Source organism: Trematomus bernacchii, unplaced genomic scaffold, assembly GCF_902827165.1.
Source record: "Trematomus bernacchii unplaced genomic scaffold, fTreBer1.1, whole genome shotgun sequence".
NCBI classification, from domain to species: Eukaryota; Metazoa; Chordata; class Actinopteri; order Perciformes; family Nototheniidae; genus Trematomus; species Trematomus bernacchii.
The window spans coordinates 6,964,109-7,205,071 of NW_022987313.1; the positions used below are offsets into that span (position 1 = coordinate 6,964,109).

Here is a 240,963-nt window from a genome sequence, read left to right on the forward strand (position 1 = left end):
GTGTTATCAGATATAAACATTTGCATTGTCGTAAATATATGATTGAAAATGTGTTTTGAATAACAATTGTGAGCACATTTATTAAAATACTATCGCTTGATCTTCATGACCTACAAGATGAAATGTATATCTTGGAGGTACATTTATTGGCGCGTGCTCGCACCTTGGCCATATTCAATTGGGAGCCATGCAAAGCATTCATTTTCTTGATCAGAAACAGGTATGGGCTTAATTTTCCAAATTGCCCACCGGAGCTGCTGAAGCGCCCTCTGGGTTCCGCCTCCAACATGTGTTGCCACTGGTAACGCGGCAGGGAAGGGGAGGGGTTTAAGCGCAAATAGCCAATAGTATAAGTGAAAGGCTTTGAGTGACACATTGTGCTTGTCCAATCAGCGCGTTTGTCCCGCCTTTGTCGCATGCCCAACCTGCTGCCTATATAAACCACACTGACAGCTTGGTAATCCAGTCTGATCGCTGATCGTCTGGCAAATACAGGACCTTATAGAAGCAAGATATCGACAAACACAAACCCTCTCGCTTAACTTAACACTGACAAAATGAAAGCAATAAGCCCCGTTCGGTCTTTCAGGAAAACCAACGCGAATTTATCGGAGCACTCCTTGGGAATCTCTCGGAGCAAGACCCCGGTGGATGACCCGCTCTCCCTGCTGTACAACATGAACGACTGCTACTCCAAGCTGAAGGAGCTGGTGCCCAGCATCCCCCAGAACAAGAACGTCAGCAAGATGGAAATCCTGCAGCATGTCATCGACTACATCCTGGACCTCCAGATCGCGCTGGACTCCAGTGTCGCACTAACCAGCCTGCATCACCCTCCGCGGCCGGGGCAGGCTCCTTCCAGGACCCCTCTGACCACCCTCAACACAGATATCAGCATATTGTCATTACAGGTAAATAACACCTCAGCTAAACAACATTCATAATTGGGAAAACGATACCGTGGTGTGCTATGCGAGAGTGGAGCTCTATTTGTGCGCATAGCCGGTGCGCCTTTGTAGCCTATGCGTAACTCGCACAAAATGGCTTGTTGGAAAAGAAAATGGCATGTTTTTTTTTCTTTTGTACATGTGATGAGGAAGAGATTCGCCCTACATAACAGTGTTTGCAAAGCCAGACACTTCGATCGTTTGCCGGGTAAAGAAATAACATTTGGTCTGTTTGTTTGTTTGTTTTCAGTCCCCGGAGTTGCCATCAGAGCTGATGACAGATGACAGCCGGACTCTGCATCGTTAAAGCGGTAAGTAGGCTGTCCTCATGTCTGCTGCTGCATTCTGTCCAGGGCTCTGAGGCTCCGCTACAGCCTGTCTCCCAGTCTGCTGGAGCAGAATTGGCTAGAATTACCATTTACCAATCCATTTGTTCCCTGCTAATGTGGTTGACGTCTCACGTTGCTGTAATGGTCCCGATATGTTTTGCACGAGAATGCACTGCATCACCGAGGTTATGAGGTTTAGGGTTGACTTGACTCCAAATTTGATCCTTTATGATTTTTATTTATCATTGTAGCAAAGCAATATCTGAAACAAAAAGACCACATAACGGGGCCCCTTCAGGACTGTAATGTGTCAGTATGGTGACCGCGATTAATGGAATAATTATGTTCTCATGTGCTGTTTTAAGACATTTTGCTGGCACATTTCTTGCAGTTTGGAGTACTGAAATGGAAGATATTCGGTCCAGGCTGCTTAGGTTACTGTATATAAGTAGCAGTCGTCAGGGTTGTATTATACCCTCTTGTGTCTATAATGAAGAGCATCTGCAACAGGAAAATAATGGCTGTTTGGATTACTGCTACTACGATGTCTGCACATAATTGGTACAAGAAGTGGGTAGGCGCCAGCTGAGCGGCAATTACGCTGATTCTTCCCCAGATTGTAGGCTGAAGTTGTGCGAAAAGTGTGTGTGCGAGTCCCCCCCTTCCCTCTCTCTCTCTCTCTGTGTACATCTGGAGCGCAGGGTTTGCTTAGTATTGGGAGTGTTTGGTTAAATGTTAAAAACTGCGGCTTCCTCCCTGGCGCCAGTCTGTCCGGATCTCTGCCCTGTTTGCATTTTCTAAACACGCCTCTCTTTCTCAATCTTTTGCAGGTGTTTGGTCAAGACTCAAAAACACACACAGGACCTGGGGAGCAGGACTTCCCCCCCCCCCCCCCCTCCAACCTCTGTCCTCCAGGCCTGGATTTTTTTCTTGTTTCTTCTGACGCTGAAATCAAGAGACTTTTGCTTATAATGGGACAATCTTATGTGATGTGTTTTCTGTTTGGACACTTCATTATTATTTAACTTAAGACTTTTTTATTTGTGGGTCCTTTCTGGAAATGGAAGGCACGCTATATTCCCGACAGTGGGAGGAAAAACGAGATTATTGTCACAAGGATTACCCCTCTCCCCTCCTCACCCCCGTCCCTCTCTCCTTGTTGAATCTCTTCGCTTTTTTTGCGGAGGTGGGAACGTGAATAGAAAAGACAACTTGGTTAGTTACTGTAAAAAGTTTAGTCTTTGTCTTGTCAGATTTGTTGGCACATGAAGGACTGGACGTTGTTTAAAAAAAAAAGTTAAAAATGAAAGAATGAAACCTTGTGAACTCTTATCGGGAGTTTATCTTGTATAGTTGCAGAAATTTGAAACTTCTGCAAAAGTGTAATGTTGTACTTAATTATGCTGAAACTTTTTATAAAAGTAATGTAAATCGTACCTTTTTTATACAAAAATAAATCGAAAACGCAACTTGAACATGTTTCATTGTGGGGGGGAGGTTGGGGTCAGTGGTTTAGAAGACAACCCAGTGCGTAAAATCCGTCTCCCAGCTGACTTTCAGTATACATGCAGTGCTGTATGTAAAGTGAACATTTGACGCACTTCAAAACACAGATCCCACAACAAAGTGTCCTTGTCAGTCCTGCAGTATGTGACCTATAATAGTCTAAAACACAGCGTCAACACTTCTCCGAGGCAAACACGACCTGGAGGCACAAAGTTGCATAAAAGCTTATTCAACGCGCACTGTACTCTAACTTTCTCACATGCTGTAAATTAGGATTTAATGGTTCAGCGTGACTGGCTGAGCCATTATAGCCATGGGCTGTAGGCTGTTGTATTAAAACAAAACTGGAAAATTATGGAAATTCACCTTGAAGCTGAAACTGGGCCGGAGATACGTTACTGATTCCAGAAGTAATATCCATCATAGGTTTTTTTTAAATTGTATTTCCAAACATTAATTTGGGTTTAAATTTGCCTTAAATTCCACTGCCGAAATAGTTGTGGTTTCTAATGGAATTCCAGTGATAAATGACCAGGTAATATGAAAATAGTGAACCACGCAATGCTGGGGTGTAGGCTACTGCTTGTTAATTCGGTTTCTATAATAATCTTTGGGTGCATGTCTTAAATGTCCAAAGCATTATAGTGCCGTGCGCAATGTACCGTCAAGGTGGTATACTATAACCCTGAAGTGAAACCCAACTGTCAATCATCTCCTTCCTAAATACGGCATGGCTTCTCAAATGTCTTCACACAAACGACCCGCCAAATTAGCTATGGACCCCCATTTCCTGATTGTTCCCCAGGGACCACTTAATGGGATCTTTCTTGATTGAGTGCCTAAGCTGTAGAAACATTCACCTTTACAATACATGAACACTGTATTCAAAGGACATTCATATGTATATTGTAATGAAGATTTATTTTCAGATAAATACGAAAGTACCTCAAAATCCTGATCAAAGACCCCTGCAGATCCACGATGAGAGTCACTGACCTGCATATGTTACCCTCAGAGGTTTATAGCAGTCAGACAGGGTCCGTGACTCCAGCCTGCAGCACGTTTGTATGGAGAGTGCGCCATCTATCGGAGAACATGACTCCTGCAGTGACGCCCTCCCTTTGCATGTCAACCTCTTTTCTCCTAACCTGCATCAGGTAAAATATCACATTTCTTTAGTGAAGGATCTCTGGGGCCTTTCTCAACAAACTGCTGATTTTCCTGAGAGAAAGATAGAATATGAGAACTATTTCAAGGGTCAACATAGCAGAATCTTTATTGATTCACACAACACCCGTTCACAATTTGGAAGAGACAATCACTTTGGAAACTAGTGCATGCACGTATACTACTACATAACCTGCCAAGAACACACTGACTGCACCACTGTGTACACTGTCATCTATTTGAGACATTCCATCTACCAAACACACCACTGCACACACTCCGGAGACAATAGTCTTCCGCAACACAGAACCTTTTTTTATCGGTCATTACTACATTTCCTCAAATACACACGTTTCTTTCTGTAACAATATGATATCCACAACATGTAACATTTCATCACTAGACACACTACAGTATATCCATAACCGCATCAAAACATTATAATTTAATATTCCAATTATATTGGAAAGTTAAGCAATCCCAATTTGACCTGACTGAAGCATTTTTGGTATCATTAATTACCACTTGTAGTTTGGATGCATCAATTGTTTAAATAAAAGTTTTTTTTAACTAACCAAATAATTTACGCTTTTATTTACTAATCTTGATTCACAGCAACACTTTCTACATTTCCTTCCTAACATCTAGTTCTTTGGAACAAGTCACAACACCAACAGCACAATAATGCCACCAACAACAACAACATGAAAAAGTCTACGTGACCCTTGTCACACAGTCGGCAGCTCCTCAGAGGGCGCTCTCTATCTCATCTCCCAGGCTGATGGTGCGCAGGTTCTGGTTGTGGATGGCTGCAGTTGTGGTGTTGGCAGTGCTGCTGCTGCCGGGGGTGATGATGACAGCTGGCGAGTCGTCGATGCTGGAGGAGGAGATGGTGGACTCCGTGCCTGTGATGCTAGCCGGCTGCAGATGGCTGTTGTTGGTGTAGGTGTCGTCAGGGCTGTGTGCGTTGTCATTAAGGGTGCTGTTGCCGGGGGTGCAGTTGAGGTTGCCGACCCCGCTGGACGGCCAGCCCTCATCTGGGCTGCTGGCCATGAAGCTGGCCTCGGACGCGGCCTCGGAGCAGATGGACATGCGGACGTCCTGCAGGCCGCTCAGGCTGCTGGGGAGGAGGCCTCTCTTCTTCACCAGGCCCTCCAGCTCCAGCTCGATCAGACTGGGCTTCAGAGCTTCTCCGTCTCCTTCAGCCTCTTCCAGGGAGCGGTCTGAGGAGCTGTCGCTGGAGCGCATCCCCGAGTCCGACGAGTCCTTCTTATCCAGGAGGATTTCGGAGAGGAAGCCAGGCTTGGCCAGCAGCCCGCTGGACTGGACTCGATCCTCTTCATAGAGGAGAGGTGTGGTGTTGTCTGCTTCTTCTGGCCCGGAGTCTTCATCATTGGGCAGCTTGTGGTACAGAGACCCGGCTCCTTTCTTCCTGGAGCCCGGCGTCCTGGACGATGTGCTGTGGTCCAGCTTCTCGTCCTCTTCACTGATGGGGTCTAGGGGCAGGGCATCGGCCCCTGAGGAGAAGTCCGTGGCGTCACTAGTCTTGGAGCCTCTCTTGTTGAAGGACTTGCGGCTGTCTTGGTCAGCGCCTTCCTTGGCCTGCAGAGAGGGAAGAGGATTCAAAGAGAAGAATATGAATATACAGAATCTAGTGCGATTGGCCAAGAGGCCCTGAAGAGGGGATTCTTGTCCCTCCTGGATGTGCCAAGAGAAACAAAGACTATAAGCCAATAATTAAGAAATGTAAGAAGGAGCAATCTCCCCTTTCCCAGCACAGACTTTGCCATCGCACAAGCCAGAGATCATTTATATAAAGTTTTAGAGAACTAAAATCAGTACTTCCCCTACGAAAATACAATTGTACAACTACTCATCAAGTATTATATACAATTCTCATTGAAAACAGGGTTTATTGCATGCCTCCATGGTGAAAAAAGAAACAAAACACAAAGAAAAGTCTTGATGAATCCAAGTAAATGAGTGCCATTTAAATGTTTTGAATAGTGAGGGTTTAGCAAAAATCAATTGCAGTTCAGGTTCTTCAATTCACTCTACAAATGTTCCTTTCATTCATCAAGACCTTTCTTTGTTTTTGGATTCTTAGTTTACCAGTAAAGACATGCGAGAAACATTTTCTTCAACAATTCAAGGTAAAATAAGTGAGTAGTTGTTATACAAATGGTCCTTTTGTGGGGGAAGTGTCCCTATGATTACCACACTGATCTGGCAGTGGGAGCTTCGACACAGTTCATACTGTCAGCGATACAATGGCAAAAACTCAGCACCGGTCACTGTGCACCCACCCCTTTGTCCTCTGAGCTGGCAGCCTGGAGGAACTGTAGGGGTAGGGGCTGCACCGGCCTCTCCCCCCCAGTGCCGGACATCTCCACCTGGGCCATCTGAGCGATGTATTCCTTGTAGGCGTCATGGTACTCCGTCTGCTGCTTGTCTGTCAGCTTGCAGATGTCATTAGAGGATTCCTGAGAGTTGAGGCTGGACATGCTCGAGGCACGAAGATTTGCAACCTGACAAGATGAGAGAAAGTTAGATTTCATGAAAGTTTGTTATAAATATACTAATTTCAAAAGTATTTGAAGAGTGAGATAACTGAATGATTTTAGGCTGATAACCTGACACCAGAATATAATACATATAAAAAGGGTGCAAAAATTCAACAATTATCAACTAATGGAATATTTAGAACATGGGAAAGCTGTGTTGTGTTTTCGGTGTTGGATCATTTGAATATTGAAAGGTGAGATGGTATAAAATAGCAGCAGGCAGCCTGTGAGTGTTTGTTCGTGCCTCAGAGGTTTTGTCAATTGGAAATAGAGAAGGTGAAAAAGAACAGGGGGCCCTTGACACCTTTTGGTGTGCTGCAGTGGGTGTATTTTTAATTTGGCAATGTTAAAGATCACCATAAGCTTCCTCTGCCCTGCTCTTTTCTTGCATTTCAAACCACATTAATATGAAACCAGTGAGGTCACCAACACTCTGCTCGTTGTGGCCATGCAACAGTTTGGGGTGTGTGACCTTGTGATTCCATTTGCGATTATGTGTTTCACGATCACATGTATACTTGCATCAGCAACTTTAATGCCTCTTATCTTTCTGCAGGCGTATACGTGTTGGTATTATGTGCATACACCCATTTCACGTCTGTCTAACACTATCTGCTGGTACGTTTCCACTGAGCTCCTGACAGGAAGACTGACCGGCCAGTGTGTGTTGTTGCTGTGTCTCGGAGGTTCCTCGAGCCCCGCTCCGCTCAGCTCCTCGAAGCTGAGGTTCAGGCTGAAGGCCGCTGCTTCATGCTGGGCCCCCCCCGAGCGCCTGCTGGGCTCCCCGTGGTGCACGCTGCTGCCCTGCTCGCTCGCAGCTCGGGACTCGTCTTGGATCAGAGCGTGGCTTTCAGCATGACGTAGCTCCATCACCTAGGAAAGACATGAACAAAATCCATATTTCCTATCAACACGTCCTTTGACTTCTGTCAGTTTGAGTCAATTTCTTAAATACAAAACGTGTTAGGCAGCAACAACCAGAACATGCACTTGTGAGAGTGAGCTGTTGCTTAAGAAGAGCTATTCAGCCGTCCACTCCTGCCTGACAAAACCTCCCTTCTTCCAGATAGCAGTCAGCCATCTTGAACCAGATGTCTGTGCTGGCTGTGTGCTGGCAGCACTTCACTGTTAGACCGCTGCACTTTCCAGCTGCTCCTACATGAGCTCTGCATTGGATCTCTGGTAAAACACGACCAATCCAGGCTGTGGTTTAGAATTAGGAGTGCAGACAGACGTCTGATGAAGTGAAGCTAGATACATGTTAAGTCATTTCAGCCCCGGCTCAGCTGACTGGACTCCTGGCTGACAGACGAGAGCCCTGATGGTAATACGGATTATAAAATCTCCATCCCAATATCTCTCAGCGCAGCACAAGATGTTGTATTACAAGATACTGTGTTGCTTCTTATTGGAATAAACAAGAGATGACATATCAGCAGGAGGCCATGGCAGTGCTGAGTGTCTGCAAAGCATCACAGAGTGAGGAGAATGTGTGTTGCTATAAATCTATTTTAGACTAAGAGTTTTTTAGGAGTTAAGTATTGTGGTTGGTGGATTGATTCTTTATCATTTATGGTGGTGATGGCCCATTTATTTAGATGGGAAACAACAATATTAGGCATAGTAAAGAGGCTCAAAGAAAAACATTGTCTCACCATTCCCCTGAAGAGCTGCCAGTCCCCAAAGTTCATCTCCATCTCTTTCTTCAGCTCGTCCAGGTTGCACTGAGAGAGCACTCGGCCATTTATATTGGCCTGCAATGAAGGAGACGGATTGACAGTTTCTCCACTGATTGACTTGTATGTACCAACATGTGCAAGGTTTCATCAAGCCAAAAAAAAAACAGATTCAATCGGAGGCAGCGATGAATTAAGCTATGCAACGAGTATGAAAAGAAAACAGCATCTGAGAAAATGGATCCAATTTTGAAAGTTATTGACAGCTCACCTTCTTGATGGTGGAGGCGTACTGAGGCAGCATGCTGGGGTCGATTCCATCTAACTGCCTGAGCCGCTCGCACACTGCATCTGTGTTCATGGAGCTCAGCAGGGCCGCAGAAGAGACCTACACACACAGTTAGAGTATAAAGAACTTATTAAGGATTTTTTCGTGGGTTAAGGTTAAAAAGGTAAAACTTGCAAACTCTGTTAGACCAACTCATCACTCATAAAACCTTGATTAGGGCAAAACGAGCAACAACTCCTTGCAAAGGCACGTGCAGGCCTGTGAGGCACACAGAGGTGCAAAACCACTATCCCACACAGTAATTCTCTCTATCAGTCACACAGTGTAAGTGTAAAAGTAAACAAAGCTGCCAACCTTTCCAAATACACTGTTACCTGCTCTTATTCTCTTTTCTCAGTGTTTATATAAGCACGTAAAGTGTGTGCACAACACTTAAGGGATGGAGTCTGTAAGTCTGAGTTGCCACACTACAGTACGGGGCTTGATGTGAGTAATACGGGGCGGCCTGTTGATGCTGTCAAAGGCCTCACAGACAGCCAATAAGCCACCGGCTGGCACAAAACTAAACAAACCTCATCTCCTTCCCCTCCCTTTCTCCACTCACCCCTGTCCCTCTGCTTGTCTTGAAGCCTTACTCTTGTTCCTTCCTTCCCTCCCTCCCTTCCTTCCTTCCTCTCACATTCCTTCCCTCTCAGCTTTGCTACCTTTTCCATCACTCTCCCCTAACTCTTCCTCCTACTCCCTCCCTCGTCATCTCTTCCCTCTCTCGGCTATTAACACCATTAAGACAAGGCTTCAGACTAAGCCCCCCGGCTTTGTTTCTGGTTTGGAGGGAGAGAAGAGCAGAGCTTAGTCGGACTGTGAGTGGTTGTTGGACAAAAGAAAAACCCAGCAGCGCACACAATACAGTACACAATAATAGGTGCCAACTTTCTGCAGTGGTGGGCAAGAGGATGGCGATTAGCACTCGGGGAGTTTAGCTAATGGTCGTGTCTACACAGTTGAGGATTTACTCTAGAATGAAACTATGTTAGTGAATCTACTGATCTATCGCAGGTGTTTGCTTCCAAGTGATGAGTCTGTAATACATCTTTCTACAGCATGCTTGGTAGTAGTGGATCAGTGTGTTAGGAATTAGTGAATGGAAGATGGATTCAAGGGCTGGATGCAGAGATGAAAGTAAACCGAGATGTACCTGCTTTAATTTGTAAGGCAGCGACTTTAAATGCTTAAAATGGAGACAAAAAAAGCAGACGGACAAAAAGTCAGACACAAATGCACACAGACATTCATGAAAGTGTGAAGCCAGGACTGCACCTGTGAAAAAGGGAGGGCGACAGAGAGACGGACGGACAAGCGCACACGTTGAACCCATCACCAGGGGACAGGAGAAACATTGACCACAGAGCAGACAGACATTTATCTGTCTCCCAGCAGGAGGGGAGACGGCTCCTTCACAGCAGCCAGACTAGAAGAGGCTATTGAAAGCAGGATAATTACACAAGGCGATTTTGTTTTCAGGGGAGTCAGCAGGTTTTTGCAGTCATAATCTTTGCAGACAGAAAGAAATACTGGTGAGACAGAGACAGATAGAAAGACCCAGAAAAAGAAAATGAGACATCTCACACTCTGCACAGAAAAAAGCAGAAGTTTCAATTCAAGGAAGACCGCGAATACGACTCCTCGATTCAGACTGCAAGCGTGTGTTCTGAGAACTTGAGCGAAAGCGTATATGTCTGCGGGTGTGTCTGCATGTGCGTGTTTTTTTGTGAACCCTCCCAGTGTGTGTGTGTGATAAGACTGTAATTACAGCTGGGCTGAGCTCAGGGCTGGGCAGAAGGATGGGGAAGAGGAAACAGAGCTCTGTGAGGGAGGAAGCGTCTTGGTAAGGAGATAAGCTCTCCTACCAGCGCTGGGCTCAGAGAGAGAGAGAGTGTGTGTGTGTGTGTGTGTGTGTGTGTGTGTGTGTGTGTGTGTGTGTGTGTGTGTGTGTGTGTGTGTGTGTGTGTGTGTGTGTGTGTGTGTGTGTGTGTGTGTGTTGCCAGCCCCAACAGTTGCTCTGATGATAATCCCAGCAGCCCGAGGAATCCATACTCACCCTTATATCAGCTAAGCAATTACACTGGGCTTGGCCTGCTTACATATCCAAGGACTTGCATAAATGAGCGACGGTGCACACACGTCTACATTTGCAGATTTGCAGAAATACAGGCACATGTGAACACTACACAAAGAGATCAAGTGGGACCCAAAAAGAGGATAAGATGGGCTAATGTACATAGAAAAGCCAGAATGAGAGAAACTGAAGAAATGTATACTTAGGGGGAAAGGAAACAAAAGCATGAGGGGAGATACGAGGAACAGAAAAGGGTGTTAAAATATAAGAGTGAGAAAGGTTTAGGAAAAGGAGGAGGGAGGAAGTTCAAATATAAAGGCTCAAAAATACAGACTGAGAATGGAATGAACATTACAAAAATAATCTATATTTAAATCTTTCAAACAGCTCCTTTAAAAAGCTTTCTGGCAGCGGCCTGATAAGTGGCTTTGTGGAGCAGAAATCTCCCGAGTAGTGTTATCATGAAATTGTTCTAATAGTGTCTGCTCTCTCATAAAATGTGTGAATGTATCTGGGTGTAGAGATTGGGCTCTTGTCAGTGCAACTCCATGCATTCTTGAAGTGGCTTAACAACACTTTAATGTCCATTTATAGGAGAACGGGAACAGCTACTGCGCCAACATCAGAGTGGACTTCATTCAGCATGTTATATTTACATATGCTGAATATTGTGACAAAAAAAAAAGAACACCTCTTGATAGCGGGTGGTCAGAGTCGCAAAGGAAACAGTATCTAATGTAAGCTTTCTGCAGCGTGTGCAACCATCTAAATGTATTCTCTCGCCTTGTGTTGATCACAGCAACAAAACAAGTAGTCTGTCAAACATGTAGTCGTGCATTTTTACATCCAACACAAGAAATGACAAATGAGGTTTGCAAACATGCAGGTTATGAAGAACTAGTTGCACATGTAAGCATATCCGTAGTGCTCCACAACTACATGTTACCATGGTGGGATCAGAAGGACATGAAGGGAGGCCTTCTCTGGCATCCTCTGCAATAACATCCTGACATAGGCACAGAATGGAGACAAGTACTGAATAGAAAGAAAGGCTAGTGATGGTTGAACTCATTTTAACATCTCATTGCATTTCCCTGGACTCACACTGAGAAATACCACCAGCGTTAAGAGCTGATCAGTCGAACATGGTGTGGACGGGTAACACATTGCAATGAGTAAAGGGAGATAAGGGGAAGGAGGAAAGTGCTTCTTAAAGAGGAAGTGTTGTAAAAAAAGAGGTCAAAAAGTCATGCTAGTAGTTAGACACAATGGACCTGTTAGCATATTTAACATAACAAAATAAGTCAATATAATACGCACCTGCTACCTGCCTAATGCAGGGTAAGTGTTGGCTGTTTTCAGGTCACCATGGCAATTAGGTGTTCCTTTTATTAAGAATTACTTTTTAAAAAATAAATTCCTAAGTTAATAATAGCTCTACAATAAAGGTTATATGAAGTATTATTAACTGAAAAAATTAGTGCCATGTCAGACCCTAAATAGCACTACATCCTAAGCGTTTGCAATTTAATTAATAATATAAATGTGACAAGATCACTTTGAATTGGTATTGTTAGGAAACATTGAGTAAAGAAGGAAGGAAAATAACAGTAAAAGAGAGTCAGAAGAGCACAACCAAATATTTTAACTTTCAATCGCATTATAGACACAATATTGTTGCATTATATACTTTAAAAAGCAAATCTGCAGCTGTAATGATTAGGTGTGAGAAAAGAAACAAATTCAAGTTGGATCTAGCACTACTTCTTTACTTACAAGTCCATTGGGGTTGTCCTTAAGTTGACCAGGTGGTTTAATGGAGGGACGCGAGAATGGGGGGACATGGTGGGAGTAAGGCCGAGGCAGGTGATACACATGATGGGGGAAATAAGGCTATGAGGGGAAAAAGGAAGGAGTTTGGAGAGGGGAGGGGGGACAAATCAAATGTAAATCATGAGAGAAGTCAGACACACACAAACCAAAATGCTGCAGGGAAAAGACGATATTGCTAACTGCCTTTCTCAGTGAGGTAATGAAAAACCATGGTCATATGGTACATTTAAAGACCTGTTAACTGCAATGCATGTAACTGCCAAGTGGGTCAAATTGATGCTACATTATAATAACGTCTGAGATCAGTGTGGTGGTGAGGATCAGTGTGGTGTCACAGGATGTGCTCCTTTTGTCGCTGTAAGATAGTGACACATTTATTGACTTCATTTTTAAATTACCAAATTGTTTTGCTTTTCTACTTTGACACTTATTGGCCTCTAGGTAGTGAATGAGGACTGGTTATGTACACATGAGTTATTTTCCTGTCTCACCCGGTTGTAGAAGGGGTGCTGAGGGCCGGTCATCCCACTGAAGTAGGCACTGTGAGGCTGAGGAGGGGGCAGAGACCCGGCGAAGGAGCCCGCTGGAGAGCAGGCGGCAGTGTGCTGGCCATAACCTGAATGGGGGCGGGGCAGAGCTTCCTGCAGGGGCAGCGTGGGATAGGTCACTCCCCCGATGTGCATCTGCTCCCTGGCGGCACGCACATCTGAGGGAGGACAGAGCCAAGGGGGGGAAAAAAAGAGGAGAGAGGAAGAGAGAAGGAAGTGTTTATCTGAGATGCTGATGATCATGTCTTGGCTATGACTATAAAGACCCTTCAGATCCACCCACGCATCAATAATTTAGCTTTATTCCATCATCTCAAGAGAGTTTAGAGACTGTTGTGAATCCACAGGGAAAAAAACACATCAACCAATCGGCGTGCAAGACAGAAATATTCTTCAGGCGCTGTAGAGAATACAACAAGAACATTGTTCCTGAACATGTTCTCCTTAAATAGAAGACGATCAAACGACTGAATGCTGGAGAGAAAACGAGCGCAGATGTTACGATTACAACAAACTTCAACTGTGAATTCTATTCTCACTTTGATTTCCATTAATCTGTTTGTTCACAAAGCAGCAGGCGGTCTGATGTTATGTCTTTGCCGAATGATTTGCCAACCACGTGATGACTCTGGCACATGGAGGCCCTTGCTGTCCCTGACAAGTAAACTCAGAAATGTAAACAAACAAAGCGGACCATGTGAACTCGTGGACACTATCGTCTAAGTACTCAGAGCCACAATTGTTCTCACATAAATCAATTTGACTTTGTGCGGAGTTGAGTAGGCGCTAGGAGAGGGAGCTTTGGTAAAACCTCCTAAATTAAAGTTAAAAAAACCCAGGGGCAGAACAGAGAGTGGCTCTGTGTGGCTGGCAAGAAAGTAAGCACCAGAAAGAGAAGCAGGCACCAGAATGTCTCCTGGTTATACAAGTGGCTGCTGAATGACACGCTGAGCGAGACCCAATCCAGCCTGTGAACACAATGGGGGCCTTATGATGTGAGTCAGGCTCATGGGTGGGTATCACTGACAGCACTGCCCACTGGCTGGCCACAGGACACCGGGCACCAAGCACCGAGCGGTCACGGGACGACCGAGTAGGAGCGCTGGTCACCTTCCTCTCCACGGGAACACACGTGGAGGTGAAAACACCCACACAATTTTGAGCGCACAAACACATGTTCTGTGAATACATGTAAACAGTTGAACACTTTTAGGACAGGAGACTGGATGTCTGGTTGTAGAGCTTGGTCAGCTGCGCCTTCCATGACTCAGCTCAATAGAACAGACTTTGAGTGTGTGTGTGAGTGTTTCCTGTAGTCTCATAATGCCATGATGCAGCAGCTTCACACTCAACGTCATTGACACTCCTGTATGGGCTGAATGGACGCTGACGCACGGTAGCTTAAGTACAGTGGCGTACACTCTACTACTGATGCACTGTTACGTCCCTATAACTGTGACTTTTGAAGGCAGTTTGGAAATATTGTCTTGATCCCACAGTGCGGAAGTGAAAAGCTGCTCGACATTTGATTGTTTGGAAATGAAAAGCAAGCTGCGGGCTTCCGAGAGCCCCTGCAGCGGGCGATTTTAGAGCGGACCCTGCTGCAATGTTACGAGTAACGTCACTGCCAAATGAGCTGGCACTGAACTCAACACAGAGGACAGATCTCTGTTTCTCCATGCTTTTGTATACCCGACCCTTTTATGTACTTTAGACAAAACAGTACAATAAACGTTGTTTTCTCTCTCACACACACAAACAAACATACATTAATGCACACACTCCTTGTCATGATGACAAATTAAAAGCGTGAAGGCAATGTCATCTTGAGCTAACACAAGAATATGTAGAACAAAGTATTTACTCAAATGCATATTCATATCTATCCATCTGTTTTCACCACATGTTAAGCTTTCTAGTTAGTGGGAACTTAAAACGTTCTAAATACACCCTTCAGATTTAAAGCAGCGTACAACTTAGAATATAAAACAAATGCCATGCCTCAGTTTTTAAATGCAGGTATTTTAATGTTCCCCTGTTGATAAACATGCATTGAGGGTGCGTTATAGATTTTAGGCTTTATAATTGTATACGTATTGGATTAAGTAAAAGTCAATATATAAGAATAATTGAAAAGTAAATCTAATTATATATTAAAATTGTTTTAAGATAGATTGCTAGTTTGCTGGGAATACAAATGATGTAACACATGCAGTGGCTTTTTAAACAAGGTTGTGTCTCAGGTTCCAAATTGACTGTTGTTTCTGCAGCTTTAAACCACGCTGCTGTTGTTGTTGTTGTCAGGGAGATGGTTTATTTATTGTATGGTTGTCACATCATAGCAACAAAATAACATCCATGACAAAGTTTAGTTGTAGAAGAAGGCCATGAGATGTAATTGAAAGTTTGGAGAAAAACAATAATTTGGAACATGTATTGACATGTTTTGTCAAACTGCTGTTTCCAAGGTCTAGAGAAAAATATAAATATGCTGTGGTCTTCGCAGTGACCTGAGGCCTGTACTACGAAGCCGGATTTTCGCTTAGCCGGCTGACTTCAGGGAAAACTCTGGCTTTCCGGTCCTACGACGCTGGTTCTCTTTTTAGCGGGCTAGATCTCCATGGTAACTTATGCTGAGCGGCTAACCTCCTCGGGAGGAGGTTAGGTTGCAGGCTAAGAGATCAACTCAGTGAAAGCACCGCCTGCTGACCAATCAGAGCTCCGTGTGCAGAGTTTAAAGCTATCAAGTCATATTACAGGATAGAGGAAATACAGAAAAACTGCCGTTGCAGGAAAGACGGCCGGCAAAAATCAACTGACTGTGTGAACGTGAAAATGAATAGAATATCCCCTCCCATCTTCAGAGCAATCTGACTATTATAACATTAGCGTTAAGAAAGCTTAATTAAATATCTGCCACAACATAAGTAACCGGATCAGAGTAACATTAAGTACAGTCCGCGGCACTGTGAGTGCAGACGTCGATGTGTCCCATTATCATTCATATCATATCACATCATAATGTATCATATATTTCCTTATCTGAGTCAGCTTCTTGAGCCGTATCTGGCCGTGCAACACTCACAGCCACATACTGTATGCTATGCAGAAGTATTATTTTAAGCAACACATTAAGTTGACGAAACACTCGAGTCAAATGTAATTAAAGTCAGATCCACTCGTGTCTTGGACGGGGCAGTGATATCATAAACCTGTTAATGTACGCATTCAAACACTTTTTCTTTTACCAGCTGTATTCACCTTGCAGGTGCAGCTATGTGGCTTTTATCCTGGATAAAGTGTTTAAGTCATGGATGTTTAAAGTTTAACTTCTTCATATTTGACTAATATTAAAGTTCACTTTTCATTCAGGAAGTATGACGCTGCGCTGTCAGTACGCTTGTCCATGTTTGAGATTGGTCGAATGCTCCAAATACCACCCCTTTCATGTGAACGCGCACCTAACTAGATAGGACACGGCTGGCTTGAGCGATCCACTTGATAACCAGCGTCGTAGGACCGTTTAGCGAGAGCGCGTATGTTTTGGATTAGGCCAACCGGCTAACTCAAACATATCCAGGTTTGGAAAATCCGGCTTCGTAGTACAGGCCTCAGATGTCAACCACAGAAAAACATATTGAGACATGTAAGACAGCAGTCTCCAGCTCCATCAAAACACCAGATGAGGGAATATCTTTAGACTTCTATACCAAGGTTCAACACCTTACTAAGACATGTTATCTTGGTTTTCCTCAAGGTTTTCACCGATGTGTTTAAATACTAAGTGTGTATGAACCTGCTATGATCTCCCTGAGTTTAGGGTCCAGGTTGACGGTGCAGGGCAGGAACATCTCCACATCCTTGGCAGCGAGCACGGGGGTCCTGGAGGACAGGAAGACCTCAAAGCTGCGGATGTCTCCATCGATCTCCAGCAGCGGCTCCACGTCCTTAGTGGTGGGGATGTTCTTGGAAATTCTTCAAAGAAAAAAAGAGAGATGTTTATATTTATTTATGTACTGATGTCTTCTTAAATCTGCTCAATATAGAAATGACATAATATTAATCTGAATGATTTGGAGAACATGACTAATTGGTTGTTTTGACTTAGGATCTTCAAAGTAAGTATACATTGGAGATAATGAAAGACATGAAAGTTATGCGACTAAATTCTTAAACTATTCATGTGGAAAACCAACAAATATTACAGAGAAAACAATAAGTTGTGCAGTATTACTGGCATATGACACAAATATGTCAACATGTCAGTTCACACTCAATTCTGACTGCAAGCTGAAAACATCACAGGCTGATAAAAAAAGAAAAAGAGGAAATAGCAAGCAGTACTGTTAAGATTGAACAGATATGCAACGGTCATCATCATCATGAGAGCAGAGAGATAACTGGATTTAGAGAAGGCAAGATAGTGAAAGGGGGATGTTTGAGGACAGATAGAGTGAGGGATGTTATCTTTTCTCAGCAGAGGAGGAAACCTGAGAAGATGACAATCAGGGTAATTTAGCAAGCAGCAGACGGAAGCGCGTCACGATGCGCTGCTACAGTTAACGTGATGTTTGTTATCACAGACCACAAGTAAACACCATGTTTGGAGATTGTTCCATCACTGTGTGAAATAGTTTTTCCTGTACACACTGTAGAAATAAACAACATTTCCATATATAAATAAATGGCACTTTTTAGACTTAAGTGTTTAGTTTAAGACCAATTACATTTTTTTTTACAAATTCTGGCTTCATACGATATAAACTAAATCTGAAAAACTATTAGTTTAGAGGTGGCAACAGCCTTTCTGAAAATATGAAGTATATGAAGTTAGCACTAGGGATGCCAGAAACTGACCATGATCAAAATCGAAAATCGGACAGCCCTGGCGAATATTAATCGATTATTCGACCCCCCCCCCCCCCCCCCCCCCCCGCGGGAGAGAAAAAAAAAAAGTATTTTCGCAGAGCTTGCATTTGACTTAATTTGCACTTGTCAGTTCGAAGTAGTTCCACAAGGAACTCTTCTGTGGACGTGCTGCTCTGTTAATCTTTAGTTGTGTTCTCACTGTTCTGTCGCCAATAAAGCAATCGCACGTGTGAGGGAGGCGGGGTCGGTGTGTAGCAGGCTGCAGCAGCAGTCTGCACTCTGCGCTGCTGGCTTCCTCCAAGTTTACAGTAAAACAAACTGGTGGTGTGATCAATGGTCATTTACAATTATTAATACTATTACTATTATTAGCATTAGTCTATATTTTGGTTGAAACCAAACCAGGAAAAAAAAGAAAAACATAAATATTAATAAAAAAATATATAAATAAAATCGAATTTTAAAAATAATCTTCGATTATGGAGACTGTAACGAATATTCGAATAATCGAATAATCGCTGGCATCCCTAGTTAGCACCTGCCTAAATGTTGGCTGTGGCAGGTAAACATTTTATGTCACCATTGCAGGTTTCCTTGCATTATGAAATATTATTTAAAAAAGCAATTCCTTACAAAAAGTAGTCCTTGAACAGAGTTACATGATTTATTCCATATATTACCGTCTGGTACCAGTGACATGTGTTTAGTATTCTGAAACGTTCAGAAGTGGCAGACAAAAAGATTGAGTGGCTGCAAGAAATGCTCAGTGACCTGCCAAAGCACAGGTGAGGAAAGCAAAGTAATTTTAGACCCAGCTGAACATGAATACTGATGTGTTTGGGTGGGAAATTCAATTTGAGATGCACAAGGTTAAAGAAGATATCAGTTTGATCAAGGGCAGTGTAACATGTGGCCGAGGCTACAAGAAAAGCAAACACAACAACCAGGAGCAATCATTACATCTCGCTAATCCCATCATTCAGACATGAAAATATGAAACACGGAGTGACTTTTGACACTGGCCATTCATCACCTGAATGTGCCGCTCTTATCAGATGAATTGGGAGACTCCAGCAAGGAGGAGACATTTTTCTCATCTCTGCCTCCATTTCTCAACCAACCCTTCATCATTTTCTCAGTGGACCCTTTTCTCTCCCTGCATCCTACTTAACCTTCCCTCCTTCCAGTTCAACCCCAATTCCCCCTCCTCCCCATACATCACACAGTCTGCGTGCCGCTGAAAACACAGACTGATGGTTTGGGTTTTTCCCGGGGCCTGATCTGTTTTTGACGGTGAGCACACAGGCTGGCCTTTCTGTGACTTGATTGGAAGATTAGTACCATCGCCGCAGCACGCAGGCAAAGTCAGCGTGAGGTCAGTGCCAAGGGGTTCAACACAGCACGCTAATAATCTAAACAATCAGATACGCTAATCCAGTTAACAAAATGGCCGCCACAACTAATGTCATACAAGGTTTACTGCATTGAGGCTTATAATGACTTCCCTTTTCAGGGTTTTTCCTATGCAGTCTTACAGCATATGAACAGGTAGGGGTTCAGTCCTCTGTTCAAGGACATTTTTGACAGGACAGATGGCTGCTGATGGACACATCTGCGGCTACAGGGCTTGATTCTGTGACCTTGTGGCTAAAGGATGTCTCTGACCAAATGTACAAGTCTTGAAAGAAGTACAGCGATAGGGGTGTTCGAAAGAGGCGTTTTGGCATAAAAGGAGAATAACTGAGGCAAATCTATACCAATTGAAAAATTGACATTAGCTGGCAAAGATGCAATTGAATATTGACACTAAATATATTTTTCCATTTATGCACCAATATTATACCCCTCGAAAATCAGTCTCTATCTTCCTGCAGGGATCCACCTCCTGGCAGACCGGTCCAGGTGGGTTACCTAAAAGTCCACTGTCCCCCACCCAACTGCCAGTACAGACACACAAGGAAGAGAGAATAGGATGAGAGCAGTGGGGAAACAGAGGCACAGCTGGGCTCCAGTGGACAAAGCCCTCTCAGTCTTTCTTCCATTAGAACCTTTAACAAGACCCAAGAGGTCAAGGAAGCTCCATGTTGGCACACAGATGAACCCCCTCTCATGTAACCTCTGCTGGGGAGGATGAGTGGGACTCTGAAGACACAGATGTTACCTGCACACGCACACACATAAACAGTAAGTAGTGAATGGCACCGGTGGTGATTCACACAACGAAAAAACAATTGTGTAATGTCGGCTGCATACACCTGGCCAGCAATGATAGGGAAATTCAAAGGCACAGATGAAGGGTGGAGTGTGTGCTTTTTTGCGCATGTGCACATAGCATCACATGTAGTGCGTGTGGGTGTTTGGTTCTTTTTCCCATGAACTGTATTAACCCGTATACAGACTAAGAGAAGCCTGTGCCTTTTCCCCATTTCCAGCTGGCTTACTGCTGTTTATTTGTGGGTCTGCAGACACAGACCAACAGGAGCCAGTGACTCACACACAAACACACACATAAATACATACACACACACAGGGCACTTCTTTTTGCTATATAGAGAGCACCCTCCAAAGAGTTTTGAGTCTTTTTATAGAACATTGAAAATGAGTCAATGGTTTGGTTACTGTGCCAGAACTGAAAAAGGACAATAAAAACTCAACTCAAACCTAATCTAGTCGTAGGGATCTCAGACACTTTTGGCTGAGTCAGATTCTTTATTAAATACATTTGTTTTAATCTGAATAGTTCAAGAACTTATCCATCTTGCTTTAATATAACGGTCATTTTCCTTTGAGAAATCTAACACGGCATACAAATAAATCCTTTATGTACATTTCCAAACATGATGCCATCCAAGAAGCTAGCTTCAATTGCACATATTTTGCTGACCCGGGTGTTTGCTCTGGCCTGCTGTCATTGAACAAGCAGTAGCACAAACAGCTGCATCCTCCAAAGACAACCGGGAGTCGGTGACAAGAACAAATTAAGCACATCCGTCACCGAGTCACACCCAGACAGATGGAAAGAAAAAAGGCGAAGAGAGAAAGTAAGAAGTCCATTCCTGACGTTCCCAGCTGATCGAACAGACAAGTCTGCAGGAGAGGCTGATCAGACACAAAGTGGAGCTCACACTTAAACACTGGCCCTGTAAAATCATCGGTCAATATTAGAGGGCCTCAAACATCAAGAGATGATTGACCAGAAGAATTATAAAAAACAAAAAAAGAAGGAGGAAACAGAATGACTAAATGACAGATGAACTGACAGATGACACTCCATTAGAGCGCTCTTTACCATGAGTTGTTACAGAACAAACAGTGCCCATTAAATGACAGCAGCCGTTTGTCAATGAGGTTTAACCACTTCAAATGACATCCTTTGCATGACGAGTTGCTGGCATTAAGCTATTGACACAAATCACTTCAGACTTAGTCATTTTCACAGTGAACAGACGATACAGGCAAAATGAACAAAGCCATTCTTATCAGCAATCAGTTGCCAAATGACAAGATGGATGCTCGGGTTGGAGCGCCAAGGAAAACTGCCGTGCTACTTTCAAGCAGACCGAGGACGAGTGAGATAAAGGCCGTCGGGCAGCCCGGCAGCCGTCCCTGCACAAAGGGTCCATTGACAGGACCCGGCTTATAGCAGCAGCAGAGCAGGCGCTTAGGCCCAACCACTCTCTGTGTGGCGTGGCCACTGGGAGCTTTCTGAGCTTATCCAAATGCTAATAGGTCCCAAAGCTGACTGGAGCATAGCCTTTCTTCTGCTCTCAACCTCCCACACGCTGCAGCTGACAGGAATGAGCAGAATTCAAGTCTCTATCCCCTCCATCCGCTATTTGGGTGCTGAAAGTATGACTGTGCCACTTGACTTTGCTTTACAGCTGGCCTCTGTGCTTATGGACGACATGCGCACACACACACAACAAAGCGGTGGCCTTGCTGCCAAACATTTCCATAAAGGGGCCCAAAGACAGAGAGGGATGCCTGCGGAACAGACACACGCCTGTGCACATTGTGTTTGAGAAGCTCAAGAGTTTCAATGTCAGACACTGTGTGACCAGTACAACAGTGTGTGGGTGAAGAAGTTAACCAGGCCCGGGTCCGACACATTCCTCTCCTGGTCAGATGCGCTGGCACAGTGTCTGCCAAGCGTGTGGATGAACCCAGGGAGGCCTACTCTGGGAAAACAGTGGACAGGCGGGCTGGCGCGTGGACTCGCAGCATCAATGCTGAGAGAGGTTATTGTTACTGTAGAAGCTGCCAAAGCCTCCACCACCCCAAAGGCAAAGGGGGAGAGCAAAAATGTGTTTTCACTTTAAATGACGCCATGTTCTTTGTCTCCCTAAAATCCAGACGTATTTCCTTGATTTAAATGAAATGCTTCAAGTAATGTGGACACCCTCCGTCTCTACTTGCCTCTCTGACTCTCTCTCTCGCTTTCTTGTCTTGGCAGTGCCAACCGACAACTTGTGGCAGCGTCTGCTTTCCATATACATTCGTGGCAAAGTAAAGCCAAATAATTGAAACTCTCGTGTACTAAGCTGGACCTGTGCATCCCAAAGCAAACCACAGAGACAAGCAGGCTAATGGGAAACACATCAGGCTGATAAAAAAACTGAGCTGCTTCGGAGAGAGCGGCGTCTCTTTTGAGAAGGGCTCAGGACTCAGTGGTTCCCTAAAATGTTGATTAAACTCATGTGTACTGCAGAAACTCCTTGTTCCAGACCCCAAAAACCTTAACTGAACCCTTCACTCACAGTAACTAAGGCCTCATTCTTGACAAATAGTAAAAAACGTAAACCTCAGCTTGTAGATTTATGCGTCAGAAGAGAGTTTGGAGAATCTTTGGGCCATGGTAAAGTTCGATGATTGTGACCGCAGAGTTGATATCAGCCCATGTGGTTGTTTGATAGCTGTAATGGTCAGTTGATAGGCCGTATGGTGCAGAGTTAAGTGGGGTAGACTGCAAAAGTGGAGACAAATGTGCTTTTCCGCAGCAGATAGGATCAGAATACATCTGGTTTAAATCTGTAATGGAAGTTAAAATCTATATAGTGAATGATGAATCTGTCAAATAAAGCTTGGGATTCTCAGGATGAACCAGTAATCCTCTGATTAAATGTTCTGTGATGTTTGCATCAAAAATGAGATGAGAAAGATTGATAGGGAAATGTCATCAAATGCTTGTGCATGGGAGAGACAGAGCTATACAGAGAGAGTATGTGGTATGGATAAACTTATTACCAAAGCTTTTCTCTAGTCAAATGTGCATCTTGTATTTAGCAACTCCCCTGATTATTAAGAACTTCTTGAAGCACATTACTCGAGAGACCTGCACAGACAAATCTGATAACTAAATCCTCGAGCTGTACAGTGGATGGTAGCATGATCACATGCCGAATGAAAAAGCGGCTTTAAACAGAAAGATGGGGAAGAAAAGGACACTCCCAAAATAGCAATAATTTAGTCTCCTTTTTTTGGTCTTACCAGCTTGCTTAGTCAGTCTTTGCCATTTCAGGGGGGGTTTTCACACACACACACACACACACACACACACACACACACACACACACACACACACACACACACACACACACACACACACACACACACACACACACACACACACACACACACACACACACACACACACACACACACACACACACACACACACACACACACACACACACACACACAACACACACACACACACACACACACACACACACACACACACACACACACACACACACACACACACACACACACACACACACACACACACCACACACACCCACACACACACACACACACACACACACACACACACACACACACACACACACACACACACACACACACACACACACACACACACACACACACACACACACACACACACACACACACACACACACACACACACACACACACACACACACACACACACCTCCATTGAGTCTTGAAGGGCCAGGATGTTAACTTCAGTTAGGGGTTGTGTTTGTGTGTACATACGTGTGTGTGCAACTATCAAGTGTGCCCGTGGCTCCTGCGGCGGCTGAGTGGCAAATCTCGTTGTCCACTTAAAGGTCAGCGCTGACCCCTTTGCAACCCTTCGCTGCTATTTATATTCAGCCCCCCACCTTCCAGCAGTTCCGGCACAAAGAGAAAGCAGAGCAGGAGAGAGATCGGCGATAATGCTCGACACCACATAAATACCAGAGTATCAGGCAGATATCTTCTTCTCAGCCCTCCTGTCCTTTCATCTCAGTGTGACATTTAATTGTTGTCACTGATGGACGTCTCTATGACTAAAGAGCAGAGGGCAGTCAGAGGTGTAGTAGAGTCAGAGGTGTGGAAGAGGCATTTGAAATGATTCTTTATGCTTTGCACAAGAAATGGAACAGAGCACTTCTCTTGTTTCAGACCAATTAGACTAATCCTTCAACCTCGGCTTACAGGCAGAAATGAAAAGGGCTTTGAGGATTTTCTAACAAAGAATGCTGCATGACGTTCTTTCCATCGTCACGTGGTAGCCTTTGAACACACAAACATGCATGCACAACCAAAGAAACTCACCTTGCCCATGCACACAAACACCTCCTCCTGCGTCACCTGTACATACTGGCTGTGGCTGTTTTATGCATTTGTGGTGGTGGAGCTGGCTATGGCTGATTTTAATCTGAATCACCGCGGCCAATCACCTGAGGGATGGAGGAATGACAATGCAAGCCGGGACGACACACAAAACACTCGAATGGAATGAGCATAGGACCAGCTTCACTGAATAAACAGCCGTGTGGGACCCAGGGGACAGGAGCAGGAATCTGTGTGTGTCCACCACCTGCACTATCTCACTTGGTGCAGCAGCATCACCTGCAGCACTGAATACACCTGAGACCCCAACACCCCCATGGCAAACTCGTCTAGCAGTAATCCTGCTGGTATCTGGTCTGATCCTCTGCAGTATTCACACACTTTAATTCTTTTACCTCTTTTTACCTCCAGAGACTGGAATCTCTTTTTCTCTCTCCCTCTCTTAATGCCCTTTCTTATCTAATGCCAACCCTCTCCGTTTTCCCATCTTTATCTCACACCTACCATACTTTCTTTTTTTGTCTCTGTCTTTATCTATCCACTTGCCAGTCAGGGGGTCTGTCTGCACACTGGTGTGTAGAATCAATGCTGCTGTCCTATCAGTGATCAAGGCAGAAGAACTCTATTGAGACCTAGGCGGATTCACAGCAGCCTCTATGAATTCATACACGTTTTCAGGCCTCTTGCCATTGCAATGAGCTACGGCATTACCAGTTCTACCCCGTCTTTCACTGAAACACCTCTTGGAGGGATTTAACAGGGGGACAATGGGTTCCCTTAGAAGGGGACATAGGGAAAGGAGGGGGGATTCATTTTGTAGCATTTCTTTTGCATCTAGATGACAGAAATTGTCACAAATACGACGGTATTTAACACGAACAATAGGCCACGTTGCAAAGAATAAAGATTTTCCAATTGAGGGCAGAAGGAGTTCAAAAGTATTCATCATGAAAAAAGAATGGGATTCAGCCTATTTTTCTCAGACGGCCAGATATTTAAGAGCTTATTAAAGGAATCCACACAAAGGGAATCACCCGCATGAGCTTTGGAACTGCACTTTATTCCAGCACATAATTGCGACCAAATTACAATAATTGTGCCAATTAAAGTAATCCTGGATGAAGAGAGTGTCATCTTAATGTTTCACTACTCGGGATAAGAGTCTCTCTAATTAAGACTGAATTGCCTGGCTAAGTATTTATTCAGAGTGTTATAAGTGTACAAAAAAAAAAGTTTTCAAGTGTCCAAGAAGTGCCTGGCTATAATCACGTCGATCAGAGGGGGGAGTTTGTTCCGCGAATGCAGGGTCACAAAAACAAAACGCACAAGAGAAAAATAATAGATTCCCATGAACATCCCTTTTAAACACTACAATTTTGCCTGACAAACATGTCTCTGCAGTGTTCTGCCTCTTGCGCTGAGTGTGTGTGTCTGTGTGTCTGTGTCTGTGTCTGTGTGTGTGTGTAAGCGTGTTTGTTGAATGCAGCCTGCATCTCAGGTCTGATTAATTACACTGATTCTCAGAGGAGTTGGGGGTGACATATGCTCTTGCACTGGTGTGAGATCTAGGTATGTGTGTGTGTATGTGTATGTGTATGTGTATGTGTGTGTGTGTGTGTGTGTGTGTGTGTGTGTGTGTGTGTGTGTGTGTGTGTGTGTGTGTGTGTGTGTGTGTGTGTGTGTGTGTGTGTGCATGCATATGTTCAATCGCAAATGCAGTTTGTAGTGGCAAATAGTGTTTGTACGCGAGCTTGTTTCAGTTAGAGCGTGAATGCATGTTACCACAGTCTGTGCATGTGTGTGTGTAAGTGTGTCTATAGGCAATAGTTGGTGTTGGTGTGTATGTGTGTGTGTGGGTGTGTGTAATGAACAGAGGATTCAGGTGCAGCGCCAGAAACACACTCCTGAGTGCGGCGGGGGCATCCTGGCACAGACAGGGCACCAGATGTCAGAGCAGTGCAGGAACCTGCTCAGTGGACCAGTGACACTTTTTTTTTCCTCGTGCTGAAAACGGGATCTGGGCATCCAAGAATAAACTCTCTGAGGGGCCCGCCCCCATACATCATTAGGTCCAAATATGTTAACCCCTCAACCGAAACACAGAACTATTTCACTTTCAAATAAATAATCACTGTCAAAACAAATGTAAAACTAATAATGAAAGTAATTGCCTGACACTGTTGCCTAAAGAGAGCATTTAGCATTCTTCTTTAAGGAATACAGGAATTACAGAGACACAGGGAGCTGATTATGACCCCTAAACTTGAATTCACTTATATATCCATGCTACACTGTGGGATTGATGTTAGAGCTTTCACTCCTATGGCAGGGCTTTAACCTACTGAAAGCTTTCCGAAGGCCAAACAACAATACTGTTATATTTTTTCATAAATAAGAGATATCTGTCTTTTGGTTGTCTGCCAATATGTAGCACTATATATTACTTAAAAGTGTTCAAATCAAAAGGGATGAGGTCAGAAAGAACCTGTACTTGCTCAGTCACTTGGAATCCCTCTACTTACAGTTTTTCTGTAATGTAATGACTCTAAACAACATCAAGAAAATAAACATCCAAAAGCCCATCAACGGTCTCTGGAAATAGCAAAACTGCTTCGATGCAATAACCATGAAGCAGGAGAGAGCTAGGTTAGCGATAGTCGTTAAGTCTCTAATGGCAGCTAAAACAAGGAACAACTGGCTCCTGAGAACAAACTAGGATACTGACAAGGAATAAATGATACAGCTGAAAATGATAGTCACAAGGCTGCAGGCTCTAAATTCAATTAGCCCGTGCTGGAAAAACAGCATTGGAAACACGGATTTGGGGCTGTTAATTTGACAGCTACAAATTAAAGGATCGGTCCAAAACACTTCTCGTTTTTGTTTTTCCGCTTCAGTCAGTGTGCTGGGCAGGCCACGGCGATGGCTCACTGCTCGAGGGGGGATTTGGAGTTTACTCAACGTAAATAGTGAGACCAACATTTTAGCTGCAATACGTGTGTGTTGCTTTGAACTAATATCTCCTACACACAGTGCCATCTTTGTTGTTTTCCCCCCTGCTACCTTGCTTTAGTCCTGGCAGCCACCGGTCTTACCATTAATGATAGAAATCGCTGAGGTTATTAACTGATTACACATTCTCCATCAGATTAGGAAGGCTGTACTGGCCCACTCCCGCTACGGGAATTAGCGCTACACATTTCTCTTCACGCCGTGTCCTACAATGACACTTCACAGCCCTTCATGGCACTTGTTATTGCCAGGCAAGTTGCTAAAAACAGCTCTTAGCCGTTTTGAAAGCGAGTGTTTGTGTGAGATATGAGGCAAAGGTGGGCGGGTGGATTTCTATTTTTTCTCTCTTTTCTAGGAGTTCAGGTACATGCCATAGAGTAGCTGTCATCCCTGAGAGGCACTCTATATGTAACTCATGCAATGTTCCCCGTTGGTTTTGTAGTGGATGGCTCAATTTTGTTTGAATTTAGAAGGGTATAAAACTGAGCCAACTATAAAAGACCTCAGGCAAGGATCGAACCTACATTTAAACCTTATCTTTAAACAGATGTAGCTGTAGAAGGCCATTATTTTTAAGATTGATCCAGACTATGACTTAAGAAAGTGTAATATTTCTGATTCTCTATGTACTCAGCCATAGCAAGCCTTACAAAGAGGAGAGGAGAGGAAGAGCATGCAGCTACAGTATGTGACTGAGATGCAGGGCGACAGTTGACCTATAAGGGGCTGACTCACCCCCACGTTCACTTCACCACTAATATATTCACTTAGTAACGCTCAGGGGATGTGCTGTTCCGCTGTGTAAAAATGGCTGAGCACAATAACTCGTTTCTATGAATGCATGTTAAACACAAACAAGACCACACATTAGGGCTTAACTGCGTTGGTAACGGAATTAAACCAAAAGGATGCTAAGTATACTATACAGGAAGTAACATGTGATATATGTGCGAGTGTGAGCACATGTGGTGTTCATGTAAAAAAAGGAAAGCAAGAAAAAGAAGATATCCATTTCTGAAGCAGACACACAGTGGGGCTTGAGTTTCTGAGAGGCCAGTAAAGGGCCTATCGACTGCTGAGGGAAAAAGACAGAATAATAAAAGGGACTCAAGAGCCTCAGATCATAAGGAAGGGGAAGAAAAGAGAAGAGAGACGGAAAAAGACACACAGACAGAGGCCTGAGTCTTATCAGCGGAAGATTAGCGCAAGAGATAAGGCCTCTAGGCTAGGCGTTGTGTTTAGCCTGTTTGAGGCTTCCTGTCATCATCATTAAGGCTGCTCCTCCGACGGCCACTACAGTACAGAGCAGCCATTTGGAAAGACAGCCAGTGAGGAGGAAGATGAAGAAAGACAGGGCTGTTGGTCAACAACAAGACGATGGCTATATTAAGGCTAATGAGCGGTGTAAGCACAATCCAGTGATGTGGGGAAGAAGGCGCTCGAAGCCAGGCAAGATGTAGAAACACAGCAGCATTTGCTGGCTATTCCAGTGTATAATTATATATCTGAGTCGGATTTTCCAGAATATTTGTGGTAAAAAGTGTGCACATTTCCTTAAGGATGTCCACTATAATGAAACATTATAAAGATAAACAGAGAAGTGCATTTTTACCGCATAAATGAACATTTGTAGAGGGCATATATCATCATATTCAGCTAAAATAATCAAAACCTCTAACTGAAATGCTTCTCCTCGAATACCTTGTAGTCTGACCTCCCCTCATACTTGACATGTCCCCTGTAACATCAAAGAAATGGAAGGTAATTCCTATTGTCCTCTGAAAAGCAAACCTACTCTAATGAGGCTGTGGAGATGGGGGAGGGAGGGATGTCTGCTGAATCTAGCTGGCTGACTGGCTGACAGTAACTGTCTGTGACGCTTCCCTGCCGCAGGAGTCATAGGCACTAGTGTATTGTGACAGAGTGCAACCTTTAAAGGCCATCGACTGATACACAGCAGCACCCAAACCCATCGACTCGGCCCGTGTCGGCCTCCTCCTCCTGTCTGCGGTTAGCATGCTGAAAAGCATCCGTGACCACACACATACAAAAGGCATGAACAGTCGTACTGAATACACACAGAGACACAATACTTTCCTCCACTGATCAAACAAAGATGCTTGAGCATTGACTTTCTTTTGTCCAATTTGAAGGAAAAGTGTCCCTGGATTAGTCCGGAGAAGACCAGGCTGTATTTCAGTCATCTATTTGACTTGTGCATTATGATCAATTACAAAATCTGTCTGTCAGTTGCCAATTACTGTTGCACTCAAAGCTATTCTCAGGGACTCACTAATGTTGCTAACAGTGAAAACCAAATCCTCTACTGCCACCTCCTGGTAAGAGTTAGTTATATCAGTATTTCAAAGAAAGAACATAAAGAAATGTGAGTATTTATTGAATGCAAAACTTAAATTCTGTTCAGGATATTCTCGTAAAGAAAGGTCAGGACACAGAAGCCACAGGCGGGGGTTTAGTTTACCAACAACACCGGGTCCTTAAACTAATCAAGGTCACCTAAGTGTGCTAGAGTCGTCACCCAAGATAAAAAGGAAGTTAGAAATGAAAGAAAGCATGTACAACTTGTAGAACAGATTAGTAGCTAAAGAGATGGGGGTTTTGTCCGTCTATGCATGTGTGTGTGTGCCTGTGTGTGTACCTCTCATAGATGGTCTTGAGAGCAGTGTGGTCGGACACTCCGTCGTTCTCTTCCAGAAAGAGGATTATCCATGACGTTCTGTAAGGCCACTCCTCGGTCAGGTTGATCCAAGAGGCCAGCCGGTCCCAGTTGAAGATGATCTGATTGGCCCTCAACAGACGACCTATAACAAAGGTGAGGGGGATTAGTGGCCTAAGAAATCGCTGGTCTAATCTGAGAAAACAAAGGTCATCTCAGAAACCTATGAGCTAAGTTTTCATTAAAATGCTTGGTTAAATTCACCCCCTCCATAACATAATATTGACCTCTAGTGGTCTAGTATTAAATTCCATCTGTGTGTTTATGTTTTTCCCTCCTCGATCCTCAGTATTTCTTCCCTATGGCTAACTAAATCTGACAATCATCTTGAATTTAAGAGTTTATTTAGGGTTGTTGTTGAAATGAGGGTGGCTCTTAAGCAGAATATTGTTTCTTCTTTACCTGTAATGGAGACTATGTTGAGCAGCCTCCTCATGGTCTGTGGGCTGATGTCACTGAACCAGTCCTCAGTCACCAGCAGCTTGGTCAGGTCGAAGGACATCTGTCTCGTGATTGTCCTCTGCATCTGCCGACGCCTGTATGTGTCCTATACACAGAGAGAGCCTAAATTAGCTTAAGATTGGACATTTTTCGATTTGTACTGTTTTCTAGATGGCTTGGACAATATACGTCTTTATGACTATGATTATATGTGGTGTTTTAATGCAGCTTTAATGTATCAGAATGGTATTTTTATTCAATTCAGTGAATCAAATATAGCACATACCGGTGGCAAAGAAGAACTCTCTTACAGTCACAGAAGTAAAACAAACACAACCACAGCATGCTAAACAAAAGCATGAACAGACCCTAGCACACGTTTTGATACTTTTGCGTCATCACTGCTAGCTTTACAACGTGAGACAGGAGCGCTGGCATTTCAGGCTCGAGGGTCATCTCGGTTCATGTCACTGTAAAACCTTAAGCTTGACTAGATTGAGAAAGAAATGTAGATGAAGGTGGATAGCCGGCCTCATGTTGTCATATCCATGTTAATCCATATTTACATTATGCAACCCAATTATATATTTCTGGGCTATTTTATTCATTCAACATTTTATCAATGGTTTACAAGCAGTTTCAGACTGTAAAGATACTCCAGCAAACATTTTGTATTTAATAGTTGAACTTTAAAAACATCAGCTTCTTCTGTCTTCCCCACTACATCATCCATCTTTTAATGAGCAAAACATACCAATCCCTATGACTACAAATAAAAATCAAAGAGCCACTGTCCGAAGCTGAACAGTCATGACACACAGGCGAGCTGTTGACACAGATCTAGCAGAGAACATCTGTGATGATATCAGACAGCTGCTGTGGTCATGAGCCAAGGCGAGGCTTTTGGTTGACTTTGAAGTCATAATGCCAGTCTCATGACCTCTTTCTATAGTGAGACGAGGCATATGGCCCCCAGTCAGTCACAACTGAAAAGGTCCATCATACAAACAGTCCTGTGTGGATGACTGTCCAATATGTATTGATTTTGACTTTAGATTTACAGCTTCATTGGTTCGGATGATTGTGTCTGTATTTACTTACTCTCACTGGTGCTTTTCTACTTGCTGATACACTTTTCTGTGAACCATTGTCATACATTGAGAGGGTGGTGGATTTATTCGAGTTATTTTCCTTATAAAAAAGGACATTATTCATTCCCAAAAAATGGAAATAAGATGGTAGAGATACTCCTAATGTTATCCGCGACTTGAGAAGCTACATGAAAATGGAGAGCCACTAATTCATTTCCCCCTCCTGCCCTCATTTTAATCTCCACTTGTAGACAGAGGGCCCTCCTGCCAAGAGCTAGCTAGTGGCAGAGGGCAAATAAAAAGAGCATGCCGCCCCATAATAGAAGGGCCAACACCAATAATTGAGGGTACTAGATAAACCCGAGGTACAAACAAATGTCAAACAAACAAACAAGAGGAGGAGGCGGGAAGGAGGGAGGGGTAGAGGGAAGGTCTCGCAGGGGGGAGGAAGGCATCAGCGACAGCAGCAGAGTCACTTAGCCTCCTGCCAGCAGTCCTGGTGCCAGTGTGTTGTCACAGGGACCCACTGCTGCTAGGCCTTGTCATTAGGCTGTGGCAACGCAGCAGGAAGGATAAACAGTCATTACATCAATTACACCAGGAACCTTGGCCGCACACCGAGCACCTCTCTCTTCGTCTCTGTGTGTCTCCTTCTGTCCTCTGGCCTCCGCACTGCCTGCCAACACAACGTCTGTACTGCACCACCGCCTCCCCCACTGCAGGGAGGAGGCCGAAAAAAAAAAAGAGAGAGCAAGTGGGGGGGGGGGGGCTTCCAAGGCAGCATCTCTAACCTCAATCCCATGTTTTCTCTTCTCGTTGCAGCGAATTAACTGCATTCAATTTTGTTTGATTAATGTCAAGGCATCAATCATTCATTTCCAGCTCTATGGTATTTCCAGGTAAAATGAGCGTTGTGGGAATATTAAGTGTGGTGGGAAAACTAATTTATTTTACCTCGTTCATCTGCTTTCATTTGGAATCAAAAGCTTTTTCTGCGATTTCTTATTATTGTTGGCTTGGTTGTCATTGGTAACGATGGGGTGTGCACCCTTTCTATTTAAAATGACAAGTAGAAAAGCAGTGCTTGATATATTGGTCTTTCTATATCTCATTTGGATATATTATAATCCTACTTTCTATTATTGCCTGTCTATTATTAATGCCATTCTTACATCTATGACACATCCCCAGCAATTAGCAAAGGGGGGTTTTCTCTTCAAAATGTTTCTCCCATAGTCTTTATTGTGTGCCATTGTTCTTCACTGTCTTCTTTAGATCTTGGGCCGGGTTGGGAACATTGATGTGGAAATGTAAACCCCAACAAAACATCGTATGTGATCTTGGTTTACACAAATAATCTTGACTTGAATAGCGGTTACCCTGCGGTTGAGGGCGTTCTTGCTGCCAAACTTGGCCTGGTCCATGCTGGTCTGAGACATCTTCCTGTCCAAGTCTTCATGCCATCCTGATCAGAGAGAGAGAGAGGAAGAGAAACATAGAGATTCACATCTGACCAATGCTTGCATGCGGATATAAAAATGTACCTCTCAAATAAAATAGAATAATATATTTTCCCATTCTGTCAATTCATGCCTAAAATGGCCATAAACTGAAAGCAATCCTCTAAACATGTTCACAATACAATATCTTAAATTATAATAACAAGAGAATAAGATTTCAAATAAAGAAATAATGACTATAGGTTGGGGAAAGAATAACTAATATGTTTTTGAGCTACCTAACCCCCTAAACCTTACCCAACCGGTATTGTATTTTACTGACCATTGTTATGTTGTTTAGAAAAAAAAAAGAGTGATATAAATGAATCCAAACAGTACAATAAATGTTCTATTAGCCGTTATCCTTTACCCTCAGCAGGCAGTGGCTCCCCGTGGACGGGGGCAGCGGTGCAGAGCTTTTTGGCCGTGCTGAGGCCTCTGCTGTTGAGGAATACTGGCAGGTGGACGATGTTCCTCATGTAGTCGTGTCCGTTGATGTTGGAGTCTCTCAGCACACTGTTGAGGTTTTGGTTGATAGCTTTGATGATGATATGGGGGTCACTGGCAAAAACGGAAATAAAAGGCCCTTTGGAGAAGAGTACCCTGACCTGGAATAAGAAAGAAACCATAAGTTAGTGTGTAAAGGACATCCGTCACAACCTTTTTTTTTTTATTCAATTGAATTGTTTTTTCAAACGATGATACATGTTGCACTATTTGTAATGAAAAACAGCTTCACTGATTTGCTGAATTATTTGCAAAGCCCACTTTGTTGTAAAAAATGGGCAGTTTACAATCACATCAATTGTCAAAAACACGACAGCTAGAGGCAAGAGTCGGCCGTAGCCCTTAAACTGAATTGACTCCTGTGAGAACTGACTGTCCTCAGCACATGGTGTTAGGGGATTTCCACTCTGCTAACTAAGGGACATTGTCCAAGTGTCACAGGACATCGATTTGTGCTACACGCATACATGGTTCGTTAACCACTGGCCAACACGCTCAGCCTCGCCCCGCATGATGAGCCCCTGTCCCTGCAGCAGCTGTCAGCTCCAGCAACTGAGGCGCCATCACATGATCTGCATCTTAAGGCACGTTATCATGTAGGAAAAGTATAAAAAGTGAAGAAAAGAAAAGTATAACCTACAAAAATAAATGTCCCAGTGTTTGAATATCTGATGGTGACTTGGTGGTGGTTGTGGATATGAGAAGATTACATTAGTACACAGGAGGTTGCCATCTTCACTGGGATTTCTTCATCGAATAATAACATTTGGCTGCAGAAAATGTTATTACAGCAGCTGGAAGGAAGAAAGTAAACCTGGAGGCGAGCTGAGCCAGCTGCTAACACCTGGGTGGCTGCACAGTGCTGAAAGACCCAGTGTAAGTGAAGGCCACATGGCAGCAGCTCCACAACAGTCAGTTGTTTGAAATGTGCTTGATTGATTGATGTTGATAAGCGTACGTGATTCATATAACCGTATTATAAAGAGGAACTTATTATTTAGGTAGTGTGTCAATATAGAGTGTGTTTTTTTCAAGCAGAAAAGTGCTGGCAGGGTACATGGGAGAGCTTTGTCACAGCTTTTATCAGCATGTTTCCTAGAGAACAATATCTTGATTTATTTTCACTCAAACCATCATTGTATGATAGACCAGTATATATACTTCCTTAAATCTATTTTTGGCTTCTTTTTTTTTAAACCATGAGCACCAACCAGAGGATGTTTGCCCTTATACTATGAATTGTCACCGCTCAATCCTACAGCCATAGAGCTGTCTGACATATAAATCTACAGATAGACAAACACAGCCAAAACAAGCCTACTTTCTATATGCTACAGTAATGTCACCAGAGTTTTTCCAAATGTCCCGAGTTTTTCACTGAAGACAAATCAATCGAAGTAAGCAGCCAAATAAGCTCTCTCCTCATAAGGAACATTGGTGGACATTCAGCATATGTCCCAACCACAGAAACATGTGGTCACACACACCGTGTCCAGCATCTGCAGAACTTTGTCCTGCTCACAGGCGTCCAGTCCGTCGATGATGACGGCCATGCGTGTCTGGTTCTGGGTAAAGCCATCAATGGTTTTGGCCATTTTTGACATTAGTTCCACTTCATGCTTCAGAACCTAATGTGAGACAGAGGGAATAAAAACAATGTCTCAAAACAAGGAAAAGAAACATTGATTGGAATAGTGACTACAGCTTGATAACTATATAAACTAATGGAATGCCCATTCAGTCATGACAACAGGATGTAGAAGAATTTGCTCCTTGATTGGGTAAAATGAATATACGGTTTATTCGCCTACCTTCATAAACCCTTCACTCTTGAGTTTATGTAAGTTGTTGGCAGCACTGTGCAGACGTTTCCTCTGGGAGTTGAGGACAGAGTCAGCCACCTGCCACCAGGTCCTGAAGTTGAGCAGTAAGGCCAGACCCACCACACTGGCCATGGCTATCAGCACTGCATTTACTGTGAAGTTATTAGGGTCCACCTGGGGAAAAAAAGCATTGAAATAAATGCATTGCTGATGTCCAGTGACCAAGATGTTTGAGACGTGCAATAATCTTTAACCAACCTTAAAGATGGCCAACAGGGCCACACCAGTGATCAGGCATCCAAGTGTCAAGACAAACAGCACGAAGGAGGGAACGCAGCATGTTTTCTTCCACTTCTTACCTGGGGTGCCAGAGGAAAGAAGAGGATAATATGTGAGGGGTGCGTTTAGATTATAAAAACACTCAGAAAATACATTTTCTATGTAGATTGAACAAAAACAACCTTCAGATATTAAGATCTTTTGAGAAAGTATGTGTAAAATAGAGAAAAGACTGTCTAAACTATTCATTTGAAGCAGTGCCTACAAGAGTTTCATATTGCTTTGAAAAGAGAACGTCTTTTCTCATTCTCATTCTAATGGTGCAGTAATTCAAAAGAAGTTTAAATACTACATTTAAAAAAACAAAACTGATTAAGGCGACCAGGTTTACTGTCTTTTTAAAAAGGGCATATATTTCACTTCAAAATCTGTACACCAAACATGCATATTTGAGTTCATGTCAGCGGTTGACCGATTAATGCAAGCTCATAATTGCCAATGTAATTAATGTAAATGGAGCTCAGCGCAAGTTCAACCAGGAAAACTGTCTCTACTCATTCATGTATTTCTATTCCCATGTTATTACTCTCTCTCCTCTCAATAAGTGACCGGGGGCGTCACTCTTCAGCTTAACCAATCACTTCGCTCTATTCCCAAGAGCCTATCATAGCGCTCTGTCAAACCTTTTAAATCTGCTCTCCCCTCTGACAGCTCTCATTCCATGTGAATCGGCGCAACCCTCCTCCACCCCCTTTTCACCTCCTGTCCCTCTGAATGCAGGGTCAAGCTAAACCACTCCTCTTCAGACCGACCCAACTATCCATTCACCACCACCAGTGTCTAGACCCCAGGGGGGTTTCATCGGATCGGTTCTACCTTCCCGAATGATACTTCCTGCACAACGGGGCCTAATCGCCAAAATTACCATTGCATTCATTTGTGCATCTGCGCAATAAATATGTATTATTACATCAAAACCGTCTCTCCTGATTGAAATGTGATTTGTGATCTCAATGACAGTCTGACTGTAACTTTGTGTGCTGGCTGAAATGTCAAAACATAACTAGATCTAAAGATGGCAACATCACCTTGGATCTCATCTTTCTTGAAAACCCTGAAGAGCCTGGAGGCCATGAAGCCAAACTCTCTCTCACAGGCATCAGAGAGCGTGGCGATCATCTCAGCCATGGAGGTCTCCCCTCCAACACTGGACAGACGGTTGTAGTCTGTGAACAGGAACCTGTGTCACATGAGAGAAACAGAAATGATTCAGGGATTCACACTGGACTGGGATTACTGTTTTATTTTTACAATGTTGTTAACATTACAATTAAAGATGTAATAGGCAATGGTACTAACCCACCTATTGGATTTTACAACTCGTAATAAATGCAGAGTGAGACTGCAATTGGGATATATTTACTTTTGACATCTGACAGAGCTGTGTGTGTGTGTGTGTGTGTGTGTGTGTGTGTGTGTGAGTGTCTGTGTGTGTGTGTGTAACAGTTACCTGACAGGCAGTGCGCGGGTGGTCTGCTCAGGAAGTTCGGGGGGGTTGACAAACATCAGTTTGAGCAGCAGCTCCATGTAACCGACTTGGCGAGCCAGATGGGTGCTGATGACCCACGCCCAGTGCCAGCTCTCCCTCTCACGCCGACTTCCAAAGTACACCAACACTGTGGAGAGAACAAGGGGAATTGTTTTACATTTTTAGTTCACAAGCCAAAAAATAAATAAATTCATGATTACAATGGTACGCTCTATTCATAAACATCAGTAAGTGTTATCCATAAGAATGTCCAAGTTGAGAAGCACAAGTCATCCTCATGTGAAACTGAGAACACTCTAGCTGTAAGTCTTCATCAGTTATGTGTTGCTAATCTGTCTCCTCACCAAAGAAGATGTAGAGCAGAGCGAGGAGGCTGAGGGAGACGGCGATTGCCAGCTGGGGATCGACAGTAAATCCCAGAACCATAGCCAGTGAGCCGCAGAGCAGCAGGGTGAGGAAGACCACCAGCCAGGAGAACTGGAACAAGGGCTCTATCTGCTGGCCTGCAAAGGTCTTCATCTCATCTGATGGACAGAAGGAAGGGAAAACGTTTTATTTCAGTTATTTGAATCATTTATAAGGTGAAAAAATCAAGAGGTTACAGTCGTATTGAAGAACCTGAGGAAAGGCACAGTGTAAAAAGCTAATTTTCACAATTCTTTATTTTTATGTTTTTGTATGAGACAGGTTTTAATGCTTACTTACCCTCCAGTTTCTTAAGAAGGAAGGATTTGCCGCTGCCCCACTGGGCGTACAGGCCAACGCAGATCGGGGGCTGCATGGTGGGCTCACTCAGGATGTCTGCTAGAGCACTGCTATACAGGTCATAACCCAACATGTCTCCATCAGACTCAGAGGGGGAGAGGTGCTCTGAGAGAAAGAGAGAGGGAGAGGGAACATATTAAAAAGTGCAGAAGAGTAGTGTTAATTTCGTCAGCTATTTTTTTATTTAGTTTTAGTCTTAGTCCTGTGTTAAATTTCCTTTTTAGTTGTAGTCATATTTAGTCACCTTGATCCTGTTCTTATTTAGTCAAGTTTTAGTCGACTAAAAGTCTGAGCATTTTAGTCTTATTTTAGTCAAAGAAAACTAATTATTTTAGTCTACTTTTTGTCAATGAAAACTGTTGAGTCTTTTTTAGTCATCAGATTATATAGAACATTTCAGTCAAACTAGTCTAGCCAAAACCAATAATTTGTCATTTTAGTCAAACTTATTTCACAATAAGATTATATCTTGTCCTTATTTGATGAAAAACACAGGTTGAATGATTAAGAATGCAGCTTTGCAGAGAGTATCTGGTCAGGTTTGTGGTGTTTTAACAGCTGTGTTATGGCCACATTGCTTCCCTTCTGATAAAACAATGCATTCGCTTTTTTTCTCCGCCTCATTGTAGCGAAAATGGGCCCAAATATCACATCGTTTCTTTCTCCCAAGCAGTGGTGGCTTTAGACTTTTTCGTTGTCAGTCATTTTGACGGACAGGATCGTAACATTTCCGTCATAATCCATTATTACCCGTCGAGTGCACAATGTATCACTCACTCGCGTTGACGGGGGGGGTATTCGGTTAACGCAAGTGCGACCACTGCTCCCAAGCCCTGTTGTTGCCATTTTATTTTCTGTTAAATAAGGTTAGTTAGACCATGAGTTAGACCCGAGTCTTCCTGACAGTTCATATTGTGCCGCTGCCCGGTGTAATTGAAATGTACCTCCGCGCGCGGCACAGACACACAGCTGCTGCCCAGCCGCAGCACCGGAAATGGAACTGATGGGAGAAAAACTGACTATCAGAGATGTAACGTTATCTTTGATAATATTTAGTCTCCTCATTTTTCGTCAACGAAAGTAAAGAGAGATTTTGGCATAGTTTTTATTTAGTAAACTACATTTTCGTCTCGTCACTTTTCGTCAACGATATTGCATGATGATTTCGTTACAGTTATTGTTTACTGCCGTCGGTGCCGTCTCGTCATCGTCTCGTTTTCGTCATGGAAAAAAAGGTCGTTGACGAACATATTTCAACGAAATGAACACTACAGAAGAGAATACAAAGTGTGGGGGAAACTTCTGAAGCAATTGGAGTCAGGACTCAGAGAGACACGAGGAGAGCTGGAGCTTTGATGGCAAACACTGACGGTTTATTTTGGAGCTTCGGCCGGAGAATTCACAAGACATGTCACGGGCCATGGTTGAGATGCCACAATCAATTCTGAAGAACCTTGCTCGAGGTTTTAACTAGTTCAGAGTGTAATAATCAACATTCTTCAATAGATAGACTAAACAGCTGAGGACACTGAATCACATTTGTTGTCGCTTATGGCTCGAGGTCATCTACACCCCGAGAAGGATGTGTGCCAGGTGTCCCACAACAATAACTATCTCTGACCGACAGTTGCCCGGTCACAAACTGGTAACACCAACAAAATGCTAGGGCAGCCCCTCCTTAAGGGAGATAGCATGCTGCCCAAGGCTGGGCATTTGCGTCAGAGGGCAAAAGGTAAACATCTATGGAAATTATTCCCTGACACAAAGTAAAGCAGTTTCATTTCCAATTGCTTCACAGGGCTATGAGCTTGTTTTTTAACACAATTCTTTCTGGATATTATGGAAGAAAAAGGTCTTACTGGCTCCAAATATCTGTGTGAGGATGCTTTTCTGGTGGGTGCAGTCAATGTTGTATGGTGTTTCTCCAGCTTTGTTGGGGCGGTAGAGAAGGCGGCCATCCTTAGGGTTCCTCAGCAACAGCTCAGCCAGCTTTCTGCTGCGCCCTCTGATGGCAATGTGGAGCGGCGTGTCTCCTTTCTGAAGGGACAAAAAATACATTGGCAGATATCTATTAGAAAACTCTGGAAAAAACACTTTAAAAAGTGGGCAAAGAAGGAACCTCCAGGTTACTAGATTTAATACCTGTATAAAAGCTAATATGCTGTTATGACAATATGTTTCCATTCAGGTGTGTCTGATGTGCAAGTGTGTTTTAAATATTACCTTCTCCACTGCAGACACCTTGGCTCCTTTATCCAGCAGGAGTTCCACTATCTCTATGTTCCTCATTTTTGTGGATTTGATGAGTGGGGTCTCTCCATCCTAAAATGCAAAGATACACATCATTTAGCATTTTATTCTGAACAAAACACATTCACTTTGAACACTACACAAGTAAGACAGATACAATTGCCAACACACATACTTTCAAAATCCCAAAAGGCCTAGGGTAAGCTGTTATAAAGCAATATTTAAAACAGATCTTTTCAGGAAGTGTAGATTTCTGTTGTTCCTTTTCTTATTTAATATGGTCAGTGGAAACAATTGAAACAGCAAACTCAGTATGGGACTTGGTAAACATAATGAAACTTTTTTTCTTCTTAAAAATTGAGTGTGCCGTACCTTAGTGCAGCTCTCGGTGTCCGGGTTACACTGCAGGATGTCTCTCACCATGGAGGCGTTGCCTTTCTCCACTGCCCAGTAGAGGGCAGTCTTTCCATCCTGTGGTGAAAAGGACAAGGATAATATTGTAAAAAATCGTACAAACTGTGTTAAAAATACAATAAGTATTGTAGACATATATTGTGCAGAACTGATAATGCGTATAAGTATTTGTGTATGTACTCCTAACAGTATGCTGGTGTACATTTGTGTAATCTAATGGAGCAAAGTTTACTTTACCAAGAAACAACAGATCAAACGGTATTGAGTAGCAGTGTGACATATCACATAGTGAACACAAGAAGGCCTCCTGCCTGTTTCAAAACATCAGTAAGGCAGTGGAGATAGTGGGAAAGGAGCTCCTACCATTCCCCTGACGTCAATATCAGCGTATTTGTTCAGCAGAGCTCGGACTATCTCCACATGGCCTCCTCTCACCGCTCCAATCAGCATCGTCTCCCCACTCTGATAGAGATGGTGAAAGGAAAAACAAACAGATAGATTTTATTTGGCTCTCATTGCATTTCATTTGAACTACTCTTCTGCATCTTGTAAGGAGGCCTCACCCTGTCCAGGATATTGACATAGGTGCCGGCATCCAGCAGGTCCTGTACGATCTCGGTGTGACCGTCCTTGGCAGCAATGGCGAGGGCGGTGTTGCCATCCTTGTCGGTCATGTTGACGTTTGGGTTACTCTTCAGCAGCTCCTTTACAACCTCTGTATAGCCACCTTTCACCGCCACAATCAGAGCCGTCATGGAGTTCTGAAAACATAAAGAAAGATTTAAATTAGCCGATTTCAGGTTCTGTCAAATTGTTCAAGATTACCGCTACAGATGTTTCCCTCTACTTGAGGATTTTGGTTAGTGGAGAAAATGGCAGATGTTCAATAATTGATTGTTGATGATTAAAAAACGTTATTTCCCAAATGTTATCAGTTTAATTCAGCAGCTCTGGGGGACACTTCGGGCTTAATGGCAAATTATTATTGATATATTGTCCAGCAAGCACAATAACTCATACATTTACCAAGGCACTAGAGCTTCTAAATCACACATGAATTAATTGCTCCGCAACATTAGCTCCTATAGTTCCATCTGATTATTAATGCTACATGTCGAACCATCACATCTATCAGTGTGTGACAGCACAAATGCAACATGACTCGAAGGAGCACAGATGTGCTGCGTCATCGATGCAATCAATGATTTAATATCGCAGTTTACTAATGAGTTTGTGGCGCTCGGGAGCATTAAATCTTGATTATGTGAAAACTACACTGGTGAGAACAGGCCGCTATGTGTGTCAAGGCACCCATGATGAACCCAACACAAAATGAGACGTGTTCAGCTGTTAAAACGCCTCCTGAGACTACCAAATCAGAAATCAACAGTGTTTGGAAACATTGGCAAATGTTTTACTACATCAAATAATTGTGCGGTGCAAAGCCATAAAGAGTATCGGATCTACAAATATTATTTTTTCTACACATCAAACTATCAAAGGCTTTCTAAACTCTCCAGACATAGCGAAGAACCCTTACAGTAAAATCTACATATTTTAACATTAATATGTAGGTATTGTGATCAAATGTAATAATCAACATTATTTTATTCATAAAAATATCATATTGAACTCTGATCAATATCTTTAGCAACGGTGTACTTGAATTTAACATTTTCTAGATCCTCTTATTTATAATTATGATAACTATAACTGTAAACTGCAGTACTATTTATGTGGCGCAACTATTGTTCAAACAACTTTACTTGTCGCAGAGAAAATACACTTTGAATAAAAAGTCCAATATCGCTTGTCTTTTTAGGTGAAAGCACAATAGGGTTGTATCTCTACTGAATGCTCCTGTAAAATAATAAAGTACTATTCACAGGAAATCAACAATCTACTTACGGCTCCTTCTTGGTCCACATCAGCTCCGTTGGTCAGAAGGTGCATCACAGAGTCATAGTGGCCTTTCCTCGCTGCCCAGATCAAAGGAGTGGTGCCATACTGCGAAGAAAAATATAAATACATAAGGCATGAGTGGCAAAAATATATCTAATCGACACCTTAGGTACTTGTGAATGATCCAGAATGAAGGTTAATTAATATAGGAAGAGGGAAGATGAACTTGGGGAAGAGGAAGGTGGATGTTCACTTGAATCCTACCACTAATTACATTTTCTGTGTGATTAATAACAAGTAAATGATGAACATCTGTCAGGATGTAGTTACCTTGTCCGAGCAGTTGACCTTGGCTCCGTGCTGCAGCAGGAGATGGACAATCTCTGCGTGGCCTCGACCTGCCGCCCAGATAATGGGGTAGACGCTGTACTGTTGGGCCAGAGCAGAGGGGTGAAGTCATGCTGACAGTAACTAACCATCAGTGTCGGCCTGCGGTCAAACTAAGGCTTTAAGCTACTGAACATGACTAAAACAGCAGATGATGGGGAGACATCGCAGCAGGCAGGTGAGGAGCAAGGTTGTGGTTGTGTTCACAATTTCGGTACTCTTAAGTTATGTGTACTGACATTAAAATAAATTAAACTTCATCTAGTGAGTTGAAAACATCAGATTACAGTTACATGTACATGGACACTGTTTTCATTTACGGTGGAAACAGCCACTTAGTTTTGTTTCTATGGTTACCTTCTCTGCCAACTTGTGCTGCTGATTTGTATTCCATCATTTATTCCTTCTATTCCATTGCAATGTAAATACTGTTATATTTTACTATATCTTTAATTATTTTTAATATTTTTCTAGTTCTCTACCTGTGTTTTTAATTCTTGTTTGTATGCACCACGACACCAAGTCAAATTCCTACCTACCTGGTAATAAACCTGTTTCTGAATTCTGATTCTGATATACAGCTTTTTTCTGATTGGTTGCACATCGAAAGGTCAGCGGTAACTAGGTCGAATTTGAAATAATTTGAACTTTGAGTGCAGCGCTGGGCAACAAATTTGAGCGGAGCTACATGTCATGTAGTGTAAACACAACTCTTTAAATGTCAATGCTGAAATAAGGGAAAACAGATGCCAATGCTGCTATTATTATGGTGTGTCCAGTCTCAGTACCTGTCCGGTGATGTTGGGGTTAGCTCCTTCGTCCATGAGCATCCGGGCCATATCTGTATGACCTTTGTAGGCTCCCCACATGAGAGCAGTCCACCCTCCCTGAGGAGAATACATGAACACAACACAGTGGAGTTGGAGAGGAGAGAATGTGTTCATGGCTACTCCAGGTATGGAATATGCACGGTGTATGGACATAATTATAGGTCTCATTTTATCATTATAGGCTTTAGGGAAAAACAAGCTAAATTCCAGCAGCATAGGTCAAATTTAAGCAGATTTTGTGGTAGGAAAATGTGCTATTTACAGCTGCTGTGACACACATTCCACCGAGTGATCAGTATCACGCAGTGTGGTTTATAATAATCCTACTGTGATGACTGGCTGTGATCTGTCCTGTGCAGCTTAGAGACGCAATGAGTCAGTCTGTGTCCTGACTTCCATAAATTCAAAGAGGCCAAGGACATAAAATCAGACCTAAATGTTTTATCATGTATCATAAAATAGTACAGGAAATAAAAGTGCAATCTTTGAGTGTAACTATAGAAATGTTATACATCAGTTACACTACCTCCCAATGGTTACTTCTCATAAGGATTACTTTATTAGTATTTTTTGCTGCTGGTAATGAATATTGCCTCTTAGGCTGGGACATATACAACCCAATGAATACATAAAGTGCTCAGCCCCAGGTTATACGTGTATCTTCAATGATTGATGCCTATAGTGTGCTCTTGAATATACAGAAAAGCTGTTTCAGCAGCAAGCCTGCCGAGCGTCTGCCTCCGAGAGGACTGGATCCCAGAGCTAAATCATATCACTGCCCCATGCAGAGACAACCAGAGCTCTGTAAATGATATTACTGCTGGAGTAATTGCATTTTATGTCCATTTCAAGGCTAATGGATCATCCTGTTCAACCAGCACTGTGGTCGTTACATTATACAGAAAGCACTAATGCACACACGATCAAGACTTCATCATATTTTGAACCGTATAAAGGTTACACCTGAAGAGTTAACTTAAAGTTGTTAGAAAATCTTGTCAATCAAGCTCTGGAGTTTTTTTTGTATAATTAGATATGTTTTAGACCACATTTTTAACACTAAATAATTCACTTATATTTTCTATTTACTTGACTTTATATTGATAAAAATGTATGGCCATATTAAATATTATTCTGATTAATAATCTATTGTGTTTTTATTATGATCCTACAGTCTAAGGTTTCGAAAGAAAAATAAAAAGTTTTATTTTTTTAAATAGAGTCAACAGCAGATTTTAAATGGCTCATGTCCTCACCATGTCTCGATGTTCCAGGTTAGCATTGTTCTCCAGCAGTTCTCTCACCACCTCGATGTGGCCCTCCTTCGCTGCCGAGATCAACGCCGTCCAGCAGTCCTGCACACACAGACAACCTGTTACCACGGGAACTCCCAGCAGTCTCCAAATCCAGTTGGAAAATCGTCTCTCCGAACACTACAGGACGGTCCAGGAATGACTCAAAGCACTGCACCTACCAGCTGGTCGTACCAGGTGCTCATGGGAACACGGTGTCGCATTGACAGGCAGGAGTGCCGGAGAGTAAAGAAAAGTGAAACTATGGGATGAAATGCTTCTTTCTTCTTCTGTGTTACTGCGAGAGTGAGCACAAGTTTGAGTGTGCTGTGTGTAATAACAGGTAATAGCAGGTTACATGTATGAGATGTTAATGAGAGGTGTACTGTATGAGCATGCGTGTGTCTCAGTGAGAGGGTATATGTGTGTGTGAGTGTTTGCGTGCACATGGGGCTGGCTTATGGAGGTAAAGGGTGTTGGCCAAGCAAGTGGATCCTGTGATTTAGTCAGAGGAGCGAAGGTAAAAGTGTGTCCTAGGTTATCATTAGGACTCATTATAGCTGTGCACTAAGCCTGAGTGAGGTGAGATCAGCAAGATGTAACATCAAAGCCACACAGCGACGTCTTCTTTGTCAGGTGGGTAGTGTGGTTAAAATGGCCGCATTGTTTTTCACCTGTGCCTGGACTCTCAATGTTTAATTAAGTGCCACGTGTGCCGGTGTGATGGTGTGTTTATGTTAGGTTTGAGGTGTCATGTGTGTGCATGCTTACAACATCGTCCAAGTTAACGTTGGCTCCTCTCTTTAGAAGCTCCTGTACTATCTCCACATTGCCCTGCTCTGACGCCACCATCAGGGGAGTCTGTCCGTTCTGAAAAAGGAGAAACTTAAACTGTGACATTTTGGACACACCAACAAGCACATTGATTACACTGTTTTCCCTGTGACCCTTTTCAAAACTCACAGAGAAAAATAATGGCAGCTAGTGATACTAGTTGATGATTTTACTCCAATCCAAACCTGGTACAACCAAGACAGCCTGATGATTATCCTTTAATGCAATATGGCCTAAAACAACATTTTTCTATCACTCAGGTTCAAGGATTAATATTACAAATGTTGTTATTCTACATCATTTTAACAAATCTATTAAAAGACTCAACCCAATACTGTCTTAAATAGAGAAATACCGCAGGTCCTTCCTTCCTACAGCGGTCAGACTATATAACCAGCACGGCCCCTAGTAGACCCCCACACAAACAACAACATAGACTATAACACTCCTTGTTGTTAACCACCAACTATGTGCAATATGTGCAATATATATATATATGCCGTTAACAACCGTGCAATATATACCTGGCTGCTAAATCCACAGAACTGTTACAGGATGCGTTTTTTGGTAAATTTTGTAACTTTTTTTTTATTATATATTTTTTTAATCTTTAATTTTTTTTATGCATGCTACTTAGGTAACATTAAGCTGTCTTTGGCTCTTTTCTGCTGTAACAATGTACATTTCCCCTCTGTGGGAATAATAAAGGTATTCTGATTCTGAAATACTCTCTGACCCAACCCATTTGTTTTCACTGACGATATAAATCTTATAACCGTTCAAGAATATACTCTCAATAAACTTGAAATGTGGATTTGGTTTAATAGTGAGTATTTACAGCAGCAGGGTGGCTTATCTGGGATTGACATGAAAGTAAACTGTATGTGCCGACTGCCCATAGTCATGGAAATGGAGGAACAGTCAGTGTGTACAACAGTGGGGCTTTTTCATAGTTTTTGGACAATAGGGGTTCATTGAAAAAAATTGATATCAAGGTTTGGCTTTCCACATACCCATCTCAACTTTCTACATTACATCAGGTGTAGTAATTACACCCATTACATATATGTTTTGTTCATCCCTTTACACAATTAAATCAAATGCGTTTGTTTTTTTACATTGCTCAACAGACATCTCTTACATCACTAATTAAAAAGGAAAATGTCAAACCTCCATAAGCAGAACACAATATCAAGTACTGTGTATTCTCTTTGCAAATGGCTTTGCAGTGTTTATTTAAAGCTTGAATATTTCTTCTCCTACAAAACACTTGTTACATGATCTCAAAGAGCCTCTTGTTACTCCATACTGCTCCCAAAATAGATAAATGAAGCATGCGAGAGCATTGTTGTGAAATGTCAGACTTACATCACTCCTGCTGTCCACATCTTTGAACTTGTCCAAATGTGCTTTGATGGCTGCGAGGTTCTCCTCCTCCACGTAGCTGAACAGACTCTGAACGGCCAGAGAGGTCATCTTCAGGGAGGTGGAGGTATCCATGGCTGACTGCTAACCCCCCTAGACACCACTGCAGAGAGAGAGGAAAGCAGATTAGCATTCACAGAAGAATACAGACACTAATGGTATCTTTCTGGCCAGCAGTGCTGAATGTACTGCACTACCAGGAGAGGAGCAGAGAGGCTACAGCCAGGAAGAGGGAGTGGTGCTTCTTTGAAGTGATGCTAGGCAATAAACAAGTACAAACCCAGCTCACACGCACAAACTCAGTCATGCAAATACAAAACAGAGGCAGAGAGCATCTTTTTGCTATAAACATTCACAACATACAATCAGAAAAGAGGTTCATAATATATTAAAATAATCTTTTAAGTCTTACTGAAAGAGAAAAAAACATGGAAATTGTGCTGCATAGATGTAGATTGAACAAAGTATTACCAGTGTTGCTTGAATGCTTGTGTGCACTTGCTTTTATTTGCATATGCATTGTCTTTACATACATTTGTGTATTTATTTTTAACTTTAAAAAAAATGAATGCAGAAAGTCAAATTTTGCTGTACACGAATCTGTACCAGGCTTCATAAAAGGCACATAGTGTACACATGTAGTGACTCTTTGACATCTGGGACAGTGTATATGTGCCCTGTTTCAACCAGAATGTAAAAGTGTGGTTATAATAGAACATTGGACTGAGCCTGCTCATTATACAAGAGCTACCTTAGGTCAATTGAGTTTAGTTCAGTCTGCCTGCTCATGCTGAAAACATAATCTGTCTACTTAGTTTAATGAAGGCAAGAAAGTCCACTAAGTGAAATACCACTGAAGAAAAACAATACTCTCTTAACTTTGATCCTTTGATGACGAGGACAATTGGTGCACTGGACTGTGTTCTCCAATTATATCAAGACCAACCTCACTGCTACCCTCCTCCAATGCCTTTAGATTTGAGTTTTTGAAACGTATGTGCACTAAAGGAGAAAAGTAGTGCTTTGTTAAGTTCTTGAATAGGTGCATATTATTTGACTGAAAATGCTTGGCACTGATGGGAAATGGCAGTAAGAGGTAGTTAGGCAAGTTGTCTGCATCGGCCAAAATCAATGCAGACAGATGGGTTTGAAAGGATTATCTATAATGAGGCTCCACCGTTCTTAAGAATCATTTGAAACCCATTAAGTAGATGAGAATGTTCCTCTCATGAGTCATTGTTAACCTTTTTACACTGGAGTTTAATGGTAGCACTCACGTGGGCATAAGAAAATATAGGTTTTTAATGCAGACTGAGATAATACAAAATAAAAACACATGGTGGATGGACATTCATAAATATCCTCACAATAGTGACTTGAAAAAGCTTTTAGTTTTCCATCAATAGAGTAATTAAAAATAAAGCTTGATTTAAAAAAAACTCACACAACCTTCCCATTTTTCTTTTTTGCTTTAGGATTACCTTATTCAAGATTGTTTGTTTCTCACTAACAACAAGATATGTTTCCATCTGTGATGCTGCCATTAAATTGTTTCCTAACCCCAAAAAATAAGGTGATTACGGTACTTTTTAATTAATTAATCTAAGAACATTTGTATTATTATGAATTGCAATTATTTAGTTTACATCATTCCATTCCTACTCACACATGACATGTCTGTAACTATTGGGCTATAAGAGCTCCTCTCCTCTAACATACTGTTCAATATGAAAGCCTCTTAGATTTGACATATCACTTCACCTGACTCCAAAACCCACTCAAACATGGCTGTTTTATCCGTAGTAGGGATTCAGCCAATCGATGAAAAACTCATTAATGATTCATCATGTTGGGCTCTTCCATCACGGTCAGACTCACGCCCTGCCACAGCAAAGCAGAATTAATCGGCTGCTTTTATTGCTTGCAAGTTGCCTTGGCAATGGGTTTCACATAAAGACTAGCAAACGTGCTGCTCAATATTTCCACATAATCTCAGGCAAGCAGCTCAGCCTCAGGTCAATAAACGCTTAAATGTCACATGCCTGCTGGGCTCACAGTACAAAGGCCCCAAACAGTCAATTTAGTCAAACCCAGAGCTGCCAATCAATGATTAACATCATATTCTTTCTTTTTATCTAAGATATGGCCTTGTTTATTCAATTAAGGATCAACTGCAAAATGTATTATGAATTAGATTGTGTCAAAAATAATGGAAAAAATCCTTTGTTTACAATGAAGGGAAAATGAGCCTGTTGACACACCCTCCACAGCCCCTTGTCTCTCAGCACAATGCGTGGATGATAACACCACACAAGAACCAATCAGATGACATTTCGCTTGCTATCTGATGAGCAATTGGAGCTTGCACACAACCTTTAAAAAAAACACATACCCAGTAAAAACCAGCAGAGACAAAACACCAATAAATACACTAAAAGCTGAAAAAAAAAATTAAAGCAGCTAAAAAAGGCACAAGGTCTCTATAAATCTACAAAACAAGAGAAAATAAAAACCTCTTACCTTGGTGTAGGGTGAAGCTTATATTTATTTGGCTATTCAACACCAATCTTTATCCCTTGCTTACTCGCACACACTATCAACAGGGCACTGCCTGGCTCACGCTCAGCATCCCCCCCTCACTACAGGCTGAATATTAGATGAGGGGGCTGGCCTACGCCCATCTCTTCCCGACACAATAGACACACGACCATTTCCATTCATTACATGCACTGGCTCAGCATCCATTTAAACAGACAAAAGGAGAGCGACAATTAGGATGGCGGCTTAATTTGTGCGATTTCATTCAACAAGTTCTGCAATAAAGTAACAATTGGTTGAAATGAACAGGAACAGCTGTCACTAACGATTATCCCCTTTGTCACTTAAGGGATTCAATTACTCAATTGCTAAAAAATCTGAGCCAAATTGTTAAACTTATCCTGAAACAATGCAGTTTTGTACAATTATGTAATGATCTAATATAGTTTGCAAAAATAAATGTATTAACCTTCATATTGGGCTATTAAACAAATACATATGACACAATTATAAACTATAAGCCTAATGTTATATGCATCCAGATGTGAGATATAGACGTATGGGGAGTAACAACCAATAATTGTTTTTTTTTTATAGATTAATCTTTATCTTTATTAAAATAAATCAAAATAGTCTTGTTCTGTTTTCTGTCAATCAATGTATGGATTCATTCACAAATGATACACTTTAGAGAATGGTTAAGGGTTTTTAGCATACAGTTAGATAGAATGCACAAAATAAATCATTTAAAATAAGGAACACTTTTCATGTTGTTCCAGCCCTACCACTCACATTAAAATAAACCTTACTACACATTACTATCAAGCAGGAAAACAACAACATTCAGGGCAAATCAAATCCCTGATGAAATCTATTCTAGTTTCACTTTGCACAATATACAAAAACACCCAGATCTTGTTTCAGCTCATGTACAGTTCTCTATTTATGTAAAAACACATACCATTTGATATCATCAGAAAAGGTCATAAAACGTCTTGTCAGCTGTGCTGAAGACACACAAACATGCACTTGGGATTCACACAGGATATGATCTCTAAATTTAACCAGTCAGCTTATCATGGCTTGTCATGTGGGTATGAAACTGCTGAGGATTCAGTTCCCTGCTACATGTCAAGAGCTGATCCAAAAAACAGGTTTGCGGAGTCAAACTGCAAAAACAAGGTCTGAAACAGGTCTTTTTGGCAGCAGTATGGCCAAAAATGAGGGGGGTCTGAGAGGTTATCCATTTATCAGAGTAAAAACCCTCTGCTTGAAACTGATCTCTGGTCACAGGAGCTGCTGGAGGGTAACCTAAGGTCTGACAAACAGCCAGCCAGGACACTGTTTAACATGGTGGGGACAAACATACTGTGGGTATTAGCTGCATGATTCCTGCCTGCAGCTGCAACTGAAATGTAAAACAATTTACATTAGGTATGGTGCATCGGCTACTCATGTATTTTGTCAAAACAAATAAACATCTGGACAACACAAATATATCACACGTGTGGCCTCAATTGTGATTCTATTTGGGAAGTTAATTTCTACTTTTTTTGTGGTCTGTAATGGATAAATGTACTCAGATCTTGTATTTAAGTAAACAATGGAAGTATCCAAGTGTAGGATTACTCTGTTACAAGAAAAAGTCCTGCATTCAAAATGTTACTCAAGTAAAAGTAAAAAAGTATGAGTATCAAAATAAATGTAAAGTACCAAAAGTAAAATGACTTATTATGCAGATTTGCACATTTCAGAATAATATATTATATCTTTTTATTATAATTATGCATGCATGACAGTGTTATCAAGGCTTGTAAAGGTGCAGCTAGGTAGCTTGTATGTGTTACTCCAGGTGTAACTAAAGTCTTATTTAAGTGTTGGTTATATTTCACATCATTAATCAAAATCTGCAAATTAACTACAGATATTAAATACATGTAATGGAGTAAAAGTAAAATGTTTGCCTCTGAATTGTAGTGGGTTAGAAGTACAAAGTAGCAAAACATTGAACAACTCAAGTAAAGTAACAGTACTTGAGTAACTGTACTTCGTTACTTTACACCACTGGTAATGGACGTGTTTTGACAGGGATGTTACAAGCAGAGTGACTTCCCCGGTATTTCACTACTGTCACTAGGAAGCAACAGCAAAACACTAAGCTAGCTAACAGGCTAATGTTAGCACGCAGTAGTTAGCTCTCAACAGGTCTGCACACTATTATCACCTAGGAAAGAGTGACAAAAGTAAAGCGACAACGTCAATCACACTCACCTAGGTTGGTCGGCTCTGTTGTCTTCGGTGTTGTGTTTCCCACCCGGAGAATAAAGTGAGAAAGACCGCTTTCTCACGCCATACTGTGTCTTCTTTGCTTGTGTGTTGAACGGAGTGGCGTTAACCTGCTACAGTAAAGTAGCTCCGCCTCCTACTACAGACCCCTGGTACCGTACGGTCACATGTGGGGGGTGGCGGGGCAGGGCAGGACCCCCCACCCACAACATCACCCACAATTTCACTGGGATTTGAGGTGAATTATTGGAAATATAAATAATCCCAAATTTATAAAATAAGGTAATAAAAAACAGTATGTTGAACTTTTTCAAAAAAAAATTCAAATGGATGTCTAATTCCTATTATACTTTTATTTGTTAAGTTTTTTCAAACCAATTCTACTTTTTCTATATATTTTACATTATTTATTTATTTCATTTGAATCTTTATTATCCCTTTATTGCTGATAAAAAAGGATAACCAATAAAAATGTTTTGTTTCCACTCAATTCAAGTGTTACAGCAGCAGAATCTACAACATACAAGTGGAGGAATAAAAAGAGGTAATGGATATAATATTGTAGGAAGACAAAGAACATTTCTAAATTTCCAAAGAAAAATAATCAAAAATGACCCACCATGAAATTGGGTCTTTGAGAGTCCTATATACATATATATATATATATATATATAAGTAAATAAAAGTTATTGCACTTGTGATATTTAATTTTAATGATGTCTTTCTCTGTACCATTATGTGAATAAGTACATATCTGCAATGTTTGTATATTTCAATATATTTTCAAAGATTGAAAAAAGGAGACCCCAGCACATTTTGATAACATTTTGTTTTAGACACGGAAAGCATCTAACAGGAAAACTGTTAAGAGTCTGTATTGTACTGTAACGATTCTTGCTCATTCAAACTTCAAACCTGTTTGTGGGGTGAAGGGATGTCCAAACATAAAACTATTCAAAAAGAGGTATAAAGACACAATTCTCACAAGGTACAGGGATGAAATTGCTAAACCATAACTGTTTATATTCTTGTTTTGTATTCTATTTATGAATTTGTGTTTGTATGAATTTGTGTATGTACATATGTATATATATAAATATATAGAGACCATTCTCCTAACTTGCCTGTATATATTATATGAATGATTATATAAATTATTCAAGATTATAAGTATACATTTATATTGTATGTAAAAAAAAAAAGGGAGAAGGGGTCGGATTAAATAAGTGTAAACTTCTTCCGACCCCTTTTCGGACGTGTAATTAGCTAAAGCTTTGTTGTTTATTGATAACAGACAATGATACTACAGATTATTCAATTATTAATTAAACGTTTCGTTTTGTTATTGCATTCATTTGTATACTGTATCATGTCTGTATCACCTTTTGTTTCATTTGTATTTTCTTTGGTTCGCTCGGAAAAAAAAAAAAAACTAAACTAAACAAAAACCTATAATGGGCAGATGCAATTCTATTAATCATTTCATTCTAGTATATGAAACTATCCAGCAGTAGGCTATGTAAAACCTGCTCCAGCTCAACCAACTACAACATTAAAATGCTGCTTACTACTGATCTAATAACGTTATTTGAAAATAATAAAATTAGAAGTATTTTTTTCTGCACAATCAATGTTTTTGTTACTTTAAGTTAATATATACTGAAAATGGCTTTGCATCTTTGGTTTTGCGTGTCTTAAACAACAGGGAAGGGACTACAGCTCTGATCTTTCGAATGTCATCCCTGATATTGAACATATAAATAGACGTATACTTTCAGTTTAAGTGTTTAAAAATAATTTCTCTTTATTTGCCACATAAATCAGAATTTTAATGTACTGTTATACAAATCTTTCAATAAATTTCATTCTGACACAAAAATAACCGTTATGTTACACAGGCACGCACACACACATACAACATGGAAACATTTGCACACACAAACGCACGCCCAGGCACGCATGCTCACATAAACACAAATGCGCCATTTCGTGATTTGGCACTTTGGACATATGGAGCCTTTTGCATTGGTCTGCTGGTTTGGGTGGCCATGCAGTGCAATAATCGCTGTTGGTAGAATGACATCCCTTTACCTTAGGTGGGCCACGTTGCCTACGCTGGGCCCAGGCTACAAATATAGTTTACATGAGACCACATCGACATGTAAGGAGAACGAGAAAACACACACACACACACACACACACACACACACACACACACACACACACACACACACACACACACACACACACACACACACACACACACACACACACACACACACACACACACACACACACACACACACACACACACACACACACACACACACACACACACACACACACACACACACACACACACACACACACACACACACACACACACACACACACACACACACACACACACACACACACACACACACACCACACACACACACACACAGCCACACACACACACACACACACACACACACACACACACACACTCTTATGGCAGGAATATGCAAATGTTAGAAAATCTTTAAAAGTAATGTAAAGCTCACCTCTGCTGCTTGGTTATTATTTTACATAATGCAAATGCACCAAACCATAACAAATTACTGACAATTAGATGAAAAAAATGTACGTCTTCAAAGTGTTCAGGCTTGAAATACTACTTCCTGCTCTAACAGATACATAAACATTTGACTTTTGACTGTCTAAATATCAGTGGGGTGCCTTTCAGGTCGCCTCCTCTGCATCACAATTTCTTGACTCGATCCATAAAAATGTATAATGATACAAAAATGTAACACGGTGTGGCTGTTTGAATGGCTGAATGTTATGAAGAGTAAACCGGATGATTTGAAAAGGCTTAAGGTGAGCCGTGAGCCAAAAATACGTGAGATACAAGTGTCTCTATTACCCTACAGTAAATGCACCCTGAAACATCCCCTATTCTAACATAAGTGCACACAATATGAAATAAGATCCTATACCACATTAACTGGTTTATGTCTTTGAATTTTTAACAATACTATTATGTGACATACATTAAATACCTTATCAGATTTCCTCACTGACAGGTTCAAATTGCACACTTGGATAGTTTGCAGCCTGACAACAAAAGTGCTTTAATGTAATGTGATATTTGGAATTGTATTTTATTAAATTGGCTTATTATAATTAGAACCTTTAGAAATGTAAATCCCAGAGCCGTCAATTAATGTGGTAATCTTGACTAGATTAATGCCATATTTGTAGGACAAAAAAACAGTGTGAGAGTTCAACAGTCATGTTAACAACCCATTGCGTTTCCCCAATTATACAATTATATTTTTTGGGACTGACATTAATCAAATAGTTTTGGACACTTTTTATATATATATAGAGGCAAGACATGTGAACACAAAGTAAAACTTGAGTGAAAAATATGAACAAATGAAAAAAATTAGGGAAACAATGTCAGAAATCTGTCAAGAAAAAATGAAAGTCACATAAGAGTAAATGTACTCCCTTCGAAACACACACGTTTATCTGATGAGTCATATTTGTCAAAAGAGCAGCAGATATGAAAAAGGTAAAACAAACAGAAATCCATTTAACTCTTGAGTGTCTCTTTTAGACTTTCCACTGATGGAGGCGGACGAGATTTGTATTCCACTTTCGGGACTCTATTTCAGTCAATTCATCTCAGAAAAAAAGCATTGAGAATGGAATTGAATAGTGTTGCCATAAACATCTAAATACAAAACACGTACAATGTGAATACTGCTCCAATAAAGGTTTTTAAAAAGACATAGAATGATGTTTTGAGGATCCTAAGGCCTGTTTGAAGTTGGCAGCTGATGATAAAGGTTATGTTTCTTTTACGTGAACACATTTTCTGTTTCCACCTAACAGAGGCTTGTATCCAGACATTGACAAAAACCCTCCACATACTGCACATCTAATCTGTTTGTATAACCTGACACCATAATGCTGAAGCTGCATTTAGGTTCATGCAGCGTGCCATCCGACTGTTATTTCACCAGCAGAGTACATAGAGGGTTTAAGGCAGCTTGGAAGTCTTCATTTCCACTAATGTAATGTAAAGTTACCACTATCTCTCATTAGTTTATACCGTGGACATTGTTATCCTGGTTATCCATGTCAGAAACTGCGATTGCTGTCATCCTTGCTACTCGAAGTTTTGACAGAACTTTGACTTGTGTTTTCTGTCCGTTAGGATTCTCAGAGCGTCCGTTATTTGGTTTTGTCGGGTACACAGACTCGCCACACTCCAGATCTCAGTGGTTCCTCTCAGTGTTTCTGCTGCTGAAGAGGGACTGTCGGTCCTCTGCCTCATGTGGCCTTTTCTTTCTGGTTGCAGTTGTTGTCTGTGCTGTTGTGGTCAATCTGGCTGTCCTGTAGGCCGTCCTGTTGCTCTTTGGCCTGTAGGCGTCTTGATCCGACAGGCAGGGCCAGTACCACCAGGAGGCAGAGGATATGTAAGCAGTAGTACCAGGACCTGCAGAGACAACCAATTAGTCACATATGAGAAATGTTTTAGCCTTAATAACTATTTCCACAACACAGCTCTGTGGCAAAGTAACCTTCATCTTTTATGAGTATGCCTGTCTAGCAGCCAATAGCTGATTCAACCGCAGTCCTCACACGAATGACACTGATCATTGTTGGCCTTTTATTTCATGTCAACAAACACACAAACCTGTAGAATTTTAGTGAGCGTCCCACAGCAAGTAGGACAAATGGTGCCACTGTGTAACTAATGGCAACCTGAGTCCATGCCCACGTGATGACATCATAGATGCGCTTGTACGAGTCGGAGACCATGAAGTGTGGTCTGATGTGGTGCCTTACCTGGAAAAAAACAAAAGAACATCATGTGAGTTCCCAACATTATTTTCATGTGACTGAATGTGCATTCTTCTTATTTAACTGTACAATAGACTAGACTTTAAATTAACCAATTATCCTGATTCCTGAAATCTTTCATGACAGCAGGCAATGGCATAGCTGCCTAGTTTTGCTTATAATCTGCTTAATGTTTCTCTTTTCTTCTTCTCTTTCTCGCTGTCCTTTTCCATCTCATAACTCTTCAGAGGAATCTATCTCTTGACATGTCTGTGTGGGCAGTGGCCAGTAGTTTTATAGAGAAACTGGGTCAGTCCTGCTTTGACTAAAAGAAGGATAAACTCACCTGCACAACACATTTTCTGTGCGGGCGTTTCAGTTAATCAACTTTGTAAGTAGATTATCCCCCTGTAGCATCACTACAATGTCTCAACATAAATACCCTCTTGTCTCCTTCTTTCACAAGACTAAAGTGAAGAGGTCTGGCTTAGCACAGATTAGTGGTAAAGGCCTCACACTGAAACACAAGTGGCATACCAGGATACTTTATTATTATCCCCTTACTCCCCATAAAAGGATTGTGTTGTTTGTCTGTGGTTTAAGCTAAGTAGCATTGGCAAATCTAAAGAGCTCTTAGACAAAATGTCTATAATGACTGTAGGGTTCACTCCAAAGTGGGTGATTCATGAGCTACAAGAGCATAATTATCCATATGGCTGAATCTGGCTGGGAAAACTCCAACAATGGCTACTGTATAGACAGGAACTGTGGGTACTTACTGCACGAGCTGCCATGGTCATGGCAATGCCAGTGAGGAAGGTCAGGTAGTAGCCGGGGTAATACCCATGCCACATGGCTGACAGCAGGAAGGTGGCCGCCATGGGGTTGAAGGGACAGCGCTCATAGCACACCCTGGAAACAGGACACATATTAGGGGTTTAGTCAAAACATTTAAAGTACAAATAAATGAAAGAGATCGGCCATCATAAGAAATAAAACGGAAATGAATAGTTGTCTTCAAATATGCATCACATTATAAAAAGCAAATTAATGTTTTTGTTGAATGAACACAATTGGTTATCTTTTTTATTGTTTTTTGTTTTTTTTATGGGTTTTTGTTCTTGAATGAACTAATTAATGTATGAATAATTTATGTGAGAGTGTTTTAGTCTAGTATGCTTATAAGTCAAATTGCTATACTTCAGATATGCATCATACATAACCCTCTACAGCCAGGTCTTGCTCTCACACAAACTAAGCAGGGTACTTTATTACAACATTAATGATTTTACCTTTTGAGCCAAAGAGCTGTCTGGATATTCCAGTTGTCTAAGAACATCTTGAAACTGGTGGCAAACTGAAAGTAAACCACAAAATTAGCCTTTAGACTTAAGTAGAAAAAACGGCCATATTTGCATATAATTTGTCTGATAAAAAGAGCCTAACCTCAATGTCCAGAATTCTGAGATTTGATACAAGGTCCCAGCGGGGGGAGCCATCTTTGTTGTATCCATTGAAACCGAATCCTGCAGCGTTATTGATAGCGTCAGCTGCAGGAGAAAGGCACAAATGTTACTTCAACATTAAAGGATGACAACAGCTCCATATCCTTAGAAAGCATTAGTTTGTGAAGCAACAACAGAGACAGATGGAGATCTGGCATCAACTGTTTCTGTCCTTTTAACAACTTTTTAGCTGAACACTAGATGGCACTGTTGTATCAAGAGATGCAGTTAAATAAGAGCCAGGGACTGTTTTAGGCTGCATCTCACATACTGTACAGACTACTTTAAAAATAACCAAGTTCAGGGAGTACATGAAACCTCAATGGGCAGTAGCATTTAACAAAACCAAAAGATAACGCTGTATAAAATTGGTACCAGTCGAGCTATTAAAGGGAATGGAACAAAGTGTTCAGTCAAAGTTCATTATTTACAGAAAAAGACAGGGACACACAAAGGCCATCCAGGTACTTTAAGGCAGGGGTTCCCAACCTTTATTGTGCCAAGGACCGGCAGATACATTAAAAAAAAATCGCGGACCGGTTGTCAATTTTAACTGATTTTAATATTTACTCACCACCAGCAGGTAGCAACAGAGGCTAATTGTATGTAACAGCCTGAACAAATACTAGAACAATATGCATCCAAAACATATTAACAAAGTTTAAAAAAGAACCGGTATCATTTTTTGGTTTTTCGGAAAACCAAAAAACCGACGTTATTCAGTTTTTAAACCAAAACGGGAAAACAGATAAATTAACGTTTTGGTTTTGTTTGTATGATTTACGGATAATCCAGTGAATGCTGGGAAAACGAGGAGAAGCCGCATTATGAACACTGGCATTTGTTTTCAGAAGATATTATGATAGTGTCGTTCGTTCCGGTGCACTCCGACAGCATTAGCACTACATCGAGATTAAGATTAAACTAATTTATTTTGGGAACAGCCGCATATATGGAGTTAGCCATATGTGTGTAAATTACTGTTCATAAACATTTGAAAACAAATGCCGGTGTCGGACAGACACAAACACACCGAACACACAGAGCTGAGCTGAGCAGAGCACATACACACACACATCATGCGCCTTGGTGACTGACTGGACATCTCCTTCATAAAACTAATAAAAGGGGGAGTAATCGGGCAGTTCGATGTGTGTAGATGTGTGTGTATAGGTGTGTGTGGTTAACACGTAGCAGCCTGCAGTCACTCTTAAGCTGTTCTGATGAAGTTAAACACAGTCATACTGGTGCTGCACTTCTCAGAAGCGGAGTATACGTCCCGCTGCCTCCGGATGCTGCAGCCGTTTTAAGAAGTGAAGGAGGGTTTCCTTCTATAAAGCAGCTGCGGGCAGCAGATCGTGAGAGTCCCGGACATTAATTCATAGATCAAGGCAGACTGGTTTACTCTTCTGTTTTGCCAATCCGGTGCTTAAACAAATAGCTCTACACCCCTGGCCGACATGTCCTTAAAATGAAGTCCGAGTTTGAAATATATCTCAAATAATGTATGCACCACCATTTCCCCACATAAACATAACAGTCTGCAATCAAACGGTTGTCTCCTGTGCGCTCCTCTTCCTACTTGGCGCACCGGTAACATGCTCGTGTGCACGAGCTACTGGATGAAATAATATGACTGGTGGCATAGGTGCGAAAATTAAACACTTTTTGAAAAAATATTATGATAAAATATTTTTATATATTTATAATTCTGCAAATATTACGATAAACTCACAGCTATTTCGCGGCCCGGCAGTAACACCTCTGCGGCCCGGTACCGGTCCGCGGACCGGGGGTTGGGAACCCCTGCTTTAAGGTACTCAGGGTAACTCAAGGTCCCTCTTCCAGTTAAATTCACCAACAACCAAAACAAAAGTATATATTTTGTATTGAATTGGTGGTAGGAATAGTGCACTCCAGTGAGATATTCACATCAAACTCACCAAGTGTCCAGACAAAGTAGTACTTGGGCCTGAGAGCCAGCATGGCCAGGTAAAGATAGATGATCTGAAGATAGAAGGGCGTGGAGCTGACAAATTCATCGTCTATGGAGTGCTCCACAGGAAGCAGGTTGCACAGAGACAGATAGATGCCCAGCGAGATGGCACATGTGCACAGCTTGGAGATGACGTCATTCTGGGTGGAGGTGAGAGAGAAGAGTGGGATCAAGTTTGTAGTTAAACAAAACCCATTACATCATATTGTATACAATATCAATAATAAACACACTAGGAGAAGTGACACAAAAGTTAGTTACCTTGAGGTTAACTAAAGTCCTTGATAACTCTCATGTTTTATTCAAGAACGATTGTGTTCTTCTCAGTTTCATTCTAATTTACGATGAATAATTAAATTATGAATGCAGTACGCGATAAGAAAACAGAAATTGCCTTGAGGTTCAGACATTTGCGTCACACTATTCAATAATGTCTCTGTTTCTCTAATGGGAACACGTGCCTTATAATTACCCGGCACACCTTGAAACAACTACACTGCTGTTTTTTTTTTTTTTTAAACATAAACCACTAAACAAAGAATATCATAGTATAAAGTCCTGATTTGAAACAATATATCTGCTATTTCAATGATTCTCTTTGAGGGTTTATGATTGAGATGGTTTTCACCTACCACAACACAACATGCAGGTGTGCTCTACTCTAATAAGTGTTTGAAGACTTTAAATAACGTTCGCATTTCTATTCAAGCGGTTAAACCTGTGTTGTACCTTGGGTGAGGGTTCAGTCTGCTTGTACTTTCCGTTCTCCTTGCCGTTGGTGTTCTCCTGGTGGCGTGGCTGGTAGCACGTTCCTTCGATGAAAGCCATGTAGTCGTTGTAAGAGCAGGCGGGCCCTGCCAGGATGCCCATGAAGTTACAGTTGTAGCTTAAGTACTCCAGCAAGCTGGGCATCCGTCTGAAAGGCCACAGGGAAGAGATAAAGCAGATTATAGAAAGAGAAAATAACATGTAAAGATGGCTTCCTGTCCACTAAGAAACCAGTATAGCCTCTTCTATTGAATTGTCCAGGAGGAGAGGGAGGAACTGAGTGCTTTGACTGACTTTGAACCTTTTTGTGGTCTCTTACACTTCCTCCCTGAATTAAATCTGCTGGGTGAGGTAGTGATCTAACTGCATGAACAGGAGCTCTTGTATCGACTGCTAATTTTTCCCCTTCCCAGTAGCTATCTCAAAGGTAGCGGCTGACTCATAGTATGCCAGCGAAGGTTTACGAAACAAAGGTTTGGTGCCTCTTATCTGGGACCTTATTGGTACACTGGCTCATGCTATGATCTACGCATTTAGTGGGTTTCATTGTGTATATCAAAACTGTGCTGAACCACTTTTTCAATGAATGTAAAGAAGCTAGTCCCGCTATCTTCTCCGTCTCTTATCTCTGTTCAGTTCATCTATGTCATCACATATTAACTCCCTGATAGCGTACAGTAGCAACTCATCTCCCCACTCACATCCTGCTTCATACACTCTTTGTACACCTCAGCTGTAGTGCCATCTCTAATAGTATCTGTGAGGGAGAGGAATCTGCCGTTGTAATGTAGGACAGATGGAGCGAAGGGCATTCCTACAATACAGTTCAGATGAGAGCAGTTCATGTTTGGTTTCCTAGATACCAATGCTCTAACAACTGCTTGACAACACCAGAGAGAGCCTGTGGTGATATCCAATGCACAAAGCAATGACGCCTTTATTTTAAAAAGAGCATCATTTCTTTCAGACTGAGTTCATTAATAGATTTAAAACCATGTCAACTTTTCAGTTCGGCTTGATTTAATGAACCCATTATCTGAGGCAGTAAAAACATACCTGAGTCACATACCTGATAGCTAGGTATTTCTGACTGGGAGTCAGCTGTTTCTCAGGCTTGGTCAAACCTACACAGAAACACAAAAGGAAGAGATGTCAAATTAAAAAAACCTCATTCATTTGCATGTGAACCTGCAGAACATGCTCTAAAATTCAGCTTAATTCAATAGTAACAAGGGGTACGCCATTCATAGTTCGGACAAAGCGCTGACTCTCAAACCCACGCGGTGCCAGAGGTTCCTCTCATTGGAGCACAGGATCAAAGGCCAGGAAGGGCACATGGCCCTGTACTGTAAACAGGGCCATTCACAAAGAGAGGAAAATAAAGTATGAAGCATCTGGTTGTACTTTTGTGTTGCTTCCTTACTGACGAATACTCTAAGAGGGCAAATGCCATCTGAGAGCAATTACTGTTGTTACTGAGATGTTTAGTTAGGGTCTGCTCTCTATTACTTGGCCAAACATTTTTGTGAAAATGTGAGGCCACTCTTATCCCAATCACATAAATGAAAAGATGAATTATGAATCTGCTTCACTTTGTCTTTAATAACTGCTGGAATATGGGCAAGTATTTTACTTTGTGGCAAACAGATATATGGCAAAATACTGTGCAGTATATGTGAATGTGTGTTTTACAGCAGGCACGTATGAGTGTGCGACAGTGGATAAGGATAGGGATTACATTCTTAGTTTCTCATTAGACTCGCAGTTGTGAGTAGAAGCGGTGACCTGAACAGAATTCAAAACACTACTCTGCGCTGCCTACACATGCATGCACCCACCGACACGCACATCAATACATGACTTGCTGTAAGACTGCTGATTGTGATGAGGCTAGAATAGCCTGAGGGGACTTAAGTCTCCAAATGGGAACTAAAAGACTTTGAGTGACTCTCATCTTTAAGCCTCTCTGATACTTGATCACACATAACATGTTTGTTTTGACCACACTGTCATTCTCTACCTTTTATGTATTGCTCATGAGCTCATTTTTGCAGATAAATGGTTCAAACATTGCTTTTTCAACATTATTCAGTCTAGCTCAAATCGTGTTTAGAGACAATAACGTGTTGCAGAGAGAGCAGGGGGGGGTTTATGGGAGAGAGTGCATATTTGGTCATTGCTCCATTGCATAACTGTGTTTATGCTGTCTTGTTCACTAGTCCATTGTCAGAACTGGAACATGGCCATGTGATCTTTTTGGAAACTCGAACGAGAAATAAACCATTTTCACTTCCGTCACATGTTTTGCAACACACACACACACACACACACACACACACACACACACACACACACACACACACACACACACACACACACACACACACACACACACAGCACACACACACACACACACACACACACACACACACACACACCACACACACACACACACACACACACACACACACACACACACCACACACACACACACACACACACACACACACACACACACACACACACACACACACACACACACACACACACCACACACACACACACACACACACGACACACACACACACACACACACACAACACACACACACACACACACACACACACACACACACACACACACACACACACACACACACACACACACACACACACACACACACACACACACACACACACACACACACACACACACACACACCTTACCGTCATGTATTTCAAACGCCAAGCTGGTAATCTTCTGAGTTATAACCATCATGGGCCTGATAAAAATCATCAAACAGAAATAGCCATGTAACTATAGAGAATTTCAAAACCACACAACAGGGTCACATTTTCTAATACAAGTATTTCTCACATGCTTAACCAAAAATGTTTTGTTTTTTTAAGTAAAGGAGAAGATGTCATGCTAAACTGTTGTTCCGTGATTAGGTTCTGTTAGCAAGGAATGTGTTTAGATGAGAGTTCATCCAAAATGGGAAGTCACAAGTATAATTGCAGACTTCCTTTTATTCTTTCTATTCCTCTTCTCTATTCCCAAGGTCTTATCAGTCCTTTGACACTGAGCCCTCTTTCTCTTGACTTATTCACGCCATACTCTATCAGAGACCTTTTAAAGTCGGCTCTCTTTTGCCCTAACCTTCCTTAAGACATGTACACTCTTTCTGTCCTTCATCAAATATAGATTCTTGACTAATTGCTTACATGAAAACGGTTGGTGGCAAGATAAAATGTAGTCAAAACAAGCCAAAAGGCCAGATAAGTTCTGGTCTCTTGATAAAATAATAGGAATGTTTTTACTATCTGGTCTCGTCTTTCACTATAAGGTTCATGCTGACCTCAAGGAAAACGTGAATTTGACTTTTCAAAGGGATGCAAAAGGAATGGCAGACTAGGTTTTTAAAAGACTGAAATCTCTGCCCTCGCAGTATGGGTTTGCATTGGGTTGCTTAGCAACTAGCATCCCCCATCGAGGGGTGCTGGGAGTGCAGGCTGTCTGCTTGAATTGTCAGACAGTCTGGAGAAGTGGGAACCAACCACAAGAGTCGCTATCGACGTCCTCCTGCGGACACAGCAGTGTGACACGCTCTGGTTTCTGTTTGACTCAGTCTGCTTGAGTCATATCCCATTATTTCCCCTGACTCTTAATGTTAACTTCTGTTTTTTTTTTAGCTTTGTATTTCATATAGCATTCAACATAGATACCACTGGAGGTTTTTATAAAAATAAAAAAAAGATTTGAAAAAGGAATATAGTCTTAGTGAAGCTTACCCTGTGAAATCTGCAGAGTACATGCCATAGTCAAACACGTAGACACGAGTGATCTGACATACTATCAGATAACTAAGTGTCACAATGAAGCAGTACCTGTGCAGGAAAAGAAAGAAAAAGAGGGATTAGAGGAAGAAATGATTACACAGGTATGAAGGTAATTGTTTTTACAAAAATACAGAAATGTTGTGTTCAAAAGCCAAAAACATTTAAATGCATAAGTTCTAACATTCTTAACAATTGTATCTACACAGCAATATAGAGCTTTTCAGAAAGGGCATCTTAATGCACACATCGGGAAGGTTTAACCTCAGAGTTCTTAGTCCAACCCTTTGTTCTCATATCTGCCGCAGAACAAGGACTTTTTTTATCCAGAACAGTACAAAAGACAGTGGTCTCGGCAGCAGGGCAGAGCTACGGAAAGGATAGGAAGGGGGGGGTCAAAAATCGGACAAAAGAGCAGAGGAGGCTCTCATAATGTGTCAGGGTCAGTGGTTGAAGACAGAGGACAACACAAGTGTTCAGGGGAAGACCAAAGACAGAGCTGCTCTAAAGCCTGCTGTACAAAGCTGCTGCAGAGTCAGCCCAAGTCAAAGTTAGCAAGTTAGCATTCCTCTGCTAACAAAAGGAGGTTTGTGCAGCATCTATTGAGGAGTACAACCCACTAGCTAGAGCGCAGCTGCATTGCTGATAAGACGCCTCTTGTAAGCCTACTGTATCTGCAGCAGTCCGAGGAGCAGCCGAGACATCATCTGATCTCTTATTACCAAGCATTTTTAATAACAAAATAAATGAAACAACTCGCACTTCAGCAATATGAAACATTTATGGAAAAAACGATTACACATTATTATTTATAACAAAACCAGATGCAGAAAAGGCAAAGTCAAGAGGACATCATTACAACAACAAAAAGAAGAAAAAACACCTGGACTAAAATCCTGCCAATACAGTAAGATAACCTGTCCTGTTACACTTGGGTTGCCATTTTCTTGAAGCAAGGGACAGTATCGTGCTACAGATAACTCCAGCAACGTTCAGTTTCAGTGAAACAAGTTTACGTTTGCATTGAACGCAGCAGAAATGTTCCTATGGCAGATATTTCCCTAGTTTGAACACAAAGACTAAATATGCTCCGCACCAGAGTATGCGGTAATATGACGTAAAGTGGAAATCTTTAGCAGTGCAACAGAGCTTAATTCTTTTTTTGTTAACAATCCTTAGCAACAACGCTATTTAACCAAGATCAGCTTTATTTCCTGGTGGACACAGCTGCAGTTACGAGAGGATACGAGCTACATGTGCTGCTGCAGCTATATTTGCAGCAGGCCCACTAGGGATCCTGTCTTTATCCTCCTCTGATTTGTGTTTGTGTAATTCACAGCTCGGAGGGGGGTGTTTCATTTTCACTCGAGGCATCAGACGGGGCTGAGACTAAAGAAAAAAAAGGCTGGCTTCCCACTGCGGGACAGCGGTTGGCATGTCAACGGGCTGAGCCGCAGGTATGGATGCATACTGCACATGGAGCGGTGAAAATGGAAAACCAGCTATAAATAAATGTCTGAGGACTCTCTATAAGGTTGTGTACTGTACATTGAATAAATGCCTCGAGGCACACTTCATGCTTACTCAAATGCATACATGGATCCAGATTTTATTTCCATACGTTTCATCTCGTGTCTGCGAGTCACTCATTTGTACACCGTCAGGTTTACAGTCATGCTTTCACACCTTAAATAAATATGAAATCGAATTGTACGGCGTGCTTATGTTACAGATAGAATACAATTTCTCCTTTCTATCCTCATCTTAGGCGTTGGTCGTAACTGAAGCTGGTGATGTCTATAGGGTGGTTTCATGAGTGGCAGCTCATGTTTAGGGCATCTGTACTGCCAAGTGCTTTGGGCTGATAAACTGGTAATAATGTAGAGGGAAAAGTCTCAGCTGTCACCATTACCTGTCCTTCTTCCAGTAAAGAAATCAGTCGACCCTAATGTCTCAGGTAATAAAGAGACATATGTAGATACTATAACACGGCCTGTATGACGTTGCCTGACCTAGAGGTTGATTCACATTATAGGGGAAAAAATGAATATTTTCTGCAACACATCATTTTATTTTTTTAGATCTTGTCTGAGTTTCTTTAATATTAAATAAGAGGGCACTAGTATTACTGTCACAGCCTACTGTCTCACAGTTATCCCTGTCTGCTATCTGCAGGAAGTGCACACTACAATAATGACATATTTCTACAGCAAGGGGGCATGTTCATGTGTTTCAAGCAGGAATATTTGTATTCGTGACACATGTCAACATGTCACAGCAGCTACAGAAACATGTTTACAGGTTGGCTGAGGTTACTCTCTCGCCGCACCTTTGCGCAATGGGTTAACATATCCCAAACTTTCAGATTGGCCGCATTTTCCAAATAAATTGTATGGCAGCCCCCAGCAGGCTGCACTTTGCTGCTTCTGCGGTGTCAATTCTGTGTGAGAGGGTGGCAAGAGATCTAGAGCTGCAAGAGAGTAGAATAGCATGAAATATGATACCTAGCAGTCAAACAAAGTGGTTAGTCTAGACTCTAGAGCTACACTAAGCCGGGGTTCACATTCACACAGTCCACAAAAAAGGAGCTTTTTGCAACTCTATAAAGCTGTCACACTGCGCTCGCTCTACACTTACCCACAAGGGCCGAGAACTGAGTGGGAAACAACAAATAGAGACAACAAGTCCCGCCACAGTGCTGCTGTTCAGGGAACGCTCCAGATGTGCAGCAAGTGCCATTGTGCAAGGTGTTATTGGAAATAAGTGTATATAATCAGCCTTATACTCATTCATATCTCTTGTCAGCAGTATTATCATTAGCAAAGGCTACAGTGTGCTATTCTATAAAAAGAAGAAATGGCTGGTTCTGAAACAAGAGATAAGAAAAAAGATGTATAAAAAGAGACAAATCAAACCGAGAAAGAGAAAGGCAGAGAGAAAGCGACAACTTGAAAAAAAAAAAGGAATTAAAATGCAGGGTTAAAAGGACATGTAATATTCCAGAGAAGGTGTTATAAAATAGGGCAAGGTGAGAGTTTAACCAAAGGCCCATTTCTCAACTTGACATATTTTCACATCTGCTTTTGTTGAGAGAGAAGCCTGAAATTAAACATTTACACCTCAGGTTTACATTGACAGTTCCCTCTTTCTTTTAAAAAGGGGACCTTAAAATAAACAATAGGAGGCAAACAAATCCTAACCAAAAATCCTTTGTTTATGAACATCTTTAAATATATTAGAAAGCCTCGTCTACCCATGTAACCAACACAAGCGCAGTTCAAAGAGCAAAAGCCCTGCGTTAAACACCGAGTAGCCAAAAGCACACGGCCCCATGTAAATCACAACCTGCTGCTAAGATAACATCCATTTGTTATGCAAAAACCTGAAGCAGTGGGTTCAACGTCCTCTGCAAGCATGAGCATGTCAGAGAGTCCTGCCTCTGTGGTACTCCTCACCTCTCTGCCCCTGAGCTCCACCCTCATCCGGTGGGGGGGAGGCAAGGGGGGAGCGGAACTTTATATCTGAGTGCGACTGAGGTGTGTGGGTTTGGGTGACACACATTTTCATAAGAGCTACTGTAAAAGGAGCAGCTTATCTACACACAACATGAGGGACAAACCCCAAGGCTAAAAGCACACTTAAGCAGTTTGTAGTTTGTTAAACTTCTAGAAATAAAGTTATATGACTTGAAGTAAAACACTCCTTTATGTTTAAGTGGCATAGTCAGTATGTAAGGGTCAATGTCATTGAGTTTGAGTCCTTTCTTTCAGAGGGCAGTTGCTTTAGTGATTAATGTTCTGCTAGAATCTATTTCAAGTTCTCCAGAGGGAACATCTTCTGTTTGCACCTGCACTTATAACCTTGAATATAAAAATAAAAATAAAATAAAATCATGGGCAATGTGTGTGTCTGTGTGCGTGCGTTCGTGTAGTTTTCTTGATAAGCCATGGTCACAGATGGGAGCCCGGGGGCAGAATCATCGTCATGGTGACCCAGGCTCGAATGCCTCCAAAAAACCCGAGACTAACGAATAATGACGCTAATACAAGATTGGTCAGAGTTAGCCGAGATGAAGCATTTACGTTATCTAACATCAAATCTTACATTTGAGAAGATTTCGGTTACCGACTTTGACAAATGTCTTTGTCATGCTTCAACTTGCCCTTTTAAGGTTTATTACTTAGGATACGGAGAGGTGTTTCACAATTCTGTGTGGGTGGTTTGCACTTACTTGTGCATGTGCTCCAGGCCTACGAAGATCATCACACTGTAGGACAGACCAGTCTGCACCAGGAAATGAAGGGAATACCTGCAAAGACACATACATTAATTGAGTGACCTTATATTCAGCTTTAAACATTTTCTTGTCATTTACTGGGAAACATATTCCTTCTAACACACGTGCCCATTCGTCATTCTGTATTACAATCCACATCCTGATTCATCATCCCAAGTAGCCATTAGGAAGAGGAAACAACAGCATTAAGAAACCACAGTTACACCATCAGTCATGTGTGTAACCAGGAATATGTCATCTGGGCAGGATAGTGACGATCACCACCTCACCATGTTCCTGAATGACTTCCAATGCCTTCCAGATGCAAGATTCCATACATCGCACCCTTACAGAGACATGATTGTGTGTGAATTGAACAAAATCCGAGTTATGTTGACCAATCTCTCCCCCTGTAAAAACATACACACAGGCATGCACAAACACACAGTTCAACAGCTACCAGATGGGTCTTTGAAGGGCACAGTGTGTGATGCTACCAACGTCAGGCCCTCCAGGAGGCCAGAGACGCCACACTGTGTTAGCAGTGAGTCAACAAAGATGGTGAGGGCATCAGGGGTTGGCAGGGAACAAGGATCATAAGCGGGGTGAATTAACTGTGCTCAACAAATGAAATAATGCAGTTTTATCAGATGAAGGTAGAGGGAAAAGATATCTTAAGACAGTATACATTGTGACAGGTTAGCCTGTATCAATTAACATGATCGTTTAGCATGTCTGCAAAAGTTAAATTGAGCTGAGCGCCAGATGACAGAGGAAATGTTTCAACAGTTTTCTCCAGTGACATTCAAACACAAACATGTGCGTCTGACAGAGAGGGAATAGATCCTAAAATAAACCAACACTCTGCAGCAGATCCTCTAGGGCTACAGCCAGGTGCCCTCCAAGAAAGAACAGAGCGTGTGCAACGAAGGTTTAAAAACATTGTGTCTGTGTGTGTGTGTCTGTATCTGTGGGTGCATTCAAGCATTTCACACAAGCAAGCTAAACTGGCAGAAACAGTTTGGGATCCTGTAAACAATTAACATCATGTGCACCGCTCTAAGTTACTGTAACCTTGCTCTGCTTGAGAAGTTTATCAAATAATTACATCTGTCTTTTTAAATCGCTCATCTCAACCTCTGCATCACGATATGGGTTTGTATTCTAAAATCAGAAACTGAAGTGATATGAACACTATAATTCCTGTAATAGGTGTCTAAAATGAGTAGTTGGCTTTAAGCACTGCACCAGGCACAGGAAGTATCATATACAACCTTAGTTAAATGTATCTGCTTATAGAGATTTCAAGCAGCTGGTTCTATCTTAATTGATCTGGCACATAAAGCTCTTTGGCAGGCTTTCACAGACACACACTTATTGATTGTTTGGTCCATTTGGACAAGGAAGATGTCAGGATAAATGGCATTTTTCAAGATGAGAAGATTGATCTGACAGCAAGTTAGCAAGGCCATCACAAGAGTCCTGTGTACAGAATAATTTCATTTTGTTTTTCATATGTTGTTAATTTAAAACATACAGGATATGTTGTAATGGCTTTTGTTTTTGTTTGAAAAAGAACACTGTCCCTTTTCTCTCTCATGCAAAGCAGTTTTTCACAGTGCCCATTCACAGCTCAGCGAGTACAATACAGTCATTTTACTTGTGTTATCTTACTAACTATGTTTCAGTTCCTTATTTGTACACATCTTTCTGCTGTATTGCTAAGGTATTGAAGGAATAGGCCTACGGTATACCTAATGTTATAATACTGATAACAATGGGGTTAGAGAAATACTCTCTAGCTTTTAGGAAAATAAGCAGCCTAACATTTTGCATTTCACTTCAAGCATTTGAAGTGGATCAAATTCTGATGTCTACTCACATCAGTAAAGGACAAACCTCTTTAAATGTTATCAGTTTGTCACTGTCATGCGACTCTTGAATGGGAAAATAGTTTCATCTCTGGTTCAGGAATGAATTTTTACTACATCACCTCTCTCAGCCACAACAAATAACAAGAACCAACCACGGCTCAGTGTCAGTTGCATAATGTACACGAACCGTCTGGCGGCGAGGTGAAGATATAACACCCTATCACCCGATGAAAAAGTAACATTTCACCTGGTTAGCATTTTGGCCCATTAGGTGGAGGTCTGGCTAATGTTTCTGAGGTTTGCTATCTAATACAAACACACACTCGATGGCCCATTGAGAGGCACTTTGCCAGAGGTATAGCGGGTTGTCTGTTACAGGGCAATAGTTTTATAATTGGATATCTTTTACTGCCCTATCGACCCATTTGCTTGGCGCGGATGAGAGGAATGAGGACGGGGTCAGGGAGGATAAGGAGGGGAAGGGCAGCGAGGGGGCTGGCACAAAAGGGAGGGACGGAGGAGGATGAGGGCAGACATGAAACAAACAAGGAAAAGGGTGTCGGTTGATGACAGAAGAAAGTAACAGCCGACTCAATGGAGTGATTGATCATTTTATTTTTCTATTATAATGAAAGAAGTACTCCTCACATATTAAGAGTATTTTTCCAGACAACTATCCGCTATGACACAATAATAATTCATAATCTGTAAACTAATTGGTAGGTCAATAATAAAACTTAAATCTGTTAGCATACTGCTAACGCTAGCAAGCCCATTCTGAAAGACCAATGGACTTTGCTATTCAGTCTCTTCAGATTTGGCCTTTTCTTAAAGGATTAAAGTCACAAAATGTGTTTGCCAAGGGTGTTATCGCTTTTGCTAAAACATATCAATACACTATAATGGCACCTATGTGTAAAGGAATATCATTTTCATAATCAATAACCTGCCAAAGCTATTAAATTAATAAATTAACTGAATAAATATTTGGCAAAGTCGCTTAATTGACTGTTTCCAAGTGCAGTTGCATTCTGGAAATGTATGGTATCATAAACTAAAGCAGAAGTGGACACCTCATTACACTTACTTATAAAGCAATAATTTACATTATATGATATTTCATAAACCAAAACCTGAACCGTGAGATTAACAACATCCTTCTAAACAATTCAGCAGCATAATCGTGTATTTACAATAGCATGACATGAAAAAGGAAGTGTAAAAAGATAGTGATGAGAAGTAAAGAGCTGATAAACAGCGGAGTGACTCACCAGCCAAAGCAGAAGAGGGCCAGGTAGAAGCCCAGCAGAGTGGCCACCACATGTCTGATGAAAGGACTGGTCTTACTGGGGTGGAGGTAGAGCCGAAACCACAGAGCCATCAGCAGGGCAAAGAGTTGACATGCCACAAAGTTAACCTGCACAGAGAGACACAGAGACAGTGTTACAGGTGTATGTAATCAGTACAGTATGAATCAGCTAGCCAAAGCTATGCCAAATGCTAGCATTGGTGAAACAAACAATAATGTTATCGGAGACAGCAAACCTCACAAGTGACCTCTATATGAGGGACATTACATATGGAGCATTGTGACATTTTTAAAGAGATACATGGGGTATTAGCAGAAATGTGAAACAACAAGGTAAATACCAGATGTCCATCGCTTGGAAGTAGCATTACACGTCTCTTTCACTTTAATTGTTCCTGAATGGTCCCCCAAGGTAGGAATGTAATCACTGAGGATTACATTGCTAATTAAAATAGAAATGTGATTGCCACAAGCAAACAGTGGTTTTCCAGAGAGATCCAGGTTATGATTTTGTATAGCTGTTTAGGTATTTATTTAGTCTTTGTAGCTAGCTAATGGCTTACTTCTTTCGCACATCTAAACATTTATGGCTTAAATACTGTATGCCTTCAAGTGAAAATTAACCATGTATGGCTTGTCAATTGATGCACAATAGTAGAAACTAAATGGTTACTAGTAGCTTTGAACTGTGGTCTCTGTCAATGTACCAAATGTCTTTTCTATGTGTCTTCAATAAAAAAATATAAAAAATAAATAAACATTTATTTCTCAAGGTCATTCATTTTTAAATAGCAAAAAATCCCTTATTAAAGTCTCTGCACGTTATCTATACTAGAAATCTAAAGATGTTGTATGTATAAGCAAATGAGACACATTGTTAATTAAAGTATTTTCTCTTTGATCAATGAATGTGTTTTCTAATATAAGAAGATATGTAGATAATTGTTCAGTAATATGATGTTGTAGTGTGCCTATACAACTTTGTGATGGGATTGCCAATTGTATCATTTGTATGGTCTTTACTTCCATGGGAAGGTTTTCTCCAAAACACTCATATCAATATAGTCCTTTTTTATTAACACATGTATTACTCTATCTGACAGGTCCTAGTAAAGCTGGGTTGAGACCTTGTTTCATCTCCTAATGTCTCCAAATGGCACAGCAAAGAGGCTTTACTCCAGACAATAGTGAGATTGACTGATCCATCGACGGGAGGACAATGAAAACCTCTCTGTTTGATTAACACTTTGCCTGCGGCCAAGTAGTACACAAATATTTGTATAACCACTTTTCTTTGACCTCAATGGAAATCATTATGAGTTCAAGGACATATGTAAAGTAGAATTTATAAGGACTGAGAAAGACTTTATTTAGAACACATAGAAAATGAGTACAGTGACAAACTCAATGCTGGAGAATGTAAGTAAGGATTCATTTTGAAAACAGAACTTCTCAGCATTCTCCTTTCTTATAGAAAATGATGCTCCAGTGTTATCTATGTTAAAGGATATAAGAAATAAGCACCTTTCCTTAGCATACAGAACATTCGTCCAGCTCTTATCAGTGCTGCCAATAAGATATTTCTACTTTAGGAACCTTCCTAAGTTAAAGGAATATTGGACCGCAACTTTATCTCCTCCTATCCTAAATCATATGGAGTAAAAGGGAAAGGAGGAGCATATATATTATGTTCTATTGATCTTACTGGATTGTGTTATCCTGTAAATGTGATTACCTTAAGGCTTTTTAAATTACCATCATGAGCAGGGCCTTCCTCTCTCTGTAGACAGTCTGGTTCATTATCGCTCACTCACATCATTAATACCCAGCGATGTGTCTGTGACTCAGTGATGTTTGATGTGTCTTCCCTTTAATGATCCATGTGCCTCACATATTAATACCCCACATCAACATACTACACATATATAAGCACAAAGTAAAAGCTTCCAGCTTTATTTCTCTCTGCTCTAAGTGAGCTCTCTGCGCCTTTAATCTCCCGTAACAAATTTAAATTACACACACAGACGTAACACACAAGACCAATATGAGTAATTGCAATGCAGGAACAGTCTTTCTAGTGCAATGACATCAGCTCACATTTGTGATCATACACTGTAAGCTCCTTTTTTTAAACATTTCTAAATGACATAGTATTTCAAGGCTAATTAGGGACAAAAGAGCAGCAGGAAACGCAGAGGCAAAACACGACTAATAGACTGAATACTGTAAAGGGTGAAATGAACACTCATCCACTATAAACCCTTCATGTTTGTTTGATGTCACGCTTAGTGATGCATGTCTGAAAGCACAATGGCCCGCCCGTGTATATAGGTCATGTTAACACAGATCCGTCTGGCCAGTTCGCAGTGAAAGGCTACAGACACCATGAGCATCATCCATTATCTATGGATCCTGCATGATTAAGGAGAGAGAGAGGGACGGATATTGCCTTAAGTATGTAGGTCCTTTAGTCTGTATGACTAACAGATGTAGCAACAAATCATCTGCAGCATTAGCCTAAATCATATCAGATGGCATTTGGAAGTGTATATTGGGGGTTTTGTGAACATGAATTCACAGGGGCACAAACACAGCACAGGAGCTGGCCTCCTTTGTTCGGTTATTATCGTGGCTGGCATTGTTCAATATTTAACAAATAATCCAGCTGGAGTACCTAAATAAAAAAGGCTGTGAGCATGAACATGGTGCCACAGGAGCTGAATGAAAAGCAAACAAGATCTAAGCTCTCCCCGGCCATTGTTTGCTATCAAGGTGTGTCGTTTTAGCTACAGACCTTGTTTCCATGGTATCTTAAAGCAAACTACCAGTCATCAGTTTGGCAGATATGGAACAAAGGCAAAGAACCCAACTGACACTTGTGTCAATAAATGCCAGTGTTTATTCAGACTGGCTGCTATACCCATCATTCAACCATGAATAATATACTGTAGTAAGCAGAAGGTCAAAATGAATCTCCTCCTCATTGTGTAAATAACTAGCGTTTTGCTGACTCACTTTGGGCAAACTCTAGTAAGGCAAGGCAAGGCAAGGCAAGTTTATTTATATAGCACCTTTCAACACAAGGCAATTCAAAGTGCTTTACAAAAATGGAAGACATTATGAAAATGGCATTTAAAATCATTAAAAAGAAAAGATAATAAAATAAACATTAAAAGAAAAAATACATGGATAAAAGTTAAAAGTTACAGTGCAGTTTAAGATGTGAATAGTTCAATTAAAAGCAGCGGCAAAAAGAAAAGTCTTCAGCCTGGATTTAAAAGTAGTAAGAGCTGCAGCGGACCTGCAGGTTTCTGGGAGTTTGTTCCAGATATTTGGAGCATAATAACTGAATGCTGCTTTACCATGTTTAGTTCTGACTCTGGGGACAGAAAGCTGACCAGTCCCTGAAGACCTGAGAGTTCTGGATGGTTCATAATTTAGCAGTGGGTCAGACATGTATTTTGGGCCTAAACCATTCAAAGCTTTATAAACCAGCAACAATATTTTGAAATCTATTCTTTGACACACAGGAAGCCAGTGTAAAGACTTCAGAACAGGAGTGATGTGATCCACTTTCTTAGTGTTAGTGAGGACTCGAGCAGCGGCGTTCTGAATTAGCTGCAGCTTTCTAATAGATTTTTTAGTGAGGCCTGTAAAGACACCATTACAGTAGTCCAGTCTACTGAAGATAAAAGCATGGACAAGTTTTTCCAAATCCTGCTGTGACTAGGGATGGGTATCGTTAAGGTTTTAACGGTACTACTACTTTTATCGATACCGCTTATCGGTCCGGTCTTTTAACGGTACTCTTATCGGTTCTTTTGGAGAGAAAAATGAGGTAAACTAACTATATGTTGTATGTCAGGGACTACGGATGGAAATTAGCTCAAAGCTAAAATCCGGCATATTTACACTTGAAGCTAGGGTGACCAGATGTCCCGCTTTGCGCGGGACTGCACAGCATTTTCACGACTTTTGGTGCGTCCCGCAAATTGAGACGATGTAGAAGAAGAATAGAATAGGGAGGGATGAAACCCTCTTTAATGGTCACACATGCAGCGCACACAGCTCACACAGTGAAATTTGGCCTCTGCTTTTAACCCATCCTAGTACAAGGAGTCTAGTACTAGGAGCAGTGGGCAGCTATTGTACAGCGCCCGGGGAGCAATGGGAGTGGGGGCGGGAAGGGGGGTGTCCGGTGCCTTGCTCAAGGGCACCACGGCAGGGCAGGAGGTGAACTGGGACCTCTCCAAGTAGAAGTCCACACTCCATATTTAGGTCTGGTCAGGGACTTGAACCAGCGACCCTACGGCTCCCAGTCCAAGCCCCTACTGACTGAGCCACTGCCCGCATATTTCATTTTGATTGGCCAAAACGCTTTTCTGCCATTATGATTATGTTTTAAACGGCATTATGTAAGTTGCGCTGACAGGCGACAGAGGTCCACAGTGTACCCCCCCCCCCCCCCCCCCCCCCCCCGTTGACAGTTCATGCGTCAACATTACATTTACATGTCCCACACAAATATACTCTCTGTCCCACTTGTGGCTTTCTGTCACCTGGTCACCCTACTTGAAGCATTATTTGTCTAAAGTGTTCATTAATGTGCATTGTCCCTATTCAAATAAACGATTAAATGAAAATTAACAAATTGTGAACAAAACTAACATTGCTTTTTATTTAAATGAAATACATAATATTTCACATCAACAGAAACAACAACGTTTTAACAAATCATATTAAATAATCTGATGACAGAACTGAGAACAGAATGGCTGAAACTTTAACAAACTAAATAACTCAGTTCCCTCTAATCATTAACCCATATTTGAATCATTGAGTTAGCTCCGTGTGTTGCTGCTAGCATACATAACACCTGACGTGGAAACGTTACTCGTGGATGGGGCTACAGAGCTACTAGAGAGACAGTCGAACCCGGTGCATTTCTCCGTCTGAACGTGGTGCACTTTTGCAAGATGTTTAGACAAATTGCTCGTGTTACCGCCCTGACATGCTAAACTCTTATTGCACTTTAGGCAACGAGCGAGACGGGTAAAGTTTAACCACACCTCGGAGCGCGTTCTCTCCGCCATCTCCTCCGTGTGTGTGTGTTGCTGCATGTAGCAGCTGCGTGTGTGTAAACTGCTCCGCCCCCTCGCAAGCAGGCGGGGGAGAGAGATCTCTCGTCTGGATTGGAGAGATCGAAAATACTAAAAATGACGCATTTTGCAGTCTTTTTGCGTATTAGAAACGGAGTTGGCGACACTAAAACTGCAATATAATGTTTGTGTAGCAATAATACACATGACATATTTTTTAGATGTCTCCAGTACCGATAAAAAGACCGATAACGTCGGAGCTTAACGGTACCACGGTCTTTAATAATTCAGCCCCGGGGCCCGTTTAATACCGGGGCTCGGTACCCATCCCTAGCTGTGACATTAGTCTTTTAATCCTAGATATGTTCTTTAGGTGATAGTAGGCTGATTTAGTAACTGTTTTAATGTGACTGTTAAAACTCAGGTCAGAGTCCATGACTACACCTAGATTTCTGGCTTTATCTGTTGTTTTGAACATTGCAGACTGAAGCTCAGCGCTAACTGTTATACGTTCTGCCTTGGCTCCAAAAACCATTACCTCAGTTTTATCTTTGTTTAATTGGAGAAAGTTCTGACACATCCAGTCATTGATTTGTTCAATGCACTTACTCAGTGTTTGAATTGGAGCATAATCTCCTGGTGAAATTGTTACGTAAATCTGTGTGTCATCCGCATAGCTATGGTAACTTATTTTGTTGTTTTTAATTATCTGAGCCAGTGGTAGCATGTAGATGTAAGTAACAAATCTGGAAAATGAGACCCAGGTTCAACTGCAATTGCCTTCCTCCAAAGTGTTCAAAATAAAATATGATGCCCTGGTAATGACAACACGTCACATCAAATAGACCTCCTCTGGCTTCCCTTTTGACGGCAGCCTCATTTTCAAACAGCGCTTACACAATCCACCGCTTTGGATGTCATTTCACGCTTTGATTACTTCAAGCTGCTCTCTTAGTAAAAAGGACATTGCTAGTTGTTTAAATAAAAAGCTGACTTGCCAACCTCTGCGTCCACACACTTAATGAAAGACTGGCTAATTTGCAAAACCAGCAAACACTCATATACAGTCACTGATTTATCAATGTGAGCCACAGAGGCGAAAAATAGCCGGAAATGTCAAATAGTGAGATGGTTATAGGTATCAATCAAGCTTTCCCATGCATATTCATGTGCACACCCCACAGCAATGACATCAACACATTAAATCTTAACTAATCTAATATAGCTTGTTTTGTTTTTTTAAATCAAAAAAGAGCTTGTAAAGTTTGAACTCAAAGACCTCTAACGTCTGCCTTGGCAGTAAGAGAGTGCATAATCAGCCCCTCCCTGGATATCAGCGCACGCTTTGTAAGGAAGGAATTTCATGTGGGAGAGTGGAAGAGCGTGTAAGAGAAACTGTATTGTTGAGGCAGATTTCAGCCGTGGGTGAAAACTTGAAAACTGAATGTGTGGCAAAAGCTTGGACACAGCAATTTATCTACTAAGAATTGTATGTTCTTAAGCTATTCGTGTAAAGAACAAGTTGACTATTTTACAGTTTTAACATTTTGATTATGAAGTATAAATAATTACTTTGAAAAGTAAAATAATTGGAGGTGGTGGATTCATGAAAAACATGTTGAATGGCTTGATGACTGTTGACTCCCAACATGTAAGTAGCCAATCTCTGTTTGATCATAAGATAAGAGGAGATAAGCAAGCTTTTCAAAGAGTCAGCTTTGGTGTGATTGAGATGAATGGAAATAATACTGACGGACTGTGAAAAAGCACACTTTTGATTGTATTTTGCCCTGTGGCTAGTCAGAAAAATGTGATGATTAATAAAATGGCAAACAACTTTAAAGAGTACTACAGCATCTTTTTTCCCCCTAGATCACTACACAGGGATGCAAACTCATCAGGTATGAAAAAGGTGACAAGGATCCGAGCCCCCCGACCCCACGGAATATCGGCTTTAAAATGAGGAATAACAGAGGATTTTAGCAGTCAGAACAACTAAAGCAGTTAATAATAACAGAAACGCCAAAGAGTCACATCTAATAGAAATGTATAAAAGCATTTATTTGAATTGTGTAGCAGTCAGTTTATAATTTTGGCAGGACTGTTGAGCATTTTGAAAATGTATTTTCATGCCTCTGTGCAAGGCTGTCTTTCTATCTGTATAGCCAGTGGTGTAAAGTAACTAAGTTCATAAACTCAACAAGTACTATACTTGGGTACAATTTTGAGATACTTGTACTTTATTTAAGTATTTCAATGTGTTGCTACTTTGTTCTTCTTCTCCTCTACAGTTCAGAGGTAAATGGTGTACTTTTACTCCACTACATGTATTTAATAGCTTTAGTTACTTTCCAGATGTGGATGAATGATGTGAAATATAATCAAGTGTTAAATCAGACTTTAGTTCCACCTGGAGTAAATTCACAAGCTACCCTGCAGTATACAAAGTCATTCAAACTAGCTGCACCTTTACCAGCTTTGAGAACACTTTGATGATCAATCATTATAAAACATATCATATATATTATTCTGAAATGGACCAATCTGCACAATCACTACTTTTACTGTCGCTACTTTAACTATATTTTGATGAGAATACTTTTCTACTTTTACTTGAGGAACATTTTGAATGCAGGACTTCTACTTCTACTGTTACTCAAGTACAAGACCTGAGTACTTCTACTTTTACTCAAGTACAAGATCTGAGTACTTCTACTTTTACGAACAAGACCTGAGTACTTCTACTTTTACTCTAGTACAAGATCTGAGTACTTCTACTTTTACTCTAGTACAAGATCTGAGTGCTTCTACTTTTACTCAAGTACAAGATATATACTTATACCACCTCCGTTTATAGCCTATGAAAAAAACTATTTGAAAACGAAGGCTAAAGCTAACGTTAGCAGATAGTGACAATGTATGCTAGTTAGCTAGCTCAACGATAATATTGCGACAGGAACACTTTTCAGTGCACATCACGCTCTGCCGCTCCGACAGGGAGCTCTGATCTGAACACCTGAACGGCCCGTTCTAACAGCTGTTCACCAGCAGTCCAGTCTGTGCCACAGTGACTCCGGACCGTACAGTTAATATTAACGAACGCACCCGTAGGTAATGTAGCTGCTGAAGCTAGACCCTCATCCCGGAGCAGCAGAGCCTTATTATACATCCATGAGCATTGCCGACAGGCAGGAAGACTCGAGCACACAGCTCGCGCTTCATTATAATATATAAAAAAATAACACAATGCGTGTCATGATGGCACATAACAGCTCGCGGCCGCAGATTACTCCGGGTCCCAGACCCGTACCCCAAAAATATTTGTATTGCAGATCTACATGAATCACACAAACTACCTATTTTGGATTCAAAACGGCGAATTTCGCCAAAAGGTGACAAGTTTGCATCCCAAAACAGTTTTTTTCATTGTGCATGTAAACATATGTATAGCTAAAGGTACTTACACATGTTTTTGAATGGATTTTAATTGACTAGAACCACCAAATGCTGTGATATGGAGACACAGACATTGGAAATGAATGCCATTAGTTGAGACTTCAATGGTCAAAGTAAACACACCTGTTACTTTGGCCTGAGCAGCAGTTATATAATGAGACCACATGCTAGTCCACTCGCTACATTCCACTCACAGATGTGATTTTAAACTGTGTGAACTGACAACATAGCATCCCGGCTGTGACTCTGGTCCAACATCAAGGATGCCTTTCACATAAATGCAAAGACTTGTGATATTTCAAGACTCATGGGTGTTAGCCTAGTAATTTAAGATAATGCACTGCATGACAAAAAACAATAAGATCTGAATGCACACTATCATTCTTGATATTTAAAGGCTTTGTTAAGAGACAAGGTTGAATGTGTTTTCCCTCAAACTGTCATCGGTGTTGGGATGGTAGTTTACTGAATAAACATTTGGCAATATACGCCCTCCAGTGCCAGGGTGCGTTGTTTATTCATTCATATTACATGGATCTTCCCTTCCATTATTGATTAACTCTGAAGTCAACTTCACCCTTGGGTACAGTGCTGCTTTTGTTTCAGAATCTTAGGCCGAAACATCTGCGCTGGAGAACAGTTTGTACAATTTTAGCGATAAATGCACTGCAGCAAAACCATTTACTTGTCACTGGCCAAAAACTAAATAGTTTAGGAATAAATGAAGGGTGTGAGGACAAAATATGAATGAATTTTATGTGGGACGATGGTTCAAGTTATAAAACTATTCAATTACTAGCGAACTAAGGCTTGTCAAAACAAAGGTTGCACAGTTAAGATTTGGTAACCAGCCAGTCTGACTGTCAAAGTTTGCTTGGCAGAGGATAGAGAACGATTCTTTTCACCCAAGTTAGCAACCCCCACTGGCCCAATAGTAACTCCAAGAGCTCAAATAAACCTCTCCAAAAAGGCTTAGCGAGGACACACCCGTTAGCTACAATAAGAGCTCTTTCCTCCCATCCTCTTCTGCATGATTGCTTTATCTTCCAGACGATAGTGTCTTCGCAAATCAATCCTATATCATTACAGTGAGTATGGATTTCTGAGATAGAGGAAGTGAGACAGACAACATGCAGATGTTTTGATGGGTGGCAGGCGCCAGTGAGCGATTAGCGCTTAAGGGCAATAAGCTGTCAGGCAGTTCCTCCTGGCAGCTGTGGCACAGGGCTCAGCTCAGCTTTAAGAAACTACATTATAGACTGACACACAAACTGGCAGAGGGGAAGAAGCTGCTGAAAAGGAGGGAGGAAGTCACTGTGGATGCGGTGGAAGGCAGAGATAAGCAAGCTTCCTGAAGCTTATTGTTGACGGAAATACAGTTTGCATTTCTCTGTATGTGAGGGTATGCGGGGGAGTAACATGAAGGCCCCTCAGGGCAAGAGGCGTGCCCATGTTCATTTTATTATCACACAACTTTCCCATTAATTCATTTTCTTTCTCTTATTTCAAATACCACTCCCATTGTTTTCTTCTATATATGTTTGTATGAAATTAGCACCAAGAGAAGGGCTTTACTGTAGCTACAACGTTTAAAGGAACCTTTTCAACTTATGTTCCTGCTCGTGTCTACATCTAACTTATGTCACGCTGGAGTGCAGCTGCAGCAAGGTTGTGAAGAAAAAGGAAGTGAGTGATGGCGCAGGCGGGAACAGATGGATGACGAGTCATGTTTCCTCTGGGCATAGCTTCGTCTTTCCTTTTCCATAAAAATAAGAATAAGACTGTCAGCTCTGCTCTGTGAGTAGGCACAGCTGTGCTTTGAGCTAAATGCTAACATCAGCAGCATAACTCACAACGCTGCTCACAGTGGTAATGCTAACATGCGTGCTCAGCAGGTTTAATGTTAACCATGTTCATTTTCTTAAAGTTAAGTACAGTTTACAGTATCAGCATGCCAGCTTTTGTTTATTAGAATGCTAACATTTGCGAATTAGCAATAAACACAGATCAGTGCAGTACAACTCAGGCTGATGTCATAGACTATATTATGATGCTAAATGATAATTTAATGAAACACATTGCAATATATGTGTAGCAGATAGTACTGCAAACTAGGGATGGGAATTTGATAGCAAATGTATATTTGAACATTCGACCCCCAAAAAAACGGTTAACCGATTAACCGAAATGTACATATATAAAAAAATTAAAAAAATGTGGGGGAAAAAAATGGTACAAAAAAAGATTACATTTTTTTTTTTAATTTGGAAAATAAATAAATACATGTTCAAATAAGTATAGAAACCAAGTCGAATTTGTCAAATGTATTGAACTGGTGATCACAGTTTGAACAGTTGACAGCTATAGGCCTACAGCTTTCATGCTTAAAACATAACTTGGTTTTCTGATGGATTTGGACATAAACGCGAGTGAAGTATAACCGGACGCGAGAGAGAGAGATCAGCACCTGCCGCTCTGCCCGCTGTGAGGGACCGGTGAGCGGAGCAAAACACACCTTTAGACCTAACACATTTAGCTATGGCACTGTCGTATACATTGAATTATTCCATTTGATAATATGTAATCAACTTAGGCACCCCTCCCAAAAAAATAATAATTACAATAGAAGATATTCATAACTCATATTCTCATATTCGAATACCTGAATAATTTCGAATATTCGATTAATTGTTCCCATCCCTACTGCAAACCATCCAATAGTTGTCACAATATTTCATTCACAAACAAAATTGTCAACCAGATGATGGCTCTTAAGGTAAAGTCACTATAACTCATCTGGATAGAATGACAATTCCGTCAATCCAGCAAATGGATGTCAATATATTTTACTATATGTTTACTGGGACCTCTGATTTTCTGGTGGCCCTCAATCAAAAGTCAGGGGCTATTTTATGACGATCCCTCCAATATTTAAGTGATTTTTGAGTCTGGAACATAATGGAAGTCCAACTGAATGGCCAACAGACCGACAATGCAATACAAAAAACTATGCTGCTTGTGTGGCTAAAAATCTTAAACTTAAAGGAAACCTATCATGCTATATTTAAATGATATATTGTAGGGCCATACCTATATAAGGTATATTTATACGTTTCTGTTTTCAAAATACCAAACAGATCATGCATTTTAGCCATGCCTCATTTCGCTCCATGTGTTGTTTGCTGTCTACGGGTCTGATTTTGTCAGCTGCAGCTGACCACGCCCCCCTGCAGGAGAGGGGAGCCGCTCTGAACAGCTGCTGGGCTGTCAGAAGAGGGGGAGAAAAAGAGATCTCCGTCCTCCGTGTTTTATTATAGCCTATATAGAGTCGTTATTCATTTGTTTTAAAGCTCAATAAATAACAAAGAAGACCTTTGACCGGCACTTTTCTAATTCGGAAGATTTAAACTTTAACGGACATCTTGACCGGCGAAAGAAACTGAAACTGAAACTCTGCCGCACGGTCCCCTCGTTCCTTGGAAGAGGCGGAGAGGTGGGTGTTTGTCATCTGCTGGTGGACTAACCGGAGAGAATTACAGTGCATGCCTCGACGGGGAGGGATTGCATTGAATTAAAGCAGCGGGAGCAAACGCTTGCCTCAGGGAGGGAGAAAGAAAGCCACAGCAGAGAATAAACAGAAGGGTAACCATGGTAACCAAGTCTTCTTCGCTGCTTTTGTGGCAGACTACAGCGCCACTTACAGGCCTGGCATATGTACTACAGCGTCTCCAGCGCTTTCGAGCGGCAATGGCCGGCCGTGGCCCAACCCCACATTCCCCTGATAGGTGGAGAGTTGGCCCAATAGCCGTAGCGCCACTTTCCAGACGTCAGTAAAGTGTTCAAATCTGGATCAGTTTTTATCAGATCCGTTGCAGCCCCTTTTTTAGAGATTTGGGTATGGAGGAAAATAGAGGGTTGTGTTTTCTGACACTTGGTGAGTTCCCTGGAACACCGGGGACACATATTCATGTATAAAAGACGTACAAAAGTGCATTTTGCATGATAGGTCCCCTTTAAATTCAACTCATTGTTAAACACAAAGAGTATCAACATTTTGCAGCATTCATGTGGAACTCTATGTAAGGCCTATAAAGACAACTCAAATAGTTATCCAATCGTCTGAAAGGGGTCATGTCATACACATCAGAGGATCCTCATCTAATCAGACTAACATGCATGACACTTTCTAACCTTTAGTTGTCTGTGTGAGTCTGTGTATGATCATAGGGAGTGAGAACATTCTGTGCATCAGGATCCCATGGGACGCTAAGACAGATAAATATCTCAGTAAAACCGGCTTGTCTGACCTGTTCTTTGTCATTCTGAACACTTTCCCATGGGAGAGGTAATGGACACCTTCATAGGAACACACCCATAAAACCACAGGATTAGGTATGATTCTTTTTCATATATAATATTTCTCTCCTTCTCACTGTGGCTGCATGTTTAGCACCCAGAGACTAAATCTGTTCCTTTTTGCATAGAGCAGTATGTGGCTCCTCATCCAAGCCTTACTCACAGGCAACTGGTGGGAGCCTGTCTGTGCATGTGTGCCTGGCTGCATCTGTTTGTGTGTGTCTGCCCAAAGTGGGAGATAAATGTAGACGGTCATTAGCAGAAAACCCTTTTTTCCATGTCATTAAGTCACTACCTCTCCTTCCCCTCCCACTCCCCAGGCACAGGCCATGTGACGCTTCAGTCCTGTTCTGCACAGTCTCATTTCATTTCCATCAGCTGTGGTCCACAATGACTCATGCAGATTCAAGGCGCTGCTGCGAGAGTCGGGGGAGGGAGGGAGTAGAAGTCTTCGAAGTTAATCTCAACTCGTGTCGAGGTCTGTATTCTACTCAGAAAGTGGCTGTATATGGTACACATCTACAGTCCTCCTCATACAGAAACATCCGGCTGTCAGCAGAATGTGTTTGAGGTGAGCGCCAGAGAGAGCATCGATGTCTAATTCCTGAAGAGGATTAAAAACAGCTGATCATAAGAGTGTTTGCAAACGTTGGGAAGGGTGTGGATGGAAGGGTGTGGATGGAGCAGGGAGCGAGGAACAGTCAGAAGTAGGCTGCAAAATGTAGGGAAAGCACAATATTGCAAACTATTACTAGCACTGTTTATGATGCAATAATTTTAGCGTTCAATCAAAAGCCAAATCACAGTGCTCCATCCGCTGCCATTCAAGCCCATCCTTTGACACACACACACACACACACACACACACACACACACACACACACACACACACACACACACACACACACACACACACACACACACACACACACACACACACACACACACACACACACACACACACACACACACACACACACACACACACACACACACACACACACACACACACACACACACACACACACACACACACACACACACACACACACACACACACACACACACACACACACACACACACACACACACACACACACACACACACACACACACACACACACACACACACACACACACACACACACACACACACACACACACACACACACACACACACACACACACACACACACACACACACACACACACACACACACACACACACACACACACACTATTGTAAAATGCGGCCATATCTCCGGCTAGGAAGGTCGTGTCAACGTGCTCCCGTCACTAGCACCCCCGCAGCCCGAGCTACGAGTGAAAGAACTAAATTGACATGAAACTTCCGTTGGGTTCCTTTAAAGTCAAGCTTCAGTTTAAGATTCACCCTGTAATAGATGTAAAACATGTGATGGAGCATCACTAACCTGACTCAGATGGTTTGTTTCACCAAACCATCTAGGAAAGCTCCATTGGAAGCCATTTGGAAAAGGGCAGGCACTTTCAAAAATACTTGGCAGGTGATTGGATCAATCTGTCTATCACCTTCTATCATGGGCCACTTCTGATTAGTTAACAATGGCTGGTACATGTGGAGCACAGCACTTCTGATTGGTGTGGATGACTGACACACAAGAAAAAGAAAAAAAATGTAAAAAAAAGAAAAATGTAAAAGAAATCGCAGGCTTTGTGATTTTTAATTGCATCATTTCAAATCGCGATTTAGATTTCAAATCGATTAATCATTCAGCCCTAGCATGTACCCAACATCTACAGATTATGAGAACAATGGTATTCGTGTTCATAGCACTCATACAACAAATCTCACACACATGCAAATAAATCCAGATGAAGATAAGAAGTTCGACAATATAGTATACCAAGTTATTCACCTTCAAATCACGAGCCTCTCTGCTGAATAGAACAAGGCTAAATATGTGGTTGTGTTGATGCTAGAGATCATGGGAAAGTGGCACACAGATAAGGCAGCTCAAAGGAATGCACTAATACACAACACACACACACTCAGAGTGGTAAAGCCTGCAGTGTGGCACCCTCCTTTCTGAGCTGATCCACAGACCCCAGTCTGGCTCTACAGTCAGGCAGGCTATTAATAGCCAAACAATCAGCCATTCCCCACAAGGTAGCCAGCAGCACTGGGCCAGAACCACACTCACAATATGTGTCTGTCTTCTTTCTTCAAACACGTGCAACAGACTCAAGCAAAGATCACAGGGCTGCTTTTGGTAAGAAATGTCAATGTTGTTAACACTGCTGTGACCTTGGCTTTATGTACCCAAGCATAAAGAACATTTTCATCATAAAAAGCCAATATTCTGTGTAGAAGAAGCTGTGCAGAGCTAGCCTTTCTGATTTGTTCAACTCATAGCAAACACCTGCCAGCTACACACAGTATTTAAAGGCATCATTACAGAGACAGACAAGCAGAGAGAAGAATATTTTTTAGAAATAGCCTACACTTTGTCCAAACGAAAGATGCAGTCTGGTTAGCAATGACAAGGTATTTTGTAGCAGACAAACTAATACATTGATTGAATACCTGCTGATTGATGTCTTCTCTGAGATGTTTTTATTCCAAACGTCTCCTCCACAGTGCTGAATAATGTGAAGGCATACAAATATAAGCAAGGAGCATTGTTTCATAGCTTCCTTTGATATGCACATAACTCTTCGCAAACAACTGCCAGCGGTACAGCCATTTGATTTATAATATGTCTTACTCGAACAGAGATACACAGAAAAATAGATACTTTTCCAAGTATTCTTAGGAGATTTGGATCCAATCCAGATTTGCCAGTGGATACAGCTTGTGTTTTCTTGGGTTTCAGACATCCGTGAAAAAGAATAACAGCATACGTCTATGAAAGTGTGAAATAAGGTCACTGGATAAGGAAGGCTATAAACAATTTACATATGCAGGTCTCGTGTATCCTGGAAATGTGCCCAGCTAGATCAGTATACTGTATATTAGAAATCACCAACTGCCCATGTCTTTCCTTACCAATACTTTGGTGCTGTTATTTAACAGGTTATATAAAAGAAATAAATCCAAGCAGAGGGTTAACAAGCCACAAATAATAGATCCCAACATGCTGCATGAAGTTGATGATTGTAAATGTAGGTGGAGAATGAGTTAATGATTAAGTCATGTATTACTAGTTTAGAGGACAGACTAGTGTTGTCTTTATTATTGTTGTTCTCCATGTTTTCATGTTTAACATTAGTGGGAAGCTGGTTTGGGAATATGTTTTACATTTTGAGACCAAAAGGTTTAAATGTGTTCTGTGCTCACAAACAATAGACCAGAAGAAACACCAGTAAACTAAAATAATAAGTTATATGGTGCGACTCACATTCATAAGTAAGGGCAAAATGACTGGGCCACTGCTGCATGCTTGGCCAGGAATAATGGATTGGTTGAAGAATGGTGGAAGAAGCCAAACTGCCACTTTGAACTTCTTGCGTAAGAACAGAAATCAATCCTCACAGAACAATTTGTCTGGTCTCTAGTGGGCTCCATGCTTGTGATTTTGTGGTCTAATCATAGAGGCAAGATCTCCCAAAAACATATAAAAGCATCATTTAATGAATACAAAGCCCCCATGGGAATTATTATAGTTTATTCAATTCCATCCAGAAGAGCTTGATGGATTTAGCAGAGCTGCCTTTTTTTGTAAAGCAGCACATTAGTACCCAAACAACTGCCTGTTTGTACCTGTTCTTGCAAGTCATGACACACATGAAAAACAATATCTGAAAACATCAAGTCCTCTAACTACAAACATGCCATTTCCCGGTGAAAGCACTCATTCTTCTAACTAAAGGTCAGCATTACCAGAGTGTTACTAAAAGGTGTTTTATCTGCTCATTTGCTCAGTTTGAATCAGTGACTTTGTAACAATAGCGTGTGTTTCGAGGGGAAATGGCATTGATTCAAGAGAAGAAACTGAGAATATTCCCAGCATTGGCAAACACAACCTCGATGAAAAGAGAAAGCAGTCAGTTGCTATGATACAGCACAGAATATGCAAAAGGGCTCAATGGTGTGCTAAGAGTGTAGAGACAACTTTTAAACACCACATCTTTACAACTCACTGACTTCACACTCTTGCAAGAATCTGCAGTCAAGTACACAGTAGTAAGTGTTGATCTCAAGTAAAGCGTGCAGGCTTTATAAAGACACCGTATAAAGTGTACACTCCGAATCCTGTACTTAAAACCTTAGAATAACGCTCAAGTATCAGAACTGAGCACAGCACTAAAGAAAGGATTTGATGTAATGTTACAAAATACTTTAAATGCTATTGTTACATAAGCATGTTAAGCCACTGACATTTGCTGGCTGGGTGAACTTCCTGTGGTTTTTCTTCTATGGTACTGCTCGGATATGTCAAGACGGACCGCATCTACTGCCCTAAAAGCCACTGGAAGATGTTTCGTCTGAAGTCGTATCCCATTTTATTAGTGGGATTTACAGCAGGGAGAAGAAGTTAACGACATACAGTATAGTTTTACAAGATGCATTTTGTTTGTTCATTCATGTACGATACGTTTTTGATCTCTCACCTTGCAAGAGAGAACGCGTGACTTAGTAATACTGAAACAACTTTAGCGAGTCGTTACTTCATTGCATTCACTTTCGATATCTAAAATAGCAGCAGAACTCAGAGGTACTGAAGTAGCAGGCCTGCACAGATTGGAAATAGAAACGGCTTGAAACAAACATTTTTCATATATGATGTTTGTACAGCCTTGTACTTTTAAAGATCTCAAAATGAATATATATAGAGAATCTATGTAAAACATTAAATTGAATGATATCCCCCTTTAAGTATGGATTATACTTTAGTGGCACAGGTGACCAGGTTCAAGGGAATCGATGGCAGAAGGCCCTGAGGACTAAACATTGTGAATCAATTCCGCGTTTAGCGGTTGAACTTTTCAGATGACAGTGCAACTAGTAGTAATGGATGATCAATAATAGATTGATTATTTATTGGAGCGTAGTGCCACTGAGAATTAAGGTGACAGGGGCTTGGTTACTGTGTCAGAACGTATCTGTCCCTGTTAAGGTGAATCAGCCTTTACCGACTTACCTCAATGGAATTACAAGTGACAGTGCAAAGTCACATTACTAAATATGCATGTGCTCTCATTTATATTGGATGCATCTCTTTCATCCTATTGGACCCCTGACCAAGCACAGTGAATACACCAGAAAAGAAACAGCTGTTTCACATAAGAGCTTTGCAGGGAATTTATAGACAGCTGGCTGGCATGAAATTGAACATAAAAGCTAACAAATTTCATTTAAAAATGCTTAACTGCTATCAAAGTGAACTACACACCTACAGTATGAACTGGGAGAGCCAGATCATATCAAGAGGCAAATCTTCAAGGCTGGGCTTGCTTGTAAGCATTTATCTACAACATCAGATGTTGCTCGGCTTGTAATTTCATACCACTAAAATGTTTCCCTGAAGGAAATGTTCTTTGTGCAGACTATGTGACGTTCCATGCAAACATTAAACTGGTATTATAAGCCGACTCTAAGAGTGCAGGCCTTTTTTAGCACAGAAACCAAATCCACCCTCATAACACCACACCATTACCAACAGAACCAATGAGTGAGTAAGCTGAGTCATGTGGACATCACTTTCGAGGCAAACGCAGAGCACTTGAGAGAGAAGAGGACTGACAGATGCACAGATTTCCCTGCCTATATTTATCTATAGTATGGCAGCCACCCTATATGTTTAGTTTGATCGAAGCAATGCAGGAGATACAGAAACCAATATTGTTTTACATAATGCTAATAACTTAACCCAGGCCTCCTTTGACATGTTATTGATGCTTTTAGTATAATAGCTTTGCAATACCATGACTGCTTTTACTGCTTGCAGGAAATGAAGCCACACCCATAACAAGGACATGCTGCGTGTCGAGAGGAAAGCAGACCTTCTAGTTTTGGTTCCAGGAGCAAAAAATCTCCTGAAAAGTTAATATTGACATTTGATACAACAATAACAGCTAAAGCTCCAGACTAGGAATAGGGGTGTGACAACATTTAGATAATTATTGCGATATTTACTATCCAATTGTGATGAATATTTACTATACAAACAAAGATTTGGAAGAGCTATGATGGATGTTACAGTGAGTATGATAAAATACAGATCCCCCTTTTCTGATTGCATAGAAAAGTAGACTTTTTTAACTCAGATTTGAATGCTTATGGACATTTCTTATACTATTAAGGTTTTCCTATAATTAGTTTTATAACAATTGCAATCCATCCCCTTGTTACAGTATCACAATATAATGCAGTCTTTATGAAATAAAATAAAATACGATACAGCTTTGTAAATAAAATATTTAAAAAGATCAGAAGGGGTCACTCAAGCAAACATCTACTGTAATATTGTGTAATGAACCATAATCATTTAATTAGGAAAATGTATCTTTATCCCAAAAAATGATTACGGAAGCTATTTGTGCTGGATAAACATGTTGATTGGCCTTCTGACAGTTACACTGACTCTTCTTCCACGCTCAATTTGACTCTTTCTGTGGATTAAATGCCACCCAGTCAAGCCTCATTAAACACATGATCATAAAGTCAAAGCCACCTTTATGAAGGTCTGCCTGTTAGTAACCATTTCTGTTTTGCTCTTGTCTACCACCCAGTAATGTTAACAACATAGCCAAGTCTTTTCATATTCCCCAGGAGGAATCACACACGCTTGCGTTGATTGTGTACCATAAAAATGGCATCAGCCAGGAGCACTCCATTAGAGAGGGCTGAGGGGAAAGAAATCAATTGGAGGCATATGACTCCCAAGAGAGGGACTATTAAAGACAATTGGGAGGTAGAGGAACTCTGATGAGACCTGAGGGCTTAGAAGTAAGACCAGCGGTCCCAAGCCAGGGGCTTTGGGGACTCAGCTAGCAGCAGGGGACCTTAAAGGGAAGACAAGTTGGGATTCTTCAGGCAAAGCACCATAAATCCGAACCACTATTTTTAATACATCCACATATTAAAGGAATGGTTAACATTAGCACAAATGGGATACAATTGCTTTACAAAGAACAAGAGATTTAAAAGTAACTTATTACGCAAAATCCACTTTTTCATGTCTTTTCTACATCAACATGTGTCTCCTCTGTGTAAAGAGATCCTGAACGTTTCAGGAAAAAAGATTCTCTCACTTTTTGTCCTGATCCATTTATATAAAAACCTGTCTGAAAATGAGATGATCAGATTTTGGCCTCTTTATGATGTCATTACGATGTTTTGGCTTGTGTAACAATTAGCCAATAACCAACCAAGGTAACACCCGCCCACCTTATCACCTGAATCTCCTCCTAGAGCACCATTGTGTTCTTTTTACCCAAATATCTCTCAGAGGGGAGTGGCTCCTTATTTTCATCTAAAGTAACAGAATTTTGAAACAGAGGGGTTTATGGCATACTGATCTGTTTGGTATTTCGAGCCAAACACTTCAGAGACATGTTTTGTATATATCTGAGACCTATAATATATTGATGAAAAACAGTATAATAGGGGACCTTTAAGCATCCTGATCTTTACAGTAAGGGCGATTTTGGCCATACATGTTTTTTCTACTTCAGTTAAACTTATTTTAACCGACCCATTTGGTATGTTACAGTGTGAGACGCGTGTCGCTGATAGCAGGGAATTGTCAGTGGATAAAAGGAAAGCTGGGAGTCGAACCCTCTGCACTGTGTGGGCTCCGAGGCCTACAGTACAATAGCCTGGCAGAAATGTAACAGCAGCAACAAAAGGGGGCTTGTTATCGTGATAAAAGATGTGGCCGTTGACTGTGACAAACTGAGAGCTAATATGTCACATAAACAGCCTTTTGTGACCACAGGGTAGCACCGCCAGCTAGTATCTTGAAGACATTGTTGGTATATTGAAGCAACAATGTCTGACTGCATATTCCTCAATAGAGGTGATGCTGTTTTGATATAAAATAGCAAAGCTGTAATAAATATAATCTTTATTTTGTAATTTAATCATGGAAAACAAGTAAAGCAATGTGTCAGCCACTGGACATAAACACATTACACTACAATACCACAACACTCCTTGTCGACAATAATCAGCTGACACAAGGTTTTTAAGGTCATTGTTGAAAGTAAAAACATTGACTGATTCAAAAAGTTAATATTTACCAAGAATATGTTAAAGAAACAGGTTTTAAGGTAAAATGTATTATGGTTAGCTTATTGGTTGTAGATTGTCTAGCACACACATTAGTGAAAGTACACTTTTCCATACTGCGATGCAATTAGAAAGATTCAAACCACCTTTACCAAGAGCGTGCAGTACAGTAAACAAGACATCCAGTATACCATCTCAATAGACAATATAGAAGGGCGTGTATCAGTCACTCAAAGACAATGAGGAGCTCCCACATTCAAACAGCCAGTTGTTAAGGTCCATTGTGTATGTGTGAAAAAGCCAATGGAAGGATTCATCAGGAGCCCAGATGCTGCATATTGAAACAGCTGCAGCTGTGGAAGGGAATAACAGCTGATGCTACAACTTACAGAGTGACAAATGTCCTTTCTCAGAGAACATAAACATTTAAAGATCAATAATAAACTAATTGCTAAATGTCTTTTTGGACCAATTTGAACTGTAACTACCCAGGTTTCTGGTATGAGGTCTTGTGTTTTCAGAGGGTCATGTTACAGGACTAGACATGAGGCTGCATGAGTCAACTGGTTTCAAAGAATTAAGTCTGAAACTCAACAATGAGCCTTATGATGCCATGGCCTGTTAAAAGCATAATTGTTGGGAAATAGACAAAGTTCTGAAATGGAACCTGGCTTGCGGCACTGCACAGATGATGTCAGGCTCATACTGGTGTGATATTATTAACATGCATCATTGACACATTGACAGCAAATGTTCCACCCAATACTTTGGGCCTGATTCAGTCTCAAGCTGCCCCCTAAAATGCCAACTAATCTGCCAGGCTACTCTGCTTAATTGTTTGAATGTGTATTAATGCTATGCTAAATCCTAAAGGGGTTGAGATAGATCAATACCAAGCATGTGCTGTTGAAAAAAAAGAGCATAAAAAAAACTATATGTGGTGATCTGAAAATAACTAAACGTGTCTTTTAACCCCTAACAGAAATATATATGAGTATGTTTAGTTATTTAATTTGCTATGATTCCAATTTGTTAGTATATTTGTTTCTCTTTTTCTTAAAATATTATTTTGCTATTTCCCTATTGATGTTTTTCTTATACCTATGTTTAAATGTCAAATAGCAAAACTGTATAGGATAATATGATTGCATAAGGGATACCATTTTTACATTTTGTACTTCCAGAGAGATTACAACAGTAGCAAAACAATATCAATGTCTTCCCAACTAAGAGCAGCACTTGACTAGCAGATATAAACCAACCAAATCTGGGGTGCGCACAGCCTGGGATCAGGAGGTGTTATTAAAGCCATATTTTTCATACCAGAACTCTTGAGCCAGAGTGCCTGAGCATAGAGGTTTTAGAGGAGTACACAAATGTATGAGGACTTAATCAAAACAGCAACAGCATGTTACTGAGAGGGGACAAGCATTGTGTGGTAGAGAGAGAAAGAAAGGGAGAGGAGAAGAGAGAGGGAGAAGCAGAATGTCAGTTCAAATTTCACAGCCCCTATTATAGCTCTGACACAGGCCAGTGCACAGGCCTCTCTCTCTCCCAGGGGACACACAGAGTCCTCACAACACACAGTAGTGAGGTGCCACACTGTAGCAGCTTCATCAAAATGAGTGTCAATGTCTGTGGGCCACACAGATCGTACTGTATCTGAACGGCCGTATTGATTTGTATTGATGGTGTTGACAGCGGCCCTGGCACTGTAGGGCATCCAGTTGGCAGACACAACACTGTCACACAAGGGTGACACCTGTCCAACAAAGCAAAGGGGCCAATGTTTATCAGTATCGTGTGTAATATTACCTCTTACTCAGCCAGTATTATTCAAATAGAGATAAAAAACTGAGCAGAGCCAAAAGAGAAACTCAGAAAGCCACTATGAATACTTCAATTGAAAAAAGCTAGGCACAGTGGGTGCATTTCAGGTAATTTCTTGGCTATATGTCGACTTCCTCTGACTGTAGTGGTATGGCACTGAGGGAAAGGGCATGAAAAACTGTTATTGAGACATAGGCCTGGTAAAAAAAGGGTCAAAAACTATTGTTGAAGATTGAGAAAGTGTGGCTCCACGGTCAAGCCAAGGAGTGGAATTAGCAATGTAGCTCATAATTAAACTGTAACAATGTAGAATTATGGGGTAGCCAGATGATGAGGCTGTTACATGCTATTATATTGAGTTAGAAAGGGAAATGCTATAAATGCAGCATCTTAAAACACAAGTTCATCTAATAAAGCTTTGGTTGTTGGTCCTTTTAGAGAGTACCTCTGATAAGGTTTTCTAACAATCATTTACAAACTGCCATGTTATAATCATTGAAATCAATGTAATACTTAATTATTATAAAAAAATGCACAGTGGAGGACTCTGAGATTCAAAATTGATGTATGATTTTCTTATTGTTCCACTTAATAGAGAGGCATAGTAATGAATGCATTTTAACTCCTTTCAAGGTCAAAGAATGTATTTATGATTCCGAACAGATCTCTTTGAGCAGCGAGTCCTTGCTGAGCAGCATTGCTAACACTGCCTGGAGCACTTCAGGGTGGACAGACATTCCAGTCTGCATATGCAGGTACGATGAAGAGATGAAAGCCAGCCAAGCAGATTTATTGTTTTGTCAACAAGACAAGACATGGCGTTAAGATGCTGGTCTCCGTGCAAAGTTCACATGAGCTCAAATTGAATTGGCATTATTAAATTCAAAATTCTGAACATTTCTTATAATATCATCACTCACATTTTTTGATGTGATTTCAAATGAGCAATCTTTTACTACCACAGCTGAGAATACACACATCCCACCAAACACACCTTTATAATCCGTGGTGCTTACAACAAGGCTTTGCTGAGGCCCAGTGGGAGAGGAAGAGTGAGTCATGAGGCTTGCATGTAAGGAAAGATTAACGATAAGAACGAGTGATTCTGCGGCTGATGCACAGACTTTTTGTTTTCATTTTCGTATAATGAAAAAAGAAAGTCCATTTGTTAGAAAAATAATCAATGTGGCAATGCACAAGAAAGGTTACACAAACTGATGTTGGTAATATGGGGACAAAAGTGTATAACCTGGTGTTCACCCTTAACTGGAATATATCATTCCAGATCACAATGTACTTTCAGTACATGAGAACATTACCTGATTCTTACATAAAACAATACTATGTGGCTAGCACAGTAGGCATCAAGGCAATAACTCAGAAGGATATTTAAGACTCCACCATATAAAAAAAGCTGAAGCTTCCAATGTAATTGGAGGAAACCACGCTGAAACCACTGTAGTAAACAGGGGATACCTCCCCTCACACAAACCATTGTAGCACTTCAAATCTTTTTTCTTCCCAAAGAAGCCTGTCTAATATAAATTGATCTATGCTGACATGATTGGATGCTTCCACACATCAATAAAGGCTCTGGCGAACTTTGAAATCAGGCTATGATATGTACTTTGCATACGCCTGTACAATGGTGTAGGTGTTGAACCTGTGAATGTGAAAGTGTGCATGAATATGCAGTGCAAAAATGGGCACCCATATTTGCAATGGATTGCATTTAACAGATCTTCCACTAGCACATTGTATCTCATCATTCTAAACTTATCACAATGACAGTGGTTACCCACAACCCATTTTTCAGCATGTGAAAAGCCTGACAGTGAAGGTGTGCAGCCCTTTCTCAGAGATGAGTAATGATGACTGGCAAAGTAAGGTATAACCCTAGCCACATGTTTGAAACAGGTTTAACCTTGTTTCGTTTGGCAAATGCAAAACTACTCAAACTGTAATTACTACATGGACTTCTTGAATACAGGCTTTGCCTCATAATAACATATGAGCTGCATGGCTTGCTGCAAGCAGTGTTTCCTCCTTCAGGTGGATGTAAACTAAATGACCACTGATTAACCATATGAGTATCATACCAAGTCAATCTTCTTATTGCATCAGCAACTACAGATTCTCAACCTCTATCATATTTGGAAACCATTTTACATGAAATTAGATGTGCTTTTTGTTTTCTAAAAATGAAAAAAACAAAACGATTCAATATAGCAGATTGTTCATTGCGGCCTACATACAGACCATTATAGGGCTAACTTCAAGATGGGTGAAATTTAACAAACTAATCCAGATTATGGTAGTGATCTGATGGCAGGCAGATCAAAGGCTCTCGGGGGGGGGGGGGGGGTTGGACCCCTGTTTGAGAACCACTGGGTTAGGCTCTGGGCATCGATGGGAAAAGACAAAAGGCATTAGCTGTGGTGTAGCCTGACAGGGGGCTAGCTGATGGTGATAGTGAAACACCGACAGTGATTTTGTGCACTCGCGTTCAGTGAATCCGCAATGTTAAGAGGCAAAGATAACGCATCAGCCTCTGCTAACGTTATGTGCAGTAATGCTAGCTAACTACGATGAATTTGCTGTTTGAAATGTATCCTCCATTCAGACGGCTCATGTAATGATATTTTCTAGATCCAAAGACATACCTGGTCAACGGGGAGATTGATAATTTCGCTGATTGGCTGCAACAGAGTGGATCCAGTGCATGATACTGTCGTTTGGGTAGCCATGCTTGGTCGGTGTCCGTAAATCCTTTCTCTCTCCTTCCTCCGGTTCACTTCACTCCCCTCCGCTGCTGCGATGATAACTACACTGCTGCCTCGCCGCCGCTGCTGCTGCTGTTGTTGCGACGGGCTGGACGGTTGTCATCCACGGCGAACATCCAACAAAGAGTACGTAATCGCAACAAGATAGATATCTACTGCTTGACCACTTTCTCCTCAACCCTTACGTCAAAGGAACACAGGACGTCGTAATTCTAGCTAGGTGTTGGCGATAATGTCTCCCATTTGGCCTTATTCTATCGCTGTAGCACATATATTTGTTGTTAACCTATCTTAAGGGATTTCATGTGTTAGTGGCCTACTATAATAACAAAAAGGAATACAAATAATCGTTTTAAAAGGCGTCTTAAAAAATGTTACAGACGTTCTCGTTGTGAGCATGCGTGGTAGCTGTGTCAAAAATCAATAATTGCACTCTTTTTTTATACTATTTATATAATGTCTATGTCCTTCATGAACCGATCAATTCAGCCTTCATCTTACTTCCTCTGCCTTCTCGTCAAATCTTTACAAATATTGAAATGCCACCCACGAAGGAAACAATGCATTCTAGTGTGATGGAGCGGGACGATTACTATCTTGATATGAGACTCTCTTTGGCAGAAATAAAAAATGGTGAAAATGTGGGTGGAGAGATGGCGGCTCAGCCCTCCGTTATAACCATCTATTTCCTCCTATCGTATGGAGAAGGGGAAATCCATCAGCCAATCCCATTTTGCCAAGGAGAGGGGGTCTTGATTTACAGTCTTCAAAGCAAATTGGATTTGAACTGAACACAATGCATGCGGTCACTGCCCTCCCCTCCACATTTATAGCATTCCACACATGAAGGAAAAAAGTGATGTAAGGGGGCATTGGTGGAAATGACTACAAAGAGGCCAGTGATGGTTGTTCAAAGGCCTGCATCTGCACTTTCTGCACTGGGATTTTTATTTGCATAAAATAAATAGAATTAACACCAGGAGCGTAACATATTAAATGTGTATTTGTTGTCGCACACAGTTTGTGTGTGTTCATATTCCCAATTCAATTTAAAATGTTAATTATGTTTTTAGTTTTACTGTGCTTGTAAAACAGAAAAATAAATATAAACACAAGAATATAGGTCAGGCTGTTACGTATCCCTGTATAATATTTATTTCCCTGCATCCTAAAATTGTTTAATGCCCCTTAAGGCACCTTTTTTTAATTTTTGATGTGGTTTAATTGACTTTACGTTGCAGTAAGAATATAATGTGGAAATAGGCAAGATATAAAAATGAAGTTGTAGCAAAGACAGGACAAATTGAGAATTAGATTTTGACAATGGGAATACAACTATTGTGATCAATCAGATAGCCTTTGGTTGAATAGTTATGCAATACCATAGGGAAGTTCAACTTGTAGCAGCCTTTTATTCTTCATTGTCTATTTGCACCACCTAGTGGTTTGCAGAATTGTTCTCAGATTCTACTTAAATACAATTTAGGATATACATAAATTGAAGTTTCTCCAAAAACTTGTTTGAGAAATATTTGCATAAGCATTAATTATTAAGGACATGTGAAGAAAGATTTTGTACCATATTCCAAGTTCTTCAAACGTAACATTTGTGGGTTTAAACTTAGACAACAATTACATGTTTAACCATAAAACCTGCATTATTCCTCTGAAGTAATGATCATACTTCAAATGTAAAATGTCTTTACTGTCATCTAGTTTTGTTTTGAGGAAGTTTGCAACAAGACACAGTAGCCAATAGAGGGCAGCACTCAAACACCAATGATAACTCATCTGACTGCAACCTAAGACAGGAATATTAACAGTGTGCCTTCACTTAGTTTTTGTTGGTGAATGCTTATCATCAGCAAAAGAAATCTCTTTATAGAGAGATATGAATGTAGATGGATTAGAGTTGGTTAGAGTAATAAACACACAACATGGCATTGTTCTATGTATATCTTTTGTACTTGTTGTTATTACTTATGAAGCAAATTGTATATCAAGTCTTAATAACTTACATGTCTAATACAAAAAAAAAAGATCGGTTCGAACCAATGTGGTGCCCTACTATAAGTGCCCTAAATCTCACAAACCAGGAAACTCATCCGCCTATGCATGATAATTCATATTTTTTATTTCAAAGTAAAGTGTAAAGCTTCCTAATAATGTCCTTGTTAATGAGGCTTATGTTTTCTCATCAACAGTCTGTGCTTTGCAGCATTCACTTACCTCTTTTTGTTTCCTGTTTGTGCTTTCAGTCCCTGTGGTAATAGAACCAGTTGGTGTGAATCTCACCAACACTGCTTAACCTGCACTTCTTGTCTTGGTGTCAACACCTTCTGCATTTCTAGGTGAACCACTACATTTGAATGAACCAAGTTAATGTGACTGTATGTGGTGAAGAATGACTCAGCACATTGTGTGTGTGTATATATTGTTCTGCCTGCCTCAGAGGGATGGGCGTATTCAATTATTTATCAATCAGTGGTGTATCTCAGGGTTTTTGGAGACTGTACATATTGACTGCAAAAGGATCCAATCCAATGTTAAAGAAAAGCTGGCTGAGCAAGAACACACTGTAGGCCAAATAAACAAAGAGAGCAGAAAACACACAAACACTTAGTATAATAACGTTATCTCTGAACATGAATTAATTGTCAATAAAGAAATTCATCTTTTATTTCAAAGCCTTTCAGACTGAATGACATAAGTGCTTTTATTATTGAAGGTAATTTATTTATGCTTACTCTCTTCCTCAGTGGACTACATCACTACTCTGAAACACTCACTATGCACTTCATGTACAGCTCTTATATAATCACCATTAATCATTTATTCCGAGAGACACAGATTATGACATTAAGTAAACTACAGAGACAGAGCTTTATTGCATTCACGTCACTCCACTCAACTGCCTTTTTGTTCTTCCTCAACGATATCCAATTATACCCACAATCACAGAGAGAGACACAGTTCGTTAAGTTGGCATCGCCATGGCAACCCCATCCCCTTCCTCGCTTCCTCTCTCACAGACTGATACTCTAGAGGAGAGAAAAGAGACGGTGAGAAAGAGCAGGGTGAGACAAAAGCCTCTGCTAACCTATTTAAAAGGCTGTGGCCGCATGTGAATGAGTAAATGAGCTACTGAAGGCCCCCACTGATTCATAATGAAGGCCAGGCAACTCACGTGTGTATATTATGTGTTAACTTTGCATTTCTCTTTCCTTTATCTTCTCCAAAAAACACTCCCCATCATGATGTGACTCACATTTGTTTATTAGCTGAGCTGTATGGCTGATCTGTGTTGTGGTGACAAAGTCCATAAGCTCCTTATATAGTCAATAGTTCATGTTTTGCACTCAGTCTTGCTTCCCCTGGGACATTCAGCGCTCCTCTTTACAGATCAGACAGGAAGTGTCTTTGTGTTTGGAGGTCAGACCAAAGTCCCCCCATAGGACGAGGCTTCTCGAAATAGAAAGTCCATAAAGTTGTTTATTTACCACAACAATACCTCCTTTTCTAAAAATCATCTTATGACTCCTGCAGTTTTTCTCCTTTTCTTCTTTCCATATTGGCTTAGCAATGCCTGCAGACACAGAAAGCTTATTGTTTTAATGCTTCTGCGATCCCATTGGGGTTTCTCTGGGACCACATTATCATCATCACTCAAACATAATCCAGCAGTAAAACCGAAGGGAGATGTTGCTCAAGAACAAGGCCATATTTTTCAATCAATAAACCATGTTACCCAATCAATATGCTCTTACCCACCACAAATCCCAGCTTTGTGGATACAGAATATCCAACCGAATATCAGTGTAAACACTTCTCGAAGTTAAAAAGAGTGAAGAGTAATATCCTAAACCAAGAATTATACTTATATTACTCTTCATTAATAATAAATGATGCTTAGGAAATCCCTTGACATTACGTCTGGCCACTTTAGCTTATTTTACAACATGAGAATTACAGTAGTTAAACCCAAAATAAGTAAAATGTTAATTAGACTGCATAAACTCTTACACGCCCATCCTTTTCCCACGTCAACAATACATTCGGAAAGTGTGGAGTCAACTCCGCAACCACAGTCTATTTCAGTAGGAGAACATGAGCTTTCTCAGCTTATTGTTTTATTTTCTGCCCACAGTTAGCTGAAGGGTGGGGCACTCATTTATTTCCCCTCACTTACAGTTTGACCCTATGTGTCTTAGGTCTTTATTCTTGTCTTCTATTGTAGTTTTCTGATTTATTCTGTCTGTTGCCAACTCTCTCAAAAGAGATGGAGGATGTGTCCGTGCATTTCACAAAAAGATTTCTCATGTCGTTAATCAATTCTTTTTAACCAATTGGGCAAAAAACACAACAGCTCTGGTGTTCATTGTTGCCTCATTCCAACAAGGTGAAAGGATTAAGATTAATGGCAGATAATCAGCTTTTGTTCAAGGTGACTTTAAGCTATAGAATCAATAGGCCAATGAGGCAATGTTGATGTCAGTCACACAGCTTTATCTTTCAATCCAACCCAGTGAACCGTTGTGAATATTCTTATGTTGTTGTTATGGTAGATTGTACATTGTGCATTGATCTGGTACAAAATGAAGAAAACCTTGCATTCATGAAGTACTATCATTCCCTTGCTGCTGAATACTACAGGACTGATCTTCCGTGATTGGATAGAAAATGCTATCTACTCAGGAAGATGGATGAAGAAAATGGATGTGATAACTCCACTCTGCACACAATCTGTCTGAACAGCTCACTCTGGGAGGGACAGACACTCTCATTGAGTTACATGGACTGAACTCACTGCCCCTCCATTAGCATTCCCAAGAGGATAAATTCACTCCACACACTGTGCTGGTTATTCTTTCCTGTGGCACAATAAAATGTATCGTCAACTTGTCATTCTCTTTGAACTTACTGGACACTTTAAATTATAAAAAAAACAGGGATCCATGTTTGTGAAGGTATGTGTCTAAACAGAGCAGAATCCAAACGCCCTTGAGGTACACTTTCATCCTTTACTATCTCCCACCATGATCCCGTCCCTCTTGATCTTTAACGCAGCTACTTCAAATGCCAGAGAGGCTTTCAACTCGCCTGTTGTGGCATCAGAAGGAACTTTCACCATGACAGCCGTTGCTCTGGACTGTCAATGAGGCTGATTGGGATTCACGGTGCGGCAGAGATGCAGATTCAGTCAGTACCTTTACCGCCTGGTTTAGTGTTTACCCCTGGGTTTAATTTAAAGTTGTGTAAGGGAGTCAGAAAGATATAGATCTAGAGCCGAGGTACTGGGTACAGACATGTATTTTTCTGCATATCTTGACTTTGAAAAGAGCAAGAGTGTCACTTTTTGTCACGATTGTTGTCTTATCTTCTTTTGGCCTCAATTGATCCTTGCATACATTGATTCAGAAGAGTCAGTAAACCTGCACTGTGTTGAGTGTGTCTGTTTATCCAAAACGATGATGAGAAATTAATATACAGCTGTGGACATTTGAAAAAGATGATGCTGAAATAGTGATGTTCTGCATTTTCAGAGTACATTTAAACCTTAATCCTTCACTGTACAGCATACTGTGCTTCTTTTTGCACAGGCACTTTTATTTGTTTTATTTTGTCTGCATGTTTTGTTTTATGTAGCTCTTGCTGTTTTTGTGTAGGGCTGCTATTTTGATGTAATTAATGTGGTGTACAAGCAGTAAAGCTGCTCAATGCAGTGATTTGACCAGCTTTACATTCCCAGAATAGGGACACTGCTAAGATTTCCGAGATCTTAATCATGTTTATGTTTTGTGGATTAATAAATAATATCCTGTGGTTTCAATGCCAAGGGAGTAGACTAGAAATATATACAGAGAAAGAATTCAAAGCCACTCAACTTTTTATTAGGAGCCAGGGAGAGCTCACTAGAGATGTCCTCCTCCACATACTGTCAGAGGGGACAGCATACTATGCAATAAGGCATGGTTTTGCTGCAGTATGCAACACAAACTGTATGTTCATCTTGAGTTACAGTGACGGGGAAGCAGAGAGAAGACTGCATGTTGACACGCAGCCTGTATAATGAAGTTCAGGACACTTGATATGCTCTGGCTCAAAGTGCCAAATCCTAAGAGGAGCAATAATTACAGTAAAAGCCACTTTCTCCTAATGATGACAGTGAAGCAGCTGCAGACCCCCGGCTCTCTGCGACCATTCCTCAGATGTGTGTGTGTGTGTGTGTGTGTGTGTGTGTGTGTGTGTGTGTGTGTGTGTGTGTGTGTGTGTGTGTGTGTGTGTGTGTGTGTGTGTGTGTGTGTGTGTGTGTGTGTGTGTGTGTGTGTGTGTGTGTGTGTGTGGGGGGGGGTGCTGAAAATGTAATTATTTCACAGAACATTATTTCTCAGGTGTCCTTCAAGGTGGCAAGGTTGAATGAAAGTCACGAGCTAAAGCATTCAGCTGGCTAGGTAGTGCTCAGATTTGGATATTATTAATATAAAGGAAAACCTCATGCTTTTTCAAATGTACAAGAGCTGGAGGTGGAGGGTAAAAAATGTGATTCTTTGCCGATAGCTTTGTTGGCTTTATGCTGGATTTAATAACCAAATGACCTTATTTGTTTGCTTTTCAGTGAAGAAAAATGAACACAATCAATCATACATTGCAGTGTATAGGTCATATATTACAGCCAGCCTCATAGCAAAGGAGATATTTTAATCTCCAGTAGCTAATTGAATTTCCATTGTTGATTGAAAGTTGTGTAATTGCATCCACCACTGACCTTTGACCCTTTTTGACATTTTCACTGGCTTGAAAATAATGTCTTTGGCTATGGGTCTGTGAGTAATTGACTCAATCTACTGTTTTGTTTTTCATTTTGCAGATGCCACAGTGGTTATGAACAAGTTTTTTACCCAAAAAGTAAGGGCATTTTTGTGTACCAACATAGTAAGCTAGTCAGTAAACTGGTCGTACAAAAATATGCTGGGCAGACTGTTTAACCTAAGAGCTGTGATGTGATATGCCTACACGTCAATAAATAAACTCTATTTGAGTCCACAAAGTACTCTTATCCAAAAAAACGTACTTACTTCAGTTGGCCTGTGATTGGTGCCAGCATTTGGGTATTTCATGTTGGCAGTGTGTGGAGAAATATGAATTGTTCTTCCAATTTTGGCTTTCACAAATGTGGTTGGCATCATCATGAAGGAATGAATACAACAGAATGACCAAACATTTAGTGATGATGAAATGTATAACATCTACAGCTATAATCAGAAACAACAGATCAGATCTAGTTTCCCATCCAATTGTGTAGACACAGCACATTTATACATCAACAAACGTTGAGTTTTGTTTCAAATGCTGCTAAATGTTTTTGGATTATTCTTATTAATCTTATTAAGGTATTGCATGTATCGAGCATCCTTTTAAATAAAGGTCTTAGTAGTTCTGCCTCTATTCCTTATTGAGCTTCCTCTAATACTGTTTGTAAAGAAACAAGCCTGTTACAGTTCACTGCTCTTGCCCCAGCGCTCCTCTCCCTCCCCTATTGTTCCTTTGCCCTTCTCCTCATCCCTCTCCCATTAGGAGTCCCACAGCGTGCAGCGTCCGCTCAGGTTCACCAGGCACCACTTGATCAGTTCAAGCCTATGTGCTGCCAACTGATTTGTGTAACAAACCCTCATCTGTATGTAGTATTTGGTTACGGATGTGGTCTTTGATCTATGAGAAGCTAAGATAAGTTCCCCATGTGAGAATTATTGAGTATTGAGCTTGGTCCAGGGTATGCAATTGTATCTACAGTTTAAGGATGGTAAGCATTAGTTTCTATTTATTCTAAACAATAAAGTCATTAATTCCCCCTTTTTGGAACATATGAAGCTGTTCAAAATAATGATGTCATGGCAGTGCAATTAGGAAAAAGTGACTCCCACTCAAACCCCAGTCCCCTCTATTGCCATGACATGCTGTCTGTTCCTTCTAAAATTCAAATACCAAAACAGTTTATCAGATGCTTGTGTACTGACACACCCGGGGTTCTGGGGAAGTTAACAATACAAATTACAAGCATCTTTTTCCACTCTGTATACAGTATGACATCTGCTTCTGCTATTGTTCTGTCCGCAGCTGCCTGGTTGCATTGTGTTTCACTTTTACATTACTATCAGTTCGGTTTTCGTGGGAATAGTCTACTGTGCACCAAAGCAGTGAATGCACATCAGTTTGGTGTCTCACTAAATCACTTTTCAGTCACAGTGCATCCAACAACTACCGCTCTGACTTGTTACACTACTCTTTGAGTTGTTTGCATGCAAAGTAGGTCTTTATAAATGATGGGTGGTGTTGGTGTTCTGTTTTAACAAGGCAGCTGACAGTTTCTGCCTTTGTATCTTTTTTGGGCACTGAGGATTATATGATGCAATAAAAGTATGGTATGGATTATTTATGCAAATGTTACATGGCGCAGTGTATTTGATCAGTGTTTCCTTGAGCTGCATTTATATGATGCCTCACTGATATGCCTGTTTGAGTTTTTTCCAGGTCCCATAAAATATTAAACAATGTCCTTTTCATGTGATGTTTCCAACCTGTACATGCTGGATGACCCTATTCACCTTGGTTTCCTGTGCTGTTCTCCAGCAACAGAAAGAGGGAAATGCAGCACAGATCTTTTTTGGCCTGGTTTGGTCTTGATTTAAAGGATAAAACATGCGTTTAGAAAGGCAGATGTTACTTAAAAAAGTGTACAGATAATTCAGCGGTGAAGAGGAAGGCTGGTGTTGTTTGATCCTGCTGACCTCACTGACTGAGCTGCTCTGTCTCTGGATAGCAGATGTTCGCTGGGAGTGTGTGTATTCATTTCATAAGGGAGTAGAGGCCTGAGTAGCTAGCCAGGGTCAGCCTGGGTCTCAGGCTGTTCATTTAGCAGCTTGCCAGGAGACGCTGCAGAGCTAAAAGAATGTGTGAACACAGCCCAGTTTGTGATTTAAAGGCTGCCCAGGGTTTTGCCTCGACCACTGGGATGCTATTTATACCGGTAGTTGTCCAACCGGCGTTGATTGAGCTGGGAAGCATCAGCAGATTTTTCATCTATGGCCCAGGAAAGACGCAGGCGCGCAGGGAGCAGAGGCTCTTCTTGATTAAAACTCATGGGATATAGTCTTCACAAGTTTCAGATTGTTTTCCTCCTCTGGTTTTTCCAACAGGATTTGGGGAAATACAAGTCTTTCTTAAAGAAAGATATTTATTCTTGGGTGTGTCCAACATAAAACAATTTAAGATATTCTCACATTATGCAGTGACTGCTATCATGTGAACTCCTGATCACATACAGTACAGATACAACAATGATAGAACTGCTATCGGTTATCCTTATAAATGTAAACACAGAACTATTAAATATATAAATCATCTATTTTCTTTTCTGAGATTAATGTATTTGTATGCATGGTCCTTGTTCAAATAAATACATAAACCACTGACAACATGTTAAAACTGTGCTGTGGTTCCTGTATCATGGTGAGGTAGCTTGTGTTGAACGGTCACTGCATTGATAGATGCTCAATGGATATGTCCATTGAGTGAATAATTAATCCAGGATATGAGATACTGAACTCTTTGAACAGTTGTTTTTCACTGAGTGTATCAATGTGCCTTTCACACTTAACATATCAGAAAGAAAACATACATTACAGACATTTACACAGAAACACACACTGCATCATTCTCACATAATGCTGCTTCTCCTATCTCCACCTTAAAGGTGGGGTAGGTAATTTTGGAGAAACCAGCTCGAGTGTGCTAGAATTTGAAAATACACAGCCGGAAAAAATCTCCCACTTCCTTACAGAGCCCCTCCTCCAACACACACGAACGCGCACATGACCAATGAGGGCACGAGATAAGTTTGTGCCCAGATGGAAGGCTGACAGGCAGGTAGGCCATCCAGTTATTTTAGCCGGGCCGGCTAAAATGATTGGTCGTGCTTTTTACAGTACTACGGCTTCCACAGATGACATTTTGTTATGGATTTTTTGTCAAAGCACTTAAGATATTCATTGCTATCGGGATGTTAAGAGCATTCCATGGAATATAACAAAAAGTGTATCTCGAGCCGGTTTCTCAAACTTACCTACCCCACCTGAGAGACCTTAAAAAAACTACTGGTGGTGCTGACATCAAGATGCTGCTTTCAAGTGCCGTTGGAAATACTTTTGCAACAAAAGCCTGTACTGCAATGGATCAATCAAGGTCCTAAATGAGGAGATTTTTTTTTAAATTTGTGTCACATCTGAGTTAATTAACAGGAAGGTTGCTGAAGTTGGGAAGTAGCAACAGTAACCTACTGCAACTATAAGTACAGGTTCATGTTTCTTTCCAAGAGTGTGCATACACTTTTTACTAGAAGAATAAGTACTACTGCTGCTAACAAGCTTCATTAATCATAATCTCAGTTGCTAAAATCCCTAATGACCATTATTGCACCAAAGGTTTAGAAGTGTTTTCCACATTGGTAATCAGAACTAGCATTATTGTCTATACTTACATTGACACAAGAAACAAATGAGAAAGAAGGGAAGTCAGGAAAATGTAAGATACTATTAAACATCAGTTTACACACAGTTGGTCAGTACTGTAAAAGCATTAACATGACCAGGTTAGGACTGAAAGCTTACTAAACTGGTTCTTAACTTAATTACAGGGTTCACAAACAAGTATTGTAATTATTTTATGAAACACAATCTGCTCTTTATTGTAAAAACATGTAACATTTATATCAAAGTGCTGTCTGCCACACCATTGTTGGTCGCTTAAATAATGATGCACATTAGCCTTTCAGTTAATGATGTACCAAATATAAAAAAGCAGTGTTTGGAACTTAATCACTTTTTTAAAATGTTTTGGTTTTTATTTTTTTTTGTATAATTATATTTATAAAAATGCACTGTTATGAGTGTGATTTTCATTTATAATTAAAGAATAACCAAAACAAATATTTATAAATATTATTTAGATTTTTTTAATCAGAATCAGAATCATAAACCAAGTAGGTTTACACATACAAGATTTGCTTTGGTATATTTGGTGCATACAAAGACACAGAAAGAAGAATATAGAAAATACAATAAAAAAATAGTACTATTATAAAAGCTATTTTTAAAAACTATTGCAAGACAATTGTAACATATTAAAAATAAAGACAATATTTACACAAAATATTATGTGAGAAGCTGAGCACAATACAATTTAACTTACTTGTTAAAGTTTACGAGGAGCACTTTAAGGCAGCATGAGGCCACGCCTTCCATGGATTCTGATTGGCTGCCAATTACCAACTGGTGTTCCTCATTGGCGGTTACGCGTCCATTGAATCCCCTCCTCTACCTTTGTCAATTTCTTGCGCTCCCATTGAAACGCCTGGTTGTTGTTTCCCCGGGCAAGGAGGAAGAAGTTGTTCAGCACGGGCTACCGGAGGTTTGGGAACACCGAGAGAGGATAACAGACTCCACCGAGGCAGCTTTACTCTCTGCTGTGACCAGAGTACGATCCGTGAATCTGAATGGAAAGAGAGTAGTGGGCTGAAATCCATCAGGAATATAACCCACCATCACCTTGTAGCTCGGCACCGTGTGTGAGCGGCACCGTGCAACTCCTCGATCCAGCGTGTAACACCGCTGCTCTGGATTGTGTTGGGAACTAACAAGGGAATGACATAAACACACCCAGAGATGGTTAACTTTGCCAGGGGACCTTCAGAGACACTACTACTGCTGCTGCTGTGAACTTTTCTGTCCTAAAACCGTACAGAAGAGAACTTGGATTACAAAAAAAATAAGTTATTTTTTATTCTTATCACCAGCCAAAGGATTAATTATGCCGGACCAAATCACAGTTTCCGAGTTTGTGGCAGAGACAAATGAAGATTATAAATCACCGACTGCCTCTAACTTCACCACCAGGATGTCCCACTGCAGGAATACAGTGTCTGCTCTGGAGGAGGTGAGTGGCTTCAGTGGCACTGGGATAGAAATACCCATAAACACTAATCTGAGCAAAATGGGAATAGTATCCCCTCTTATGTTATCCTTCCATGATGTGTTTGATCAATATTATTTTAAAATATGTATGTCAGCTCTGGGATTTAGGTGACCTCTACACATGCAAGAAGAAAGTGCCCTCTATTGCACCTCTACTCATCCATCATGCTCCATGTTCCTTTTCCCACAAGCTCATCCAAGAAGACCTTTATTACTGTACTGGATCTCTATTGTGCCATTTTACAGTAGTGTTGATTACAAGTTGAAATATGTCTGTCCCCTCAACAATAAGCCAGCAAGAGTCAAGTCAAATCAGTTCCCTTTTTAAAGCCCAAAATCATGACATACAAATGTCCCTCAATGGGCTTTACAATATGACCAATATACAACTCCCCCTTCTACAAACCCTCAGTTAAGGTAAGACAAAAATACCCTTTTAATATGGAAAACATAAGAAACATCAGGAAGAGCGAGAGACATGATATCCCTCTTCCAGGTTAGACAGAAATGTAATACATCTCCTCTTTATAGTGTAGACAACAACAGGGAAAACAGAGAGCAACAGAATGACTCTATAAGGCACATAGACTGCAAATACAGGGTGATTTATACTGTATTTTCTGCCTACATATTAATTCCCTCAGCGATAAATGGAGTAATGTTACTCTGTTCCTCCAGTTTATTGCAGCTGCATCGCACTGTATGTGCACAGAGAACACTTTGTGTTGCAGGTCATCAGGAGGAAGGACACTTCCGCTTTGTTCCCTGACAGCCCTCCACCTCCTCCCTCCCTCCCTTGTTATAGTTTCCCTACTTTGTGTGCTGTATGGTAGAGCCTCGCCCTGACTCATGGTAAAAATAGAATTTCCCACATGAGCAGCTCGGTGTGTTATGTGTGTGTTTCTGCGCTGTTGATGTGATATTGTGTGATCTATTGGACAGTTGCCTCCAGATTTCACTGTGGAAAAGTTATAGTTAAATTGTGAGAGACAAATTGTGTGTTTCACCTTTTTTATTGTAACAACAGTGTTTATAACCAATAAGAATATTACAAACAGACATTCAGATTGTGCAACACGAGATAAGTAGTCAGCATTACTACCACTTAATTTGTAACGTGTGTCTGTGGAGGGCTGAGCCAGACATACACCTGTTCAGACAGACAGGTGCTTCACTCAGGGATCAAACACCGTTTAATTCAAACTTCTGCTTTTGCTGCTACTGCTGGTTGATTTGTAATCTTGGTTAATAATTAATCTGCTTTTGGGAAAGTTTTCACCACTGCTTTGAGAGGAATGTGCTTTTCTGTAGAAGTCAGCAAATACGTGTGTAGATTTGACGCTTTTAAAATAGTAGCCCAGCAGTAATTGCTGGCTTGTGAGGTTGGGTTGAGAATAAAATCCTGCAACCTTGCAGTTGAAGCTGCTCAATTGTTGTTGCAGAGATGTGGAGTAGCATGTTGTTGTTTCACAGTGACCTCCCCACGCTGAGGCTCAGGGAACACAAGGCCTTTTGTTGGGACGACAAGACCCTGCTCACTTTTGGCTGTTTGACCAATTAAACACTGCAGTGGACAGGGAACACTTCCACTTATTGTCTGCCAGCCTGCCCAGAATCTCAAACACACGCACGCAAACAAAAGCGCATTTCCATATGTACACATGAAACAGGAATCTACAAGTAGCTGGTAATTTATGTAGTTTAAAGAATGCACCTTTTATATTGCTGTAAGCACTTCCTGAACATTTTGACAGACCATCAAAAAGTGGACACTTTCACCTTCAAGTATAATGTTACATCCATATTCTGTTTATTCATGAAGACTGTGGAAATCTAAATATCAGATTTTGCTGTTTTCAGCATTGTGCTGAGTTTCAAACATTGTGCTGATTCTGACCTCTAGAAACAGCAGTTTGTTTTACAAGCGCTGACTTTTTGTCTTTTATCCTTGAACTGAAAGCAGCAGACGGGCTGTTTGAAGCAGCACACTATTTTCATTTCAGATATTAGCTTTTTTGTGAATGGGCCAAATTTAAATCTGATGTTCTGATTATGAATCTATGGATCTGTGGAGTGTATATCAGATTGTAAAAACCCCATATATGGTGTATGGCAACAAAAACAGCACGTTTGACTATTTGGAAGATATGCACTTGTTTAAAATTGCTGATGCACTTACAGCTTCACGTCTAAAAATTATTTTAAAACTGACCACTATCTCTTGTTGTTTATAGGAAACCTTTAAATACACTGGATACTCAAGCTCTCAGAGGTGTTACGTAAATGGGTGCACCGATGTTGCATGATTCCTCCTTTCTAAACCTAATTCCATCTGACACAAGCTTAATTAAGCTAGTAGTTTTAAACTGCTATTTAAGAAGCCATTCAGAGAGCTTGTTTGTGTACCTGTGTGTGCGTGTGTGGGTAAAACGACAGCAATAAAAACCTGTTTATCCAGTAAGAGGATGTCAGGCTTTATGGCGTGACCCCCCTCTGTGCTCCTGTGAGTAATGGCTCTGCTTCTTCCACTCTTGTCTTGACTTCTCTCTGGCAAGTCCAGACTGTTCAGAAATAAGAGCTCTCGGATCTGGATTTTCCCCTTAAAGTGTCAAAATTACCTGGATGGCATTAGTGTTTAGTGGGTGTCTAAGTTGATCCGTTGTTATGGTTTGTGGATATTTCCCGATTGCTCTTTCTTTATGAGCCTTTATAAGACATGTATGTTAAAAAAAAGATTGCTTCTTGTAGAATTGTCCTTTTTGCTCTAATGTATTTGTGTGTCACTGAAATGCAGTTAAAACACAATGTGAAATGTAAGACTACACCAAATAATTGTCCCTATTTGAAAAGTTGACAAGTTGAATTATATCCTTTTTCGTTGCCAGTTGTCTAACTCTTCATCATGTTAACACAAAGCCAATTCTGCATTCAACGTTTTGTGGTAAAAACATGACCCCACAAGTTCCCTTTTAAATAAGTAATCTACCCTGAGGGCTGAGCTGACCTCTGTGTTAAGTATTGATCTAGATCAGGGGTGGGGAACCTTTTTCCTCTCAAGGGTCATTTCAATTTTTTCAACATCCTCCGAGGGCCGTACAAATGATTGACCTCTGCTTAAAAATACTATTTCACCTTTCTTTCATGCTGTGCAAAGAAAAAGAAACCTCTTAATCCAGATATCTTACCATGACTCGCGCATGCATTCACATGTGGCATGACCACCAAAACCACAGCAAACAGTTTTTGCTTGTGTTTCTAAATTACCTCGAGGGCCGTACCAAATGGTCTCGCGGTCCGTATACGGCCCGGAGGCCGGAGGTTCCCCACTCCTGATCTAGATGAAAGTGCCCCAGTGCTTTTGTCTCATACAAGAAAAACTCATGGGGATTTCTGCAGGATGTCCGCCTGAGGCCAGAAACTGGCACAAGTTGTAGTCTTCTTGGCTCTATTCTTGTATCTGTGACGGTTTTTTCACGCCCTAGTTACTGAATCCTACCCGTCAGAGAGAGACTTTGAAAATGATGCAATCAATGAAGCTGTCTCCTTGAACAATTGTCAAGTGCATTCACTTGTTGCTCAGGTTTATATACCAGTACATTTGGGTTGCAGTTATGGCTCACTGAGCAGTTGTGGCAAGCATTAAAGGCTTTGTTGGTGTAATAATTACTTGGCAGAGTGGATCAGTTATTGGCTTCAGAATGGCGTATTACATCAAGAGCCCTCAAAATGAGTACAATGAGTACAATACGGATCTGACTCCTACAGTGAGTATTAAGGCTTGTGGCTGCAAAACGACCATGACTACTTGACATTCAAGACAGCTTTTGTGTTGTCAGCAGTGTGGCACTTTGATAATTCTGTCAGCTGCATGTAGTTACTCAGACAGAGACATAATAGGTCTCATGACATCACAGCTGCTTTATTATTTACAGTTGCTTGACAGGCAGAGCGCATGCTTGTAATTCAGGCTTGGGCATCACTTGTAATTGATGCTTAAATACACATTTCCTCAATTTGTTCTGGACCCACTTGGCCTATAACATAAGCAACATATTGCACTTCATGTCCTCAGCTTGTCTATCTTTTGAGCCCTATATATTTACTTACTTTTTATTTTTAGAAGGACATGCTCATATTGTCAACCACTACCACTTACCACACCATTATCAAGGAAGCTAGTTTGCAACACTTGTCCCTAGATGGGCCTTTGTAAACATACACAGAGCTCAATAGTGGAACATACAAAACAGCAAAAAAAACGAATACAATAAGAAGTAACACTACAATCTTTATAAAAGGCAACTTATCATCTGTTCCTGTGAGATCCTTTCAAACGGAGAAAGAAGTCTCTCCAAAGGAAAAACATGTATTGTAGAATCCATGAACCCAAATAGCCACCAACAATACTGCCGCTATCTATGGCCTGTATCCCTTGAGAGAAAACTGTGCTGCACCATGGTCTATAACCTCCCTTATATAGTGCCAGAAACCCACCCATCCAGTGGGCCTCTCCCTCTGTCTCATGTCCCTTTGTTGAGTTTATTCATTTTTCACCCATGAATAACAGTTATTTATAGCCCATCATCTTTTCATGGGTCATTACTGGTGTTGAGGGGGGTCAGGGTTAACTCAGTCCTGAAGCGTCATTAGTCTTCATTCTGGCTATGAATTCATCCAACTGAGTTTCAACTGACTGGTATGCCAGCTATGCAGTCTTATGGCATGCCGCCTTGCCGCTTTTGTTGAGAGGTTATGAGGGAGTACCTCTGGGTATGGCGACGGTATTCCCAGCATCCACAGGCAACTGTTGGCAGAGTCTGCTTCTCACAGACTGTTTCAGACTTTGCTGATGGTAATGGGGCTTGTAAAATTGTAAGTAGATTCTTAATGAACTCAAGTGCCTGCTGTGAGCGTCTTAAGTCTCTCATCTCTTTATAGCACCTCTAAGCTTAATCTCAGGCCACCGGTTAGTTTGAATGTATTCAAAAACAACCGGCTTTAACTTGACACAAACCTTCTTTTAGTACAAGATAATATCAATTTCCAGCTGCGTCAGTGGCCACACTGCTCTGACTTTGCATAACCGGTAGTTGCAGAACAAAACACTCTCTTAACTACTGCTTTGTGCTGAAAGGTCACATTTCAAATGCAACGATTAATGTCCAATGTGTTAACAACTGTAGGCAAGTGTGTTGTAAGTCTTCTCCATGTGTCAGTCTGCCGGCTTGAGTAGTTCCCGGGCCAAGGGAAGGCCTGGACTTCTTCTGCCCTGAGTCCACCCCCATTCCCCAGGGTTGGAGGTACGGCTGTGGCCTGGCTCGGGACAACAGCTGTCCTCCTGCAACAGGTGGTCAGGAGGAAAGTTTTAACAAGGCTCCAGACTGAAGGATTATTGATGCTGCGACAATCTACATTTAATAGCTTTAGGGACACACGGATGGATCTACAAGCTTTAACACACACATGGTCTTAGTGTGCAGTCTGGCCCAAGCAAGCAGTCCCCCAGCCACTCGGTCTATACCACCTAAGAAGCTTAATGCTTCCTATAATTGAAATGAGATTTCTGGCAGGATCACTACAGCTTTGTCTCCTCCCCTCAACACCCTCACTCTGTGCACTGCCCCGCTGTCCCTTGACATTGCCATACTGTAGTTAATGCACCAGAGTAGGCCAAGGACATTGAAGCCAAGCCAACTACACGCTTACATCTAAATCCTGAGCGGGAACTCTTGGTTTTACGTAAATAATTGTTCATGAGTTTCCTTAAGTGAGTGTTTTTGATCTGGAAAGTTTTGGACCAGAACTTCATTTGGTTGTCCCTGGAAACTGTAACCGTTTACTTGAACTCTGTTCTGGACAGTAGTATAGTTTGGGAAATAACACCAAACAGGTGATCTGGGATCTCAAGCTTTGGCACATTCAATGTGATTGTCCACACTCATGATGCTTGATATTTCATTTCATTTAATCGTTTATTTGGCAGGGACAATGCACAATAATGAACACTTAAAACATTAAAATGTGTCAAGCGTAACAGTGCCAGATTTAGCTTTGAGCTAATTTCCATCCGCAGTCCCTCACATAAAACATTTAAGAAGATTACATTTTACAAACATAGCAAAAACAAAATACATGATATGCAAAAAGTGCAAAAGAGCAAGAGCAGCATACACAAGTATGTATGACATGGTAATACAATATAACAGCAACGACATATAAAAGTCGTGATATATAAACTGACTGAACTAACTTGGCTAGCTGGCCTTAGTTAACAGGGGCTGGACATAACGCCAGATCTTCTAACCCAGATGTAAGTAATTTCATATCTTGATAACAATGTATATCTTGGTACATCGTATTTTTGGTATTTCAATAAATAAATCCCCTAACCTTGGGAATGTCCAAGCCCAATGTCATCCTCTATGTGTGGTACCTCAGTGTTTACAATGGGATCGTGTCTTTTCAGAGGGTGTCGTTTTTCTCATACTGATATTCTGAACAAACTGTGCTGTTGTATTTGCTGTAAAGTGTCTTTACTGTAGGGTATTTTATTATATGTACAGCACTTTGGCTCGACCAAAAATAGTTTAAAAATGTGCTATATAAATAAAACTTGATTTGATTTGATTCAGCCTTCGGGATCGTTAGATCAGGACCTGTGTTATCGCCCAGAGACAGGCTCTTATCCGGCCCTCTATAATGCAGCAGATCTCCCTGTGGATCTACCATGGGCGAAGGTCACGGTCCTGTCCCCATCGATTCAAAGCCATGATGTCTTTTATCCCCAGATAGGCTTTAAATGTTTTGATGTTGTATGATTTTACTCATTTTTATAAACCATCTATCTTCATTTAGTATTTTAGTGAATATACAGTATATCAAAGATTGCACTATGCAGAGACCATTTGTCATTGTCAGTCCTAGTTAGTCTGTTTCTTCTGGAGGAAGGTAACACTCAGTCCAGCATGATGATCAGGGTGCTCTGTCAGACTCAGAGGTTAGGGGGTTGGACACTAGGGGCACTCGGGGTAAATGGGATCTTAAAACTTATCTCATCCATCAGTGCCCTTGCCCATATTGTATGAGAAGGCCCCTGTTGACGGCTATTGTTCCCTGACAGGCCCTGCCTCTTCATTAATGAACTCCACCATTGATTTGTAGTCCTGGCCACTCGGCTCTGATTGGGGCCATAGTGGGGTGGGAGGGGTGAATCCTCACAGTTGTGTTATCCTGCTGTCACTTTCACTCGATGAACAGAGACTTATTTTGACTTTGTTGGGCAATGTTTTGAACTCCTTGGGATCTCCCTCTCAAGGTAGCTTTAATCTGCATGCTTTTGAATCCACAGAGAACAAACTATATGAATTGTATGTAGGGCTGTACCTAATGTAAGTTTACAAGTTTATATTTTAAGCTTCTAATGACACTTTTTGAATGTCTATTTAGTTGGTTAAACATGAAGTAACTGGAAATGTTTGGATCAAATGAGTAGAAAACAATCCTACGCTGCCACCACTGGAATCCAATTCTAGTGGTTTGCAGTGTTTTAACTTCACCTTTTTGGACTTGGAACATCCCCCAAGTTTCAGGTTGTCTGTGTCATTGAAGACAGAGCGAGGTTTCCGTCAACGAAACTCTTTTCATGTTATAAGTTCCCAGCGGACTTTAAAATAAGTATTCTTTGTATGCGTCTGAAGGGAGATCTCAAACCTACAGTGGTGCACATACAAGCACACGCTTTCTGTAGTGTTTCATTGCAATGCTTTCCAGGAGAAAGCACGTAATTTCCCCTCTGTCTTTTTCAGACATCATCACCCTAACACACAGAACTGTGCGGTAACTGTTGGGCACTTTGCCTCTGGCGTTGCTGCTCCGACGCCACAAGGTCGACACGTACATATATGAGAAAAGAGCCAAAGAGAGACTCCAAGGTGAAGTCAGAGGAGATTTTCCTCTCTCAAAGCTCAGCACATTTGGTCCTTATTTCATGGCCACTCCTCCCAACTTGGTTTTTATCAGTCTCCTGCTAGTTTACACACTTAATTAAAGACTCCCCTCAAAGTCGGGTGGACCATTTTTAAGAGGTTTTAAACTTGCCGTCATCACGTCTCCACTGGGACTTTTATCCATTGTTTTTGAGGCTGTGATGGATGCAAATATATGGTGGAAGAATAGCAGTCTTTGAGTAAATGGTCATCTTTAAATTACAACAGTTAAGTGAACTTAAAACGTGGTTAGTAACATTGAGGCTCTAACAAGTCATTGTCTTAAGACTATACACAAAAAAGAAACATTGACACTGAAGTATTATCACCAGCCGCCTGGGAAATATAAACGAAAAACAAAAGTACTGCCCGGGTATATCACCTTGTAAAAGTTCTGAACAACGCCTGAGCAGTTAACATAAAAGATTGTTTTCTCTAACACTTAAATCACTGCAGTTGATGTTGTCACCCCAGTGTGATTTCTGGCAACTGGCAGTCAAGGCTCTGGTCCAACAGTGGTCTTTGTAGTGCCCACCGAGGAGCTATAAAGCCCCAAGTGTCCCGGTGCTAAAATACCAGAAGGTAGATGAGATATTTGAATAACTTGCGGCAAAGCCAGAAAAAGCTGCAGGGGAAACTAAACCAAAGAAGTCCTGCTAGTTTTCAGTCAATCTTTGGCGTTGAAGTCTTGCAAGGTAGGTTTCAATATCTGTGCATTTGGGCTTGTGTGTGTTAATGAGCTTGTGTTAGATAGTCTTAAGGCGAACTGTAGTAAAAAAAGTACCCTTCCCCTCCCTTTCTCTCTTGACTACCAATGAACTTGCATGGTGGAGTTTTCCATGTGGCCCCCGGGGCAGACTGACTACACACATCTCAGCTGTGAGCACAGAGAAACCCTGAAACCATGGCCTGTCAGCGGTCAGCTCCATGGAACCAACTTCTATCCCAATATTGACTTTACTTTCTCAGCATGAAGAAAAGTTGTGAATGAAACACTTGAAAGGGTGTTTTCAGATGGATTTTCTTTTCTTAGAGTGGCTTTGTACTTCATTGAAGAAACTCGGACTGAAGTTGAGAGTCGGTCTCACGGATAGGGGTTCGATCTTATCGGATATCTCTAAAGTGTAACAGACAAAGTTACAGTGAACAGTTTAAGTAGAGCACCGTCTTCCTCAGGGATCTACCTTCTCTTTGACGACTGCATTGGACATATGTTTTGAATGAGTCACAGCTTTTTTTCTGTAGATGTTGAGGTAAAAAGAGTGTGCCCTTCCTGTGTTTACCCTTACTGTGCCACATGTGGAGCTCTCTCTCTGGCAGAGAGCTGGCCAGCAGTACAAACACAGCGCCAGGCGACCACTGTAACGCCACACCTGCAGAAAAGCCAACGTGTCTCCTCCTGTAATGTAGTGCTCAAGACTGCCTATGCCTGATGGTGTTTTTTTTAATTTTTCTACAGGGAAATGCTCCATAAATTGCTTTCAGGTGACTTAACATAACTACTGGCAGCCATATGGGAGTTGTGGTGTATTACCTCAACAACACCCAAGAACAAAGCAGTGTAAATCAATAGGAACTAAAAGAGTAGCCTTCAAAAATGATTTAAAAAAAGATACTGATGAAGCAAGCCAATGTTTCTCCGGCAGGTCTTTTAACAGCAGAGGAGCCCTCACCACAAACACTCGGCCCCTTTTAGTCTTTAAGCGTGAGGTGGGAACAGTCCGGGATTTTGGGAATCTTGACGTTCCCGATAATGGACTGATACATATTTTGTTGGTGGTCCAATCTTTCAACGCCTTTAACTCAGATGTCATTGGGTTTTGGTGAAAATATCACAGCCCAACTGTAATTCAGTGGACTGATGCTTGTCAGGAGAACGGATATTACCAATGTGCCACAGCCAGCGGCAATTATTGATCAAAAAGATTGATTTCAAAAGGAAGGGAGATTGATTTCAAAAGGAAGGGATCCAGTTTCTAGTTTGTCCTCCATAGAGCGTAGGTTGGCGTCACTGCTGTGGTGAAATAAATATGATTAACATGGTGTCAAGTCTTACCCATGATCTTCACATCAAAACAAGAGCTTTTTATTTATAGTCCTGCAGGGTAAGTGTGAGTGAGTTATACAAGAGCTAGCCCTTTTAACACACTCTTAGATGTTTTAGTAGTTTTCTTTGAGGAGTGAAGTTTTTTTGGTTTTGAAGTTTGAGCGTTTAACATCTGGCCCCTAAATAAAACCACGATTACAATCCACCACAACCATCACAGATATTGAACCCAACCCACACATGCACCACATAAGTTGGAAATTCGCATCCCAGACTGTGTCCTTCTTATCCCAGATTTTTCACAATGTGCGGCAGACTGTCCCCTCGCATGACTGTCGCAGGGAGAGGGCTTAAGGGGTTAGGAAAGGTTAGCAGACAAGTTATAAAGAACCACCAGACATAACTAACGTGTGTGTGTGTGTGTCAGCTTTAAAATAGTGTGTGGTGATGACGACAGTGTTACTACAGATGGGAAGGATTGCTTGGATTGTGTTTTGTTGAAATTGAACGTGTGTGTGTGTTGTATTGTGATGTGATGGGGGGGCCTCTGAGAAAAGCAGGGCAGCTTCTTGCCGAGCAGACATGCTGTCATCAGCAGATAGTTAGTCTGCAGGAACAATGGGGCTGGCTCTCTGTCTTGTCTGTCAGTCACTCCAGCATGCAATCATCCAGGAATGTCTTTCTTCTGCAGACAGCGGAGTGAGAGGTGGAGAGCACTATACGCTAAAACAGGCTGGACTTCATTTTCTTCTTAGACAGCAGCGTTCTGCCCTCTTTACGCTTGTTCTGTGTTCATATGAAGTCAGCTTTTTGTTCACAGAAGCCCAATATTAGTATTGGGTTACTTAAAATTGCCTTTTTGTCATCACGGTAGAACGGATTGTTGTATTTAAGGAAATAAAAATAAAAAGCAATTAGGTGTTATTCATGCTCTGAAGTTGCTTAAATAACCCCCCCCTGGGGCAATGAAACTACACATTTTTACCAGACCAAACATCTTATTAATTTGTGAAATGTGCAAAAAAAATAGCCTTCTCTTTTTCTTTTTTTAATACATTGAATTATAAACAAACTATTCAGCAAATAGTTTTCAATAATTTGAAAAAAGTGAACTGCAGTGCCATTTTATCAGAAAACTCATCCAAAATGTCCCCACCTTGTGTAGTATCCAGGACTAGCTTTGCATTCTTCCCGAGTTGTAGCCATATAAAGGGACATTGAGCGTTTCATGTGAACAACCCAGAAAGTGGACAATGGCTGCACTATGTGAAGACTGTGTGACCCTCTCTGGATAATTCCCCCTTCTTGTTTTGGTTTTGAAGACCTTGGCAAATGCTGGGCCAAGCACTTTGGATTCATTCGCTCTGGTTTTGGCACTTTTCGTTCAACTATGTGCTTACCCACCTTAGATTTGCCTTGTGGGTCAAAAATGCAATTTTATGCAGAAATTAGTCGCTTATTTGGGGCTTTTTTTCTGCATACGTTTGCTGTTTTTCTTCGAAAGGTGGTTGTGGTAACTGCAGGGCTAACAAGAGGTGGTTATGAGGCCTGGTAGAGGGCCATCTCTCTCTTTTTTGAATGAGATTTCATTCACCACTATAATCAAATCATATCTTTTTAAAAGGTTGTAAAATCTAGGGGGTGTAAGAAAATTACATAAACAATTAGAATCGCAATATAATATTTTGTGATGCTATATTGCCTTTTGAAAACACAATTGACTGTTTTAATGCTTATTTGTGTGTTCTTTGTACTATGACAGTTTTCCTTAATTAGATTTGAACAAATTGTGATATATTTATAGCCTTACAGTATTGAAATATATATTTTCCCTTCATCATGATATCATATGGACAGACTCTTGCCAATACAAAGCCCTAGTACCTTCTCATTCAGAACGACTGAGCTGTCATATTCTTGTGTTGAGAGGCAAGCTGCTATCTTTTGTGTTTTCTTTGTGTTTAATGTGAGCCCTTTCCTGCTTTTTTTGTCAATGTCAACACATAAGATACTATCTCTGTGCTGTGCTCACAGATATCAGTCACCTTATACACGTTGCTCCACTGTTTGGAAAAATGCATCACCATAAGTGAACGAATCAATGTGGCGACAACCCCCATGACCCTGCAGTGTTGTGGTAGTCTCTGCAGATTGGCTGGCAGCAGATGGTGCCTTATAATAATCCAGATGATGATGATGATGATGATGATGATGGCAAGATGATGTAATGCATTAAGGCGGTTAATAATTTTGGATCATGTGGGAGTTTCTCCTCCTTCCAAAAAGATTAGTCAGCGGCTGTAAAGGGAAAGAAGAGCCACTCTGGTTCCTTTTACTTTGAGTGCCTATTAGGAGAGGAAAAATGCTGACATTGCAGTAATGTAATGTACAGTGCTTGTGAGGCAGCTCAGAGGCTGTTTCTATTGTGTGAGGATGCAGCTCTGATCCAGTGCTGCTAAATCGCTACACAGTACAGTGGAAGTCCCTCTTGCTTTGACATTTGTTGGGTTCAAAAAGTCTAACAAGAGTTCTCGCATGTAGAGTGGCCTGGTGCTTGGGGAAGAGTCACTCTGCTGAACCCTGGAGAGCACGTTGGAGGGGGAAATGTGTGAAAGTGACTGTCATCTGAGTGTGAATGATTTAGAGCAGTGTGTTTGTTGTGTTCAGCTGCGATTGGTTTATTAGCCCGCCTGTCTGCCCCCCACCTGTCTCGCCTCTTTCTCCCGTCGGACCACTCTGTGAATATTGAAAGGGTCTGCTGGAGCGTGATACCGCCTGATTAAGTGTCAATATGCATGTAAGGCTTAAACTGATCAAACTGATTCGCAGGCTGATTACTGACGTCGTGTGGAGGTCAACCAGAGGCTTAGGTCTACCAATGTGTCAGTAGACAGTGTACTCACTAAGTCTTGATCATTCACCTTTCTATACCGAAGGGAAATGTGCACCAACGCATGTGAGCCAAACTGGGAATTTCTAAAAAAAAGCCTCTGCCAAGCAAACATATGAAAGTGTTTTATTTTCCAAACTCTGCTGGGAGCCGTTTCACCAGCATCTGCTTTTGTATTATTATTTTTCAGCTGTTAGTAGTTCCTCTCTCCTTTTTAAGCATTGCATCAAGCAGATTAAGTGCATAACAGAACGATCCAAGGCACGCTTTTGAAAGTAAGAAGCTTTTAATCAAATCGAATTTGTCATTTTCAAAAGTGTGGAAATACTATAAACGCCAAATGCTCTATTCGTACCTAGTATAGAATTGGAATGTGGCAAAGGTTGGCCTCTTAAAGTTGCTTATCTGGCGATTGTGTAGACACGGTTAACAATATGACATGCTCTGTTTTAACTCAAGCCTATTTTGGAAAATTCACATGTCACATTTTGGATCACAAGGCAGCCCATGATAATGACATTATAAGGATAAATTGTGGTGATTTGAATGTAAATCAACCAATCAAAAAGGGTTGAACAGTTGCAGTGTGCTGCATGTAGCCGATAAAGAACCTCTCTTACCAAAGCAGTAACATGAAACTGACTGTTGCTGCAGCATATGCATCAAAAGCTTTACTCACAAAGTGAACAGCTTACTATAAATCTTTTGTCCATTTGGCTTGTCTTCCTCCACAAAAACATCAATGCTGCTTCCAGGGAGCCCAGATGAGCTGGTCAGAGTGCTGCGTTTCTATTTACCGCCTGATTTATCATATCTGTGTATAAACTCCGTGATGTCATGCTAGCTACAATAATCTGTGACTTGCATTTACCAATATTTGAGCAAAAACAGCTATTAACAGAAAGCCACATTTACAGATTGGTTTCGAAACTATTTTGCATTTCTCTTATGAAATTATAAAATGCATGATGAAACACACACAAGACAGTCTGATGTCTTTTATACAAACACCGTTACATGCTTCGACTTTAGTAGCTCACCCTTGTTTGACCTCTTATCCTCAGTACCAAAAACATCATCATCACATCATCAAAAAGTCAATCAATAAATGATAAATAAAGGTTTTATGGGCTCATTTAGAAATTGCTTCCAGCAAAACTGAAACAAAGGAGAGATCTTATTCTGTGAAAGACAAGTGTATAAAGAGATGTACACATCCAGTGAAATATTGTATTTGATCCTAAGTTGTACACTTAACTCTTATTTTAAATGTAGATCCACTGTCAAGCCTTCTACTGTCTGACAGAAGCTCGGCTACCAGCAGAAATGCTCTCAAGGCGTTAGCTTTGAGTCCTGGGAGTAGATTGAACGTAGAGAGCAGAGTGGTATCAGCTCTGCTAAGAAAACACTCGGTGGCTGTCTCCAGTTACCCTTTAAAAGTCTGTGTGTGGTTGGATTGGTTTGGCGGTGTAGACAAAGATAGTACTCTGCAGCTGTATTTTTTCTCACTGTGTCTCTGCCTGTTTTGAGAGTACCTGTTTAACAGTATGGCTGTGTGGGGTCTCAGCTACAGTTAATAGGATAATAGCATATGTAACACGAGTCATTTTACAACATTGGAATTAACTAAAACCACATCGCTGTAAGTCTTACTTTGACTCAGAGGAACAAGCAGCTTCTGGTCGGCTTCATTTAATTTGCACAGTTCCCATAAGACATCAGATTTTATTTTTAGCATGTTACTTTTACTACTATACTACTGTCTGGAAGTTTGTTTTCGTAAAAACCTTTGTTGGGAAACGGTTCCTGCTCTGGTTTTTGTCATTTTGGTTATAGTACATTTGTTTTAAGGTGTTAGTTTGAATTGTTTCAGATTTGGATCCAGTTGGAATAAAACTGTAACGAACTGCAACGATATTTTGCGATCACTGCCAAAAGCCTTGTTAATATATGAAACATTTTGAAGTAATACTAGTAATGGTGCTGTTCTCTTTTTATGTTTTAACATTATGTTTGACACAGTTTGTTGAGCAACATAAATGAGGTGGGCAATTTTTGTCCAAACTTGATGCAGGCTCTGAAATATTTTCACTGGGGACAATTTGCCTTTCATAGCAGGAAAAGCACAGGTGTTACTAAAAACATTAACAATGGTTCTGTTTTAATAACAGTTTTAAAATCACAAGCCACCAAGACTCTGAGACTGAAGCATCTGAATTGAGTTTTTGTGTGCCTTTCACTACTGTGTATGTCAAAAAGTATTTCAGAAAATGTCAAATTGGGTAAAATGTCTCTCCAGCAGCTGGTGGTTATCAATCCAATAATCAGCTGTTGACTGAATTGCAGCTCAGCCTTGAGTTTTTTCTTGTGACTGATTAGTTTGTTTTGTCTCTACTTTTCCCAAGGTGTAAAACGTAACTGCTGAGGTGAATAAGACCGATTAAAACTGAATAAATGTAGGAAATGCATGGCTGTTTACACTTTCACCTCAGCCAATAGCCTTATATTTAAAGAATATGTAGTTGAAAAAGGCGACTCCACAATAAAATGCTGTGGATCAGCTTGTAGATGATGATCCATCTGCAATGTCTTAGGGCATATTGTCAATGCTTTTTTTATTATTTTTTCATTCTGCCTGCCTCTCTACCATTGGCACTTGATTTATGTGTCAGTTATCCTTTAAAGTCATGCCTGTCTGTCTCTCTCTCTGTTCCATTATGTGTTTTTGCAAGTATGTGTGTGAGTGAAATATGACCCATGGGAAAACTAAGTTCTGAATAGTTCTTCCATTTTGCAATTGCTCATAACTAGGATTTTAAATACAGCACAGATTTATGGATGTAATACATGTTGTCATCGCATGCAGTGGTGTTGCAGTGCAGTGTGGGTGTGTACAGTATTGGTGTGTTTGAATGGGGGCCATTGTGTGTTTTTGTTTCAGAGAGTCTGGGGATCTCATGTGTTTCAGTCAGTTGGGGAGCAGAGCAGGAAAAAGTGGCGCCGACTTTGGCCAGCTCGGGCGGACGTGCTTAATAAAGTCCCTAAAAACTAATATCCCAAAATCCCCCTCGCCCCCAGAGACTCCCTCACTCATCACCGCTACAGTGCTGCATTGTCTCAGCTGGACTCCCAGTGTGTGTGTGTGTGTGTGTGTGCGTGTGCTACTGATGCTACTGTCCATCATGACTCTGCTTTTCATTTGCCACACACACACAAAATAACTGACGATGGATATGGTCTATTTTTAGCTTTCCCTTGAATAATTCATTTCGAATGGAGATGGCACTAAGTCACGTACGCTACACAAACACACACACACTCTGAACATTATCATCCATACAAAGGTGATTTACAGTATCACTGCAGAGCTGTTGTATCAGAATACTAACCTGTTTCTACACCCATAAATCGCTGCGTACATCTCATACAGTTCTTGTTTTGTGCTCAGGTCACCAAATCAAAGCTTTATAGGTGGAATATAAAATGTGGATGTCATACTCATACATTGCTGGCTCGCTACCAAGTAACGTTAATTGGAAGAAGTGTCAGGAAAATGACAACAAGCGTTATTTAAAGAAATGGCGTGTGGCGCAGTGGGTTGTGTGTACATGTAGATGTTCGGATCAGGGGGTCACAGGTTCAAACCCCACTGCAGTCAGCATGTCGTTGTGTCCCTGGGCAAGACACTTCACCCCAAAATTGCTCCTGTGGGGATTGCCCACAGTATTGAGTATGTAAGTCGCTTTGGATAAAAGCGTCTAACAAGTAACATGTAATGTAATGTAATATACATTTCCTTAATCTTCTTGAAATATGCTAAGTAAATTAAAGTAATTAATTGAAGTAGTAAATCTACACTGAGTTGAGTGGTGACATTTCAGCCTCTGACTCTTTGTGTCTGTCTGCAGGCGCTGGACGTGGACCGCAGTGTTCTGTACAAGATGAAGAAATCTGTGAAGGCCATCTACACGTCTGGTCTGGGTGAGTCCTCCTGTCTGTTCTTTATGTCTGGCTTTCCATTTTCTTATCTTTCACTTCAGTCAGAAGCCTTTAAAGATGTCACTTCAAGACATTGATTTATCATATTTCTGATATCTCTTTATCAATGAATGTATCTCTTTGAGTTTGGGGTTTAGTGGCTGCTGGACAGAATTAGCATACTCAGCTATTTTTTATGTTTTATTCTATTTATATGTCTTTTACATAGTATAATGAGGTAAAAACTCAAATGCAAAATGGATAAACATTTGAAAATATTAATTGAATGCATCCATAATGCATTTGTTCCACTGCCTTGGAGTTAGAGTTAGGGGGGAGAGTTTTTGTGTTATTATTACCGTGCTCATTGTGGCTGGTTGGGCCAGTGTCGGGTGTTTCCAGTGTCTTTTGTTTGGCCGGCCTGACAGTTCCCCGCAGAGAGAGAGAGAGGGAGAGAGAGAGGGACCTCTGAACAATGTGCTGAGCATGTCTTTTTCAGAACAGTGTGAGCTCTGTTCAGAGGGGCAGCTGTCTGATCCAGACCCCCAAAGGAACAGCTGGGGAGGGGTACACGCTGCGTTTTGTGTGTGGGTGCTGAGGCATGGACACACCTCACCCAGCATTTACATATATGAAGTGCCTTTTGGTGGCTACAAGAACCTCTATTTTGTTATCCCATGACATAAAAGGCTGGTATTGTGAGTCAGTATGTGTTTTCCCATTCAGCTACCAGATTAAATGTACCTGTTGTTTATACCGTATATATATATATATATATATATATATATATATATATATAACCTTCATTTCAATCTATACTTTATTGCAGGAAGGTAGACCTGTATGACATTATCCAGTGTTTCAGGCAGTATTTTTGCTGTCGAAAGAATTGTGAGAAAGCACATTTTTGCCTCAAAGTGTGAAGCTTGTCCAGATCAGTGTTTACAATAGACTAGGGCTGTGCGATTATGGCAAAAATCATAATCACGATTATTTTGGTCAATAATTGATATCACGATTATTAAAAACGATTATCCATTTACTTTGAAAACATCCATATATTGAAAAAAAAAATGTTGAACAGTATGTTTTTAACAGTTGATTACCCTGAACTTTAAGTATAATTCAACAGAAAAACCAATAAAAAAAAAAGAAATTAAATTTTTTTTTTTTTTTTTAATAAAAATAATAATCGTTTTATTTCGATTACATTGTTTTCGTAATCGTTGCAAGCCAAAATCGTAATCGAGATTAAAATACGATTAATTGCACAGCCCTACAATAGACACACTGTATTATCTGTGGAAAGGCAAGTGGGAATGCTGTCATTCACAGTTCTCCAAGGGAATCTCTGCCAGACTCTGATCTTTTTTGAAAACAAACAAGACGACACTATGGAGCCCTTTTGTTTCATGCCCTGTAGGGTACTTGGTAGAAATCACATGGTTAAGATATACTGCATGTTCCAAATATAGATTAAAGTCTGCTGCTAAAGACAATTTACTGCAGATACAGTAGCAACAATATAATAGTTGTATGTCAACAGCTGATCAAGTTATTTTTAATGTGAAAGGGGTTGCTGGTACTGACAGAAGTAGAGATAGTTTCAGCTCAATTGTGTTTCAGCATCTTTCCGTCAAGAAATAATATTGGCAGTCAAAAATATCCCTTTACCTTTTAAAAATCATGCAGGTAAAATGTATTACTAAATTAGATGACAACTGTATTTGCCCAAGGAAAATGTGCTTTGCAATTACAGAAAGGAAAGACAACCTATACTTACTGTTGCTGCTGACACGCATTAAGCAGCTGTTACACAGTACCTAAAGCAAACCGTAAAGAAAGAGAGTGAAAGCATGTTCTTCAGAGATGATGCGTGACAAATCCTGGATAATAAGAAACACAATAGGGAGCCTCAACACTCACTGCCTCAATACTCAGAGATAAACTGTAGGTATGACAGGCTGTCGAGCCCAAACCCTGGAAGCATGTTTTCAGCTGTGAGGAATAGTAATGATGAGGAGGAGAGGATAGGGAGGAAGATGGAGGTGTCGTTGGAATGGTTACAACCAGAGATGCTGAGCAAGCAATCTAATTGTGTAGCAGTGAATACAAAAAAAATTGGAATTGCCAGTTAAAGAGATGGGAAAATACAGGAATGGCTGCACAGATGAGCGAGAGAGCCCCATGTTGCTGCAGGGGCCTGTCAGGTTGTCAGATTTTTGGTTTTGATGAATAAACCAGCAGCAGCAGCAGCATTTCAAACCGCTGAAGAACCTGCAGCAGAGCTCTTCGGACAGACGTGCCAAAGCTGCTGAACAGATAACAACTGGAGGCAGACCTATAGGTGGGCAGGAGGGCTGGATGGAGGTCCTGAATAATGCAGCACCTGACAATGTTGCGTCAGGAAAACACTCAAACTGATGGCTGGCATGTCTTTTAAGTTACGGCTGCACACTCGTATATTTATTTCTTGCCTGCAAAGTAACTGACTGTTTAAATGAAGAAAATGTTTGACTTTTTTTTACATTTCTCTAAATAAGGCAATATGTTTTCTTAGCTATTTTCACGGCTAATGAAATATAGCATGTTTTCAATTTGGGCTCGACACTGCAAACACAGCCTTCCTCTTTTAATATTTGCACATATCTAAAAACCTGTTGACATCCAACTCTGGCATAATAATTCAAGTATGTATCTCCTTTGACCAGAAATGTGGTGTGTTTGTGGCAAAGCTCTTGGAGAACCCCCAATTGAGATGCATATACCGAATGCGCTCTACACATGTTTCTTAATCCTGAATAATATCTTGTCTTGATCAGAAATTATGCAATTGGAATAAGGCCCTAATACAGGAATGTCTAAGTGGAATATGGTGTTAACATGACCCATATCTCATTTGGAATATTGTCACATTTCTGAATAATAATGGAATATTACATGTGCCCATATTGTCAATGAGGGTTCAAGTGTTTTTTTTTTTTATAGAGTTCGTAGAGAGATATGGAATTGATATGAGCTCGGCCATATGTTGTGTGAGCGTCAAACGTTGACCCGTCAGAACAGAGTGTGAGCGAATGAATGTTGGAGAGAGGAAGCAGAGACCAGTCTGCTATCTGGTGATTAAACCCTGTCTGTCACTGTTTGTTTGTGAGTGAGAAAGAAAGATAGAAAAAGTAGAGAAACAAACCTATTGGATGTCAGATAAGCCTCAGCAGGGACATAGAAACTTTCTATTGTGTTTTTTAACCGTAAAGATACTGTAAAGGAGGTTAACAACTGTGTATGAGAAAGTCATTTTTGCCGGGTGGAAAAGTGTGTTTTTGTCTGTGTTCAACGTCATCATGGCCTCTGTCCTTCAGCTAACACAAGGTTATCATTTCCCGAGGTCAAGCAACAGGAATCTTTTTTTTGTGTCTCTCTGTGTCTTACACTTAGTGCCAAACAAACATTTTTAAGTATATCTCTTACCCTTTAGATGGGCCAAAACCCACTTACAAAGTTTAATTTCAAGAGAAAATATGTAAAATTGTAATGAACGTAACCACATGTATAAAAGTAAAACCTATTACTAGTACAAGTAAATGCAGAGGAACTCTTACTAGTTAAATAAATGAGCTCTCAGATGCTAAGAATAGGCTTAATTATTAATTTCCAGAAAAACAATGCAATCTGGGAAGATCAGCTAAACTAAGATGTTGTCAGTAACAAAATAAGTAGATGGTTTTATGCTACCCGTGCCTTAAGACACTTTCAGTAGTAGTTCACTAGTTCTCAAATTTGAAGTTTGGGATCCTCACAAATGGTCGCATAAAGTAATGCTTGACAGTGATGTCTGATGACAATGTGCCACAGTTATTTATAGATTTGTTGTAAGCATTTTAAGCATCAAAATGGTACAAGAGGTGGGTGTTCAGCGTTTATAAATGGCATGAAATATTGACAAAAGGTTACAGAAGAGGGGGTAGTTTTCGGAGTCAATACTTGTTGGCATGCAAAGACAATGTTTCTTTAAGAATATCAGGTTAATGTACTGAAAATGTTTAGGCAACATGTTGAACCGCATTGAATTAGCAGGTTCTGTTTACAGTGTAAACTAAAGCAAAGGCTGCCTCTGCCCTCGGTGTCACTGCTCTTGGTTTGGTTTTTACTAGAGTAAAGAACATACATATTTTGGCGTGTAATGCACTCTTTTTTTGGGTTGAAGCTGCTCTGCAGACTGCATTTGTGATGCGTTAGGTCATGTTTCAATAAATACACATGTACTACATCACGAAGCAGCCGGGGGTAGATTGGGCAGTTAGTCGGCGCTCATGTGCCACTTCAAAAACAACTGAGCCGCAGCCAAACAGCTGGAGCTGATATGTAAACAGTGGAGTGTGTGGTCAGGTTCTGTGTCTGACAGAAAACACACTTTTAAAGTTTATTATATGTGCGACTCATTTCACTGCTTTGAACCACAAGCTGTTTTATAAGGCTTATTTAAAATGTCATTAATCTATGAATTGTTGCGTCAACAAGATGCAATGCTTGTTTTGGCCCAACAACTATCTCCCAAAGATACTGTAGGTTATTTACTAAAAGTCTAGACGACAAATATTTATGTTTTTAAAGCTTCTTAAAAAATAACTTACTTAATTACTAGTACTAGTTTAAGGTTCACTATGACTGAGTGATAATAATTGGGTGTGTATTTTCTTTTCAATGCAACTTCACATATACTATATTTTTTAAGACTAAACCATTAACCACTCAATTGAACTTTATTGTCTGTGTTCTCGAGGCAGTGGGAAAAAGACACTATCTCAGGTACTTTGTAGTAGCAGCTGTTCAAAACCCTCATTTACCACTTGTGTGCTGAGTCTTGTCGGAGCTTTATCATCAGCTCAGCTGCGGTTTAAATTAGATTTGTCTGATGTGAGGAGGTCGGCAGGTAGTGACTCAGAAGCTTTTAGCTTTCCCCTTTTAATAACATGATGGATATCTCTGCAGCAGAGACATGAGCTTATCCAGCTTCACCAACAAACCTGACACATCTGCGAATCCTGTCGCTGCTCGTTATCTCCCCCCGTGTGTGTGTGTGTGTGTGTGTGTGTGTGTGTGTGTGTGTGTGTGTGTGTGTGTGTGTGTGTGTGTGTGTGTGTGTGTGTGTGTGTGTGTGTGTGTGGTGTGTGTGTGTGTGTGGGTGTGTGTGTGTGTGTGTGTGTGTGTGTGTGTGTGTGTGTGTGTGGTGTGTGTGTGTGTGTGTGTGTGTGTGTGTGTGTGTGTGTGTGTGTGTGGTGTGTGTGTGTGTGTGTGGTGTGTGTGTGTGTGTGTGTGTGTGTGTGTGTGTGTGTGTGTGTGTGTGTGTGTGTGTGTGTGATGTGTGTGTGTGTGTGTGTGTGTGTGTGTGTGTGTGTGTGTGTGTGTGTGTGGTGTGTGTGTGTGTGTGTGTGTGTGTGTGTGTGGTGTGTGTGTGTGTGTGTGTGTGTGTGGTGTGTGTGTGTGTGTGTGTGTGTGTGTGTGTGTGTGTGTGTGTGTGTGTGTGTGTGTGTGTGATGTGGCAGCAGCAGGTGTCTTTTACCGACATCTCTTTTTTCCTTAAGTCCTTTCTTCACGCCACCCTCAAATCCTTTTCTGTCTCTTAGTGATTGTTGTCATAGCAACAGTCCCCAGTGCCCCATCCCTCCGCTGCTGTCCCGATGGCATTAGCTGTTATCAGCTGCCTACCCTGGCGTGAAGTGAATTAAGTGGAATCATTCTAGGCCTAGCCCGGTGGTAGATTAGGTCGACTTTAGACACGCTGGGAGACTTCTGTCACAGCTGCTTTATGGGTTCCCCATCACTGGTAACTGACTGGGGTTATTTTAGAGTTTGGGGGTTAAATCTGTATATATTTTTTTTCCTCTTCCTGTCTTTACATTTCTTTTACCGTCACTTGTTTGTCTCTGTCCCTGCCTGTCACTTCTGAGAGTTGTCTTCACCTCTCTCAGTACAATCATTAATAAAGTGAGGTTCAAAATATTCTTCTACCTCTGGTGTTTTTATCACAAATACGGGTAAGGGTGCAGAAGCTATTTGAGGTAGAAATATTAGGATCATAGCCATTTAAACTTTGCATAAAAGTATATACAAATTACCTTTCTCACCTCACCTCCTTCACCATCAAGATTGTCGTCAAATAACTTTCTGTTGGCTTACTAATCAACTTCATGACTATTTTCTTGGTGATGGTCAGAAGAACTAGTTGAACCAGTCAGTGATGCAGGATTCTTAATTCCCACATAAGTTTACATCTATAATAATGTTTGATATTTTTTTATTTATTATTATTAAGTTATATGCAGCTATTATTAAGCTGCATGAGAAAACTCCAGCGTTTACTGCAGCATTGTATAGAAGAGACTCCTCACCTCATTGTCCTTATTCCAGAAGATTTTCTTACACTCAAATATCAAATATAATATACAAACAATCACTTGTGTGCAGAAGCAAACCTTAAAATGTAATGGGAGGATCAGGCAGCCGGAAAATCTTGGCCTCCTAGAAGACCACCATCCATTATTCATACCCAGAGATTGTTTATTGAATTGTAACAATGAAAGTGAAAGCCCTTAGTTTGATTACACTAGCCCATCCAAGCTGACCTCTGTGTGTGTGTGTGTTTCAGCGCATGTAGAGAACGAGGAGCAGTACACTCAGGCCCTGGAGAAGTTTGGAGAGAACTGCGTGTACAGAGACGATCCTGATCTGGGTTCAGCTTTCCTCAAGTTCTCCGTCTTCACCAAGGAGCTCACTGCGCTCTTCAAAAACCTGGTGAGCCTACGTTGTGTGCATTTGGGGGTGGAGTAAAATCTTCTGGGAAAAGGCAAGATTTCCATCCTCTCCTCTCTAATTGTCTCCATCCCCTTGAGTCCCTGTGAGTCTCTAACTAACACACACATCGAGCACATACCGAGTCCAGCTGGAACTTAAAGCCCCCGGGGAGGTAGCTCTAGTTTTTCCATTGAGGCGGCCAAAGAGCCACTGCAACACAAAATATCTCCTGGATCTAAATCAACCTGATCTCTTAAAGCCAGGTTTGTTGTACTGAGGCCAGAGCTTTATTGGAAAAACCTGACACCATCATGTGAGGTCTGTTGCTTCCGCCTTAGACACTGTATCGACTCACACTGAGATCAGGAGATTTTTTTATTAGTGTTATCTCAACACCTTATATTAAAGAAATATGAGCTGCCTGCCTGACCTGGATGTGAAGATGTAATCTCTCGAAGCTTGAGCTCTCGCTTCCTAGACTACATGTGCAGCAATACACACGGGGGCTCGCAGTAAGGGGAGGTTCGTAATGTCTTATAATGGATGTATTTTAATAATGTAAAATTAAAATGTGCAAATAAATATGGTGCAATTGCTGCTGAGGGGGCACACTTCAACCCAATAACCCTTATTGCTTCAGTATTGGATATTATCACCATCTTTACTGTTCAGAAAAAAACAATTCACACACACACACACACACACACACACACACACACACACACACACACACACACACACACACACACACACACACACACTCTCTTAAACAACACACTTATTGGATTGACTCTCAGTGGTGTCGGGTGCCCCTGACTTTTAGGCTCCTGCAGGTTTTAAATCCTCTGATGTAACCCTTCAACTCTTATCTGTCTCTCTCCTCACCCTCCTCCAGTTCCAAAACATGAACAACATCATCACCTTTCCTCTGGACAGCCTGCTGAAAGGAGACCTCAAGGGAGTCAAAGGGGTAAGGAAACAAAACGGCATGGTCTTGTGTTACTCTACTGCTGAGCAGGAAGTGTTAATACGAGGAGATGAATGCTCTGTCCTCGCGCCTCAGTGAACACCACACGTTTAGTATCACAATGAGGTGTGGCTGTCATTAAAAAGTAAATTGGGTAAAGGCTAGATTGATTGAGGGTTACCAGAATACATTTCAAAATCTAGAAATAAAATCCCAAACTTTATTTACCGCTGATCATTTACTGACGTGAGTATTAACATGATGCCTGCAATAGCTCAACATGATGAAGTAGTGCAAAACTGTCAGCATGGAGCAAATGATCATCACTCTATAAAATGTGTTTAATTTTGAGTGCAGTCTACAATCAGTCAACATAATTGATGCTCAAGTGGGAGCATGCAATCACTCAATTGAGCAGGTGAAAAAGTGTCAGCATGGGGCTGATATGAACTCAGCGTTACATCACATGTTGCCTGTATCATCAGGGTGAACCAGTTACTGGAACATTTTGGAGATAATGATCTAATCAATGGAAGTTGGCAAACAGTAATATCTGCCTCTGAAAGACTTGAACACAGTTAAATGCAATCTATTCCTGCTTTAAAATCTTATTTGAAAGATATTAGGGAATTATAAATGTGTGGAAACGTTTCAGTGCCAATGCCAAACTCATACTTTTGAATAATAAACTTTAAGAAATTGATGTTTTTCCGCAAAATCCTTCCCCAAGATGTTCTGAATTGTTAAATAGTCAGGATTCTTTCATGTATTAGTCCCGCAGCAGGGTAACTTACAAATTGAAGTCATTACACAAGCAGGCGTTCAAGAATTATTCCCTAAAAACAGGAAATAAGAATTGTTAAAGCAATTTTGGAGGGTATTTTATGCCTGTATTAGACAGCTGATTCTGCGGACTTCACAGGAAACAAGAGGAGGGAAACAAAAGGAATGACATGCAACACTTCTCCCGCCCAGCCTTACCTTGTACTTGAGAGTTTTTAATAGTTAGTGCGACAAACCAAAAAGGTATTGAGGTTTAATACACAGCAGTCAGTCAGTCAGTCAGTCAGTCAGCCAGTCAGTCATGTGCGTCACAGAGCTCAACCCAGACAGACTCAGGTTAACAGTCCCTGCTGCTCTGTAATGAAATCAGCACTCGTTACTGTCTGCCGCTCTGTGACCTTTCACTCTGCAGGCACATGATTGGCTGCGGTTTCCACCGAGGTATGATACGATTAAGCCAGCTCATTAATGAGGCTGGTTGCCATGGATATGGCGGTTGTCCCTGTGACCCTCTCGACTTCTGGACTGTTTGTCCCTGTGTTTTCTTCCATTGCTCTTTTGTGCATCTCAAGTTTTTCTTATTAGCTTCCATCTGCTTCTGTCCTCGCTGCTTTTATTATTATTTTTTACATCATTTCTGTCTCTCCCATTATTTCTTTCCCTGTGGTTCCTTCACTCTCTCCCCGCCGCCCACCCCTCACTCTGTCGCATCTGTGAAGCTTACCCGCTTATTGCTCATTAGCCATATGATGATTCCTATTACCCAAAATGACATGGGGGCTAATGAGCTGCTGGTTATGTCATACCTTAGGGCACACACACATTTACACACACACTTAAGTTAATGTCACCACTGTTGCAATGTCATTAACCTCAGTGCCAGGAGAATCTAGACATTCTGTGATGATTATTTCTCCTTTTCCTTCATGGCTACATCCCCCCTCTCAACTTGTTGCTCAACTCCACAGCCCAAAGCAGTTCCCTTAGCCTTCCCTTCCTCTTCCTCATCTTCCTCTTCCTCTGTCATTATCCCACTTCTTCACTCCTGTCGTCTCCCAGGGGAAGTACTTGTTAGGAGAGGCGAAAGCAGAAGAAGCCCAGACCTGCATGAAAGGCTGCAGTGAGAGTAGGAGAACATATTGGGTTGATATGCATGTCCTTAGAGAGGAAGAGAGATGTATACAGAAAGGTATACGGAGAGAGACTAGTCACAATTTTGATGCGTCATTATCCAAACGTAAAAACAAGATTCGTATGAGCTGTGTGAAAAAATACACCTTGAGTAAATGTCAGTAGCATATATTTACGACTTCAACTTAGTTTAATAACTTTTCTTTTCAGCTTCTTCTTCATGTAAAGTTATTTTAAGATATTTAATCTTCTGTCAATGCATACAAAGTGCAAACTGGTATCCTTAAATGCACTGCAATTACGTCTGCTGTATGTGGCGGCTATAATAGCCACCAGTCCTTTTCATTTGATTTAACTCGAGACCTAATGGCTTTCTGGTTGCCGTTATTCTCTCCCAGGTTGTTAATATTCTGCCAGTGCTGCCTCTGACAATGAGTGCGATGAACCAACCCCGAGGGGGGGTAGCCACTAATGGCTCTGTGATTAGAGGGCTACCACCTAGCAACCCATCACTGATAAAATCTACCTTTTTCCACCTCATCTAACTCCATGGTTCACTACAGAGGGCAATTCAGAAGCAGGTAAAGTGTTTCTGTAAAGACATTTAGTTTTAAAGCAATATTTAGCTAAAGTATGTATTCAGGGTACAGCTCAGTTAGTGCAGCAGTAGCATAAACGCTTGGGTGGGGTCCCTGGAAGACCCAGGGGTGTTTTTACTGAAGATAAACACACTCCATCAGTGGAAAATGGAAAGTGCTGAGTCCACGAGAGCTTTCTGCTAACAGCGGCCTTTCAGAGTGGACGGCAGCATGATGTCATACCGCCCCTCTCATCCTCTGCTCATTGACCAGTCTGTGTTTCTAACCCACCATGAGTCACAGCAGCTTATCACCGCTCAGTTACAGTGTCTGCATAGTTCCTGCACAGTCTACTGTGTTTGTGTAAGTAAGGAGTGTGAGGAGGGGGTCTCATTGTGGTTCAGTGGGTCGTGAACATCCGAAACACCCACACATGCTCGCTGTATGAGATTAAAGATAAGCTTGGAATACTAATCAACCACATTTATTTGCACAATCTGCTATCAACTACATCAGCAGCATCAGTAGTTTTTAAAACAACTGAACATGCATTTAGAAACAGCAGATATAATAAAGGGTCAGTTCAATCCAATTATTACAAAGCACAATTTCCCTTTTTACTTCAAGTGGTATCTTGGCATGCAGACTTTGGTTTTATTTGTCAAGTTTTAAGAGATATCTTTCTCTTAGTTTTTTGTCTTTACTTCTCATATGATGGACTATAGTTGTTTGCATTAAAAAGAGGTTTTGGTTGCTTTAATGCTAGATAACCCTAGATGTAAATGGGAGAACGTCTTTTCTATAATTTAGGTGAACTGCCCCTACAAACATTCACATCCACAGGCACTACAGATCCAAACTAAACTCATTACTGCAGTGGGGAAAGGTGTGAGGAATGTGAAACAGGAACAGCTATTCATGGACATGTGTGGTCGGAAGGTAGGAAAAGGTGATACATTTGCGAATGGAGGCCCTTTTCAAGGGCATGACATTCCTCCTCCGCCCTTTGGATTCAGCCAGACAGAGAATCAGGGCGCTAAGAGCTCGCTGCTCCCTCGGGGAGAGATTTGCCCCGTGCTCTGGCCTATTCTGCTCAGCCGGTCCCTGCCCAGCAATGCCTGATTCTGGTATTTTTAGCCTTTGTTACCATTTTTCTCCTCTCTCTGGCTATGACATTTCCTTCCGCTCACCCTCTCTGTTATTTCTGACTCTCTGCTGACCTACAGTACATTCTTTTAGCTGCTTCCTCTCTGGCTTTGGGCTTTTTTCTTTACAGATTTGCGTTCTTTTTGGTTTTCAGCTTTTGTGTGTGTTTTTATAGTCCTTTATGCTCTCTTTCCTCTGGTGGTTTGTGCTCTTGAGCTGGTTGACTGCCTGGCTGAGTGCTCCTTGGCGCAGTGAACTGGGCCGTGTTCCTGGGGGCTAACGGGGTGAGCCTGCCACTCCTCTGCTGTTGGAGTGGAGGTCAACAGCGGGATCACAGTCCACTCTGGAGCTTTAACAACGCACTAAGGCCATAAGCTGCCTGTCAGCCGAACAGAAATATGTGTGCTTTTCACATTCATGGACAGAAATGCACAGTAAGCCATACATGAGTGTCGGTTAATGTTAAATTGTTAGTATGTTCTAAACATCAGACTTCCATGCCAGGATTCAGCAGGTGCTAACTGTAGTTTTTGGTATTTATTCACAAAGAGACGTCTAAACTCCTGTGATTATTCGTTGTTTTTGTTGCATGCTTTGGGGCAGACGTTCCTGGCGTTCTGGCTCTGGTATCGGGCAACAATTAATTTCAATGCATTGTAGTTTTTACAGCCAATTACACCCAGCGATGTCTGCTTTTGTTTCACATAATCGCTGTTTAATCAGCCCCGCAGTGTACGCGGTGTTGTTTAATCAAGCGCGTTGCTCAAGCAGCTGTAGAAAGCACACCCATGACAATGAGAAGCGTCACCCGTTGTCAGTGTGAGCATTTCAAAACTCACCTGCCTTCCCAAAAACCCTCCACACAGTAATCGTACACAGCTCCTCCACAGCTGTAGACTGCTCTGCACCTGTGAGGAGGATGATTCAGATAAATGATTCACACCATAATGAGACGCACACACACACACACACACACACACACACACACCCACACCCACACCCAGAGAGATACAGTAGCATTGCTCATTAGTAGTGAAATTCCAATATTTTTGTGACAGTTGGTAAGCGATGACAGTGGTGATGTTGAGATCTTTGTGATGTGGTTGCTGTGAAGGTGTTTACATTCTTGTCTAATGGCCTTATGGTGGAAGTATTCCTTTACCTGTCTGGTCTATAAAATGTCCTAAATACTGTAGGTGTCAAATACCTATCACACTTCCTCAAAGCACAACTGAATATTGCCGGCTTCCATGACAGTGACTTTTTGCTTTGTGTTTAAAAGTGGCCTGGAAGGCTAGGAATTGGTTGCCAATTTCTAAAAATGGTCTGTTCATACTGTCAAACCCTTCCTTTATTATTGCACTATATTTTTGACTTTTGTTCACAATTGAATTTGTCTGCTTGTTTTTGACAGGATCTGAAAAAGCCTTTTGACAAAGCCTGGAAGGACTACGAGACAAAAGTGTAAGAAACCTTTTATGAATACTTCAAAAACAACTTTTCTTTCATAAATAAAACCAGTGTGTGAGTTAATTGATTACATTGTTGTGCTCCCTGCTGACCCAATGCCTAAACTTCGTTATAACACAGCCATCCTTATTTTTGATTAATTTATAACCACACGTGTCAGTTAGTATGTTAAACTGCAGTTTGTGTCCTGTCTCTGTCTACTTGTCTCGACTAACTGCTCTCCCCCTCTAACCCCCATCTGTGATGATCTGTCAACACATCTGTGATAATGTGAATAACTCGCCTTCACCATCACCTTTCCCTCTCCACACTGAGACACCATTTCCACCGATTGTGCATGCAAAGGACACATGACATTTTATAGCATTTTCATATATTTTACAAGCGGCAAAGGACATTCTTTACTGAAAGGGTAATGCATCTTCTCTCCAAACCGTTTCAATCAGACAGTGCGGGCTTTGTACGAAAATCCAATTTCATCCTGATGCTGTATGACTGTTTCGACCTTTTGCTTTTGATTTTACTCTATTGATGGCAAACTGAAACCATCAATAGAGGCCAGTTTTCTGCCTGATTGGAAAGCCACCCAAACACCCCCAATGCGTCTTGCCGCTCTCTTCTTTATCAATGATACTCCGGTCTTCTCTGATCTCTCTGCGGTCTGCTGTTTTATATTCACAGACACAAAGAGATGCATCATTTTGTCTCGCACAGTATTGATTTCTCAATCCCTGATTTGGTTTGCAAACACTTTGCATCCGACTCTTGAGTTTGGAATCCATTTTCAGTGTTCTGGTCGGGAGTTGTCTCGTTTACAATGCTGTTAATTCAGGAAGAGTTCCTAAAATAAGTCAAATTATCCCTATATTTGATGCGTCTTCAAAAACTCTTGCGTCTCCTGTCTTTATTTCCTAATTGGTGGATCACTTCCTGGACTGACAGCACTGAAAGGGAATTGGTTCTCAGCCCGATCATCAGTTGAATACTTGGCAGGCTTCCAAACAGCCTGGCGAACACGTGTCTCTCCATTAGTCTCAGCCCGATGATGTTGTAACACTCTCAGCGCTGATGATTCATGTGCTGACAAAGGCACGCTCTGTACTCGATTAAATTAATTTTGGCATTATGCACTGAATGGCAAATTTACGAACCAAAATTAACTTCACTTTGTGTTTTCCAACCATGTCTAAAACAATTTCCTTGGTAAAAACAGACACTGACTTTTTGAAAACAAAAAACTGATCACTGTCTCCTCCCACTGCGACTCACAGTTGATGACAAACACATAAATATCAAGTCAGTGTCTACTTCATGAAGCCTTTGAGCACATGACAAATAACACATGAAAGTAGATATTGTGCAATTGCAAAAAACAGAAGACAAGTTTGATTTCTGCTTCCTTTTAAAAGTGTTGCAACATCATGAATCATAATACAAAGAGAGCAGTTGGTTTAGATTGTAGCGCTTTATGCCTTCTGAATGTGAAGTTCGATGAGCTCGATTTATTCACCGTAAAACAACTATTTAATATTATTACAATATTTTTAAATATGGAGCTACAGCCTGGGTCTATTAAAAGTTAGCAAAGTCCACCTACCAGCACAGCTTGATGCTCATGAATCATGCTGAAATCTGTGGAACAGCTTGCAAACACTGACACTCTTGTCCCGTCTCTGCGAGAGGGAACAGATTGCTGCATCGTCTTCGTAGGGAATATGCTGTCAGAAAAACAGCATATGGAAAAGAATGCCCTGTTGCATGGTCTGGTGCCCCCCCCCCCCTCCCTTGTGTGTGTGTGTTTTGCTGATTGCTTTTTACAGATAGCCTACTGTATGCAGAGTTTATGGTATTTGTGAAAAATCAGCCCTGAATACTGAATGGCAGGTAACCTGGTGTTTGAAAGATTTCACCTGAGGCAGGAATGAAAGAGTAATCAAAATCTTAAACTACTTATTTCCTTTGCTCATACCAGAAACCTATACCTAACTTTTTAGAATACATAACTCCCTTTTTAATTTAATCATTGAAGTATAAGCATGGCATAATTATCGTTACGCGACAAACCCTCCAAATCCCCACATTTCCTCCGACAACAAAGTCAGCAATAGGGCTGATTTTACACAAAACCACACGTTTCCCCCCTATGTTTCATGGTACTGCCATGCATTTGCCGTTTGCTCTTTGACCCCTGTGATGTCACTTCCTGCCAGCACCAAGATAGAGAAGGAGAAGAAGGAACACGCCAGGCAGCACGGGATGATCAGGACGGAAATCAGCGGCGCAGAGATCGCTGAGGAGATGGAGAAGGAGAGGAGATTCTTCCAGCTGCAGATGTGTGAGGTGAGACTGACTAATTACTGCAAAGATCTGTCAAACCGAGAAGAAGTTTGTGTAGTTCATAATGTGTATACACTTTTGAAATACAAATCTTAGATTACATTTATGACGTGTGTGTGGTCTGGACCTCTGTGATGTTTGACTTTTAATGAAGCTTCACTGGAAAGATGTAGACTTCTTCTTTGAAGTGTCTGCATAGGAGATGAAAGGGATGAATAATGTTTGAAATGGAGCTGCCTTTCCTTCTGACTGAACCTGGTCTCATGCTGAATCTGTATTCCATGTGTTTACAGTATCTCCTCAAAGTCAATGAGATCAAAATCAAGAAGGGAGTGGACCTGCTGCAGAACCTCATCAAGTACTTCCACGCACAGTGCAAGTAAGACAGAGAAATCTTGCAGGGAAATGTGATCAGTTGCATACATACTTATTAAACTAACATGTTTCCTGTTCAGTTTCTTTCAGGATGGTCTAAAAGCTGTGGACAACTTAAAACCTTCCATTGAAAAACTGGCCACAGATCTGCACACGGTGAGAAAAACTTCCACTCTTTCACCTTCTTTCTTTCGCTTGTCTCCCTTTCCTCTGTTTTTGGATTACTTGCACGTTGTTCTGGCAAAATAATCTTGTATTATTTTATTGTTTTGGGTCTTGTTGCATTGTTGGAGGAGCCTGGGACTTAAGATTCCCATTGCCATATCTACACTGTAGCTACTGTGCTTATGACAATAAAGCCTTCTGAATCTTGAAATGTTTTCTTCATGACAGATAAAGCAGGTGCAGGACGAGGAGAGGAAACAGCTGACTCAGTTACGAGACGTCCTGAAGACAGCACTGCAGGTGGAGCAGAAAGAGGTAACACACACTCACGAACACGTAGCACTGAGGGTCTTTTGAACATCAAATAACAATATGTCAGTCAAACATCATATTTTAGTTTTCTTAATGTTATATATAGTTTAAAATCTGATTATGATAAGTATATACAGTCCTCAAACTATTATCTTTCAGCCCTTTTTTAGGCTGTTGGTCTCTGGTAGAAGTTAAATCTAAGGTGATTCCCATTTGTTTTATACATGCATTGCTATAATCAATTTCCACTCCACATGAAGGAGTGGAAATTATTTTTAAGCTTAGCGAACCATTCAATAAGCTGCAGACCGCAGCAGCTCCTGGTCTCACCTGAAGGTTGTTTTCTCCTTTCCTCCGCTGCCCTCGTCTTTTGTGAAACAAGTCTAGGAGAGTAAGTGGATTTCATGGAAAAACATTTCTGTGGTTGTGTGCATTCTGTTTCCATTGTGTTGTGTTGCTTCTGTTGTTGTGCTAAATTATTCGTTTTTATGTTCTTTTTTAAGCCATGTTTCAGTGCTTTTTATTTCAAATAACTTTTCAATGTGGAAAGCTCAAGCTGTGTGTGTCTGCTGATAACAGCACACACCAATAGAATCATTAAAGCCACATTAACGGCTGCCTTCTGAAGTCTGTTCCCCGTAGTGTTTCCAGACAGGAAATGACTTCACTCGTACAAAAAGCTTGCCTTTGTTTAGTCCTTTTTTTTTTTATAACATGTGTGTTGTTACATTGCACTCAAACCTGAATATAAAGTTAAATGCAATCAAGTTTAATCTGTTCAAACTGCAACGGTTTACGATCAAAATGGGATTTGTAATTCTATCCTGGAAGCTATTTGCAAACTGTTGTCGCAGATTTAGATTCAGAGGTGTAAAAGCTCCTATTATTGTCTCATCCCCATGTGTACAAAATCATTCAGGCTGACAGCCATCTTTTGTTGTTCACACTCGCTTCTAAATTCTCAGAGGAGCAGGAGACTCTGCGTCAGAGATTAAATCTGAGCCATTTACCGCTTCAGTGGCTCCTATAGACGGCAATTTGAATGTGCAAATCCTTCATGTAGCGCCTGCTTTTTATTTAGTTTTCTTTGTTTGTTTATAGGCATTGATTTCTTGTGTGTGTTTCTTTGTGTTTGCTTTCCCAGGATTCACAGGTGCGGCAGAGCACCACCTACAGCCTGCACCAGCCTCAGGGCAACAAGGAGCACGGCACGGAGCGCAGCGGCTGCCTCTTCAAGAAGAGTGACGGGTGAGTCTGTCAAATTAGCTCAAATTATCAGTTGTGGTTGTGTAGGGGTTAAAACACAATAGTTGTAAAGTAAGTTCCCATTTTGTGTTGAGTTCTAAATGTGTTATAATATATTTTTTTAAGTTATATCTGTTGTAATTTATTGTCGTTTATTGTGTTTTGTAGTAATGTGTTTTTATTACATGTACAGCACTTTGGCTCGACCAAAAATCGCTTTTAAATGTGCTTTATAAATAAAACCTGATTTGATTTGATTTGATATTAAAATAATATAACAAAGCGAAACAAAGATTTGAACTTATTTCAAATAAACAATAATGTATCTACTTCAACTTGCTGGTTACCTTCTCACTTACTCAACTAGTTGTTAATCCACAAAACAGCAAAAATGACACATCACAATTTATCTGAGCCCAAGGTGATATCTTTTAAATTGCTTGTTTTAAATATTAATAATATAATGTAAAATCAAACAAACAAGAAAAAACAGACAATCATCAAATCCTCTTTTTGGAAAAGCTGGTGATTTTGAAAAACCACAAGAGAATAATCATTTATCGAAACCTTTTGCGATTTCATTTTCTGTGTATCAATGAATCAGCTGCTTGTTTCAGGTGATCTCACTTGTTTTTTAAATTATAGATGTGAATACACTGCTCAGTCTGTGCGTCATAACTAATGCATCTACTCTGTATCATAACATGTGATCATATTAAATATGTTATCATAAGTGTCTGCTATGTGAGTTTAGTGTATGTGACTTCTTACCTCTGCTGTCTGTGTGTCACAGGTTGAGGAAAGTGTGGCAGAAGAGAAAGTGCACAGCGAAGAACGGCTACCTCACCATCTCACACGGCACAGTGAGTAAAACACTTTCAGTTGCACAAGAACAGGATCTATGTGTGTGTCCTCGTTAAAACAAATACACACATATGTTATCACACTTCATTTAATCACACACATTAAAGTTTCAGTGTCCTTTTCTGGTAGGCAATCATTATCTTCACCCATTAAACGTGAATGAATTCATTAACAGCAGAGAGTTCTCATTTCTTCTCTCATTGCTGAGCCTCTCGTTTGTTCCCATATAAAGATTTGGCTCCTTGAAGCAGCTCCTCTCACACGCAGCTCTTATCAGATGTTTCACTTGGCTGCAGCTGCAGTCAGATATGGTTAAAAACAACACTCTCACTCATGTACAATGTTATCATTACCCTCCCTCCCTCTGCCTCTGCTCCCCATCTCTCTCTCCGTCAGGCTAACCGGCCACCAGCTAAACTCAACCTGCTCACCTGCCAGGTCAAACACAATCCTGAAGAGAAGAGAAGCTTTGACCTCATATCACGTAAGTTCAGGCGTCTCCCTCTTGGCATTTTCATATGTTGCCGTCCTGCTCTCACGGTTTTCATAATCTGTATACGTAGCATTTCAATGCCACATTTTAATTAGCTCCATTCATCCAGGCAGCAGCTGACCAAGGTTTGTTGTGCAGCAGTGTGGATTATTTTCTATTGAGCAAACGGCAGAAAGCCACAGATAAGCTTTTTCAAAATGTACACATCCCGCACATCTCAGTATAGCATTTAGCCTTGAACTTGGAATTTAATAACAAAACAGAAAAAAGCTAGCGTGATTAATTGATTTGTAAATTGACAAATTGAAAATAATTCAGCAACTGTTTTCCTTTTCAGTCCTTTTGAATTTGCCAGTTTTTCCACACGTAAGAGATAGTGGCATTGAGCTGGAGAGGCAAAGATTCAGCTTCGGTGTAAATGATTTAGGTTGCTTTGGAAACAGAGATTTAAAAATAGTCCTCCCAGGTTATTAGTATTCACATCTGAAGACAGAGAAATGCGCTAAAAAAGTTATTTACAGTTTTCAGTTGAGCAGGATACTTTAGTGGCTCTGAGATCTTCCCTGTGTCTCCACCTCTCTTTAGTTCATGTTGTCCTCTCTTTCCTCTCCCAAATCTCTCTGCTGTTGTGTCATCCGTTTCCTTTTTGTTTCAGACGACAGAACGTATCACTTTCAGGCCGAGGACGACCAGGACTGTCAGATGTGAGTGCCTGTTCCTTCCTTCCCCGTGTGTGTGTGTGTGTGTGTGTGTGTTCAGTTTTGCTCCTAAGTGCATCCTGTTTACCGCCTCGTCCACTTTCCACACACTTCCTACCTCACACCCAGTCAGACGCTCGGCCTTGTCTTTACTTCCAACTTCCTGAATATTTACCAGCCTTTTAATCCGGCCTTCTCTCCCCTTTTTATCTCCCTCCTCCGGCTGCTCCCATCCTCACCTATAAACCTACTTTCTCCTCCTCCCTCGACCTCCACTTCTCCTTCTTCTTCTGTCATTATTCTCATTTTTGCTCCCCCCTCCTCTCCGCCCTCCTCCAGCTGGATCTCAGTGCTGCAGAACAGTAAGGAGGAGGCGTTGAATCAGGCCTTCAAAGGGGACCAGCATGTCGGAGAGAACAACATCGTGCAGGAGCTGACCAAGGCCATCCTGATCGAGGTGAAGAGGATGACGGGAAACGACCTGTGCTGTGACTGCGGAGCGCCCAGTGAGTGGCAGAGAAAGACAAATGACACATTTTAAAGATAATAATGTGATTGATAATGATGGCAAACAGGAGGACACCAGTGGTTTTGTGTGCTTTTAAGCTTCTAAACTACAAATTATTCATAGTTTCCATTAACGCTGACCTTTCTCCAGAACCCATAATAAATATTAGATGGATTTTCGAACTCCCGGGCAAAATGTAATTAACATTGTAAGAGCCATTTACGCACATTATTTTATGGTATGGTTTGGTGAGCCAATTGAATATTCTTTAATTTAAAGTGGACCTATCATGCTATATTTAAATGATATATTGTAGGGCCATACCTATATAAGGTATATTTATACGTTTCTGTTTTCAAAATACCAAACAGATCATGCATTTTAGCCATGCCTCATTTCGCTCTATGTGCTGTTTGCTGTCTACGGGGCTGATTCTGCTGACCACGCCCCCCTGCAGGAGAGGGGAGACGTGCTCTGATCAGCTGCTGGGCTGTCAGAAGAGGGGGAGAAAAAGAGATCTCCGTCCTCCGTGTTTTATTATATAGAGACGTTATTCATTTGTTTTAAAGCTCGATAAATAACAAAGAAGACCTTTGACCGGCACTTTTCTAATTTTGTCCGGAAGATTTAAACTTTAACGGACATCTTGACCGGCGAAAGAAACTGTGACTGAAACTCTGCTGCACGGTCCCCTCGTTCCTTGGAAGAGGCGGAGAGGTGGGTGTTTGTCATCTGCTGGTGGACTAACCGGAGAGAATTACAGTGCTTGCCTCGACGGGGAGGGATTGCATTGAATTAAAGCAGCAGAAGGAACAAACGCTTGCCTCGGGGAGGGAGAAAAAAAGCCACAGCGGAGAATAAACAGAAGGGTAACCATGGTAACTATGGGCGGGAAGTCTTCTTCGCTGCTTTTGTGGCAGACTACAGCGCCACTTACAGGCCTGGCATATTTACTACAGCGTCTCCAGCGCTTTCGAGCGGCAATGGCCGGCCGTAGCCCAACCCTACATTCCCCTGATAGGTGGAGAGTTGGCCCAATAGCCGTAGCGCCACTTCTGTGACGTCATAGAAGTGTTCAAATCTGGATCAGTTTTTATCAGATCCGTTGCAGCCCCTTTTTTAGAGATTTGGGTATGGAGGAAAATAGAGAGGGTTGTGTTTTCTGACACTTGGTGAGTTCCCTGGAACCCCGGGGACACATATTCATGTATAAAAGACATACAAAAGTGCATTTTGCATGATAGGTCCCCTTTAACTTAAATTAACTGAATAACTATGAATTATTATTATACTGTTTTTGTAACGTTTTATCTTGCTTATGGACGGCTCTAGTTTTATGTTTTGTTATTATTTATAGAAAGCAAATTGTAGTAGCGTGCTCGGGTATAAATGACGCTGCCAGCGTGACACAGCAGGAAGTCTAGAGAGGAAGTTGGAAAACGTTTTTTACCGCACACATCCGTACGACTGGGATTTGTTTGTTTATTTGTTTAAATACCGTGCAAAGGTTGCACGTCGGCGTTGGGCCGCCAGCTGATCCATTGAACCTCCTAATAAAGCACTTGAATGGAACGAGCAAGGTATTTGGATTTCTTGAACATACGCGAGTCAATACTCGAATTCGCCTCCTAGACTAAGTGGCCTTTGAACATTCCTGTATTGGACAATTGGCCACTACAAACATTATAGTCCTTTTAGCAATTACAAAGAAGCTGGCCAACATCCCTACAACGGTACTTGATCAACAAGGATATAGCAGTAATCATCCACAGTTTCAAATTAGATTTATTTTCAGAAATCCCTATATAATTATTCTCTGACTACAAAGATCACTGACAATCCTTCAACTCAAGTTTTTGCTTCCTTACCTTCAAGGAAATTAAACCAACAATATGTACATTGCACTACATTGTTTGAAGCAGTTTCCGGATTTGAATAAAGTAAATAAAAAACAAGATTTGCTTTTACATTTAGAAATCAGTCTTAAAAATGTGTAGTATGTTTTTGTAAGGTGTTAGTTGTAAAGTTTATGCAAAGTACATTTTAATAAAAGACTGGGATGGTGTTGGTATGATAAAGTCCTGCAGACTGGATACTCTGTATTTGTTTCTGTCCCCCAGTTATTTTTCTAAAACCCCATGAACCCTCATGTCCTCCTCCAGACGTGTGTATATACGTTAAATCACACATACAGTTATATATCCACACATGCACTGAGAATGGAGGCCAGACTTGGTTACAGTTCAGCTTGGTCACTTTCCCCTGACATTGTGTGCTGTCGGATAGCAGAAAGCCCTTCAGGCAGCTATTAAATGTCCCCAGCCCTTAGCTTTCCACAAGGACACATCAAAGTTGGCTCGCGTGCTACAGAAATTACCATCGCTTTAGTGGTTTCTGCCCAAGGACAGCCTGTCCCCCAAACTCATTCCTCCCTCTTTTCCCCCTTTTCTCCCCTTCTCCTCCCCAGACCCGACGTGGCTGTCCACTAACCTGGGCATCCTCACCTGTATTGAATGTTCGGGGATCCACAGAGAGCTCGGAGTCCACTACTCCAGGATCCAGTCCCTCACTCTGGACGTTCTCAGCACCTCAGAGCTCTTGGTAAATCACTGCTGGCGCCTGTTTTTTTTAGCTGAATCACCTCACGCCCTGTTTATGTCGCAGTTTGAGTCATTCCATTATATCGATTTTTCTGTATGAATCTCTGCGGAGATTTTAAAGCAGATAAAACTGAAAGAAGAGGAAAGGAAATGAGGACATAAGGGACAGCAAATCGAGACAGGAAGGAAGGAGAGTAGCCTCATCTCCTCTCCTCTTCCCTTCGAAACCTCTGGAAGTCTCCGCACTCAGAATAGCTTGAGATGTTTATGGCTTTTCTAATCACTGTTTAGTGTAGAGATTTACCGCCTGTGGGACAGTTGGGATTAAATGCTTCCAGTCGTGATTGCTTTCCTCGGTGTGCAGACGCCAGTCCTGTAACCCACAATGAGACGGGCGTTGTGCCGGTTATAAGGCTCCACACACACACCGTACTGCATCCAGCAGGCAGAGATGACGACCTTTAGATTAATGCGTGTGGTGCAGAAAATGTCTACTATATCTAAGTTTTAATATGTGTGTGTTGCTGTGTCCGTGTGTGTGTGTGCTCCACAGCTGGCCAAGAATGTGGGGAATGCAGGCTTTAATGAAATCATGGAGGCTTGTTTGAGTGCTGAAAATGTGGTGAAACCCAACCCATCCAGTGACATGTAAGTCACCCGTTCAACTTTCCCCCCCCCACAATCTCCACATCACCCCTCTCTATCTGCCCCCCCCCCCCCCCACACACTCTCTCTTCTCACTTGTATTGCACTACACTCTGCCATAGCTGATCAACAACTGTCCACACCATCACTGTGACATATTGGCAAAATCTTATCCAGCATTGTTCTGATCATGTTTCCTAAATATGACTTACTGTTTCAGTGTGACTGGAAAATCAGGCCATACATTGATGACGAGAAATGGGAAACAGATGAATAGAGAGACTAAATATAAATAGATTCAAACTTTTAAATAAAAAAATTAAAAACTATATAAAAGCAAAGCGAACAGTTGTTTTAAAAAGAAAGTTCATAAATGATATTGAAATAAAAATACTGGAATAAAGTACTTATCATTGATCATGAATTATGTTGAAAACCACACAAGAAATATTTAAAAAAAACAATGAAATGATATAACTAAAGATATCTGTTTTGTTTTTCTATTGCCGAAACCTCGTGCTGAAGGGTAGTGTTGTTGCAACTTAAACCCATAATTGCCATAACACCAGCCTATTAGTTAGTTATTTGTAACACGAAAGTCATACCACATGTGAACAGCTCACACCAGAAAAGATATCAGCTGCTTAAGTAATGATACATTGTTTTTGTCTGTATTCAAACATGTTCACACTAATATTTCTATGACATATGTCACTGCTTTCCTTTCAATGTAGACTAGTAACCCTATCAAACACTGAACTTGTAATTAGTTATGATTAGTGGCTTTTTATTGATGAATCCCCAGTTTTAAAGCACTAATCAAACCCAATCACATAGAGACACTAGATGATCAGCTCTAACAGAGTCTCTTCACATGTTCAAACAGGCAGGCGAGGAAAGACTTCATCACCGCCAAATACACAGAGAAACGATTCGCCCGGAAGAAATGTCCTGACGCCATGTCGCGGCTCCACACGCTGTGTGACGCGGTGAAGGCCCGGGACATCTTCTCCCTCATCCAGGTCTACGCCGAGGGAGTGGACCTCATGGAGCCCATACCTCTGGCCAACGGACACGTAGGGACACAACATATTTATGTCTAATGTTTGAAACCATTTGAAACTTAATGTTTGACTTCTTACTCTAAATAATCTGTTGCATCCTTAGTGCTATTTACCTTAATTCTCTACAAACACCTCACATACCCAGGGGGAAATATTTAATAGATGTGTTATCTTTTTATTTCAGGAACAAGGAGAGACGGCCCTCCATCTGGCAGTCAGACTGGTGGACAGAACGTCTCTTCATATTGTTGACTTCCTCACTCAGAACAGGTAAACAAATTCAGTTAAAAACACAGTACAATGTAGGTTGCACTTCACTTCAGTTGTGTATTACTCACAGAATACAATATGCCGAAGAGGGTTTTAACTTTGCAATCATTGAATATGCTACTCTTTTAAATTGAAGTGTAAAAATGCATTTTAGTTTTATCTTTCTTTCTTTTAACAGTATTGTTTCATTCTTATAGAGCCATGTTTTTTGTTTTCTACTATGAAAAACCACAATAAATATAGGGTTTAAATATTTCACATATTGCACAAATGCAAAACAACACTCTGGACGGATTGTTTATTCCTTCTGTTAACATTTTAAGTTTTTCCTCCCTGTCTGTCCCTCTGCAGTTTAAATCTGGATAAGCAGACGGCTAAAGGCAGCAGCGCGCTGCACTACTGCTGCCTGACCGACAACAGCGAGTGTCTGAAACTGCTGCTGCGAGGGAAAGCCTCCATAGAGATCGGTAAGGAAACAGACCACAGCACGGCTGTGATGCGTTCACTGTCTCTTTCCCTACTCCTTTTTTCCATCCTTCTCCATTTTACACCTGGATTAATTTGCACCAATTGTTTAAAACACACTTTTACAATTCAAGACATATCTTGGCTAAGAAAAGCTGGTGCAACCCTTTCAAAACAGCCCAAAACAAATCTTATTTTTCATGATTCTAGGAGTTATTTAGTCTTGTTATAAATATGCAAATACACATTTAAACTGAATTAAAAGCAAGCTGAAACATTCAGGCCACACTGCAAAACAAGTACTTTTTATGGTTCATATTTTTTCTCACATGTTTATGTATCAGTGAAGATAATCCTATAAACAATAAACAAGGCTTGGTGAGTATGTAAACCCTTAAGAATATTTGGCTGTTCATATTGTATGCACTTTTAATTATTTAAGATTTTGAATGAAACCAAGCAGTTTTACATTACTGTATTATTACTTGTTGCTAAGTAAGTACTAAATTATCTGGTTACCTCGTCCACCACTGTCTCTCCCTCAAACACACACCCCTTCATCCTCGTCTTCCCCTTCCATTTCCCAGAGGTGCGGGCTCTGCCAGCAGACCATGGCAACTCTTTCTCACAACACTAATCTTTCTCCTCCGCAACAAAACAGCCAGATAAAAGATTCACAGAGAGGGAGGACACCGAGGAACAAGAGTGCTGTTCAGTGTGGGAAACGGCCTAATTACACATTTATCATGTCACAGCGCGACGGGAGGAAGGACCATGGGCTTTGTGTTTGTGGCATGTGGAATCAGTAGTGATGATATGTTTCTGTTGCTGTTGTCCCTTCCAGCTAATGAGGCCGGGGAGACTCCGCTGGATATCGCCCGGAGGCTCAAACACCTACAGTGTGAAGAGCTGGTGAGCCTGCTGTGTTTAGACCTGACTTATGCCTGCATCAACACCACTTTCTGAAACTGTATAAAGAGCTGTCAGTCATTTGTGTTTGGATTTGTTTCTGTGTACAGTTGAGCCAAGCACTGTCGGGGAAATTCAACGCTCACGTCCATGTTGAATACGAATGGTGCCTGCAGCATGAAGACTTGGATGAAAGTGACGAAGATCTGGATGAGAAGGTGAGAGACATGCTGTAATCAGTGTGAGAAATAAGAGTAGTTTAATAAATTCAAATTCCAAAGAAAGGTGTAATTTAAAGGTAACATTTTGAGGATAATTATACCTCAAACTGAAGGGCCCTAAAGATTTCTGCTAATGGCCATTTTATTTTGTTTTGTTCTAATTTTTTTTCTCCCTGAATATATTAATAGATTATTTACTGAAAGATCTATGCACTACTAGACACATAAAGCAGTCCCACGGCGTTGTGTTTTTGTTAAGATTTCTCCCTGAACCATTTCTTTTTATAAATGCAGTGCTTTTGGAGACTCTGTTAAATATTTTAGTTAACCGAAAATATTTGTCAGCTCCCAAAACGCTCAGTTCAGGGCAAGTTGAAGAATAATTATGTTGTGTCCTTTTTTTATTTAGTTTTTGTTTGGTATTTGGTTTCATATATGTTACGTTTTGTTTGACCTGAGCTAATCATGTTGGTTGTGGAGTCCAAAGCATTATGCAAAAAGTATAGTGACAAAGCTATTAAAGTAGAATAATGATGAAATGGCAGTTTTTTTTAAGGGTTATTTTAAAATAACAACCTTAGTGACTGGAAAGTTGTAAAATATCACAACATTTGAAAGTGGGCAAATCTCAAGAATATTATGAAAAAACTCTTAAGAAGAAAGAACAGAAAATGTAAAAAGCCATTGTGACCCACATGCACTCAGTAAACGCATACAATAGATCAATATCATTTCGCACTTCTAACCCGTTACATGTTGCCGCCCCTGCAGCCCAGCCCTCACCGCAGAGACGAGCGTCCGGTCAGCTGCTACACCCCCAGCAGCAGCTCCCACCTGCAGGCCGCTCTGGGCTCTGCGGGCCGCGACGGCCTCGGGAAGGACAAGCAGCGAGCCTACATGCCCAGCCTGGTCAACAACGAGACGTACGGCACCATCCTCAACAACAACCAGGCTCAGTCTGCCTCCAACTCCGCTCCCCCGCTGCCCCCGAGGAACCTGGGTAAGCTCGGAGGCAGCAGCACTCGAAGGCAATTTTAGCCTTTATAGGGAAAATGGAGTTCATTCTTTCATCATACTATTATAATTATGCTACATGGATAAAAAGGATCCAGATGATCCTGATAACCTCCTGAGTCTGACCTCCTGAGTCTGACCTCCTGAGTCTGACCTCCTGAGTCTGACCTCCTCACCTTCCCCGGGGAAGAGATATCTATAAAAGTTGCCCTAGAAAATCAATCCCATTTAGATCCACAGTATCTCATTTGGCCCCGTTGCACTGGTTTCCATTTTTTATTTTAATTACTATGCAGGTCTTGGTGACTTTTTGACCTGTTTCAACACCACAGATGTCTCTGAGTACTGAAGCAGGGAGAAGTCACATTGGAGACAGATGGATGGGCAGATTTTCCAGAAAGTTGTTGACATATTTACAACTTGAAGTCATGTCAAGTTCATGTGTGGAGAACATTAAAAAAAGATGTTGACCAAAATACTATACAAAGAGAATTAACACGGGAATGAATGAGTGAAAACAAAGACATATATAAGAACATATAAGTAAACCAGAGTGTGGTCAGAATAGGTTTTTGTGGTGATAATTAGGAGGATAAAGAAAAAAGATGGCTCTTTAGACAGGTTTAAATGTATAAAGGGACACAGAAGATCTAATTGGCTCATTGCTGAATATGCCGGATCCCCTTTGGTTTTATATCTGGGTGTCGAATGAAGATCAGATTAGATCTGAGGGGTTGAGAGATGGATTAGGGGATGAGCTGTTTTAATAAAGTAACCTGGTGCCAGCTCATGCAGCACTTAAACACACTATTAAAGTGGCAGGATTTACATTTTATTTTGTGAGTGAATGTTTTTGGGCACTCAATTCTGTGTAATGAGAAGGTATGTTGATAAAAAAATAAATAAAACACTCTTTATGTGCTGCTAAAGAAACCTTCATCATGGCTTTACTGGCTTACCGACTTGTGACACATCGAGCACAGTGGCTCTTTAATAACATCAGTGGCCGTCTGGAGCAATGCCAACGGGAGCGGAGTAAAACAACCAGCTGTGCTGCCCACCTCACATTCTGCACATTCCCTCTCCCCATTGACCGTCGCTCTCAATTACACTCAAATGGAAACAGCTTGACTTCTAAAGTGGACGCCAGTCTTGGCAAAGTGCAGTGCCCTCTCTCTCTCTCTCTCTGTCTCTTTTTATGCCTCCACGTTGGCAACAGGGCCAGAGTCATAATGTTTTAGGGCTGTCCATCAGTACATCCCATTGTCGTGAACATGATATCTTAGAAATGCCTTAAGGGAATTACTTCAAATTTGGCACAAAAACCCACTTTGACTGAAGGATGAACTGATTTAGATTTTGCTTGTCAAAGGCCAAGGTCACCGTGACCTGACAAAACACATTTAGAACTATAACTTAAGCCTTCATGTGTTCATTATGACAGTTTCACACAGATATCTAATAGGATAAAGTGATGAAGTGATTAGACCGATATGGATGTAAACTGCAACTTGACATGTTGTCAGAGGCATACAGCTGTGTGACGATTATTGTAGTTGAATCTAAATGACCTCTCTCTGTTTATCACATCTCAGTCCAGTTAACCGGCCTGGGGGGGATCGGTCAGTCTTCAGCGTCCAGCAGCTGGAAACCCGGTCCTTTAGACCTTGGTGGCCGACAGAGGTCTTCCTCGGACCCCCCCAACATGCACCCTCCTGTCCCCCCCCTGAGACTCACTTCGGCTGGAGGTATGAACCCCAACAGACCCATTCTTCCACCTTAAACTACACCGTTGATACAGTGATGGCATATTAGTTTAATATAGTGTGGTAGATTCAAAGTGGTCTGTTTTTGTTTAAATTCTTTGCATGTGCTGAGATTTCTTTTATTTGCATTAATAACAAATGACTTCAACAAAACAATTAAAACTGTTCAAGCCGAAAATAACCCTTCTTGTTTATTAATAGCATCTTCATAAAATATATAAATCACAATGAAAAAGAATCGGGAAGCAGTTATGCGCACAACAATACAAAAATGTATTTGTAATTCCCATTTCTTCTCATCTTGGTTAAAATGACCAATTGTCTAGCAGCACTAGCAGATTAAAGGACACAACTAATGACTAGTGTTGTTATTGATTATTCTACTTTTAACCACTAATTTTACTATTATTTATGTATTATTTAATATCGTAATGAAGAGATTATTTAGAATGCAAAAACGTGTACTACATACATAGACATTAAAGGAAAAATAAATAATGAAAGTGTTACTGTCTTTTTCAGGTCTGGGTCCTCCTGTAGCGAAGATGGAGTCCATGACCATACAGTCCAAGTCGAGCCAGGGACCGCTGGGGTCCAGAGCGGCGCCCCCTAAATCTCCTGCAGGGTAAGAGCAGAAGACCCCTACCGTCCTTTATGATGTCTACAACTATACCTGTAATGTTTACATGTTCGTGTTCAATGAACATTTCTCCCCCAAATAATTGAATTTGTACATCAATTTCTCACCCATTGTTAGCTTCAATTCTTGAATGAAAACTTGATTATTTTTTAGATTTATTTTTCATTTTCAATTTACTGTGGAGGCATGCATGAAATATCAAGTTTGCTTCAAGAATTCAGTTTAAAACAGAGTGAATAATTGACATAAATGTGCTTATTGTGTGAGTGAAGTACACCTTGCTTTGAGTCTGCGGTCGTAGCCCAGTGGAGCTAAATTAGCTACACAGATTGCTATAACTCTCCACACACACACACAGGGACACGGTGCTGGACTCCAGGGTTGTGTATCTTGCTGTTGAATGCGTGTCTTTATTGTTGTGTTTGTTTCCTGAGAAGAATGAGCCGACGGGGCTGCTGTTTAGCCGCTTCATTAGCTTCCCGGCTCTGCAGCGAGCAATAACTCTCCTCCACAGTCGCCCTGCTGTCGCTGGGTCTCCCACCGGCTGATAGTGCTGCCATCAATCTGCAACAGAGCTGAAGAGCAGTTAGAGCTGAGCTGTGTGTCTTCATATAACTATTACTTTGTTGATGAGTTCATTCCTGTTTTGTTTTACAGCAATGATAAAAGCTACAGCAGACCCCTGAATCGAAGTGTTTCTATCGAAAGACCGGGTGAGCATGCCGATAAGAGACACAAAATATCCATGCTGTTGAATCTGTGTTTGTCCAGTGTACAGAACGCTGCATTCACATTGTTCTACTATCTGTGAGATCCGCTTTGCCCTGTGGAAACGTGGAAAGTGTTGTTGTCGTTGTGATATAATTTCCTCTTCCTGTTCCAGCTAAGGAAGTGCCAGGATGCCCCCCGAACTCCATGGGTCAGTGTCTGCCTGCGGCCCCCACGCAGAGGAAGGCCTACCCAGTGAGTCTCATTCCTCCTCTTACTGTCATCAACATATTGTGGACTGTTAAGTGCTTATTCATTCATCTGTTGTACAGATTCACTGGCTGCTGATTTTCCAAGTAATTACTCATCCCGTTATTCAGTAGTTTCATTTCCTACTCAAGCAGTCATTTCCCCTCTTGTTCTCTGAAAGGCAAAGAGCTCTTTCTCAGTTTTTGTAGAGAAGCTGTTGAGCTCTCCTTGAGATTTTTTAATGTGGAACAGGCGGTTGATTTCTAGCTTTACAGCTTTCAGTTAAGAATAACAACATTTCTATAAATGTGTCATTCATTGGTGAATCTTAGGATTATAGCATTTTTCTTTGTTATTCTATTCCCGTCTGAGAGCACTTATTACATGTTGTGACTGGATGAATCAACAGTTTGAAAGCTCTAATATCTGTTAACTCCAGGCAATTTTCAACAACAGTCCTTTGTTCAAAAATAATTGGAAATCACATTAACCTTTATTATTTGCTCAGACGGGCAAAAAACATACTGAAACGGAACAAAATACACACACCATAGATGTCTAGTTAATAAAAAAATCTTGAAGGTGTCATATAACTGTAGAGAGATGTCCATCTAGTTTTGTTGAAATGGACGGAGGAAGTGATTTGTGGAGTTTTCTTTCTATTAATGTCAGATCTCACGTCTAATTGGTGTGTTTTATTCATTATATTGACTAATGATGACTGAAGAGGTGCCCACTTAATGACAAGAAGTCCCTTTATTTTACAAAAGACTAAATGTTTTGCCCATTCAGCCTTTAGAGCCGAAAATCCCAAATTGGCCTCTCAGGGCTTTAGAATAAATACAGTATACAACACCCACTGTCATTAGACCCTGAACTCTTAAAAGGAAAATCAACCTCAAACATCACAATATTTTGATCCAGACAAAATAGGCAACATGAGACAGCATACACGGGAGACTGTGTTCTCTCTCTTCTTCACCAACTTGAACAAACCCTTTTTGTTCTGTCAGAAGCAGAGGCCGAAGCGAGTGAAAACCATCTATAACTGTATCGCTGACAACCCGGACGAGCTGACCTTCTCCGAGGGCGAGGTGATCATCGTGGACGGAGAGGAGGACCAGGAGTGGTGGGTCAGTATCTCACGCTGATGAACTGAATAGCTTTGTGTTTTCAAAAATGTTGGATACTTGTTCTCAGATTAAATCACAAAGCGCTCCCAGGCGAACTCATGTCGAACTCTGGTCCCATTTTCACCCTGTGGATGTCAGTGCACTCGGTTACCATGGTGCAAAAAGCCATGACCTCATGCAGGCTGATACCACCCCCCCCCCCCCCTCTTTTTCCGCCTGCCGCTGCTTCCTCTGTGGAGCCCCTTGTGTAGCATCGACCAGCTGCAACTTGTTTTCCTCTGAGCCACCTCTGCAGATATGACCGTATTTAGTCACTCTCCCTCTCTGCGTGGACCCTAAAGTCCCCCGAGGACCCCCAATGGTTCCTCTCTGTCCTGCATTATCACTCTTTGTGTGGCTGAAATATCGAATATCAACCAGGCAGCAGGAAGAAATGAAATCAGCTGCAGTGAGTGTGACTGGGGGTGCTTTTTTTGAGACTGAAATTAGATTGACAACATCATTGATGGATGCTTCAAAGTTTCATTTAAAAACTGAGCATAACATTATTTCAAAAGAGAAGTGAAATACGTGAAGTGCAATTTGTTTACATCACAAGTTTCTAGTACCAACTAAATTGATAATTGTTCTGTATTTATTTCTTCATTTGCTTGTCATGGTTCGCCTCTAGCCTTGTGTACACATTGATGGAGCAGAAACATGTACTAGCTTTTTATTTTCAGGTATAGAAGACGTTTAAAATGACTTAAATGGACATGATTAGTACTTTCTTCTTTATCAGCCAAGGTAATATAATATGGAAATGCCTTTTTTAAATATGAATTAGCTTAATTGTGTTTTAGCCTCCCATAGTCCACTATGTGTGCTCCATTAGATGATGACCAGTAAGGATAGATGTTAGTTCATGTTCTCCTGAATCATTATTGCAATACATGTTATTAGACCTAGAAATCCTTATTGTTTTTTAAATTACAATTTTTGTCATTTAAACTGAAAATGTCTGTATAAATGAATATATTACATTACTTACACTATTGTACACTACATTGATTTTTAGTAACAAGTCGCTGCATAATGTTAAGTGTACATCAGTATTGTTTTTTAAGTATCGATATTGAACTTCTAAATATGTTGTAACCTAGCCCTTGTGTTTATTGGTGTTGCAGTGTGGTAGACAGGGCTGTACCGAATTTCATTCAAGCTTCTTAAAGTCTATTTGAATGCTTTCAATGTATGTCTTCACATTTAAGGTCATCACGCAAAAAAATGGGGGAAAAAATAGATTATTTTTACATTACTGCTAGCTCCCCAAGCAATACAGATTTTTGACCGCAGTAAAATGTTGATGAAAGAAAAGCTATCAAAGTTATGAAGGAAGCTTTAATCTGTTCGGTACAGCCCTGATGTTTGTGCCCTACGTGACCTTTTTTGTTGTTGAAAGCAGTCATATGCTCTAGTTTTCACAATCAGAGTTTGCCTCCCCCAGTAGATGTAACCTGACTACACGTCTTAAAGTGTTGTGAGTCTTCTTCGCTGGCTTTGATAATCCTCTGACGTCCCTCCTGTCTTCCCTCTCTCCAGTTGGGCCACATCGAAGGCGATCCGATGAGAAGAGGAGCCTTCCCGGTGACATTCGTTCACTTCATCGCTGACTGAAAGCTTCCTCTCCGGGTCTCAGGAAGTGTCGCCGGATGCAGCGTCCCTCCTCCGCCCGTCTCTGCCCGGCCAGTCCGCACAACATCCTCCATCGTCCCAGTCTTTGTTGTCTTCATCAGCGAGCTTCTTAAAGTGTCACTGCTGTATCGCCACCTCTGCTGCAACAGACAGAAAGTCATGGGACTGTTTGTGGTTTTAGACGCTTGCTGTTAATGTTTCTAAAAAAAGACTCTTTAAAAAACAAAACAATGATTGTAGTGAATGACCTCTCGCAATAAATGCACTTTGCTTGTCTTTATCCTCGTGACAACATAAGACGACATGTGACATGATGAAGGTTAATATGTACAGTATTGATTTAATCCATATCTGTTCAGATGAGAAGACTACAGCGATGTATTTTAACTTTCCAACAACTGTAAATGTGATCAACATGCTTACATTCCACCCCTGTGCATGAGCCATTTTAGATGCCTTCCTGCGTATAGGTGTGACCTTTAAATTCTGTAGCAGTGTGGAGGTCTTTCTAATGGTGCTAAGTAAACCGCATAATATACCAGAAGCTGCACCCTAAGGAGCGCTCCCCTGTCCCCGTTTCAAAGACAGACCAGCGTTGAAAAGGGGCTAAAATGATGTAAAAATAGCCTCTGACTCACACCTAGCAGAAGCTTTTCATCTTACCCCGGTGTGAATGTGTGATGGAGCAGCTTTTCCACACATTGCGGTTTCACCTGAGAGGATAATATTCAACACTTCCTGCTGTGATGTTTTAGGTCCATTACTGACACTCACTGGAATCGCCAGTAATTACTTTTGTGCCGAGTCTGACACCTCGGCTGTCATCTGCCTTATTATAGGAACAGGAAGTGGTTGTGTGTGCGTGTCTTCGTCTGCTCAGAGTGAAAGCATTTGGAAATAAGAGGATATGATGGAGAGTGTGGAAGTGGGATCAAAAGCAGGAGTTAGCTCTCTGACTATTTACTTCCTCCCGCCTTTGTCCACAAATGAGCCGCAGTCTGTCTCTATCTTTGACTTTATACTGAGAGAGAATATCCTTCCTACAGCTTAAACCTCATGTGTGTACATCTCTGGGGTCCAATAATGTAGGAATATGGGTTTATCTATAGTGTTGTGAAATAAATATGAAAAAGACAATGTAATTAACTTCATTTTGGTTGCAGAGCAACTTTCTCTCTGTTCATAATGTTGATATTTTAGGCGTTTAACCTGAACCCAGAGCCTTCTGTTGGTTTGTGAATGACGAGAGGAGAGCGTGTGATTGGTAGCTGATGCACTCTCTTCTTCATGTTTAATATGAACTCACTGGAAACAGGAAGATTTAATAATCTATTCATGTAAATAGATTTGATTATGTTGATATTTATATGTAAAAAAACAAGAGTTAGCTGGGCAGTAAATGTATTTTAATGTGCTGAGGTGACGAGCAGTTACAGATACAACCTCAGCTGGACCTGTGTGTGTGCTGAAAACACAAATACACACACACATTACTGGGAAAATAAACTTCATTCGTTCTCATTTACTGTCTGTGGATCACTGCATCGACTTTTAACTCCATTGTGCAAGTAAGTGGGGAAATGAAACTGGAATAATAAAATATTAAATAACACAAGGCTTTGGTTTCTTTCTTAAGGAGTTGACCAGTTTGAGTAAATAATGCCTACATATACTGAATTTTGGCTCACACCACATCCTTTATTTATTGACGTTTCACTCCCAATAAAACATTTTTAAAGTAACGGACGTACATTTTAGAAGTTGAACACCATTTGAGTTGTGTGATTGTCCAATAAAAGTCAGATGGACCAAGAGCTCCCTCTGATGGGCATTATTTTAGCATGTCTATCCAGGGTTCAGAAAACACTGCAGTGTAAAAACATACATTGTGATATGTATGGGCCCTCAGGAAAATACTGCAGTTATTTATAATTAAAACAAAGATGAAACATTACACACACTCATTAAGAAAAGATGACACTGAAGGAATAAGGAGAAATAACACTTTATTCAGTCAAAAATAAAAACTATCCACTCCTTTATACCAAATCAAAGGGTAAAGGGGGGATTGGCTATTATTATGTACAAGGTGAAGTCAAGTAAGTACCACAACTGTAAACATGTTTTCTTCCTAAATCTTTTATGAGCTTCTAACAGCCTTTTAGGATTTATCTGGTGCAAGCAAGTCCAAAGAAATGTACGCATTTTTATTCACTACATTACAACAAGCAGTTAACAAATCCAAATAAAATCAAGCTTTGGTAAGATACAATAAGAACAGTCATTAAAAATGAGCAAATCCCACAAATAAAAGAGGTAAGACTCCTCTCACACACTCTCACTTTGTACCCGTGAGTCAAAAAGTGACTGCTACTGTACCAATACTGTCAAAAAACACGACAAAACACACAAAAGCAGATCTAAACTGAAAGAGTTCTGAGTGAATTCAAACTGAAACAAAATGTGCACGTTGTCAAATGATTGTACCGTTTACCGCATAGATGTACCACTTTCTATCATCATTTACATCAAATTATATTAATTCACATTGTTCACTGCATTAAAATTATTATTTTTAAATGCAACCATTTCCTTTTTTTCCTAAAGTTTCCATTTTTTATCTTGATTTCCGGAAAGGTTTAAAAAAAAAAGGCTAACAAATTGTGATAAAATGAAGGTGTGTATAGCAAACTAAGCGTGAAGTGATTCTTCCATATTTGAAAAGGATCACAAACTTTCCATCATCAAAAAGGCTTGAATCAACTCAAACACACCAGATTTGTGCTCCAGATAATCTCTTTAAAAGCAAACAAAGCAGCGTAGGGAAGAAAAGGGAAATGGTTGCATATATTTTGGCAGTCTTGTGATTAACTCGTGTTTTGCAGATGTTTCTTCCCTCTTCTCTCAGGACTTGTCAGAGGTCAGCGCGCAGTCGAAGGAGGCCGACAGCACCTTGCAGACGGACTGCGCCTGCTCCTGTTCAGACAGAGGATCGGTAACAGGCGGGGAAATACATAGTCCAGAAAACAGTTTCATTTTATTCTCTGCCACACTCACCGAGCTGCTGCACTGGTACACCCAGATGCTGCACTCCTTCTGCTCTGAGTCCGTGGTTTTCAGAGCCAGGAGGTTCTTCCCCGCTCCGAGGCCGTCATCGTAACACAGCATGCGCACGATCAGGAACAGAGGGTGGCGGTGCAGCACGTCCTGGACCCGAGGAACCAATTAAAGTGTATTATTACCCACTCGTGCAAGCAAACATTTCTTGATTTGTAATATGTGGTTAAGAAAGCTAACTAAATCTCTGTTAAACATGTCATCTTTGTAAGGAATAAGCATGTGTTTTCAAATATTTTCGCTGCAAATAAAACAAATATAACAAAAACGTGGTTACAGCCTGAACCACCTATACTACAAGACTTTTAGAAATAAGGTTATCAATAGTAGGTAAAGCTGCAAGCAGAATTCAGTAATTGGGCTAACAGGATAAAATACCGTATTACCTGCTGTTCATAGTAGATTTATAGTAGCTTTTTTATATAAAACTAAATAATTTCTCTACCATTGTCAGTATTGTAAAGGAAATTAATGAATGTGATGATTTCCGTGAGTTGACCATTTTTAATAGACCATTCTGTTACAAACATATCCTTAACCTTTCTCAATTTTTCGGTTTTATTTGACTTAGAACCTTTTCTTTTCTTTAACAGTTTGTGATAATATAGTTTCATCAAAATATTTGAGAGCAATGTTTTTAATATTTTTAAAACATTAGTGTCAAATAAGTGATGTTGAAGTGCAGCAATATACCAGATTCCAAAGATCCAGGGAACTGCCAGAGTCAGCGGCTTTGCGCATTATCATCTCCATAATATAAATTGATGCTTCATTATAAAAACATGCTGTTTGGGTGTATCAATGAAGCAGAAATATTGCAGAGTCAATGATCATTTAATTAAAGTTACGTTTTAAAAGTTGGTTTCTACTCACACACTGGTCCAGAGAGGCCACCTTCACTCCGTACCTCGACACTCCCAGTATCATCTCTTCGTCTCCGGGCACAAAGGGCAGCTTTCCATCTTGCTGTGAAAGGAGCAGAGTATTTATGGCGTCTTCATAAATGAAAGATGTGATATCGACTGCTATACACCTTCTCAAAGTGTGTGGCCTTCAGCTTTTTACCTGAGCAGCATCAATATAGTTGATGAGGTCCAGAGGCTCCTGCAGGGACTTGCTCATGTCAAACTGTAACCTCTCAATGGCTCCGAGATACTTCACCCTGAACTCAGCGCATGTTTCAGACGTGCTGTTACCTACGGAGGGTAAATAACATTTCCTTTAAGATTAAACACTTGACTAGGACTAAATGTAAACCTTTAGTGTTTAAGTTTTACATCTTAATATAGGTTTTAATTTAACTTGATTTTTATAAAACATATTTTCCTCATATTGTGCAGCCATACCATAAGCTGCATCTTTGGATAATTCGGGTAAAAAAAACTGATTGAAAATGTCATTGATTCTGTTATTGGCAATACATATAATTCATAAACAGTTATTGATCAGTTTTGGTTATATTCAAACAAATTGCTCCCAAATAAAAGCAGTTGACTGGACTACATATAAATGAAACATAAAGCAAATTGAAATCATACAACAAATTAAGTGTTAATTAATACAACATTTATAGAATCAGAATCATAAACAGGTTTATTACCAGGTAGGTTAACACATACGAGGAATTTGACTTGGTGTTGTGGTGCATACATCAAAATAAAAAATAAATAAAAACACAGATAGAAAACTATTTTAAGAAAACTATAATAACATTAAAAAAATATAGTAAAATATATGGTCTCTGTATACATACATAAAAAACTCATTCAGAAAAAAAAAGGCATAGAAAGCTGACCTGAGCTCTTGGTGGAGTCGGTGTCGAGGCTGGCGACGGTGCTGGATCTGGAGAGCCCCCCCAAACTGGAGTCCACAGACTACATGAATTGGAAACAAGAGGGGGGGGGTTGCTCAACAAGAGGAAAGTGGCTCTCCTGTAACACGTGTGTGTGTGTGTGTGTGTGTGTGTGTGTGTGTGTGTGTGTGTGTGTGTGTGTGTGTGTGTGTGTGTGTGTGTGTGTGTGTGTGTGTGTGTGTGTACGTTTGCTTACTTTGCTTTTGGTGCTGATCTCACTGCTTTGCGAGCTGCTGCTACTGTGCCGCTTTTTGACTTTCCGGAACATCCTTCACCATGACGACAGCATCCAGCCCTCCAGCCTCTCCAAAACCTGAGTCATCACAGACGGCCACGTTAAACACAGGACTGCCTTCTCACGTCTCAATAGACATGATGAATAATTGAATGAGGTCTAAATTCTGAATAATTAATGGTGGACCTTCAGCTACATAATGATCCTTCAGCTATCCTTTGCATGGTTTCATAGTTACTGTAACAGCTGCAAATGTATTCACATTATAGGAGTGTTAGTTACTAAAGATGAATTTATTTAGGACGTCTCATTAAAATCAAGATCTCTTTTAAAGGACAAACCTGAGATCAACACAACGCATTCATTACAGATTGGTTTGCAAGGAATTGATAAATAAAAATGTGCATCCAATAGCTTTTAAGGATCTCCTGCTAAAGTTTGATATCAATCCATTTCAAAAACAGCATTGTCCTCAAAATATATATATTTTGTTAACATTGCGTCTAAATTGACTTCCAAAACCAAAAATTGAGGTTGACGCTTCACCTTTTTATTGTGCCATACACTCATTTTTAAATGGTTTCAATAATTATTAATATAGGTATGACCATCTCTGACCTCTATCTGTTGTACAGTTGAATGTTCTGTAGATTTAAACATTAATATGGGAATAATACAGTGTAATACATAGTATTTTTGTTGTGCTTGTAATACTGAGTGAATGTCAGCTATGTTTATTCAAATATTATTATTTATCTAACTTTGAGGCTGAAATGTATTAAAACTAGTAATACTGCTTTAGAGGTATTGTGAAAAGTGGCACCAGTTAAATTGGAAACCATTTTAAGTGTTACACCTGCTACTGTAAAAAAAACGTCTCCCCATTCTCCATCATGTCTGAGTGAAATACTATTGCAGGTCCTATTGATGGAGTCAGAGGGTATCCACACCGGGGGGAGAGGTTGGGCTTGGGGGGCATAAACTATTTACAACAGAGACCCCAACGACTCATATGTCACACCAGACAATACAATCAACAGGTTACGTTTGACTTGAACGCATCATTTATCTAGCAACCTTACTTGCATGCTCCAAATAATACATTGCTCGTTAATGATACTGTATATTATACATGCATGAAACTCATCCTACTCCACCTTAAATGTCCCCCACCGCAGTCATTTTCACACTGAAGTTGAAAAGGATTCACAGGTGGTTGGCAATGACACACGTAACATCTTAAATAGAGCTCGCTACACAATGAATACCTGTTTATATCGTAACTTCTCAGTTTTAATTTCTTCAAAGTAGAACCTTCAGTTTGACTCTTTAGCTTCCCTTTGAGTTTCACAGCCTACACCCAACACCACTTAAAGGGGACGCGACGAAGTTCCAACAAAGTACATCTAAGACAGAAAATGTAGCCGAAAGCCATGTTTATAACACATTTTGTGAGTTTGGAGAAAGTGTTTTTATATACTATATTTATGATGAACGTAACTGTTTGTAAAATGTAATCATTTTGTTAATTTATATTCGTTACGGCAAAAACCGGCTAACGGCTGTCCCGGAACTTCTGCTGCTTCTGAATTCTCGTCGGCTGTATTTTGACACACCACCGGAACTGTGACGTCACCTCCCCTCATTTATAAACAGTGCAGCACAGTATGAACGCATTTATCACTTCTATATTTTAAACTGTCCTGCAACATTTTGCATGGCGACAAAACGCAAAGTAGAGGTGATTGTTCCCGCAGAGGAGAGCGACCAGCTCCTAATTCGTCCACTGTGAGTTCATATAGGTTCATTTTTTTTTAAATCAATAAAGGTGTTGTACGCCTGCCTCTTTATTTAACCAGTATGACATGAAATAAATATTATGTTAGTTTAACCTCTATTTTATTGTATGTAACTACAGGGGTGCTGGTCAGGAGGTTGGGAGATCATGCATCATTCTGGAGTTCAAAGGAAGGAAAATGATGGTAAATATTATATTGTGAGTGAATAGGTTAGAGACACATCTTTATTATAGAGCTGGAATATAGGATGTGCAATTATATGTTCTTACTTTGTGCAGACTGACTCACTGTTGTTATTATTGTATATGTTTTAATTATTGTATTGTTGCTTTATTGAGTCCTGTGTTAGTTGTGTGCCGATGATTCATGGAAAGCAGTGTTGACACCATAGACTGTATATATAAAGGTTGACACATTGTCCTTGGTGAAATAAATACAGTAATATTTGTGAGGGCAACCAGAGAGAAGTTAGACTTGTACTTAGCTTTGTAACCAAGTCATAGTGACCAAAACATACTAAGGCACACTGATTTATAAAAAATAATGAGATCTTCAATACCAAATTATTTGTAATGTTAGCAAACGATTGCGTGACACAAGTACCTTTGTGGTTATTATAGTTTATAGACTAGAGAAGTACAATTCTAACCTGTCTTCTTTTTTGGTATCTTGATATGTCCTAGGATCTAAAGAAATGTTCTCTCTGTAGACACTAATATTTGTGTTTTGCAGCTGGACTGTGGTATCCACCCTGGCTTGGAGGGAATGGATGCTCTCCCGTACATAGACTTGATCGACCCGGCTGAGATAGACCTGCTGCTCATCAGCCAGTGAGTCTTCCCTTCTCTCTTTTGTGTGTTAAATGTATATTTTCAACCTTAAATGCTTATTTCCTTACTGTGGCATCTCCTGCTTGTGTCATTTTGATTTTATTCTAAAACAATGTCATTTTGATGTATGTATCCTCCCACCAGTTTCCACTTGGATCACTGTGGAGCTCTGCCCTGGTTCCTCCAGAAGACCAGCTTTAAAGGCAGGACCTTCATGACCCACGCCACTAAGGCTGGCTACTGTCGGACTACGTCAAAGTCAGGTAGAAGCAACAGCAATTGTCGATATGGAACATATTTACAAATTATTTATATGTATAACCATTAAGTTATTTGTTTTCTTTGCAGCAACATTTCTGCAGATGACATGCTGTACACTGAGACTGACCTGGAGGAGAGCATGGATAAGATTGAGACCATCAACTTCCACGAGGTGAAGGAGGTGGCTGGAATAAAGTTCTGGTGCCACCACGCTGGCCATGTGCTGGGAGCCGCCATGTTCATGATCGAAATAGCCGGAGTCAAGGTAACTACTTCTGTTTTGCTTTAAACAGAGTTCTGTTCATTTATACAAAATAGGTTCACTTCACAAATTATTTGTGTGTTTTTTCCTACAAAAGCTGCTGTACACAGGAGACTTCTCCCGACAGGAAGACAGGCATCTGATGGCAGCGGAGATCCCCAGTGTCAAACCGGACATCCTAATCATAGTATGCAGCGTAATAATTCACATTGAACACAATTTTAATGGATGTTTAGCTGATCAAATCTTGGAAAGTGCATCCATGTTGTTCTTTCTGCAGGAGTCAACCTATGGCACGCACATCCATGAGAAGAGGGAGGAGCGCGAGGCTCGGTTCTGTAACACAGTCCGTGACATTGTCAACAGAGAAGGCCGCTGTTTAATCCCTGCGTTCGCTTTGGGCCGGGCCCAGGAGCTGCTGCTCATCCTGGGTGAGAAGTCAAGAGGGACTCCCTGATCTAAATTGTGCCTCCAAATTCAAACAACATAGTTAACCTCTCTGCTAGGGCGGATTGTTAATACTTGGGATAAATAAACAGATAAGATTTCCTATTATTTCTGTAATAAAATAAACTTGCTTGTTGAATTTCAAAAATGATTTAAGGAAATTATTTCCAACATTCTTTTATGGACACAAAATTACTTTTAAGGTGTAGTATCCTTCTCATAAAACATATTTTTTGATATATCAACCGTTTTTCGAGATGTGTTTATTGCAGAAGGTGACATACCGTACTCTAAACTGTCATGAAAGACCCTTTATCCTGATTTGCTTAATATTTCCATTGTATTACACTTTATTTTCTTCTGTTGCATCTCAATTTGTAAGATTGTGTCTCATGTTCTCCTGTAGATGAGTACAGAACCACCTACCACGCTCCATGACATCCCCATCTACTACGCTTCATCCCTGGCCAAGAAGTGCATGGCCGTGTACCAGACGTACGTCAACGCAATGAACGACAAGATCCGCAAGGCCATCAATATCAACAACCCTTTTGTCTTCAAGCACATCAGCAACCTCAAGGTAGAGAGCCAAACAGATACAGGCTGTTTTATCTTTGGGCTGCTGCTGAATATCTGTAAACGTGGTGTCTGTGTTTTTCCAGAGCATGGATCACTTCGATGACATCGGCCCCAGCGTGGTGATGGCGTCTCCGGGTATGATGCAGAGCGGGCTCTCCAGAGAGCTGTTTGAGAGCTGGTGCACTGACGAGAGGAACGGAGTCATCATCGCTGGATACTGTGTAGAGGGCACACTGGCCAAGGTCAGGCAGATCTGTCATAATAATATTAATAAACCTTATTTTTAGAGCCCCTTTCATACAAGAAATGCAGCACGAAGTGATTTAAAATAAGGGTTGTAGACTTGGAATTAACATAAAAACATGAATTAATAGTAATCATAATTTAAGAAAAGGGAAAATTCTTTAAAATTAAGAAACCATAGTGGCTGCATGCATTATAGACAGGTATAACTAGTTTATTGGGTGAAAGCGACATCATTTATATACATTTTTATTCAAATGAACTCAAATCAGATGTGCTTGTTGAAATAATGATTGTATAATTGCAGCTGCTAACTGTGGTGTGTTTTGTGCTCTCTGCAGCACATCATGTCTGAGCCCGAGGAGATCACCACCATGTCGGGGCAGAAGCTGCAGCTGAAGATGTCGGTGGACTACATCTCTTTCTCCGCCCACACTGACTACCAGCAGACCAGCGAGTTCATCAGGGCCCTCAAACCACCACATGTGGTAGGAGGAGCTCAAATAAACTAGCTAATTTACCAATATCTTCCTGAGTCGGTTTTTAAATGTGTTATAAAGAAAGGACCTAAGATAAGTCAATGTCAGATTCGGGATGTGTTCTTAAATTGCAGACAGTTGCAAAAGTGTGCTTTGAGTGTATGTAGATTAGAAATAAGAAACAGTGGTCAAAGCCAGGATGTTTGTGAAAACTCCTAAGTGGGTTTCAGAAATACTTTTCTTCTTAGGAACGGTGAGTGCTGAATGAGGCACATTGATTTGTGTTCCAATTCTCTCTTTTGTCTGTACCCTTGAGTTGTATCAGTTGTAATGAAAATCCTTACCCTCTGTCTACATCTTATCGACAGATCCTGGTCCACAGGGAGCAGAATGAGATGGCCCGTCTGAAGGCTGCCCTGATCAGGGAGTGCGAGGACAACGACCAGGTTCACATCGAAGTCCACAACCCTCGAAACACAGAAGCTGTCACCCTCAACTTCAGAGGAGAGAAGCTGGCCAAGGTCAATACACCTTTCACTTTTTCTCTATCCCTGAGACTGTTTAATTGGAGATTTCCTGTTCTAAAGTCACTCTGGACTTCTTTTGGCTTAGAAGTGTTTAATACTTGTGTTACATTGCTTGTCCTTCAGGTGATGGGCTCCCTGGCTGATGAAAAGTGTGTTCAAGGCCAGAGAGTGTCGGGCATACTGGTGAAAAAGAACTTCAACTACCACATCCTCAATCCCTCAGACCTCTCCAGTAAGTATTTTAGTACAAACTGTCCCCCATGCAGGATGCAGCGTCTGTGCGTTGGTAGTCAGCCCCAGGAGAATCACTTCATTGGCTACGATACATTTGAGAATCTCAGTCAGAGAGGGTAAAAGAAATGTGTTGACTTATGGGACAACAAAAATTAAAAATAGGTACTTTGTGCTATAATGGGCCTTTTAAAATGCATGTGTGATATTTATTTTTTATATTTGCAACTCATATTATCCAAGAATAACATTTGAGACATTTAATCTAAGTACTATTGATCATTTTCTTTCCATTTTCTTTGGCCCCTAAGGCTTTTTGTGTTTCTGCCATCTCTCTACTCAGTTGTGCAAACCGCTGCCCTTTTTGTTAAGATAAGATGGAACTTTATTTATCCCTGTGGGGAAATTCAGGCGACTATAGCAGCAACAGGGTCAGAGTGAAAAACAGGATTCACACAAGGTAAACAATAAAGATAAAATAGAATAAAAATGTTGATAATAATACAAAAATAAAGTGATAAAGTAACTGTTGAAACAAGACTGTAAACAATACTGGACGAAGAAGCAAGGCATCATGTAGTGATCCGATGTGTTTGTTTTGCAGCATACACAGAGCTGGCCATGAGCACAGTGAAACAGACCCAGGCCATCCCCTTCACTGGACCCTACTCACTGCTCGTTTGCCATCTGAGGAACCTCACTGGTAAGTCTGCCATATTTGCGTGTGTACAAACTTTCTCCCAAATAATTATTGTTTCTGATCCATTCATGCTGTGCTTCACAGTTTTCTGAGTTTACACCATACTGACTAGCCTCTTGTCTCAGGTGAAGTGGAAGAGCTTGATGGAACGGAGAAGCACACTCTGAAGATTTTTTAAAATATCACTCTGATCCCACGAGGCCGGCATGGTGCTGCTGGAGGTGAGCGGTCAGGCCCTTAGCTGTGGTCCTGCTGAGCCCTACGCAGAAGAGCAAGACTTTACCCTCTTCAGTCTAATTTACCCAACAACCCTTTCTCTCTATCTCCTATTTCAGTGGCTAGCAAACCCTCTCAACGACATGTATGCTGACGCCGTCACCACTGTAGTGCTGGAAGTCCAGTCCAACCCCAAGGCTCAGAAAGGTTAGTCTGACATCCATCTGTTTATGTTGCTCATCTAGATCTTTAGTTTTAATAATTTATGGACTGTGGGAAGCATAGAATAAATTACTTTACTTTTATTCCAACCCATTTGCCCTATAATGAAGAAAAAATAAAGTAAGGGATGTTGGGGAATAATTTGCCCTGCATGTCCTCCTTCGCCCTCTGACGCAGCTGACCAACCTTGAGCAGCCGTTATCTCCCATAAGGAGGGGCTGCCCTAGCATATTGTTGATGTTGCCAGTTTATGACCGGGCAACTCTCTGTCAGAGATAGTTATTGTTGTGGGACACCTGGAACACATCCTTCTCGGGGTGTAGATGACCCCAAGCCATAAGCGACAACAAATGTGATTCAGTGTCCTCAGCTGTTTAGTCTATCTATTGAAGAATGTTGATTATTACACTCTGAACTAGTTAAAACCTCGAGCTACAGGAGGGTTCTTGAGAATTGATGGTGGCATCTCAACCGTGTGGTCAACCCGTGGCCCGTGACATGTCTTGTGAATTCTCCGGCCGAAGCTCCAAATAAACCGTCAGTGTTTGCCATCAAAGCTCCAGCTCTCCTCGTGTCTCTGAGTCCTGACTCCAATTGCTTCAGAAGTTTCCCCCACAAGGGATAGTTCAGGTTGCTTGAAGTGGGGTTGTATTAGGTATATAGTGATCGTATGACCTACAGTAGCGGTGGTTTGCATGCCCCCTCTTCGGAGCGACAGTCAGGTGTTACCACGTGAGAGCAAGCAATGTTTTGCTGTGGACAGAGGCAGCAGCTAATAGTATTTTAGCCAACTAAAAATGCTTTATCTTGAATATTTGTATCCCTTTATTGTGATCAAAATATTGTAAATATTGCGTAATTTACAATACTGGCAATTTTTAGGTAGGCTAAAATATATTCGTATGAATTATTATTTAATGATTCATGATCAACAGCGATGGAGACCCAGAGTGCCATACTGGACATGGAGGTCTTCCAGAACAGACTAGGAGTCATGTTGCAGTGAGTGCCGCTCAATTCATACTAACTTTGTTTATGACATTGTTACATTGAATACCTAAGTTGGATACGCTAACTTAGTATAAACACAACATATTGCTTCTCTCCTTATAAGGGATATGTTTGGATTAGATTGTGTAGATTTCAGTGATGGTAAAAACGTCTCGTTGACGGTAGATGGGAAGACGGTTCACATCTGCTTGGAAACGAGGGTGAGAAGCTTTAAGAATGACGCACCAAAACAATGTCTGTGCTGTACAATCGTTTTTATCTCTCTCACTGACTTCTTCTCCCCTAATCAGTCGGTGTGCTACGAGGATGAAAGCACCGAGGACGACTCCCTGAGAGAGATGGTGGAGCTGTCAGTGCAGCGGCTCTACGACGCCCTGAACCCAGTCATCTGAGGAGAGACGGACTGCAGGCGTGTTCAAATCCAGTCACCTTTAAAACTACTGAGGCACAGAGTTTCTGAAGCTAAGTCATCACGGATGTAAACATCAAGATACTTCCACAAGTTCAGCATTGAAAGCCGATTAGAAGCTTGTATTTGTTTGCTAAAAACTGGATGTGTTCAGAAGAATCATAGTGATAGCCCTACCCTGTAGTGTTTTAGTTCTTTTAATCCCAATTACATTTCACCAAACTAATCGGCACATTGCAGATCATTTAACAAAAAAATCTAAACTTTACTAGGCTAGATCGGCCTATCAAATCTTTGCGTAAGGCGCCGTGCTGGTGGCTGCCTGTTGCATGCAGCTCCCGGTGTTTTATTGTTCTTTGTCTTTTTGTTTACTTTTATTCTCTTAGTTGTACTTTTTTCTTTGGATATTTATTTTGTTTTGCAGCGAACTATGGCCACGTTTTACTTCGAACGTTTTCTGGTCATTCTTCTGCTACTTTTTTCACTTTTTGTGTCGGAGAGCCATGCTCAGAGGAGTGATGGCATTGTTTACACGCGTGAGCAGCTGATTGCGCTGTGCCGACCCGTGCTGCTGCCCGGAGCCAGGCATGACATCCCGGAGGAGCTTCGGAGGCTCAAGCGTGGCTGCAGAGCTGGGGCCAAGCTGAGGATGAAGAAGAAGATGAGGTACAAACCCTGTGTACCGGCCATCATAATGGGGAACGTGAGGTCTTTGGGGAATAAGATGGACGAGCTCCGCGTGCTGACGAAGACGCAGTGGGAATACCGTGAGTGTAGCATCATGTGTTTTACCGAGACTTGGTTGCACTCGCTCATCCCGGATAATAACACGGCTCTCCCCGGCTTCACGAGTGTTCGGGCGGACAGGGACGTTATTCTGAGCGGTAAAAAGAAAGGAGGAGGGATTGCACTGTATGTGAACGAACGATGGTGTAATCCTGGACATGTTACTGTGAAGGAGCGTTTCTGTAGCCCGGACATTGAACTGCTAGCTGTGGGATTACGTCCATTTTATCTACCTAGAGAACTTTATTCTGTCATCGTAGTTGCTGTCTATATTCCACCGAACGCGGACGCGGAGGTGGCTGGTGACGTCATTCACTCTTCTGTGGCCAAACTCCAAACTCTTCACCCAAATGCATTCATAACAATAACTGGGGATTTTAACCGTGCAAAACTGGACAAATCTCTGCCTACATTCACTCAGTATGTGAAATGCCCCACCAGGGGAAATAATACTCTGGATCTTTTATATGCTAATACCAAGAATGCATATTGTGCCACTGCCCTCCCCCCCCTGGGCAGATCTGACCACAACCTCGTCTTTTTGGCTCCTAAATATGTCCCACTGGTGCAGAGGCAGCCTGTATCCACCAGGACTGTGAGGAAATGGACTCCAGGGGCTAATGAGGCTCTACAGGACTGCTTCGAGACCACTGACTGGGACGTGCTTTGTGTGCCACATGGAGAGGACATCAATAATATGACTGACTGCATCACAGAATACATCAACTTCTGTGAACAAACAATATTACCGGCTAAAACTGTCAACTGTTTCCCCAATAATAAACCCTGGATTACTAGTGACCTGAAAACTCTTTTAAATAAGAAAAAGGAAGCTTATAAGTCTGGGGACAAATCAATGCTGAAGAGTGTCCAGCATCAACTGAGAGACAATTTGAGGAGGGGCAGAGATTCGTACAGGAAGAAGCTGGAGACTAAGCTCCAGCAGAACAATAGCAGGGATGTCTGGGCTGGGATGAAGGCTATCACTGGCTTCAAAGGGAGAGACAGACTGACTGTGGGCACCCTGGAGAGGGCCAACGAGCTGAACACCTTCTTCAATAGGTTTAGCTCTCCGCCCGCTGCTGTCTCCTCCACTTCCTCTTCTCACCTCACCTCCTCCTCTCAGCCTGGCGTCAACATCCCCCCTCTGCTCACCACCTACACTTCACACCTCTCCTCCACCACCCAGCCTGGCTTCTGCACCCCCCCCTCTGCTCACATTGCCGCTGACCCCCCCCCCCCCCTCTGCTCATCTTGCCTCAGACCCCCCCCCCTCTATCCCCCCCCTTCCATCAAGCCCCCCCCCCCGCTTCACTGTGAGCACAGGACAGGTCCAGAGTCTGATGGAAAAACTCCACCAAGGCAAGGCTGCTGGCCCTGATGGTATCAGCCCCAGGGTCCTGAGGACCTGTGCACGCCAGCTGGCTCCTGTTCTCCAGTATCTATTCAACCTGAGCCTGCACTTGGAGACCATCCCGGTGCTGTGGAAGACATCATGCGTTGTTCCGGTCCCTAAAAAGACAACTCCTTCTGGGCTCAATGACTATCGCCCTGTAGCACTCACATCTCATGTGATGAAGGTGCTTGAGAGACTGGTCTTGGCCCATCTCAGACCGCAGGTGAGATCATTCCTTGACCCTCTGCAATTTGCCTACCAGCCTCACCTGGGGGTGGACGATGCCATTATTTACCTGCTGCAGCGTGCTCACTCATACCTGAATGGATCGGGTTGCACTGTGAGAATCACCTTTTTTGATTTCTCCAGTGCATTCAACACGATCCAGCCTCGGCTACTGAGTGACAAGCTGCAGGCTATGAGGGTAAACTCGTCCACCATCTCCTGGATTACCAACTACCTCACGGACAGACCACAGTACGTCCGGCTGGGCAGTGTGCTGTCTGATGTGGTGGTTGGTAGTATTGGAGCCCCACAGGGGACTGTGCTGTCTCCTTTCCTGTTCACCTTATACACCTCTGACTTTCTATACAACTCAGAGTCATGCCACCTGCAGAAGTTTTCGGATGACTCTGCAGTGGTAGGGTGTATAAGGGATGGACGGGAGGAGGAGTACAGAGCGCTGGTGGGTGATTTTGTTGAGTGGACTGGAAGAAATCATCTGCTTTTGAATGTGGCCAAGACCAGAGAGATGGTCATTGATTTCAGGAGGAAGAGGACATCTCCTCCTCTGCCCCTGTGCATTCTGGGAGAGGATGTGGCAGTTGTGGAGGTCTACAAGTACCTGGGAGTGCACTTAGACAATGGGCTGAACTGGAGGATCAACACTGACGCTGTGTACAAGAAGGGGATGAGCAGACTCTATTTTCTGAGGAAGCTGAGATCCTTCAACGTATGCAGTAAGATGCTGGAGATCTTCTATCAGTCTGTTGTGGCTAGTGCACTCTTCTTTGCTGCGGTCTGCTGGGGGGGCAGCATCAGAGCCGGTGACACCAGCAGGATCAATAAACTGATCAGGAAAGCTGGGTCAGTCATCGGCATCAAGCTGGAACCCTTTGAAGCTGTGGTGGAGAGGAGGACACTGAACAGGCTGTTGTCCATCATGGATAACCCCACCCATCCTCTCCACCTGCAGCTGGACAGTCAGCGGAGCTCCTTCTCCTACAGACTGCTGCAGCTCCCCTGTCTCAAGGACAGATACTGGAAAACATTCCTGCCCACTGCAATAACTCTGTACAACAAATCACCTCTGGCTGGAAGAGAACTCTCTGCTCCATAGTTTCTCTAGAAATAAAACCACCTTGTACATTTTACTCACACATAATCTGTTTCATATTTAATACTCCATAATTCCATATATTTTGAATATATATATATTTGTATATTTGTATATATATATATATATATATATATAATATCTGTATGTATATTTTGTATTTTGACATGTATATTTTATATTTTATTTTATATTTTATTTTATTTTATTTCTATTCTTGTATATTTTGTTTTATTGTAAAATGCCTTTTATGCTGCTGTAACAAAAACAATTTCCCAATTTGGGATCAATAAAGTACGATCTATCTATCTATCTATCTATACACAAGTTTATTCTTGACCATGGAGCTACCATGTAAAAAAAGGGAATTGCATAAGCTGTGTTTTTTCATATATTTTAGTGTTGATTTTGTTATGCAAGCACTGATTATATTTAATAAGTTATCAGTATTCTTGTAGATGCACTGTAAGTTGTGTTTGGCCAGTTTGTTAGTAATGTGCACTGATATGACAATTTTGTCTACTTTTAACTGTGATGTGAACTGTGAATTTCTAAATGCACTAACTGTTTGTGTTCAATACATGATGTTTAAAACAGATGTAAACAAAGCTTTGCGTCTTGAATATTTGAGCAATGGGTTTGCTTTCATCCCCTTTCAGCTGCTTTGAGAGAGGTTTTATAGGCAAAGTTTATAAACACAGGCACTGCTCATAAACCATTTATTAGTTAAATATCTGTACAATATAACCATTCAGTTTATAATAAATATCATCTCAAGGCACCTTTTCATTGAGCATAAACATACAGTTCCTATTATGCCCCTGTTAAATGGTTTGATTCACACATCCCTTACTTTCTTACATTGCTTGAAATATTTCATAAATAGCAATACTTGAAACCATAATCAAAAGTAAAGAAATCTGCAAGACAGATGACTTTATAAAAGCCTAAAATGAACTGTAGCACTACCAGGTGCTGAACCAACCTGTGAATTGTGTACTATATTTAAAAGACACCATTTATGGCAGAGTAAGGAATTAAAAACTCATGAGTGGAGCTAAAAACCTCAATACCTGATCTTTGAGTACTGGATCAAGTGTTTCTGCATCAGTATTGTGAAACTCTTGTATTCTTATTAATGATTTGAATGCACTATTTATAATGTTATTTTGATTTACATGGCAGTTGGTGTTAAACACTGAACTAAACCTTCAAGTATTGACAAAGGCTACACCATGATAAAACTGTGAAAACTGTTCCCACAGACAGAAAGTATACAGTACTGTGCTGAACCGTTTGGTCTTTGTAGCTGTCAGTGTGATCGTAGTGTGATAATTGCACTGTGTCACATTGACTTAAAAATAAAGTTATGTTATCCATACTGCACAAAAGTTTCCTTCTCAAGCAGAGCGGTCAAACAGGGTTCAAACAAAGAGCTTTCAACAGCAGTCTTTTTGTTGTAGTATGAGAAGTGGTGATGATTGAAGTCCAACATCCTCCATGTGAGTGAACATCACGCCTTGTATACGCTGGCCAGTAAACCCACGCCTGTTATCAGCATCAACATAATTCCCACCTCGCTCACAGTGTTCATCTTCTTCTCTCGAAACGTCTCCTCCTGCTGCCTACGTCTCTCCTCTCTGCTGGCCGTGTTGTCCTTGTCTCTCTGGAGCTGCTCGCTGTAGTAGCTCTTGATAAACCTGTCGAAGTCAACGGCTGTTTCTCGCAGGCCCACCACAGACCGCCTACTCCCGGCGTGCTGTTTCTCGGAGCTCCCGGCGTCCTTGCCGGAGGGTCTGGTTGTTAAGAGGTCTGACGGACCCAGCAGACCCCGGTCGTACTTCTTCCTCAGAGCCTTGTTTCCCAGCACCGTGTAGGCCTCGCTTATCTCCGAGAAGCGGACGGTGGCGTGCTCACTGCCTGCGTTTCGGTCCGGGTGGTACAGAAAGGACTGCTTGTAGTAGGCTGTTTTTATCTGGGCATGGCTGGCGGTGGGTGACACCTCCATGATTTCATAGTATTCTGTTTTGGTTTTGTAAAGAGACTCGGATCTGGCCCCGTTGCCGCTGTAAGCTCTGATAAACACAACATGTGCAGGATGTCCTCCACACAAACCGAGGCTCTGGTGTAGATCAGCTGGTCTAAACGTGCAGGAAGTCCAACGTAATTTGGCGTAAATTCGATGTAGATCTATATTCTGAATTGGAGATGTATTATAAAGTAAATACTCTTCATTGAGGAGATATTGAGCGACATTCTCATTGTCAATATTACCAAACAGTGGTGTTACCCTTGTGTAACTGTCCTGAGAAACTCCCGCGGTCGCTCTGTCAGCTCCATAAAGTTCTCCATCTTGAAACGCACCACATCCAAACCCCGCAGAGACACACGGGGCTGTTATTGCACTTTCACGTAGCTTATTCTGACTTTCAAGCAGTTGTCGATTATAGGTTTTGAGTGCAAAGTTGTAGGCTCCCCTTCTAAAGCGAAGCCTGACCTCCGCCATGTTGGAAGGGGGCAAAGTAATAAGATGATTTCCGGTATTCCAATGCTGGCGGGTCTGCCCGCAGCGCCCCCATGTGGTGAAACATACATTTAAAATAATTTAAAATATCAAACAAACATTAACACGATACAAAAATAAGAAATAAATGTATATATATTTTTAGAATTTTCGAAGATTCAAAGGCTTTATTGTCATATCCAAAGTAGCTACAGTGTAGATATGGCAATGAAAATATGTTAGCATTAATGTGTTCATATAACTAAAACTAATGGATTCATATACAGTCCTGCAATTAATCCTGTCTCCTATATTGTGTTGATTTTTCTATTTTATACGTTTTCTTGTAAATTGCATGCATTCAACTTTAAAAAATGTAAATATGTTTTTTATTTTGAAGTTTGTTAAAACGTCTCAACATCCCTCCTAACCCGGAAGTGTGGTTTTGTGCAGCCAGTTCAGCAGGTTTCATTTCAATATGTCTCAAATCAAAACAGTAATTTGGCCTAAAGTGATTTTATTTGGGGACTCCATCACACAGGTAAGCTCATGCAAAACATATTTTAAAGGCTGATGTATTTTACAAGCTAGCAGCTAATGCTAACTTTCTAACTTACTAGAAAGTTAACGTTAGCTACTAGCTTGTTAGCTTAACTTTGGAACAAATACAACTACTGTGTTTTTTTTTTCAGCTTTCATTTCAACCCAATGGTTGGGGTGCAGACATTGCCCACAAGCTAGCGAGGTACGTATTTACTATATTTATTGGTTCTTCATTTATTGTAACCTTAATGAAAGTGCTCGTCTTAATGTTTATTTTATATTTCACATTTTTTTTAATTAAATGTAGGTTATCAACCAAAATATAGCACCTTTGATCTGGTCTGAATGTGAAATATATTTTTCTCCATCAGGAAGTGTGATGTTTTAAACAGAGGGCTGTCTGGCTACAACTCCAGGTGGGGTAAGATACTGCTGCCTCGCCTCTTCAGCAGCACAAACCCAGAAGAAAACAACATAGCTGCTGTCACGGTCTTCTTTGGATCCAACGACTGTGCTCTGCAAGGTACAGTTTCACTAACACCTTATTAACACACAGCCTGTGTTGTAAACATCACCTGTGATCCAACACAATTTGCATGCTTATCGTATTCACTACTATTTACATGTTGTTTACATAGTTAGAACATACGATGCTTTGTCATTTTTATAGACACTATTCTATGACTTTTTTTTCTTCTTTTTTTTATGGTATACAATTTTAGTTTGGGGTTTTGACCAACATACTGTATGCCATAGTATACACAAAGTAAACAATATATACTATTTATTTGCTTTCCCCAAATGTGTATCGTAATGAAGCCCCTCATTTCTAACATGATCCCATGTTGGATTTTCTTTTGCTTTATGAATATTTGAAATGTGGTGCTTTGTTTACTACTCCAACAAATCTTAACACAACCTTTGCTATTTATATAAAACATTTTCTAATATTTTGCAGGTGCGAACCGCCACTTGATAAATTAACTGTAGGACAATATATAGCATAAACTGCATACTTTTTTGTATATACATTTTTTAGGGGATTATTCTAGATAATTTAGTTTAACAGACACATTGTCACCAATAATAATCTGCCTTTTTATATAATTGATCCACCCTTCGTTGGTTCCTGTTACCAAGATAAAAACCCACAGCAGCACGTCCCTCTGCAGGAGTATTCAGAGAACCTGAAGGAGATCACCAGGCTTCTGGCTTCAGTGGGAGTGTCAGCAGACAGAGTCATCTTCATCACCCCTCCTCCCATTAATGAGTCCGCGTGGGAGAAGGAGTGCATTGTGAAAGGTAACGTTCATTCACAATGTTTCCTCTCTCTTGTTCTTCTGTCCTTACACAAGCCATGTATACGCTTCAGGCCTACAAAGAATAAGAGTGCTTGCTCATCTCTTTTTCAGGATGTACGCTCAATCGCCATAACTCTGTAGCGGGTCAGTATGCCCAGGCGTGTGTCCAAGCTGCCAGTCAGTGTGGTGCAGACGTGCTGGACCTCTGGACACTCATGCAGAAAGATGGACAGGTGCGTACTTGTTATTGATGGATTGTAGTGCTTCTTCTATTTTATATAATCACTTATATGTAAATTAAGCAGTTTTCCATTGCCTGAACTAACACAAACGTTGGCCAGAGGTCTTTCCTCTTTTGTTTCTGGCCTGTTTTTGGAGCACCCCATTGTTCTTAGTATCAATGGTAGTCTTGTGCAGCAAACACCTTAAGACCTTCTTAAAAATAGTCATGAAATAGAAAGTGGACTAAAATCCAACAAAGGAGATACAATCAAATACAATGCTGCATCGATTTAGAGTAAGTGGGTCACATGACATAAAAGCTATTGTAGTGGCCAATTATGCAAAAAGGAATGTTCAAAGGCCACTTAGTCTAGGAGGCGAATTCGAGTATTGACTCGCGTATGTTCAAGAAATCCAAATACCTTGCTCGTTCCATTCAAGTGCTTTATTAGGAGGTTCAATGGATCAGCTGGCGGCCCACTGCCGACTTGCAACCTTTGCACGGTATTTAAACAAATAAACAAACAAATCCAACAGTCGTACGGATGTGTGCGGTCAAAAATGTTTTCCAACTTCGTCTCTAGACTTCCTGCTGTGTCACGCTGGCAGCGTCATTTATACCTGAGCACGCTACTACATTCTGCTTTCTATAAATAATAACAAAACATAAAGCTAGAGCAGTCCATAAGCAAAATAAAACGTTACAAAAACAGTATAATTATAATTCATAGTTATTCAGCTCATTTGAGTTCAATTAAAAGAATATTCAATTGGCTCACCAAACCATAATTAATTACCATAAAATAATGTGCCTAAATGGCTCTTACAGCTCTAAAAAAAAAAAAAGGCCGGCAGAATTTGTACAATATTCGTATAGAATTTTAAGCTAAGAAATTGAATAGGCAGTCAAAGATGTCAGTATTTTGTTTGATATTAATGATTCTATATAAATGTAGTATGTATCGTCAATCCTGCATCCTTAGGATTCAAATGTCTCAATATGAGATTGACTGAAAGCATTGACCTTTACTTGACCAGAGCTAGTATTTTCACCATGCCCCATTATCTTCCTCTGAATGAATTTACTTTTATAGCCTCCCCGTTTTGTCCTCTGCTCCACAGGACTACACAGCCTTTCTGTCTGACGGGCTGCATCTGTCCCAGGAGGGGAACCAGTTTGTGTCTCAGCACCTGTGGGAGCTGCTGGAGAGTCGCGTGGCCCACCTGCCCTTCATCCTGTCGTACTGGGGGGACGTGGACACCAAGAGCCCCGAGAGCAGCCTCCTCTGTGACCAGTGAGGGAGAGGTTCTGAAATATCATACAGGGATGGATAATCTGTGGAGGACTAATGTTAATTCCAGAGTAACCGGAGAGCCTCACACACTGCATTCCTGCTTTTAAACAACAAAGCAGCTTTGATCAGTTTTTTTCCATTAAAATGTGACGAATGTTTGAAATGCACAATAAAGATATTTTTATTTTGAGATGTGTGTAGACAATACAAGCACAAACTTAAAAAGGAACTCAAGGGTTTACTTTTTATAGTATAGAAACATTAAGAATATACACATCAGAATATATGACATGACATCTGCTTGTTGTGTAACAGCTCAAATTAATCCAGGAGAGTAAATGTTAGCCACACTTTAGTTTTTCCCTTGAACTAGCATTCAATATGTATTTTTACAACATGTCACACAGCAGGCAACAGTGTTGAGACAGCATAAAATAACAGATGCATTACTCGTGTTGGCACAATAAGAAAACAACCAAGCACATAAATATCAATTGATCATCTCAGGAAGTTTCTTAAATCACTGAATTCATGATTGTCTATATTCATGCCTCGTATACTGGAGCTCTTTGCAAAGACATAAGTTGGCTCAGAATGATGAGGCACAAATTCAGAAAAGGCACCATGTTGTTCCATAAAGACAATATGACTGTCAAGAGCTAGACAAATACAAACTAATAGGTTCAAAGGGTTAAACTATAATAACATATCTTTAAAAAAAGAGACCAAGGAAACAGCACAGTAAGAACATGTAAAAACATATTTCATTTTCCAGTGATGTGAAAAATACTTCAAGTGCAGTTTTGATGCAGTTAAAAAAAAAGCATTTTAAAGTCAAGGTGTGCCGCTGAGCACACTGAAATGTTTAATTTACGGTAAAATAACCACAGCTACATCAATATTATTTCACATCATTCACCTGTTGATCTGCGAGTGGAGCAAAGGTTGCATTGCTTTGAAGACAGTACTAAATGCACATACATTAAGGGGGCTGTTAACGTGATGATTTTTAAACTAACTGATCCACGAAAATAGCTCACCTTTTTTTAATTGCATATTCATAAAAAAGATAATTGAATGTGTTTGGGAAGCCGAACTGGGGTGGATTTATTTCCACAGAGCAGGTTTCATCTGGCCAACCCTAAAACGCACACCATGTACATGTGGATGCTTTTAAACTAAAAGTGCTCTCAGCACTCTGTCTCTTTTGTGTCAATGCAGTCCTGCCTCTTGAGGCGCCTCCGGTCCCGGCTTTGCGGGTTCTGATCGGTCAGATCCTCGTAGGAGGATTTCGTAGCCGACGAGGAGGCTCCTGCGGTTGTGAAATCGTCCGACAGGCCCTCCTCTCCCAGGTGAGAGCCGCTGCTGGTGTCCTCCTGGATGGTGGCCATCCGCGGCCCCCCGGCGCTGTCCGGGATGGAGCCGGAGTTCAGGTCGGGGGCCTGGGTACTGGTGCTGTCCCCGGGAGAGGCCCCGGCCGGGCTCTGCTGCTGAGGCGGGGGGGGGCAGGGAGGAGGGCGCGGTCCGGCCGGCGGAGAAGAAGGGAGGTTTGACGATGCGCACGGACGCCGACTCGAGATTGTTCAGCATTTCTTGACTCTGCAGAGCGAGAACAACATGTGAGACCAAAACACAACAAATCTGACCGTCTCCGACTGAGGAGGGATCCATTCCCTTTTTACTCCATTCTACTTATATCTTCATCATCACATTATAGTTAATAATCAGAACTCTAAAGCTGCTAAATTATACTTACAAATAATTTAGTAATAGCCATCAGCCATCTCCACCCACAACACCCCCTTTCAAAGTGGGAATGAGTAAAAAGAAACATTTCTCACAGTGGACATTTTGTGTTGTCAATCAAAGGTTTAACTAATATTAATAATGGCTGCAGTCCATCCACACTGTGCATGCTGGCTCACTTTAAGGACTTCCTGTCACACCTAAGTGGAATTTTGCCATCATTAATGTCATTAGTTGCTGCTTTGCTTTTCCTTTCAAAATGTCTGCCATGAAAAAGGTCTATAGAGGAATGTACCCTCAGACTCCACAAGTTCCCAATCAGACTAAACACAACACATTGTACACAGCCAGTAAAATAAAATAACGAATAACAAACACCCTCTCTTGGAGCTTTGAACAGCAGCAGATACAAACTTAAAAACGCACACGGCATCCGATTTCACAAAACACAACCAAGGTGCAACCTGTTCAGTCCTCTCGATGTTTGAATACTCCTAAAATGCAATCTTGCTTTCTTGAGGTAATTTCTGATCAGATAAGACTCTGCTGTGTGGACAACATTAAAACTATCCAGTCACATTAGCTTAGCTTCAGTTTGAGCCTCTCAAAGACGAAGGAAACGTGCAAACAGATCAGTGATTACATCAAGGAGTAAGTGACTGCAGGAGTATCCCAAACGTGGGCCGCTGACCATGCATCATCATGGACTCCATGGCAACGCAACACCAAGCCAGACGCACTCACCTATGGCGGGAGCCCTACTACAAACTTCCACCATCTGCTGCAGTTCCAATGAGAATGAAAAGGGCCAAGGCAAAGAGTGATGCACAGGTCAACGGAGCTGGAACCTGACAGTGAGGCTGACTGATGGATGTGTGGTCTGCTCTCACCACGTGTTTTCAACACTGTCAGACTAAACATCAGTTATCTCAGGATCTTATCTTGGTGTTACGAACAATTTTGTAAGGCTAAATGTTAATTAGTATCTTTGTATCTGAGCTTTTTTAACTTAATCACATCATGTACTAGCTTCAGAGTAAAACACTGATTGTAAACATTTGTTTTGCAGGGCCTTTAAAAAGAAAATTAATCAAAGAAGATTATTTTTTAAGAAGGGTTGCAAAGGCCAGTTGTGTAGCACATAATACAATATTCTTCATGTTTTTTTTACACTGTTAAAAAAACTGATATGTTTAGTCAAATTCAAGAAGTAACCCCCCTTATTATTTTATTTATTTTGTACTTTTATTTATTACAATACATATTTTATTGCTGTTTTTGTTGTTGAAATCTTAATGTGTTTAGCTTTTGATGAAGTCTGTAATAACGGTTAAATTGTATAATTAATCTCAAATAATGGTTGAACATGCTTTAGCGCCAATTTACTTTTATTTATTTGTTTACCTACACTGAGAGATGCTTAGTATAATTTCATTGTGCTTTGAGTCCAATACAGAAAAAAGATGTTTCTGATTTTTAATGGCGACAGAGATTCAGAAGAAAATGAGTAACTCAACCTGAACAATCAGCCTCCAGACTCCCCTCCCCCTCCCCCTCCCTTATTAATGATGTCAGTATGTTTACAAAGCATTGTATTAGTTAAGTTAGTATGGCAGCAAGGCTAGTGCACAGGATCCTATTTGGGCATTTAAGAGAGGAGAAACTTACGCTTGGAGGGTAGTAAAGGGACTTCGTGTTATCCTCATACTGCTGGTCAAGACGTTTGTCCTGCGGAAAAAGACCACAAAAGACTGTCAACATTTGACAAAGTAAAAAATGGTATAATAGTATAATGATGATTGAAAAATTAAAGACTGCTGGAAATTAATAAAAATCCATGAGCAGCAGATTCTTACCACACAGTGAACGAGGATACTGAGAGGAATCCAGAAGACAAGTGAAAACACCACGACGGAACCCACGATGTTATCAGCCAGGAACTTTCCTGATGGGGTTTAGGGGGATAGAAGGAACAAAAAAAAAGGTAAGACTCAGCTAATAGTCATCCAAAAGAAGATAATGACTTTTCAAATCCTTATGTCTGCTTTATTAGGGCTGTACAGAATGGTGTGCAGCTTCATTGTTTGCAGCATCATTCATCATGTTGACTAAATAATTATAAAAACAGCATTTATTTTGTCCAAAAGTCCAAATCTATGAAACAAAGCTGTAGTCAATTTTATCTCACAAAGTATTCTGCTTACTTTTTAACAAAATAACATATTTTAGCTTGTTTGACATGCACTTAAAGGGGTACACTCTGACAAGTTGTATTTATTAAAAAGAGGTGTTTTTCATTATTTTAATACATTCTGACGGCAGACACTTAAGGCTTCTTCCGAAACCTAAAAAAATAAAAAATAAACTACATTTTGTAAAAACCCTACATTCTCATTATTAGTGGTCTGTTGTAACCAACTTACCAAATGTGTTGATGTCCAGCTTGTCGATAAAATCCCACAACCTCTCGATCACGTCCTGCACCTGCTTCATGCACTTTCCCTGTATTCAAAACAGGAAGAAGTTGATGATCTTCAAACAGCCAAATAAAGCTAAAACATATATCATTCATACAAGGCTTTTCAGAGCTGGACAGTCATAGGAACTAAGCACAAATAACTAAACATGGTAGAATCAGCTGATGGACAGATATAAGAGGTTTGGTGACTCACGCTCCCGTCACAGAAGCCCACGGTGCAGGGTTTCCCTTTGCGCAGGAAAAGGAGACTAGTATTGGACTGGATGAAGGGGGCGCAGGCGCCATCGCTCCCTCTGCAGCACACTTTACAGGAGTCCTCCGTCTCTGCAAACAGAAACCGTTTAAATAGTTATAATAACTTTATCCTGCATTAACAGTGGCAGGGCACACATTACATCCAGTCATTCAGAGCTGTAAACAATCTTTAAAAATCCTATCCTATATCTGGATGTAAACTAAACAAAAGGTTGTTTAACTGTTTGGCTTGTAGGATTTTCACATCTACCAGAGGCCCTTCTAATGTTTTTATGTATTTCAGAACTGAACAAATATTTCCCCAAGGTATGATTTCAATTTCTTTCTTTCAAATGTCTTAATGTTTCATGTCAAACTCCGGGACCTCCATGATCACTAGGACTCTGCTGTTGAAATTCCATTGGCCAACCATTTGACATCGATCCACTTGTGACAGCAGCTCTCACCGTTGCAGGCGCAGGACTGAAGGTTCTGCATGGCCTCACAGAAAGGGTTGCACTCTCCATTGAGACAGCGACCGTTGTCAACACACACCATGTTGTCTTCAGCGTTTTCAGGAGGGGGGCATTGACTGCTGTTGCCTAATAGGTGAAAGGAAGGTAGAGAGGTGTAAATGTATAAAAAACGTTGGCGCAGTTCTTGTGTTAGACCAGCAGGAGGCGCTCACCAGTGCAGGAGGATATGCCTTTACAGGTCGCACTAATGGGTTCCTGGCATCTTATTCCTGCATGCTCAAACTCGCAGATCCTACAGCAAGGGCTGTTTCTGTCACTGTGGAGAGAACAGACACGTGGGAATGTGTGTGTGCCTTAAACTAGAAGCATCTGAAGCTCAATTAATCAAATATTGTGAGCTTTTCGACTTTTAGTAGAAATGCATCTGTGATTTGGACCTCATACCTGCACTTTGCCCCAGGTTTGAATTTGCAGTCAGCTGAGCAGCAGGGGTCGTCGTTGAGGTGGAGCAGCCCGGGGTCGCACTCCTCCCCTTCCTCCACTCTGGAGTTCCCACATACCTTGCTGTTCCTCTCCTTGAAGCACACGGGGGCCTTGAAACGTAACGTCTTCCCTACGGAGATCTTGCTGCAGTTGGAGAAGCGCTTCATGAGGGAAGGAGAAGTAAACGAGGGTTAGATAGTGAGTGGGAGTGTTGGAAAGAAGATGTGGCAAAGGACTGCTAAAAGTGGAAATGTTAAAACAACATGTAAATTAGGGCTGTGTGATACGGAGAAAATGTATTATGATTTGGAATATTTTTGACTCAATATGGATATTGCAACATTATTGCAGGCTTCACTATTGGTGCTTTCACATGATATGTTCACAATTAGATTATTGATAACAGTAATGTAGATGTAATGCCTAAGTAGCTAAAGGTACATAATAGAAAAAGCTTCAACAGTCTGGTGGGTTCAGAAAAGAACTGTACAGTAAAGTAGCTTTAAAAACCAGGAAAAAACAGATACGTTATCAAAAATCCAAGAAGATATCTAGTCTTATATCACAATATTGGTATAATATCGATATATTTCACAACCCTCATGCAAATCTCTGTCAAATAAATAGCTGCAAGGATAAAATGTCAGTGAAAAATGTTTGATTCTTCTTTGGATAGTAAGAATGAAGTTCAGCCCCATCAACAGTTTTACTATCTTTGTATGCCTTTTTAAAGATGCATACTGATGTGATCCAAGATTTCTTTGTTTTTTATGTGCAGGAAAATCCCATTTGATAAACAGCAGCATTTTAAACCCTTAACTTCAGCATCGTCATGCATATTCATTTCTAAGGCTGATGTCGGGGGAGGTGCAGTATATTCACTGTCATCATGTTTTACAGGAACAACTGTGACTCACATTCATCCAACACTGAATATTCAGCATCTCACATTCTCACATCTTGTCTCATTATGCAGCGTGAACTCAGTGTTTACTCATAACTGTCTGCATAGTTTGTTATAGAGCAGATGGTTATGCTTCTGATGTATCCTTCTCATAGACTGTATATATAAAGATCCTTCTGTAGGTTGAAGTTTGATTTTAACATTTTACTGCTTTACGAGTACCTTGTTGTTGACATGGTCTCCGCTCACAGCGATCGGGTACATGACGAACTTCCCGCCGTGGTCGTCGCTGGGAGCGCAGTGTGGGATGTTGTCAGGATCGTGTTCTGCTCCAAAGTTATGGCCGAGTTCGTGAGTCGTCACTAGATCTGCTTCCTGAAGGGACAAGCATCAACATATAGCTTACAACTGTATTAATCAGGAATAAATGGCACAAAAACTGCAGGACAAAAAACATGTCTTATAGCACATTCTCCCATTTATAACATTTATTGCTGTCAAAAAACATACGTATTATAATAGAGGCTACAATATCACTCCAAGCTCTTGTTATGGTAAAAAAAGTAACTTCAAACTGTGCTAAGGAGCGAGCAAGAAACTGATAACCGAGGTGCCAAAATGCAAGTGTTAACATCTTTACTCAGACCACCCACACATATAGTATGCGTCTGCTCTGCTTAGAACCGACACTGCATGACATGTTGCATAAAATCCTGCTAAAACCGTGTGCATCCAGTTACTAGCCTTGCGTGAGATAATGATTGAAAACGAGGAATACAAACCTTTGTTAGGATGGTTTTGCCGTAGTTCTTGGTGCTGGTCAGGCCTGTGTTGAGGTAACTGGGCTTTACAGAGTGAGATGGGTAGTACGCTACAAAAAGAAAAATCAGAGCATGATTACAGTATCCGGTTTGCTGTATAAAAAAAGCCCAGGGCTCTACTGACCTGTGTTCCCACACTTGCGTGTCATTTTTTTTCATTACTGTGGTCTGCATTCAATAGAGAGTAAATAACTCTGAATAGATCAACAGCTTTATAAAACTTCAAATGATTGTGGGAGATTGTCATTGAAAGGGCAACATAGATGGTCTGTAAACATGACAAACAATTGCTCTGAGATTGATCCATGGCATACTGTATTGACCACATACTGGTGATGTTTTACATGAGAAAGACACACAGCACACAAAATGAAGCCGTTCTGCCATGATGGGATGCGTCCTTACGTTTCGGGCAGAGGCCGCCCAGGGCCTGAGGTTTGGAGGGGGCCACGTAGGCCAGGCCCAGGGTTCCCTCATCGAAATCCTGGTAGGTGAACAGGTGGGCCAGACACACAGTGGAGGCGTTGTCAGCGATGTCCGAACTGAATTGCTAAAAGGGACAAAATTAAAAATATTATCTTCCATTTATTTAAAGTTATTTTTATTCCCCGTCTCACACAAGCAGTCTCAACACTGTAAGACGTTCTCTTTTGTAGAAGTGTTATGACTTTATGAACTTATTAAGACAAGGACATTAACATTTCGAAATTCAACTATTTGAGATTGCATTACTCTAAACATGTATCAAACCTAATCCAGATTTATTAACTTTATTAACAAAAGGATCAACTATTTCAAAATCTAAATATTTGAACCGAGCAGGACATTTCACCAGTCAATTGTTTTTCCAAATGATCTCGAACATATCTTTGATATTCGTACACTTACATTTCTTCTAAATTGAATATCCCCATATCATAATCAGTCCCAAAGTTTTGACTGATCCACTGTATTTCCTCAACCTCTCCTCTCCTAATGTACACTTTTTGTCTCCTTGTTTACCTCCAGAAGTCTCTTCACATCCCAGACCACCTTTCCTGCCACAGGACTGTCCTTCATGTTATAGTGGAGCCAGCGGGCATTGTGCCCGGGGGGGGGCTTTGTAGGCTCCTTGTTGATGATGATCTGAGAGAGGTAACCGAAGACACCATTTTTGAACAATTCATCAAAGTTGATACAAAGCCTTAAAACAAATCTCAGTGAACTGGCTCATGATCATCGTTCAGGGAAACTCACGAGTCAAGACTCCGAGATGCATAACACACATTAAATACATTTTGCCCCTAAAGTCACAGATAAATTATAATTTGTTTAACTTTGTCTTATCTTTCAAAATTGCAGTATGGACTAATGAAATATCCAAATGGCAGAAGGGCAGTATTTGGAAAATATCTGAGATAAATATGAGGGTGCTGCAGAGAAGTCTTGGCCTACATACACACGGCATCTATTGCACGTCTGTCCATCCTGGGAGAGGGATCCCTCCTCTGTTGCTCTCCCTGAGGTTTCTCCCATTTTCCCCTTTAAACTGTGGGTTTTTTCTCTGGAAGTTTTTCCTTGTACGATGTGAGGGTCTAAGGACAGAGGGTGTCGTTTTCTCATACTGATATTCTGTACAAACTGTGCTGTTGTATTTGTTGTAAAAGTGTCTTCATTGTAAGGTATTTTTATTGTATGTACAGCACTTTGGCTCGACCAAAAATCGTTTTAAAAAAGTGCTATATAAATAAAACTTGATTTGATTTGATTTGATTTGATTTGATTTACATAGGTATTTTACAGACTTAGTTCAATCTCCTTGTTTGGTACAGACCCTCTTAAAAATATATATCACACCATGATTGCTTTATCATATATTTCAAAGATAGTGTGAAGATCATTCCGTCAGTTTCAGTCAAAACAATCGCAATTAGTTTGTTTTTTTCTCATCGTGCAGTCCTACATTGAAAAGCAACAGTTTGTCAATAGTGGCCCCGTACTTGTTAAAACTGAGGCAAAACTTTGACGCACGTGTAAAGGTGACTATAATAATAATAATAATAATAATAATAATAATAATAACAACTATGTAACGCTAAATCAGTCAGTCAGCATCATGTTTTGTGGCTTGCAGTTTAAGCCTTCTTTATAGGTATTGGAGTTAAAAGTGGCACATTACAAGTTTTTCTAGAAATGCATGGTTGGAAAATAACTCGGCAGCTAAATGAATGCATAGCTTTAAGATGAGAAAACCCGGGACTCACAATATGACATACAGAGTCTCCATTCATTCCCAAAGCCAGTGGAACAAATTAAATACCCCGGAGGGCAAACACAAAGGCGTTCAGTTCCTCCTTAGAAATGCTGTTCTCAAAACACACTGATGTCAGTTAGCAGGGATGTCTGATGCTAAAACGCCACAAATTAAAATGCAGTTCATCATCACACACAAACACACACCTGATGGATCTGGACCCCATAGCCTATAAATTCATCATCCCAGGTTGTGTTCCTATAAATGTCATCAACTCGATCAATCAGCTCAATCTGGAGTGAGAGATGGGGGAAAAACACATGGGACGATTTTTTAACATTAAGACATATTTAAACATCACAAAAACAATTATTTTTGCTTTTACAGATCCATTGCAAGTCTCAATTATTTTTGAAAACCTTCCTGCTGTCATTTATGAAATCAAATAATTAAATATCTAACACTACACTGTTATCTGTTGCTCTTTTTATTTTACTTTACACCAGTCTTATTGTAGTCAAAGGTTTCATTTTTTTAGCTATTTAACAACGGTTTTACTTGGATTAAAGCACCCATTGTGGTGGGTTTCTTTTGCGCTTTGTCTCAATGTTTTAGATGTTTAATGTGAAGCAGTTTGAATTGCCGTATTGCTGAATTGTGTGATGCAAAATAAACTTGCCTTGAATTTGTTCACATGTATAGTCGACATGCTGATCATATATTAGTGCATTTGATTTAAAACTAAACTGTTGAAATAAAAAACATACATTAACCTCGTAATACCCTATGGATGCAGGTTAAATCTTTACATGGTGAATTATCTCTGGAATAGTTTTGGTACATAGCATCATGGAAACAGACCAGGTAGTTGAGAGTGACGCTCTCTTGTCCGCGGCCCATGTGTTCAAAGAAGCGGTAATCTGCGACCAGCAGCAGGGGGCAGGTGTTCTTCTTGTGATCGTGAGCCTGTCTCTTCTCTCTGTGGAGAGAGCCTAAAGAAGCACCAGCGGCACAAAGAGAGACAGAAGGAGTAGATAAAGGAAAATGGTCACAGGCAGACAAAAAGCAAAAGAACAAAGTAGTCCTAATGTTCATTAAGCATTGTCATATTGAGGTGCAGCAACAGTCGAGGGAAACTAAAGTAGGAAAGGAAGTTAAACAATGAGGCCATGCTCCAGTATTACATTGTTAATTGCCCTCATTTTCACAATTAGCAGCGCATATTCTTTTTAGTTCGCATGTGAACTGATTAGACACTGCTTCTGTTCTTCGAGCAAGAATAAATCCAGTTAGAGCTAATGGGTTTACTCAACTGTTTTTTACTTCTATACATCAATTTTGTGTTCAATCTGAAAGCACATTGTTTCGTATTATAATGAAGATGTTGATTGCACAATGTAAAGGCTGTAGAGTAGTGAACCCGTGGGCGGTTAGATCCTTATAGACAGAGTTGCATAGCTAAGCCACAGTTTTGGTCTGTGTAGTTTACATTTACATAAACAACTGAGTAACGGTCTACAAGCCTCGCTATAATTACGCAATTGTGTCAGCCAGAAAATTAAGGCTTGATTTACAGCATAACAAAATCAGCTAAGTGTTAGTTGACTAAGAATTACTACTTACAAAACTGACCCATCTAGTGGACAAAAAAAAAGCCTAATTTGTGTTTGCAGTATAGGCCTCGATGTATAGATACAATATGGCCGTGCAAAACATTGTGACACAGGGCTTTATAGACTCTACAGAGATGCCTCATAAACCTTAAGTCTTAAAACAAAGAGTAGTTGAAGATTGACAGAAATGGAAAAACAGGAAGAGATCCCATTTGAGCATTACATCATACACTGTTCAGAAGTGTGGGGGTGCGCTGCCCTGTGTGGTGGGAGACCGGTGACGACTCGGAGGCATCTGATTGGGCAGCAGAGCCTGCATGAATTTGAATGCCTCCTCCATAAGAACCTTCACCTCACATCATATCCCCGATGAGTACTTTCAACCAGCAGCCAGTGAGAGGTGTTAGATTTCTCCTCTGGCACATTATCAAGGTTATATGCTTTACATTTCCAAAGCAGCACAAAGGAATCAAAAGGCATCTGGCTGTTACATAATACCCACGTGTCAGCAGTGCGTATGTGAATGGCTTAGGCTAGGTTTTACAGATAAAAAGGCTTTTATTAAAGTGACTGTTACAGAAACCTAACACCCACCTCTTTTGTCTCACCATTACAGCCATCTCCTTTCTTCTCTCTATCCTAAACATGCGTTATTCTTTTGTATCTACTCTTAACTAACCACGAACAAGAGCGCAGAGCAGATGATCAACACATTTTTTTATCTCCAACCCTGTACTTACCCTTTCTTTCTCCTCCACATTCCTGCTACAAATAGCACCACACACATTTGCACGTATCGACAGCTTAGTGAGGAAAACAGAAGCCGAGCTCACCCTTTTCCTGGTCCACCTCCTCCTGTCTATCCCAACTCCTCCTGGCAGTCTGTGGCAACAGATCGTTAGCCTCTGCGTGGACGTAGCCACACACTTTTGGAGAGGCGATGCGGCTCAGATTCTTGATGTCGTCCGAGCGATAAACCAGCAACCTGCCATCAGCTGGGGAATCTGTAAACCTCCAAAGGGGCTGGAAGTCCAGAGAAAAACAGGTGGAACTTGAGAACAAAAGCAAATGGATTGATGTGAAATTCTCAGCATGAGATAAACTGGGCTACAAGGCATAAAAGCTGCCTTCCTCTTTCACTTTCGCATCTTTAACATATTTTGCATAAGCTACTACAGGTGGAGTTTGGACGGGCAAATCAGAAATAACTTCAAACTACTATCGTACCCTTTGTTAAAATTATCAGAGACAGAAAGCCCAGGTTATTATACCAATATAACAAATTATCACTGGTATATCCAAAAGGCAATCACAGAGGATGGCACTACCACGACTAGTCTTTTTTATGCTGAGAAGCAATATCATTTAACGGCATAAACACCAAAAGCGTCCCAGATTTTGAGTACAGCAAAAGCACCATGTTCTTTTTTGTTTTGTAGCGTAAAGCATACAATTGCACTTGATAATGCTGAAAAGGCCATCACAGTCCTCAACAGTGTGGCCTCTCTACTGTCAAACTAAGTCAAATGCCTTGGATAAAATGGCTTAGGGTTAAGTGTATTTAAAAAAAATGGGTCAGTACCCTCTCTACTCTGACTCTACACATAAAAACGATTATGTTACAGTCAGTTCTTACCTCTACGTTGTACTCGACTTCATCAGTAAGAATGTGAGCAGAAAACTCATCTCCTTCAATGTGTGCCTGCACACGGGAATTCTCCTCCCCTGGAAACACATAACAAATAAAGCTTTAATTAAACGATTGACAGGTGCAAACTAAATCCAGTAATGTTTTAAGTAAAAAGGCGCACTGATAAATTAAATGACCAAGCAGTATTTACATCAGCCCAACATTATAGGTATTGCTGATATAATATGGCAAATAGTGCCATTTAATTAGTCATCATTTCTCAGATTAAAGTTTTCCTCCTGCAAAAAAACTTGCCTGGGAAATGCAAATTAGGGTAAAAAACTGTATTTAAAATGAAACATTGGTGAATCCCTTATGCCGGAAGTTTTTACTCACCAACAACATGTCCAGTGAAATAGTTCTGAAGATGAACATCGTACTTTTCCTCCCTCCCATGTTCATCAACAAACACAGCTTTAAAGTCCTCAGTGAAAAGGTGTGTGTTCGTGGTCAGGTAAAGCTTGAAATTTCTAAAAAAGAAAGAAAGAAAACAAAGCTTATATACATTAACCTGAACATGATTGCATTGCTGCTTCAAATGCTGTAAGGAGACACTGAAGAAAAAGGTGATAAAGTATTTTTGTTAGGATAATATCTCTTCATTCGATCATATGTCATAGTCTGACCAATGATGTTTAAAATGCAGTGGTATAAAGTAACTAAGTACATTAACTCAAGTACTGTACTTAAATACAATTGTACTTCCACCCCACTAAAGTTCAGAGGTAAATAGTGTACTTATACTCCACTAAATGTATTTAACATCTTAAGTTACTTTGCAGATTTGGATTTATAGTGTGAAATATAGAGAATACTTAAATAAGACGTATTACTAGTTACACCTAGAGCAGGGGTGTCAAACTCAATTTCATCACGGGCAATTTCAGCATTATGGTTGCACTCAAAGGGCCGGTTGTAACTTTAAGACTATATCATTAATTAATATAACTTCACAATTAACTACGTCTGAAAGCAGAAGTCTAGAGCAAATAATTGCAAGTCTCTTCAGTAAGAATGTCACAATATGATTTTAAAAGAAAAGGCACATTCTGGAAAAACATTGATTGTGACATTTTGAAAAAGAGAAGTGACATTTTGAAAACAAAATCTATTTATGAGAAAAAGGCTAATTCTAAGAAAAAAGGCATATTTGGACAAAAAAAGTCAAATTCTGAGAAAAAGTCAAATTTGAGATGCATTGTGGGACATGTCGTTTATGGGCAACGTGCTTCTGTAAAGTAGCATGTAACCGTATAATAAACATATTATATTCTTTGCAAGCTCTTGTGGGGCCACATAAAATGAAGTCGCGGGCCGGATTTGGCCCCCGGGCCTTGAGTTTGACACCCCTGACCTAGAGTAACATTCACAAGCTACCCTGCTGCATATAAAGTTATTAAAACTAGTTCCACCTTTACCAGCTTTGATATACACATGTATGCATCAATAATTATAATCAAAACACTGGCATTTAGAACTGTAAGTACATTTTGATGCTAATACTTTTGTACTTTTACTTGAGTAACATTTTGAATGCAGGACTGTTACTTGAAACAGAGTATTCCTAGTCTGGTACTTGAGTACTCCAAGTAGTTCTCACACCTCTGTTAAAATGTGAACTTATTCTGCATCATTACTCCAAAGTACACAACAGCTGTTCTCCGAGGTGGGCTTGTATCAGAGACATGAGGGGGCTGCTGTACCTGTGCAGGGCTCTGAAGCTCACCAGGCGCTCCAGGTGGGACTGGGTGTGGACGTCCCTCTTTCTTACTGAGTGCAGCTGGAGGCCTGACAATGGCAGCACCTCAAAATCTGACAGGATGGAGCTCAGAGCATCTGGAAGACATGGAGAGACGACAATGGTCATCCAGGACCAAGCAGAAACTGCGTGTGTTCATTCAAATCACCAGATACTACACATACTGCAATCTGGAGCTGACAATCCGCTCCCAGCCTGATGAAGATCTGGTTTTATTTAGCCAGTATACAGGACTCATCGCCTAAGCATTACACTGTAATTGATACTGGTTGATAATTACAATAAATACAAATTACATAGATAGTTAGAAAGCACATAGTTCATAAAACAGAAAGCCTGAACATTCTAGCTAATGTTAGCCTGAGTTAGCTTGCGTTACTCACCGTACTCCGGGTTTTCTTCGTGAGTCTCCTCCGTAATAACTCTCGACTTAATAGCACAGTTGACCAAACAAGGAGCCAGAAAGGCAATGAACAGTATGCTCTTCATTTTCACTCAATTCAGCCAGCTATGCTAGTGCTGTCATTGTCAAAAGTTGCTCGGTTTGTCTGGACAGCTAGCTAGCTGAGCTACCCGGAAATGCACCGAGTGGAAAACATCCGCTTTTAGATTTCACCACCCGCGAGGAAGCGTTGACGAGACACACAGGTAGTTTATTCATGACAAAGGCGCAAAAAGTACTCATATATCTGTATTTCAGTAGTAACAAATCACACTCTTAAAATACTGTTACAAGTAAAAGTCTAGCATTTAAAATATTTGTTGTAAAAGTACAAAAATATTAGCATAGAAATGGGCTGGAAGAAGTACTCAGAGCTTGTACTTGAGTAATAGTAGAAGTACCATAGAGTAGGAATACTCTTTGTACTGTAAATACTCTTTACAAGTAAAAGTCCTGCATTCAAAATGTTACTCAAGTAAAAGTAGAAAAAGTATTAGCATAAACAAGTACTGAAAGTACAAAAAGTAAAATGACTCATTATGCAGATTGGTCCATTTCAGAATAATATATGATATGTTTTAATTATAATTATTGATGCATTAAAGCAGGGGTGTCCAAACAGAAAAATATACGAAGGGATGGGCCGCTCATTAGAGGTACATTGCCTCATAAGTTCAGTTATAAGTTAGCAAAATCAATCAAATGTAGGTCAATGATGCTTGTGAGTGTTGGCAGCTCATCCCTTAAAACAGAAGCCTCAGATTGATTATAATAAGGAGAAATAGGAAGGGTATATTTCAAGCTTGTTATGTAAATAAGTCATTGGGCTTTTTTCTTATCAACATGTTAGAAAAAGTTTCCAACTTTAATTGACTGAATTTATTTGAAAAGTGGTCTTAACACATGAATACTACTGTGTAATATATGTTTAATTACATTTATATTTAAGAAGTACAATATAAGACAAGCACAAGTTTCATTTGTGGGCTATATTCCATTATACTTTTTTAATTTGCTGAGGGCCGATTCAAAATGGAGCGCGGGCCGCATTTGGCCCACGGGCCGTAGTTTGGACACCCCTGCATTAAATTGTTATCAAAGCTGGTAAAGGTGCAGCTAGTGTTAATTATTTTTTATACTGCAGGGTAGCTTGTGAACTTACTCCAGGTGTAAATTGGATTTAAGTGTTGATACTATTTCACATCATTAATCCAAATCTGTAAAGTAACTAAAGGTATCAAATAATTGTAGTGGAGTAGAAGTAGAAAGTATAGCACTCAAGCATTGAACTCAAGCACAGTACTTGAGTAAATCTACTTAGTTACTTTACACCACTGATAGGGACCAGAAGTGCACTCAAATGTCTGTGTACTCAATATGCAGAATGGATCATTTCAGAACAATGCACACATTATATCATTAGATTACATTACATTTAGCTGACGCTTTTATCCAAAGCGACTTACAATGACCGATTACAGGGACTAAGGAGTAACTAAGGGCTAAGTGCCTTACTCAAGGGCACACTAGTGGTGGTGTTCCTGGCGGGATTTGAACTCACAACCTTCCGATCTTCAGCCCACCTCAATATCCATTAGACCACCACTACCCCTATGTTTGCATTGTTGTGATAATCACTTATGTTGCAGCTGATAAGGTGGGCTGGTTTGTATTTCTTTATAATCTTATATATAATATTGCATCATAACCTTTTCTTTTTTTTAAAGAATTAAAATCCACTAACAGTATAAATTAAATGCACTGGAGTTAACTTACTATATATGCAAATTATCAATTTTCTACCTAGCATTTCAAATGTAGTTGCATACATTGTTAAAATAAGTTTCTTTCTGGGGCAATAATGATGTTAAATCCAAAGAAAGGAAAATTCTCATTCTTAAAGGTGATCAAGCTGTCAAGTTAAGTAAGTAGCAATAATAGATAGAGAATTGACAACATGAAGTACATTAGCAAGCAAATAAAATAAACATACCAACTCAGACTTGGTTTATAAAATGTTTTATTTATGTTAACATAGCTGATACATAGGGATTGGAACAGTTCCACAAGGCTTTAGGGGACTACAATTGAATGAATAGTAAAACAATAGTGGCCCAAATCTCTAATGACAATCACTGGACAGACTTAAATCACCCACTTAAAGGATGTGTACAAACCTGCATTTAAAATGACTTAACTTGAGACTTTGACATGTGTGTTACAGCATTTGTTCCCATTCCAGTGTAATATCTCCAGAGACATGCATTACAGAATTGTCTTCTTCCCATTAAAAAGGTCCCAGCATTTGTTCAGCCAAGCCACACGATTCCCTCCCCCCAAAAAAACAACAGGCATGCTTCAGTGAAAGAGTGGCATCATAACCAGGGCAGAAAGTGAGGATCTAACCAATTAGCACTACTTGGCTGTTTTATACTATTTGTTGCCAGCATGTAAAGTGCACTAGCTTTCCCTGCAATATTCAAATATAATCAGTTTAAGGTTCAGCTGCTGTAACCGTACCACGTAATTGTGTAGAGACAGACACACTTTAAAAGGGTATGGGAGAAACTAGTTTTTATATCGAACATTAAGTATTGGGAACAAATCCAAACTGTCTCAAATGATTTGATAAAGCAGCCAGTTGTTCAATGATGGGACTTTAGTTTTTCCTGCCGCTAAAATGAGCTAAGGGTTTGATACCATGTCAAGCTATTGATCACTTTTCTACGGCTGAAACTGCACAAATGGGGAAGGCCATGACAAACATAAACCAAAGGAATGGAGGGTTTCTCTTTTCACCAGTTGCCAAAATCTACATTATGAAAAGAATTATTTATTCATTATTATTTCCTTACATGACTCTTTTCAGCAATCAGTTTCATTGGTAGAATGTTTGAGTGGAGCAATAAGGAATGAAGGATGTGTAAAAAGTTTTTTTTTTTTTCTTCCTTTTGTTGTTTTTAGAGATGACCCCAACATCGAGGGTTGGCGGTTTTTAGTTTTCATTTTCAGCCTCTTGTTGTCCCTCAGCCTCGCACTCGTCCTGGCTAGCAGCATCTGATGTCCATAACTGAAGAGAGAAATTGAACACACAACTTTACTCAAACAGGCAATTTAACAATCTTAGTAGTTGTATTAGGATACAAGTTTCATTTTCTGGCAAGACCATGAATCAGGATTCACACCCATTTAGGTATAATTTAGAGTAAAATGACCAATAGTATCCTAACTCATTGTGGGCTTGGTTATTGCTTACTTTATGAGAAATTACCCCTGCTGCCAAACCCAAGTGGGGAAAAAAAAACCTGCTTAAACTAACTAGCTAACCTGTTGGTTAACTAAGGAAACTGCAAATAGCATGACTGCTGATTGGGTGGACATTGTTGGGAATTAATTGTCATAACTGTTTAAGATGAACTGTTAATGAGCATCAGAGATAATAAGCAAACCAGAGCTTAATTGTGCAGAAAATGAAGAAAGTTTTCCGATCATCAAAGTGTAAGTGATCCAGTATTCAATAGGCTGTACTGCCAACTTATTTTTTCCTGAGGTACCGACTTTTGTATTTATAGTAGCTTGTTGCCGTCACGTGTTTGCCCCCCCAGCTCATTTGTAAGGAGGATGTACATTTTGATTAGGAAGTCAGGTGTTTGTTTTCCCATTCTGTTTGACCATCGCAATGCCAAGTCATTTTTTTTTTTCAGAGCTTGATGATAAGCAGTAGTTTTTTTCTGACAAGGTGAGGGAGGTCAAAGTTTAAGAGCCACGGTTCATTATTCATTTTTAGATGTGTAGCCATAGTTCCTTAAATGGTAAGGTCTTTGTAGACGCAGCTACCAGAGTACTCATCGCCGAGTATAAATAATCCTTGCGTCCAATCGTTGATACAAGAAATATAAGTTTTCCAAAACCTTTTGTTAATTCAGGGAGAGACTGTCCTGAAGTGCGGGCCATTACACTCATTGTTAAGGTTCATAACGTCTCAGCCCTTACTATGAAATCAGGCTTTTGTCCTTCCTTTTAAGTAAAACAAGTTCAACACATTTGAAGTTTGTTTGAAGAAAACAGAGACTATAAGAAAGAATTAGGCAAACATAGCGCAATTGTGACACAGTGAAGATCATTCTTGTGCCATGAGAGAAGGGAACACTCACTGTCAGGTTGTCCCTGAGGAGCTGCATGATCAGAGTGCTGTCTTTGTAGGACTCCTCATTAAGCTTATCAAGATCAGCAATGGCTTCATCGAATGCCTGTAAGCAAAAAGAAAAATGTTGATACATGCAGCATAGTACACCTGTAGACGAGGTCAAGTGACTGATGAAGCATACAGACCGTTTTAGCCAATTCACAGGCTTTCTTTGGAGAGCCCAGGATCTCGTAGTAGAAGACGGAGAAGTTCAGCGCCAGGCCCAAGCGGATGGGATGTGTGGGCTGCATTTCAATCTTACTGGTTTCAAACGCCTTCAGGTACGCCTCCTGTGAGTCTGCAATGGTCTCTAAAAGGTAACAAACAGAATAAACAAAAAGGGTCAATTGATGTTTTGAGAGATAAATAAATATTAAAATATAAATTGAAACTGTATTTTTAGGTAGTTTTTAAAAAAAAATCAAGTAGGGAGAGAGCTACAGACAGGATGGGTTCCTCTGAGGGAGTTTTTGTCTTTTCATAAGCTTTGTGGGCTAAACCAATTTTAAATCATCTTTTGTCGTTCACATTACAATGATGTTTTATCAAACCGCAAAAGGTTGTTTCAGGACATTTTAGTGGAATATTGGAATGAAGTTGCACAATGACAACAGGTCAGCACTTGTCGACAACAGCTTTTTTTCTTCCTCTGTTAACAAGTCAAATCAATCTTAACACCTCAAAGCCAATATGAGTATTAAAAGATATGCCTATGGAAAATGTCTGTATAATATATATTTTCATAATTGGATCTGAAATGAAAATCACAAGTAGGAGAACAGTGAGAGCAGGTAATTATTTTCATTTAGAAGGTTCAGGCCAATTAGCTGCCACCCAGTCGTGTTTACCGTCCTGTGAGATTGGGGACCTGTGGTCACATGGCCGAAAAGTCTTACTTTCCGTCATTTCCAGCTCTCAGCTCGGACACACTACTATTTGGATGGTTAAAAAGGCACAACCCTTTAACATGCATTCTATGACTGCCCATCTTAAAAACCGTACATAAAATGAGAAGCAAAGTAGTAGGAACAACACAGACAATTTGACAGGAAGGAATGAACTCACTCTTTTTGTCATCCCCGGCAACTTCGGCGAGGTATCTAAAGTAGTCCCCCTTCATCTTAAGATAGAAGACTTGGCTGTCGGAAGTTTTGGATTTTTCAATTAAATACTCATCCAGCAGTTTCTGTGAAGACAGAAAACACAAGATCAATTTTATCAGATGCACTGAGAAAATATTTAACCGTAAGACTTGGCACACTGACATTTGACTGACAGATGAAGAGACAAATCTGAAGGATGATATTTAGAATAAACAGAAGACACGGTACATATTTAGAAAACAGTTTCAAACCACACTGTCAAAATGGGCACTATTGGTGTGTAAGCAAACGCTAAATAGGTGGGGCTCACCCATTGTAAGTGTCCTACTAGCATCCACCCACCAGAGAGCACTACTCCCTTTGCCTTCATGGCTGCTCAGTTCAATGATTCATATGAACAGTTCTGCTCTATTAGGTGTTCGGTGTATTGGCTTACTGTGTGTGAGCTAAAGCTTAAGTCTCTCCTGTTGGAGTCTCTATAAGGCCAGGCCTCAAGTGTGTCCCAAACTGTCTTTTGCCCAAAAGTACACGCATTACTCTCCTTCTGTGCCTTATTGCTGACTCCTGTCTTGTTGCAGATGAGACTAGGCATAACCATTCCATACCCTACCCTTTTGCTGGCATGTTCAGTTTCAACTGTACCGCAACTGTATTTTCCTTCACTAAAGAACACCTACATATTTTGAATCAAATTACAAAACATAAAATGTATTTAATCTATGCTTTACCAATGGTAAATAGCAGTAAAAAAATTAAATGAAATCCTGGAAAATAACCAAGGCTTATCTGCATCATTGAAACCATGTCTTATGCTCATATTAAACAATTTAGGGAATATATTAACTTAACAATCAGAATGAAAATGCCCAATAACTTCATCCTAACAACAGTTCTACCTGAGAGGGTTGTTAAGATTACATTTTAGCTAGGACCTAAATACATTTACTTTAAAAAGAGCCATCCCATCCAAATCTGGGAAAAATAATCTTTGCTTTTCTGAGCCAAACCCAACCCAGGAGCCACTCCCCTGTCATTTACTGACATAAAGATTAGCTCAGCCGAAACACATGTATGTCTCAAGTGCTAAACATTCCTCTATCACTAAATGCTCTACACAATAGAGAAAAGAGGGGTAGCCTGGTGTTTTAACACAATGCTCTGGTTTCAGGCACCAGGACTAAGTAGAAAGCAAAAACAGAGTGGCTGTGAATCAAAGCCTGGTTTTACGTGTGTGAGATCTTTAACATGTCAGGAATTGATATATTCCCTTTCTTTAAAAGCTTCAGATGTCAGGGTAAAGTATGCTGTGTCTTTTTCTGAAGATCAGTTAACCGCATAATTTTGCTCGGCTGGCCTCTCGTCTAGTCTACGAGGCCTACATTCACATCCTGTGTAGAAACTGGAGTCCCTGTTGCTGCCTTTAGCTGAGATGCAAGAGCTTCTGGTTTCAGTCTTTTTTTAAGGAAACTAGAAAAGGGGCACACAATCATCTTACTTGACTATTTTGGTGCCTACACTTCTGCCTTTGTGGGTGAATAACCTACCCGTCAGGTTTGTGCAGACAAGTTAAGGCATGAGGACTGACACACCCTTCTCTGCTGACAAACTCTCAGTCAACACTCAATGGCAGAGATACTGAACGCTGAGTCACAGCTGCGCAAGTGCGTATTCTCAGGAACACGTATGGAAATCTAGTTGAACAAGAATGCCCCCTGCAACGTTTCAGTGCATTTCTAAAGACAGCAGCAAATGGAAATTATCTCAATCTTAGTGCTAAGCTTCTGCCCAGATCTCCTATAATCCATTATCAAGGCTGGGTAGAAAAAAATGCAACGCTCCAATCTGTGCTGTTGCATTAGATTTAACAAGAGGGGAAAGTATAACACCAACCCCCTAGTATTCCAGCAAAGCTAAGCCTTTACATGTGTGTGTAATGTATGAGAATGCATTTAGCTCCACTGTCAATCACAGCGTCATCGGGTTCAATAAGTGGCTCTGCAGGCGGATGTCACTTTGATGATCTGTACAAACTGGGCTTCAGGGAGTGTATGAGTTGTTTAGGCATGTCATTCTTGCACTTGGCTGACCAGATTAAGCTTCTATCGGCCAGATGGGACTACATGGATATTAACACATCACAGCTTTATAGAGCAAGAGAATATAGCATATCTTCCTGTGAGTTCTCTCTCCACACATTCGGACCCACCTTGCTGGTGTAATAACTATGACCTTTTGTCAGTTCATGCCCTCAAAAGATTTCAGGCTCATTGTTCTAATTCTAGATTCCCAAAAGACATGAACAGTGGGAGGACTACATAATACTTCCTTGTCCTTTGTGGCCATAGTTACAGGAGGAGCTTACAGGAAACAGGGAAGATGCAATTTAACGGATAAATATATTAACGTACCACTTAAAATGTTGTGACTACATATAAGGCATGGAATCACACCTGAAGTTGACCACATAGTGTATTTCACCAATTCCAAAGTCTATCCCTTAATATCTAAGCTAAATCAGATATTTCTCTTAATACACTTGAACACCTCCCCCCTTGGCACCTTGCCTCGAGAGTAAGAATTAAACCATACTGCAGCTATGGCAATCACTAATGAAACTTGATTAAATCATGATGTACTTATGAGGTTGTTTTTTTTTAAGAAAGGGATCTTTAGCTCATTTACAGATAACATGGAGAGAGGGGGCAGTCTTAAACATAAATTGTAGAAATGTGATATTTTACCAGGACGTCGTTGCAGATATCTTGTAACTCGCTTTCCACCTTCCCCCGATATTCCTTGACCATCTTCTGTTTATTCTCACTTTCCTCGCTCTTAGTTTCTATACTGGACAACACCCTCCATGCGGAGCGCCTCGCCCCGACCACGTTTTTGTAGGCGACGGAGAGCAGGTTCCTCTCTTCGTTTGACAGCTCTTCTCCCTGCTCCGTAACCTTCTTCATCCATTGTGCCATGTCGTCGTAACGCTCAGCCTGCTCGGCGAGCTTGGCCTTTTGAATAAGATCCGCTCTTTCCATAGTTTTTTATGTCTTGGAGACGTATGGACTAGAAATCCGGAGGGACACTACAATCAAGGATTGTTGAGTTAAGGAATGGGCGTAGCAAGAGATCGACGGTGTCGGTTCCCTCAGTAAGGTTACAAGCTGCGTAAAGGAGAAGATTCAATTAGTAGGTGTGGATATAAATATAACGTTAAGCAAATGCAGTGCAAAATGGCCCATCGATTATCATGACATGAAACAACATACATCCGCCTGGTGTGGTGGTGCTGGAAAGTGGTACCATCTAGGTTAACAGCAGTCATTGAAATGCGCGGAACGAATAAAAATAACGTTTACAGACACTGCTTCACTTCAACCACAATTATCTTAACTTACAATAATAAAAAAGACCCAGTGTTGCCTTTATACACGGTGTATAAGCTGAAATCGGCTAACGTTACTACCATTGCAGCCACAAAGCTGTCTGCTGCTGCTAGCTATGCAAGTTAGCAAAAGCTAGTTGGCGTTAGCTACATCGGCCACTCCTTTAAAAAAAAAAATGTCACGTTAGCGTTACTCACACTAAGCATTAAACGAACGACAATATCACAGTTCGGCAAACAACCAGCGTTTATATTCTTAAAGGGTAGAAACAAGAAAAAGACTCATCGTTACTGACCTGCTGAGGTCCAAATTTGCTCCTGAAATTGATCCGATTTGAGAGGTTGCTCAGAAAGGCAGAGAATGGCAACAGCAGCGAAAATACAACTAAACGTGCTCAAATGGGGCGGGTCAACTTGATGTCAACTATCCAATCACTAGTCGAAATCTCACTTGATTGTCAGGAACATTTAGGTGTGTAAACGAATAGTTGTTTAGCGCGGGGGAAAGAGGCGGTCCGTCTGGGGTAGTTTGGTAGACCGGAACGCTGCAGCGGCTGGGGCCACGGGGTTTCCTCCAATTAGAGCAAGGGACGAAGACGTCATTGCATTGCCATGGTGATGCTCGTCCAATCACTCGCTGCCTTCACACGCCGTAGTTTGCTGTAGGCGGGTGTGGCACTCACGAGACAACTCGCCTTCTCAAATCTTTATTCACGGACAATTATATTTTATATTGTTTATATAACCAACATAAACTATGAATGTACATCTCACACGAATGGTCTGCATAGTCAAAACCTGATGTAGCTCTTGTATCTGTGCCGACCTCCATTGTTGTCCAAATATCTTAATCTCATCCTACCAACACACAAGGACTACAATAACCTAGTGTAAGAAACCACATTTGATAGTAAAATGTTTACTTTTCTTTTCAAAACATTGTTATTTATGTCATCTGGGGAAAAAGAGTTACATGTTTCTCTCTCCTTCGAAATGAATGACTGTGCCCAACCCAGTTGTGACAGTTACAATTGGGGCCCAGACATTAACCCAATAAACATTGCTCTCTATTTAAACTGAATAAGCGGATTTTGTTGCATTTAAATACAGCCTTTCTTAGGAAATGGTTTGCCTTGTACATTTGTACAAAGAAAAGTAGTTTATATTCAGATAGATGTGTTTAGGTATCTGACTATTAATGATTTTTGATGTTTCTGTGAGATTTCTTGACCATTATTTTAAGTAACGCTGTCATGTTTGGGTCTATTTAAACAACTTCATCTGTAACCTATATTAAAGGACAATAGATGGACACACTCAGGGTATCTCAGTGATGGGCTGTGTTTTCCAACTGTGTGGTGCGGGATGAAAATGGCTGTGTACTCCCTGAAAAGGATCTCAACTCAGGAATGTCCCCCGTTGGACAACTGAAATTATACCTGAGAACTTTTGGCAATAGTTGATCAGATACAGATTGACTTACACACGCTGTGCCAGGCATTTTTCCATTTGAATAAATACCTAGAAAATGGCTATCCTGTGTTTTTAAATTCTTGAAGAAAACCTTAGTTTTTCTTGAAGGCCTCCACAATGATAAAATAATCAACAACTGAGAACAGTCTTGATGAATTTGAGTAAATATTGGCTGTGTTAAGCTACGGAAAAACGATATCAAAACATGTGTATAGGCCTACACAACTCTATAATGTTTTTTGACTTAATTTCCCAAATTATCTTGTTTGCTTTCATTAAAATATGTAAACACACTCACATCACATGTAAATATGTCAGCTATAACAGCTATTTGTGCGTATATCTATAATAACTCACTTGTTCAGTGCACAGCTTGCAGTATGTTTCTTGTCTCTGCCTAAGTAAAATTAGGGGGACATTTCTGATCAAATCTCATGAAGCATCAGCCTCCCTCTTCCAATGTCTATCTTGAGCTAGTTATTTCTCTTACACAATTAAACCTGCTCATTCTGACCTTTGTGCTTGCGTTATCCCACCCTTTCTTCACCTCTCACCCACAGAGGAAGGCAGGGTGACAAGCTGCTGAGGTCATGAAATTACTTGGGCTTACGTAATGTGTAGAAACCCCCCTGGGTTTTGGTTTCAGCAGAAACCTTTCCTGCCTGACAACAGCTCTCATTCAGTGGCTTTGGTCAATATGATGCCTACACTATGTCTACAATAGGTGACAAACCAATATTATTAATGATAAAGAAACTGTAAAACCTATTTCAGATAAATTAATATATATGAACTGGTTGAAAAGCATACAAAGAATAAAATACAGACCTGTAAATGACTTGTGTACTTAATGTTTACAATGATCTATTTTAGTCATTTGGTTTTATTTTGTATAGGCTATATTTCGTAAAAGTATTTATATGTTTTTCTTTTTACACAGCTTTATATATTTTAATTCACTTTATTTTACACAGTTGTTGGCTTACGGTGAATGTAATCATTTTGTGAAAGTTAAATAAGAATCATAAACCATCCTCTGGTAGCTGCTTGTATCATTGTGTGCTTATTCATACACCCACAGATGATCACAGTTATTTACCATTACTGACAGACAGCAGTCCAGCTCCAGCTCAAAGGAGATATAATCAAATCCAGCGATCAGGACAGACGGACAAACAGGTTTTATTCTTGATAAACATGCTTTGTTTTTTACAACATCATAAACCCTTTTGTGTTACTGGCAGTGGTGGAGGAAGTATTTAGATATTTTGCTTCAGCAAAGTAGTTATACCACATTGTTGACATTCTCTGTAACAAGAAAAAGTCTTGCGAACAAAATGTTCAAAGTAAAAGTACAACTTCAAAATATACTGAAGCACAAAAATTGAAAGTACTTATGCTGCATAGTTCCCATTTCAGATGATATATAGGTCTACGTTATATCATTTATTTATAACAATTGATGCATTGATGTGTTCATCACTTTAATGTTGTTACTTTGTATACTGCAGGTACATTGGGAAAATAACCACTGTTATCTTTATTAGTAGATGTTAAATTAGCTGCTGATTATAGTTTACATTTTGAATCTGAATCATAATCTTCACAGTAATAGTGCCAGATAATAAATATAACGTACAATATTTGCCTCTGAGATATAATGTTGTAGAAGTAGGAAGTAGCAGGAAATGGAACTACCCAAGTAAAGTACAACATGCTTAAATGCATTACTTGAGTAAATACACACAATTCACAGTCCACCAAAAGTTAATGGTTGGATTGCATTTCTACAGTATGTCACGCCCGGATTACAGGTTAATAGACTAGGTTTAGGAAGGAAAACATACTTTTAAAAAGCTGTAGAAAGTTGTTTTTTTTACTCTGTGACTCCTTTCCTCTTCATGGTCGACTGCAGGCTTGCTCTTGCAGCGACTCCCTGATGGTGAAGCCGGCTCTCTGATGCGGTCGAACGACTCGTTGGCAGTAAGGACTCACTGGTGATATGAGGAACAACTCTGAGCTGTTATCTGGGTCACTTTTACAATTAATTATTTAGAGTCTAAAATACAGATAGGAGATAACCTCTTCAATCACGACTGTGTTCTTTTTCAAGATGCTGTTTGTGTAAAACATAAAAAGACATGTGGACATCCATCATATACTTTATCTCTGGCTGTTTCTGGATTGTTTTGTTCAGTTTGATAATATTGTATGTGCATTTTGGCCATTATCTTCTGTCGGCAGAGTTTAGGCACTGTAAGGAGCAACTATTGACACGATTGCTAATCATGGACACATATTTTACACAAAGTATTATCCTTTTTTTATAATAATGACATTTCTTTGGAAAGAGTAAAAAGTGTTAAATTATCAACGATAATAAAAATGATTCAAAGTAAATTAAAACAAAAAATACACAGCCATTTTTTCATGGCATTTGATGGTCTCCAGTGCATGTATAGATCTTAGATCAATTGGTTTTGCTCTCTTCACTTATACAGAACGTGGAGGAACTGGTCAGACCTGCTGTGAGTGAATGTGCCTTAAGAGTCGAGGCAGGCCATATATTTAGCAAAACAGTCTCCATTTTGATTCAAATATTTACAAATTGGTCATGACAGCAATTTAAGTAAAACTCTGCAACATATCTGAAATCCTCTCCCAAATCATAGATGATCTATAATCTGGTGTGGCAATTCCCCCTATATTAAAAAGTATATCATTCATTTTCCATTATACAGCAGTGCAAGAGAGGATGCAACAGCATGACATTAACATTTTAATGTAAACCTTTATTAACAAAACAAGGTCCCCTCCCCCAACTTTAAAGTCTATATTTGAATTACCTCTCTAACTCCATAGGCTAAAAACTAAGACATATATTTCTGTCATTAGACATGGCGCTCTTAGATGAAAAGTCTCTTGTCCACAGTAGGCCAGATGGCTATAAATAGTATTGGTTAATAGGTTGGCAAATCCCATGGCATCAGCTCCAGTTTTGAGCTGCTTGTGTGAATATTAGCCAGCAGCATGCAGCTTCTTTATCTCAGGTTCACATTTCCCCCATTTCCTCTGATATGTGGAGCAGACACAATATTACACTTGAAAAACGTGTTCTCAAAGTAGTGGACAATTCACATTAGCCTTTCTGTTAATACTAAATCCTTTATAACCCCTGGATATTAGGCCTTTGTATGACATGTTTTTAATCAATGAGTATCAAAAATCGGCCTGATGGCCTGAGGAGAAGGCTGCGTGCAAACTAGGACGTCAAATGTGTTTAACAGTAAAATATGGATTTGAGCCAACATAAAGCTTGCATTGTATAGTTCATTTTAATGAAATACCACTTATATCAACATTTCATCTTCAATTGCCATTGTCCCCCTGTACAATCACCAGCATCAAAACCAGAAAGGAAAGCCCCCCCTCTTGCTCGATTTGATTGACAATGACAAGGGTTGCAGCTCCATGCATTTGGCTAAGCAGTTTGGAAAAGTGCACAGCGAAAGGTAAGTGGCACAAGCAAGGCACTCAAAGCAAACAAATTCCCAACAAAACCTATTTTTTTTCCATCTCGGCCACATACACCACATTAATAGATGTTGCTGTCTAAAAAGGTAAAGAACAGGTTTTATGTTTGATTAATTGGATATACAAAGCCTTCTCATTTACAGCAGATTTAAAGAAGCATTGATTTATGAGATTTGTCTACACACTTTTAGAGTATTCACTCAAGAACATAATTAAAATTGCACGCAAATTGTGCACACACAATCACTGCTGTGCTCACACACAGGCACTTACATTTGAAAATGTGTTACAGCGTTGTTTTTTCAGTGTGTGTGTGTGTGTTTTTGTGTGTGTGTTTTGGTGTGTGTGTGTGTGTGTGTGTGTGTGTGTGTGTGTGTGTGTGTGTGTGTGTGTGTGTGTGTGTGTGTGTGTGTGTGTGTGTGTGTGTGTGTGTAGCTGCTGAGGTAAAATGATAGATTAAACTATTTTCTGAACCTCATTCAATTCTTGTTCTGTGTTTAAAAAAACATAACTTTTCTCTTTGATAATCTATTTATTTTTTGCTCAATTCCTTATATTGTGCATAAACTGCTTAAATGAAGATTGGATGAGTTCAGTGACAAATGTTGGTGCAGTGGCTTGTTTTTCCTGCATTTTGTGAACCCCATTGTGACTGCCAATTGTCTGTAGAGTAGACCGTGGTCCCTGCTCCACACCTCGCAGTGGTGGGAGGTCGTTGCATGGCAATTAGGCCTCTGTAGTTCACATCCCATCTCTTAGCTCTAATTAGAGGTAATTAAAACACTTTCTTTCACCCTCTTACACTGTCTCACACACAGACACATGTACGCATGGAAGCACACACCAGGATCTTAATAGGGTCTAGGCTCTAATTAAATCCAACAGAAAATGTCTTTGGATTATCAAGGAGGATTTAAACTCTCCTTCTGTGTTTCAGTTGAATGTGTTTTACCTCGTAGCTTGTGCAGATCTCACTGACGTACTGAGCCCCCTCTCCATTTTTCTGTCGCACTGGATTTCTGCTTCAGCACTTTAGTATCCACTGCTCTTAAACAGAGGTTATGTGCTAAGGCCTGTGAGGAAAATGCGCTACATAAACTGATGAGTGTGTGTGTTTGTGTGTGTGTGCGTGCATTAGTTAGCTTGGTATGCAGGTTGCATTCCCTCTCTCTTTCTTTGACTGCCTATATGAATAATAGATCACCTGTGCTAAAGTGCACATCGCTATAGAGATTCACAGCACCAAGGCTTCATATATATATATATATATTATACATGTGTTTGTGTGTGTGTCGAATAGGACATGCTCCCTTCAACCATCACTGTACAGCATGACCTTCAAAAAAGCCAGCTGAATTATTTGTACTAACCTTCTCTTCTCTGATCATTAAAGGGCCCATTTTATGCAAATGTTCAGGTTGCATAATTGTATTTTCTGCCTCTACATTCTTTAATGTTCAAAAGGTGCTTTTTCTTCTCGTGCATTATTCACGTGGATGTTTTGGGATACAAGAAAAGGAGGTCTAAATTACCAAATGTTCTATTCAAATTCTCCATTTTAAATACGGAATTTGCTATGGTTCTTCTGCACAGACTTTTGATTAATCAAGGTTAATCGAGGTGTCTGCGCAGTGCCAGTCCTCCCCCCCCCCTGGCTCACACTCCCTCTGTATTTCTTTTGACTGACTCAGCCGTTCCTCAGATGCTGGAAAAGTCAAACATGTTCAGACACACACATATGCGCTGGCTCATCACTGACAGAAAATCATGTTCAGAAATGCGCCTGTTTTCACTCTCTGAGAACAATCCAGAGAAATCCAGAGAAAATAAAAGAAGGATCAGAAATGTAGGATGTAATGGGATAAAGGTAAAACATATGCTTTTGAGTTTCTGCTGCAGTGGCTGAAATGTGTATAAATGTGTTAAATTCACAACAGAAATCCATGTCCAATACAGTGGGAGGTCATTGATGAGAGCAATTTTGTAGGTCAATCTGTTAGCATCGTTGCCAAACAGAAAGCCAATTCGATTTTTTTAATTCGATTTTGGATTCCAGAAACAAAGCGCTGTGGTTCATGATACTTACGTATTTTGTTCAGCAAGATATAATTATTTGACAAAGATTTTGTTAAACAAAACATTAAATCTCTTAGCTTGTGCTAACCAATGACTTTATGTTAGGCATCTAACCAGAAACCCATGACATGTTTTACTTTGCAACAAATGAAACAGACTAATGCTAACTAATTTTCAGGTTTTTGGACTCATTTCTGCAGAACTCTTAAATATGATGATGTAGAGGCTGTTTTATTGTTGTCTCATCATCAAACTTGAAGTAAAAGGAAGCTATGCTCCAACTCAGCACTGTAGAAAACTATTGTTGAGGTCAAAGGAGAGCAGATCAGAAAAATCAATGAAGTTCCAGGAAGTGTGATTGCTCTTTAGCCAAATGGTGCCGTCTGCAGCATCTTGATCCATCACCACTGCTGTTAGTTCTTAGATAAACACATGAAATAAAAGTGTTATTGTGAAAGAAATGCAGATATATCACAAAACTAGGTACTGCATCCTCTATATTTATTCAAATTTTTACTCATTCAAGAAATCATAAGCTTGAAAAAGAAAAGAAATTAAAGGTCCCATGTCATGGCCATTTCTACTGATCATATTTCCATTGTTGAGGTCTACTAGAATAGATTTAAATTGTGCAATTTTCCAAAATCACATTGGCTTCTCATACAGCATCTCTGTATAGTATGTGTATTCACTCTCTGTCCTAAACGGCTTGTTGGAGCTCCTGCCCCCCCCCCCTCCCTATGAGCCCAGTGTGCTCTGATTGGTCGGGACGTTGCGAGGCTCGTTGCGAGGCTCGTTGCGAGGCTCGTTGCTGCGAGGGGCGGACAAGTTTCCGGGTCGGCGATACAGCGAGAACAAGCGAAACTCATCCTGAGCACACACAAACACTCACAGCCGAAGTAAAAACAATAAGTGTGGCTTGATATTGAGTAAGAAAAAGGTTTATAACGCTGTGAGAATGGGTCTGCGGAGAGCATTTCTCCGCCATCCCAACTCGTCTATTACCAGTGTTCAGGGAGCTCTATGCAAGTCAATGGGGACTCCCTGTTAGTTAGCCAAGGGATCCTGGTGTGTGAGGTGCTCCGCGGATTGGTCCATTTGGGCCAATACGGTCATTTGTTGTTGATTTGGGTATTCACACGTCAGAGAACCCAGGAAGCAAACAATGGAAAATGAGAAATCTCCAACGAGGCGTTTTGGGGCAGCATAGACAGTCTTTTCTGTGTTAGAGTTTTACTCGCTACAGGGCGTACTTTGAGGGTTTGTGACTCTGCAGACCATTTACATGCATAAAAACCTTCATAACACACAAGGGGACGGGTAATAACCGGAAAAGCATGACATGGGCCCTTTAAGAGAAAAAAGGGTTTTCAAGACATTCAATCCATATCCAGCATTATCCAGTTCCAAAAATATTAAACTATAGGGCCATCAAAATGATGCAGTATTACAGGTTTTCTCAGAAAGGGGTCTTGTGAGATTACAGAAAGTTGTACATTGAGAAAGACAGTCAGCTCAAGACTTCCTGGTCCTGTCCCTGAACGCATGCATTAGAAAAGTTAACCTATTTGAAACCAGCCATGATCCTTTTCGGATCAATGACCAATTATTTTTGTTGCGTGAACACAAGTAAATCATTGTCCGAAAGCCCTTTTCCCATGTACCTGAAACCTCTGTTATTATTTAATATATTTTTGTTTTTACAGTGCCGATGAGTCATGTGTTTTTGGACTTGGCAGCAGGTTACTTCTAGCAAAATAATACATGTTGAAATGATTTTTTGTTTCTTTGTGGGTCCACCTGATTGTCCACTCAGCTTGCTGTCTCATTCACTATAGGTTTAGTGGGAAGAAGGGGAAACATGGAAACTGCATTAACATTTTAAAATACCCCACAGTGAAAGATGAAAGCTGTTGTGATTCAACCTTGTTGTAGCACAGTTTGGCGATAGTGTGGAGGAGGGAAAAGGTGTTACACAACAAGTGGGCTTCCAATACTCCCACCTACAGCACCAGAGTCGGCCAAATGAAGCAGAGATACGAGTAGGCTGAAGTGCTGAATCCCTCTTTCATTTACCATCTGTCTCCATCACACTGCTTTATTTTCTTTCCCTCAAAATATTTGTTATTCGTGCTGATGGTGTACGGCAACATATCCCCTTTTTTCTCCTGAGACCTGGAATAAAAAAGGGTTTAATATCTAGATTTTCATACTTTAAGTAACTGGAATGTGAGGAACATGACACATAGATTTTTTCATCAAACATTTTGAAGGTATTGTTCATGCTTTAACTGGTTATACATTATTTAACTAATCTCTAACTTCTCTCTCACTGCCATAAATCATGTTTGCCATTTTTAATAGACAGGAGATGTGTTCTGCTGGCCACACCCTCATGTGTATTACATCACTAGAAAGCACAGGATGTGCTTTTCACAGCACATTAGGGCTCAAATTGACTGCATGCATGGTGTTTGAAATATAAGCCTCCGTTTCCAGTCCCCCGCAAAGTTCAAGAATAAACTGATAGTTCTCGAAAACATGCAATATCACCACTGGATAGAAAACCTTTTCATATGTATAGTAAGCATTGTTGCTCTGTATTTGCAAGGTACACACCCAAATACAATCAGTTATTCTGAAACTCGTCAGGTAGATCCGACAGGAGGGCTGATTGGCTCCTGTGTCGACCTGCAGAGATGAGATGCAGCCAACCCTGCACAGGAATGCAGCCCAGAATGAATGAGGCCTTACAAAGAGCGGGAGGGCTCGGTCCCAGGAAGTGCACATGATAAAGACATGTGTCTCCTGAGGGTGAAAGGTAGGAGTGCATTTTGTAGTGAAAGCATTCTCTCTACATGTTTAACATATGTTCAGCCACTGGAGTGATCTGCATTTTTTCAAAGCGAGATTAACCAGTAATATGTATTTTTTCTGAAACTATTAATTCTGTGTAGTTTTATTGTAGCACATTTACTAAATATCATCTATAATTTACACAAAAACTAACTATTTCGCTGCTGTGTTAAGGTGCATTATTTCCATACAACATTTTAAAATAAAGACTCATAACATGACTCCAAATGTGCAACCAAATAAAATGTAAAATTGTAGATGATTGGAAAATAAAATAAATACTATAAAACAAAATATGAACAAAGTGCTGCATGTATTTAAATAATAATGTTTCATGAGTAATAATTACAAACACAATGCTTTGTTCCCTTTAAGTTTGTATTACTAAGGAAGTGTTTGTGATTATGTTAAGACTATAAAACTATTGCTCAAGACGTCTAGCTATCACACAAGCCTCTCCCTTCCTCCTCTGTGGTTCACTGTTCTGAAAAGGAAAGTTACTAAAGCTGTATTTAATGAACTGTCAGCCACTCCCTGTGGTTTACTCAAAGGTGAGATGAGTGGCATGCTGCTGTAGTCCTCACAGTCACACTCTGTAATGTGTAACAGGGCGTGACCCTCATGTGGCTGCAGATAAGCCGTTTAGGATTAATAAATGTAGGGATTTGCTTGTGACCAGCAACATAGCAACAGTTTGACCACGACATGGACATAATGCAAAGTGCAGATGCATCTTTTTCTGTCGTCTTTTATGAGTCATCGGCGGGCAGGGCTCAACCACTGGGCCAGTATCAAATATTCACTGCCCTGACTGTGCTGCAACATGCCCGAGGAGAAAGCTCCTGCAGCTAAATTAAAGATGAGTCATGGAAATGTTTTCTATAGTCGCATTCATGTAGGAGTGTGAAGCTTCTAGAAACCAATAGAAACATTGTAGTCATTTTGGATCACATTCAATATATACTGTTAAATAAACTAAATTGAAAAACTGTAGACATTAAAATGATACAATAAAATGGTATGAAATAATAGCAAAAATACAAGACCCTGAAGAAAACAAGCAGTAGGCTGTCACATGCCTCACTAACAAAAGACCTTACAGCTTGTTCTCTGCAGCCTCTCATCATCCGTAAGCAGTCGTATCAAAGGGTCCCAGCGCCGGTCGAGCCTGGAGCTCTGCAGCGGGACGCTCTGCCTCTAACTGAGTGACACAGCATCATTTCAAGCCCTCAGCTATACCGGATGCAACACATCACCAGCAGGGCGTTTGGCTCCTAACCATGAGTGGCCATGTCAGCTCGCTGCACAGGAGTCACGGCTCAATTATTCACAAGTAGCCTACATCTCACTTGTGATCAATATATTGATTAATGGGTTTTGATTATATTCTACTGCACCAGTTACTGTGTGAACTGTGAACATACATGCTGTGGTGGATTAACTCAAGTACTATACTAAGAATAACGATGGGATATGTGTACTATACTAGAGAATTCAAGTAATTCAAATCACCCCCGCCTTTATCAACTGCAGCTTGAATACATGAATATACAATCATTATGATCACAAAAAATGAATATCTCTTTAGAACTTGTACAGAGTATTTTTTACATTGTGTTATTGTTACTTTTACTTAGGTAGAAGATCTTGATTATTCCTGAACAATCGCATATTTGGATATCTTAAGTCATGTTTGGTTTCTGGTGTCAAGACTTTAGTGAAGAAAACAAAAGACAGAAGATCATAACAGATTTTGTTATAATCATCATGATATTGGGTTAGTTTAAGGCAGGCTTATATTGTATATTATCATATGTATGCTGTATGCTGTAGCATGGCTGACTAGAAACCTAGTAAGCTGATGAACCGGAAATCCACTAAGTGTTGTATTTTATGGCATGATGAGCATGGACCACATGATTATGGTTTGCAGGGTTGTTGTTTATTATTGAGAATCAGTTCCAGTGCTTTGCAGACTAACAGCATCGCAAAGGTCACTGGTAACATAATTGAGCTAATTTCTACTGATTTAAACTGCACCCTGCTCAAATTTGCATACAGTAATTGTGTGATGCTACTGTAATATGGTGCAAATGGTTTAACCATCACACACACACATTTGTACATGCACATGCTCGCCCACAGCCCGCGGCTCGTGTAAAACAGAGCAGGCCATCATGAGTTTTCATCCCCTCCTCCCTCCCCTGATTATTCTAACTGACAGTGCACTCTGTCTTTTCTGGGTTGCCTCTGCATGCCTCTGGGGCACAGAATGGCACGGAGATAAACTTAGCAACAGCTAGCCGGGTCAGACTGCAACCCTAATAGAGAGAGAGAGAGAGAGAGAGAGAGAAAGAGAGGAATAGTGAGTGGAAGACTCAGTTTATGCAGGAAAAATTAGCCACACAGCAGGTAAAAACAGGTTGATATTACAGAAAAGACCGTTCCTGTAGATTTATAAGGCATAGGCCTACTGGAAGTAATGATGAATAAAAAGGAAAACAAGGAAAACATAACCAAGAATATTTTACACTTGAGCATGTATTGTACACAACACGTTAAAGGTGGGGTGGGTAAGTTTGAGAAACCGGCTCGAGATACACTTTTTGTTATATTCCATGGAATGCTCTTAACATCCCGATAGCAATGAATATCTTAAGTGCTTTGACAAAAAATCCATAAAGAAATGTCATCTGTGGAAGCCGTAGTACTGTAAAAAGCACGACCAATTATTTTAGCCGGCCCGGCTAAAATAACTGGATGGCCTACCTGCCTGTCAGCCTTCCATCTGTGCACAAACTTATCTCGTGCCCTCATTGGTCATGTGCGCGTTCGTGTGTGTTGGAGGAGGGGCTCTGTAAGGAAGTGGCAGATTTTTTCCGGCTGTGTATTTTCAAATTCTAGCGCACTCGAGCTGGTTTCTCCAAAATTACCTACCCCACCTTTCAGGTTTAGGAAACCAGTTTTTGGTTTCATACAGAATAACATAAGTGGAGCAGCCTGTTAGCTTAGCTTAGCACAACAAAACACTGAGAGCATGGAAAGGCAGCTAGCCTAGCTGTCTAAGTCTGAAGCTAACTAAATAACACGTTAGTCTATGTGGTACAAAAACCAACATGTAAAAATAACTCTTTGTCCAAGAAAGATGAAGTAACGTGCCTTGTTTTAGCGACTAGGAGACACAATTTCAGCTTGCAGTCTAGTGAACTGAGAATTTAGTTAAAAAAAGATACCGCTTCCATACAAATTACTTCTCTCATTCGCTGAGGCCCTGCACGTTTTCTTGCAGCAGACTGCGAATTGTTCGCTAGTAACACAATTACTGTTAACCATAACGTGTTGTTTTTCTTAAAAGAGCTTTAAAGGTGCAGGTACGATGATTTTGTTAGCTTTTAACAGAGCAAGGCTTTGTTTCCAGTGTTGTTTGTACAAAGCTAAACTGCAGGCTGAAGCCTAATATTTGGCGTGTAAACATGGGTAGCATTTATCTTCTCATCTACCTCTCAGTAAGTATGCAAATAAACATTGTTCCCAAAGTGCTAATCTGTGTATTTGGGCTTTTGCATGCAGGCCTATGTGTGTTTTTACTGGGTTGTATTTGAATGTTACAAAGGCCTCCATCATACCAAGTATTTGTTTTAGATATCATTGAGATGGTGACATTTCCGCTCTCTACAATATTACACTTCCATTAGAAAGGATTTCTCTGTGTCATTTTGTGAGCCCTATTATATCCATGTCTATGCTTTTTTCCCCCAACATGGTCATCCTGTCAATATTCTCTCTTCCCTCTCATGGTTCAGATTCCTGCTCTTCTGCCTCTATTACCTCCTGCTGTGCTCTTGTCACCATAGCAATGTGAGCTGCCTGCCCACGCTTTCCATTATCATTTAAAAACAACATCTCCATTGAATAGAAATGAAAACACAGAAGACGCCTGCCTAAGTGAACTTTCCACTGTAATCAGATTAAACCGTTTTATGATAAGATATTATTTGAATTAGTGGCAGAAAAGTAACAAGTGGGATAAAACCGTTCACTATTACCTTCATTTACTATCCGTTAAGCTATATTTGGAACAGGCTTGGAGCCAGAGGGGGTACAAATATCCTGTGGCCATAAACACACAAAGGATATCCCTGGAGGAAGTGATGCCACACTGTCTTCTGACCACAATGCTTTAACAGGAAGTGATTTATAACCCAAATATGGAAAATCTGAAAGATGTTTGGTGCTATGTTTGTTACTGTATTTGTTGCATCATACTCTTTTCATCCATTTAACATTTTGAATCATTACGTTTTTCCAAAACATATTTACAGCACGGAAACCCTATGGTGTATCGCAGGAATACAATTGATGTTTTTTTTAAACCTACAATATGTCGTTGTTTTTTGTCAATGCAGGCAGCTTCTTTTAATTATGCTCCTCTCCCGAACAGCTGTTTGGCTACTGCAATGCTTTTGAATATCTACTTAAAAAGAACCAAGATAAAGATAAAACGTGTTTTGTGGCTTTAAATGGATGAAAAGTCAATGTATGACAGCTTATGGCAGACAACCACCATTTAAATGCGAAATGTAAATATTATATCTAAGTATTGTCTTGTTGGAGCTGATTATGCAACACCATTAGACTCACACAGATGGAGATCAGCATGATCTTCAGCTTTTATACTTGTGATGAATGATGCACCAAACTGTCGACACAATGGCTTTGTTTCACCGAGGTAATCTGGCTAAAAGGCTGAAAAGCACAGACGGCAGAGGAGAGAGAGGCTTCAATCTGTGTCCAGGCTTCAGGTCACGTTCTGCTCTGATGACGAGCTCTCTGCTCTCCTTTCTATTTTCCCTCCTCCTCCTCTCCTCACCCAAGGTGACCCCTCTCTGTGATGATGTTGCAGAGAGCTTTGGAAAAAAGGGATCCTTTGCACCAAATTACTCTCAGCTGTCATTTGTAGCGTGTCCTCTTTCTTATATTTTTTTAACTATGTAACCGACATACTACTACTAGTACATGATTATTGCTATTTGTCTTGTATTTTTAGAAAGTTTTTTTTCATGCTGGAATAAAGTCCCATTTAATTGTTTTCATCCCATTTTTTAAATATTTTGTCTTGAAAATATCCTTGAAAAAATAATATATTTTTAAACTTTTTAGATTATTATTTTTCATATATGACTTTATTTTGTCCATTCCTTTTACATGAAAATAACCTACTATAACTACTATAAAATAACCGTCATGAACTGAAAACACTCTGTAAAAAGGTTAAAGTCATAAGAAAACACAAACAACAAGGTAGTCTCGCGCTAAATGGGACCCACATTTACAAAATGAACATTGTGATGTATTGAAGAATAGTTGAAAAAAGCAATTGAGACCATATTAATCCCTTGAGGAAAATGTTAACCAAGCGTATAAAATCAAGTGGGAAGTAATGTAGCCTACATCATAGACTTCTATACATTTTTTTATTTTGCAACCAATGAAAAGCCCCCTGCTGGCCGTTAGAGAGACGGCAGGTTGAAGGCACTACTGCATTAAATTCTCTTTTAGGACCTGGAGGTTGATGTTTGTCATAGTGCAGTTGGCCTATTTTTCCCTATTCGGACCATTACATCATTGATGATAATAGCTAATAAAGGCCATTCAATGGGCTGATAACATTCAAAGCGAATTATCCTTGTGGATGGCACTCTGGGGTGTATCCCTGTGGAAATCCCTCCCTTGTGACTACATGAATATGTTTTATTGTAGTAGCTCACCCAGTCACACCCAGAGCTTTAAATGGTCTGCTTCCTGTCATGATTTATCTTCGCAAACCTGCCTCGCTCAGCGCCTCTCTCCCACTGCCTGACTTTTGACTGTTGCTATGGAGACCAAGGACAGTAGGAAAACAGATTGACATGCTCACAGCGTGATGTGTGATCTGCTGGCAGTGTGAGGTCTTGTGGTGCATACATACAACCGTGAGAGAGAGAGAGAGAGAGAGAGAGAGAGAGAGAGAGAGAGAGAGAGAGAGAGAGAGAGAGAGAGAGAGAGAGAGAGAGAGAGAGAGAGAGAGAGAGACAGAAGGAGACAGGCAGATTTTGGGGCAGACAGAGGAAGGATGCCAGGAGAGTGTGTCACCACCGACTGGTCAGTAATCTGGCCAACACCTGGTGGTGCTACACACAAAGCAAGAATAACAGAAAGGGCGAGTCAGTGTCTTTATGTGGCTTCTAGTGTTAACAGTAAAGGTTTTTTCCCTCAATCGTGACTCTGTTTACATTCCACCACGACAACCGTCGCAGGGCGTTAACAGCTTGCAGTGTGAGAAAAACAGACAGTGCTTACGAACACAGAACAAGTACAAAGTTGCATAATGGTTTATAGAATAGGGTTTCATAAATACACTTTCAAATCTCTTAGGGTGGCAATATCATTAATCATATTGTTAAAAACCATAGTGGATATACACTAAACTATTAGAGATTCATGTGTTTAAAGAGCATTTTTGTCTTGTGTCTAACCTGCCTTTTTTCCTCTGCCTGCAGGGGAGCTCATATCTATTCAAGCTGTATACACAAGCCCTGTATAAAAACCCTTCTGGTACTGCAGTGGCAGTGTGTTTGTCCTACCTTGGAGTCATATCAAAATATATTAACAATTAGTGGATACAAAGAGAAGATTTGATGAGAGGTGGGATGTCTTGTAAAAAAGATGGTTAGCATTGGACCACTGGACCTATTAAAAAGATGTTCGTACAAAAAAACATTGCTGTGGGGGGGGTCCACTCACTGTCTTTCTTAGTTTGGTTAGTTTGGTCAGGAAGACCTCTTAAGTGAGACAATCCAGGAAAAGCTACCTTAAGTTTTCTGTAAATGTACTGTTCCCAATATTCAAATATGTTATTAATGGCCATCATAATAATCAAATTCATCTGGTACAATTTTCTTTACCATGCTTTATGAGGTCAAATAAACAAAACAACACATTTTCACAAGAAACAACCTTTCTTGTCAAATAAGCAAATATTTCCATCTGAAAAACGTTTGCACTTTATATTCCCAAAATAAATGGTTTGCAATCTCATTAGAAGCTTTTAAATAAAAATTAAAATCACGGATAAAAGGAATGAATTCAGTCAAATAATTTAAGGGTTTCTAGTGACAAGAGGAGGAAGGAAATGAACATAACAATAGAACATAATGAATAATTTATAATTATTCATTATAAGACAATTTATTTGATGATTACTGGTATGTTTATTTAGATAAACATTGTTACACTGGAAGGACACATTGTCAAACAGATGTAATGTTTATTGTAATGTTCACATCTTTCTTGCTGTTAATCCATGGTAAATCTTAGACACTTGTCACAATGATGGTGTTTATACAATGTGTCCATGTGTGCAGTGAGGACAATAGAAACACGAGGAGAGGTTATTATGGGACTCAACGTGTCGTGTGTACATCAACACACTGCGCTGCCCTCATCATGCTGATGAATGCAGCCTCTTCTCCTCGGGTGGGAGGGAAAGTCCCTGTTTTTTCTCCTCTGCATGATTTCTTATGAATACATTTTCAAGCGGTCTCCATGGTTACCTGCAGCACTCCATCGTTTTACAAGTGCAGGAGATTGGGAGAGGGAGGGGGAGGCACACGGGAACATCTGTGTGGGAGTGTGTGGTGAGGAGGACGATGAGGAGGAGGAGGAGGAGGAGGAGGAGGAGGAGGAGGAGGAGGAGGAGGAGGAGGAGGAGGAGGAGGGATGATATTGTAGCCACACTTCCTGTTTCCTATTTCCTCTCCTGTGTATCTGTCCTCCTCCATCTGTCTTGTCATATTCATGCCTTATTTGCCTCAGTGCATGCTGGGAAAAATGCAGTGCAGAGTGGATTTCCCCTCATAGAGGCACAGATAAAGAGACAATCATTTAAATTATACAGTGGAATAATAACTGTCATCCTGTTTAAGTGTTGCATTAAACAGGATGACACTTGAATCGTAACAAATACTGGTGTTTTACTTATTACCTTTGACAATGAATATTCATCTGCAGTAAGCAAGCATTTGTCAAATAAGGAGAAGCATGCTATAAGATGTACCCAGTCACATTGACGCAGTGAGACATACAGCCTGGTCTAGGGTTGTTATAATCTAGGATAATAAATTCAGATTTGTTTGTGATTTGCGTTGACCACCACACTATCAGATCAATACCAGCTCCCCTCGCACTCATCAGGATGAGAGAGAAGGAAATGGAGGCGAGAAGAAGAAGAAGAAGAAGAAGAAGAAGAAGAAGAAGAAGAAGAAGAAGAAGAAGAAGAAGAAGAAGAAGAAGAAGAAGAAGAAGAAGAAGAAGAAGAAGAAGAAAGAGGAAGAGGGGGTTAGAGTGAGAAGCATCCAGTAAGAGCAAAGCTCAACAGGGGGATGAAAATGTTGAAATATTCATGAGAGAGAGACAGGAGAGCAGAAAGGAGAGAGACAAAGAATCAGACACAGTGTGCATGTTTGTGAGTGAGTATTATTCCTAATAAGAAGCCCCACAGCTAAGATATATCCGACATCGGCTTTTATCTGCAGCCGCAGTTACAGACCCTCATTATCATGGACAAGAGCGTGTACACTGTCCCTATGGAAAGATATTTGCATGAAAATAGAGGGGTCAGAGGGGGCTGGGAGTATAAAGCCCTCTTCAGTTGTGTGAGGTTGTGTGTTGTGTGAGGCGGTGCAGGTTTGTTATGAGAGCCTGAAGGCAGAACTGGACAGAGAGCGTGTTGGAACATATCTCTGAAAAATATCAATGTTATACAACCTGTATCTTTTTTTAAACTGAGTGATTGCTGCATGTTGTTTTCACATAAAAGGTACCATACGCTGCCCTCTGCTGGCCTGCAGCCTGCACTGCTGCACCGACAAAGATGCTGCTGTGTCCTGTGTGTTAGTGTGTGTGTGTGCGTGTTAGTGTGTGTGTGTGTGTGTGTGTGTGTGTGTGTGTGTGTGTGTGTGTGTGTGTGTGTGTGTGTGTGTGTGTGTGTGTGTGTGTGTGTGTGTGTGTGTGTGTGTGTGTGTGTGAGGAAGGGATTGATCACACTGAAGCTTTGTTTCTGAAAGTCAGGTGACTCTTAAAGTGGCAGATGCCCAGGAGGTGTTCTTCATAAAGACACAATGATCTGTTCAGTCTGTACTTTTAGCTAACTTTAGTCTAACTCACGGCTCTTTGCAGTGTGTCACCCCTTCACCCCTCTTTCTCTCCAGGGAAAAAAGCTAAACAAATATTTTGAATAAGTAAATATAAATGAATCATGGTATTCTGACCATTGAAACCCCTAAACAAATCCTCTGCTTGTTTGTCTTCTCTCATATTGACTGTTGTTATGCAATGTGTTCTTATATCAGCTAAAAAATCTGCTCCATGATTACGCTGCAAGTATAGTGCTGCCATAACAATGGCTGGATTTGTGTTATTTTAGGATTTAATTCAAAACACTTCTAATTACGTTTAGGCTCTAACACAACTTGACTCACAATATACAGTATTTAAGTGAATTGCTGCCGTGTGTGGGATTTAAATTAGTAACCAGAATGAGCTATTTTGGCTTGTTTTGATTGAAACAATAAACTTACTATATAATTATATTTCAAGGCACATTATATAAAAAGTTACGTAAATGTTCAAATGAATCTAAATGTTGAATAAAAAGCATGACGCTAAGAAAGCAGGTGTATAGTCTGACATGCAGTACATCTAATAATCATATTATTTTATAAAATAAATATCTGAGTATTTCATTAGAACTGAAAAATTGTTGAATTTGTAATACTTAACAGCAGTCGTCTAACGTTCAGTTTACAAAGTAACTACAAAAAACATAATTTAAAGTGATTTACAGTGCTAAAAAAAGTAAAAGATGCATGCGTTTGTGATTGTGTGTGTGTGTGGGTGTGGTGTGTGTGTGTGTGTGTGTGTGTGTGTGTGTGTGTGTGTGTGTGTGTGTGTGTGCGCGCGCATGTGTGTGTGTGTGTGTGTGTGTGTGTGTGTGTGTGTGTGTGTGTGTGTGGTGTGTGTGTGTGTGTGTGTGTGTGTGTGTGTGCGTGTCCATACATTTCTATGGACAAATCTCAGCAGCCCACAGATTGAAACTCTGACCCACATTTATAAAAGTGACGGTTAGACTAACCCAACTTGTCAACCGCAGTGATTACTCTGCTCCACCCTGGGATAGACGGAGGTGCTGCTGGTTTGACTGGTCTGATCCTTGGATAAACGAACAAAAGACATTTATATAAAGACGCTGTTTTAGCAGTTTCACACTCCCCCTGACCTCTGTGCTCTGTTCACACATAACCACGAGATGTTGAGGCAGATAGAAGATAGTCGAGATTTTTCAACCACAGTGGTACAATTTGGAAACTAGAGCTGCCACTAACGTTATTGTTATTCTTGATTAATCTGCTGATTATCTTTTTGAAAAAACAAGTAATCTTTTGCACATAAAATGTCATTAAAATGTAAAAAATATCCATCCCTGTTTCTCCAATGTTATGTATTGAAATGTCTAGATTATCAGTCCAAACCCAAAGATATTCAGTTGAATATGATGAATATGTTAAACTGAGAAAAGTAGTAAATCTTTATATTTGAAGAGGCATTTTATGACATTTTTGCATTACCTTGAGAATTAATGAATCATTAAAAAAACCGAATGTTTTTGCTGCTCTTTTGCAAAACATTTTTTGACTCTTTAGTTGGAGATTAATGTTAATATTCTAAGAATTATTAAAACCTTCTTGGTTGTATTTTTTTTTTTTCATTTGCATAAAAGTTTAAAATTAAACAAACAAACTCATTTCTTGCTGAAGGACCGGTCGATAGAACATGCTCTCCTTACACTATGCATTGTGCTTCCAAGAAAAGTCCCAAAAAAACAAGGAAAATTATGGACCTGTAAAATAAAGTATAATTAACAAGATGCTCTAAATGTTTGAATAAGCCTTTCTCCATGATGCCAGGAATAGCATTTTGTTGGAACAACACTGATAGCGTATCAATGAATTGATTTAGTCTCAAAAGAGTCCGATTTAAAGTGGAATCAGTACTACAAAATATACTAGTTTTTACAGTAAGCTCTCTCAAACCCACTGAAACCCATACATGCCTTCAGATAAGAGATGCTACCACCGTCTTCCATTAATGTAATATATTGCAGCTAATCAAATTTATATTTTGAGTAACATCCTACCAATCTTCCCTGACTTCACCCCCCTCAGGCTCAGAGGTTTGGCCCTGGTTCAAGTGAAACTCCTCTGTTTTCTCCCACTCTCTGTCGAGACCTAACATGACATATTACTGGCTGTCTTGTCACTTGCCTCCAACCTCTCTGCTTTTATAATCTTCTCCAGCAGTCCCTAAAACCTTCCTGTTCAGGATGGGGAAGGGCCCTGCTGCTGGTGGGTGTTGCACCATAGTCGATGTTTCTCTGCATGTTACAGGTGAAACAGGCAGAGGGATGGGTTTCACTGAAGCAGTCCCTTCACAAAGAGAAGATCGTCAAGAAGCAACGGTTGGTTTGAAGACAACAGAAACTCTCACAAGTTTATACACGCCTGATCCTGCTGACTGTATCGCCACAGAGAAATCAAATATGAGACACTGTGTGTGTGTGTGTGTGTGTGTGTGTGTGTGTGTGCATGCGCGCACGCGTGTGTGTGTGCGTGTGTGTGTGTGTGTGTGTGTGTGTGTGTGTGTGTGTGCATGCGCGCACGCGTGTGTGTGTGCGTGTGTGTGTGTGTGTGTGTGTGTGTGTGTGTGTGTGTGTGTGTGTGTGTGTGTGTGTGTGTGTGTGTGTGTGTATGTGTGTGTGTGTGTGTGTTGTCAGGTGACTCTTTAAGTGGCATATGCCCAGGAGGTGTTCTTCATAAAGACACAACGATCTGTTCAGTCTGTACTTTTAGCTTCATTTTCTGTGCATTAATTGTATTTAACAGATTTCCAATTAACTTAATAACTTATTTAATAAATGTTTTTATCTTGCTGCATCAGTGTGTGTGTGTGTGTGTGTGTGTGTTAGACAAATAACATTGATAGTCCCATTACAGGAGAGTGAAACTTCTCCTATATCATTTTTTTCACATCTTTTTATTTATTTATTTGTTCCTATGTCAAAATAGGGTGAAAGTAAACGGAGGATATGACCTCTAATAATAATAATACTTTTCAATGTTGATCCAAGTTCCAATTTAAATTGCCAATAGTTATTTTTTAGCCTTTTTTTCAGGGCTTGGTGGTTCTGCTATGACTTGCTAATGTTCTAATATTCAGTAAGGATGCATAATACTGTCATTGTGTATCTTTTGAGCTACTTTTATCTTTGTAATGTATATCACTGCCCAATGTAATGCTGTTTCTCAAACAGTTACAATGCTTCCATTCTTATCAAACCACACAGATTAAAATAAATAATGAAACATACATTTAAAGCATGGATGAAAATCAGGTGACATTTTATTCAACTAAAAGCTTGAAGACACATGTCCCATTTTCAAAAGTGTAGTGGTAGTGCTGGAGTGTCTGGGGCAAAGTGTTTAGGGGGAAACAGTGAAATAGAGAGAAGAAGAAGAAGAAGAAGAAGAAGAAGAAGAAGAAGAAGAAGAAGAAGAAGAAGAAGAAGAAGAAGAAGAAGAAGAAGAAGAAGAAGAAGAAGAAGAAGAAGAAGAAGAAGAAGAAGAAGAAGAAGAAGAAGAAGAAGAAGAAGAAGAAGAAGAAGAAGTACTTTATTCATCCCTTACAGGGACATTTATTTCCCACTCTGTTGTGTTTACACACATTACACACACAGGGGAGGATATACATGCAGAAACACAGAGAATATACATGCACACACACAACCACAGCCTCAAAGAAGGCCTGATGACATTTGGACCAGTGCCGCATTGTCTCTACCAACAGGCAGAACAACCAAGTGCATCATAATTGTACAAAGTTGTGAATTTAAACATCACTAATGATATAAGATAGTTATTCATAAGTTGTTTTTTGACGTGTCAGCTGTGAGATAAGAAGACAAATATAAAAGGATAATAATATCCAGCCAATATGATATTGAAACTGCAGAAAACCATAAATCAAAAAGACAATGAATGTCAATGTGTTGTATTCAGTACATGTTCCAGAAACATGTAAGATTTAGTTTTTGTGTCCGGCTTCCTCCTAAAGACACATTTCAGGTTTGACAGCAAATCTGTTCAGGAAGGATTCCTCGGCTGTGATGTGCTGTGACTTTGACTGTGTTACGCAAATGTGATTGTGAGAGACTGAGCGCTCGTATGCCTGAGAACATGAAACCCCACAGCACTTATTGATACAGTGCTTTATTTCTCTCCATTACTTTTTGATGGCTGAATGTTTTTTGCATTTTTTGCAACTGTTTGCTTCCTCTTCACTGCATTTTAGTGGCAAATGCACTTTTTACTCTTCAACTTTTATTTAACAGCTGTAGTTGCTTTAGAGTTATATTTTTTAAACTTTAATGAGCATAATAAATGATGCATTGAATCTAAATCTTTTTGAAAATGCACATTGTTCTCTGAATTCTTTGCACTTTCTTGCAAATTTGCAATCAAACATGCACAGAATACATACACATTTACATATTTATGTGACTTTTTGTAGATTTAATTTCACGTATTCTTTACACTTCTAAAATAAGGCAAATACAACCATTGAATCCAATTATTTTTAAATGACCTCAACCTTGGTGTGACACAAGGTTAAAATGCTAAAATATATATCGAAACCCAACACTAACACTTTGTCTTTGTTATACCTTAACCAGATTTAGATCTTAATACACATATAAGCGTGAGATGTAAGTTAGTAGTTTTTGCTTCAGTTTATTAGTTTTTTGCAAATGTAATAACACAAACATAACAGATCATATATGATATACAGTGCAGGAAGAGGCAGAATGAACTCTGAGCTTATTTGAAGCCTCCTCCTAATTAATGTTAAAATAAACATTATTATAGCGAACACAAGAATAATATATACAAAATGATATGAATTCAGTAGCGATGAAAAACGATTACGACATCATATAACAACAGCTATAAAAAGACTGTGTGTCTATATACACATTAATGTTATGTAATGAATAGTTATATTGCCTCCAGACTACATCTTGAGTGCATGAAAGTGAGCAGGCTGTGATCTGAGGATAAATCACAGCAGAAAGTCAAACCGGACTGGGCAGACTGGGAGGCTGAACCAGGTGAGAAGTGGAAGAGCTCGTTTGGCAGTCTCCCACGCTTTCTCCAACAATAACCGCCTTCAGTAACAAGTGTCCTCACTCCTCACTGCTCCCATCAATACACCTCCAGCACTCAGTTCAGCTCCCATGTGACACATTTATAAGGCACACATTGTTGTCTGTGTCCTATCTAGTTAGGTACGCGTTCACATGAAAGGGGTGGTATTTGGAGCATTCGACCAATCACAAACATGATATTAGACAAATATAATAATATTAGACAAATATGAAGACGTTAAACTTTAAACATCCATGACTTAAACACTTTATCCAGGATAAAAGCCACATAGTTGCACCTGCAAGGTGAATACAGCTGGTAAAATAAAAAGTGTTTGAATGCGTACATTAACAGGTTTATGATATCACTGCCCCGTCTAAGACACGAGTGGAACTGGACTTTAATTACATTTGACTTGAGTGTTTCGTCAACTTAATGTTTTGCTTAAAATAATACTTCTGCATACAGTAGGCTATGTGACACTGTAAGTGTTGCACGGCCAGATACGGCTCAAGAAGCTGACTCTGAAGCTGTGTCGCAGACTGTACGTAATGTTACTTTGATCCGGTTACTTATGTTGTGGCAGATATTTAAGTAAGCTTTCTTAACGCTAATGTTATAATAGTCAGATTGCTTTGAAGATGGGAGGTGATATTCTATTATGGCGCATTTCCACCGCAGGCCTTGCTCGACTTAGTATGGTTTTGTTAGGCCTTGTTAGGCCTTGTTAGGCCCAGATCACTTTAATGCTGCGCTTCCATTACAGTTTAGGAACTGGGGTAGTATCTATAGTAACGCAGTGTAGGCGGAGCCGTGACGTCATCTTCAATGAGCACCCCAGAAAAACAACATCAGCCGTTAGCTGTTAGCACTCAAGCTCACAGCTCCTCATATCTGTTCAGAAACTAGACAAAAGTTAAACAAGTACAAACCACAGACTGTCTGTGTCATGGTGAATACAGTCGCTGCTTTATTTATGTCTGTAGGCCGTTGTTGTGAGTGTGGAGGGTCGGAGCATAAACTGCGTTAGCTTAGCCGATCTCCATTTAGACAACACGCATTTTAAAAGGTTATTCGCCTGCCGTCTGTCTGCAGACTTGTCAAAGCATTAATTCATGGTTTTTACTAACCGGTATCAGTATGTTGTTACTTCGGCATCATTTTGAAACGTGTATTACAATTAAATCACGGTCAAATATGTTCATCTTGTTGTAGTTGTAGCCCCCTTGCCAGCGATTCTCTCTCTAGTTTATCAAACTCAGCCCGACTCAGCCCTGTTTGTTGGCCCCGATAGAACAACGATTTTGTCGGGCCAGAAAAAAAGTGAAAAAGTAGCCCCGGGCCGGAACTAGGCATAGTGGAAACGCAACCAAAAACGGGCCCGGCACGACACGGCACGCTTAAACCGCGCTCCGCGCCATGGTGGAAATGCGCCATTAATGTTCACGTTCACACAGTCTGTGATTTTTGTCGGCCGTCTTTCGGCAGTCTAAACTGTATTTCCTTTCTCCTGTAATATGACTTAATCGCTTTAAACTCCGCACACGGAGCTCTGATTGGTCAGCAGTGATCTAAACAAACAACAAATAGCGTGTGCGTTCCATTTTCACTCTCGTCCATCGAAAACATGTTTCATGCGGTACTGGAGCTATCAGCCACTGGAGTGTTGCTTGTGGAAGACATTCTCAAGCAACCGTTTCGCTTCTCATGCACTGATTCGCTAGCTGAACAGCCAATCAGAGTGATGTCTTTGTCCTACTGCCTGTGGCCGACGCACGGCCGATTCAACATGTTGAATCGGCCGTGCGTCGGCCATGAAAGGCGTGTCACGGCCGACGGTGCGGGACACACCAAATTGAGTTTGGGCGACAGGGCACGCTTCGTCGTCCGACTAACGAAAACGGCCGATTTCGGCCTGGTGTGTCAGGGCCTTAAGAGATCAACTCAGTGAAAGCACTGCCTGCTGACCAATCAGAGCTCAGTGTGCGGAGTTTAAAGCGATCAAGTCATATTACAGGAGAAAGGAAATACAGTTTAAAATGCCGTTGCAGGAAAGACGGCCGGCAAAAATCACCGACTGTGTGAACGTGAAAATGAATAGAATATCACCTCCCATCTTCAGAGCAATCTGACTATTATAACATTAGCGTTAAGAAAGCTTAATTAAATATCTGCCACAACATAAGTAACCGGATCAAAGTAACATTACGTACAGTCCGCGGCACTGTGAGTGCAGACGTCGATGTGTCCCATTATCATTCATATCACATGATATCACATCATAATGTATCATATATTTCCTTATCTGAGTCAGCTTCTTGAGCCGTATCTGCCCGTGCAACACTTACAGTGTCACATACTGTATGCAGAAGTATTATTTTAAGCAACACATTAAGTTGACGAAACACTCGAGTCAAATGTAATTAAAGTCAGATCCACTAGTGTCTTAGACGGGGCAGTGATATCATAAAACTGTTAATGAACGCATTCAAACACTTTTTCTTTTACCAGCTGTATTCACCTTGCAGGTGCAACTATGTGGCTTTTATCCTGGATAAAGTGTTTAAGTCATGGATGTTTAAAGTTTAACGTCTTAATATTTGTCTAATATTATAGTTGACTTTTCATTCAGGAAGTATGACACGCTGCGCTGTCAGTACGCGGTTTGTCCATGTTTGTGATTGGTCGATTGCTCCAAATACCACCCCTTTTATGTGAACGCGCACCTAACTAGATAGGACACGGCTATCTTGAGTAATCGAGTTGATAACCTGCGTCGTAAGACAGTTTAGCGAGAGCACGTTTGTTTTGGATTAGGTCAACCGGCTAACTCAAACATATCCAGGATATGTTGAACTAGATTCGTAGTACAGGCCTCAGGTTAGCCGCTCAGAATAAGTTACCATGGAGATCTAGCCCGCTAAAAAGAGATGCAGCGTCGTAGGACCGGAAACCCTGAGTTTTCCCTGAAGTTAGCCCGCTAAGCGAAAATCCGGCTTCGTTGTAGGCTACAGGCCTCAGGTTGAGCAATTATCAACCACAGAAAAAAGGCAAAAAAGAGGGGTTTGTTTCATGTTATTGAACCTTAATCAACTGTAGGAGACAATACATTGATATTATAAATAATAATAATAATACATTTAATTTATATAGTGCTTCTCATCTGCCAAGACAAATCTCGAAGCGCTTCACAACAAAGGACACTGATAACATTTGAGAGATAAAAAAAAAAAAAAGTAAAAAAAATGAATAATACATTAAATAAATAAAAAATAAAATAAAAGTAAAAGATAGCGATAAAAACGGCAGTACTCCCGGTGTACCATGAAAACAGTTTATTGGAAAGCCTGCCGAAAGAAGAGGGTCTTAACCTGTTAAGCCCCGAGCCTGTTTTTCAGGTTTCAGGCTCGAAAATGACATGCCCAAAACAAATGACTACAACTTAACTTCTAAAAGGGTTATATGAATAATTTCTTTTATCAAAGCAAGGTTACATCTGTGAGTTAGATGTAGAAGTGTCAGAATCAATATAGATTTCTCTCAGTCAGAGTAAATTCAGATGGAACATAGCAAAAAAAGGTAAATTCTTACCTCCGCCTAAAGAAAAAAACATTACTTATAGTGAAAGCCACCCTTGAATGATGGGATGGTAAACTAAAAGCTTTAGGAATCCAAACTATAACATATAATAAGTACCCTGTATCAAGATTGAGGCAAAACAAGTTAAATATGACCTTTTTAGAGAGGTTTAGCAAAATAAAGTTCAAGGCGGAATATGCTTTCGGCACATTTGGGTACATCTGGTTCCATCAGTGCCATTTGACCTTTTTCAGGTACCAGACTATAACAATTGTGTATTACATTGAATTATCACCATAGGTATTCATTCCATCCAAAGAAAAACAAGGTCTTGGTGATGTGTTTGATATGGGCTTGGAAAGACAGAGTGGAGTCCAACCTTACACCAAGGTTGGTGACAACAGAGGAGAGGGAAATGAGCTGACCATCAAGGGAGGGGCTTATGTTGGCGGCCTTGGCAAGCTGGTCGGTGGTGCCTATCAGGATTGCCTCCGTCTTGCTGCTGTTGAGCTGGAGGTAGTTGGTGGTCATCCAGGAGCGGATGTCTTCCAGGCAGGTGTTTAGGGTTTGGATAGTATTGGTGGGATTGGGTTGTGTTTTGATATAGACCTGGGTGTCGTCAGCATAGCAGTGGAAGTTGATGTTATGTTGTCTGATGATATGACCCAGAGGTAATAGATAGATTAAAAACAGGATCGGCCCCAGCACTGAGCCCTGTGGGACCCCGCATGTCACTGCGGTGTCGTCTGACCTGGAACCCCCCAGAGACACGTGGTACATCCGGTTGGTGAGGTAGGAGGAGAACCACTTCAGAGCCGTGTCCGTCACCCTGGTGTAGATCTCGAGGCGGTGGAGGAGGATGGTATGGTCCACTGTGTCGAAAGCCGCACTCGGGTCAAGTAGGACCAGGATGCTGGGTGACATAAAGACATGCACATGTTGCAAACATCCAGACATTCAAGCAGATCCAGACAAACAACAAGTGGTGTCCGAAACCTGATGGGAGGAAATTTCACCTGATGTTTGTTTGAGACATTTTTCGGATCCTTTCCGTAATGTAGTCCTTGTGTGAAAAAATGACAAAGGATTATGTAAACAGTTCCTCTTATGACTTTATATGTAGAAACTGGTACCTAAAGCTGCCTGAAAAAAGTAGATACGCAAAAGGGATAATATAAGTACGAACATAAAGATGAGTAGTAATAGAACCAGTGACATTAATAGAAAATACAAGTACCTAAAAAATTATCCAAAAGTATACTCGATAGATACTGATGGTATCTAAACCTGAGGAGGTTGAGATCTAAATTACTAATAGTGAGCAAGTTTATTTTTTTCTGCAGGAGAGTTTAAAGATTTCTGATATTGTGTGTTGTGTGTCCCTACGTGTGTTTTGAAAGCAGGTGACAAAATGTCCCATGGACATGTGTCTTAAAATAGTGCTTTGAAGCAACGATCATGCAGGAATGTCGTGTGATCTGTTTGCCTGCATTCCTCAAACCTCACTCACCCCCTCGCGTACAGCTGACTGTTAATACAAAACAGTTAGGAGAGTGTTACATTTTGCATAAGGTTATTAGACCAGGCATAATGAAAAACTAGTGTAAGCATACAAGCATGTAATGGACTGTCCATGACCAACATTTCGACTGTATTCTCTATATGCAAAATGTAAAATAAATCAGCATTTGTATGTCCTTAGCCTATGTATTAGTTACTTAGATGACCAAATATGTATATATGCTGACAGTTATTTTACTCTTATTTTTACTCATCTCCTATTTCATAGTCTTTTATTATTATTATTATCATTATTATTTAAAAAACAATTCTTGATTTTATTTTTTATTTTATTAATCTGTGTGAATCTTTGCTGTCCTGTTTTTTCACGCTTACCCTGTTGCTGCTTTGTACAACTGAATTTCCCCACGGGGATTAATAAAGGTCCATCTTATCTTATCTTATCTTATCTTATTACAATAGGGACTAACTGACACAGGTATATCATCTCACCAACAAAGGAAACATTAGATAAATGAACTCAGACTAACACAAGGAGACAAACATTATTTATGTTGTACAATTGTCCTGTGCCTGTTTTCTAAAGGACAATTCATCTCAAATTAAAAAAAAAAAATGTTCCTCTCACCTCTAGTGCTATGTATCAATCTGGATTGTTTTGGTGTGAGTTAACTGTTGGAGCTGATGGTGGTTGTGTCCGCAAACGACAGGAGCCAAACTGGAGCTTTCTCTTCATATCAGAGGGATTGTTAGATTAAAGCAAGATTCTCTAATTTTGTCTGCAAGTGGAAAGTTGCAGGACAATGATGAACACTAAAATATAGATCATACACACCAATCAAATACTTAGGTGAATAAAACTGAACAAGGGAGTTCCATTGCTATTAAATCAACTTTTAATTTTTAAAAGTAGGTTTCATTTCTTATTTTAAAATGTACATCATTTAATTTGCAGGAGTTTGTTAAAAGAAAAACCTTATATACATCAATCAATTTACCCAATACATTTCAAAATGTCCAGTCTTTTAAGGAACAAATTCAAGTGCTGTCATGTGATGTTACTTTAGGAGTACGTTTTAATGTGTGAACTTTGTTTATCTGCAGGTTGATGCAGGTGAAGTTTCTGCGGGTTGCAGGTTATTTAATAAATTCATGTATTACAAGAAGCGACTTACATACATTCAGTACTGTGGACAATCCCCACAGGAGCAATTTGGGGTGAGGTGTCTTGCCCAGGGACACAACAACATGCTGACTGCAGTGGGACTCGAACTTGCTACCCCCTGATTCGAACTGAGCCACAGCCTCCCATATATAAATAAAATAGAGATATTATGCTTTTGTTATTACTTGAAATGTTTGACTGTTAGTTCAGCTGACTCTGTGGATGAACATACTTGTTTAGACGTAAAACAAGTATGTTCAATAAAACATTACATTCAAGTGAATTATTGTTTTGAGTATCCTTTATGTAAGTCTAGGGTCATATAACAGTCCATTTAATGGGACTGAATGGTCAGTAAAACCCAAGCACAGGGCTAAAACATCAGCAGTGTTGTGAAGCAAAACACACTTCATCAAGTATCCCAGAATCCCGTAACACCTGGAAAAAGTTATCTGCGTGTGTGTGTGGGTGTGCGTGTGTGTGCATGAGCTCAAGTGTTTGAGGAGTTGGGGAGCAGCATACGGGTCTGCAATGCCCTCAGTGTCTGTGATTGTTTTTACTGTCATCAATGGGAACTGTGTGATACCATCTAACCTCGGCCTCAGCAAAACAGTGAAAAACATCACGACCACGGAGACAGTCCCAACCGATACGACTGTAATTATGTAAGGAAAACCACAAGTTACACAGAAGCAATGACAATCCCACAAAGTCAATAAAATAATATTTGATCACACTCATGTGTCATCCAGGTAGAGTTAAGCAGATGTGAATGCATATACATGATGCCTGTTAACAGTTAGTGAGTACAGCACGTGATAATGATCTTCAAACACTTTAGCACTGTCTCATTGTTCATATAGACTTTTCAGCTGTTTACCCACAACAGCAGGCTTCAGCGTGAGCACCCAAACCTACACTGACGGTCCAGTGTAGTAACAGACATAAATACAGTTACAAGCGCTCTCGGCTCAGACAAGTGCTCACATGCTAGAAAAGAGAAAAGTGTCGATGGATTTGCATCTTATTTCCATCCCAGTTAGGTGCCTGGAGTGAGGCAGGATGGCGTTAGAAACCAACTGTCTTCCAGGAAGGAGGGAGGTGGAAAAGAGGGATGTGGGAGAGGACAGGGGGGGTCTATCCCACTGAGCAAATTGACAAAGATGACACAACGGTTGCTGGAGGGGTTGATTCGTTGTAAACTGTTGGGTTTCATGTTGCATCCAGGGTACACTGAGACATGCTTGATGTCCACTGATCTTTGTTGTGTGTTCACTTTGTTTGGAGAGTAATTTTTAATAAAAGGATCAAAAATAAAAAGGTTGCAAATTAGTTATTCTCTTGCTTTGCAACAAAAGTGGGTATCAAGATGCTTTTCACACCAACTTTTGTAAGCAATCATGTCATTGGGAAACAATGTGAACAAAATACCTTTCTAGGTCAGATTTCACAAAGTGTTTCACAATAAAAACATCAGGTGATTTAAAATGGTGTGTACAGAGTTTTAATCCAAATGAAAAGTTGATTTTATCAGCCATGGCTTGAGCCTTGAGTCGGGAAAAAGGAAAAACAAATAAAAACAAATAAAAACAAATCAGAGGATCTTAGTACAGAAGAATATGATAAATTATTTCCTTGTTTTAAAGGGCCCATGTCATGCTTTTCCGGTTATTACCCGTCCCCTTGTGTGTTATGAAGGTTGTTATGCATGTAAACGGTCTGCAGAGTCAAAAACCCTCAAAGTACACCCTGTAGCGAGTAAAACTCTAACACAGTCTATGCTGCCCCAAAACGCCTCGTTGGAGATTTCTCATTTTCCATTGTTTACTTCCTGGGTACTGTGACGTGTGAATACCCAGAGGCCACACCCTCTGCCACCATTTCACGAAACAAAGCTTCACAAACCTTTCAGCGATTCATGCCGGATATGTACAGCGTAGGGCACTGAAGAACGATGCTGTTCCTACTTTGTTTGGACCAGAGGGGATTAGAGAAGGGGCTAGAGAAGGGACTTGAGAAGGAACTTGAGAGGGGACTCGAGAGGGGACTCGAGAGGAGAGTTGAAAAGGGGCTCGAGAGGGGACTCGAGAAGGGACTTGAGAGGGGACTTGAGAGGGGACTCGAGAGGGTACTCGAGAGGGGACTTGAAAAGAGACTTGAAAAGGGACTCAAGAGGGGACTTGAGAAGGGACTTGAAAAGGGACTCGAGAGGGGACTCGAGAAGGGACTTGAGACGGCCGGACCGCCAACAGGAGACGGGGAGCCGGAGCCGGCCGGCACGCCGACAGGACACGGGGGGGGTTGGCGTCGGCCGGAGAGCCAACAGGAGACGGGGAGCTGGAGTCGGCCGGTACGCGGACAAACAACAAAAATCTAAAATTGTGACAATAGTCTAATGGCGCATTTCCACCATGGCGCGGAGCTGCGGTTTAAGCGTGCCGTGTTGTGCCGGGCCCGTTTTTGGTTGCGTTTCCACTATGCCTAGTTCCGGCCCGGGGCTAGTTTTTCACCTGTTTTCTGGCCCGACAAAATCGTGGTTGTATCGGGGCCAACAAACAGGGCTGAGTCGGGCTGAGTTTGCTAAACTAGAGAGAGAATCGCTGGCAAGGGGGCTACAACTACAACAAGATGAACATATTTGACCGTGATTTAATTGTAATACACGTTTCAAAATGATGCCGAAGTAACAACATACTGATACCGGTTAGTAAAAACCATGAATTAATGCTTTGAAAAGTCTGCAGACAGACGGCAGGCGAAAAACCTTTTAAAATGCGTGTTGTCTAAATGGAGATCGGCTAAGCTAACGCAATATATGCTCCGACCGTCCACACTCACAACAATGGCCTACAGACATAAATAAACCAGCGACTGTATTCACCATGACACAGACAGTCTGTGGTGTGTACTTGTTTAACTTTTGTCTAGTTTCTGAACAGATATGAGGAGCTGTGAGCTTGAGTGCTAACAGCTAACGGCTGATGTTGTTTTTCTGGGGTGCTCATTGAAGATGGCGTCACGGCTCCGCCTACACTGCGTTACTATAGATACTACCCCAGTTCCTAAACTGTAATGGAAGCGCAGCATTAAAGTGATCTGGGCCTAACAAGGCCTAACAAGGCCTAACAAAACCGTACTAAGTCGAGCGAGGCCTGCGGTGGAAATGCGCCATAAGTGTTCCCAAAACAAAGGCTTTAAGTATGTACCTAACATGTAAGCGAGCTGTCAATGAGGACTTTCACATTTTAGGTCTGACCTTTTAACGCGGTCTGACCCCGAAAAGAATAAAGTATATATAAAGGTTGGAGCTAGTGCTACCAGAAAACTGTCAATAATGTTATATAATTCAAACTGATTTCTGCGGAAAAAGGTCACACTTTTACTTTTAACCTTTTGCTGGTAATTCTGAACTTTAGTTTGTAGTTTGTAATGGAGTATTTTTGCATTGTTGTATGTCTTTCCCAATCTACTGTATCTTCCACTCCTCGAGAATACCTCTGTAGGTCTTTTC

At 40.7% G+C, this 240,963-nt stretch overlaps 10 protein-coding genes across 12 annotated transcripts; 4 read left to right on the forward strand and 6 right to left on the reverse strand.

The window, feature by feature from the left end:
* Nucleotides 1–469: 469 nt before the first annotated feature.
* On the forward strand, nt 470–2,751 carry id2a (inhibitor of DNA binding 2a). Its single transcript, XM_034124719.1, has 3 exons — nt 470–911; nt 1,198–1,258; nt 2,107–2,751. Exons 1-2 carry the CDS (start codon nt 558–560, stop codon nt 1,252–1,254), a joined length of 411 nt encoding a protein of 136 aa, XP_033980610.1. The 5' UTR covers nt 470–557; the 3' UTR covers nt 1,255–1,258; nt 2,107–2,751.
* Nucleotides 2,752–4,031: 1,280 nt separating this feature from the next.
* On the reverse strand, nt 4,032–52,439 carry kidins220a (kinase D-interacting substrate 220a). Its single transcript, XM_034132462.1, has 31 exons — nt 52,291–52,439; nt 47,425–47,584; nt 45,994–46,092; nt 45,187–45,285; nt 43,889–43,987; nt 43,044–43,142; nt 42,720–42,818; nt 41,375–41,572; nt 41,175–41,273; nt 40,770–40,868; nt 40,371–40,469; nt 40,007–40,184; nt 38,088–38,252; nt 37,727–37,906; nt 37,344–37,509; nt 36,922–37,073; nt 35,813–35,913; nt 35,543–35,728; nt 35,219–35,359; nt 33,595–33,832; nt 33,105–33,190; nt 30,596–30,740; nt 30,116–30,278; nt 16,772–16,950; nt 12,919–13,133; nt 12,371–12,487; nt 8,461–8,577; nt 8,169–8,267; nt 7,168–7,386; nt 6,256–6,477; nt 4,032–5,551 (listed from the first exon to the last, which is right to left on the reverse strand). Exons 2-31 carry the CDS (start codon nt 47,554–47,556, stop codon nt 4,697–4,699), a joined length of 5,046 nt encoding a protein of 1,681 aa, XP_033988353.1. The 5' UTR covers nt 47,557–47,584; nt 52,291–52,439; the 3' UTR covers nt 4,032–4,696.
* Nucleotides 52,440–55,432: 2,993 nt separating this feature from the next.
* mboat2a (membrane bound O-acyltransferase domain containing 2a) lies at nt 55,433–98,563 on the reverse strand. The gene is given in 14 exon segments (XM_034133439.1): nt 55,433–56,797; nt 56,999–57,150; nt 57,924–58,056; nt 58,437–58,501; nt 58,591–58,694; nt 60,593–60,785; nt 61,375–61,561; nt 62,483–62,537; nt 64,140–64,195; nt 65,205–65,300; nt 69,481–69,558; nt 72,671–72,816; nt 98,328–98,498; nt 98,501–98,563. Coding segments are annotated over 14 exon segments (1,665 nt in total). The 3' UTR covers nt 55,433–56,631.
* An 11,288-nt stretch (nt 98,564–109,851) lies between these two features.
* On the forward strand, nt 109,852–161,749 carry asap2a (ArfGAP with SH3 domain, ankyrin repeat and PH domain 2a). Its single transcript, XM_034128643.1, has 28 exons — nt 109,852–110,435; nt 127,304–127,376; nt 134,023–134,168; nt 135,064–135,138; nt 140,188–140,237; nt 142,454–142,583; nt 142,874–142,959; nt 143,036–143,111; nt 143,349–143,435; nt 144,577–144,680; nt 145,471–145,540; nt 145,938–146,025; nt 146,690–146,738; nt 147,072–147,238; nt 149,708–149,841; nt 150,394–150,488; nt 151,372–151,561; nt 151,734–151,819; nt 152,171–152,286; nt 153,129–153,196; nt 153,304–153,411; nt 154,186–154,414; nt 156,024–156,176; nt 156,717–156,819; nt 157,492–157,547; nt 157,718–157,797; nt 158,805–158,924; nt 160,506–161,749. The coding sequence occupies exons 1-28, from the start codon at nt 110,310–110,312 to the stop codon at nt 160,578–160,580; spliced, it is 2,940 nt and encodes a 979-aa protein (XP_033984534.1). The 5' UTR covers nt 109,852–110,309; the 3' UTR covers nt 160,581–161,749.
* An 837-nt stretch (nt 161,750–162,586) lies between these two features.
* On the reverse strand, nt 162,587–167,168 carry itgb1bp1 (integrin beta 1 binding protein 1). 3 transcript variants are annotated; one of them, XM_034129011.1, is made up of 7 exons: nt 167,069–167,168; nt 165,764–165,879; nt 165,511–165,589; nt 164,781–164,911; nt 164,589–164,681; nt 163,656–163,805; nt 162,587–163,568 (listed from the first exon to the last, which is right to left on the reverse strand). In XM_034129011.1, the coding sequence occupies exons 2-7, from the start codon at nt 165,833–165,835 to the stop codon at nt 163,503–163,505; spliced, it is 591 nt and encodes a 196-aa protein (XP_033984902.1). In that variant the 5' UTR covers nt 165,836–165,879; nt 167,069–167,168; the 3' UTR covers nt 162,587–163,502. The 3 variants fall into 3 exon arrangements, with proteins under 3 accessions (XP_033984902.1, XP_033984773.1, XP_033984842.1); XM_034128882.1 differs by having other exon boundaries at nt 162,587–163,574; XM_034128951.1 differs by lacking the exon at nt 167,069–167,168 and adding an exon at nt 166,960–167,051 and having other exon boundaries at nt 162,587–163,574; nt 165,764–165,880.
* A 295-nt stretch (nt 167,169–167,463) lies between these two features.
* Nucleotides 167,464–174,299, forward strand: LOC117481404 (cleavage and polyadenylation specificity factor subunit 3-like). The gene is given in 20 exon segments (XM_034129106.1): nt 167,464–167,590; nt 167,721–167,784; nt 168,334–168,431; nt 168,576–168,661; nt 168,664–168,694; nt 168,780–168,957; nt 169,052–169,141; nt 169,235–169,392; nt 169,813–169,981; nt 170,064–170,222; nt 170,565–170,711; nt 171,071–171,223; nt 171,353–171,461; nt 172,065–172,163; nt 172,286–172,353; nt 172,355–172,381; nt 172,496–172,583; nt 173,534–173,600; nt 173,713–173,809; nt 173,900–174,299. Coding segments are annotated over 20 exon segments (2,061 nt in total). The 5' UTR covers nt 167,464–167,519; the 3' UTR covers nt 174,002–174,299.
* Nucleotides 174,300–178,238: 3,939 nt separating this feature from the next.
* On the reverse strand, nt 178,239–180,044 carry LOC117481156 (dnaJ homolog subfamily C member 4). The gene has a single exon (XM_034128764.1). The coding sequence runs from the start codon at nt 180,040–180,042 to the stop codon at nt 179,050–179,052; it is 993 nt and encodes a 330-aa protein (XP_033984655.1). The 5' UTR covers nt 180,043–180,044; the 3' UTR covers nt 178,239–179,049.
* A 409-nt stretch (nt 180,045–180,453) lies between these two features.
* On the forward strand, nt 180,454–183,590 carry iah1 (isoamyl acetate hydrolyzing esterase 1 (putative)). Its single transcript, XM_034119822.1, has 6 exons — nt 180,454–180,580; nt 180,732–180,784; nt 180,954–181,105; nt 181,723–181,884; nt 181,995–182,116; nt 183,228–183,590. The coding sequence occupies exons 1-6, from the start codon at nt 180,518–180,520 to the stop codon at nt 183,402–183,404; spliced, it is 729 nt and encodes a 242-aa protein (XP_033975713.1). The 5' UTR covers nt 180,454–180,517; the 3' UTR covers nt 183,405–183,590.
* adam17a (ADAM metallopeptidase domain 17a) lies at nt 183,570–198,488 on the reverse strand. Its single transcript, XM_034119697.1, is given in 20 exon segments — nt 183,570–184,899; nt 184,901–184,999; nt 186,815–186,874; nt 187,003–187,091; nt 187,570–187,648; nt 187,819–187,949; nt 188,327–188,461; nt 188,548–188,651; nt 188,780–188,979; nt 189,945–190,097; nt 190,505–190,593; nt 190,949–191,093; nt 191,546–191,668; nt 192,983–193,069; nt 193,638–193,768; nt 195,223–195,412; nt 196,026–196,114; nt 196,416–196,549; nt 197,783–197,915; nt 198,222–198,488. Coding segments are annotated over 20 exon segments (2,586 nt in total). The 5' UTR covers nt 198,328–198,488; the 3' UTR covers nt 183,570–184,590.
* A 1,794-nt stretch (nt 198,489–200,282) lies between these two features.
* LOC117473931 (14-3-3 protein beta/alpha-like) lies at nt 200,283–207,363 on the reverse strand. Its single transcript, XM_034119935.1, has 6 exons — nt 207,248–207,363; nt 206,311–206,730; nt 203,532–203,652; nt 202,613–202,776; nt 202,435–202,530; nt 200,283–201,350 (listed from the first exon to the last, which is right to left on the reverse strand). Exons 2-6 carry the CDS (start codon nt 206,602–206,604, stop codon nt 201,276–201,278), a joined length of 750 nt encoding a protein of 249 aa, XP_033975826.1. The 5' UTR covers nt 206,605–206,730; nt 207,248–207,363; the 3' UTR covers nt 200,283–201,275.
* Nucleotides 207,364–240,963: the final 33,600 nt, after the last annotated feature.

Coding starts and splice junctions, on each gene's coding strand:
- iah1 (XM_034119822.1), top strand. CDS start 180,518: ATGTCTCAAATCAAAACAGTAATTTGGCCTAAAGTGATTTTATTTGGG. Junction 180,581..180,731: donor TTGGGGACTCCATCACACAG/GTAAGCTCATGC, acceptor TTTTTTTTTCAG/CTTTCATTTCAACCCAATGG. Junction 181,106..181,722: donor CAACGACTGTGCTCTGCAAG/GTACAGTTTCAC, acceptor CCTGTTACCAAG/ATAAAAACCCACAGCAGCAC.
- itgb1bp1 (XM_034128882.1), bottom strand. CDS start 165,835: ATGTTCCGGAAAGTCAAAAAGCGGCACAGTAGCAGCAGCTCGCAAAGC. Junction 165,590..165,763: donor AGATCAGCACCAAAAGCAAA/GTAAGCAAACGT, acceptor CAATTCATGTAG/TCTGTGGACTCCAGTTTGGG. Junction 163,575..163,655: donor TGTACCAGTGCAGCAGCTCG/GTGAGTGTGGCA, acceptor CTGTCTGAACAG/GAGCAGGCGCAGTCCGTCTG.
- id2a (XM_034124719.1), top strand. CDS start 558: ATGAAAGCAATAAGCCCCGTTCGGTCTTTCAGGAAAACCAACGCGAAT. Junction 912..1,197: donor TCAGCATATTGTCATTACAG/GTAAATAACACC, acceptor GTTTGTTTTCAG/TCCCCGGAGTTGCCATCAGA.
- asap2a (XM_034128643.1), top strand. CDS start 110,310: ATGCCGGACCAAATCACAGTTTCCGAGTTTGTGGCAGAGACAAATGAA. Junction 151,820..152,170: donor GACTTCCTCACTCAGAACAG/GTAAACAAATTC, acceptor GTCCCTCTGCAG/TTTAAATCTGGATAAGCAGA. Junction 157,798..158,804: donor CGCAGAGGAAGGCCTACCCA/GTGAGTCTCATT, acceptor TTGTTCTGTCAG/AAGCAGAGGCCGAAGCGAGT.
- kidins220a (XM_034132462.1), bottom strand. CDS start 47,556: ATGGATACCTCCACCTCCCTGAAGATGACCTCTCTGGCCGTTCAGAGT. Junction 35,914..36,921: donor CAAGAAAGATGAGATCCAAG/GTGATGTTGCCA, acceptor CTGGCACCCCAG/GTAAGAAGTGGAAGAAAACA. Junction 12,488..12,918: donor AGCACCCCTTCTACAACCGG/GTGAGACAGGAA, acceptor TTCCCCTCATAG/CCTTATTTCCCCCATCATGT.
- LOC117481156 (XM_034128764.1), bottom strand. CDS start 180,042: ATGGCGGAGGTCAGGCTTCGCTTTAGAAGGGGAGCCTACAACTTTGCA.
- LOC117473931 (XM_034119935.1), bottom strand. CDS start 206,604: ATGGAAAGAGCGGATCTTATTCAAAAGGCCAAGCTCGCCGAGCAGGCT. Junction 202,777..203,531: donor TGCCGGGGATGACAAAAAGA/GTGAGTTCATTC, acceptor GTTACCTTTTAG/AGACCATTGCAGACTCACAG. Junction 201,351..202,434: donor TCCTCAGGGACAACCTGACA/GTGAGTGTTCCC, acceptor TTCTCTCTTCAG/TTATGGACATCAGATGCTGC.